The 270,847-nt window shown below is 34.8% G+C and overlaps 9 protein-coding genes and 1 long non-coding RNA gene across 25 annotated transcripts; 7 read left to right on the top strand and 3 right to left on the bottom strand.

The window, feature by feature from the left end:
- The first annotated feature begins 18,234 nt into the window (after nucleotides 1-18,234).
- Nucleotides 18,235-70,540, top strand: Snmp2 (sensory neuron membrane protein 2). Of its 5 annotated transcripts, XM_054228754.1 has the most exons (12): nucleotides 18,235-18,409; nucleotides 21,447-21,754; nucleotides 22,796-22,959; nucleotides 34,584-34,741; nucleotides 34,808-34,955; nucleotides 35,213-35,345; nucleotides 40,334-40,386; nucleotides 41,228-41,488; nucleotides 41,577-42,006; nucleotides 69,218-69,336; nucleotides 69,922-70,047; nucleotides 70,126-70,540. In XM_054228754.1, the coding sequence occupies exons 3-12, from the start codon at nucleotides 22,849-22,851 to the stop codon at nucleotides 70,306-70,308; spliced, it is 1,722 nt and encodes a 573-aa protein (XP_054084729.1). In that variant the 5' UTR covers nucleotides 18,235-18,409; nucleotides 21,447-21,754; nucleotides 22,796-22,848; the 3' UTR covers nucleotides 70,309-70,540. The 5 variants fall into 5 exon arrangements, with proteins under 5 accessions (XP_054084729.1, XP_028901956.1, XP_054084727.1 ...); XM_029046123.2 differs by lacking the exon at nucleotides 21,447-21,754; XM_054228752.1 differs by lacking the exon at nucleotides 21,447-21,754 and having other exon boundaries at nucleotides 22,611-22,959.
- Nucleotides 48,193-54,192, top strand: LOC105221012 (uncharacterized). Its single transcript, XM_054228756.1, has 2 exons — nucleotides 48,193-52,952; nucleotides 53,118-54,192. Exons 1-2 carry the CDS (start codon nucleotides 48,491-48,493, stop codon nucleotides 53,642-53,644), a joined length of 4,989 nt encoding a protein of 1,662 aa, XP_054084731.1. The 5' UTR covers nucleotides 48,193-48,490; the 3' UTR covers nucleotides 53,645-54,192.
- LOC128921363 (uncharacterized) lies at nucleotides 54,113-57,285 on the bottom strand. The gene is made up of 2 exons (XR_008470805.1): nucleotides 56,817-57,285; nucleotides 54,113-56,755 (listed from the first exon to the last, which is right to left on the bottom strand). It is a non-coding gene; the product is annotated as an uncharacterized LOC128921363 (long non-coding RNA).
- Nucleotides 70,541-73,018: 2,478 nt separating the features above from the next.
- On the top strand, nucleotides 73,019-82,690 carry LOC105221011 (transcription initiation factor TFIID subunit 4). 3 transcript variants are annotated; one of them, XM_029046231.2, is made up of 11 exons: nucleotides 73,019-73,489; nucleotides 73,780-74,534; nucleotides 75,579-75,743; nucleotides 75,880-76,230; nucleotides 77,646-78,230; nucleotides 78,300-78,410; nucleotides 78,476-78,733; nucleotides 78,797-79,753; nucleotides 79,824-79,997; nucleotides 81,274-81,399; nucleotides 81,482-82,690. In XM_029046231.2, exons 1-11 carry the CDS (start codon nucleotides 73,057-73,059, stop codon nucleotides 81,638-81,640), a joined length of 4,074 nt encoding a protein of 1,357 aa, XP_028902064.2. In that variant the 5' UTR covers nucleotides 73,019-73,056; the 3' UTR covers nucleotides 81,641-82,690. The 3 variants fall into 3 exon arrangements, with proteins under 3 accessions (XP_028902064.2, XP_011195939.2, XP_011195940.2); XM_011197637.3 differs by having other exon boundaries at nucleotides 73,022-73,489; nucleotides 75,880-76,059; XM_011197638.3 differs by having other exon boundaries at nucleotides 73,025-73,489; nucleotides 73,780-74,327; nucleotides 75,880-76,059.
- Nucleotides 82,691-90,915: 8,225 nt separating this feature from the next.
- Nucleotides 90,916-119,603, bottom strand: LOC105221015 (carbohydrate sulfotransferase 11). 7 transcript variants are annotated; one of them, XM_011197645.3, is made up of 9 exons: nucleotides 119,440-119,603; nucleotides 108,250-108,602; nucleotides 98,597-98,725; nucleotides 97,540-97,687; nucleotides 95,198-95,264; nucleotides 94,985-95,129; nucleotides 94,121-94,276; nucleotides 93,562-93,893; nucleotides 90,916-91,898 (listed from the first exon to the last, which is right to left on the bottom strand). In XM_011197645.3, the coding sequence occupies exons 2-9, from the start codon at nucleotides 108,379-108,381 to the stop codon at nucleotides 91,829-91,831; spliced, it is 1,179 nt and encodes a 392-aa protein (XP_011195947.1). In that variant the 5' UTR covers nucleotides 108,382-108,602; nucleotides 119,440-119,603; the 3' UTR covers nucleotides 90,916-91,828. The 7 variants fall into 7 exon arrangements, with proteins under 7 accessions (XP_011195947.1, XP_054085059.1, XP_054085058.1 ...); XM_054229084.1 differs by lacking the exon at nucleotides 119,440-119,603 and adding an exon at nucleotides 119,235-119,347; XM_054229083.1 differs by lacking the exon at nucleotides 119,440-119,603 and adding an exon at nucleotides 119,306-119,323.
- A 2,570-nt stretch (nucleotides 119,604-122,173) lies between these two features.
- Nucleotides 122,174-123,293, bottom strand: LOC105221016 (adenine phosphoribosyltransferase). Its single transcript, XM_011197650.3, has 3 exons — nucleotides 123,037-123,293; nucleotides 122,728-122,965; nucleotides 122,174-122,655 (listed from the first exon to the last, which is right to left on the bottom strand). The coding sequence occupies exons 1-3, from the start codon at nucleotides 123,117-123,119 to the stop codon at nucleotides 122,440-122,442; spliced, it is 537 nt and encodes a 178-aa protein (XP_011195952.1). The 5' UTR covers nucleotides 123,120-123,293; the 3' UTR covers nucleotides 122,174-122,439.
- A 293-nt stretch (nucleotides 123,294-123,586) lies between these two features.
- Nucleotides 123,587-124,268, top strand: LOC105221017 (thyroid transcription factor 1-associated protein 26). Its single transcript, XM_011197651.3, has 2 exons — nucleotides 123,587-123,840; nucleotides 123,909-124,268. Exons 1-2 carry the CDS (start codon nucleotides 123,682-123,684, stop codon nucleotides 124,143-124,145), a joined length of 396 nt encoding a protein of 131 aa, XP_011195953.2. The 5' UTR covers nucleotides 123,587-123,681; the 3' UTR covers nucleotides 124,146-124,268.
- Nucleotides 124,269-124,676: 408 nt separating this feature from the next.
- LOC105221018 (uncharacterized) lies at nucleotides 124,677-131,823 on the top strand. The gene is made up of 5 exons (XM_011197652.3): nucleotides 124,677-125,604; nucleotides 125,673-125,900; nucleotides 126,468-126,712; nucleotides 127,645-128,037; nucleotides 131,448-131,823. The coding sequence occupies exons 1-5, from the start codon at nucleotides 124,791-124,793 to the stop codon at nucleotides 131,703-131,705; spliced, it is 1,938 nt and encodes a 645-aa protein (XP_011195954.1). The 5' UTR covers nucleotides 124,677-124,790; the 3' UTR covers nucleotides 131,706-131,823.
- An 11,110-nt stretch (nucleotides 131,824-142,933) lies between these two features.
- LOC105221019 (probable serine/threonine-protein kinase tsuA) lies at nucleotides 142,934-203,262 on the top strand. Of its 2 annotated transcripts, none has more exons than XM_011197653.3 (5): nucleotides 142,934-143,418; nucleotides 166,292-166,822; nucleotides 188,725-188,825; nucleotides 200,135-200,243; nucleotides 201,563-203,262. In XM_011197653.3, exons 1-5 carry the CDS (start codon nucleotides 143,100-143,102, stop codon nucleotides 201,814-201,816), a joined length of 1,314 nt encoding a protein of 437 aa, XP_011195955.2. In that variant the 5' UTR covers nucleotides 142,934-143,099; the 3' UTR covers nucleotides 201,817-203,262. The 2 variants fall into 2 exon arrangements, with proteins under 2 accessions (XP_011195955.2, XP_011195956.2); XM_011197654.3 differs by having other exon boundaries at nucleotides 142,939-143,418; nucleotides 201,566-203,262.
- Nucleotides 203,263-208,067: 4,805 nt separating this feature from the next.
- Nucleotides 208,068-270,344, top strand: LOC105221021 (uncharacterized). 3 transcript variants are annotated; one of them, XM_011197655.3, is made up of 10 exons: nucleotides 208,068-208,409; nucleotides 231,185-232,205; nucleotides 237,178-237,554; nucleotides 255,913-256,159; nucleotides 263,353-263,382; nucleotides 263,907-264,231; nucleotides 264,300-267,790; nucleotides 267,866-268,077; nucleotides 268,162-268,402; nucleotides 268,470-270,344. In XM_011197655.3, the coding sequence occupies exons 2-10, from the start codon at nucleotides 232,129-232,131 to the stop codon at nucleotides 268,660-268,662; spliced, it is 5,193 nt and encodes a 1,730-aa protein (XP_011195957.2). In that variant the 5' UTR covers nucleotides 208,068-208,409; nucleotides 231,185-232,128; the 3' UTR covers nucleotides 268,663-270,344. The 3 variants fall into 3 exon arrangements, with proteins under 3 accessions (XP_011195957.2, XP_011195958.2, XP_028901950.2); XM_029046117.2 differs by lacking the exon at nucleotides 208,068-208,409 and adding an exon at nucleotides 208,469-208,810; XM_011197656.3 differs by lacking the exon at nucleotides 263,353-263,382 and having other exon boundaries at nucleotides 208,073-208,409.
- Nucleotides 270,345-270,847: the final 503 nt, after the last annotated feature.

The following is a 270,847-nucleotide window of genomic DNA, read 5'->3' as shown; positions in this document are numbered from 1 at the left end:
TCGATGTGTATGAACACAAATATCCCGGAAGTTGACTTTAAGTCATATAGATTAAGTCATCGACATCGGTATTTTTGACAGTTAAAAATCTGGGTGCACTCAACCAATCGTAGTTACGATAAATTTGGCTAATGTTCGGATTGATATCAAACCATTAGAAGTATTAACCGGAATTTGCCCAGTTCTTTGCAGATCTTCTGCGGTGCTATCCTGTTGCAGGAACACACGCATATTCATGGTCAATCATATGGTTTTCGCGTGCCGCCACAAGTACGATGGCTTGAGACATGCGTTCAATTCCTTCGCCGCTGTTGATTTCGAAATAACAGAATGTGTTTGTCAATAACAGTATCATTACGCCACCAAAGCGATGATTATTATTCCACAGATCTTTCATTGTTCTGTCAAGTGCTTCTAGAAAATTGCGCTCATCTCATATATGTTTCATAGATTTGCATGTTTAACTGAAGCTACAGTGTCGTATGTACCATTCTTCCAACTTCAAGTAGCGTTGCTGCAATTCCAGTAGATGCGAGAGCCAACGTAATGCCATTTTGAGATCGAATTGTTGCCAAAATCCCGTTTTTTACACATTTACCACTGTTTCTTCGCTACTATTGGTCGTGATGCTATATAGCCTATAGCCTTCCTCGATAAATGGACTATCCAACACAAAAAAAAATTATTCAATTCGAAGCAGTAGTTTCGGAGATTAGCGCGTTCAAACAAACAAACAAACTCTTCAGCTTTATAATATTAGTATAGATTCTGTGTTACATGGGTAAAGTCAAACCCTTATATGTTAAGTTAGACCAAATAGCAACGGTAATAATATCGCCTGTGGCCTGACCGAGGTTCTCGAATAGACTTCAGATTCGAAGGTTTTGACAAAGCATGGATGTAGATTTTTGAAGTCGTGTCAATAGATGGCTGATCTAACCATTTTTTTTACAAATCCGATAGTCTCAGTTAATCCACAATTCGGATATATTGTTAGCTAGTCGAAGGAAGTTGAAGTCTTATATCCGAAGACTCCTGTGGATGTTTGATAGATGCTCAATATTATATATTGCTTGAGATAGTACAACAAAATCTGAGAGGATCTTAAACAAAACCATCAGATTTCCAGATCCCTCATAAGAAAAAAAAATTATAATAAATTCATATAGATAAATATAATTGAATAACAGCAAAGGTATACAAAATTAAAAGCCTGCGAACTGCAGAAGATGTAACAGCTGTGACAACGTGGGTATATCTTGCGATAGCATATTTAATTCAAGCTCTCTGACTCATCTCATATTCAATCGAAATCTCACTTTCTCGCGCTCAATTGCTCACATTTGCTAGTTTCGTTATCCTTACGCTCGCGTAACAATGTTTACGTACTCATTTCCAACGCCAAGCGCCCACTTGCAGCTACGTTTTGCTCACAATGAACACTTCGTTGCAAAAAGGAGCACGTGAGCGTATACGTTACTTTAAAAACGAATGACTTGCTCTCTCCGTCGCTCTCTCTTGCTCTCAAACTCGCTCACTTTCGCTAGTTTTTTTCATAATTTTCACTCTCTCGCGTGCTTACTGCCATCCATTAACTTCGCGTTGCCTGCGTTGAAAGCGTGTCGAGTGGCGAATGCGTTACAGCGCTGCACAGTGCAGACTCATTAATGGCAACACGAAATCACATTAGATTCGGCTGTGTGTGGAGACGAAGTATGCGGGGTTTAGCGGTGAATTGTTTTGGTTTTTGTTGCAGCTGCAACAAAGGCGCGGCACTTTGGCGGGAAGCGCGTTGTCGAAGGACGTTGGGAGAGGGTCAGCGATAGCCCTCGTGGCTTCTACACTCGCTTGCGACTGACGCTGAGGGAAAGCTGACTTTGGTTGTAATAAGGGCGCGTGCACCCAAACTTTTGCATAGTGAAAGGTGTGCGTGACTGCAGTGAAAGGATGCATCTATGTTGGTGTGTGTGTGTCCGTGTGTGTTTTTCCACGTATGACTGTGCGAAAAGGGAATACTCGTCCATACATATTTAGCTGATTCATGCACTTTTTATACAATATTTGCTTTTCTCACACAAATGTCCATAGAAAGAGAAGTGCAGTAAGGAAATGTATAAGCAACATTATGCAGTTGAATTCATATGATGTCGTGTTCCTTTTAGCTCTACACAAAATGTAAATAGTATGTAAAATAATATAAAATATCATTCAAAAATAAACAATGTACATATACACATAGTTATATGGGAATTTTTTCAACTTTCAGTGTATCAGAGGCGAATAGGATATATCTATGTCAAACTACCGATTACATATTCAACACAAACATATAATAAATTCTTTTACTCTACACTCAGCAAATGCAATCCTTTTATCCACTAAACTACACGCTACTTCCTTTTTTCAAACTCGTTCATCGCCGAATTTTTTTTTGGCAAATAAAATTATTTTTATAATGGTTGCATTGTGTCATAATGTTTCCCCAGTGGTATTACCCTTCATCAAAATTTATAATAGGAATTTCCAAATTTTTAGATGACTCATTAGGCCTTTTTATTTAGTCACGAAATTGTACTTTTATTTAATGAATTTTTATGAATTTATTTACCGAACCTTCACGTGGCAAAGTTTAATCATTGAAATAGTAGAGATTAAGTTAGCAACTTTATGAGATTTCTTCGAATGCCATTTTTAAGGCAAAAAAGCATGTTGATTCAGCTATCGAAATAAAAATGCTGTACAAAATTTTCACACCTTCGTATTTTGGCGCTTTGACGACACAATATGCGCTAATTACCGTGGGATAAGCCTCCTCAATATCCCATATAAGGTTCTATCGGGCGTATTGTGTGAAAGACTAAAACCCACCGACAACAAACTGATTGGACCTTATCAGTTGGGCTTTAGACCTGGATAATCTACAACTGACCAGATATTTACCATGCGCCAAATCTTGGAAAAGACCCGAGTGAGAAGAATCGACACTCACCACCTTTTTGTCGATTTTAAAGCTGCTTTCGACAGCACATGTCTAACTAATACGGCTAATCTGTAAACTGACGTTAAGCAACACCAAAACTTTCGTCAGGATCGGGACGGACCTCTCCTAGCCGTTCAATACCAAACGCGGTATCAGACAGGGTGACTCACAATCGTGTGACTCCTTTAACATGATGCTGGAGAAAATAATAAAAGCAGAACTAAATATAGTAGGTACAATCTTCTATAAGAGTGCACAGCTGCTGGCGTAGCCGATGATAGCGATAACATTGGAAACAATACCGGTGCCGTTGTTCCCCCCTTCCAGGCTGGATAAGGAAGCGAAGCATATGGGTCTGATGGTGAATGAGGACAAGATTAAATATCTCCTGTCATCAAACAAACAGTCAGCGCACTCGTGTCTTGGCTCCCACGTCACTGTTGACAGTCAAAACTTCGAAGTCGTAGATAATTTCGTATATCTTGGAACCATCACTAACACCAATAACAATGCCAGCCTAGAAATGCAACGCAGAATCACTCTTTGCAACAGGTGCTACTTTGGACTAAGTAGGTAATTAAAAAGTAAAGTGGTCTCTCAATGAACAAAAACTAAACTCTACAAGTCCATCATCATTTCCGTCCTGGTTTATGGTGCAGAGCGTGGCTGATGTCAACATCCGATGACACGGCACTAGGTGTTTTCGAGAGAAAGGTTTTGCGGAAGATTTATGGTCCTTTAAACATTGGTAACGGCGAATACCGCAGACGATGGAACGATGAGCAGTACGATTTATACGACGACATAGAAGTTCAGTTAAAAACATCAGCTACGTTGGCTGGCTAGCTCATGTTGTCCGAATGGACGAAAGCGCTTCAGCTTTGAATATGCTCCAGATGCAGTACCCGCTGGTGGAATCGAGGAGGACCTCCACTCCGTTGGAAAGTCCAGGTGTAGAAGAACCTGGCTCCCCTTGCTATTTCCAGTTGGCGCCAAACAACGAGAAGGAAGAACGAATGGCGCGCTGTTGTAAGCTCGGCTATAACCGTGTAAGCGGTGCCTACGCCAGTTACGAAGAAGAGATATCCGTGGAAAATAACTTGATACATTTTCCCACTTCATACATCGCAGACAACAATGAAGACATTTGTCGTTGAGGCCTCTTCGCATTTTTACAAGTATAGGGATTGCGCGAGTAAGTGCTAAAATTATTTCGGTCTCGTTGAACGCTTTATATGAAAGACTTTATACAACAGTTTTATTTCATGGGCCATCAGCGGCTTTTTGAAAAGCCATGACTATCTGGAACTCCCAGAAAATAAAAAATATCAAATTATTATAGTTAATGCGAAATAACGGAATTGTTCTACATAACTCTTAAAATATTCTCCACTGTTGCCTGCAGAATATACTACAATCATTAAAAGTAATGCTCCCTAAAATACTCCAAATGGAAAGTGTTTCCTTAATCCTTTATGTTCCTTTTACTACCCATTGTGATACAGCATCACACAGTAATGTATCTAAATGATGCTGCATTATTCAAAGTGATTTTTAAAATAAACATGCATTCGAGAAAATATAAGTACTTAAAAACAAAACCAACAATAGTGTAGTTACATAATGCAAATTCACCAGATAAATGCTTACACTTAGCATGGCATAGAACGAAAGGAAGCGCACAAATGTGTGCAGAAATGCAGCGAACGGAGTTAACAGAGCACAAATGCACCCAAAACTGTGCAGTGCATTTCCTTACCAAAAACATTAAAAACAACAACAACAAATCACATGAAATCGCTTAAGAACTGGTAGGAAACTCACAACTGGACGCCAAACTGTCTATCCAAATGAGCGCTACGAACAAAGAAAGTGCTGCGAAGCCTTTGGTTGAGCAAATTTACCTGTAAACGACAGTTATCTAATGCAGCGCTGCAAGCCCACATGCAGCTGGACTAACGGTGCATATGTCCGAATTGCCAAAGGCAAGCAAAAGGCTAAAGACATGCGAAGTGCAGGGAAATGACATAAATCTTTCAGAATTATGTGACACACTTTACGGTCATTGTGCCGAATGGCGATGGCAAAACACTCGACAAATACAAATACGTTCGCTCACACACCGAGACACACTCACTCACTCTAAAAGCACTGAAGTAAAGTACAGTTGCACTGAGTGCTGGCTGTCATTGTTGTTACTATTGTCAGTTTTGTTGTTGTTGGTAACAGTTAGTAAAGTGGCATTTGTTGCTGCATTGGTGCGTGTCACCGAGTTGATGTCCCTTTAAGGAGACTCAAATATATACTTTACATACATATACATATATATATATATGTATGTGTGTGCTTCTGGCTTCATAAATACTCGCTTGCCACTGTAATTGTGCCTTGCGGCCGAGCATTGTTTGAATGACTGATTGTCTGTCTATCTGTCTGTCTCGCTGTCTTATTGCTTGCCTGTCTGTCCAAGTGCCGATTCTGACTCTGATTGCAATGGCTTGGAAGAGAATGAATGCGTGTCGTGCTTGTGCGGCTGTGTGTTTGTGTGTGTAAAAGTGCACTTTGGGCCTTGCTTGCCCCCAATTCATTTGTGCATGCACTTATTTATACGCCCGAGAAGGCAGTTGAGCACATTGAACGCACTGCCCGGCTTTTGGTTGGCTTTGTCGTAGCGTATGAGTAATCAAAGTGGAAGAAGTAGAAGAAGCAATGAACAGCGACCAGCATAATTGGCACAATGAAATTGCATTTTGTGGTTGTTGCATTGGTTGAATGTGCAAATTAGGGGCGCATCAATGCAAATGTTGGCTGTTATTGTTGTTTTTGTTGCTTTTTATTCCATTTAAGCGCTTGTTGGGGTTTTGAGGTTATACTAGAAGTTCTTTGCTCAATGTATAGAAGTTGTTGGTGGAAGACGGTAAGCTGATCATTTATGTTTCTTGACAATTATAGAACTTTCAAAAATTTAATATTATATTTATCTTCACTCCTTCAGCACTTAATAATTTTTTCACCATATTCTTTTTTTCGTATTTTAGAAAAAAATTTCGCGATACAATTTTTGGAACATATCAAGGTGGGAGAATGATCTGGAATATCTTAACATTCTTCATGCAAAGGAAACAACGGATATCTGACCGTGGACACATTGTTGACAACGCAAGCACTCCTCACTCATTATGGCTTTCCCAAATCTAGCTAAAATGATAATATTCATTAAATACTATTTGTTGAAGCCATCAACCACTTATAATTTCTAAACAAAGTACATTTAAATAAAAATTTTCGACTTTAGAAATAAATTACGAAGTGATACCGTACCTCATTCGTACTTAGAGCATTTAATAAAAATTTCGCAAAGTTCTAATCCCTATTTATTTCTTAAAATATTTGCATGTGGAATTAGATAATAAAGTATACAGTATCATATTCGATGTAATTGAGAATTTCACTGTAGTTCTCTATAAAAAGCGGACATTATTCTTGTTCTTTATCTGATTAATGTTGTGATGATTTTCTTTCGTCTAAGCACTATTTTAAATATCAAATTATATAAGAACCAGGTTTCTCTGTAACAGTTCTCTTGAAATCTTCTCAGTGTTACTAGCGTCTTTTTTCAGACATATAATGGAATATTTTAAAGATAGCGAAGTTGAGACGAGATCTCTGAATGAGTGAAACAATGCTTTGAATTTAAAATTAGGTTGACAAATATCTCCCTTCCGTCTTTTTGTGTTTTGAATTTCGCGGCTATACATAGCGCTCGTATCTGGCAATACTATACATCTTTGAAAGGTCTTGACATAACCTACAAAACGACACGATGCATGATTAATTTGGATATTGCGTTCAACTGTTATAGACGTGTAAACATGGAGTTCACTAACGCCGAAATTCGCGCTAATTTAAAGTTTTCCATCGTTAAAGGCTAGAAAGTGCACTATCACTTCGAACGGCGGTAGGAATGGTTTCGACGATTCAGATTGGGTGAAAACGACACCATGGATAAGACGGCCTGCGGAATACCTGTGACGACGAATACCGATCAAATCATGGAAAATATCGAGTGAGACTGGCATGTGGCATCTCGTCACATCGCCCAGGAGATTAGTTTGAGTTAGTTTGGTTAGTCACCAAACCATTTTAAACCATCTGCAGAAAGTTGGATACACAAAAAAGCTTAACGTTTGGGTGCCGCATGAATTGACGGAAAAAATACCTTCTGGACCGAATAAACGCCTGCGATATGCTGCTGAAACGGAACGAACTCGACCCATTTTTGAAGCGGATGATGACTGGCGATGGAAAATGGATCACATACGACAATATCAAGCGAAAACGGTCGTAGTCGAAGGCCGGTGAATCGTCCCAAACAGTGGCCAAGCTGGGATTGATGGCCAGGAAAGTTCTGTGTGTTTGTTCGGTTTGGAAGGGAATCATCCACTATGAGCTGCTCCCATATGGCCAGACGCTTAATTCTACCATCTACTGCGAACAACTGGACCGCTTGAAGCAGGCGATCGACCAGAAGCTTCCAGAATTGGCCAACAGGATGGGTGTAGTGTTCCACCAGGACAACGTCAGACCACACACTTCGTTGATGACTCGTTAGAAGCTACGGGAGCTCGGATGGGAGGTCTGTCCGAAATAATCTTCGCAAATAAGGAGGGAGACTTCTACGAGGGGGGTATTATGAAGTTGCCGTCTAGATGGAAGCAGATTATCGCACGAAACGGTGCATGGTAAATCGATCTAAATCAGCTCTTTAACCGAATCGATATCTCTCGACGACTATTTTACACAAATTAATTGTACTCATTGCGTTAAGGTGTCCATTCATTGATTTGAGTAATTGAATGCCTAATTTAACATTCACATTTGAATTAATAACGTTAGATCGGACAACATAACAGGCATTCTAACATATAAATTGACACAAGAACAGACACATGAGAAAACATAACCTCCGACAGATGAACAAACCGGTCACCAATTAGACTAATAACCTCCCTCCCAGTTGGGACTGCATACATTTTTAACGCCGATTTAACGTTCCAACACACATAATGCAGCACTATTAAAACCATCAATGAGTGTTAGAACGAATTTTAACGCAAAAATACGGCAAGCAACTTAGAAGCAGAATAGAAGGAAGGAAATTTGAATGCGAAGAAATGGAAACTGAAAGGAAAGTGAAAACCGCCGCAAGAACCTTGAGCATTGCAAGTGAGGGTCAATAAACGAACGATATATATAACAACAACTACAACAAGTGTAAACCTCCAAATAAAAACAAACAAGTGGCAAGCAACCACCCACCGTGGCGTATACTTAACCGGCACTGTGGCGGAAGACGTGTTCGAGGAGGAACTCAAATAAAAATTCGCTGTAAAACAAAATTTTTCGAAATTTCAACAAACAATAGCTAGCTAAGCGAAACTAAATCAAGCGAATGCAACATCAACTGCGGGGATAAATGTATGTGTGTGATGTGTATGTGTGTATTACAGCTTTGAAGACATTGAAGTGTCAGCGTGGAAGCGCAAAGTACACGTTTATTTATGTTACATGTCCTACAAACAAGCACACATACACACATTGTAACTGTGAATGCCCTATAGGGATGTGTTCTGGTTTCCAACTGAAGGTACGAGAAGAAGTCACGAAGTTTTCAGAAGTGTCTATTCTCTTAGTAGGTATACCTTTTATATCATTTCGAACTAGTAAGAAAAAATAAAGTATTCAATAAAAGATGAACAAGAGCAAAAATAGAGCCGCACTGTCGTTTGAATGACTTGTTTAGTCCTATTATTATCACCTACTGGGTATCTTCATAGCTGCAAATCTATATGCAACTGCATAGCGCTACTAGACTTGACCTAAATCGCTAATATGGCTTTGAAAGACCGAAATGTTGCCGAGCGTAGAAAGTAACGTTTGTTCCTTAAACGCTAAGACGCTGTGGGAAATAATGAGTGTCTTTGTGCATTAAACGAAGGCTAACGGTTTAAACCGCGGAAAGCGCAAAAGTGTATAGAAAAATCAAGACTCTCAAAATCTAATTGCATTAAGAAAATAAATCGATTTTGGAATACAGTTTTTATAAAAAAAATGAGATTTGATATAATTTTGCGTTTGAAAAAAAGGGAGGACTTAGATCCTTAAGTTTTTTTAAAACATATATAGAGATTTTTTAAAAGACATTTATATAGTCGTGTTTTGAGAGTCTACTTAATTGAAGGGCATTTCGGAGAACAGTACAATTATGTATTTAAGAAAAGAAATTATTTTAAAGGCTTAACAAATTACTCCAGAAATCCTTTAATCTCGATATAACCAAAATAATTCTTCAAAATGAAAAGATTACTATATTATCATCTTTAATTTAATATTTATATTTTTTGACACTCTCGCAACAAAAGTTGCTAAGAGAGTATTTTAGTTTTGTTCACCTAACGGTTGTTTGTAAGTCATAAAACTAAACGAGTTAGATATAGGGTTATATATATCAAAATGATCAGGGTGACGGGACGAGTCAAAATCCGAATGTCTGTCTGTCCGTCCGTCTGTCCGTGCAACGGATAACTTGAGTAAAAATTGAGATATCTTAACGAAACTTGGAACACGTATTCCTTGGCACCCTGAGGAGGTTTCTTTCGAAAATAGGCAAAATCGGACCATTGCCACGCCCAGAAAATGGCGAAAACCCAAAACACATAAAGTGTCATAACTAAGCCATAAATAAAGTTATGAAAATAAAATGTGGAACATAGGATCGCATTAGGGAGGGGCACATTTGAATGTAATCTTTTCCCATATAACTCAATTTTGAATTCCATCTGATTCCTTCACTTTATAATGTATACATAAGGAACCAATGAAGATAGCGGAATAAAACTTTACACAAATAGTACATATCATCTCTGGCTTCACTTGTGAAAAAATTGTCGAAAACGGACTATAACTTTTCAAGGCCCCTGTTTTCGAACAAGTTGAACTCCGCGCCTAAGGGTAAATTTTAACCGAAAATATGAATAAATCTCTCTGATAATTTAATGTAATTCAGAGGAAATTATTTATTCTAATAGTGTGTCTCGGTTCCAAAAATTATTAAAATCGGATAATAACATCTCCAAGCTCCCATATACCTAATTATAGGTTGGGCTTTAATTTGCATATATGTATTGATTAATATGTGAGATATCTTAGCGAAATTAAGTGAGTGTATAGTCTTGGATATAGTGTACCTTGCTGGTGAAAATGAATGAAATCGGTTCAGGAATTTCCTCAGCCCTCATACACTATATAGGACGATTTTCGTTATTCTATTAAACTGTGCGCCGAATTTATAGGTAAATTTGGGTGTTATCTTAATAAAATTTCTTCAATAAATTGCGAGAGTATAAAATGTTCGGTTGCACCCGAACTTAGCCTTTCCTTACTTGTTATTATTTGTTCTTCTTTTGTTTTGTTTCCACATTTTTTCGATAACATTTTTGTGTTTAAATTTCAGTTTCATTACTATGAAATTGAAATGAAACTGAGTTGAAAAAGCAGCACCTTATAAAACATTGCATTGATCCCTAGGTTAGGTTAGGTTTGGTCCGCAACTGCAGAGAGTCTCGATTAGACAGCTTCGACTGTACTTTGAGGTGTCCAAATAATCCCACTGTTCTCCAAGGCCCTTATAATCCAAGCGCTTGGACTCTATTACAAAGCCCTTAAGTCGGCTAATATCTATTCTTTAATTCTATAACCTTAGTCTGGCGAATGTTGGCCTTTGGTGATCCCTAAGCTCACATGCACCTATTGGACTATGACTAGTAAGCACGCCAATCATTGCAGCGAGATGAGCCTTCCTTTAAAGACAGCTCAGCGGGAAGGACCGTTTTCGGTCCACCGCGGGCCAGAAAAACCTCACAACTGCACAGGTGCTGATTGTTGTCCAGCGATTGGCGAGCTCACTCGAAGTCAGTATGTCCAGCGCTCTAGAGCAACTAGACCACAGATTACCCACCCACTCCCACTCCGACGTCAATGTTGCTAGGATACCCTCTCTTGCAAGCTGATCTGCTCTGCATTTTCCAGCGATTCCGAGGTGATGGGGTGCCCACAGAAGTCGGATTGCAAATATACTGCTCCATAACTTTCTTAGAGCGTACTGTCATCGAATCCCAGGCCAGTATTGCCGCTCTGCTGTCGAATCCATTAGGCCTAGATAATCTAAAAGTAGCCGATGTGTTCAGCCTATCATATTAAAAGGGTATTTGGAGAAAAAATTGCTGAAAAATACGAATATTCTTGTTCTTTCTCATTAAAGCTCTCATTGATTTAGTTAAGACTACAATTTTTATTCAGATATCATAATTGTAAACTGATTAAATGCTGGAAAACAGATCGACTGAAGAGGCTGTTCTGTGAGCAATCACTTAACCTCAGTCAGAATGCATTGTTAGAAGAACTCCTTCAAAATAATCTCTTTTACCAAAAAACGGTTTTCTAACTATTTGGGGAGACATTTTTTAGAAAGTGGAACTTGAAAGGACATATTTCGAAGATATATTTTCTTATAACCACCGTCTTTCAAAGGGTTTTTCTATTTATACATATATGTAGTTTAAATGATCGCTATTTCAGAAGTGAACAGCTCTAGCTTAATGAATAGAAAAAATTAAATTGAGAAGAGAATGTCTATTACACCAATTTTGCCATTTTTGATCAATATGATTGATATGGTTAATCTATTCTTTGGTAAAAAGTTAAAAATCACAGAATTATGATTAAAGAACGTGATAATGCTTAAGTACAAATATATAAATAATTAAGATTTTTTTGTATCAGAATTTCTGTTCGTTTAGAATCTATGTCGAACAAAACACTGCTAAACTGACATTTGTCAAGACCTCAATGCATGCAAACCGGCCGGCTACAAACTCCATAGAAAAAGCAAAATAAAAAGTGAATTCGTGTAAACATTTTGCAAACAAAAACATTTTATTGCACACATACAAGCATACATATTTAGATGTCATACACCCTCACAGCGTTGTCCTTGTGCCACATTTGCGCGCACCCACACACACACACACATGCGCACTTGCTGTCTGTTTGTGGTGGCACAAATCTATGGCATTAGGCCTTTGTGAGCGTGTCTTGCTCATCGTCGGCATTTTATCGAATTAAATTTATTGTCTGTCGGCGCACGCCAACAACATGCCAAGTAGGCGCGAAACCACCACCGAAGCGCACTCAACAATCGCAAGCGCCCGCAGACCCATACGAGTAGCTGTTCTAACTGCACTTAATGCCAATGCACACATACAAACAAACGTCATGTCAGAGTGAATCCATTGTATTAAGTCACTAAGTGCAGCAGCTTTAAGGTTCAAGTCAGTTCATTTGCAGTTAGCCAACAATTCTATAGCACCCCTCAGCTACACCGCTCGCCAGGAAACTGTTTGCTTTTGTATGCAAATCATTCATGTTGACCGTCAACTATAATTTCTTCTATTTCAGCACATTTATTTTATTCACACTTGAGTGTGTGTGTGCGTGGGTGTGTAAGCCATTTATTTTATTTTACTGCCAAGCTTTTGCATTCGCAGTCTCGATTTCGGTGTCGCTTCTAATTCTGGCTTTTATATTCACATTAAAATGGCAATAAAGTAAATGGTGCTTCGCTTGTGTGTTCTATGCACCTGTAGCCAATGTCCTGCCACCACCCCACTCTCTCATATGTTCACCGGTGCATACGGCTTGGCTATATTGGCTATATAGGCTACCGGCTAACTGCTGGCAGGCAAGCGATTGCAATCAATTTGTTCGCATTTGCATGCCAACTTTTAATGCAACAAAATGCCAGAGCATTAAATTGAATTCGTATTTATTTAGCTTCCATTTCACTTTTATTTATTTCGTTTTTTTTTTTTTGCTATTTGTTTGTGTTTTTTGTTTTTTCGGTGTTTATTCGCTTTTTGGGGTCATGTCGTTTAAATTTGTGGGTGAATGGCATTTTAGAATAACAAATGTCTAGAATTTTTTTGTTGTCAATCAACACAGTGACACGCATTGCACGAATGGTGAACTAATAAAATTGTTGTTGAGTCTGTCTCCCTTTAATAAAATATTTATATACGGGGGCTGCTATATATATTTCTGGATATTTCTAAATAGGAATATTTATCAACGAAAATGGTTTTATTGTTTTTCAAAATATTCTCCATCAAGATTTATACACTTTTGCATGCGCTCAAACCAATTTTCGAAGCACTTTTTTTGAGCGATTGTCAAATTGTACGGGATCCAACGAGAACAAACCTTTTTTACGGCCAGGTGTTCATGCAATATCGAATGTGTGCTGGTGGGAGAAATGCATGAAGGTATGTTACATGACGGTCTTGCATTATCAGTTCACGTATGGCATCGAAATTTTCTGGCACAACGGCTGTTTTTGGACGACCTTCACGGAATTCGTCTTTGAGCGAGCGTCGGTCACGATTGAATTCGTTGTACCAGTTTTTCTCAGAGCTATAGGATGGTGCTTCATAGCCATACAAAGATTTTAGTTCATCGATGCACTCTTGTCGCGATAATCCACGTCGAAAGTTGTGAAAAATGATCGCACGAAAATGTTCACGAGTTAATTCCAGTTTTTGGTCGAGATGCATTTTTTAATTCCCTGTAAATAAAACAATTCACGATTAAGTGACAAAACGTTTTGAGTGATGTTATGCCAATAAAGGTCAAACTTTCCAATGGAAATGTCAGATTGCACCTGGCAACACTTAGTGTTGCGTAGGCCAGAAATATATATAGCAGCCCTCGTATAAATTTCATGAGCCTTGGTTATACCAGATTCAGCCTTCACACCTTTTTATATTCTCGCAACATGTTGCACAGAGTATAATAGTTTTGTTCACATAACGGTTGTTTGCGTCACCCAGTAATAAAAGAGTTAGATATGAATGTAAGTTTTTGGTGAAATGGGGGGGGGCCCCGCCCCAATATAGATAGGTTTTTTGTATATCTCGCAAACTACTAAAGCTATATCAACCAAACTCTCTACAGTCGTATTTTTTAGCCACTTCCTTATATATTTCAGAAATGGAGGTTTTTTGTATATATCTCGCAAACTACTAAAGCTATATCAACCAAACTCTCTACAGTCGTATTTTTTTAGCCACTTTCTTATATATTTCAGAAATGGAAGAAATTGGATTATAGCCACGCCCACCTCCCATACAAAGGTTATGTTTAAAACTACTAAAAATGCTTTAATTAACTAAAGAAATGCACTAGAATTTTCTGGTTAAGATAGTACAGAAGAGCTGCACTCAAATTGGTATACAAAATTTGAAATGGGCGTGGCCCCACCCACTTTTGGCTCAAAACCATACCTCAGAAACTACTCGACCAATATTAATGCAAACATTATCCTGGCATCCCAATGATATGTTATAAAAATAGTCCAAATCGGTTCACAATCACGCCTACTTCCTATTTACCAGAACTTTGAAGTCGATCTGAATATTTTACTTTACGATATATAAAGTAAGCACTTGTGAAGATATCGGAACAGAACTTTGCTGAAATACTACATTTATAGTGTGGCATCGGACTTCTAAAAATCGCCGAAATCGGACAATAAGTTTTCAAAGCCCCACATATAACAAATATGAGGACCTCAATGCTTCGAAGAAATTTTTTACCGAAAATATAGGTAAGTCTCTCAGATATTTTGAAAATATTCAGAGGGAATATTTATTTTTTCTAATAATTATACTCCGTGCCAAAAATGAGTGAAATCGGGTCATAACGTTCCCTAGCTCCCATATACATACATAATATTAGGGTTTTTATATTTTCAATGGACTTATTAACATATATATGCCGAATATGTGAGTCAAATTGTATGCTATATTAATAAAATTAAATAACTAAATTGCGAGAGTATAAAATGTTCGATTACACTCGAACTTAGCCCTTCCTTACTTGTTTTTAAACAATTTTTCAATTTTTTATCAGCTATAGAATCATTCTAAATTGACATGCATGTTACTCATACGCCATGCCATCACAACTCCGCGAAGTAGGCAACCAAATACAGACAACATTAATTAATGCATTAAAACTGGTATTTTCTTACACTTTTTTATTTTGCTCTCGTCTTTCAGCATTTAACTGGCATTTCACAACATTTTCCGGCGAATCATTTCAGCTTTGACCGGTGTTTGCATTGAAAGTGGCTCAGCATCGCCGGCGCCAAGCACCCACAACAGCTGTCAAGCGCTACACTTTGTGCTCTTTCTCGTCTGTCTAAACTAAACCTGTTTATGCTGAAGAATTGCAAATGTAAGTTTATATGTGTGTACGAGTTAAATGAGCGTACATCAGCTGGCGGCAGATGGATTCAGGTCAACAGTGTTTTTTTTTAATATTTCATGGGCACTTCGCATAGAAAATAAAACAAAATAAAGCATGAAATGAATGATGTGTACTTGCTGAAGTGAGGATATGCATACAATTATTTTATACTACTTTCTAGAAGAAAATAGATATTTGTTATAGAAAATTGTTTTGAAAAGTTACGCTCCGGTTTATTGGTCTGAAGTTGAAAAGAAACTGGAGTCCATCTAATTCATTGGAATAGGAATTAATACTCTATAAAAACAAGTTTATTATTTTGATATATTTTTTACAAAACTGGTAACGATATTTTTTTCATTTAATATCGATATCTGATATCACATATTTTAATCAACATATCGATAACAGATTTTTTCTTTAATTTTGAGTTTATTTTACTGTGTGTAAAACATGTCCTAATAAAAAATAAAACTAAGACAGCTGCCAAATATGCATAATTATTCCATCTAAACACATTTAGTGTATACATGTTTTAAGCAAACCTTGGTAAAATTGACGAAATATCGATTTTAAAAATATCGATAAAAATATATTTTATAGATCTTCCATTAACCCATCTCTGTTTCACATATCTTTCTCTCAATTAGTTGTCACTTTGCATTTCTTTTTAATTGTCAATTTAAATTCAATGCACATACATATATATATTTACATTGTTCATATATGTAAGTACAACTACAACTACAAACATTTCTATGAAATATACATGTATTAGCTTCTCGCTTTGATAGACAGGGAATGCTGATCTTCTGATCTCTTCGTAATTGCACATTTCACTTTTGTTTTCTACAAGCATTCTCAATTGACATTCACTTTCGATGCTGAGAACTGTTCAAGGTGTCTATTAAAATACGTGTATACCAAATAGAATTAGATGGCGGTGAGTTAGACATTTCAAAATTCTTCTACAACACAAAATATAATTTTTTGGTTATTTTTAATTTCGAAATTATTATTTAAATGAGATCATATACTCATTTAAGAAATTTCAAATTCCGGGAGTGAAATCTTCCACTTTTCTCAGGACTGAGAAATCATTTTGTTCTGAAAATAGAGTGAAGGACAGATAGCTTCGTTATAAAGTAAAATATTGAAACAAAATAGTAGAAATTAAAATTTCAAAAACAAATAGTATCTACTGAAAATATCTGGCAATAGCCGTGAGTATCTAAATTGTTAGACTGTTATGAAAGAGATCTAATATTTTGTTGGAAAATATTATATTTCTTGAAAAATATCAGCTATCTTTTAATATATTGAAAAATCTAATAAAAGTTTAGGAATTTGGTTATTCGCACCAAAAATAATAGATACAATTCCATTAATATGAAAAAGGCTGCTTTGGCAAATACATCACATATATCGCATACAAGTGGAATAGTTATCAAAAACCAGACTTTTGATCACCGTTTCCAAGTTCAAAGTGAATCGAAGCAAGACAAAACAGATAATAGAAAAAAATCAGTCTGAAGATTTTTGGAAGATTTATTAACTGATAATTAAGTATAAAAGTTCTTATTTGATTTTGATTTGGTTCTATAATGGCGAGAGTCTATACCTAACCTACAAAAGTACATATATCTGAAATGAAAAAGCTTCTGGTAAAATCCTTCAACCATCTAGATTTCGATTAGTATAAAGATGAACATGACAAAAGAGAAAAAAAGATCTACCAAATATATATGTACATGCATACATACATTAGGTGTATATACATATATATGCCCTTAACTCCACTAAATTAATAACAAATCTTCTGATACCTCAAAGTTAAGGTCTTTGGCAGTCATTAACCCCCATTAGATCAAGAAGCTGCCACACTTGTTTTTAGTGGATTTGGGCATTCATATTCAAGTTAACAGTTTAACTGAACCATTTTCATATACATATATATATATATATACTCATACTTATGTACTCATCTCAATCAGCTGCTCATTACGACCACCGACGCCGCCGTCATCAGCTCACATCGCAGCGCGCCTACTACAGGTTCGCCGCTGAAGGTCTCTAGCCAAAAAGCCATTCTAATATTCACTTTGACTCTGCTCACACGCTGAAAAGACCAAAAGTAGTCAACAACAACAACAACAGCAGCAGCGTTGTAAAATTAAATGAAGCAAAAAGAAGACATTAAGTGATCAAGCAGTACAACAACAACAACGACGAAAGCAATGGTAAACTATGGTATGCAAAAGACTGCAAGAAACTGATCAAAAATGGCAAAAGCGAAAATTCGAGAGCGGCAAAAGAGAAGAGAGTGAGTGTGAGCAGAGAAGTGCAAAGACAAAGCTGGCAAGCACCGGCAAACAAGTGCGATGACGTCTGTCATTGCATTTGAATTGCTTGAGTGCCTGCGTGTGTATGTGTGCGTGTGCAACTGTGGTTGTGACAACCTTTAGGACGCCAAAAAGAGTTGAAATGCGCACAACAAAAACTGAAAAAATAGAGGAGCCCCCCGCCGCATGAATACAAGTGGTGCTACCAAATAAACTTGTATGTGTGTAGAGATCTAGGCGATTGCAGCTACTTGATACGTGTATGTGTGTGCGTTGTGATTTGATTATTTGCATTATTGTTGTTGCTGTAGGCACTTACAACAATTACGAAGGTACGTATGTTTGTATGTATGTGTTTCAGCTATATTTATTTATTGTGCGCTATTTTTCTCTTACTTTTCGATATTATTACTACCTCATGCACATACATACATACATACATACTTACATTTGACATTGCCTTAATGCAGCCGCAGCGCTGTCGACGCAACTAACGTCAACTGCGTCGCTCAAATCAGTTCAGCTTGGCTTGGATATTTTTTAGTTTGGCAGTTTTAGTTTTAATTGAAGCTCAACTCTAGTCGCACACACAAATGAGATGTTAATAAAGTGTTGAATGTGGAAGAAGACGTGGAAATTTAGTCTCAAAGTGACGAAGTGGCACACATACACACACGATTACATTTACGCGTAAAACAAAAAACCCAAAAAAAAACGCAAAACGGTATGCAATGCTAAAGTGGTGTGGTTGTGTATACGCACATACATACATACATATATATGTTGCTTAAAAGAAATACATAAAATCACAAAAGAAGGTTAATTAGTGTAACAAGAAAAAAAAACAAAAATAACAAAAAAGAAACAAAAAACGAGAAAATAATACAAAAAGTTGCTAAAGTTATTCCCAAAGTGGTCATTTTAAGGCACTTATAAGTGGTGTGGCAAAAAAAAATATGCATGCAAAGCAACCTTTTTCAACAACCGACAACAAAGCATCTCTTTTATTGCATTTGGTGTAAAGTGACAAGTGTACTAATTTATTTGTTTTCATATCGATTCTGACGTTGGCTTTCGGAAACTTTTGTGACTGATATTTGGTGTTTGAAGTTTCGAGATCACCATTAGGCAACGGTATAAACCTTCTTCACGCTAAGTTTTATATTTTGGTTGCGAAAATCTATTTTTCTGAGAGTTATTCGTAGCGTCTACATAGGTATACATATGTATATGGTAGAGTCGATGACTAGAGTGTATATTTAGGCCGAAAAAGGACTTTTCAGGCATTTACTATGTAAGTGTATATTACAAGCGTTATATGGCACCTTATTATCTAAAAACCTCATCCTGTTTCTTCCAAATATAACAAAACATGTACCAACAACCAAAATCTCTTATTGCCTCCAAGAGACACCCTGTATATTGAAAGTTCATCACAAACGGAAATAAGAGCTACTGATACTCTTATTTCTTACAAAATCCCCACTTGGGCTTTACGGATATATGACGAGTTAACCCAGGACCGCCTATTACTTATAAACGGCACCCTGTGTATTTCAAAGATGTCCTCAAATATTATAACGGCTTTTATTGTTATAAAATTCTTCCTTGGTATCCTCAGAAATATGACAAAGTGTATACGAAGCACTTCTTCGTTGCAAACGGCACCCTGTATATTACAAATATATGAATAATATATAAAGGAACTACTAGCAGTTCACCGTGATTACATAATGATCTCTTGATTCCTCGCTATACATCACAAACTAAACCAAAACCTTTTATCTATAAACACACCCTGTATATTCTAAATACCTGATAAAATGTTCCAACAACCCTTATTATTTACAAAATTCTTTCTTGGTCACCACTTATATATCAAAAGCTATACCATAACCCCTTATTGTTTCTACTTGACACCCTGTTTCTTCCACGAAGTACTTGTTTGAAGAACCATTATTTCTTATAGCAAAATTTCTTTGGTCTTCCTAGATATATAATATAACAAACTGTAATGGAAACCCTAACTGCTTACAAACGACACCCTGTATATTTCAAATAAGTCACAAACTGTACCAGCAGCACTGCCTACTACAAAAACACTACCCTACATAGGTACAAATACAAAAATGCATTACTTTATGTACATCACGTTCGCACTTTCCATTTACGTTGCTGTTGTTGTTGTTGTCATATGCGCCCTACACAAATTTCATGCAATTAATCACCAATAACTCCAATACAATGTCAGTCGCCGTTGTAACAATCAAATAAGTTACTACAAAAACAAAACAAAAATCAAATTAAAACGGCACGAAAGTATGTAATGATGATCTGCGATTTTATCAAAGCGTAATTGTTGCATACCACATGCCAGTGTTAGAGCAAATAATTTTGTTGGCGGCAATCATCTATCCGCGAACACAATCAGATTCAAATCTATTGATGTACGAGCGCATATGTAGGAAAATTACCGTTGGTCCCGCAAATGTGTGCTGTGGTCAAACCGAGCAGGCTTTGATAACTATCTTATATAACGGTATAATGATATGTGGGCATTGTGACCACGAATGCGCTGCGCAAGTTCACTTTCAATTCCAAAGGCTTTCAGTTTCATTTGAAGCATGCAACAAGCTGGCCATAACGGTGCGCAAACAAAACGCTTTGCAATGCGTCAACAGCAACAACAACAACAGCAATCGCCACCGCCGCAATTACGCCGGATATTTGTACAGCGTTTGGATGTTGCAACCGTTGCACCTTTCAATACCAGCGCCAACAAGCGTAAGCAAAGTACAAAGTGTCGAACGAAATACTTAGGTTTAAGTGATGCTCACGCGTGTAAACACGCAGCTCAAATAAATTGCCATTCACTGCAGTAGTGCTGTTAGTAAACAGTTGGTTGAAATATTGTGCTAACTGTGAAAAAACTAAATAAAATATAATCGAAATGAAGTCATCACTTAAGTGACCCCTAAAAAATTAAAGCGGTGCAAACAGATCTTCATTAAGATGTGCAAAACAATTTTTTGTGAATTTCAAAAATGGTATTTTCGGTCATGGTGAAGCTTGAGACGATTTGACGATCACGTGATTTATTTCATTGTTAACCAATTTTGTAACCAAGTCGACGCCTAAGGCATATGTTTTTACTGTAATAAAGTTAAGGAACTGGCATAGTTCAAAGATCAATTTCTAGCTCGGACACCAACTGTGATCGTTTAAGAAACCGACTAAACTCTCCTAGAGGTGTTTCTAAGCTTATCAAACTTTGTTGGGAGTGTTTCAATGTTATCCAGAGGAGAGTCTACAACCGCGTAGAATTATTAAAATCCGATTAATAGCCACTTACTCAAACCACTCAATCATAACGACCTCTATATAAAAACCTAAATACCTCGACATCCCAATCAGAGAATAATATCACCAGGTAGATAGATATCAGGTTTTCCTTCCTCCGCTAGTATTTAATTAAATTCTTTCCAAGTTCACCTTTTTTAAAGTGGTTTTGGTAAATCCGGTCAATCAAAGCTGAACAATTGTGATACTATTAATAAATACTAGAGAGGTTCAAGAGTTCTCAAAAGTTCCTCACTATAACCAGTAGACCAAGTGATCGACAATATAATCAATATAATCCTTTTCCAATTTTAACCTAAATTTTAACCGCATCGCATTTTGCTTTGCCTTAAATATCGGAACCTCAAACCAAATCTAACCCCGAATCAAAAAGCTAACTTAAATTAAATGAATTTTATTAGCTCTAAACTTAAACAAAATAAATTATGAAATTAAGTGGATTTGATGGACATAGAATTATGAAAAGTAGGAGCTCCAGTATCTTCCAAGAATCGCCAAAAAGTGTAAAGAGTAATGTTCAAAGGTCAAAATTCTTGATATCTTTGACTCTAAAAGGAGACGTTTTTCAAAAAGTTAAAGTCAGTCTTTGAAGAAAGTAGTTAATAAATTCACTAAATTGAATTACTGAATTATTCCCTCAAACTCATACAGTTATTGTCACTGATTTTAATTGTCTTCCGTTTATCCAACTTCGTCAGATTTTAACCTCGTAAGTATAATGAGATATCAAAACCTTCCACTTCCCGTGTTTCTTTCATTTAATTAGACATTAATACTATTAACTCCGATCTAAAGCCACCCTTCATTCCGGTAAAGTTTAAAACAGCTTAGACATACAATAATTTCTTCCGAAGCTCTACATTTCTTTTCAATTCAATGTTTTGACTATAGAAAAGTTTTTAAAATCTTCGGATCTCATAAACACTTATATAGGTATATTCGTCGTACACTCCATGGATGTAATTTCTGTCTGCCTCGAGCGAACTTTTTCTCCCTTCACAGAAACCAGTTTTCATTAGTAACTCATTTATATCTTTATGTCTTCTATCTTTTCTATTATCTTTTCCATTATGTTTTATGTTGTTAGCAATTTTCTTTTATTTATTTTGGTTTTCTCAGTTTTATTATCCACACTTTTGTTGTTTGCCACCTCTTTGTCATCTGCAAGAAGCACATCTGTTTAATTCAGTCATTTATTTACCTTTTCGCTAAGTCTTATTGTCGCTTCCATTTTACACCTTTTTCTTTTTAAGCACACACACTCTCTCACGTCTCCCTCGACAATGTGTTCACACATAGTTATAAAAGCCAGCAAAAACCAAGAAAATTGTTTGTGTATTCGCAACCGTGAAATAAGTACGAAATGCCGCAATTACAAGTGGTTTAACGGTATTTGAATGACCACAAACAAAGTGTTTTCCCAATTTAACAAATCGGTCAAAATATATAGAAAAAGTGAATATTTAATTGGAGAATTCTACACATTCGGAACCTTCATTCTTTACTACTTCTTCATCATTTTTTTACCGGCATTATCTTTAAACTTCTTCTTCATTTCATCTTAGTGTCTGTGTCTACTTGTCTACATACAAACATACATATATATACTTGAAATACTCGTAGTGCATTCGTAGTTCATTCTTCGCATTTGTGTTTATCTGTGTTTAAATTATTTGGTGACACTGTAAGTCAGCCAATTTTAGTAACTTTTCGTCATTCTGTTATCTCTGCTGCTTCATCATGACAACAGCAAAAATCGCCAAGACTCTCTTCCCCGGCCCGATACCTTGGTATTCAACGAAGATGCTGCATTGGTCATTGATTGTCAGTTTCTTGGGATTGTTGACAGCGGCGCTGGGCGCCTACTGCGGCTGGTTCCTGTTCCCCACAATGGTCGATAAGAAGGTTGAAGAGGTGAGTATGAATTGTGTGGATTTTATATATGTATATCATATTATATAAGTTAGCAGCGGAGAATGTTCCGCTATTTCAGAGACAGGTTTTTGTCCGTAAAAATTTCTGTCTATCACTTTAGATATCAAAATATCAACCCGGCAATATTGAACTAATAAGGTATCGATTGGAGTAAAGATTGGTAAAAACCAATGTGGTAGGGATAGAGAACCGCAAATTAGAGAGTTATTCTCAGTACTGTGAGGAACATCGCTATTTTGGGGTTAACTTACGAGTATCGCCAACGGGTGAACGGGTGGTAAAAATCGCAAAAATAGTTCTCAAAAGTCTGTTTTGATTAATCGAATAGTGTTCTTCCATTCCATCAAACGAATTTCTATGAGATAGAATAATATTCTGTTTCGATCTGATAAGTGCTAAAGTTAGCATCGCCAAAAAAGTGGCCTGTGATAACTGTCTCCTTAGGACTTACTAAAATGTTATTCAGTCCAAATAATTTTTTCGTTTATCGAAATCATTGGATCCCACAAGAAATTAAAAACTTCATCAATCCTAGTGCTATACCAAGACTATATCAGTTCCATTTGAGTTACATATGAAAGTAATACGAGTTGCTTGAATGTCATAGTTTTAATGAACAAAAAGTTTCACCAAATCAGTTGTAAGGACTGCGGCTGAGGGGCAGACCGCCCTGACCATATTATGGCCATATCCCGGTTCGTTACAGTTTTTCAGATTAGACTATTGTATAAAACGGTTTCGAGATCATCAATGATCTCTAAGTCAGCCATGTCCTTACCCAGTAATTACTACATCTTACGCGATGTTGGATCTATAAAAAATGCTGATGGCTTGAATTAAAACTGGACTTTCTATAAGCAAACTATTAGACTTTTCAGTTAAAGTACGGGTCATCTGAGTAGGGGGCGTCTGAGTAGGGATGCAAACATCGTAAAATGAAACATCGATGGTTCGATGTATCGATGTTTCTTCAAAACCCATCGAAATCAAAAACATCGGCCATTAAAATATCGATGTATTTTTGAACTTTTTAAACTTATTTTAAATTTAGTGTGAAAAGCTAAGGGATACAGAAGCAGAAGCATAAATAAATGAAATGTAGTAGCCTTAAGTTGATACATTTTATTTCACTTAGCATTATATGTCTGTTAAAGAATTTTCTCAATAAATAACAGAATTTCAAAACAACGATATGGAAAATGTTTTCACTGTCATTTCTTTTCGATTTTACTTCTGCGTGATAGTTGCCCTGGGTTTAGAAAACAGTCGTTTACTCGGCACTGAAGAGGTTACAATGTGTAAATATTAATCAGCCTATTTATACAACTCCGGAAACACAGTATTCATGTCAACCCAAACTCTATTGGCTTCTGATTGGTAGGGGTAACAGCCAACACTTTCTCTTCAACCATCCGTCCCTGTAATTGTAGCTAAATTTGACAGCTTACATTTCACCTTTTGGTGGACCAAATGTTTATTCTGGTCCAAACATCAAACGAGTATTCTGTTTCACACTCATCCGAAGATTCCGTTGTATCAGCGCGATTAATTTTTTATGAAACAAAAAAATGTATTTCCTTTAGCCCTAGCATCTTTAAAATGAAGTAATTTGAATCTCTGATCAAACGCAGTAGCCTATGCCAGAATTATGTAATTTGTATAAATAAATCTTAAAAGTAACCGCAGGTCCAAGCGCACATTCCCTTAACGAATTCTCCGTCTTTTACGAAAATCTAATTCCAATGTAATAAAGCGTATCCAAATAGAGGGTCTCGGGTTAATACCCGAATCGATGCTTTTTGACGAAAACATCGATGTTTCTAAAACATCGATACATCGTTTGCATCCCTACGTCTGAGAGATTGATTCAAGGCTGGTAATAGCGGTAAACATTATATACATTATAATAACATCGATAGGCCAGTCTTCTTGCTGGAAAGATAGATTCCATTTTTTAGCAAATCTTCCGCAGAGTTATTCTAGAATTTTGGTTGCTGGTTTCCAGAAAACTGTGGTAAATCCAAGAGACATTTACTTACTTAGCAAGCTCTAGCAATTAACTGCGTTTTTTTTTTAAATACTTAGTAGTACTTATGGAGAAATGGATTCTCCTACCTTCAATGCTATCTCATTCTCATTAACCGGCACAAAATTGTTAAATTTAGATGACGGCTTCGAAGAGTGACTAATCGTTGACCTTGGACTGTCGTACGTATTTGATGTACATCCATCTCAAATTCATTTTCACTAGACAAGACTTGTACGATCATTGTTTAATGTATCATTATAATTTATTCAAGAATTTATAAGTACAAACTCCAAAACGTGTCAACACAAAATTTACAACCACATCTCAAAGTTCACTGGCTTCGCAGCTTAATTAGTTCAGAACTATGAAGTCTGGAAAGTAAACATATTTATCTATTTAAAAACACATTTATTTACTAGACAACAAAAAGCAATTAGCAAGCAAATATAAAAAACTTGGGACATTTTTACTACACAAACAAAAACAAATTTTACCGCGAAATCATTTAATCGGAGAAAAATTACTTTTAAATTGAAACTTCTTTCCAATGAAGTAAAAAAATATGCTTTGAGTCTCAACATGACGCTATTACGGTTTTTTTGCGGCACGAAGAATACCACAAAAATACCCAGCGGCAGCAATTAAGTTACACTTGTCGTCCAAAAATCATTAAAACTTCTCAAAATCGCAAGTCAATGAAAAAATTTCAATTAAAGCGACAATAAAGAGGCAGGCAAATCTGTAAAGAAAATACATAAATAAAATAGCGGATGGGTTGTAGGGAATTGCGGCGTTAATTTTCGGCTGTGACTGTGGCGAACAATCGCCTACAATAACAACAATGAATGCCGCAAATCTAATTGCAGACAATTCAAGGGCAACAACGTAGTGTCGCGCATTAAGAGACAATAAAAACAATGGAAATGGCAAAATAAATGATTAGCAAAATTTAATCAAAACAAAATATGCGAAAAACTGCAAATCAAATCTGAAATACAACAAAAATAAACGCATTGACAATGGCCCCAAAAAATTCATGCGAACCAAAAGCGACGCAGGTGTAGGTGTGTGTGTAAGAAACGTCACTGCGCTATTTTTATTATCATTTACCTTTGCCACCAGAAGAAAAGCCAACTTCAAGCGCGTTAACAAACGAAAATAAGACAAAACGCAGCACGCCGAAATCAAAGCGGCCAAAAAAATTGTAAATCCCAACCGCAAAGCATAAAAGCGCGTAGATGTTGCGCAACATTTGTTTCCAGCAACGTGTTGCTGACGTTACCATGACGCCGCCTTTGCGGCTGCGCTACTGTTTGTTGTTGGCTTATTTGCCTTATGTGTGTTATGTGTGTTAATGTATGCTTTTCGACGCTACCAAAACGTGCTAAAATTTTTGAATTGGAAAATAGCTACAACAACAACAAGAATGACAACTTGTTATTATTATTATGAATAATCAACAACACTAACCTACAACAATATTTGTATTGTAATTAATTCTGCTGGGCTCTAACGCCAAGTGTGAAGAAAAGCCATTGAAAGAGACGCACGCGACACGCATGCGCACCTTGGCGAATTGTGAATTTTGATTAGTTGGCTTTTGTAGGGCTTTATACCAAATAATAAATATAATAATAATATTCAGCAATAATTTTTGCTTCTAGAAAATGTACAAATATTAGTTTACACAGTATATAATATATTTTTACAATGAGTATCCCTTAAAGGGTAGTCTGCAACTATCACGGAGAAATTATTATTTCCGTTGAAAACATCGTATTACGAGACTATTATATTCTCTTATATATAGGTAATAATGAATGTACCGTCCTTTTTTATATATATTTACACTACTTTCAAAATATTTAAAAATAAATCTCAAAAGAGCCGGAATATGAAAGCTCAATCCATAGAGAACAATAGTCAAATGGAATTACATTTCGAAGATACATTTGAAAATGAGTTCCAATAGCCAATAAGTGGCTATTTAGGCGCTTATACTTGGTTTATTCCAAGAATAATCTATAGTTTTGGGGAATAGGGAAAGTCCTTTATTCGATTAATGTTTCTCATTAAAAACAAAGAGAGTTTTGTTGTTTTGGACGATGAAGTAGACGCGGTTTTTCTAACTAATGGAGAAATGTATTATTCTTGTATTTTAGTAGGCAAAATTTTAAAGCACCAAGAAAAGAGAAACCTGAAAATATGTAGGTAGGTAAAGTGGTTGTCAGATGACGCACCTAGGCCTTTAGGAGGCTCATTGTGAATCCACCGTGACTGGAAGCCAATTACACTACAATGTCCTCTTTGAGCCACTCTGTAGCTTTTATAAAGTTGAGCAGCTCAACAAGTTTAAAGTGGGCAACTTCCGAGATGTCGTCTAGAAAACCGTGACCGATTATTGTGAATCTTTTCCTATACAATGCTTTGCATTCACATAGAAGATGTTCAACAGTCTCTTCTTCTTCTATTTCTTGGCATCTTTTCTTAACGGACAATGACCAGTTAGCACTCCTACTAGAGTTCTTATGTTCTTCCTTTTAAATTTCAGTAGCCGGCACGTACGGCCTTTATTCCAATTAGTCCATGTCCTGCCACCTGGATTCTGCCCAATCTATGTCTGTAAAAATATATATATTTCTCGTTGTAAGCACACGCTTTGCCAGCACGCTTTCTTTTATTACAGTAATCTCTGCTTGAAAGACGCTGCAATGTTCTGGTAGTCAGAAGGCGATTCTGGTATCTAATCTTTCCGAAAAGACGCCACCTCCGACTCGTTTATCTAATTTAGATCCGTCCTTATGCTTTGTTTTTCTTGTCTACCTCGCCTTTGTCCCACATCTGCCTAGTGGGGAAGGCAATATTGAGGGACGTATTTAGATTTTATTCTAGTGGATTTCGGAAATCCGTGGTAATCAGTGGAAACGGGCATTTACTAAGGAATTTAGAATGTAGTGACTAGTAGGGAAGATTCCCTCAGTCTAATTTCAGACTTAACTGCATACTTAACTTATCTGCTTACAAAACAAGTCTATAGGCAGCAAGTAAAGAATAACATCTAGTACCTTACTTGGCGTTGTTCTAAGAGCTCAGCTGATACATATACTTGCCACTCTTTGTAAACTTTCCATACGCTTTATTGCGTATTTCTTTTCCACTATTGGCCAGCAGACCAGTAGCCACACTTATTGATCGACCTTACCACTGCTGTGTAGGCCAATGAGTTATTCGATGCATTAGTCCCCATTTACAGATGTAAAGTGCTATAGCAACTTTCTTTACACTAACGTCAATGTTTTGTTTCCATGAGAGCTTTCTGTCTAAAATTAGTCCCAGGTAGCTAGCTTTCTCTTCCACCGATACTCTGATGCCATTTATCGCTCTATATATATGTATATAAATATAAAAATACGTGATGAAATACATAATACTTTAAAAAATTGTAAAAAGTAACCTCACGTCATCAACCTTTTAACTTTTTTATTAAGAAAGTAACACCTTTTTTTTAGAAATGCGACACCTTTGACATCCTCAGCTGTCAATTTGAATTGCGTGAGATTCATCTGTTTGTCTATTGAGTCATTTGCTTTCCTACTGAATACGAGATGTTTGTAATAAACAAATAAGCATTGCAATACAGTTTGTTTAATAAAAAAATAAGTAATTGCTTAATTTACACAGCGAAGTGACTTCAATTGCACTACAAAGCTGCACTATGAACTTATGCGCACGAACTCAACTCTCTACGAGTAGGCTGTCATCTCAGGTAGTGACTGTTTATTGTGTACAAATTTCACTCATTTCTCTAACAACTATTACCCCTCTTAACAGTCATATATTCAAAAATTAATATTTGTTTAATATTTCTACAAAGTTTATTTTAATGAATGTATGGTACGAAAATATTCGCCGAACCCCGAAGACGATGAATTTTACTTTGTTTGTTATTGGTATACTTACGAGCATAGCGGTACCTGTTTTGTATGCAGTTTTTGTTGAAATTGCGCCACACATCGATTGTTTATCATAAGTGAGCCGGTGGGTACCATTTGGCCAAAACCTGAGTAAAATACATAATTCCCAATTGAACTTGGACTTGAAAAGAAGTGCATGACATAAATGTAAAAAAAGGCATTTGGCTTCTTTTATATACATATATTTTTATTGTTACTTTGATATTGATATTGAAAATTGGTAATGGTATAAATATCACGTGAAAGTTAAGTAGCCACGAATGATTTAGTTCATAGTAAACACAATTACCAGTCATACACCCTATAGGCTATTAAAGGGCTATACCAGTGTAATCTTTGAAAAATTAGGTGATTTTCGTGATTTTTTTTAAAGAAAGTACTCGATCGATTGTTTCGACATAATAAGGTATATTTTCAGCTACATTTCAAATTTTTTTTACAAAAATATTGAAAAATAACGAAGTTATCTTCGGAGTTCCCCAACTGCTAACATGATTCCGGCCGAATAAGTTACTGAAATAAAAAAATTCAAAAATGTTATTAAAATTAAATATATTTCCTATACAATGATTTATGATTTTTGAAAAATATCAAAAATTAACAAAATGGCGTAGTTCTGAAAAAAAGAAATCGTTTTTTCAACCAATCAAAAAGATCGTATTTCATTATATAGTAAACATAGTTAAGAATGCTCAGTTTAAATTTGAAGTGGATCGGTCAATGTATCGTTGAGTTATGATGTCAGCATTTTTGAGAAATGTCGTTTCGAGAAAAACGCGTTTAAAGTTTCGAATATAGCTGCTTATACCTGCGGGCGGTCGCTCTTTAGAACGCTACCATTCAAAAACTATTCAAGATACGATCTCAACTCTTTCACAAGATATTTTTGAAAGTATAAGCTATCGAATAAACAAAAAATAAAAAAAAAATGATTTTTTGAAAATGTCACACTGGTATAGCCTCTTAACAAACATATGCAATAATCAAATTGTTTGAAGCTGTTAGAGATAAAAAAGCGAAAGTGTTGCTCAAAATCCAGAAGCGCTGTTTGACATAACTCAAACTAGTTGGATTACACACCCTGGTGATTGACTTCGATTAGAACATATGTATAGGAAAATATATTACCTTTTAAATGGAAAGCCATTTCATGAAATATTGAGATATATGTTTTGGATTCAATACAAATCTAACATACGATTTCTTACTTAAACTCAAAGAGTAAATGAGTTAATCACTTTGATGAACAAAATTAAGCTGTAGTGAAAAATGTAAAAGGTAGTAAGCTGACGGAAAGAATGACTTCTGCAAATAATAGGTTCAGTTATTGCACAACGTTGTAAAAAGTATTTTATATGGGAGAACATTTCAAGTATTAATGAAACTCCATTTTTTATGAAAAATGCTACTGATACCAAAAACTGGCTTGATGTGTATTTTATGGACTCCGCGCTAGGCAAAGTAACATTTTCTAAGAGATTTGCTTTCGTACCGATCAAATGAGCAGCGAAGTCAATTGGCGGTCAAGAGGGGTGTATGCGAAAACTCTAAAGAAAGCACCAGTCCTCATTGGCCAAAGACCACATTCGATCAAGAGAACAAAAAATTCTGAGAAATGTTCAAATCTTCTTGGATCCACTTGTGACAATGAATGAAAAATGTCTCTTTTATTTCACACCGGAGACAATTTATTAAAGATATGTAACTGCAATAAAAAGCTAATCACCGAGTCTAAGGTCTATTTTGAAGCAAAAATCAAGATTTTCATAAAGATTATCACTGAAATATATACATATAGCCCTCGATAAGAACTAATTTAATTTAAGCAATTCTATAATTTAAAACTTTACAAATACTCACCGTCCTGCCTTAATCTAAAGCATATAACATACAATTAGAGCTGTCATAGCTTGTTCTTTTACGAATTTAGAGTGTTCGATAAAAATCCATGAAAATACTTGTACCGATACAAGGCATTGCCAAACACACGAACCGCATAAATATTTCATTCAAAAATTAAAAAAATTGTAAAATTTAATTGCCTTTATTTCAGTCATTAAATGATTAATATTTATATATGTTTTGCATGCGAACGGCTAAAATAGCTTAACATTAAATAACATTTGTGTCATTCAACAGAACGAAGAAGAAGAAGAAGAAGAAGAACGCAAAACAACAAGCACCGATCGCTAAAATATGACAACAGAACAAAATGTAGGCTCTTCCAACTAAATGTAAATTAGCCAAGTTGTCATTATAATGGGCATATTTTTGTTGCTTTGTTGTTGCTTCTTCTACATGCTTCTCCTTCGAATCGGCTGCCGTGGCCCCAATTTGTATCGCCCAACGCAAACAGAATTTTAATTATGAGCATTGAGAATGCATTTTTGTTGCTACTTTTGGTGTACAAAAACAAAATACTTGAACAATTTCGTGCTTTTGACTGTCAATGCATTCTTTGTGTCCTAGAAGAACTGATTTGAAGTCGAGGCGACTATTTTCGGTGTTGGCCACTGAGTGGCTTTTTTATTTTTTTGGAATTTTATTTTTTATTCATACTTGTATGGATCGCGAGGACAATAATGTGTCATTTGGTATTTTCCATGCACGGCGTGTTCGAATTGCCACATTAAGTTGCGCGCATAAATTAAAGCGCATTCTTGAGTAAGGCCATTTAGAAGGTAAAATGCATAATTCATTCGAAGAACAACGGCGTCATTCACAAATTTTCGATGTGTCTATTTCTGATTGTAATTTAGTATGGTTTCTACCACTGTAAGTGTTTAAGTTCTTTTGGATTAATTTACAAAAAATTGTGTTTAATAGTAGAACCATGCTTTTTACGAGGTCTCATGCTACTTATGATCAATCGAAAATTCCAAAACTTATATTCAGCTTCTTACTCATTGTATCTACTAAGTTTGAGAATAGAACTCTTGAGAATACGTTTCTTCTCCGCGAAACTATTCTAAATTTATTACTAAAAAAATTAAGACAACAAATCGATTCGTCTCAATAATTCCAGATCTTTCGGTTGATCAGTCCTCCATCTTGGGTCTTCATCTTGAGTAATGCATTTGTTGTACCGGACATGCAACAATCTAGTCAAATCTGGTATGGTGGATGGTGGATTAGTTAATAGCATAATCCCTTTAATTTATCAATCGTATCACTAGCTGAATGAGCCTGAACGTTGCTTTGATGAAAGAACATAATTTTTATCTTCACAAAATGAGGGTACTTTATTTAAATTTCGACGTCCAATTGATCCAATAACTAGATATGGGGTAGCCGATGAAAATAATTTCTTATGAATCCACATGAATCCCAAAAAATATTTCCTACAACCTTGTTGTTTTTTGTATTATCGGGTAGCTTAGACGACTTTCTCCGTGCAAGATCTATTCAGAAGACCGATTACATATTTCATCTATGGCCATAAATATGGCTAGGACCTCGTTGTTATTCTTTTGATCCGAATATCACTTTCTTCTTCTATTATGGAATCTTAGAATATTAAAGCGAATGCTTTTACTTTTGTTTGGAATATTTCTCTAGAATGCCCGAAACAGTGAATCACGTACTGGTCTCATTACCGATATATCTTCATTTTTCATGAAGAGTATTTAATTATAGTCCAAAATGGTGTCTTAAAGAATATTCTTCTCTGGCAATACTGCCATTGTTATATAAAAACAGATATTTTCCGATTGTGAAGTCGGATAGAAAAATAAAGAGAGCATTGATCTATTTTAAATTAACAAGTCTTATTCCCACAAGGTCACAGTTCTCGATTATCATATTTACACATCACTTAAATGTATCATCCACTTAACGGCGGCGGTGTGGATCTTGTCTGCAACTGAGTAGGTTCTACAAACTTCTCAAAGCCAGAAAAATATTTGTGACAAAAGTAATCAAGAAATGTCTCCATTACATAAAACACCCAGTGACATTCCTCTCGGTTTGATACAAATTTGTACTCCTGCCTTCTAGAAAACATAATCTGAATGACAGTAAAGTGCTTTCAATTAAGATATTTAAACAACACGCTTTCAAAACATTTGCATAATACGCTGAACTTAAAATTGAAGCGCCGGGGTTAAAGTCTTCGAAATAATTTCAATTAACATATTTGAAAAATATTTGTGTCTCTTCTCGAATAAACAGGCTAAATGAACGTTGACAGTACAAAGTTGACAATTTGCGCGAAAATACTGAAATATAATACTTTTAATTAATCTTTAGGTCACTTGACCCATTTTTTAATATTTCAACTAAATAATTAGAGTATAAAGAATGCAAATTGCACTCATAACAATAAACTCACAATACCTGACGACATCATATTTTTTATTAGAAACGCGCCAAAATTGCAATCAAATTACATTATTTATTGCTTACGTGAGGACATAAAGAATGCTAATACTTTCACGTCAAATGTCGATATGAACAGTAGTATACGAGTATATTAAGGATGTTCTTAAGTTATTTGAGTAAGTTATAATGACTTCAGCGTAGTGATTTGAGTTATTCTAGAGCAAGATTGAATAATATTTTGGAAGAGAAGGATTCTGAGAATAATCTCTAACGGTCACAACGCTATAATGAGTTTCTAAATTTTAAAACGAACGAGGAGAAGAAGAAGTATCCAAAAATCTCTTTAGTCTTGTGAAACACCTTTCAATATCTCTTAAATGGGGAGAACTCTTGAGAAGGATTAAGAAGTATCCAATGATCTCTTTAGTCTTGTGAAACACCTTTCAATATCTCTTAAAATGGGAGAACTCTTGAGAAGGATTAGAAATTTTAATAATTTTGTGTCTCTGTTCCGATTACGATATCAACTGGAAATAATGTCAATAGTCTAATTTTGTTTCTGGAATTTCGGTGTGGTTGGAAATTAAATAATTTGAATTCTACTGATGTAGACTACCTTGGAAATATTCTTGTATTGGGACATTGTTTCCTCATCCTCAGAGCAAGCAGATCCAAGCTTACCTTTTAGAAAGTGGGACCCCGGGAGAAAGTATCAGTTCTTTATTGGTTTGGATTTTGCAGGATGTGTTCGACCTGTAGTGTATAGAGTTCCAAGACTAGTTGTCTTCCACTAACATCCATTATCATAAAAAAAATGGTTACTGAAGTAAAAGTTCTTTATGGAAACCTGGATCGTCTTAAATCGAAATTAAATTAAAGTTGTATCGATGAAAATACCATTTTACTATTTTAAATTTGATAAACAACCAAAGCAGTTTTTGGAGAGACTCGGGAAAAACAGTAACTCCCCTAAGCAACACTTCGAATTCATCTCGTACCAATCTTCTCTTATAAAATCCGACCCACACTAATGTTCATCAGCTCAAACTTGCTCACTTTCATACGTACTTTATTGTCACTGCTATGCCGTGACCATATATCACAGGATAATTAAACTGAACGCAGCGCTCGTTTAGCTTATCACACAAATCTCTTGAACTTATTTTATTAATTGCATTGAAGGCATAATTATTTATAGCCACTCAAATTGCACAAAACAAAATCAATAACGTACAATTAAACGACTTCTCACCACACACTCTTGCATTTCTCTTCCACAGAGCGTAATTATTGCTGATGGCTCCGAACAGTACAAGCGATTCGTTCAACTCCCACAGCCGTTGACCTTCAAAGTGTATATTTTCAATGTGACCAATGCGCACAAGATACAACATGGCGCCTTACCAATTGTAGAGGAGATCGGACCCTATGTATACAGGTAAGTAGTGTATATGTATTTCTCTGAAACTATTATTAATTGGAAATATTTCTCTTTCCTCTGCAGACAATATCGTCGTAAGAAGGTGAAGCACTTCTCACGTGATGGCTCGAAGATAAGCTATGTGCAGGATCAGCACTTCGAATTCGATGAAGAAGCATCAGCGCCTTACACACAATCCGATCATATTGTCGTGCTCAATATGCATATGAACGTAAGCTAAAAACAAGCAAAGATTGCTTTGATAAGACGAAAATGCGGTCTAAAGTTAATATATGCATTGAATTTATGAAAGAAATATTTATTGGTTATTTGTTGCATACTTACAGGCGAAGTGTGAAATTCGAGCTCATTGCTTGCTCGAATCTGTTAACAATAAATATTTCTTTCAAATTCACAACATTTAGTAGCACTATATTGTGTCCACTTCGCACATTTCTTGTATTAATCGTATATATATATTATTTACAGGCGTTTTTGCAAGTGTTCGAAAGAGAAATAACTGATATATTTCAGGGTTTTGCGAATAGATTAAACCATAGACTGAATCGTACGCCAGGCGTTCGTGTATTGAAACGTCTGATGGAGCGCATACGTGGGAAACGTAAAGTAAATTTTTTACATATCAAAACGAAAAGCTAAAATTTATCAAATTTGAATTGCCTATTATCTATTGCTACAATTAATCGGTGTTTAATTGGTGTTTAATTTAATGGGTCATATACTAATTCTTACTTTCAATCTGAAATATATTTTAATGTACCCATTTTTCTATCTATACTATGATCTATATCGCTTAACTTATTAACAAAAACTATTTGTACATAGAAAGGAGCAGCGGAAGGGGTCACTAGTTAAATTATCATGATCACCCTTTTAACATTAAATGTTAGCGTGACTCAAAGTGCATAATATCATATTTATTTAAGAGAGCAACTCATTCACAATGAGTCCTCCATTTATAAGTTTTCAATAACCCAAAGAACTCAGTGACTCAAAAATATGTATATAACTATTCCAAATATTAGGTTGACAAATATCTTCCATCCGCTTTTTGGCCCTTTATTCAATGCTTTATAAATCAGTGATCGGATAAAACCTCCCATATGAGCTCCCGTAGCTTCTGACGAGTCATCAACGAAATGTGTGGTCTGACGTTGTCCTGGTGGAACACTTCACCCTTCCTGTTGACCAATTCTAGACACTTCTGGTCGATCGCCTGCTTCAAGAGGTCCAGTTGTTCGCAGTAGATGGTAGAATTAGGCGCCTGGTTATATCGGAGCAGCTCATAGTGGATGATTCCCTTTCAATCCCATCAAACACATAGCAAAACCTTACTGGCCGTCAATCCCGGCTTGACCACTATTTGGGACGATTCATTGACCTTCGACCAGGACCATTTTCGCTTGATATTGTCGTATGTGATCCTTTTTTCGTCGCCAGTCACCGCTTCAAAAATGGGTCTAGTTCGTTCCGTTTCAGCAGCATATCGCAGGCGTTGATTCGGTCCAGAAGGTTTTTTTGCGTCAAATCATGCGGCGCCCAAACATCAAACTTTTTTGGGTATCCAGCAGATGGTGTAAAATGGTTTGGTGACTTACTCCCATCTCCTGGGCGTTGTCACGTATATGCCAATGCCGGTCTAACTAGATGTTTTCCATAAACTGATCGGTATTCCTAGTAACAGGTCTTCCGCCGGCTGGCTTATCCATGTTGTCGTTTTCACCCGCTCTGAATCGTCGAAACCATGCCTCCGCAGTTCGAAGTGATAGAACTTTTCTCTAGCGGAATGGACATATTTGCCAACCTAATATTTTTATTCTAATTCAGAAAATATGTAATAATGGTAGTTAGGGTTGATTAATGACACATTTACATCTGATGAAATAGTAATTGATGTGGGACCAACCTGTATGAAATAAAATAATTAAAATCGGACAAAATAATGTTATAAAAAGGTTAAGTATTTAGTCATTTCATGGATACTTGGTTAATAACTGGTTCAAATCAGTAGAATTCCCGGCAGATTTTACCCAAATCCACACGGTTAACCCCAAACAAGACCGATTCTGATGATACAGTCGACGCAAATGTGCTACAAGCCTTATTATTGCGATAGTGGCACCATCAGTATATATCAGTATCAGTATCAGTGTATATCAATATGTTTGCCACGCAGAAGGAACAAAATTAAACCTTTTAAATTGCTTTTAGTTGTTCTATAAATACGAAAATTATTTGGATATGCCATTATTTAAACTCTTTCTAATCAATTTCACTAATTATTTAATAGTCGATGAAAATATACACATTGCTACACACATAACTATAAAAAATATCATTTTAAAAAGCCATGCTTTTACTTATCTACTTTGGTCCATCTTTTATGCTAATTTATATTCCTGTTCGGGACAAATTACCTCTAATTTATACATAAAAATTATCATTAAAATGCTTGAATGCAAATTTTTTTAGAATTGAAAAAGAACCTGATCTACACAATGAAAGCATGAATTTGCGTAACTATCGTGTCTGGTTTCTCAGTCTTATCCCAACAGGTGCCAACAGGTAGAAGATTTTTTATTAAATTTTGTAGTGAAAGCTTTCTATATGTGCTTGATATTAGCGAAGTATAAATCATTTTAGCGAAATATAAATTATATACGTACATACATATATTATTATTAACTCTTCACAGATAAAACAATATTTCTCGACGTAGACCTGTTGTAATTACAACAAAAAGAGTTTGTATGCGAGTAAATAATAATGAAAAACCATCTAATAAGGAACAAGTAAGGAAAGGCTAAGTTCGGGTGTAACCGAACATTTTATACTCTCGCAATTTATTGAAAAAATTTTATTAAGATAACGCACAAATTTACCCATAAATTCGGCATAAAGTTGAATAGAATAACCAAAATCGTCATATATAGATATAAGGGCTGAGGTAATTCCTGAACCGATTTCATTCAATTTCACCAGCAAGGTACGCTATATCCAATACTATACGCTCACTTTATTTTGCTAAGATATAACACATATTAACCAATACATATATGCGTAACAAAGCCCAACGAATTTTTGAAAAACCTATAATTAGGTATATGGGAGCTAGGAGATGTTGTGACCCGATTTTAATAATTTTTGGAACAGAGACACACTATTAGAAGAAAACAATTTCCTCTGAATTAAATTGAGATATCTGAGAGATTTACCCATATTTTCGGTTAAAATTTAACCTTAAGCGCTGAATTCAACATGTTCGATATCTGGGGCCTTGAAAAGTTATAGGCCGATTTCAACAATTTGTTCACAAGTGATGCCACAGATCATATACAGTATTTGTGTAAAGCTTTATTTCGCTATCTTCATTGGTTCCTTATGTATATATTATAAAGTGAAGGAATAAGATGGAATTCAAAATTGAGTTATAAAGAAAGTAGTCGTGGTTGTGAATCGATTTCATCCATTTTCGGTGTCAATAAAATATTATATACCGAATTTCATTGAAATCTGTCGAGTAGTTCCTGAGATATGGTTTTTGACCCATAAGTGGGCGATGCCACGCCCATTTTCCATTTTGTAAAAAGATCTGAGTGCAGCTTCCTTCTGCTATCATTTCTGTGAAATTTTGTGTTTCTGACGTTTCTCGTTAGTGAGTTAACGCACTTTTAGTCATTTTCAACCTAACCTTTGTATGGGAGGTGGACGTGGTTATTATCCGATTTCTTTCATTTTTGGACTGTATAAGGAAACGGCTAAAACGGCGGTTTATATAGCTTTATTGGTTTGCAAGATATATTCAAAAAACATATTTGGGGGCGGGGTCACGCCCACTTTTCCAAAACAATTACATTCAAATGTGCCCCTTCCTAATGCGATCCTATGTTCCAAATTTTATTTTCATAACTTTATTTATGGCTTAGTTATAACTCTTTATGTGTTTTTGGTTATCGCCAGTTTGTGGGCGTGGCAGTGGTCCGATACCGCCCATCTTCGAACTTAACCTTCTTATGGTGCCAAGGAACACGTGTTCCAAGTTTCATTAAGATATCTCAATTTTTACTCAAGTTACAGCTTGCACGGACGGACAGACGGACGGACAGACAGACATCCGGATTTGAACTTTACTCGTCACCCTGATCACTTTGGTATATATAACCCTATATCTAACTCGTTTAGTTTTAGGACTTACAAACAACCGTTATGTGGACAAAACTATAATACTCTCTTTAGCAACTTTTGTTGCGAGAGTATAAAAATATATAACAGAGAAATGCTTAGTCATGTCATAAGTTCTGTTACAAGTTCAGGCCATTATGAAACTGAAACTGTAATACATCTTAAATAAAGCTAAGTTAAATAATATATGTACGTGTATATAGTAATTTAGCGATGGATATAGTTTTTTTCGGAAAGGTCATATTTTGCTTTCAACAAGCCTTCAAACGATAGATCAGCACAGTTTCTATTGGTATTGACAACGCTGTCCGATTTTTAAAGACACTCCAAATTGCAGTGAGGTATTCGTCAGGCCATGTTCCCAACTTTGTAGTGTTATCTAATGAATTAAAATCTGAACTTCCAGGCGGTCTATCCTCTGTGAAGCCAGGAATATTGCTTTTAAGCCATTGCTGGGAGGTGTGCTGGAGCAGAATATTCTTAGAAGATGATCAATGCTCTCCATCGAAGAGAGTATGGCTTAACTGCTTTACCACACCTTCTAAAACAGCTTGCTGGTACACTGTTTTTTGTTTAGGGAAGATGTGTAACGCCTTTACAGGATCAAAACCATTGCAGCAGGTGGATGGTGACCATGTTACGCGCTTGGAATATCATTTTTGAGTACATTTTGAGTAATTATTATAACTAAACCTTTTCCTGTGAATTTATCATCGTTATATACATTATAAACTTTATATCAGAATTTATGGAAAGACTAAGTATATTATAGTACCATAGGAAGAAGCACAATACGAATTAACAAAGTAACAATAACAATAATTTAATCTTAGTCTTACAAAAACGAAATAATATTTCTAACACAATGCGATGGATGCCAACCAGACAAGTCCACGATGGGTCAAAATCCATGAAACTAGAGAGAGACCTACCTTTCTGGGCGCAAGAAGCTCATTAGAACTCCTTTAATTCCCCCAAATACAGAACGAACTTGCAACTCACTAATCTCAGGAGAAACTCAGTTGGACAATAATAAACCACACAGAGCGAGGGATCTTCCAACTACACCTAACTCATTACGAATAGGACGAACGTCTGTCTGTATTTCAAGCTCATGAAGATCATGAGCTCTGAAAGCTCTTTAGCATTATCGCGAAATAGCTTGACATTGAACAACGCGAACGGCGGGGAATCGTTAAGCAGTTTGAACGGACAGACAGTAAACTCAGAAAAAATTATGGGAATACTTACAGAATCATTTTGAATTTGACTTTCGATGTTAGTTATAGAACTTGCTAAAAAGTTAGCATAGATCTTAAAATTACAAAAAAATTAAAGTATAAATTCTTTTATATATCTTTTTTACTCTTGATACCAACATTTGTTTTGCATATCTACAACCTGTAGCACCCTATAAATGGATGTACAATATTTTCAACGAAATATTCAAGCAAGTAAAAGTAAGTGCTTGATGGTCATTTGAGTTTATAAATATTATATTTAATAATCGTCAAGTTCAGCTGTCGCCTGAGAACCTAGTAACCTGCTTTAGAGCCTGTGCAACATTTTATATTTTATTTAATAATTGTTCACAACATAAAAGCGACTTGTTTTCTTTAGTAAATGTCATTCGATGGCATTGACTTCAATTTATTTAATTTTTTTATATTTATTTATTTTCATTTTTAAATATTTTTAAATGCCTTTGGCGGCGTTTGATTAGTTGATTCATTTACATATTTTGCACAAATCATATTTTTATATTAATTTTTTAAATACATATTCATGTATACACAAAAATATATATATTCATCAACATTAATTAATTTATATAAATAATATACATAGGCATACTCATATGTCAAAGTTCTCATTTAACATATTGGTGTATGTATGGAAGCTTGACTACTTACATTAACTTTACTTACAAAATTTCAATCAATACATAAAAATTATGAATTTATGCTCATTTTACTGCATTGAAATTGCAATTAACACGCATGCGCGCCCCTTACCGCCCCAGCTACCGCTAACCCTCTGCTAAACTGCTATTTACACGCTCGCTCATTGCTTCGGTTTCGGTGCTAAGTTAATTGAATGCTCGGAAATTAAGCGCTTTGATCGGAAATAAAACTGTAAATAAGCATGAAAGCGCTGTTTAAGCATGGCGTTGGTGCTTTATGCTCAATTAAAAAATCAATGGAATAAGCATTAAAAACGCAATAAATTTTATATAAGTGTAGTAATCATGCGTACATACATACAAACACACACTATGTATGTAATTCATATTCATTGCAGTCGGTGCTGACGATCGCCGAAAACGATCCGGGCTTATCGCTGTTGCTGGTACACTTGAACGCCAATCTGAAGGCCGTCTTCAACGATCCCAAATCGATGTTTCTCGACACCACCGTGCGTGAGTTTCTCTTCGACGGCGTACGCTTCTGTATAAATACGAACGGTATTGCCAAGGCGATTTGTAATCAAATCAAGGAGGGCGGCTCCAAGACGATACGTGAACTGAGTGACGGCAGTTTGGCATTCTCGTTCTTCAATCACGTAAGTATTTAACTCGAGAATTAAGTGAGAAGTACAAATCATTTTCACACGCATCACTGACTTGCACTAATTACTGTTATTGTTGTAGAAAAACGGCACTGGCAATGAGGTGTACGAAGTGCATACGGGCAAAGGCGACGCACAGCGTGTGCTCGAAATACAGAAACTCGACGACTCACACAATCTCCAGGTGTGGCTGAATGGCGCCGAGGGCGAAACTTCTATGTGCAATCAAATCAATGGCACCGATGCTTCATCATATCCACCCTTCCGGAAACGTGGTGACTCCATGTACATTTTCAGCGCGGATATTTGTCGTTCGGTGGAGTTATTCTATCAGAGTGATATACAGTATCAAGGCATACCCGGTTTTCGTTATTCAATTGGAGAGAATTTCATCAACGACATTGGTCCCGAGCACGACAACGAATGCTTCTGCGTCGATAAGCTAGCGAATGTGATAAAACGGAAGAATGGTTGTCTGTATGCGGGCGCTTTGGATCTGACAACCTGTCTGGGTGAGTGAAATATTCCTTTTTTCTTTAGAAAAATATTTAAAATAAGGATTTATTGGTGAATGTTCGAAATTGTTTAATGTTACATTAAAAGAGGAACTTAAAAAACCTTTATCTTGAAGAATCCTGGAGTCATTAGACGCCCTTCAATTTCAATTTAGACATAAGAAAGGCCTCAAAAAATACATATAAAAACGGTTTCGCTTTGAAGCCACTCCCAATTGTCTTAAAACAATCAATAAATTATTGTGTTTTCATACCGAATAAACACATTATCATCGAGTGTATTCCTCTTCAACGATCTACTATAAGATCCGGATAGCATTCTCAGAGTCGTCCTTAGATAATATAATTTATTTGGTGAACAATCTTTAAAGAGTTTACCTGGGTTTCGTCCGAGAAATCTTCTATATTTTGTAAGAATAAAAAATAATTCTGTGGTTCAACTTTATCACTGAAATTTTTGAAGAACAATATTATAAACTTTACCATTCTCACGTCATTCTCGGCGGAACCCTCCAAAACTGGCTGAAATTTCATGAAGATCTAGAGGAATCGAGAAATCTTGAGAACCAACTCTAACCAGGTTTAGAGCTTTATACGAAGGGTTTGATTTTCCACTGCTCATAACAGAGCGGTCTACATAGCCAGAATAGATCCATCAAAACACTGTCAAATCGGCAGCAGTCCCCTAAGATTATTAGGTTTTGTTTCAAAACTATAAATTCTGCTATTTCCGCTCTTTAGCTTTCAAATTACAAGATTCTAAGAAAGCCAACTTTCTAGGAACATCTAATAAGCCACGCGCAAGTTAAGAAAACAATCAATCCATTACAGTATTCAAATTAAATAGTCAAATTTTGCGGTTAACCACAGCACATGTGTCTTCCATTAGCCACACTTTTAGTGTCCCTACTAAGCAAAAAATAATTCAAATTTATTGCCACAAAATCATAAAGCAACTGACCTTAACCCATTACCAATGCTAATGAAATCAGCAGAACGTTTTGAATGAATTGAATTAATTAGTTTCTAAGATATGGGATATAAAATAATGATGCTGAACCAAAAACGAGAAGTCAAAAAACTTAACGCGATCATAAAATTCTAACGCGTTTACGCTTCCACGGTTTCATACAAATAGAGAAATTTGCAAGTTTTAATTATTCATGAGAAGTCAATAATTTCTGAAGAAAATGCATAAAAAAATGCAAAAGAACATATGTTTATTATACAATACGAAATGGTTCGCTGTCTAAATGAACATATACTTGTTAGCAAGTTAGTATAATTAGCATAAACTTTGTAGACGACATAAAAGCTCAGCAGAACGTGTGGAGTAGAACTAATTACACTACACGCCAAAATCGACTCGTTTCAGGGTATTCGACCGAACCAATTTTTTAGGAATTGGATGTTGAGATGAAGTAAAATTATAAAATCGTTCATTATCTTTCACCAATCATTCAGCTTACCTAGCTAAAATATTTTATTGAATCTTTCTCTCTAACATCGCAAGTCTAAGTCTAATTGATCAATTAACCGGCCTCTGCTTGATTAAAACGCTGATTATAAAAACCTAAATTAATTTTTGCATTCGGTAGATGTCGCTGATAAAAATAGCAATCAGCTGATGAAACTTGCCAACTTCTTATGAAAAGCAAAAACAAAAATGTATAACAGCTGGTAGGTTATCGAGTAGCCGGCAGTATGAAGAGCAAAAAATGGGTTCTCAATCAAAATTTTAATTGATCAATTATTTTGGCTGTGTGAAAAGGCTATAAGAATGCTATTTTACATTAAATCGTAATCGAATACAAATGTATAACAGCTGATCCTTAATCGAGTAGTTGGCTGTTCGAAAGCCAAGACCGGTTTCTAAATTATAATCTTAACGTGGATGGCTTTCACAAGACTTTATGGAACTAAGCCCCCCACTTCTCCAGGGAAATTTAAAATTTTATAATATTTATGAGAATCGAGAATTCGGCTCAAAGATTGACATTTTCAGTTGAGAATAAGTTTGGGATGCAAACAGATCTCTATAAATATTTTGTTGGGTTAATGTTGACACATATGTATGTCCAAGATCGATATAAAAAAAACGATTTAATCGACCAATGTTTGGCCCTAGAGACATTTATTGGAAAACGGCGGAAGCAAAGTTGTAGACCTAATATATACATACATAAAATTCACCGCCAAAAAGATCATTGAAGTACTCTTAAGGACTTCGCTAGACTTAAGTGTTATTTACAATATACCACTTAATTGAATCGATCATCTAGTGAGTTCCAAAGAAAAAAGTATTAAAAAAGGTCAACTTACGAAACGTAAATCAACTTTTTCAATACGAAATTCCATAATCAAAATGTATTTCTTTTTAAATCACCATATTTCAATCGCAAAAAAGTCTCTTCGCTTCATAAACCACAAATTTGTTTTCATACTTTTCGAACAGCATGTAAATCTATAGCATTTCTTTTTTATTGATTTATATTCAAACCGTCGCGTGCACATAATCCCACAGGAAAGACTCTAACACATTTGGTGAACCCGTCTGGAGCCAAATTATCATTAATTTGAATTTCAAACGATTTTTTCCGATTTCATCTTTCCAACTTTTACTAGCAAACTTACAAAGCCGCACGAATCGCGAGACTACACACGTCAAACGCTTCAAAATATCCGAAAAAAAGAGTTTCAATTGTTTGTTTTTATTATATTTCTGCTTATTTATCGAGACAGTTGACCTACCCTGCGTTGGCATTGAACTATTCATGGCTAACCAGTGCAAATTATTGACTTGGCATAGAAATTTTAATAAGTCAACACACTCCTTTTTCGGTGCGCTCCGCACTCACAATACGCAGAGATGGACAGCAATAAAATTTGCAAGTCAAATTTTGCAGACATATATGCCATATGTACCATATATTATATATGTACATGTGTAAGACCCGTTCCGAAACCAACTGTTCGGTGAAGACGACCACAGCGCTACAAAGGGCGCATAATTTAAGCAATCTGTAATTAACGCCCAGTTAGCGCAAGCGCCACGACTGCTGGAGGCGTTATCAGCAATTATATAGACACAACGATCAATTTGCAATCGATTTGCAGTTATCGAACGCCCCTTAGTCTACAGAAAAACAAATTATACACATTTGTTTACAGACGCCAAGTAATGAGACGCATTTTCGCTGCAACAACACCAACTAATCGCTTTTGCGGCTATAAGATATATGACTTAATGCCTTAGTGCGAAAATCAACTAATAGACTTGTATTAATCATTAATTCACATCATTTGTGCGGAAATAAAATTAAATTTTTGTTACACAAACAACTAAGCATGACAACATGACAACTGACGGAAGAGGGGACTACAACCAGTGACAATAAGCGCCGTTACTTATGCTGTGTGCTAGAAGAAATTCATATCAACTTAAATAAGTGCTTACGAAGATACTCGCAATTCGATTGTTGGTACCGTTAGTGTAGAGCAGCGTAATAAGAGTGTAATTGTTTGAGCTGTTCAGAGGCTATAAGTGCCTACATTGAAGCCGCACTGATACACAGAATCATACACATATTCATAAGTGAGCTTGTGCGATAGCAATAATGACGTCGTCAACACTCATGCTGCTCTTCAGAGACTGATTGGCATCGTCGGCCACCCAGCGATTGGCTAATCCTCACTACTCATGGGTTAAACACACAAATGCACACCCAATGTATATACATACATATACATATACACCTCAATTATAACTGTTAGTTTCTGAAGACAGCAAAACAAATTAACGGCTAACAACTAGTAATTCTTCTTAGCGAGCCAGCAGCTTACTGCTGTGAGCTGTCATAAGTTATGAATCAATTTATTTGCATACGCGCACATACATATATATGTACATATGTAGTCAAACAAATAGGCACGGTCATTCGAAATATTTGCAGCCGTAGCGCTGAGCATCGATTTTTCGCTTTCGATTCACCATGCCTCGATTGAAAGGCGTTAATAGCCGCGACAGTTGTGCAAACTGGTTATTTTGCTGCGTCTACGATTTAAGACATTAGCTATTGGCGGTTATTAGTATTAATAAGATTCTTAAAATAAATATGAAAGAAAGGCTTACGGGACCACATGAAAGTAGAAAGAATATGACATGAGATTGTATGCCGAATTTCTAAATATTATTCGATGGCAGTTTGTCTTGTATTCGCAAATTGAATTGCAATGAACTTGAATATTTATATTCTTTAGTAGCCTTTCTCCATTCTAAGCTTCAGTGTCTTTCCCCGATTCTAAAATGTACAGGTTTTATTATTTTAGCTTTAGAAAATGGGGGCTTCTCATCAGCTGCTCTGAGAACACCGGAGAGTTTTTCTCTTGAATACATTAAGAGTTACTTGTTAAAAAAGATTTTATTAAAACATTTATTTTTCCTTGGTCACTTATTAACTTTTTCTATTTTCAAAACCCTTTTCCTTTCATACCAATAATTCATACGAAAAAGTCTATAATATACTTACTATCTTACATGCCTTAGCATTTATACCATTCTCTGAGTTGAGTGAGAACAATAAATGATTCCTGTTTCTATAGATCTAACATCAAATTTAATGTCTTGTTGTATTGACCACTGTCACAATTCATCTCTATATATAAAGTTTAGCATTGAGTCTATCCACCTAGATACTAGTCTAATTTTATTACTTTCATTGTAATTTAATTCCCTAAGCTGAATAAAGTTTCCTTTCTACTTCCAATAGTTAATCCTCAAGTGATTCGAGGAAGTATGTCTACTTTAAGACCCACTTCTTCATTGATAAAATCTCGAAGATGATGTTTCGCAAGTCGTAATATACCGGCTCCTTTATTGATCCAATGAAATGTATAATATTAATCGCTTTGCTCATTTAGTCTATCCTTTAGTGAGAATTAGTCATAGTCCTTAGTTTTTCGCAGTAACACTATATTCATTGTTAATTGGCAAATTCGGTGCGAGATTTTGATAGCTTAGTTCCGCTATTTTTTCTTGAGAGCTGTTGTCAGAAAAATATATGACGTCTTGAAAGAAAGAATGAGGAAGCTTTGTTTACAATTACTATGCGAATTTGACAGTTCGTTTCGTTTATGACTTATCGGTTAGAGGCTATATTTTGTCGTTCAAAAGTAGTAGCTCTATAAGCGGTCTGAGTCACTGGAACAATTCTTCGAAGGATTAGGCTGAAAATGACAAAACTGGGAATGCAGTTGTGATAAAAAAGATTGAAAAGAAGCTGTCTTTAATATTCTCAAGTTTTATGTTATTTTTGCTAAAAAGGCTCCAGCATATATCTCGAGTCTCTTATCCACCTCAAGGTGTTTATTGTTTTCATCCAAATATAGAGTTTATTCTACACTTCACAACCGGTTCAAGCATAAATTGAATTTTTATATGAAATTAATTGTGATTGTGATGATATTTACTTTATGACTACTCTGTCGTTTGGTGAACATATTCGGGTAACACTGTACAAGTGTCAATGATCGTTTAGTCAACTTATACGCCGTAAATGTTTGTGCAATAAATATGCGTAAATATGTAGATCTACCAAATGCGAGCATTTACGAAGCTAATGGAGTCTTAATACCAGTTTTAGAGAATAATTAATGGTATCATTGACATACTTAGATAAATAGAAATAAACATAACTGTATCTATAGAAAATTTACATTAGAAAAGATTAATTTATGTAGTGAATCGGCTAATTGAGCAACTTCCCTATGGCGCTTATCAAAGTGTTAAAGAAAAGTGAATAAAACAGAATAAACAAATATTATGCACGACGAATAAATCAATGACCACACCAACACAACACACGACAATCCCGCAAGATATCAAACTGATAAAGCAAGTCCGACGCTGAGGCTGAGAGTGTTGTACGATTGGCCGTTTAACCAGTTTTTTTTTTTACGAAGCAAACGCTTGTGTTCATATGCGCATTGGTGCGCATCTCCAACAACGTTGTCCCACTGATTGACTGACTGCCTAATTGACCGCCGCCCGCCCGACTGGCTAACTGAGTAACTGGTGGACGTACTCTGAGCGCGACGTCGGCGGCTGAATTGTAGGTAATCTGAGTGTGCATGAATGTGGCGGGATGCGCAATCCGAGCTGGACATATATAAGCGAAGCATCGCTGAAATCAGTCTTCAACGGCACGCGAACGTGAGAACAAGCAAAGTCGAAGAAAAAGCTGTGCGCGCTAATAGAATTTAAACAGCTCGGAAGCGAATTTGAAATCAGCTAATAAACAATTGAAAATTATTGTGAATTAATTCAATTCTAACCTTCGCACTATTCCGCACTTTGCCAGCCGTTAATAAATCAGTAAAATCTGTGCGCGCCCGCAAGGGATTTATTACGCGTACGCACGCTTGTACGTGCCGCGTTACGTGAGCACTTAAAACTGTTATAAACGCTCAAGACATTTCGAAAATGTCAACGCGACGATTGAACGCTGTGCGTACACGCAATGACGCGCCGTGCCTTTTCACGCTTGTCGGGCGCGTTTTCTGCATACTGCTCGCTTTCAGCGACTACGTCGGCGCGAAGGTATTCGATCGTTGCGAATTAGCGCAGGTGTTGCACAATCGGCATCATCTCGATTTGCACGAAGTCGCGACGTGGACTTGCATCGCGCAGCATTCGAGCGGTTTCAATACGGAGGCGTACGGTGGTGGACTGGCTGGTGGCTCGCACGGGCTCTTCCAGATAAGTGATGTGTATTGGTGTTCGCCACCGGGCAAAGGATTCGCCTGCAATCTACCGTGTGAACGTTTACGTGACGCGGATTTGACGGATGACTTGCGTTGCTTGCGTATCATTTACGATGAGCATCAACGGCTCTCCGGTGATGGTTATAATGCATGGAATGCTTATCAGCAGTTTTGTCGTCATGGCGTGGAGAGTTATGTGTCCGACTGTTTTCCAAATCAACGCATTGCCCCAGTGGCTCAGCAGTCATTCACACACAACACTTTTGCTAGCGCGCCAAACACATATTATACGTCCAACGACTTGGCGGTACACACGAACTCAATAAGTAACAGTTATTCAACGCATAAACGCGGCAAGATCTACGATCGCTGTGAGCTGGCACAGGAGCTGTACTACAAGCACAAAATGCCGATGGAGCAGATACCCACCTGGGTTTGTATCGCACAACATGAATCCAACTTCGATACCTCCGCCGTGGGACGTCTGAATGCCGATGGCAGCGCCGATCATGGACTCTTCCAAATCAGCGATCTCTACTGGTGTTCGCATGATCGTTATAGTGGCGGCAAGGCTTGCGGACTACAGTGCACGAAGCTACTGGACAGCGATATCAGCGACGATGTGCGCTGCATCAAACGCATCCACGGTGAACACACACGCATTTCAGGCGATGGTTTTACCGCTTGGACGGTCTACAATCGCAATTGTCGCAATCAGCAGTACTCATTTATATCCGCGTGCTTCCAAGAACCACCGTCACAACAGACAGCTAAAACACACGTTCAAACTTCACCCAGCCACACATTCCCCTCTTTCCAAGCACCACAGGCGCCCGCACAACCACACTTCCAGGCGTCACAAGCGCCCGTGCATCCGCAATACCAAGCAAATCCCTTCCTTAAACACATTGGCGTTCCACAGAAATCCACACAAACACTACAAAAACACCAACAACACAAACACACATCCCCAAAAATTGTAACACAGACACACAATACACAAACACACAAGGGTAAAGTTTATAAACGTTGTGAATTAGCTCAAGAATTGTATTTTAAACACAAATTTCCAATGCAGGATATAGCTACGTGGGTGTGTATCGCCCAACATGAGTCCAACTACGATACAGCAGCAGTTGGACGTCTCAACAGTGATGGCAGCGCGGATCACGGCCTCTTTCAGATTAGCGATCTATACTGGTGTACACACGAGAGTTTTGGCGGCAAGGCGTGCAACATACCGTGCGCGAAGTTACTCGATTCCGATATTAGTGACGACGTGCGTTGCATACGTACCATACACGAGGAGCATACACGTATTTCGGGCGACGGTTTTACGGCGTGGACGGTTTATAATCGCAATTGTCGCAATCAGCAGATCGAACAGGTATCGGCGTGTTTCGATAGCAACGAGATCAGCAAGACACAGGTAATTGGCGGCAGCAGCAACCACAATTACAACAACATAATACCAACCACAACAACGGAAGTGGCTTCGCCTGCACCGAAGGGTAAGATCTACCAGGAATGCGAGTTGGCGCAGGAGCTCTACTACAAGCATCGCTTGCCGATGCAGGATATACCAACTTGGGTTTGTATTGCTAAGCATGAGTCGCGCTTTAATACCGCCGCTGTGGGACGTCTAAACACCGATGGCAGCGCCGATCATGGACTCTTTCAGATCAGCGATCTCTATTGGTGCGCGCATGAGGAATATGGCGGTAAGGCGTGCAACATACCTTGCAACAAATTGCTCGACTCGGATATCAGCGATGATGTGCAGTGTATTAAAACGATACATGCCGAGCACACACGTATTTCCGGTGATGGCTTCACAGCGTGGGTGGTCTACAACCAACACTGTCGCAATCAACAATTGGCACGCGTGGCAAGCTGCTTTCCACAGGAGGAACTGCACAAACCACACGTCTTACAGCCTGCAGTGGAGACCAATAAAGTCGCGCATGTGGAAACGGCTGTCGCCGTTGGTAAGGGTAAAATCTATAAAAAATGTGAGCTGGCGCAGGAGTTGTACTTCAAGCACAAGATGCCGATGAAGGATGTGCCGACGTGGGTTTGTATCGCGCAACATGAGTCCAGTTACAACACTGCCGCTGTGGGGCGGCTGAATGCCGATGGCAGCGCCGATCATGGACTCTTTCAAATCAGCGACCTCTACTGGTGTTCGCACGAAGGCGATGGAGGTAAAGCTTGCCACATTTCATGCAACAAACTGCTGGATAATGATATCACAGATGATGTGCGTTGCGTGAAGACGATTTATGAGGAGCATACGCGTCTCAGCGGTGATGGTTTTACAGCGTGGACGGTTTACAATCGCCACTGCCGCAATCAGCAATTGGAGCGGATAAGCGCGTGTTTCGACAGCAAACTGTTGCAGCAGGCACAACAGACCAACGAAAACGCACAACGTGAGCCAACCACTTATCTTACACAATCCAGTAATATTAACAAAATAACCACTTTGCCGAAGAAAGTCAAACATAAAGATGAATTAAATCATCCATTTGTAAATAATCCATTCTTAAATCAATTTAGTGCCGTGCATTCTGTGCCTACAACTGTGAAACCTGAAACAATCGCGAAACCCATTATACATTACGACGTTACTAATAAAATGGTTTCTTCAAAAACTGACTTTGTAAATAATCCATTTTTGAATCAATTCATACAAACACAACAAAAACCACACAGTGTCGCCAAAAGCCCGCAAACAGTAACAAATACTAATTTAAACTCCGCTGTGTCAAATAGTGCTCCTTATGCTGCCAATCCTTTCCTTAGTAAATATCAACCATCTGAAACTAAACAACAAACATTAACCTCCATAATAATACAACAACCACAAAAACAAAGTTACCACTCCAACCCTTTCCTCGCCCAATATACCGGCCAGTCCGCAAGTCACACACTAACTGCAACAACAAACAAACAAACATACAATGCTGCCACACAACGTGTTCAATTCCAAAAACCACAAACCCTGCAAACACAAAATTTCTACTCCAACCCATTTTTATCACAATACATCGATCAGACCTCAAGCTTAACTCCCCACAAGCAAGCATCCACAGCTAACCCAACGAGGAGCCAACCAGTCGTACAATATCAGAATAATCCTTTTCTTCAACAAATTTCAGCAGCCTCTCTTAGCACCACTGTCAAAACAAGCTCACAAACCCAACAACAACATATACGCCCAACACCGAGCAGCACTGAAAAGACCAAGTTACACGTCTACCCCACCAAACCCTATGTGAATAGTGAGGTGTTTCGTACAACACCAGTCAAAACACCTGGTTCACTTGCAGAGTTTAAACCAGGTGTTGAAACTAAGGTCTCCACTGCAGTGGCTGCCGGCAGACCGCACACCGCAATTACACAAAAACCCCAAACACAAACTACGAAACAATATTATACGACTTTGCTTACAACCACCACTACAAGGAAACCCACAACAACGACAACCGTTATAAGAAAACCCACCACAAGTAATGCTGAAACCACGACTAAGCGGCCGAGCACAACATGGCACTGGCAACAGCCACAACAAGTGCAGCCCGCAAAAACAGCTGCCACACAAAAGCCAACCACTCGACTACCGGCAACGAAGTCGAAACCGAACGTAAGCACAACACGAGCGCCACAAACTACGCCAAGAACCACAAAACCATCAAACAGCCAGAAGACAGCAATGACTAAGGGAACTACTACAACGCGAAAGCCGCAAACAACGAAGAATCCCGGATTGTATCAAGAAAAGAAGACTACTAGGAGTACCATCGCGACGGCTACAACAAAAAGACCGACAGCAACCACACAACAAAAGCCGAAAACGACACAAAATGTTGGAAACCGGAAACCTGTAACGACAACAACAACCAGGAAGCCAGCGACCACACAGAACGCAGGACTCAGAAAGCCCACAACTGCCGCAACGACAAGAAGACCAACAACTAAACAAACTGCCACTATACCTACCTCAAGGAGTACCAATGACAAAACTGCCAATCTCAGAGCCACTACAACCACGACACGCAGACCCGTAACTACCGTAAGAACGCCGATAACACGAAAGACTACCGCTGCTGTAATAACGACTACCAAGCGCCCAATTACAACAACAACGCAAAAAACAACAAAGCGCACAACAACTACTAGTAAAATTAATTCTAATTATAGTACAACAAAAGTGCAACAACAACATTATGTCACTACCACAACGAAAAAACCGCCGACAACTGCCAGAACGCCGTTAACACAATACAGTTTCGCTGCCACGAAACCACCAGCTAACGCTAATCCGACCAGACGTTCGGCGACAGCAAGTCTCAATAACTTTAGTACCACAAAAGTGCCATATACGAATAAGAAAATTACAACAACCACACCGTTTACACACTACACCAGACCGAGCACGCAGAAACCGAAAATCACAACAACAAAACCTACAGCATTAACAAGAACTACTAGCACCACCACACGTGGTACCACACGAAAGCCCGCCCAATATATAGCGCTTACCACGAGTAAGAAACCGTATACCGCAGGAAATCAAGTCCACGTAACACCTACGAAAGCGCCAACAACAATAGTAACAACAGCAAAATATCGTGAGGATCCTTTCAGCCACCCGTTCTTCGACAAATACAAGGAGCAATTCAAAGTATTCGCCACGACCACAACACGAAAGCCCTCGGCTGCCGTCACGCAGAATCCGGTGCAAGCGCATTTCGGCGAGGAGAGCGAATACTATAAGCAATTCCGCAATCATGCATCCGGCAGCGCGAAGACCGTTTACGCCTATGCATTTGGACAGAATGGCACACTGACAGGACATTACGGTAGATAGATTGAGGAGCTTTCGAAACAAGACAAAGTGAGGTGACGTTCGCCGCGGGGATAATACTCAAGACTCTTAATGAAATCGAAATAATACTCAACTTTGGAGCTGCCTACATAAGAAGTGGAATTTCAAAGTAGTGCTAAACGCTTAGATATATGTATATGCTCGATAACTGCTTGTTAATTTTGTGATGCTGTCAAAATGTGATTTTTTTTATAATAACTGCACTTGCGAAGTGGAGATGTATACATAGTAAATGGTTACATACCTTACCGTTACACCAATTGCAGAATCGAACAAATTACATGCTTAGCTAGTTTTTTTAATATATTTTTTTAACTGTTATGTTTTATATATGTAAATATACATACATATTTCTAATTAACTATATATATTTATATACTTTTCACATTGTGTACACGAAAAGTATATTAAATAATTAATTTAAGTGATTCGCGTCGTTATATTTGCACACACACACATATATATATATACGTACCTAGTTAATACTATTATATAACAATAATAAAGAAATAATTAATGCAAATCAAAAATGTGTGTCCCTAATTTTGAGCGTGGTTAGGTGTGGTTTACACTGCGTCAAATTCAATGGCATGGTAGTCAAAATAATGAAAATGGTTGACATTTTACTTTCATAGAAAGGTGTGACAAATTATGGAAATTTATTAGAACACCTTTTGACCCAAATTGAGAAACGTTTTGAAAGAAGGAAGAAATTTTCAATTTGGGCTTGTCAATCAAATTGGTATTAACAGTTTGCTGTCATTTGAATAATAATTCTCTCTCTCTGTACAATTTGTCTACAATTTGTCTTTATATAGTAAAAACACTTTCAAATCGAAATTTTACTGTTTGCAATTTACATAATATTTTTGGTCACTAAATTTGACAAAATGAATCTCCAGCATTAAAATTCACAGTAAACAATTTATCCTCATTATAAAGAAACTACTTCTGTTTATCCATCGAAATATTCTAATTAATTTTCTCGAAGACGTAAAATATTATCACTTGATGGACTTAAGGTTAATGCTGGTATAATTGCTCTCCAATCAAGCGGGTAAATGATTTATGAATACTGCATCTGTAAATCAAATCTACTGGAAAGTTAGTATTAAGTAGTATGTCGATATTTCTATTTTTAAGTATTTAAGAAAACACATAAAATTTTGGGAGCACACCTGGGCGGCCATTTAAATGAAGTCTGGAAGTTTTTTCCCTGAAATTCTTTACCTCCCAAACTGATAAAGGTACCTAAGCAAATATTTCGACTAAATTTGACCATTAATTATAACCTAGCGTAATATTTTTAAGCGGAATCGGAAAATATGAGATGTGTTCAAAAAATAAAGGGAATTTTCGTTTTTTGATTAAAATATTTATTCATTCGTCCAAATTAAAAGAGTCCCCATTCGATATTATCCACTTATGTCAGCGCTTCTTCCAATCGTCGAAGAACTCGATAGCCTATGGCTTTTTGTATATCTGTAAAACGACGGCATTTTAAGGTTCTCTTTATTTTTAAAAAGAGGAAAAAGTCACACGGAATCATGTCTGGTGAATATACCTCAGGAAAGTTGATATTTGTGTACTGTTATTTCTCTAAATTTTTATTCAACCTTTGCATATTTTATTCATGTTTTTTTTTTGTTAGATGTTAGTCAGTAGTATTTAAAGAAACAAAAACATATACCATGCTAAAAGAAAAAGTAACCAAATTAATTAAACTTAATTTTATACCATAGAAAATAGCTATTTGTTCAAAATTAAAATTTTTAGTTAAATATTAACTTTTAAATAGTTAACAATTTGAATGAAATATTTTCGATTTAGTAATATGAAATTGGGCCCCCTTGTTATTCAAAAGTATTAGCGAATTTGTCATAAAAGTGGCCAACTTTTACAGTACTGAAACGTTTATCTTCGCCCGTTCCTCCTCAATGGCTTGTTTTAGCTGTCATACCGCTTTGTTCAGCTAAAAAATATTGCGGAAAGTATGTCCCATAAATCCTCTATTAAATTCAGTTCTAGACTGAATTACGGACACCGAAGTTAGGGAATATTACGCGGCTCAAAAAAGGCTTTATTATACCCTGCGACTTGGATAAGCGCGTTATCCTGCTGCAACACCAAGTTATTGCCATGATTTGTCTCAGCATACGTGATAAATTCACTGTCCAGCAATTCCATATATATTTTGCTTTCATACGACTCGGGACAAGGCAAATGGGAGACTTCTCTTTGGCGCTAAGAGCAGCCCACATCATTAGAGATCCACCGCCATGTTTGCGCTTATAGTAAGTATGCCGAGGGTGCCGTAGATCCCTCCAATACTTATTATCCATATAAATTTAATGTTTTATCATCACAAAATATTAATTTTTGAAACTCTACTTCTTAGAATTTGTATTTTTCGAAAAAGGATGCATGTTCCTCAGTCGAAATTCTATTTCATTCCAATCTATTCCAAGTCACATTTTTAACTAAAATGAAAGTTAGTTGTTGTTTTTATATACATGAAATTATTTTTCAATTATTGCTTACATCATTAGTTGTTTTTTATAATTCAAATAGTCGAGATCATTTTGCACATATACCTATTTCCTATGAATCGACCCGATCTGCATAGTGGACTAATACTAACTGTACTATGAGCAAATAAAGCATTAATAAACATAATTGCATACTCAGAATTAAGCTATTGTTTTTTTTTTTTTCTTTTAAGAAGTATAAAAAAAAATTTGCTGGGGCACAGTTTCGTATGATTTCTGGCAAATAATTCACAAACAATCAACTCCTAAATAATACTTTTACTTCAACACCGTAATTCTCTACAGATCTTAATTCTATTTATATATCTATATATATATATATATATTATACGTATTTTTTGGAGGCATACAATTCTATATACTTTAGCAAATTGTCTTGTAAAAATGTTTAACAATCTTGAAAAGAATCTTTTGGAAATAAATATCTAAAATCAAGTTAAGATTTGTTAATGTTATCAGCCAGTACACAAGATAAAAGTCCGAGATTAGATTAAATTCTCTGAAAAAATGTTTATAATAACACTTTCCTGAATTTTCTGGAGTGCTGTGAAATTTAAAAATATGTGAATATTAAAAAACAAATTCAAATATAAATATTTGTTTACCTCGCTAACACTCGCTGCAATTTCTCACAAGGCACCTAGTGATGCCCTTACGAATTTACCAACACTCATACCACATACCCACACATATTTGTTAGTGTTTATCAACAAACCGGTCAACAAGATGTATAGCCATTGATTAATGTCACCGACGTTTTGTCATCTAACATTTAGCCTTGTCAGCGCGATATAAATGGTTGTATGCACATAAAGCCAAAATATGAATACCAAATAATAAAAACAGATGCATATAAAGGCGCGAATTAGTTAAAAGAAGACACTTTAATTTTCAGTGTTTCACTCGGCCACTTTATCTAATCACTTATTAAGATTGGCAGCGAAATCACAGAGCCCAGCACTTAGATAAGAATCAACGAAGCGAAGTGCGCTCAACAGGCGCGTGTTGATAATCTGAGCACTCTACATGTCAAGTTTACATTACTAATAGCCGACAAGCAAAGCAATGCTTAATTATCGGTTTGGGCGTATAATTTGATTGATCGATCGATCGATGGATTGAGTGAGCGAGCTGACAAGCGGTGAACTGATGCACACCTGCCACACAGTGTTCTAGCAAATCTATGATAATTTTGCACTTCTTTTTATTGCCTGATCCACCGCATAAGTTAGTTGACCGCGAGTACCAGCGCGCTTGCCATTTGCGCATATCGCTGTAATTAAAATCTTCACTCAAGGTCATCTGCGCATGCCGCCGCCAAACGTTGGCTGTCAAAAGCCAAAACTCCAAACGAACGTGTCTGAAATTTCACTTTCAAAGTGACTTCTTTGGCAAGAGTGCTTCTTTGGCACTCCAAGCAATACAAATAAATAGCCAAATTTGTAGTGGGGACTTAAGCATATATGGGAGGAAAAAAATAAAAAAAATCCATAAAAAATTAAAATGAAATAAAAACAGTAATAAATACGTAAGAGGAAACGAATCTATTCAACTGGAGCACTTACGCTGAAACACTTAACATTTTCAAGCCATAAAGCACCGCGCTCTCGCGAAATAAACGCTTTGGGATGTGCTTAAAGCCAGTCACTTTTAAGCGCAAACAACTCACACTTGAGGAAAAAAATTGTAGATAAATATGTATTAAATTCGAAATTTCAAGTAAAATTTATATGCCGTGAATATTTACTATTCTTCAGCCGTTCAGCTGGTATTAATACACACACACTCACTCAAGTGTAAGCTCAGCTGCTGCTTCACTCTGTGTCTGTGTGTTTGTGTGAAACAAAGCGTGCTAAGCACTCTCAAACAATAGCTACAATATTATGCAAATTTATTTGTTGGAATTTTTTTTTACTTTTATTCATTTCATATTTTATAAAATTTATATGTTTTCATTCTGCATTCAACGCTGAAAACCGGAAAGAAGCTATTAAGTCGACTTTATACAAAGTTAAATTGATTATTTCCAGTATTTAACGTAAAGATTTCAGTTTCATAAAATATTTATTATAATTCTTTGGCATTTATATTCATAAATTCTTGTAGTTTAACGATTTTACGCATGTTCCCATTTACATATTTAATTTCCATAATTTTATAGTTTCGATTTTGAATTTTGCCATAAAAAATGTGTCAACTCATTTGTAGCCAATGAAACGCTTGTTGTTGTTGTTGTCTAATTAGTGTAAATTGCGAAAAGCAGACAATATTGACGCTCATTAATTATATAAAAATCATTTTGTAAAATGCAAAACAGGTCAATGGCTTCATTTGAGTAATATTATTCTTAACGAAAAAATACCATCAAATCGTAGTTCTGTATTATGTTATCCTGTGGAACTAACTTGTATACAGTTGCGTGAAAAAAATATATATATTGAACACAAATATAGACTAATAAACCGGTAAACCCTAATATAATAAATATATTGCTGAAATGGAGTATAACTGTGTTATAACCCGGGTAGTATTCTTGTGAAATTTTGATACTGATTTCAAAGATTAATCTAAAAATTAATTAAAAGGATTCATTTAAAAACAAAGATTATTTAAAATGGAAATTTATTCGTATATCAAACATTTTTAAATTTGTTAAGCTTAAAAATGTTTCAACTTTAAACCCACAATATAATATTTTACTGTTCCCAATACAATCTCAATACTTAATCTGCACCCTCAAATCAAAAATAGATATTTCCAGCAAATTAAACGCGATGTTTTACGAGAAATCTATTCATATATTTTTCTATTCTACAAAGTTATAATTTTAAAAGCTTGAAAGCTATTACTTTACCTCATATAAAATGGAATTAATTCCTAAATACCTGAGCAGAGAATCTGACTTAGACCGATTCGCCTGTCCATTGTGACACCAGGATACTCCTGACGGATCTCTAAGACCCTTACGATAGACAAATCGGTTGAACTCTATTATAAAGATCTTAAGTCGGATAATGTCGATTCCAGTCACTTCACTGGGTTCGCCGAAGTTGCGCCTACCGAGATGCTTTAATCTTAGTCTGGCGAATGCTTGACATTGAAGGAGGAAGTGCTTGGATGATTCCTCTTCGCCTTTCTCCAAATTGCTTTGGTAACTAGCGTCTAACTTGATCCCTAGCCTTACCGCGTATGTGCCTATTGGCAAATGACAACTAAGCACACCAATGAATGTAGAGAGATAAGAGACATAAATGCTGAAAAAATAGAAATGATACAATGATTTCCTATAATCTATAGGATAAAATGTATGAAGTTCTTACACGAACTTTAATAACCACCAAAAATTGAGACTACGTCAGTTGCAGACGATTGATCTTTATCAATGGACCAGGGAGCGGTCAAATTCTACAACTTATCTGTTCACATGTTAATCCAACATTCGAAGGCTTGTTCGACGCGCTTTGCCAAACACATATTTTCGTCGAAAAGATTATCAATATAATTATAATTGTGACAATATAAATTTGTACGATTCTGTCTCCAACATGACTCAATAGAGCACCCCTTAAGTAATATCCTTTATAATAAAGAGGAGCCGAAATAAATCTCAGAACTAGTTGACTGTTTCGACAATTTGAAGAAGGGCATATCGTTACTTTAACAATGTTCCAGCCTCCATATTCGCCAGACATGACATGACTTTTTCCTATTTCCTAAAATAAAGAGAATCTTACAGGAGAGAATCGTCGTCTTCCAAGTATACGAGAAATCGCTGAAACAGCCAAAGGCTAAACCAAACATCGAGTTTGAGAAGTGTTTCGTCCCTTGAAAGAAGCGCGCCTATTTTATAGGCGACAACGGTTATGTAGACGAATGAGTAATTAATTTTTTCGAAAAACTAAAATTACCGTTATTTTTTGAACATGCCTCATACATATTTTGGCTATGAAGAACCAGCTGTTGTATTATAATGACAGAAGGCACACACTTCGAAGTCTTCGAGGGCTCCAATATTTTATTAAAACAAAATCTTTTAATTTTTATTATTTACATCTCGATCTTGCTGACCCGTATTGCTAGTTTTTCAATATTGGGAGATCCGGTTCGTTGGATATCAATTATACTTCAGTACATGGTTTCAATGCAATCTTATATCTGTCTTATAAAAATTAATCCATATATTTGAGAAGAACTAGGAACTTAACAAATTTTACGATACCTTTTTTTAACTACTGTATAACTAATCGGGAACTGAGGCATTCATTGATACTTTATTTTTAATTCACAAAAAGTTTGAGGAAATAGAAAATTCTTGGAACTAGTACTAATCAGCTTAGCATAAATTAGCTTGCCTCTTGCTATAAGATACAGCTTTAATATTATTTTTCTACGCTTCAGTGTTGCCACTAAATTTCATTTAAAAATTATTACTTACTTAATTTACATTTATAATAAAATTTCATTTGTTTGCGTCACAAAAAAAAATACGATAAGCATTTCTCTGCAAGATTATTGACATTTCGTAGCTATACTTATGTTGCTATGTTCTAACAAGTTTTTCTACTTAAAATTATTGGCACAAACTTTAGTTTAAATTGGAAAAAATAAATGCTTATATTATATGTAGAAGCTCTGAAAAATGTGGTTGGCTTGTTAGCGCTTGTTTTATGCAGCGTTTGACACGCGTTTAAATTAATTTCACAATTTATGAATATTTATGAACTGTTATACAACACTGTTGTCTGATATGTGCCGGGAAGATTGCAGGGATAGAATTGTGAAATACATAAAATTGGCAAAAACTATTTTTTATTTTTTATTGCAAAAAAAAATATATAAAATTAGTGCGAAATTAAAAAAAAAATAAAAAAATGAGAGCAACAACATTTGTAATATTATTGAACTTAGTTGCGTGTTAAATATTAGATACAATATTAAATTATCTCTATATATACATTTATATTATTATTTAAAAAAAAATTATTATTATTAAAAAAAAAAAAAATTTATAATTTATTTTGAGGAATGCAAATCTTCGCTAACAAAAAACGGAATGTCAACAAACAATAATCCGCAATTATAATTTGGTCATTATCACTAGCATGATAATAGCTATAATTATCTGCAAAAATGTGAACTCGCACCCATACATACATACCTAACTATTTTGATAAATGAGTATAAAAAATGTGTTTGCATGCAGTGTTTAGCAAGCATAATAACGGGTATATTAATCAATCCATCAATCACTGATTCAACGCCGGCGACCAGAAGAGCGCGAAGTTCCTCACTATCACATAATAAATTACTTCATAGGTGAACACAGCCAAACTTATTTTTCAAACTGCGCTCAAGCTAAATGTTTGTTTTCATTTGATTTCAGTTGATTCACATACTATTCTTTTTTTTATAAACAAAGAAACACACATTTATGTATACAATATCAAATTTAAGCATCAAGAAATTCTACAAATTAAAATTAGTTATCTCACGTTTCATGATTGAAGGGTCGAACATTACGGATTTTATTGTTATTGTGTTAATTATTTACAGCTTTGTTGTTATTGTGTTAATTATTCAGAATTTTATGGTTATTTTGTTAATTAGCTTATTCTTGATATAATCTTCAAGATCTTGCAAAGAACATCAAAAATGCAAATCAGTTAGAAAAGGAAAGTATTTTTGGTGTTTATAATCGAAAACATTGTAATATAAGTTGGTTGAGATAGGTTAGGCTAAGTTAGGCGACGGTAATACGAGGTGTGTTCAAAAAATAAAGGAAATTTTAACAATCCAAATTTTTTAAAATCCCAATAGTCAACGATTCCCCTAGCCTTGATATTCGCCAGACATGACTCTGTGTGACCTTTTCATATTTCCAAAAATAAATAGAACCTTAAAGGGCCGTCATTTTATCAACATACAGGAAATCGCTGAAAGAGCCAAAGGCTATCCCAAAACTCTAGTTTAAGAAGTGTTTCTACGATTTGAAGAAATGCTGACATAAGTGCATTGTAGCGAATGGGGACTATTTTGAAGGCAGATTCAATAAATATTTTCACCAAAAACATGAAAATTACCGTTATTTTTCGAACACACCTCGTAAACTCTGCAGATCCACATCACTGTATTGGAAAAACCCCTCGTATGGCATGATATTTGATGATCTTTGACAAACTTCATGGAACGTACGGAGTTCATACAATAAATATTGAAAAGGTTCAAGAAATATTTACAAACATTTTATATTACTAATATTTATACCCTGAACAGGGTATATTAAGTTTGTCACGAAGTTTGTAACACCCAGAAGGAAGCGTCGGAGGCCCTATAAAGTATATATATAAATGATCAGTATGTTGAACTCAGTCGATTTAGCCATGTCCGTCTGTCTGTCTGTCTGTATATATACGAACTAGTCCTTCAGTCTTTAAGATATCGTTTTGAAATTTTGCAGATGTTATTTCGGAGATGTTAAATCGGAACTGCCGATATCGGACCACTATATCATATAGCTGCCATACAAACTGAACGATCGGAATCAAGGGCTTGTATGGAAAACTTCCGCATTTTACTACATATCTTCACGAAAGTTGGTGTGAGTTATTGTTCATAGAAATAATTTAATCTCCGAAAAAATTGTTCAGATCGGTTCACTATAGCATATAGCTGTCATACAAACTGAACGATCGGAATCAAGGGGTTGTGTGGAAAATTTTCGCATTTGATGTGGTATCTTCACGAAATCTGACATGGATTACTGCTTAATATAATCTCTGAAGAAATTGTTCAGATCGGTTAACTATATAACCTTAATGTTTCTAGCAAAGAATCCGGCTAAAAAGAATTAGTAAAATGGTTTCTTTTTTTTACTTACTTTTTCTTACGTCTTTAGATTTGCTTAAACACATAGTTACTAAAAGAAATGCACCTGTGAAGGGTATATTAGCTTCGGTACAGCTGAAGTTAACGTTTTTTCTTGTTTATATTGATGATGATATCAGTTGCGCTGACTTGTTTGGTTTCTATACTCCTCAGTGACATTAGCTGTCTTCGATTAGTCATTTCTCTACTCGCTATATTTAAGTAACAAGTAAAGGCAAGAACAAAGTTAGCGATATAACAGCTTACTTTAATGCTACCAAGTTTTATTTAACACATTTCGGACCAGTTAGACCAAGTGTCAAAAATTCTATTAATAATATATATTTTTTTTTAACCTAAGGCTTGGACGCTTATCAAAATAAAATGTTATTTTACGTAAAAAGAAAAATTTCTCCAGCAAACAAATTAGCTCAACACACTCTGTTTGAACAATTGGTACAGTTTGTTCGATTCGCTACTATCTACGTGAATTTAAGGCAGCTTTTGTAAAATTCGTTTGTCAATCCAAACATAAAACTATTTAGAATGAACGAATCAGCAGTAAGATAAGTATTTGCCATAACTTTAAAAAATCCTTGACATTAATTGAATTTGCATAAAGACAACCAAATAAATAAATAAACCGTACCAACTTCGGCCGCGCTACTGTGTGACTACTTAGTAACCACATACAAAATATCATATTTTTTTGTATTGACACATATAAAAACAGATTATACGAACTGTGCTTCCGAGTAAACAAACTGTTAGAAACTAGCTTTATCGAGTGTTTAACCAACAACTTCAACACTTTTGTTTAATGATTTCAAATGATAAGTAAATTCAAGCACAAGAAACAAGAATTCGCCCACATTTTTGTTTACCTAACTACAGAAGTAAATAGTTACAAATTATTTACCATACATAAGTGCATACCCTTGAGCCTCATTTAACACACAATTAAGCTTTGTGGAAATAAAATATCTTTATATCGCGGCGAGCATCAGATCGAAATGAATTTGGTATTAAGAATTTGGAGGAGAATTGGAAAAAAGTACTAAGAAATATATATACATACATATATGCGGATGTGTTGTAAGCCACGCCTTTGGTATATTACACCCTTAGTGAAGGAGTTTTTACATACATACATATATGTATATATAGTATATTATTAAAAAGAAGTACCATAAAGAACTCTAGATGATCCTTAATCAAATTCAATTATGATATTAATGCATGTTTAAAAAACTAGGCAATAGATTCAAGAATTGAGAAAAGGCGATTCCGATAATACCATATTACAACCCAATTGTATGTATGTAACTGGCGTAGAAACCGTGATTCGATTATAGCCGAATCGATAATAGCGCGCCATTCTTCTCTTTTCCTCTCCGGATCCGGATCCGTTTCGATACTAAGATTATACTGCCTTTGGAACGGCGATTCATATGTAATCTTTGACTTTTTTTGGCATCGTGTGAGATAAAGTTCCATAATCCGTTCCATTAATCGTCCAACGGACATTGGGTTGATGGTGAAAACTTATATCTTCTAATTCCATCATGTTTTATGATACCTTTTACAATAAATTTTTTCTCCAAAACTTTCACTAACTGGACTCAAATATTGAAACCTGCAGCTCGAGAACGTTGCAGCAACAAAGATTTGGGGTTACCCTTTTCAATATAAACTAACTTAAGGTTCGCCCTGTATTTTAAAGAACTAGCGGTCACTGCCTGGCTTCAAGTTAATTACTGAAACGTGAGATAAAAATAGCTGTTCGTAGAGAAATATAATACACATTTATATACATACATATGTACATATATAGATCTGTATTTGAATATTGTTTATACTTACTTAGAGATTTATTTACTCTTCCAAACAGCTTGTTGTATATATAGTTGCATATCGTAGTCAAGAGTATTTTGAAAGCACTATAAAATACAGGAAGTAATTGCAAATGTATTCAATACAATAGTATTAAGTATTATTTTATTACTCGTATAAACAATACTTAGAGGTTCTTAAACCCGATCAATGCAGTTAAATCTTCAATTTGTAAGTGAACTGTAAATCAGCAAAGATAACAGTTTTTCTATAAAACTAAGCTAGAGAAGTTAGCTAACCCGGAAGTTTGACTGTGGAGTGTGATTATATCATATAAAGTTAGAGCTGACAATAGATTATAAGAATTATTTATTATAAGAACCCCCAGGATTAGAATTTCAAGTCAATTTTTTATATATGGGTTAGGTTAGGTTAGGGGTATATGGATACCAATTATAAAAAAATCTTGTTTTTGAAGAAAAAGGGAACCAAAAACGATTGTTCAAAGTATTCAATTGGTTGCTGTTTTTGGTATATATTATACTATATAATGGTTTCAACCGATTAAAAATTTTCAAAAAATCATTTTTTTCTTTTTTGCATTTTCGTTAAGTGTAATATCATAAAAGTATTCTGTGAAAATTTGAAAATTTAACAAAGAGCGCTCGGGCACTCTAAAAACACTAGTGTGAAGATTTAAATGCGTTTTTCTCAAAACTATGTTTTTTGAACTGGTGACAACTGTAACTCGAAAACCGCTCAATAGATGTTAATGAAATTTGCACAGCTTTTAGAATACATAATAATCCTGGGCCTTGAGCTTTTTTGATTTTTCAAAAATATCGATTTATTAAGACCGATTTTCAACTGTTGATTTTTTCCCGAAAACCTAGAGCTGCGGTTAGGCCCTGGATTATAAAACTAATTTTTCTTATTCGATTGATTTCAGATGATTATCCAAGGATGATGATGATTGTCACAGCAAAGATCTTTTTTTAAATGGGTCAACATGAACAGTAGTTTGGAAATTATAATTTTGTTTTTCAAATTTTCGTGAATTCAAGTCAAAACGTTTTTTAAAATAACATAATTTAATAGCAAAAAAAGTACTGAAAATTCCAATTTTTTCGTGTCTCTGACTACCCCTAACCCCTTAAAGTTAAACAGTCATCTCTAAATTTATGGGGCAATACCAGTGTAACCTATGAAAAATTAGGCGATTTTCGTGAATTGAAAGTACTTGATCTATTATTTCGAAGTTTTTTGCTAATAATAAGGTATATTTTCAGCTACATTTTAAATTTTGTTATGATGTCAGAAATGTCGTTTCGATAAAAACGCGTTTAAAGTTACGACTTTAGCTGCTTATACCTGCGGGCGGTCGCTCTTTGAAACGCTACCGTTCAAACCCTGTTCAAGATACGATCTTACCGCTTTTACAGGATATTTTTGAAAGTATAAACTAAACAGTATTCCTTTAAATTCTATAAATTTTTACTAACTCCGAAGCCGAAACACCAGTCTTAAACTTAGTAACAGTCTCCGTTATAATCCATAATTCCTTTGTTTTCTGCATTTTATTAATCATTTTTTTATATTCTAAGGCTGTGTTAGTTTGTTATGCATGCAATAGAATCCAATTACTACTATTGCTCAAACCAAATCCAAGGATAAAGGCTAAATTGCCGTGTGTAAATACTTTTGACTACTGCGAGTCTTCAGTTCATTTACGTATTTCTCCGCCATAGTTCTAGCAATTCTAGCCAAACTGAATTCATTCGCTCAGGAATAGATCAAGGTTGTCAACAACATATCATTTTGTTACCCGGCGACAACAACAAGCGAAAGCTTTTTCTGTGAAACTTGTATAAAAACGTCCGATGTGTTAATAATTTTGACTACCTCTGTATACACTTCACTAAGTGGCAAAAATTTTATTGAAGGACCATCTGCTGTAAAAGCATGAATTTATATTTAATAAATTCTTCTCTTCGTGGAAAATCAAAAAAATAATTTTGCAATGGTTTTTGACCCCAGAAGAAATGGTTGACGGATTTAAAAACAATATTTTGCATCGGACTGAAATATTAAGTTTTTAAACCAAAGAATAATAAATGGAGTAGAATTACTATAAAAAAGAAACCTAACATAGTCAATGTGACTATTAACAATCGTCAGACTAATTTTTTTTAGTTTTGAAAAGGGTGTGGACCAATAATACTTTTGGTTTTGGTAAACATACAAACTTAAACCTCTTCTGGTTGAGAAGAGTCTTCGTGAGTCTCTTTATGATCTCGAATATCCAAATAAAGGACCTGTACCTGATATAATAAATTTGTTTAGTTGGACAGCCAGAACCATCCCTCTAGGAAATTCGATAACTCTAAACAAACACCGAAGAGTTCACTGATTAAAATTAAGTAGTTGAAATTAAAGAAGCTTATGCACACGATCATTTATCGTGCGTGCCGTTATCTACATGAACGAAGTCTGCATTACAAGTTTACATGGCCAGCGAACACAAATTTCGACAAATATTTCTTGTTTATTTAGCTACTTTTATGGTGGCTACCCTTGACTACTGTTCTTCTAAATTTATGTATATGATGTACATATGTATGTACATATATGTATATACATAACAATAAGTATATTTATTGTTGTTGATAAATTACTTTTGTTTAGCATTTAGGTCTATAAGTATATATTTTATTGGACAAAAGACCTTTTTATGGGTAATTATCTGAACATATTTTATTTTTATACTCTCGCAACAAATGTTGCTAAAGAGAGTATTATAGTTTTGTTCACATAACGGTTGTTTGTAACACCCAAAACTAAAGGAGTTAGATATAGGGTTATATATACCAAAGTGATCAGGGTGAAGAGTGGAGTTCAAATCCGAATGTCTGTCTGTCCGTCCGTCCGTCCGTCTGTCCGTCTGTGCAAGCTGTAACTTGAGTAAAAATTTCGAAAATGAGTAAAATCGGACCACTGCCACGCCCACAAAATGGCGAAAACCGAAAACACATAAAGTGCCATAACTAAGCCATAAATAAAGCTATGGAAATAAAATTTGGTATGAAGGATCGTACTATGAAGGGGCATATTTGATTTTTTTGGGAAAGAGGGCGTGGTCCCGCCCCCTACTAAGATTTTGTATATATCTCGCAAACCAATAGAGCTATATAAACCAAACTTTCTGCAGTCGTTGTTTTTAGCCACTTCCTAATACAGTCCAAAAATGAAAGAAATCGGATCATAACCACGCCCACCTCCCACACAAAAGTTAGTTTGAAAATTACTAAAAGTGGGTTAACTCATTAACGAAAAACGTCAGAAACACTAAATTTCACATAAGGAATGGCAGATGAAGGCTGCACTCAGATTTTTTTACAAAATGGAAAATGGGCGTGGTGTCGCCCACTTATGGGTCAAAAACCATATCTCAGGAACTACTCGACCGATTTAAATGAAACTTGGTTTGTAATAGTTTCCTTACATCCCAATTAAATGTTGTGAAAATAGGCTAAATCGCTTCACAACCACGCCTACTTCCTATATACCAGAACTTTGAAGACAATCTGAATCGTTTACTTCACAATATATAAAGTAAGTACTAGTGAAGATATCGGCGCAGAACTTTGCACAAATGCTATGTTAATAGTGTGGCAGCCCCATTCTAAAAATCGCCGAAATCGGACCATAGGTTTTTAACGCCCCTTATATCGAACACGAGGACCTCGGTGCTTCTAACCTAATATTATGGTTTCCAACTTTCAATGGACTTTATACAATATATATGACGAATATGTGGGTCAAATTGTGTATTATATAATATAAATAAAGTTAAATAAATAAATTGCGAGAGTATAAAATGTTCGGTCACACTTAGCCCTTCCTTACTTGTTTTTATATTTTTTTGGTCTTTATTTCCGTTGTTTTTAATTTATTCGACCATTTTCGACAAGTCGATATTACAATCGAAATTAAGAGGTGTGTAATGATATTTAAGTATGCATAGTTAAAAATGAAAATATTTCAATCTATATACTATCTATATACATACATAAGTACATATATATGTATGCACTTATATATATTTACATATATAGTCGTAAAGATTGCAGCTTTGTCGCCCATAAAAACTTATTAAATGTAGTCCTGCCAGGTCGTTGTCACCTTTTAGACTTTTTTAGCACCCATTTATAATTTCATAATTAAAATTGCCATAAATATACAAATAAGCACATAAAATGGTTGAAATATGGAACTTTAATATTTTTTTGTATTTTTTGAATATTGACAGATGCACCGGTTATATTAACATTGCCGCATATGTTGGGCGCCTCCAATGAATATACGAAAATGATACGAGGACTACGGCCGGACGCGAAGAAACATCAGACATTCGTGGATGTACAGCATGTAAGTAACGGGAACTGAAGAGAGATATTAAAAAATAGTATTAAAAAAATAATTAAGGGAAAGAAAAAAATAATTAAATTAAATAAAATTAAATTAAATTAATTTAAATTAAACTAAATTAAATTAAATTAAATTAAATTACATTACATAAAGTTAAATTAAATTAAATTAAAATCAATTAAATTACATTAAATTAAGTTAAATTAAATTAAATTACAATCAATTAAATTAAATTAAGTTAAATTAAATTAAATTAAAATCAATTAAATTAAATTAATTTAAATTAAATTAAATTAAATTAAGTTAAATTAAATTAAATTAAGTTAAATTAAAATAAATTAAATTAAAATAAATTAAATTAAATTCAATTCAATTCAATTAAAATCAATTAAATTAAATTAAATAAATTAAATTAAATTAAATTAAGTTAAATTAAATTAAATTAAATTACACTAAATTAAGTTAAATTAAATTAAATTAAATTAAGTTAAATTAAAATAAATTATATTTAAAAAGTATTACAAAATTAAATTAAGTTCGAAAAAAATAAACCGAAATAATTTTTACTATATTTCTCACCTGTAGCTCACTGGTACCCCGTTACAGGGCGGCAAGCGCGTTCAGTTCAACATGTTCTTGAAGAGCATAAATCGCATTTCAATAACGGAAAATTTAACAACTGTACTAATGCCCGCCATTTGGGTTGAGGAGGTAAGTCACGCAGCTATCATTTTCTACTTTAACACCAGTTTTCACTTTTCTCTCTCTTCCTCACTCTCTCTCTTCAAGGGTATTCAACTCAACAGCGAAATGGTTGCGTTTTTCAAAAAGAAACTTATCAACTCACTCAAAACACTCAATATCATACATTGGGCGTCAATTTGCGGTGGTGTAGGCGTGGCCGCTATATGTCTCATATATTATGTAATACAACGTCGAAAGCCGGAAGCGGAAGTGGCACCGCTAAAATAAGTATTTCTAGCGAACTGTTGCAGTGTATTAAACGATACGATATTTTTACTAACAAAATTATGTTTGTTGTTGTACACTTACATACACACATATAATATTTAATTTAATTTTATATAACTTTTAAATTATAATTCTATTTGTATGCGTTTATATGTATGTTATTTGTTATCTTCGTTAAGTACATACATATGTACATATTGTATTTTATGTATTTGTATATTTTTGTAAATATTTCAAGCATTATTATAAATGTGATTGTAACATATTGTGATCTAGTATGTTATAAATTAAATAAATAATTGTAAAATCGACGATATGAAGTTTGATTTATTATACAGTTTTTATATAGTAATTGATGACAAAATTATTAGATTGTGCAATGATAATCTAATTGGTAGGATTAGTCGTTAGACGTCGATTTAATTAACAGATAATGATGGATTAATAGACTAATTCCTGCCAAAGAGAACCCAACGGCTCATAGAGAAATTTTAGTGGAATAAACATTTTTTCCCCAATTTACACCGCCTTTGAACCTTTTAAATACAGTTGAACTTCCATATAACTCGAACTTCTATAACTCAAAATTCTCCATAACTCACACTCTTGGATTGGCAATAGAAGTCAAATGAGCCAATACAAATTCTAGAAATTTTGTATGATTTTGACCTTTATTCGCCAAAAAAATTGACTGAACGAGGGAAATTATTTTTTAATTATCTGAGAAGTATTGCTTTCATATATTTAGCAGAATATCATATATAATGGGTTTTTATATGAATAATTAAAAATTAAAAATGAATGATTAAAAATTTGAAATAAAAAAAGTACATATCAATATTGATGAAAATGTTAGTTTCCCAATGTTTTAGGCATAACTGTACACGTGAGTATGCCTCATACAACAAAATAAACTATCGATTAAATATCGATATATTTGGAGATTATTGTAGAAAAGCTGTCAATGTAGTTATTGTAGAAAATCCTACAGCTCTGGTCAACATGTTGGTTGAAATAGATTAAACAGCTGCATTCTCACGTGTAGCGCACACGCATACGTATGAACTGTAGTAGTATTTATGTACATATATTAATTTTTTTTTTTTTTTTTTTAATAACTAAGTAAAAAAATAGATATGAACGAATACTATAGGTTATAAATATTAAATGACAAAACATTATTACATTAATATGGACTCTAAAGATTTTTATAACAAATAAAATAGAAAATGTTGCTTTATTTAAAGTCGTTATTATAATTTAAAAAAATGTAATTAACTATAATTAATAAATATAATTATGTTTGAAAAACGTTGGCAAATAAACATCAATGAAATGCACACGACATCACAACACCGTTTTGAGGTTATTTATTTGGAGGAATTATGTAGGCAATCACGATAGAAAAACAACAAGAGTGTGGCAACACAATTTTGACATTTTGCCTCCAATACTTCGCTCATTGAATCTATTACAAAATAAAATTTCGCCGTTTGCAAAGTGAGTGCGGGCTGCGACGGAGTCGAGCGTAAACAAATTTTATCGAAATTCTCGCGGAAATCTCGATCAAATTTTAACAAAATTACGCGAAACGTGTTAAATAGTGTTTAAATATTAATTAAAAAGTCAATGCAATTGTTTGCTGACCATTGGTAAGCTGAAATTTCCATTTGAAATCTATGCTGTCCCACACGGTGTGTTTTTTGATGAAATACGAGAAAAGAAGTGTCACAGAGTGAAATTTCCCCCCCTTTGCCCGTCTTCGTTTCACCTAGTCGTGCCGTCGTCGCGTTGTAACGAAAAAGAGTTTTCTACATCGATTCCATTGAAATAATAAAAGTGCGAACATAAATTAGTGCAATTCATTATTTAACAAAATATACATATATTCATATAAATTGTAAAAATAAATTTAGTATATATTTGTTGGAACGCGACTACATAAATGCCGACGGTTTCGGCGATCATAATTCTCAGCCGTACTCAATCCGCAAAATCAATTGTGTGGCGCTCCGTCTGTTTCACGAGCGAATGTATGTAACGCATTAAGGAAAACGAAAACTCCAACTACGTTCAGCAAAAGTCAGCCAGCCAGTAGCTATTATCGCTTCCCATTCTATGATTCTTTCTTTATTGGCATGTATGCCTTAAGTGGTTATTCGTTTGTTATTAGTGACAGTTTATAAGCGCTGCCAGTGGAAAGTATTTCAAGTACCATCAGCATTTATGCAACAGCAAGCAAATTGTGAATTGCTAAGGGTAAGAATTCAAAACAATGATGCTCATTATGTTATGAGTTTAATGGTTTACAGACAATATCGTGTTATATGTTAATAATTGCACATAAAAGCCTTCAATTTGTATAATAAAAGAGGCTGTTGATTGGATTGCTGTTACACGCTTCTGTTGTGTATTCCTCACTATTGTTGTTCCATTGTTTCAAAGTGGCAGCACTAAATGGTATGATGCCGCAAATTCCCTAACATAACAACTAATTTTAAAATTTAATAGTATCTGTAGGCTTGTTTTTAATATTTATAATGTTTGATTAAAATCACATTAAAGATTGCATTCAATAAATTATGAGTATTTTATTAGCAAATGTGATCCAATTTGGTCTTCAAAGCGAATTTAAGAGGTGGCAACATTTTTCTTCAGTTGACATTTTCCATGGCTTATCTCTTGTGTAGTAGAATCTATTACGATATGAAATTTCGCCGTTCTTCCTTTTAATCGTTTTTCGAGAAAATGGCGGCGTCTTCTGCCAAATTTTTTGTACACCAAAATCAAAATAAAGCAAATTCTTCTAGAATAGAATCTGTAATAACAGGGGATTATAAGAAAAATACCGAGTTTGGAGTTTTGCGATCTCCAGAAATCGGAAATGCAGATTACAAAAAAGACATTGCCTTAACAAATGACGAATATACAACAAAAGAGAACGAATATGGTGATAAAATTCATTATAAAAGCGGCTGTGGCAGAAGGTCAGCAACAACAGTGTCAGCCTTTGGCGGAGAAGGCAATGAAGCCTTTGTTGACATTGAGGAGGTGATTTCCACCAAAACAGTCATTGTTAACAGCAAAGCTGGCAGTAACAGCAAAGAAGAATTAAATCACAACAAACCTTATGATCGGCAAACGCAATTCGCAAGTGATAATGTCACGACTTTACCTGAAGGTAGCAATTGTATATAATAAGCATGGTCGTTGTAATGTTGCATTTTCAATTTCATCATGCACATAATAAGAAATTTTGGGCGGGCTTTAAAGGGAAGACCAAATCGTCTTAGATTTAGATAAATATGTGTTTAACTTTAGGAAAAGTTCTAAATATTACTGAAAGCCTCTGCATCAATATTTTCTTTTAATATTTTATTGAAACCAGCACTAAATAAGCCAAACTTTATCACAACTTAATTATGTATCATAAATATTGAATAGTAATTAATTGTTTTATTTCTCTTACAGAAATAAACAATAATTTGAGAGATACAAAGTGCGCACCTACCCACACTCTCTTAACTACACCAAAGACATTTGAAAATGATGACAAAGCGGCGATAAATGCTGGAATTGCATATCAATTACAAACACAAAATACACAACAGAGTACGCAGGCTCCACCAAGAGAAGTGTCCAATCTGCATTTGGTTGCAAAACCGCTTAATCAGCATAATCATCAGTGGACAGATAAGCCACCGAATAACGTATCAACAAAAATACTCAACATACGCGCACCGTCATCGTCATTGGCGTCAACGTCGTTGTCGTCAGCGACATCGTCGTTTACAAATTTCGCCATGAATTCCAGCCAATCAACACAAGCGCCGGGCAATCGTATAACATTTACAAGTCAAACGCTTCCTAACGGCACAATAAATATAGGAGGAGCGGGTCATCCGCCTGGTTCAACAATCATATCCACTTCCCAACTACCGAATACCACCACGATTAAGACAATAACGTCAAGTGGAGCAGGCGGACAACAACATCATACACTGCCGCAACAAGTACAGGTACAACATCATCAAGTACTACATAGTGGCGGGCAACCAGGGGTGGCGGGACAACCGTCACAGCAACACCACAATGCCGCCACGCAATCAGTAGGTGCCACACAGACGCAAACCTTAGTTATAAAATCAAACAATGCGGTATCATTGCCAGCGGGTCTGGTATCAAGTTCACCCGGAATAGTAACAATGACCAAAACAATTAATCAGGTACGGCGTCCCAGAAAAGGCGCCCAACCCGAGGCACAGATGCACTATATTTTCTTTGTAAATGATGCCTTTAGGGCAGTTAGTAGAAGTCAGTGCTCGAGCCTTTGAACTTATACTGCTGAGGAAACGTTGTATTGTAGAAATTTGTACTTACATATATAAGCTTATCACAAAATTAGTCGAAATTACGGGTGTTGCTTGAAAATATGTGTCGAAAAAGTATTCTAAAAAAAATGGTTTTTGGAAAACTATAACAATTCAAGAGCATGTTTATGTTTCAAACAAATATTTCAAATGTTTCCTAAACGGCAAATATTTTTATTACTCGTATTTAGTGATACTCAGTTGTGTACTGCTTTTATATACAGGGTGCAAATTTTACTTTCTTAAAAGTGCCAAAATTCTTTTCCATTCAAACGAAATTCGGACATATGCATACATGCAACACGCCAAAAAGAAAGTAAATTATTGTGCCTTTGTTCTTCTCATAACGCTTATTGACTAGTGCAAATCGGCTACTCTCAAAACTGTATTTAATATGGGGCAATAGTTAGCATGCTTTATTACACTTTTATATCATCTACACATACATGCATACATACTATATGAGCACTTAATGCTTTAGGTCTTGCTACTGCTTTATCTAAGTAAACTCTGTACCTCTGTACATGGCGTTAGACATTTTTTACGTTTTGGATGATTTTTAGCATCTTGCTTACTGTGCAACGGTTTAACTAAGTTGGACAAAATCTTTAAAATTCTATTTATTTACTTCAGCAGAAAATATTATAAATGCTTTATTTAGCGTAGAGTCGCAAAAAATGGTAAATATTTTTATTTTTAAATATAAATATGACTTTCGGTACACTTTTCACCCAAATCTGAAACTATTATGGCAAAATTCAAAATTCCAAAATTCAAACTGTATACTCAAATAACTGGTGAAACGCATAACTGTTGCATGCTGTAGTGGTTTCTTGCTTGAATATGTTAATCTTAAACTTACGATCATCTTATAATTGCGCTGCTTCCTTATTTATGCAGGGTAATCAGCAACCTTTGCTCAATTCCATGATACCGGCGAATGTAGTGGTGGGCATGCGTCCCCCAAATGCGCAGCAACAACAAAAGAATGTGCAAGGCAATGCACTAGGACGTGTAGTTATTGGCGGACAACATATGGTTAGCACCAGACCACAAAATCCGGCGGTGAGTTGTGAATTTATATAGTAAATTTATCATTTAACAAACTTTAAAACGTTTACATAAATGTATTGTAATACTAACTGCTATACTAATTGTATGGTACCTAATTTTAATATATACTATATTTACCCATTTGTAGATAACACTCAGCACCCTAGCACCTGGACAAACGCCTGCACTCATTTTGAAAACCGAAAATGGCTATCAATTATTGCGTGTTGGCACAGCCACCTCGGGTCCGGTGACACCAACGATTGGCGGCAGTGGCGGCACCAATTCCAATCCGGCACAAATACGTTTGCAAACTGTACCAGCTGCTGTAAGTAGATTTGCAGGGCCTCCCATAGCACTACGTAAAACGATTGTAAGATCATCCACCTCCACAACTACCACTACTACCACCCACCACCACCAACAACATCATCAACAACAGCAGCAAGCTAAACAGCACCAACAACAGGCAACAGCGACGAAACAGATCAAACAAAATGTAATTTACTACGTGCACATTGCATATACTATGCAACAACAAACGTATAGAACTCGTTTTCAGTTTTGAAATCTTTCCAAAAAACAAAACAAAAAAAATCAATTGATTTAAGTTTCGTGTTAACAGCTCTTCAGCTCATGGGCATACATTGCCTTTAACTGCTGTCAAGCATCATACGGCGAAGAGTTGTGCGCACTGCTTCTAAATTGTTTCTATTTTATATCAACTTTTTTGCGATTGAAAATCGTCTACTTAGATGTTTCTTTAATTTCCAAACAGTTTGGTTGGTTTTAAACTTCTATTTGATTACAAATGCATCAACATACATATAATCGTATGAACTGTTTAGTTTTTGACATTTTGTAATGTGAATGGTATACTTTAGTATAGCTTTTGAAAAAAAATATTGTTAAATTTTCTGACTTCTTGACATATTCAAAATTTTAGTAGCATTCTTTTTATCACAAGAGATTAATGATTAGCAAATATTCCAATAATTGCTGTCAGTATTTGGCATATAATTAGTGTATTTTTTTTTTTGTAATTTCATTAAATGTGAGAATCCTTTTAAATACCCTGCATGAAATAATTACCCGTTATTTATTTAGATTTTACAGTTTTAGTTTTTTTTTTAATGAGGGATAAGCGCATACTCTTTAGACATGCATACATTGTTCGGCTTTATATAAAGCTTAGAGTGGTTCAATTTACAGTTTGAAGTCACTCTAACAGCTTCATCAGCTATCCATTGTAGACTAGTAAATGTAAAAAATCATATTTTTTAGTGCGCTAAATGGAAAAAATCCAGCGTTTAAAGGCTCCAGCCGTCATATATAGCTCAATCTTTATTTTAGTATTAAACTCCTATATTTTTTTAGTTACATTTTGTTGATTTACTGTTTCTTCCTGCCATTGCCTTGGAGTATGTCTACGGCACTGTAACTTTGACTAAAGTATTTGTAATGAGTTGTACGATTTGCTTTAATTAATTAGTAATTTGCGGAAATTTGATTTCTATTATCTGCCTTATATACGCATATTTACATATTTACGTTTAATATTGCTATTGTTACAAGAAAAAATTGATGTATTTTTATTTGCTGCCTGCTCTGTAAATATCATTTTGACATACATAGTTAGAAATTAAAACCTAACGGGCTTTGAAATATAAGTTAAATGCTATAATTTATTGAGTTATTGAAAAAAAAACTATTTACGTAAACGTAAACTTGATTGTTGATTTTGCAATAATTTCCTGCTAATTTCATTCATTTTAAATTGTTTTTTACATATACTCATTTTTAAAATTTGCGTTCTGTTTACTTACAATTAACCCTTGTCTTGTGACAAGTCCTTGAATTAGTTGAGTGCAAAGTAAGTAATTAAAATTCTTTCATTTGTTGCACCTCCTGCAGTCCATGGCAGTGTCCTCGTCTACGTCTAATAATATTGTTGTGAACTCAGTTGCTTCGAGTAGTGCGGGCCCGCATCACACGTACACGTCGCAGGCGAATATCACGTTGCAACAGCCACACCATCAGTCTGCACTGCAACATCAACAACAACAGCAAACACATCTACAGTCGCAACATCCACAATTACATCAGCAACAGACGCAACATCTACTATCACAACCGCAGATAACGCAAATTCAAACAATTCCAGCACAGCATTCGGCCGCCTCTACAGGCACCTCGAACACAACGACCATGAGTAATAACCATAATGCCGTGTCCACGGCCAGTGCCGGCACGGCGACGGGCACAGCGAATGCGACGACCACACAAAGCGCAGCGCAAGGCAATACCAAAGAGAAATGTCGCAAATTCCTAGCCAACCTGATCGACTTGGCGACGCGTGAGCCCAAACCGGTGGAGAAGAATGTGCGCAATCTCATACAGGAATTGGTGAATGCAAATGTGGAGCCGGAGGAATTCTGCGATCGACTGGAGCGGCTGTTGAATGCCAGTCCGCAACCGTGTCTAATTGGATTTTTGAAGGTTAGTTTGAATCATGGATGGATTTATTGTATACATACATATTTTTTATAAACAAATTTATTTTTACAGAAAAGCTTACCGCTGCTACGTCAAGCGCTGTTTACCCGTGAACTTGTTATTGAGGGCATTAAACCGCCGCCGCAACATGTTGCCGGTTTGACAACATTGCAACAGTTTCCAGTAAGTTTCGAACTTAGCTTTCATCCAGCTTTCCCGTTATTAACTCATGTTTTTAAAATTCACAGAAAATTCAAGCGCAAATACGTCCGATCAGTCAAAACCAAACCACGACTATTGGCCAAACGCAAGTCAGAATGATTTCACCTGCCGGCCCCGGTGGACCACGTCCCATTGGACATACTACGATCACCAAACAACAGGGCGGTATCCGTATACAGGGACCCACAAACGGACCACGCCTTGTTAACGCCCAAATACGCGGCCCCATTCCAGCATCCATACAGCATACGAACGCTCAACTGCCCACAGCGCCGACGCAAGCGGTAAGTCATACAAAAGCGCTTGAATAAAAGTCTCTTTTACGAACAATTTCCGCTTCACCACAGAGTATTGTCCATATACGCGCACCAACAGTAACGCAAATCAGCCGCCCGACAACGGTACAAATACGTACGGCCAAGGGCAAGAATGCACCATCGGGTATAACACATGTCAAAGTTGGACAAACACAAATAAAGGCGATATCCTCGCCGGTGCCGTCACTCGTCGCAACGAATCAACCGCCCTCCCTAACCGCTATATCCAATAGTTTACCACCCTCATCGACCCCGTCACTATCCGCTGTCTCTACAATACTGTCTACCATCAATTCCGTGGCGACCTATTCGAATGCCAGCAGTGGGACATCGTTGCCAACGCCATCATTGCCCACCGTACAACTGCCGCCCAGTTTAATGCACCACAGCAGTCAACTGACCAGCAGTCATGCCGCCCTGGCGGGCATTGGAGAGAGCATAAGAATTGTGGACCACAAATTGGAGCAGGCTATAAAGCAAGAGAAGATCATACCTATCACACCGCCGCCAGCGAATAGGGCGACAGCTAAATCGGGTGCTACGTCCGCTAGTAAAGCGTCGAGCAAAAAGAAGAAAGAACAGCTGGATAAGGAGAAAGAGGAGAAAGCAAATGCCTCCGGCGCAGCCGCAACCGCAGCAATGTCTTCATTCTACCAACAACCCTCTATATCGATGTCAACTTCGGTGTATGGTGATGATGACATAAACGATGTAGCAGCCATGGGTGGTGTCAATTTGGCCGAGGAGTCGCAACGCATACTCGGCTGCACTGAAAACATCGGCACACAGATACGCTCGTGCAAGGACGAAGTATTTCTGCATTTGCCAGCGCTGCAAGCGCGCATACGTGCGATGGTTATGGATCGAGGGCTGGAGGAGCCATCGCAAGATGTGGCGGTATTGATATCGCATGCGTGTCAAGAGCGCCTGAAAAATATCGTCGAGAAATTGGCTGTGATAGCAGAGCATCGCATCGATGTTATTAAGGTACCTAACATCTGAGTCCTCTCTATTAGAGTCTATTCTTAATTGTATGTAATTTGCACTGCTCCCTTAGGTGGACCCACGTTACGAAGTCACAAAAGATGTGCGCGGTCAAATCAAATTCCTCGAGGAGTTGGATAAAGCGGAACAAAAGCGACATGAGGAGTTGGAGCGCGAAATGTTGCTGCGTGCGGCCAAGTCACGTTCGAAAATTGAGGATCCCGAACAGGCGAAAATGAAAGCGAGGGTAATTTAGCAGCCTCCATTTTTATACTCTCGCAACATGTTGCATAGAGCATAACAGTTTTGTTCACATAACGGTTGTATGTAACACCCAAACCTAAAGGAGCTAGATATAGGGTTATAAATACCAAAGTGATCAGTCTGAAGACTGGAGTTCAAATCCGGATAACTGTCTATCCATCCGTCTGTCCGTCCGTGCAAGCTGTAACTTGACTAAAAATTTAAATATCTTGATGAAACTTGGTTCACGTGTTTCTTAGGTCCTGCACCGCCCACAAAATGGCGAAAACCGAAAACATATAAAGTGCCATAACCAAATGATCGCATTAGAGGCATATTTGGATGTAATTTTTTTCTGGAAAGAGTTTTTTTTTACTACGTTTTCTTGTACATATCTTGTAAACTACTAAAGCTATATCAACGAAACCTTCTAGAGTGGTTTCCTTGAAGCACTTCTTGTACAGTTTAAAAATGGAAGAAATCGGATTATAACTACGCCCACCTCCCACACAAAGGTTATGTTGAAGACTACTAAAAATGCTTTAATTCGGTAAGGAAAAACACCAGAAACCTCAAATTTCATTAAAGATGGTACAGCAGGGCTGCACTCACATTGGTATACAAAATTTGAAAAGGGCATAGCTCCGCCCACTCATACCATATCTCAGAAACTAATTTACCGATTTCTCTTTTAAATATCAAAATTAAGTGAAGATATCGGAACAAAACTTTGCACAAATACTTTATTTCTAGTGCGACATAGCTCGTATAAAAATCACAGAAATCGGACTATAACTTTTCAAGGCCCCCAATATAGAAAATAAGGGTCTCGAAGTTTGCGGATAATTTTTTTTATTGAAAATATCGGTAAATCTCTCAGATATCCTAAAGAAATTCGAAGGGGACGTGTTCCTTCTAACAGTGTGCATCTGTGCCAAAAATGGGCAATATTTCCTCTAGCCCCATATACCTCATATTCCGATTCGAGGTATCGGTTAGTTTGTGAGATATCTTAGCAAAATTAAGTAAACGTAAAATCTTGGATATAATGTAGGTGGTGGCTTGGTGGTGAAATCGGTCCAGGATTCGGTCCCAGTCCCCATATACTATATATACTGATTTTTGTTTTCTAGTGGACTTTAATCCGAATATGTGGGTCAAATTGTGTGTTCTCTTCATAAAATTAAGTAATCAAGATGCGAAAGTATAAAATGTTCGGTTACACCCGATCTTAATCCTTCCTTACATGTTAAACTTACATTAAAAATAATTTTTTGCAGGCGAAAGAAATGCAGCGCGCTGAAATGGAGGAACTGCGGCAGCGAGACGCCAACATGACGGCGTTGCAGGCCATTGGACCACGGAAAAAAATCAAACTGGATGGTGATGCCACGGGCGGCGGTGCGGTAAGTAGCAAAAATATTAATTTTTAAATTTATATATTGAAAAATAACGGTAATTAATTAATTTTAATATAAACTATTGCAGAATTCGAACAGCAGCGGTGCTTTAGGCGGTGCCAGCGTGCCGGCAGTGCCGCTACGGCCACGCATCAAACGTGTCAATCTACGCGATATGCTCTTCTTTATGGAACAGGAGCGCGAAACCAGCCGCAGCCAAATGCTATATAAAGCATATCTTAAGTGATCGACTTTGTGCAACGGCTAAGTGGGGGACAAACGACATACTACTACACACACACATTATAGTGAATATGAACTTTCTGAATCGTGGTGAAATGCAACATTACATCAACTACAGTCATATTTCATACTTTTATTTTATAACTTTCTATGTACATTTATTGTTACGCTGTAGCGCGCTGATTTCAACATTTACATATGAAACCAACACGTTTCGATTGCGATGAGTAAACACTGTATGCAACTGCAAATTCAAAAAATTCATTGCTACTTGTACTACTTGTGCTACTTGTATGTATACATATAATATATATTTATATTTTTTAAAAATTCGCAGCAACTCGTCGAGTGCTGCATTCGTTGCGTTATATACATACATAAAGTTTACGAAAAGAAAAGAAAAACAGAAAAACAAATTTGCAATTTGGCGGGTAATGTTGACGAGGGCTGATGTGTAGTTAGTTGGGTTGGATTATTGCAATATTTTGTAAGCGCAAACAACACTAATTTGTTATATAAATGAAAATATTTTTTGAAAATTTATTTTTTTAACAACACTATTTTTTTTTTTTACCAACATCTAACGAACCACATAACTTACTATTTTTTATCATTGATTTATTTAATAAAACAAAACAAACAACAACAACAAAAAATAAATATTGCAACTCGTTATGAAGTGGGAAATTGCAAAAAACGTGTTCACTGCGCTAGAGTGAATTGTAAAAAATAGAGTTAACGGTTGATGATGAAGGCAATTTTTTATAATTATCACTATTATTATTATTATTATATTATTTTTAATATTTTCTAAGCAATTTGTGCTCTTAAACTTAACGTTCTATATTGCTTCAAATCATCTATTTGTAAATCACTAATTTGTCTTTAAGTATATAATTCGTATTAAAGTGAGGAGCGTAAGTAGCAGTAGCTTAGGCAGAAGACGTACGTTACATTAATTAATTAAAGAGAGTAGAAAAAAAACAAAAAGAAAAAGAAAAAAATACATATATAAAAAATATGGCCTTATAAATTTAGGTTAATAACACGCAAATTTTGTACATTTTCTTTATGCTGATTAGTAGTCGTTTTCACTATTATTTTCACTACAAACACGTTGTTAATTACAGCAAAAAAAAAACAGCAAAATACCTTAAAATAATGAACCTTATTTTTAGTGTAAAAATTTTCATATAGAAATGGTGTATTGTAGCGGAGCGGAACAAAGAAGTCGGAAGGTATTGTGGCATTCAACAATTTTTTTTTTGTTTTTTTTTGTACACAACAACAACAGTGAATGACATAATGCAATGGGTTTGCGCAGCAAAGCGGCATGAATGGCATTATATTGTATAAATGATAGCAAAAAAAAAGGAAAACAAAACAACAACAAATTGGGCTGTAACAAAAAGCAGAACGCAAATGCATTTTCCATTTCCTTACAACCTAAAAACTAAGTTATGAATTTATAAATTTCTCAAACTCCACTCGATTTTCTTTATTTTTCGTTCAATTAATATAAATAGTTATAAAAATTTAAGTTGTAGTTGTAGCGGAAAACAACAACAACAGCAAAAGCGGTCAATATTCATGTAGCTTTGCTGGCAAACAAGTGGGCGTTGTAGTAGGTACATACATAGATACGCGTGGTTCAAGTTAGAACGGTTCAAAACCAACCTTAAGATTTAAGTGCGGACATCTAGCGTTAAGTAGACTATTCATAGAAATTTGTATATTTGTAAGACTTTGTGGCCACGGCGTGTCATGGGAACGCCTACAAAAAGTGTAAGAAAGAGTAAAGCGGAAAAGCAAAAACAAAAAATACGAAGAGTAAAAATTAAGTATTAAGGTTTAACAATTAGCAGGCAGTTTAACAATTTTTTTTAGCATAAGCGAAAAACACTAACCGTTACAACTATTGACGGCGCGAACACACCTAAACAAAGATGAAAGAAATAAAAATAAAAACAAAAAATAAAAAACAAAAACAATAGTAAATTTTGCATAGTAACAAACAGCTTATTGTAGTCTTATTTGCGCAGGCATTATTATTACAATTATTATTACTATTCTATTAAATTTTAATATGAACCACAACCGAGCATCCAAAAATAGCAAATATATAAGATAAAAACGAAACGACTAACAAACCAACAAACAAGCAATCAAACAAACAAACAAACAACAATGCATACATACAAATAAATAATTAAAGAACAAAAATAAATAAATAATTAATTAATAAAAAAAATATTGTGCATACAAAACGAAAATAATAATGCTGGCGACTACCGTTAGAGAATCCAACTAAAATAGTAGTTTATTATAAATACAAAAAGAAAAAATTTAAAATAAAATAAAAATCAACATGTAAATGTACGTAATGTAAATTAAGTTAATTTCTATGATTTTTGTAATACCACAAACAAATACTTGCAGTTAAAAGTTATCAAGTTCTTTTGTAATAATGTATAGAAACCAAGAAACAAAGAAAACAAAAAACACACAAAAGTTGAATATACAAAATGGCAATTAACGTGAAAACAAAAGTGAAAAGTGAAAATACAAGTTTAACATTAAACAAAATTTTAATGCTGGCTAAAACTTAGTTTTAACTATTGTATATTACAATGAAATTGTGTAGTTATAAATGAATAAATTAAAGTAATTTATATAACAAAAAAACAAACAAAACGGCAGTATGAAAGCAAATGAAATGAAATAGAATTGAATATATGAAATAGTGTTGCAAGCATGAAGTGTAAGGCGGGTTTAAGTAAGTGCAGACATTGACCACAGCTTGACCGATTAGCAATATTTTCAATAGATATGCAGTTAACATGCAACGCAATAGGTTCTTTACAACAAACCAAGGAAAATCGCATTTTCAAACGAAATTCTAAATAAACCGAACGAAATAGTTATGATGTAAATGTTATATTCTAACAAAGAACTAAATCCCGCGCCCTTAATTTAGTCAGGCAGCAAGTGTTTAATGTTGCTAATTGACTCAATTAAGGACGTTGATACTTATTTTTCATTTTTATTTACTATTTCGTCTTTTCTTTTATTTTTTTATACGATTCCTATTTTTTCGATTTATAAACATTACAAAAGATTAAAAGCCTGTTAAGCAAAATGAAGGACCCCCACGCTGTTGATACACCCCAGTTTTTGTCTCTCATTTACATACTTTTCGCAGTGTGTTGAGGTTTGGCTAATTTCATTATAAGTTGTTCTATTACACTTTACAACTCAAATACACTTCAGTTGAAAGGGTTCAATTTGGTATTATCGATAACAACTCAACTGGTCCAAAATTGAGGTTGTCTTTGTTTTACAACCTTTTCGAAATCGAAATCTCAGAAAAATCTCTAGTTATTTAAAGTTGAGTTAATTAAACAACTGAGTCGAGTTATAGATGTACGAGGAGTGTTCAAAAAATTACCGTAATTTTCGTTTTTTGAAAAATATATTTATTAATTTGTCTGCATTAATGTTGTCAATTTTAAAACAGTTCCCCTCGATATTATGCACCAGTGCCAACACTTCTTCCAATCGTCGAAACACTTCTCAAACTCGATATTTGGAATAGTCTTTGGCTCTTTCAGCAATTTTTGTTTGCTTGAAATAGACGGCTCTCTACGGTTCTCTTTATTTTTAGAAATAGGAAAATTCACACGGGGTCATGTCTGACGAATATGGAGGCTGGAGTAGTTTGAAGCTTAGAACAAATAAAATAAATAAATTTGACAATTGAACGCTGTAAACCTCTGAAATTTTAAAATTTTCAATTCTCGTTATTTTTTGAACGCACTACATTGATAACACTCAGTCTGACAAATATTTAGCGGTTTTTGTTTTATAACTTTTTGTAGTTGTAACGTTTACAACTCTACATTTATGTGATAGATCACTACATCAAAATTTGGCAAAAGCAACAGTAATAAATTGTCAGTAATGGAAGTTCATATGAAATAAGTTGTACTTCGCAAAGTCAAAAAAGAGTTTAGTTGTTGGAGTTGTAAACCGTTATAGGGGTTTAGTTGTAATTTATAATATCCTAAAAAGTATAGTTGTTTTAAAGTAATAAAACTGAATCGAGTTGTAAGATGTAATAGATGAGTTTCTCATTATCGTTGTTGTATATCTACTATCATTTTCTTATATCTTCTTAAGATTGATATTTTTATTAGCATATGTGAATGCATGCTCTCATCCTCTACTTCTTTTTAATTATATATTCAGGTTTATATTCCACATAGTTTATTTCGTATTTGCATTGTCAACATATTTTACAGAGAATTAAATTTAAAGCGATCTGAAATTGAAATAGTATAATCCGAAAACTATTCCCAAGCAAATTGATATACAAACGTATTCATACCAACATTGGAACGTACAACCACATATGAAATAGTTTAAAGTTCAATAGCAAAAAGGAAAAAAAAATACAATGAAATGAAGAATATGTGACTAATAGAACATACAAACAAACAGACAAGAGTTTCAAGCAAAATTATGAAAATAAAATAAAATGATTTAAAATAATGAGAAAATTATTTGAAAAAAAAAAATAATTGGTTGAAATAAAAATATACAAAAAATAATAAAAAATTTTTGATTGACATTATTTAATTAATTACTAGGTCCATACATTTAAGGTATAGAAAACCGCTGAATGAAATTCATATACTCTTAGGTATGTAAATATTCATGTTCTACTTTTACAGTAAGTATAAATCTCTGGAATTTCAAACTCGTCTTTTGCTCGGTTGCTGCATTGCGAAGTTATGGAAGATATGTATAGGTATGTAGACGAATCGGATAAGAATAATCTAGTAAGTACGTGCCTGTAGCCAATATAAACGCTCTCATAAATAAATTTATCAGGAATTTAATTGGTCATTTCTATTTCTTAAGTAAGTCATTGTGCATCATCAGACGTGTCTTCGTTTCGCAAATTAGGCGCAAGAAGTAAAGAAAAAATTGTAAAAATACCCTTGTTTTTAGCCTCTGAAAACCACCTAACCCCTCAATCAATCAACGCAGAATCGGATATCGGATATAGTCATGTAATTAACGTATGTAACATATCTCAAACCGCTCAAAGCGTTAATTTTATGCGATCATAGAAGGTTTAAACATGGATTGCATATTCTTTTTTTGTCACAATTTTGAATGTACTAGGGCCACTAAACAATAAAAGAATTAAAAATTAAAAAATTTCACGTTTTCTTTTGACATCTAAACATATATTTTCATAGAAAAAATATTTATGATTTTCGTGAATATATGTCTTCTGGAAGCTCGTTCTTAAGTATCCAACAATAACATGAGCTCCATTTCCCTTGATAGCGCTTTTTCAATAAAGTAATGTCCTGAATACAGCTTGTGCAGGAACTGAAGTCGCTTGACTTCTCCAAGCGACATCGCTTCGCTTCTTCACGTTTCACATTTCACGTTTTGGATCGGTCGATTGGCTACAAAGATCGTGTGATATCACACCGTTAGACTTTTTCCTGTGGGGATATGTAAAATCTAAAGTCTATGCGGACAACACCCCTTCGATTCAGGCTTTGGAGCAAAACATTACGCGTGTCATTCGCCAGTTACCAAATATTGCTGTAGAGGTGCTCTCTTTGCTCCTTAATGCGATTTTTAGCTTTGGATACTATCCGATTTCATGGAAAAAGTCGCAGATTATCCTGATAGATAAACCTGGGAAAGACCTGACACAGCCGTCTTCATACAGACCAATCAGTCTTCTACCCTGTATTTCTAAAATATTTGAAAAGGTGTTACAATCAAAGATGTCTCCTTTCCTCCACGAAAATAATGTAATAACAGCGCATCAATTCGGGTTTCGTGCAAAACGTAGCTCGATAGAGCAAGTAAATAGTTAGAATAACTAACGAAATAAGAAAAGCAATCGAGCAAAGAGAGTATTGTTCAGCTATATTTCTAGATGTTACTCAGGCATTTGATAAGGTGTGGCATGAAGGGCTTTTATATAAGATTAAAAACAGCCGTAACAAATCCCACATTATAGCATCAAGAATATTAGCGGAGCACTTAAGATCTGTCGAAGAATGGCTAGCCAACTGGCGTATAAATGTGAATGAACAAAAGTGTAAGCACGTTACTTTTTCTCTAAGACCAAAAATGTGTCCGGCAGTAAAAATAACTAGCATGAAGATAAGAGCTGCACATTTAAATTGGCTTTTAAATAAAAACTCTAAACATAGCTTAGACAACAAAGTGCTTTTATACAATGCGGTCATCAAGCCGATTTGGATGTATGGCATTCAACTGTGGGGTACGACCTGTGCAACCAACATTGATATAATTCAGAGATTCCAATCGAAAATGCTTAGAACAATCACGTGCTCACCATGGTACATGTGCAATGATAATATCCATAAAGATCTTGGTATCCCTATGGTAAAAAAAGAAGTAGAGGACAGCAGATTGAAATATATATCTAAGCTCCGTGATCACCCAAACCCATTGGCTAATGCTTTAGTACAATCCTGTTATCAATCACGTCTAAAAAGAAGAGATATGCCTGCATACTAAAGAGCAACGTTTCACCAAAACAACTCAATCATCTGGTTGAGCTTGTCTAGTTTTAATTAGTTTTAAGATTATAACTTATTGTTAGGCTTTAAAGAGCAGATTCAGTAAATAAAAGTATATTGCAAAAAAAAAAAAAAAAATTCGCCAGTTAGCAGTCGAAATGCTCAAAAGATGGATCATATGAGACATTGCCGCGGCCAACATTTGCAAGAGATAATCTTTAAACAAGTAAGGAAGGGCTAAGTTCGGGTGTAACCGAACATTTTATACTCTCGTAATTTATTTATTTAACTTAATTAATATTATATAATACACAATTTGACCTACATATTCGTCATATATATTGTATAAAGTCCATTGAAAGTTGGAAACCATAATATTAGGTTAGAAGCACCGAGGTCCTCATGTTCGATATATGGGGCCTTGAAAACCTATGGTCCGATTTCGGCGATTTTTAGAAATGGGCTGCCACACTATAAATACAGTATTTTTGCAAAGTTTTGCACCGATATCTTCACTAGTGCTTACTTTATATATTGTAAAGTAAACGACTCAGATCATCTTCTAAGTTCTGGTATATAGGAGGTAGGCGTGGTTGTAAAGCAATTTGGCCAATTTTCACAACATATTATTGGGAGGTAAGGAAACTATTACAAACCAAGTTTCCTTGAAATCGGTCGAGTAGTTCCTGAGATATGGTTTTTGACCCATAAGTGGGCGACGCCACGCCCATTTTCCATTTTGTAAAAAAATCTGAGTGCAGCTTCCATCTGCTATTTCTTATGTGAAATTTAGTGTTTCTGACGTTTTTCGTTAGTGAGTTAACCCACTTTTAGTAATTTTCAACCTAACCTTTGTATGGGAGGTGGGCGTGGTTATTATCCGAAGAAGTGGCTAAAAAAAACGACTGCAAAAAGTTTGGTTTATATAGCTTCATTGGTTTGCGATATATATATAAATGACCAATTTGGGGGCGGGACCACGCCCACTTCCCCAAAAAAATTACATCCAAATATGCCCCTTCCTGGTGCGATCCTTTATTCCAAATTTTATTATTATAACGTTATTTATGGCTTAGTTATTATTTTATGGCTTAGTTATGACACTTTATGTGTTTTTGGTTTTCGCCATTTTGTGGGTGTTGCAGTGGACCGATTTTGCCCATTTTCGAAAGCAACCCTCTCACGGTCCCAAGGAACATGTGTTCCAAGTTTCATTAAGATATCTCAATTTTTACTCAAGTTAAAGCTTGCACGGACGGTCGGACGGACAGACATCCGGATTTCAACTCCACTCGTCATCCTGATTATTTATATATATATAACCCCATATCTAACTCTTTTATTTCTTGGTGACACAAACAACCGTTATGTGAACAAAACTATGATACTCTGTGCAACAGGTTGCGAGAGTATAAAAATAAATGTCAAATATTGTTGTTCTCTATTTGAATTTTCTGTGTTTTTTATTGAAAAAAGTGGGGAACCTCGAAATGGATCTCCCTTTATAACATTATAACATTAATTTTCCGATTTATGGTTTCCGAGAAAATTTCGGACATCGTCCACAAAGCATTTCCAGGCGAGTTTTTTTTAATAAGTTAGATTTTTTCACAACTCTTATCCTTTATCAGTTGCCGTAATTGTAGACCTACAAATATTCCCTCGCAATCACTTACATGCTCCTTCGGCGTAAACGGCCGCTAAAATAAAAATATGTCAAATTTACGTAGAGGTAGCCGCAAACGGTAATACAAGGGGTGGCAAGTATTTTTTCTATTTTCATTAACACAACATCCCCCAAAGAAATCAATAACACATTTGCTTCGTTCTCAATTTATTTTTTATTTTAATTTAATTTATTTTATTATCAACTTCTCTTTAAATTGTAATAACAAAATTGACCAATTTAGCTCAACAATTTACATTGGATACGTTGCTTTTGTTTTTGTTTATTTTACTATTTTAAATTTATTTATTTTTGTCTCTCCTACAGCATTTGTCTTTTGGATGATAATTTGCGTAGTATTCAATTATTTTCAGCTATTATTAACATTTCACTTTTGGTTTCTTTAATAATCAATTTAATTATGTTCCTATGTACTTTGGGATCACTAAAAAAATATATTATTCCTAGTAATGTAGCCTAAAGTGATTTGATTTCAAAGAAATTATTAAAATGCAGTGAAACCTACAAACTTATTCTGCCAATATTGTTGTTGTTAACGTTGTTTTGGTTTTTTATATGTATACGCTGTGGCGCCTAAGTGTATGCAATGTTTTTGAACTTATCTTTTATTGGATTCTCGGTTGGAAATCGGTTATTTCAGTTTGTAATAAAAACATGTAGAGTTCGAAGTTGGAATTATGTTGAGAAGTTGTAATGTGATGATAGAATTACGCAATTATTTCAAAATATATTCACTGGATATGCTACTTTCCTACATTAAAAGCACGAAAGAAGAAAGCACGAGATCGAATAATCTTCAATTAACAATATACAACATTTTATCTTAATAGTGTAGCAAAAAAATTTATGTCATCATTTAATTAACTTAAAAGGTTTCAACATTTTTTGAAATTTTCAAAAAAAATTCGAATTTTTCAAATTTCTAAAATTTTTGAAATTTTCGAATTTTTCAAAATTTCTAAATTCAAATGTAACATGATTTGACTATTATATGAAATCCAAATTTTCAAAAATAATAATAATATCATTTCAACATTGCACTTATTTATAGCATACCTTAAGGCGCCTCAGCATTAATTTTAAATGGCTAAAACATCATTATCGTGTTCGTTAAATCGAACAAGTGCTCAATAATTGCATATTTTACTATTTTATAATTTATTCTGACTTGAATATTTAGCAAACATTTTAAGCTTAGCACTACTACCAATATCTGTATGTATTTATGTAGGCATATATGCAACTACGCGTATGGCGTTTGTAATTATCAGTTATATACTACGTTGCTAAATTATTGTACAGTGTCTTTTTAAAAATGCTCCAACATCCAATGATATCCACTTTTTTCACACGCTATCTGGCAACTATGGTAACTAGCTTAAGGATAAAAGCTTAAAGCATTCCTGAAAGTTCGAAAATAACGCGATAAATGAGCAACCAATTAAGTAGCTGGAATTGCGAAAAAAAATTTGGCTATGTAGAATTAAATTGATTAAACTTAATTTATTTTTTTTATCTAGAAGGAGCTCATTTAATTTAAGTATTAATATTAAAAAGGGAATATCTAAAAAACTACTAGATTGTTTCACTTTCAGTCCACGCGTTGCCAGCAAATAACGTGCAGTTATCTTCCTTCTCTAATCCTTAATTCCTACGTGCATTTCATTTGTCCTACTTAGAGCGTTTTTTGGTTTTTGCATTTCTTTTTGTTTTTGGTTGGTTTTTGCATTAACTTAACATATATGTATGTACGCGTACGTATGTTAGTTCATATGTATGATTTGTCGGTGTATATGTTGATTTGTGTGCATATATGTGTGTGCTTCGTTGTTGCTGTGGTGAGTGCGGCTACGTTGTGAAGCGCCTAAATTGCTGCTACTGCGTTGTTGCTGCTGCCCTTACTGCTGCTGCCGCTCGTTTATTTTCAGGTGCCATTTTCTTGCACCAGGTTGAAATACGATGACGCGCTGTAGTTGAATAGTTCGAAATCATATCTGAAATTAAAAATGTTAAATGTTATTGATTAGTATGGGTGATTGATTGATTAATTGTATACGTAATTGCAGGTTTCGTAAATTGTATTGCATTGTTCGGCAATAAAAATTGCTGAAATTAGTATTTTGCTGCCGTACACAATTCAGACCTCAATTCAAATCAGGCATATAGTATGTTCTGAAATTGTCTCTGTCATACGTCAACAACCAAAAATGAGCTCCGAGAGGTATTTATTAAAATCAAATTTGTGCCGTTTTAAGGAAGGTTAGGTTAGGTTCAAAGGCTGACCCTCTCGACAAGTATCGCGATGGATCCCATTTGTACAGCTGAACGTGCCGTTCCATTGTGATGCCATAAGACTCCTAAATTTGGATCGTAAAGAAGAGTCTTAAGGATAGCCGAAGCGCTTTGAACCTATCATTAATTGTATGAGCTGGCTAATGTCTATTCCGGCAAATTCGCAAAAAGTATAACTACCGAGGGTACCTAGCCTAATCGGATGTATGCCCATTCCGCAGTGTCCAGTGGGTACTCCCACTATTGCGGCAACGTGAACCATTTTAAGTCATGGAAGTTCTGTCAACTTCTTGCGTTCTGCTTTGTGCCAAAAGGATCTCGCAAACAAGCTGATTTTAGTTGCAAACCTGCGTTTACCAAGTTCGCAAAAGGTCCGTTGATCGAATGCGAGAGCACAAGAGAACAGCGGAGCCCCAACTCATTCCCAATTGAAATAGGACGGCGGGTGCCCTCTCTTTGCGATCTCATCCGCCCTGCAGTTGCCAGCGATTGCGCTGTAACCCAGCATCCAGACGAGTCTGATAGAGAAAAAGTTCACGAGATCGATAATGACCTAAGACATTCCTTAACTAGCTTTGAGCACATTTTCAGCGAGCTCAGGCCCATAATTGCCGCTTTGCTATAGGAGTGGATACTCACCTCTCTGAAAGGGGGCTACACTTCGGAGCAGTTCATTTACCGCTATCTTAATTACAGACACCTTTTGAAAGACAATACAGTGGTCTGGTAACCTGAAGATGAATTTTACGAAACTTACAAATTATAGAAAACGCCCACTCCAAACTTACTCCCCATAACACAGTATTGGCTTAACTACGGTTTCGTAGACACAGACCACCACCATTGGTGAGGGATCCCACCTCTTTCCAAAGGCTCACAACGACAAAATTTTTTTGATCGACACAATAGTCGTCATTTCTCTGCTCTTGAGCTTGAAAGTAACACCAAAGTTAAAGAGTTTGATTCGATAAAAGATAATAGGAGAATATATAATTAATGTGGTCGAGTTTTCTGCAAAGCTGCCAGTTTTGTTTTTGAGATTTTATACCAGTTCAGTATTGTAAATGTTCAAACACTGTTCAAACAGCTGGAACAGCTGTGTGATTCGTTACTCTGCAGTTCTTGGCGAATCGATGGCGATCTGAATAAGAAAGCTGTAATACTGGCCCATTTGTTTGGCTTTTTCGAAGTAACGAAATACATACAGACAGAGATATGAAACCAATATCTATAAATTCCATATGAAACAGCTTCACCTACATATATTCGATTTTATTGGAAGTAGAGCTGTCTTAAAACTTATCTTAGCATATCTATACAAAGTCTTTAATAAAATATTAAATAATCTCTAAACCAAATACTCACTTATAATATTGATACAGTCCATGCATTTCTTTAGGCGATAATTTCGAGTAGAACGATTTCAGCAACTCCTGCGTGTTCTTGCCCTTGCCCGCATTGCGCCACTCCGGCGCTATGACACGCGTCAGGCCAGTCTTGTTAATGAGATATAATTGATCTTCGTCCAGTGTGTCGAACTTCATGATCACATCGAAATTGATGACACACGGCGTGCAGAACATCGTCGACGAGACGAAATGCATATCCATTTGCATGTTGCCATGCTTAATTTGGTCCAAAAGCCAACGTACAAATTCCGGGAATGTTGGATACTTCGGAGAGTTCATATCCGAACCCTGTGAAGTGAATGAAAAAAGGATTGAATAAAATAAAAAGTAATTGAATAGAAGGGTTAAGGAAAGCGAACAATTAAATACCGAGGGTTAAATATATATGTATGAATTTGCATGTAAAAAAAAAATTTTCTAGCATATATAGAAATTTTGCACATTTGCATACAAATAGTTACATACATACTTATATAATGTTTTTGTTTTTTATTGTCGAACGCGTGCCTACTCACTTTGCTGCGATATTTGCGTACAATACGCCGCCCCAGCTTGTCGTGATAGGAATGCGGTATGGCAAATACCAGCTTATCACGATATGCACTCAATAGCCTCTCGAATGGATGGCGTGCTATCATGAATGTAATCGAATCATTTTGTGCTTCTCGCAGCTGCAAAACAACAAAAACAACCATATATACATATTATTGATGTAAAAATAGTTGTAAGTATGTGTGTGTGTAAATATATGTATGTAAGTGTATAGGTGAAGTGTTGTCATAAGTAATTTATTATAAAGTATCGTCGTTTAACTGATGGACTGTCGTTTACCGTTACACAAGGATACGTGCATAACAAATTAGTAAATAGCATGTTGTATGTAATTCAAAGTGACGAAAAGGGGACAAAAATGTTAAAGAAATTGTTTGGTCAAATTAATGGTCGTGAGGAAGTAAATTGTGCGCAATTTAATATTGAATAACGGTGGATAGTAATTATACAATTAGTCGAGCGAATAACATAAAAATAAAGTTGTATATTTAGTTTTATGACCTATTTTCTTTAGTTTCTCATACCAATTTTGTACGGGGTGATCAATAATATTTTTTTTAAATAATTTATTTATATTTTATTCGTCATTTCTGTCAATGGAAAATGGCTTAGAGATGTTTATATCTATTAAATATTTTTAGTAATTAGAAATTTAAAAAAAAAAATAACTGAAAGGCCACTCAAGGCTAATATCTAAAAATATCTTTCCCGAGGTAAATAGATCCTGAAGCTTCAATCATGAATTTAATTTTTTTCACTTAAATAAAAAACCAGTACTATTTGGCACACCCTGTAATATTATCGAAATTATGAAATCAATCGCATACCTTATCAATAGTAACACGTGGATAACGTTCCCTTGCCAAATTCAGGAACACTTCTTTGGTTCGTTGTAGGAATTCCGGCGAATAACCGGCTAATACATTAAAATTGAACATCCATGATGAGGAGGCGGCTTTGAACACATTGCACCTGCAAATATTTAGAATATGTAGGTATGAAAATAATTAGTAAATATACTAGATTTAAATTGCACTAACCATATGATGTGATATTTTTTATTGACTAAGAACTCCCAAGCGTTGGGCTTGTGCCATGTGTCGTTACCTAGGATGGAAAAAAATATTGGAATAAATTAAATATTATGAGTTGGTGGATTACTATAGATAATTAGCTTATTATAGACTGCATGAATAATATAATATTCGTATAACTATAAAAAATACTATAATCATTTGGCCTAATTGGTATAAAAACTAATTTCTATCTTACTGTTTTGAAAAGTGCCCAACAAAAAAATTACAACAACGGCATTTACAATACTATTTTTTATCTAAAAATGTATTGCTGTTGAACACTTTATACTTTCTAGGATAATTTTGAATATTGCTCTTTTAAATGTTTAATGTTTTTGGTAACGGAGCTCACGTATACTCTATTGACCTTGCTATAAGCAAAATCTGATTACATCCGATCTCGATAATGCAAAGAATATAATAAAATTCATACAATATTTTACAGTCGTATCAGTTAATAATGGATATGATAAAGTTCCTCTTGCATTGATTCTAATTTTTCAACTGGTGTGTGGGATAAATATAAGATATCTCCATATAATCATATCTTCTTCCTATAACTTAAAATACGATACGTTTTCGATCACAATGTGTAACTTTGGCTTTTTAAGCTGCTAGATTTGTTCTAAAGATTGATCGAATCCAGATCATGCATAGCGACAGCGGGACCAGGCACTTCAAACCACTACATTACGGTGGCCAATTGTATTAGCTCATTAAGTTAAATACTTGTTATATATTACATAGGTTAGGTTAGGTTATGTCAAAGGGCGGATCAAGTGACGGCAAATCGCTTTGAGCCTTTAACGATTGAGGCAACAAATTTGTATTCGGGACAGTTCAACAGGGTTTTCGAAGTTCATCTTGCCAAGATATTTCAGCAGTAGTCTTACGAAAGCAGAACAATGCAGAAGAAAGTATCTCGATGTCTCAATCCTACTTCCATGCAGCTTTGTCAATTTGCATGATACAGAATTCGAAGAACAAATAGCTAAGCAGATCTCCTGAGATCCTCATTAGGCCATAATGATTTCGCAGTCACTCAAGTACTGGTCGTTGTCCAACGCCTATAGGCACGATTATGCCATCTAATTTAAAATTTTATCAAGAAGAATTGATTGTAGAATATCTTCAAGCTAAGAGCCACATGGCACACCGAAAGATCGGATCGACTCGACTTCAAGAACGTGTGTTGTGTTTAAAACATCCAAATATAAAACGTTAGAGTATAGTGCATACGAAGAACTCGTTAAAACTAGTTGTAATAATAGCATTTTAAGTTATTTTTCAGGCTTGACAACTATGGATATATGCTTGAATTGAAAAAGAGACAACTGCACTAAGGAATTCATGGTGTATTCGGAATGATTATCGGCAACACTGGAAGAAGACAATTAGATGGATATTTTTTAAAACTCGAATAACAGTGAAGGTCGTACTTGCAGTCAAATAGGAAGATGAGCTAGCTAAGCATTTCATTATATAAGAAATACTTTAAACTTTAATAACCTTTTGATATTTTTTTTTTGTTTCAGCTACTCATTCGGCCGGAATCATGCCAGCAGTTGAGAAACTTTTATTTTTGGCGCCTCCGAAGACAATACATAACTCCTGTATTTTCCAGTAATTTTGTAAAAAAATCTTAAAATATAGCAGAAAATATGCTTTACTATGTCCAAAAAACGTCGAAACATTCATTAAAAAATTCACAAAAAACCTTAAAAGATGTCCGTGGGCCGAAACCCGACACGGTGGGACGGATTTAAGACTTTGGTCACCATGTTTGCTTTTGATTTTATTTCCCAAACAAATTGTCCGCTTTTGCTTTATAGTTTTCCAATTCTTAAATGATTCTTAAATGAAAAAAATTCCCATTCGTCCCATACGACAATGACAAAACTACTCGGCACAACCGTTACTATTCTTACGTTGCCACGACTGATGAATCTACCTGGAATGGTATTATTATTCGGCAAGTTGTTTGCCTGCCGGTATACAAAACTAACAACTACAATGACATATTTTCACAATTCTATATTTTCAAAAAGTTATTTATTGAGCTCATTAGCTGCATTAATATATAAACTCATTAGCATCTGTGATAATAAATCATCATTATTTATTGTTTTTTTATGGATGGTAATCATGCCACTAACTATTAGTTTTGTATATATTCCTTGCATATATTTCCTAAGTTTCTCGCAAACAATATTGACTCACACCAAGTTACTATTTACAAACAAAAATAAGCAGGTACTTAATAGTATAAAAAAAAACAAATATATATATAAGTATGCTATATTTACCCACAACATCTAGTCCGAATTCGGTGCACTTCTCTTGCAGCAGCTTCCGTCGCCGCTCCATGCGCTTCTCGATGCGCTCCACATCGTTCGGTGCGAGCGTGTGCACGGACTCTTCGGGCAACACCGGCACGTGTGACTCATTAACATACTAAATGCGCGCAGAGAAAAAGAGCAATAAATAGAATACGAAAAAGAAAACTTTAAAATTGTTTGCAAACAAATGGCATGCATGGTACTGGTATTGTATATACCTAATGCGACTTGTATGTGTTTATAATTAGAGAATACAATAATACTTAACCGCTAACCATTCAGTATGCGAGTACACTGCGATACACTAAAAGGAAATGCATTAAATGTCCGATTTATGGGAAACTCATTAAGCGTACGAAATGCAATTGGGGGGCGTGGTGGGTTGATAGCAATGGTGGTGGTGGGTGGTTGTTTGTATATGGTTATAGAAATGTGCTTGGCGGGGCGTATGAGTAATAAACACGTAGTAAATGTGTTGGGCGCTTGCTCAGGTACGATTATATGAGCGCTAATGCTAAGAGTGCTAGAGTGGGGGGTTTTTGCGGTGTTTCTGACAGGTGGCGGCTTCATGTATTGATTTTCAATGTATGCAGGTGTATGCGATGGGTTTAATGGGGCATTTTTTTCAACGGCGCAGAGCAACAGAAATGTATATAATTTCTTTCACACTAATTCTTTATTGAGAAAATAAATATTTATGGGAAATCAAAACAAATACACTGTTGGTTTGAATTTTCAAAATTTTGCAAATATTTTTGTTTGATTTTTGTGGTTAATATTTACAATGACTACTGATTAGTTGCGCGTGTGTGCGTTAATTGCCAGTTATGTATGTGTTTGAGTTGCACCAATACTAATGCAAGTATATGTGTGTGTGTGTGTGCATGTGGAAAACGAATGTTTTAAAATTTTACTTGAATTTTATACATACAAACGGGCTTTTTTGTGTTTGTATGTGCGTGCGTGCGTATGTATGTATGTATGTATGTTCAATGTACATTTTGCAAACCAGTTATATATTTACTTTAGCATATTTGTAAAATCTTTTGCGCGAACTTCCTGTTGCCGCTACAGTTAGATCCTTATTTTTGCCCAGCAACATTACCGGATAACGAAAACTTTGATCACCGAAATGATCGTTGAACTTTGTCGCCTAAAAAATTGTACGATAATATTTTAATTATTATTGTTTGTTGTTGTCATATTATTGTTGTTGCAAAATTTTGCTAAAGTGTAAACATTTTCATTGTATTGTACGGAATTATTTTTCTTTTTACACAAAATTCGAATGTTGTCTACAAAATTTTGAGAAATTTTAGCGTTTTGCAAAATAGCTGGTGCGAATACAGGGTGCGAATTTGTAGTGAAAAAAATTTTGCTGAAATAAATTTTTTGGATTGCTATAAATTTTTTTGGTCTTCTCATAAATTACTATACAATACAATTACAATAAAAAAAATGTGTTTGTCTATTTGCACAAAAGCCTGTACGTTGAAAAGAAGCAACATTACGAGCAACAATAATAACAATGTACAACAAAATGTGTTTGCGCGCGCTTTGAAAATGTCCGGATGAGTGTGTCAATGCGCGCGAAAATGAACTATTTAGAGCTATTTGTGGGAAAAATGACAAAAGAGTTGCTTTGGCGGGTGGTACGGGGCGTATGCGTGATTGTGCGGTGTACTGCGGTACGGGGCGTATGAGTGATACTAGCTGCAGACTATTAAAAATATTTACAATTCCGCTCATAAATACAATATATACACATATGTGGCATTTTTATAGTGAGCTGTGGCAGTAACGGCGCAGTTAACTACCGCAAACTTATAATTAACATGAATGAACTGTATGTCGTGGGCGAAAATCCAACGAAACGTCTTGTATGAGTACTCAAATTAGCAGTTTACTAACAAAGCGTCTAAAAAAATATTATTGTGTATATTATGGGCAATTAAGTGTCTGTAGTAGCTCATCGTGGGTGCAAAATGCTTATTTTGTGATATATATATTATATACATGTGTTTGTGCTTGTGTATTTGTGAAATCAATTGTTTATAATATACGAAATTTTACAATAAAATATTAGTTACTTTACAGCTTAAGTTTATTGTATAATAAAACAATATTCTGCATGTTTTCATAAATTTAATTACTATGTGCGGCCTTTATGAAAAAATATTATGAAAAAAAAAATATTTGTTTATTATAAATAGATATGAAAAGTTAATGACTTTTGAGTGGATGGGCATTTACTATGTACTTTGTGTCAACAAAGTTTCTTTAGTGAAATTTCGCTTGTTTTTTGTTACTGTGCATCGGTTTGCGGGTTATGGTCTTTATAAGAAATGATTCGAATTTAGTGTTTGAATAACTTTACTCTAAGCAGAAAGAGATTCGATGTTTTTTATTGAAAAAAATGTCCATAAATGTTTTCGGGATTGCTATAATTCTAATAGTCGGTCTAAGTCTGCTGCTAAGTCTTGAGAATATGGTAGATGGTAGCACATCACATTGAAGCTGCAAAATCTATTTTCATTAAACTTGTATGAGGTTTCGCACACCTTTTATATTGATCAATGCTGTGTTCTCCTGTTTGAGTGCATCACTCAATTTATTCAGCCTACCATAATCGCACTTCGGAATTAGTCGTCGTATTGTCAGGCAAAAGCTCAAAATAAACGATCTCTTTAAAATCCCATCAAACAGACAACAAAACCTTTTTTTTTGGGACTATCGGCCTTCGAAGCAGTTTGAGTTGATTCCTCCCCTTTAGACCATGATCTATTGCGCTTTATAATTTTATAAATAATCTACTGTTCGTACCTAGTAACAAGGCACTTCAAAAATGGATCACTTCTTTGACGATTGATAAGAAAACTAAAGTCGTTAAATTTCTTTCAGTAAGAACATGAGGAACGCATATTTTTATATCCAAAACGAATCGGTCAAACCATATCGGTCTCAAGAATCCTTCCAGGATGCGACCGCGAGTGGCTCGAATAAACTCCAGCCGAGAAGCCCAATTTTCAACAACTTTTTACAGCAATTGGAGCCGTACGTTAGCAATAAACGTTGTTCTGGAGTAAGTCGGTTCACTATGAAATCGCAAACCAAACTCTAAAAAAATATTACCTCATTGACAAACAAGCTTCTAAACTAAACACCCGGCTATCGTAGACCTAGTAGTTATAACCACCAACTAGGGATTAATTAGGTAAATGATAAATATATTCCTTTCTGACAAGCATAACTAACACTTTATAAGCTTCTTATCGCGCCCATTTTAACTAATGCGCAGCTACACAGTATGTTATATAAGTTAGAATCGAATATCAACAACCGACTAACTATAGAAGTAAAGAATTACTAACAAGTAAGGAATGGTTAAGTTCAGTTGTGCCCCATTTTTGGCACGGGGACATATTATTAGAAGAAACATATTCTCTCTGACTTAGATTAGAAGCACTTAGGCCCTATGTTTGATATAGGAGTCCGATTTCGGCGATTTTTAGAAAGGGAGTGCCACATTATAAATGCAGTATTTTTTCAAAGTTCTGTTCCGATATCTTTAGTAGTGCTTACTTTATATATTCTAAAGTAAAATATCAGATTGACTTCAAAGTTCTGGTATATAGGAAGTAGGCGTGGTTGTGGCCTATTTTCACAACATATCATTGGAATGCAAGGAAACTATTACAAACCGAATTTCTCTGAAATTTGTCTCTGAAGTTTCGGAGAAATGGTTTTTGACCCATACATGGGCGGAACCACGCCCATTGACCATTTTGTATACCAATTGGAATGCAGCTCTTCTGTATCTTCTTTATGAAGAAATTTAAGGTTTCTGGAGCTTTTCTTTGCTGAATTAAAGCATTTTTAGTGGTTTTCAACATAACTTTTGTATGGGAGGTGGCGTGGTTATAATCCGATTTCCTCCATTTTTGGACTGTATAAGGTAGTACCTAAAAGAAACGACTGGAATTTGGTTGATATAGCTTTAGTACTTTACGAGATATGTACAAAAAACTTGGTAGGGGCGGGGCCACGCCTACTTATTCAAAAAAATTACGTCCGGATATGCCCCTTCCTAGTGCGATCCTTTATACGAAATTTTACTTTCATAACTTTATTTGTGACTTCGTTATGGCACTATATATGTTTTCGGTTTTCGTTATTTTGTGGGCGTGGCAATGGTCCGATTTCGCCCATTTTCAATACCAACCTTCCTAAGAGTGCCAAGGAATGTGTGTTCCAAGTCATTAAGATGTCTTAATTTTTACTCAAGTTATCGCTTGCACGGACAGACGGACGGACAGACATCCGGATTTCAAATCCATTCGTCATGCTGATCATTTATATATACATATATAACTGCATATCTCACTCTTTTATTTCTGTGTGACACAAACAACCGTTGTGTGAACAAAACTATAATACTCTGTTTAACATGTTGCGAGAGTATAAAAATACTCTACCCGAATATACTTATTACTTCCTTCCCAACTATTGTGATGTTCGTTTCACACATAATCACTTACTTATACATACAAAGTGTTAATAAACAAAGTGAAAATCGGCATTAAAACCTCACGTACAATGTATTTTATCATCTCGAACAGCCAATTAAAGTCAATATTTATTAGATCGAATTCATACTACACACACAAATGCATGTGTATATACAACAACAATGCACACAAAAATTACTTTGTAAAGAAATTTGTTTATTTACAACACTTTAAGGAGAGCCAATATGTGTTCACATGTGTACATATGTCAACATTCAAGTCACGATGATTTGTATTCGCATTCGCTTTTCGATTTCCTACACACTTATCCGCTGGCACCAACAATGTCCATCAAAGTGCGCCGACAATACAAATGCAAATTCAAATTCAAATACAAATGCACTCGGCGAAGCATGGCCGGAATGCAACAATAACAACAATGCCATACAAAATGTGGTAAACAAATTTCCAAAGTGGCGTATAAAGCAAAGAAAAGCATTTAAAGCTGCTTATTTGCTCACATGCGTAACTGTTTATGTGTGTGTGTGTGTGTGTGTGTGTAGACAAATGCAATGCACAAGTTTATGGCTTTGCCCCTCAAATCGCAGCTACTCGCCCAATGTGAGTGTGTTGTAATCGCTGTCGTGGTCACTAGTGCCAGGGTCAAGTGCAAGCAAAGTGACAATAACTCGTTCATATATGTCTTCCTCGAATGTGTTTGCACACATATGGATGCATGCGCTCAGTTAGCGGTCCCGGAAGACGGACAGTAAAAAGATATAGAAGCTTATTTGCATGGACGGATTAGTACAGCTACAGTTATGTGTGTGTGTGTGAGTATACAAGTTTACTCTAATTAAAAGCGATAAACTCTTAGCTTGCTTTATTGAACGGAATTTGCAAGTGATTTGTATACTTATACTGATTCAACTATTAATAAGGAGCTCAGTGTGTTTACAATTAGATCATGATGAGGTCATTTATTAGATTTAATTCTTAAAAGAGAGTGACTTAAAATGTAGTAGGGCAACCAAATAGTAAGAAATGACTTAGTTATTACATAATATTTTTTGGTGTAATCGTGTAATTGATGTCAAAATCGTGTTTGGCGATTTTAATGATAGGGTGGGTAAAGAGGTGTCTTTGGCACAACAGTCGGGAAATTTAGCCTCCATGCCGAAACATCGCCAAACGGCCTGGGGCTGATCGACTTCTCTAGGGCCCGAAATATGGTCGCCTGTAGTACCAGATTTCGACACAAGAAAATGCATCAAGAAACATGAATGCATCGACATTGAAAAGATGCAATCGCAACAGACAGCCAAGAAATTTTATATTATATTTGCTCTCCTGCTCTCTGAGAGCACCTATCAGCATATCGATATAAGGGAACTAGAACGGTATCTCAAACTCACTGTGTACCACTGCAGCCGAAACAATTGGACTGAATTGAAACAGACTCCCTCCCTCTCAACGTGGTAAACGATCACAACACGTGCGGGATGGGATAGAACCGAGAAATGAAGAAGAAAGCGGGACGCATTTGCAGACAAAAATAGAAAGTGGCCGAAATGCGTGAGTATGAAGAGCTGAGAAGCTGGCCGACAGGGGTAATGATCGAAAATTTTATGAATAAATGAAGCGACTTAACGAAGGTTTCAAGACTGGAGCATCCTCGTATAGAGACGAAGGTGGTAATCTGGTCACTGATGTTCAGGTCATACTGGGATTGTGGAGTGAACACTTCTCCGACCTACTGAATGGCAGTGAAAGTACAAAACCAGGTGATGGCGAACCCGACGATTGAACAGATGTTCCATTACCCGACGATGAAGAAATTCGAATAGCAATTACCCGATTGAAGAACAACGAATCGAAAGGGTCTGGAGGTGAATGAGGACAAGACGAAATATCTCCTGTCATCAAACAATCACTGAGAGCGATCGACTCTTGGCTCCCAAGTCGCTGTTGACAGTAATCAATTTGAAGTCGTAGATAATTTCATGTACTTAGGAACCAGTATCAACAACACCAACAATGTTAGCCTCGAAATGCAGCGCAGGATTACTCTTGCCAACAGGTGCTACTTTGGACTGAATAGGCAATTGAAAAGTAAAATCCTCTCTCGACGAACCAAAATCAAACTCTACAAGTTGCTTGTCAATTCTATCCTACTTTATGGTGGACAAGCGTGGATGATGTCAACATCCGATGAGTCCACACTAGGAGTTTTCGAGAGAAAAATTTTGCGCAAGATTTATGGTTCTCAGAACATACCGCAGACGATGGAACGATGAGCTAGCTGTACGATTTATACGACGACATTGACATAGTTCAGCGAATAAAAAGACAGTGACTACGCTGGCTCCAGCTTTGAGAGTGTTCAATGCAGTAACCACCGGTGGTAGCACAGGAAGAGGAAGGCCTCCGCTCCGTTGGAAAGACCAGGTGGAGAGCGACCTTGTTACACTTGGGATTTCCTAATCTATTATGTAAGGCTACTAGTGTATAGTTGTACAAACTGATCTCTGATTTAATATTTATATAACATTTTTGAGAAGAAATAATGGAAATTTATAATTTTATTTTATGAGAGTACTCGAAGGACGGTCTGAACTGATTTAATTCACATTTAGTAAATATTTACTTTATATAAAAAACGCCCAACGTAACTTTGGAGCACACTTAGATTTAGATGATTTCATTTTATGTCATTCTTTTGAAAATTTAAGAATGAAGTAACGGCCGTGACTTGATATCACTCTCTCGTTGCGTTTGTATTACTAATTTATGCATATGCTAGAAAATAGAATTGACGTAGTATTCTTATTTTTGTCTACACAAAGTAATTAATTAATTTGTCTACACAACAAATGGAAGACTTTCTCAATAAGGTCACGCGTGACCACATGTTTATGTCGGTAGCTTGACTAAAATTATTAGTTTTAGAAATGCTTAAAAATTAATTATAAAAATTAAAGGAATTTTTTAAAATAAGTGTATATGTATGCCTTCATTAGCTTGAAGAACAAATGCATATATTTATACAATTTTCCTGCGAGTACATTAAGAGGAAAAAATCTTTCACTCGCGTATATATATGTAAGTAGTACAATATCTATATGGTGCATATCATTTCAGAGGTAGGTATATAAACATATACATATTTATTTATGTACACTCTTGCGGTAAACAATTTCATTAATTACTTTGGTTATTAACATTTCCTTGGTAATTCAAAAAAAAAAGCAATCGTTAAGATCTCATTAGCTTTATCCCCGAAATGTTTATTTTATACAATATTTATTAAATAAACCTATTTATATGTGCATGAGCACGCCCCAACTGCTTAAGTAAATTTCTATGCGCATAAATTTACAAAAGTGGGAAAATTATTTGATTTTTTGTTTGTTCTTGAATTTACACAAATTGCTGTTTATGCATAAAGTGTAAATATTTATGAAGGAAAATTACAATTTTTTTTGCTCTCTTAATGCCAGTGCACTGCAGCTTCGAATAGTGGCTGTGGTTCAGACTGTAGTTTTTTTTCTAATTATTAATAAGAAATTATATTCTTTATTATTTTATTGTAAAAGATATATCTTAGTTATTTAACATGATAAAAAACATTAATAATTAATGTCATCATAATATAAATATATGTGAAATATCTTGAAAATACTAATCAGGTGTCCTTATATCTGACGTGCATTTTTGGTACACCTTGTCGAGAAACTATCACTTCATACGAACTTTTGATGGCCGAATTTTATCAAGAATAAACCTGCTTTAGTTGGCTAACATACAGTTGGCTAACGATATTTTTGCTTAGATAAGATCGCTTCAAAATGGATTATAAAATTGGACAAAAATATACTAAATATAAAATATATAAATATATATAACATATGACTGTTAAGACATTAAATATTAAGCGTGTAAATAATGCTCAATTGCTAATTAAATTGATTTTCTGAACACAATTTCAATATGTACATCTAGAAAACCCCTTTTAAGACTGCTTTATAACTACTGTTCAATTTATAACCACATCTACCTCCATGTAACGATAGAAACTTACACTGTCTTAATAATTAGTAGCACTAATACAATCTATATAATTCAATCACTTATTATTCATAGAAATAATAGTACCACTTTGCTCATTAAATTTAGAGAGTGAGAGTAGTATACAAAGCTTCCTATCATTGAAATGGATCGTCGGGAAAATGTTATTTAACTTGTTTATGTATATTTTATTTCCAAGTACACATAATTTGCATAAGTTCCAAGGGACGTTAAAATTGTTAATCGTAATGTGAAATAGTTATGGGTTCCATTATAAAAAAACTAAAAACCTTCGTAGGCGTTATAAAGTAGTTAAGTAATACTCAGGCTTTAACCGGTTGTATGTATGTGATTGGCGTTGAACCGTTTAGCCGGTTATAGCCGAATCGATGATAGCGCGCCACTTTCATCTTTTCGCAGTTCGGCGCCAGTTGGAGATCCCAGGTGTAACCAGGTCGCTCTTTACCTGGTCCTTCCAACGGAGTGGAGGCCTTCCCCTTCCTTGGCTTCCTCCGGCGGGTACAGCATCGAACACTTTCATAGCCGGAGTATTTTCGTCCATTCGCACAACATGACCTAGCCAGCGTAGCCGCTGTCTTTTCATTCGCTTAAGTATGTCAATGTCGTCGTATAACTTGTACAACTCGTCGTTCCATCGTCGGTATTCGCCGTTACCAATATTCTGAGGACCACAAATCTTGCGCAAAATTTTCCTCTCGAAAACTCCTAGTTTGGTCTCATCTGATGTTGGCATCGTCCAAGCTTCTGCACCATAAAGCAGGACGGGAATGATAAGCGCCTTATAGATTTTGATTTTGGTTCGTCGAGAGAGGACTTTACTTTTCAATTGCCTACTCAGTCCATAGTAGCACCTGTTGGCAAGAGTAATTCTGCGCTGGATTTTGAGGCTGACATTGTTGGTGTCGTTGATGCTGGTTCCCAGGTATACGAAATTATTTACGACTTCGAAGTTATGACTGTCAACAGTGACGTGGGGGCCAAGACGCGAATGCGCTGACTATTTGCTTGATGACAGGAGATATTTCAATTTGTCTTCATTCACCTCCAGACCCATTCTCTTCGCTTCCTTATACAGGCGGGAAAAAGCAGATCAAACGGCGTGGTTGTTGCTTCCGATGATATCAATATCATCGGGGTACGCCAGCAGCAGTACTCTTTTATAGAAGATTGTACCTTCTCTATTTAGCTCTGCAGCTCATATTATTTTCTCCAGCATCAGGTTAAAGAAGTCACACGATAGTAACCGGTTACTAACCTAATAATTATCCCATTTAAATTCAGAGTAATAGAACCATAGAAGATAGAAAGAACCATAGACTCAAATTTGTAATTTAATTGTTTTATAGCAATCTCTGTATTTCTGTCTGGAACTAAGGAACCCTCAGAATGTATGAAGCTTCATTCAGAACTCTTTCAGATATGTTTGATATACATAATCCATATCGATAATTTCAAGGTATTACAAAGAAACCTATCCTAAACAAAACTTATACTTTTACAATTATATAAAAATAATAAAAAAATATTAAAATTTTTCAATTTAGAGTTTTTACTGTATGTTTTGAGTTAATATGAATTAGTTTTACTTAATTTCATATTTGACGGGCTCGCATACATCAATTTACACCTCATTAAAGGGCATTTAACCGATAAAGTATTTATGTATACATTAATAGTGTATAGCGGTAACTTGGCAACGACGTGTGGCGAAGCTAATGTAAAAGCTCTCGAATTTTCCGAAGCACAGAGAAGTGTTAAAAATATTTACAAATTTTTTTTATTTTGCTAAATTAACGCTTTTAATGTGATACAAAAGAGCAAATTAATATAACAACAAATAAATAAACACATACGCAAACACAAACAACAACAACAACTAAAAAATTGCAAATACAACTACAGCGATAAACTATCAAGTTGACTTGAAACCTTAGCTTGAGTATTTACGCTTTGATTATCAGCGCGAGCGATTAGAAATGTGCTTAGCGCGAAGCAAACAAGAAATTAAGAACGTCGAAATCTTTCGAAAATTCAAAAATTCCAAAAATCTTAAGCAAATATATTACCAAATTGCACTCACCTCATATCCTTTGATGCGATAGAGCTGGTCGAGGCGCACCACATAGACGAGCGCGATGGGCAGCAGCGCTATAGCGATGAAAATAAATAAATATCGCCGTAGGGCGCGGCAATATGGGTGGCTAAATCTCATTTACTTAACCGGCGCTTGCCGCGGTGACACTACAACGCCAGTTGTTGTTTGCTTTTGTTGCTATTATTGCCGCTGATTTGATATGAATTGCACAACATGCGGTATGATTTCCTTTTAACACCGTTATTGCTTACGATTTTTTGTGTGTTTTATTTTTGCACCTATTTCTTTGCGCGCTTTTTCTTATTTCCTAGTTGTTGCGATCACGCTACGTACAATAGCTGCAAAACAAGATAATCACAATTAAATTCATAAATTACGGCAAAATGCAATCGGCAGCCTACTTTGGCATGAGCACCCATTGAACCCTGAGCGCATAGACATGTGCCGGGTATATGGCAGAGAAATCACAAAAATGTGCGAAGTTGTGAATTATAAAACATGAATAATGTTGTATGTAATGGATTTAATAAGCGTACAATTTCCCACATGGTTTTTTTCTATTGAGGAATAAATTTTTATATTTTCCGGATTTATATTTCCTTATTTCCAAACTCAAAGGCCCGTTGTTACTCTTAAGTAAAAAGTCTCGAACTATACCCACATTTATACATACATATGTATGTACAAAATGTAAGCCGCCATCGATTCGCAAAGCGTTAGTGAATCGCCATGGAACCTTGCGCTATCATTTGGTTGGAGAAATGATTCATCAGTATCAATTATTTACCTTTTCTATAAACAATTATATTTTACTTGAAGCCTCAAACCTCTAAAATCAATGTAAAATGATTGAATTTTAATTTTTGGCAATAATTGTCATTTAGCCGGTAAAATTGATCTAAAATGTGTAAAAATAAAGTGGCTGTACCACATTAATATAGGACTGATGAGCTTGCAAGGTTAGAAATAGATAGGCCTCGATGAGCTGAGCAAACGCTGGTATGTCACTAGCACTTGCGCAGTCACCACATCCTTATGACCTAAGGTGCATCAAGGAGGTCTACCGAGCTCTTCACCCTCGGTAGAGGCTACCTCTCCTTAGTCGTAGGGGTTCTTACTGGACATTTTTCCTTCGGAATTCACGCTGTAAGGTTAAAAAACTTGCCGGATGCTAGCTGTAGAAGCTGTGTGGAGGACAGCTCATTACTCTCTTATAGAATGCCGCGCCTTTGTGAGACCAAAAAAAAATATTTCTCGTATTTCTCTTTTTTTAAGCTAAGATAAAAAAATGTTCACTGTTGATTTGATTATAGCTGAACGATTTTGAAATAATATTGACAAATAATTTCATTGACAAGAGGCCTGTATTGAATAAACTTTATTTTTCATTACTAATGGGCTCCTTTATAAATTTAAAACTATTATTATAAACTCTATCAATAGAAAAGAATTTCCCGACAATATTTTGTTTATTCAAAAATCGTTCTAAGTAGAGATCAAATTCACTTGCTTGAGCTTATCTAGTTTTAAATGGATTTATTTTATAATATATTGTCAGGCTTTAAAGAGCAGATTCTATAAATAAAGAAATATAAAAGTAGCGATGTCCTGGTGCAGACTTTGAATACAAAATTGTATGCAATTCTATAGATATCCCCAAATCTTAGTGTGAAAAAAATTCCCAAATCATAAAGCGCATTATTTTGAAAGTCAAAATATGCGTATGTTATATTATGTCAAATTCAATGACGCCTGACTGACAATTATACAATTTCTATGACACGCGCTCCCACTGCATCAAGAAAGGTTATTCAATCAAATTGTCACATTTAATTGTGTAAAACTTCACCACAACTTGATTGATAAATACAAATTGGAAAATGTCCATTAGGTTACCGCTTTGACTCAAAACGTGTTGTCATAAGTTCCATTAAATTTGACATACTGAAATCATTAAATAACTGACAGAAGTGTTTAACTCGCCTGCAATTATTTATAGTGATTTCTTTGAAAATCTGATAATTGGAGTATACACTCAGTCCTTTTTTTACGCGATCTCTTTTTACGCTATTTCACTTTAACGCGGTTATTTTTTCAGCGCAAATTCCTTTTTTTAGGCGAATTTCTCACTTTAACGCGATTGCTTTTTTTTTAATGTTTTGCTTGTTTACATATTTTTACGCGTAATAATTTTTGAATATAATACGGGGAAGTCCCAACAAAAAAAATTTACTCTATGTGTATTAATTATTGCAAATCTAGTTGTAATGTATTTAGTTAGCGGCCGGTGCAGTTGTTTGGGTAATGTTTGTAATAAAAATAATAAAAAAATTTCATAAGGAATTTCAATTTTTGCTAGCTTTACAATGGAAGCTAATTCCGGAAAAAATAAAGAACGCAAAGGCATTTCTTTAGAAACAAAAATATAAGTTTTGGACTATCTAGAGCAGTGAGCTGGCCCAACAAATGTGGGGAAGAGGCTTGGACTCAGTGAATCTACAGTGCGGACAATAAAAAAAATGAAAATGCAATTAGAAAATCTGTAGTTTCCGGCAAAAATGTAAATGCGAAGAAAACTTCATTCTCAAGAAATTTTTTTATTGAAGAAATGGAAACCCTATTAACAATTTGAATTGAGGATTTCAACCAGAAACGAATCCCAGTTGATACTACAAGAATAAAACAAAAAGCTCTATGTATTTTTAATCGATTAACATCGAACCAAGAAAACAAAAATGAATTTTCAGATAGTGGTGGATGGTTTTCGAAGTTTATTGAAAGACATAATTTTCATAATTTAAAAACTAACGGTGAAATTGCTTCAGTTGATAGTAAAGCTGCGCAGGACTATCCACCAAAGTTATTAAAAATTTTTCAAGAAGGTGGTTACACGCCAGACCAATTTTTTTGCGGATGAAACCGGCCTATTTTGGAACAGGTTACCAAAACGAACCCAAAATCCTTTGGTGGCTACAAAGCTGCAAAAGACCGTGTAACGTTTTTATTATGTAGCAATGCTTCTGGTGGCCGCATGATTAAACCGCTGTTAGTAAACAAAAGTCTCAGGCCGCGAGCACTAAAGGGCTCGGATTTAAAACATTAACGTGTTCACTGGATGGCCAAATAAAAAAAGTCTGGGTAACTGGAAATATATTCCAAGAATGGTTTCCTAAATGCGGTTTTTTCAATAGATCTACCTATTTTCTATTTTCGTCTCTTTTAGTTTTTGTTTTTTTATTATTTATTTTGTTATGAATGAATAAATCATAAGTCTGAAATTTGAAACTTATTGTATTGTTTTTGAATATTTTTTTTGCGCGTATATTTTGTTATACGCGATATTTTTTATATTAGGAACCAATTCGTCAGTTAATATTGGAAAACTAACCATTTTTACGCGATTTTTTTTTACGCGATTAGTAGCAGAACCAATACTTGTAACCTGTACTTGAAATTCGAAAGAATGTTATTTATACACAAGTTGCTACGAGAGTATTATAGTTTCGTTCTCATAACGGTTGGTTGTAAGTCCTAAAACTAAACGAGTTAGATATAGGGTTATATATATCAAAATGAGGGTGACGAGAAAAGTTCAAATCCGGAAGACGTATTTCTTGGCACCATAAGAAGGTTAAGTTCGAAAATGGGCGTAATCGGACCACTAAACCGAAAACACATAAAGTGTCATAACTAAGCCATAAATAAAGCTATGGAAATAAAATTTGGAACATAGGATCGCATTAGAGAGGGGCACATTTGAATGTAATTTTTTTGGAAAAGTGGGTGTGACCTCGCCCCCAAATAGGTTTTTTGTATATATCTTGCAAACCAATTAAGCTATATAAACCAAACTCTCTGAAGTCGGTTCTCTTACGTATCCCACCATACACCATGAAAATAGTTGAAATTGACGTGAAATTGAAAGGTTAGGTTAACCAAGTAAGGAAAGGCTATGTTCGGGTGCAACCGAACATTTTATACTCTCGCAATTTATTTAGAGACTTACCTATATTTTCGGTGAAAAATTACCCTTAGGCACTAAGTTCTTCATGTTTGATATCAGGTGCCTTGAAAAGTCATGGTCCGATTTTGACAATTTTTCCCCAAGTGATGTCACAGCTCAAATACAGTATTTGTGTAAAGTTTTATTTCGCTATCTTTATTTTGGTACCTTATGTATACATTATAAAGTGAACGAATCAGAAAGATTCAAAATTGAGTTATATGGGAAATAGGCGTAGTTGTGAACCGATTTCATCCATTTTCTACACGTGTCGTCAGGGTGCCAAGAAAATATTATCTACCGAATTTCATTCGAATCTGTCGAGTAGTTCCTGAGATATGGTTTTTGAAAACCAAGTTTCATTGAAATCGGTCGAGTAGTTCCTGGGATATAGTTTTTGACTCATAAGTGGGCGACGCCACGTCCATTTTCCATTTTGTAAAAAAATCTCAGTTCAGCTTCCTTATGCCATTTCTTATGTAAAATTTGGTGTTTCTGACGTTTCTCGTTAGTGAGTTAACGCACTTTTAGTCATTTTCAACCTAACCTTTGTATGGGAGGTGGGCGTGGTTATTATCCGATTTCTTTCATTTTTGGACTGTATAAGTAAACGGCTAAAAGAAACGACTGCAGAAAGTTTGGTTTATATAGCTTTATTGGTTTGCAAGATATATACAAAAAACCTATTTGGGGGCGGGGTCACACCCACTTTTCCAAAAAAATTACATGCAAATGTGCTCCTCCCTAATGCGATCCTATGTTCCAAATTTTATTTTCATAACTTTATTTATAGCTTAGTTACAGCTCTTTATGTGTTTTCGGTTATCGCCATTTTGTGGGCGTGGCAGTGGTCCGATTCCGCCCATTCGAGCTTAACCTTCTCATGGTGCCAAGGAATACGTGTTCCAAGTTTCATTAAGATATCTCAATTTTTACTCAAGTTACAGCTTGCACGGACGGACAGACAGACATCCGGATTTGAACTTTACTCGTCACCCTGATCACTTTGGTATATATAACCCTATATCTAACTCGTTTAGTTTTAGGACTTACAAACAACCGTTATGTGGACAAAACTATAATACTCTCGTAGCAACTTTTGTTGCGAGAGTATAAAAATTACTAAAAGTGCTAAGTACTATCTCACTAATGAAAAACGTCAGAAGCAATAAATTTCACATAAGAAATGACAGATGGAAGCTGCACTCAGATTTTTTTACAAAATGAAAAATGGGCGTGGCGTCGCCCACTTATGAGTCAAAAACCATATCTCAGGAACTACTCGACCGATTTCAATGAAACTTGGTTTGTAATAGTTTTCTTACATCCCAATGATATCGAGCCTTTACCGCCATTTTAGCGTAAGCGACAAAAACCAAACTTTACAGGAGAAGGTTTGTTTTAAATACTTTTGATCATTAATGTGGTAGTAATTTAAAGTTTCTCATACACTAATGCTTTTCAGACATTTACATATATAATTGAAAAAAAAAAAAATATAAATTACTACCACATTAATGGTTAAAAGTATTTAAAAAAAACCTTCTCCTGTAAAGTTTGGTTTTCGTCGCTTACGCTAAAATGGCGGTAAAGGCTCGATATGATGTGAAAATAGGCCAGAACGGTTCACACCACGCCTACATCCTACATACCAGAACTTTGAAGACGATCTGAATCGTTTACTTTACAATATATAAAGTAAGCACTAGTGAAGATATAGGAACAGAACTTTGCATAAATACTACGTTTATAGTGTGGCAGCCCCTTTCTAAAAATCGGAGAAATCGGACCATAGGTTTTCAAGACCCTATATATAGAACATGAGGACCTCGGTGCTTCTAACCTAATATTAGGGTTTCCAACTTTCAATGGATTTTATACAATATATATGACGAATATGTGGGTCAAATTGTGTGTTATATTAATAATGTTAAATAAATAAATTGCGAGAGTATAAAATGTTCGGTTACACCCTAACTTAGCCCTTCCTTACTTGTTTAGCATAACATCACTCAGAACGTTTTGTCATTTAATCGTGAATTGTTTTATTTACAGGGAAGTAAAAAATTCATCTCGGCCAAAAAATTGAATTAACTTGTTCTCGTTGGATCCCGCACAATTTGACAATCTCTCAAAAAAAGTGCTTCGAAAATTGGTTTGAGCGCATGCAAAAGTGTATAAATCTTGATGGAGAATATTTTGAAAAACAATGAAACCATTTTCGTTGATAAATATTCCTATTTTCATTATTAGGCCAGAAATGTATATAGCAGCCCTCGTATGTACTACCAATTACTTCTCAAATTTAAATCGTCCACTAGCTTCGTTCATTGAATGTTTTCATGATGTTATATGACAAAAATTTTATAATTTTTAAAATGTTTTATTTTTAGAAAAAAAAATTATAGAAATTAATGTTACAGTTGTTAGGATTGTTCCAATTGTCATAACAACATCATATTTTTTGAACAACCCTTATATGCTTTAGCGCAATATGTTGCTTAATACATATAATACAAGAAAAAATATTCCACTTCAAACAGTTTTAAATTATTTTTGTCATTCTTAAATTTATTGTAGATTTGAACATTAACTTTTGCACTTTATTTTAAACTTTGTTCACAATTGCTAACAAAAGTTTGGCTTCTGTTCTACTTTTAATGACTGTTTTTCTGTTATATTATTTATACATATATAATTTTTACTTCGCTTTTAATTTGGCTGCTATTTTAGGCTTCTTATTTTCAGTTTTTGTTATTGTTGTTTTAGTTTTACTTGCACTTAAACTTTTGCTTTGACATTTTGGGTTGAAAATTGTGTCACCGATTTGATTCACGTGCAAGCTTTTTTAAACACATACTCACGAATATATTTACATATGTATATAGTTGTACGTATGTATATATGTATGTAAATACTGCTATACATATGTATGTATATATGTATACCATATATTTAGTTTTTCACTGTAAATTTTCACTGAGTTTGGTAACAGCGGTCACACTTTGGTATAGCTAACTGCTTATGCAGCAAATGGTATATTATTGATTTATGAATGGTATATATAAAATTAATTGTGGCAAATAAAAAGAAAAAGAGCACACCTGGCGAAGAAGCAGCTGTGCTACAAGACACTAATAACTAGTTCAATGCAAGTACAAACATATACATATATGTGCTGAAATACATAAGCGCATCAGCTAAGCTTGGCAATTTTCATATCATAAACTTTTGTATGGAAAGTTTTTTTTTATTTTTTTTTTTCCATATACATTTCTTTCAATTTGTTTAACTACAAACACTTTTCTGTTGCAAATTTTTTTATCTTTTTTTTCACACCCATATTTACATACCTTTACATACCAATATGTAAATACATATGTATATATAACTGTATGCTTCTATTTACAATTATTTTTTAATTTCCTCAGCTTAAAATAAATGTTTCTTAAGTCGCACTACTTGTGCTCACCACCGCCTTTGCTGACTGATTATCCTTCGCCTAAGCAATAGCCAACGGAAGCGGAAGACTATTATGTAAAAGCTAGCGTAAAGGTAAGAAACGTTAACCAAACAACCATCAAAATTATGAAAACATACATTTTATTGATTTTTTACGAAGCTTGCCAACGTTGACTGTCAAACGCCAAGCTAGATGCGGCGCGCTACACAAGCACACCAACACACAAACACATATAAGTATATAAGTAACTGTTCTTTGCTTGCACAACCTTTACCGTTAGCAGCCGAAATCATTTCACATGGTTACGAGCGAGCCAGTCTGGCAGCAGCTGAGCGCACAGCAGTTTCATTCATTAAGAAAGCGGCGACTGCGAGCACTCGCTGTGGTCGATATTCGGCGATTTATTTTCACAGTAAACACACTTAAGAAATGAAATGAAAATAAATACATATGTTTTATTGCAGAACATTTCTTTTTTTTTTTTTTGTACTTTGTACGCATTTTCAGTTTCAGCTTCTTCGGCGCTGGGTCGACAGCGTGTGGGTGGGTTCACTTGCGTAGAAGGTTATTATGTAGACATTTTCATTCACGTGTTGTTGTTGTTATTGTGTGTGTGTGTGTGTGCTTTGCGTAAAAATAAATCTCTTCTATCGAATTCTATTTGACATTATTTATTATCCGCTACTACAGGCATTATTGTCGTCATTGCGCTCGAACCAGAACTTACTTATAATTAGTGCACACTTGTGAGGGAGCTTATATTGACTTAGTTGTCGCAGCTCCTTGCCTTTACATACTTATTTACATATGTATGTACATATATATATAAAGCATCGAAAATAGCCATCGGCCAACAGCCGCCGCCACCACTTGGCTGTCGAATAAATACAGCCTGTGCAGATTCTGTCTGTCTGTCACTGTCGTTGCGTTGTCGCATGAGCTATTTTCGCAATGGGAGCGCACTAAATACACTTCGCAATGTAAATATATAAGCATACATACATATATGTAGATACAAATGCCATCTGCATGTGATTTAGTTTACTTGTCGATCTATTGCTTCAATTATTTATCATTAAAAATTCAAAATAATTAAAATGATCGCTCAAATCTCCATACAAAGCCGGTAGTAACACACAGTTATACATATGGATATATGTATATGTGTGTATGTGCATATTGATGTGTGCAAATTTGTAAGCACAAAGCATTGAATTGATTTGTAGAAATATACAGTGGTGTACATTGAAATGGAGACAATGCAAATAATTAGAGCCTGAATAATAATTGTGGCAATTTGAATTGGTTGCAGTTCTTAGATACGATTTTCCGTTATACAAATATATACTACTAAATTAAATTTATTCCAATTTTTGAACCTAAAGTTGAAACTTTACAGATGCTTTAAAAAAAATGTTAACCAATTAGTCACTAAAATTGATGCTGTTTAATTTCAATTTCGACTTCTTTTCATTCAATTCAAATTTGAAAATATCAGTAATCAATTCTTGTTTTATATATTGTACATATGTATGTATGTATATACATATATTTTTATCAGTAAATTCACGTCGTTTTTCTCTTACTTCGACAAATATAATTTCATTGCGACGCAGTGTGATGATATAAGTAATTATTTGGATTTTTTATTTCAGATTAATGATTTTTTTTAATAATATTGCAGATTATTTTTTTATTTTTGTAATTTAAATCACAACTTGGCACATGGCATAAACTTTAGAATTTTTTTTTGTTCTGCAGATTTAACTTATCAGAATGAAGAAAAAAAAACATTTTTATACACTTTACTCAACCTTCATGGACCTTGAAATGTAGTTTTTAAATTTTTCTTACAAAATTTTTTTTTTTTATAAATCTATATTTTTTGTTCCTCTTCCCTTGATGGGGGAATGAAAGAATCTGTAAATGCACAACAACAACAAGCTCAAAATATAATTATAATATAAATGGAATGTTTAATAAATTAAAAAAAGATTTTAAATGAAAAAAAATACATAAAAATATAAAAATACAAATGAAATAGTTGAATTTCCTTCTGTAATATTTTATAATTATTACAAATTGTACAATATTAATTTTGAATTATTAAAAAATATAGAACCTGATACGATTTTTCGATAAATTGTTATTCTTAATTTTTTTTTTAATAATTAGAGAAATAAAACTTTTTAATTAAAAATCAACCAATACTACAAATATTAAAAAACCTTTGTTCTATCAATATTCTAAAATAAAATAAAAATATTCATGAAATCACCAAAGATCATAATAAGTTATAATTTGTGCCAGAGAAATACAAAAACTTTTGATCAGATTTTAGCTTATAAGTATCGAAAGTTGCTATTAAAAGTAGAAAAAAGTAAAAATAACTGTTTCATTTTCATCAAAAATATTTTAATATTTATAAAGTAAAACAGTTAATGTTTTGATATTTATTTATTTTATTATTTATTCTCTAAATCAAATCACCATAATCCACAAAAAACCAAGTTAGAGAGACTTCGAGTTATAGAATTTTCATTAAAACATGAAATTCTTCAAAAAGCTGTTAAATATAGATTCTAATTCATTTTCTTCTTACATAATTTATGCAATCCATAAGTGTAATATCATATCTTTTGTTCGTCACTTGTATTATGCCCTGGTCAAAAAGTTCGATTTTTGGAAGAAAATTTATATGAAACTTGACTTCGAGTTACGGAGAACTTGGAATCAGGGAAGTTTGAGTTATGGAAAGAAAAGAAATTTGTATGAAATTTGATTTCAAAACGCTATTGTCAATGCAAAAGTTTGAGTTATGGAGATCTTCGAGTTATGGAAGTTCCACTGTAGTTGGAAAAAAATTAAGTTTGCTTGATTTTTTCAGATTTTCGTGTATACAAGGCACTATTAAAATAAAACAACGTTAAAAATGTAATTTTAAATTATTTTTGAAATTTCTTTATAAGCTAAAAAAATTAAGTTACACAAATTTGTCATGTATATATTTTATGTTATTAATTATATTATTACGTAATAACTTAACCAAATTTTTTGGTTAAGAATTGTACTAAAATTATAATAAATTAATATTCGTAAAAAAAAACTTAAAAAGAAAAAAAGAATAATAATAAATGAAAACATAAATAATATATTTGTAAACCAAATAATTTAATGCTCAAATCTTTTCCCTAAATTAACACCTAAGGCTGTTATGTACAGCTAAATTTTTTTATTCAATTGTTCTCGGAATTAAAAAGCTTCACATATTTGGAAATTCTAATTATTCAAAGTGTTATTTTTTAAATTAATTTCGTACATCGATTCCATCAATACATACAAAACTATATAGATATGTGTTTATATAGTACATGTTTTTTCTGTTCAAAATTTATTTTGTGCAAATTTGTTGTATGCAAATAGCGCTACGTCTTATTTGGCCAAAACCCCCAAAAATACGAGGAAAAAACAATAGAAAAAGAAAAAACAATGGAATGCACATACACAGCAGTCATGAAAACACAATCAATAAAATATTCGCATATTCTTTTTTTCCACACTGCTGCTACAACAACCTGCAGTGAATCATTTCGCACATAACTTTTTTTTAAATAATTTTTCTATTTTCTGAATTATTAATTTTGTTCACACACATAACACACTTTGATTTTTAATTTCTTGTTGATTTTCAATAATTGAAAGCGCTTACTTTTAGGCTTTTATTGTGCTGTATTAAACACTTATGTTGTTGTTGTTATGTTATATTTGCTTGTTTGTGTTTTTTTTCACATTAATGAATAAATTAATTTGCAACTTTTGCTATGCGCGCTCTGCAAAACGCTCGCACTCGTGTGAAAGTGTACTGAATCGAAATTAGTGCGAGTACTTTTGGCAAAGCCAGCGAATGCCAAACGGCCACTGCGCCGGAGTGTGTGGCGTACAAACAAACAAATATATGCGCTCTTACATTGTTAATATGTACGTGTGTGTGTGTGTGTTTGTATGTAGCGTCGTCAGTGCCAACTAACAAATGCCGCTTGTACATATGTACATATGCGCAGCAACAACAATAACAACTAACAAACGGACATGCCAGCTTTGGCTACAGTAGCAAAAGCGCGCAAATCTCACAAAAACAGCAACGACAAGCCCACTACCGCTCTGGCGCCACTCGCCCACCTCATCCACACGCCACTAGCGTACATCCCCAGCGGCAAGGTGTCGTTGTTTGCCAACTGCTCCACAAAGCTTCAGCTGCAATGCGCTCAGCGCTTGCTTTCATGTAACCCACAACAGTAGCTTCCACACCGCAGCACGCCCTTCCCGCCCTAATTGCCGCTCATTGTCTTCATTGATTGACAGTTGGCGATAATTAAATTCTAGTTAAGCTAATAATTTGTAATTGTTCGCCACTTCACTTCACTTCGCACACTAATACTATATACTAAATGCAAAAACAAAAAAAAAATAATTTAAACTGTAATTTTAAAATGATTGGCAACAACTCTCGACCCACTCAATTTATAAACAACTTTGCAAGAAAGCTTTGCTTCAACCCCTAAAATAGTGGAACGTATCTCTGGTGCCTCCAATATGTAGTTGTTGCCCTTTTTGTTGTTTGATAAAGGAGCAGTAGCGCCTCTGCGCACGTCGTGTCTTATCAGTAATCAGCGTCCACTCTCCATCGTTTTGCTCTTGTGAAGCCACTTCATTTCTTTCTCGACGTCTCTATGCCTCTTTCGTGTGCTTGGTAGAGCGCATTTTGTCCATAATGCTCTCAACTCCACCTCTTGACATACACATGCGTGGTTTGTTTCTATGGTTCAGCTGATTTTTCCATAAACATATATGTATCTATGTATTAGTGATTGTTTACAACTAACACAGCTTCGGCTTTATTTGTAAACAAACGGGTCTCAAGTCGCAGATATCAAAAAATTTGGAATGTAAAGCAGCGCTGGAAGGTAAATGCACATTCTGAATTTATGTAATATGTTCATTTAATTTATTAAACAATGCCTTTTCAATTAAAAATATTTGGTGCTATCTTAATAATGTGGATCCAAATATTTTGTTGTTGTTGTAGCGATTATCCAGCCCTGCTGGAGAAAGCACAAGTCTAGTTGTCTAAAAAAACAATTTACCTTACAACAGCCCTTGGTCGAATCCGAAAATCCGAGTCAATCCCGATATCTCAGAACCGGCTTTTATGAAGATTGACAAGTCTAGTTGTGGTGGAGGTCATCTAACCGGAGACCAAAATTCCCAATGCAGCCGGTTCTACATTATCGGAATTGACCCGGATTTTATCCAACCAAGAGCTGCCCTTCGACGATCTAACTCTATTTGGATCGGTAAGTACTAAGTACTAAATATTTTTTGTCGCAAGAACTAGATTTAAGTCCTCAAAACTCCTCATTGATTAAATAACCTTTTACATCATCTGAACTACCGTTAGGTATGGCTTCACATTCCGGAATATTGTGCAATAATATTTTTTTTAGAAAAACTTAGAATTATTGAGATACAAATTAATCCTTTCAAGTACGTTATAAAGCCCAGAAGCCATCCATATGAACAAGAAACCAGCCGAGGTAACAAAATCTTGATAAAATCCGGATTTGTTCAGAGATCCTAATACCATTTCCTGGTCGAGTTCCGCAACTCTATATAGTTTATCCGTCTAAGCTCAAGGTAAGAGGCATTGTATTTGACGAGTTGCAGTTCCGTTCCCACGACAGTCGGTTCTGCGTAACCGGAACGGACCCGGATTTTTATCCGGCCAAGGACTGTCAAATCGGCAGCATTCCTCAGAATTATTTGGGGAATGTTTTAAGCCGTTACAACAACAACAACAACGCCGTTTTTATAAAGCGGCATTTGTTTCAAACTGGTTTAGGAGGAGTTAAGATGAAGTCTCTAATGGTACATACAGCGGAAAGAGTCGATATTTTCACTATAAACGCTACTATATTGCGCAAACCCTACAAAAAATATGGGTCCTACATTTTCTCAAAACACCGAAATCATTTTAAATTCGAATTATATATGTGCAATATGTATGTATTAATCGCTGTTTACATGTATACATTCGAATCAGTGCCAAATCATTGCATACATTTAGGATCAATCAATCAATTTAACACAGCTTCATAAATCTATTTGCTCATATGGATTTTAATACTATTACATATATGTGTGTGTGTGTATAAACACCACTAAAAGTAAAATTTTGAATGCCTAGTTCTCAATTACACTTAATGAGCCGTTTGGCAATAGAAGCATACATACACCTACATGTGTATATAGTATATAGAAGGATTGATAGAGACATATGTCATTGTTTCAATCACGTTTACAATATAAAGCGTTTCTTTATCAGTCATTATAGTAATACAATCTATAAGATTCGAGTATCTCAACAAAAAAAAATACATAATCTTAATTACATTTGATTTGCTTTATAAAAATAGAGTAATGTGTTTATTGCTTCCTGTTTCACGTTAAATTTATAATAATATCTTTTCATATATATTTACGCACATATTTACAATTATTTTAAATGTATAAAATCTTATTTTAACAAAGCCCTGAATATTATTATTGGTAAATTTGTAATCTACAAAGTAGCAAAGTAGTGAGTTCCTCTGGGTAGTGTGTTGCGTTTTGTTATCTAAGTCCACATAGTGGATAGTAGCAATTCTCGACTTCAATATTTAATTAGAGAATGTACATCACAGTCGATTTTGTCACGACCGTGTAAATCTTCCAATTCTAAAATCACAAAACTTCCAATAACATTGCCGCCAGCTTTACGCACCAGCTCAATTGCAGCTTTGAGCGAACCGCCGGTGGCAAGTAGGTCATCAACGATTATAACCTTTTGACCCGATTTAATCGCGTTGGCTTGCATTTCGAAAATGTCCTATTTAAACAATAAAATTTAAATTAATTTAACCACATAAAATTATTACAAATAAGTATATGTACGACTTACTTTGCCATATTCTAATACATATTCCACAGATATTAGATCACCGGGCAATTTGCCCTTCTTACGCACTGGTGCACAACCAATACCCAGTTCGGTTGCTACCAGCAAATTGAATAGAAAACCACGTGATTCTAATCCAACTATGATTTCAGCATTTGGACATTTTTCTCTAATTTGTTGTACAAGCAGTTCTTTCAAATGCTTGCAGGCAGTAGGATCCCTGAGCGCAGTAAATATATCACTAAAAGGAATATTATAATTTAGTCAGTTAATTTAATTTACAAATATTTTTTATCTTGACAATGAAATTACCGGAAGACAATGCCTTTCTTTGGAAAATCAGGAAAAGTTCCAATTTTACTTTTAATATACTCCAGCTTCTCATCGTTACCCATGTTTGCTAAACTGCTAAGTTAAATAATGGAAATAAAAGCACTGATAAAGCGTTACTGTCTTTATATTGGAATGAACTGATTAAAACAAAATAGTTTATAAATGCGAAGGGGTAATTAAAGTTTATGGAGTGAAAAGTTAAAAATAATTTAGCGCAATTATTAAAATTTGACATTTTTAAACAGCTGATTCTTATCAATATCGTAAAAAAATCTTGCCGTATGGCTATAGTAACAATAAGTATAGTGGAATATACGAATTTACGATATAGATCAATATAAATTTAAAAAGCATGTTTCGGTTGAGTTTTGAGATATTTAGACATTGAAATGTAAGAATTTATGAAAAAAATATATTACAAAGTCAAATTCTTGGCAAATAAGTCCAGTTTCGTTAAACGTTGGTTGGTTAATAATTCAAAATCAACCCTGTTTCTGCAATGACTGCAACACTGGGCACGTAAACAGCTGATTTAAACTAAACAAAACATTCAACAAACTATACATGTGCCGGTTCTAAAATTGAGTTATTTCTTTTGTAAATAAACAAATAAATTGTTTAAATATGGGAAATTCCAAGCCGAAAGTGAAAAGCAATAACGCTGTTAAGGGTAATCAACAAAATAAGCGGAAACTTAATAATAATGGAAAACAGCAATATAAGTCCAATAAACCTAATTTCCCAAACACAAACCAATGGCGTCGGAAAAAGCCACAGGATGAGGTAAATATTTAAACAATTTTTAAAACAAGTTCAATATTAAAATACATATCACAATTTATTTATTATAGGCCAGAAAGCAAAAGATAAAGGAGCGAGAAGAATTAAGAACGCAAAAAATTGCTGAAGCCAAAGCTGAAAAAGAACGTGTGCAACGTGAAAAGGAGGAACGTGTGCGTAATTACAAGAAGAAACGTTTGGAGAAAACTAAAGTGATCAGCAAGAAAACCAAACGCGGTCAGCCACTAATGAAGGATCGCATGGAATTTTTGCTAAAACAGATACAAGAAATGAAGCGTGGATCGTAGTAAAGCAGTATAGGCGAAAAATAAATAGTTTATAGGATTAAAGAGGAACTTGTAATGCATATAAAATAAGAAATAGAGAAATTTTCAAGATGAAAGGCACAATGTTATAGTTCCCGTTAAAAAGAAAATATACATAAATAATAATTAATAGCAAATAAAATAAAATGAACTTGATATTATCATAATATAATATAAAAAAATGATTTTATAGAAATAAAAACAACAGTGAATTGCAAGTGAAACTTACTTCATCTTCTAAATAAATTTATGTTTTATGTTAAATAATTTGGCTGATTTTATATATTTAAAAATATGTTTGCAACTAATGTATGTTAGAAGTTTGACTAACACATCTCGAAGTCTCGTTTCATTTTATGTAAAATATATTTTATCTCTTCATTTCAGAAATTATTTAGTTTATAAACACATTTATCATAAATCTAAACATAAATTATAGTTTTATGCTTCAATTAAATTAACTACAAACTACTTGTTGGGAAAAATGCAAATATTCCTCGATTTTCTACTCCAAAAGTTTTTGGCATGAAACAATTTTATTTTTCAATCCAAACAGAAAAATTTTACATTTTACCAATAAAAATTAAATCTATTTTAATAAAATTGCTTTATAACTAAATTCTTAAAATGGCGCAAAATTTTCTGTACATGTTCGAATTTGTGGTCGATGATCTGTTGATAACACGGCCAAATCATTGCGCCCCAGAGGAGTACCCTACGTGCTGTGAAATCTCTTTTCGTTCCAGCGTTTTCGTCTCCATATGTGATCGCGAGTTCGGTCAATGCGTAGACATGTGCGCACCTAAATGTGGCAAATGCTGTCTTTTCTCGCTGGAGTCGCCAGTAACGGAAAAAGATCGTCTGCTCATACACATTTACAAGAAAAAAACCGATAAATGCAAATTCCTCGTCGGTGCCACAGACATACCAATCAAGCCACTTTTCGATAAGGTAACAGAAAGCTTCAATATTGAAAATCCAAATTGGTTGGAGCAATTGGTCAAACATACAGCGCGTATGCCTGATCCGAAAACACCATCTAAGACTACAGTCGTCGATAATGATTGTGATGACGAAACTTTTGGACGACGCGAACAAATGTGTCCCACATCGGAGCTGACCAAGCGTCTGTTGCCGCTATTCAATATGAAACATATGCAAACCGGCAATTTGGTGCTGATAATGCGACTCGTTTGCAATGGGCCGACAATTGTGTCCAGTTTTCCATTCTCACGCATTTGTTCAACAGCTTGTGGTAAAAAGGTGACCCCATGCCCATCTACTTGTCCGGCCATAACATCAAAGCCACAAGGTCCATGCCAGATGCCAGATCCATGTGCACCGGATCCGGAAAAGCAAAAACCCATATGTCGTCGGTACTTTGCTTGCAATGCCGACAAGGGTTGTCCTTGCGAAGAGTGTGAAGACTATTGCGACAGGGGTAAGCATCTGAATTGTATTACGTTTAAGTAGAAAAATGCATTTATGTTTAATTATTTTTATGTCCAGAATGTCCCGCTGGTTGCAAGAAAAAGAAAAAGCGGCCAACGCAAAATACTTGTTGTCCACCACCGCCGCCTTGCTGCCCTCCGCCCTGTTGCCCTCCGCCGCCTCCATGCTGCCCGCAACCGGACCCTTGTCAAAAGAAGGAACCGCGCACAGATATGTGTCAACGTTACTTTTCCAACGAGAATAAGGGCTGCACCTGTGAAGAATGCATGGACGAATGCGAGGCGGGTAAGTTAACTCGAAAGCTTAAAAGCAGGAGCGGATCGTACCCTTTTTGTTCTAACTTTTTTTTTTGAAATACTTGTTTTTTCCGAAACTACTACTTGCTTTGGTTCCGTTTTATAAAATATGTGACGTTTGATACTTCTTAAGTGTGACTTGGGAGTAATTCAACTCAACCTTAAAATCGCTCGAAAATTACAAATTACTTAGCGCTTTAACGGTACCTTCTTTTACCGCACCCCCGAATGCTATTTTCAATCTAATGTATTAACAAAACGGGTGCGATTCCTTAATATGTTTTGGTTGTTTCCACAACTTTCTCCTAATTCTCTATCATTTACATAGCCAAAGCTAGAGCATTACGGAAACTGCGCTATTTAATGCAAAAATATGCTTGAACAAATTAAAAACAAAAATTGATTGAATCTAGAACCTTCAAAATTAAACGTAACCTAACAAATTTAAATTCGATTTCTTTCCATAAGAACTTTGAAAAGGGTATGTTCCAAGACTTCAACTTATCATAAGCGATTATATTTAATTTATCTACAATGTTATATTTTTATATACCAGGAAGCAGCGAGGAAGAATCGGATCCCTGTCAACAATGTGTCCCGCCACAAATTATGCCGCCATGCTTTGTCGTTCCTACTAAACCTGAACCGGGCCCTGAAGCCTACGAAGAGTTCGAGGCTTGCCTAAATGGTAGTGGCCTCGTAATACGTGTCCTTAAGAACACCCATCAAGTGGAGAGCATTGATGACGGTGCTCAGGATAATATTGAAAGTGGGAGTGATTGCGATGGCAAGAATAATGCGGTATGTAGAAAATATTTCTTTAGAATTACGGCTTTATGAAAACTTTGAAATTATTAAATACATATACTTTTTTTCGGAAGTATAATCTTACAGAAGCAGAATTTTAGTACTCCCTGTATGGGGGTTGAGATATGGATATACAATTATATTTCTTTTCATTCCATTATATTATATGTCAACCATACAGATCGCCTGTAATAAAGCTCGACGATGTGCCTGTGTTATTATAGCGGAACAAAACATCCACGAAATCTTGAGGAATTTTTCCTTTTGCCTGTTTGGTGGCAATTGGTGATACTAAGGCTGACAGGTCCTTCTCCAACTGGTCTTTCCAACGTAGTGGATATCTTCCTCTTCCTCGGTTTCCACCGGCATTTTCAAAGGTGGAGTGTTTTCGCCCATTCGGACAACTTGACCTAGCTAGCGTAGCCGCTGTCTTTTTATTCGCTGAACTGTGTCAATGTCGTTGTATAACTCATACAGCTCATCGTTCCATCGGTATTCGCCGTTGTAAATGTTCAAAGAACCATAAATCTTCCGCAAAACCTTTCGAAAACTCCCAGTGCCTTCTCATCGGATGCTGCCATCGTCTATGCTTCTGCACGATAGAGCAGGACGGGGATGATAATGGTTATCTTGACTATGATCAAGAAATTAGCGATCTCGATGTACCCTTCTCGGTGAAATTTCATATCTCAGCTATAAATTAAAACTACAAATAATGTCTCTTGGGCATAACAACTCTCATTTAAAAATCGATCGGATTAGAACTTTTGAAATCCCTATGTACGCAACTCCGAAACTATGACCCTCCTTATACCGAAAATACTTTTACTGATAATATTGTAGACTGGTGATCTTCGTTATTTCTTGACTTTTGCTTATAAAACTAATTATTATCTTCGTTATTCTCCACTTTCTTATATTCGCAGGACAACCTTAACAACAATCGTTGTGAAACCATAAATGAAATACTACAACGCAGCAATTTCGCGAAAAATCACGTAAAACGACGCACGAACGGTCACATTATCAACGGACCGAAATTACCAAAAATACGTGCCAATATCAAATACGCCGGCAACGACTCATGTGAACCTGATAATTACTGTGTGCCCTTCAATAAAGTCAAGTCCATCTGCAATGCGGAACAAAAACTTGAACTGTATCGTCGAAAGGGAGCCTGTTGCACAGACGATTGTGGACCGATAGCGCCGCCGTTGCATCCACAAGATGTACGCAACTGTTGTCTACAAGTTGATCCGCAAGAGATCAAGGACACTTTGAAGGGCATAAATGCCGATACCAGAAAGAAGGGCATTGAGGTAAGTTGTGTAGGAGACAGAGTTGGAATGTTAAGTTAGAAGTAAAAATTGTCGGAAGTTCTGCAAAAATTTAAAGTGAGTGAATGTTAAAGCATGTCAACATTCTCCCAACATTCCCAGTAATTCATTTTGTAGCACGTTTTACATTCACTTTGATTGAATATTTGCACAAGTCGATTTTGTGCACCTCATTTTCCGCCACTGATTTATAGACCGCAGCTGAATATAACCCACGTAGTGATCGACTGACTGATAAGCTAACTGCGTCCACGAGTTCGTACACTTCTCCAAACACACACTCACACACGCGTTGCTGGATTGCAGCGACTAGTAATGATTGTTCGTGTTGTTGCCTTTGCATTGTGCCCACAGAAAATTGGGAGAAAATGAAAACCGCAGTGAATAAATTGTGCCTTTTGTGTTGTTGTTTTATCAACTTGCCGCCGCTTACGGATGTTGCTACTGCTTTTGTCTTATATAAGTAGCTACTCGGTGGTGCACTATATTTGTATGTATAGCACAGATAATAATGACGACTGCACGCGCATTCCCATGATATATATACGATGTTTGAACTCGAAGTGCACTTGTTGCTGGCCCATGTCCCATGCTGATTGCTCTGCTGGAAAATTTAAATTGCGATTTGCAATCAGATTCCGAGAGTAAGGGCCTCGATTGTAATGACGGAGTAATCCATATACTCACCGACGAATCTGAGTGTAAGCACGTTCTGAAGTAGGGTTCTTCAGTGTTGATCTTTATATAGAAGGAGGATTTCGCCACAAAAATTGCTTTAGTGTTCTTTCCGAGACCGCGGATATTAAACAAATTGCATGAAGATCTTCGCTTACATCACATAATTCGGTTTTTCGATATGAAAGGCCAAGCAAAGAGGCAATCAATAGAATCATCATATATTAGAAGTCATTTACCCCTAAAATCAGAACTTCCGATTCAAGTTAAACTAATGTGCAGGGAAGTCATCCCCTTATATACCTCTGTCAGATCTCTCTCTCTCCTTAAAGAAACTCAAATTTTGTTAAGTCCATCGACTTGTTGAACGAACCGACTCCCCTGTCAACACAATTCGGCTATTGAAAAAGTCCGTACTCTTAAATCAAGACCGAATCAACCAATCAAAGGAACTTCTCTTGACAATTATATGTAGTGATTATCCTCTAATCCTCTCCTTTAACCAACTTGGTCATCCGCAAGTTATTCCTACACGGTATTCATTAGTCGTACCATATATGCACCGAAATAAGCTACCACTTCTCATTTCATGCATTTGAGTTTAATGCAGTTCCATTCGATTGCTTTCGTTCGCATGACATCGCCAGCAAATTCCATGGCATAGCAATTGTAGCAGCAAGTCAGCCAAATCAAAGCTGGGCCAATGCAATGCCATAAAAACCACCACCACCAATCCGATGCAATTGAATCTTATTGTATGGTATCTAACTGATCGGAGTACCTATTTGTCCTAGTTTGCGTGTACTTTTTCACTTATTCAATTCAGTTCGCTTTTATCGTTCGCCACAAACATTTTTATCACAATTCCAAACATACTGTACATATGTACATATGTACGAGTCCGTTTATGCACCATACATTGTGTCTTTATGCCACATCGGTTGCATAAGTGCTCCATTTATCGGAGGTTACAATTAGCGCACAGGTAGCTCTTTTTACTTAAGCGTTTGAAAATTACATAAGCTTCAAATACCGTTAAATTGTATTGCATAGCTGCATGGGTATTAGTCAAATGTCAAAGGTTATTATAGTAAAATGTTTAAGTTCATAAATTCAACGCAAAGATTTTTAATCATTGTGAAAATGGTTCTCATAAACTTGTGTCTAGTTCAGGTTGACTGACGATGGTAGACTACGCAATTGTTTTTAGGTTTAGAAGATATGTTTAGGATAGATTTAACAAGAAATCATCCTTACATATATTCTTTTGATCGGTGGTTGATATTTCAGGATATATTAAATCTCCTAGGATCAGGGTTTAATAGCTCTGATGGATCTACAGAATTATCTGTATAGATTACATGAATCCCCTCGGTCCTATTAATAATAAACCGGTAATAGATGATTGTTCGAGTTTGCACTATATCAAGAGAATAATCGTTAGCATTACAATAATATTCGCTTTAGGGCCATTTGAACGTACCATAACTAATTATCATAGGCACCGCTTACGGCATTATAGCCGAATTAATAACAGCGCGACATTCATCAATTCAAAACACCAGCGAAACCAGGTCACTCTCATCCTGATTTTTCTAACGATTAGATATTCCTCTACTTCCACCAGCAGATGAGAGCCAAGACGAGAATGTCTGTCTGTTTTTTGATAACAGGAGATATTTCGCTTCGCTTTTTTGTCAAGCCTAGAGGAAGCAGAACTAATCTCTTCGAGCCGTTCGGCGACTGTAAAGGCTATTGCTGTCGACATCATCCGCAAACGTCTGTAATTGTATATCCTTTTAAAATATTGTACCCTGTATATTTAGCTCTGCAGATATTATTATTCTCTCCATTACCCAACGTCTACTTAAATAGATAAAAAAGATAAAAAAGTGTTGTGTATCGATTCGTTTTCTCGGGCCTTTTCCAAGATTGGGGCATGGTCCAATCTGTTCGTTGATGGTGGGCTTTAGTCTTTCTCACAGTACGCTTGATATGAACTTATCTTGTGGAGGATTGTCGGTATTTGGCGCATAATGTGGGATCTCCCTTTTTGTGGATTGGGCAGAGTATACTTAGGTTCTAATCGTCGGACATACTTTCGTCTGATCATATTCTGCAAAGAAACTTGTCAGTACATCGCCGCCGTATTTGAATAGCACGGCTGGCAATCAATCAGCGCCGGCGCTTTATTGTTCTTCAAGCGTGTAATTGCTATTCGAATTTCTTCATAGTCGGGTGCGTATCTTCGCTACTACCCGATAGTGATTCGAGTCTCAGAACGCATGCAAGTCAAGAAGATTGGGGACATGTCTTCCGTCTATCAAACATGATTCATTTGGTTGCTCGATTTCGCCGTTTGGAGATGTTTCGTCATAGAGACTGAATTTCCCGACTGTTGTGTCGTTTCAACGCTAAGATGTGTAAAGAGGCCAAGCACGATTCTGATACCGTGGCGGGGGCAGCGATCATAGTTGCGTTCTATGCACTCATAAAATTCATCTTTGCTTACACTGCCCTTATCTTCTGTGGTAGATTTCACAAGGACTCAAGATGTTATTTGATGATATCTTAGAATATAAAGAGCTCTACGAAACCCAAATCACCTATTCCGGGGCTTTAGTCCATAGCACCAATACCAATATCCAATTAATGCAATCCGCTTCGTATAAAAATCATAAGAGCAAATTTTAACGAAAATGCTTTCCATTTTCCAGGTTTGTTACAAAACTTGCGAGGACACTGACAGCGACGTCTTCTTAGTGAAATTAGGCAATAAACAACAACATCGCCGCAAGCGCAATACAATCGAAATCGAATTGAAGACGCCGAAGCAACCGATTGTGTTACCCAAACAGAAAATGACCACTGAAACACAGATCACCGACAAGGAGCTGGATGAAGCGCTTGCTGCACTTTGCGGTGGTAAGAAGAAGGGAAAGAAAGGGAAAAAGGGAAAGAAGAAGAAGAAGTAAACTTAAAAATTAACTGATATTTCGCGCTAAAATCAAAATGTATTTAAATTGAATTTTTTATATTCTGTTTAAATCGACAATTATCATATTTACAATTAAAACAAAAAATCAAAAAAAATATATATATATAAACTCTTTCACAATTCGTAGCTATAACACATTAAAAAATTAACACAGAAAATATTGTTTTTTTTTAATATAATTATTGGTTTTTTGTTTTGTAAATTTTTGTTAATTATTAGATTTTTTGTATTTTGTGGTTTAAGCCTTTTGATTTTTATACTCTCGCAACAAAAGTTGCTAAGAGAGTATTATAGTTTTGTGCACATAACGGTTGCTTGTAAGTCCTAAAACTAAACGAGTTAGATATAGGGTTATATATACCAAAGTGATCAGGGTGACGAGTAAAGTTCAAATCCGGATGTCTGTCTGTCCGCCCGTGCAAGCTGTAACTTGAGTAAAATATCTTAATGAAACTTGAAACACGTGTTCCTTGACACCATAAGAAGGTTAAGTTCGAAGATGGGTGGAATCGGACCACTGCCACGCCCACAAAATGGCGATAACCGGAAACACTACACTTATAACTAAGCCATAAATTAAGCTATGAAAGTGAAATTTGGTACAAAGGAAGGGACATATTTGGATGCATTTTTTTGGGCAAGTGGGCGTGGCCCCGCCCCTGCTAAGTTTTTTGTATATATCTCGTAAACTACTAAAGCTATATCAACGAAACTCTCATGAGTCGTTTTTTCAGGCAAATCCTTATATAGTTCAAAAATGGAGGATATCGGATTATAACCACGCCCATCTCCCATACAAAGGTTATGTTGAAAACTATTACAAATTCTTTAATTCATTAAGGAAAACGGACACAAGCCTTAAATTTCATTATAAAGAAGGCACAGAAGAGCTGCATTCGAAATTGTACACAACATTTTAAATGGGCGGGGCTCCGCCCACTAATGGGTCAAAAACCATATCTCCGAAACTACTCGACCAATTTCAATGAAATTCGGTTTGTAATATTTCCCTTGCATCCCAATTATGTTGTGAAAATAGACCAAATCGGTTCACAACCACGCTTACTTCCCATATACCAGAACTTTGAAAATCGAAATCGGACCACAAATTTTCAAGGCCCCGTGTATAGAGCATGAGGACCTCAGGGCTTCTAACGGGTGATTTTTTTGAGGTTAGGATTTTCATGCATTAGTATTTGACAGATCACGTGGGATTTCAGACATGGTGTCAAAGAGAAAGATGCTCAGTATGCTTTGACATTTCATCATGAACAGACTTACTAACGAGCAACGCTTGCAAATCATTGAATTTTATTACCAAAATCAGTGTTCGGTTCGAAATGTGTTTATCGACAAATTTTGTTCAGCGATGAGGCTCATTTCTGGTTGAATGGCTACGTAAATAAGCAAAATTGCCGCATTTGGGGTGAAGAGCAACCAGAAGCCGTTCAAGAACTGCCCATGCATCCCGAAAAATGCACTGTTTGGTGTGGTTTGTACGCTGGTGGAATCATTGGACCGTATTTTTTCAAAGATGCTGTTGGACGCAACGTTACGGTGAATGGCGATCGCTATCGTTCGATGCTAACAAACTTTTTGTTGCCAAAAATGGAAGAACTGAACTTGGTTGACATGTGGTTTCAACAAGATGGCGCTACATGCCACACAGCTCGCGATTCTATGGCCATTTTGAGGGAAAACTTCGGAGAACAATTCATCTCAAGAAATGGACCCGTAAGTTGGCCACCAAGATCATGCGATTTAACGCCTTTAGACTATTTTTTGTGGGGCTACGTCAAGACTAAAGTCTACAGAAATAAGCCAGCAACTATTCCAGCTTTGGAAGACAACATTTCCGAAGAAATTCGGGCTATTCCGGCCGAAATGCTCGAAAAAGTTGCCCAAAATTGGACTTTCCGAATGGACCACCTAAGACGCAGCCGCGGTCAACATTTAAATGAAATTATCTTCAAAAAGTAAATGTCATGAACCAATCTAACGTTTCAAATAAAGAACCGAATTTTATGCGTTTTTTTTTTTAAAAAAGTTATCAAGCTCTTAAAAAATCACCCTTTAATTCTTTTTTTTTTACCGAAAATATAGGTAAGTCTCTCAGATATTTTGAAGAAATTCGGAGGGAATATCTTTCTTTTAATAATATGTCTCCGTGAAGTCGGGTCATAACTTCACCTAACCCACCTCCCATATACCTAATATTATGGTTTCCAACATTCAAAGGAGTTTATACCATATATATGCCGAATATGTGGGTCAAATTATTTGTTATATTAATAAAATTAAATAAATAAATTGCGAGAGTATAAAATGTTCGGTTACAGCCGAACTTAGCTCTTCCTTACTTGCTGCTTTGAATTACTTTTTTTTAATAATTTTGATTTCTTTTAAACCTTTTTTTGGTTTTACTTTTTATTTTTTTGTTTTGCAATTTTTTCAATTTTATTTTTAAGTTTTTATTTTATTTTGATTCTATATACATATTTTGTTGTTTTTATATATTTTTTGATATTTTTTGATATTTTTTAAATTTTGTTTGTTTCATTTTTTTAATTTTTTTTTTGTTTTTATTTTGATTTTAAATATTTTGTTTCTTTTTTGTTTGTTTTATAAATTTTTGTATTTGTTTTTTTTTTTACTTGTGTAAATGCCTTTAAACAGCAGTTGGAGTTTTAAGGAATTCGGAATTTGTGTAGGGTATCCATGAAAGTACTCCAACAAGCTGCAATTCCGTATGTGGCATGAGGAAGTCATGTTCACATGCAAGTACATACATATGGGTGTATGTGTGCATTCATTGCTTATCTTGCAATCGCTCGCACAATTGAAATTCGCTCACTTTTATTGCCGTGCTGCCATTAACTATGGTTATGCCGGTAATTTTAGCAAATTCCAAGAACAACAAAAGTTGTTACCACATATAATAGCAAACAGTCGACAACTGCGTGATATGTAAACGCCATCAAAAGCGTTATGCCATTAAGATACGACTAGCGAAAAGCACTCGTACAATTAACCCATTCAACGCGAAGTGGCAACTCAACCGGCTGTGTTGTTATTGGCTACCGCTACTGCATTGCTACGTACAGAGTGCACTGGTTGCAGTTGCTGTTATTGCAGCTGTTGCATTTGCTGTTGCTGTTGTTGTTGTAGTGCGTGCATGCAATAGCTCTGCCAGATGATGGCATTGCGACACTTCTGTTTGCCCACCATGCCAGCAGCACCGGCATGTAATCATCATGTACATCTGGTTGTCTTACAAATAGTTAGTTGGCTATCCACACAGCGTGTCTTAAGCAAATCTACCAAGATTTTGCAATATGCATTCGTGCTAGTGGAATTGAATTTTTTTCATTTTTAGCTAGCAAAAAATGCGAAAAATACCGGATCGTTTGTGGTGTGAATTACGATCGACCACTCTGCGCTCTTCTGCTCGAGGCGCAGAGCTGCTCTTCTCCAGCTACGCTGCTACTGTGGCGGATGCTGTTTGTTTTGGCCGTTGTCGTTGATGTTCGTTGCTAATACTTCGCTAATATTTGCCATTTAAGTCCGTTCCTCAAGTACAAAACCAACATTTGCTTACATCGCAGTTGTTGGCTCGGCGTGTTTTGCAAACGCTTCACACTCGGCTGGTCTAATTTATTATGCGCAAAGATGTTCGCCGGACGCACAAGTCCACCTTCAGGTACATAAGTGCACACCTACAGAATGTGGTTGTAAACACACAGAAATGCAAATATACCTAATACAGTATTTATATTTATTAGGGTGTGTGTTGATTATCAGTTTGAATTTTTCTTGTAAGATAAGAATTCAATTTAAAAGAATGTTCAATTACTGGTAGAACATGGATGTTGTAAGCATTCTCTTGAAGTTGAGGAATAGAAAAAGTCCTAGTTCACAATGACTGGAGTGGATTCAGAAGCATTAATTTTGTCATTATTTTCATTGTTTTTAACACGACATTTTTATTCATTTCGTGCATGAGTTTGTTTGATTTAAATAAAGCTTCATCGCAGACGCTGACGAGTTCCCCTCTTTAATGATAGTATTATTGCGTCTTTTGGCAAAAAGATTCAATTCACTCGCATCACTCCGTAGTGAAATTGTCACAGATTGACACGAAAATCAACCGAAATTCTATTGTGGATTTTTTGATTACTTCGTCCGTAACTGAGTTTATGTTTAGATTACGCTCTATATCAGCACATCTACAATACCAAAGCGCTTTGACAATCAGCCTTAGGATTTTGTTTTGGAATTGTTGGATGACTTTCTTATTATTTGCGTTAGTACATCCCCAGAGTTGTGCACCATAGCTTCATATCGGTCTGAGTACTTGTTTATTGATATGTAACTCATTTTTGATGGATAACACTGATTTGTTACCAATTAGCCAATTAATATTCTTGAGTCGCATGTCTAGTTCTTTCCGTTTGTGTTTTACATGAATTTTCCACCGTAGCTTAGAGACAAGTGTAATTCCTAAGTATTTGGCGGAGTTGAAGTATGATATTCGTACACCGTCTATGAAAACTGGTACTGTATCTTGTTGTACATGAAAACAATGTGTACAGAATTAGCTTCATTGAGTTTTATCTGCAATTTTTCTCCCCAATGTAGAACTTTATTTACAGCTTCTTGGAGATAAATAGTTGACTCGTGTTCACTGCCACCAACAGCAAGCAAGGCGGTATCTTCCGTATATGTGGCTGTTGTGGAATTGCAGTCTCCTGTCAGGTTATGCGTGAATAAAATATAAAGAAGAGAGCCCAACACACGACATTGTTAAACTCCTGCTTTTATTTCCTTAAGACTAGAATACTCGTCTCCTTGTTTAACACGGAAGTAGCGATCTGATAAATATGATTTTATAATTTCATAATGCTGTTTCGTTAAAATCAGTTTCAATTTCGAAAGCAGTCCTTTGTGGTAAACTTTATCGAACGCTTTTGTAACATCCAAAAACACGGTTGAACAGAATTTCTTTTCCTCAAATGCTTCTTCTTTAATATTTGTAATTCTAGGATATGATCAATCGTAGAATGGTTAACTCGAAACCCAAACTGATGTACTGGAATTATGGTTTTTAGTTCTACGATTTTATTGAGACGTCTTATGAGAATTTTCTCAAAATGTTTCGATATTGTCGGTAGAAGTGATATGCGCCTGTAAGAAGATAGATCATATCCTGATTTTCCTGGCTTCTGAGTCATGACAACTTCAGCAATTTTCCTATATGCTGGCACATATTTAAGGAAGGAAGCTGTTTTAGAACCTCGGCAGTAATCAGATCGAACCGGGTGATTTTTTTGTTTTTCAGATTTTTGATTTCCTGCTTGTCCAGTCTGCAAAATCGCCAAAAAAGAGGTATAAAGAAGATTTTCCAGGTATTCAAGTCGCTGGACAACGAAAATATTTTAAAGATTCTGTTGGCAGGTGATATTCGCCAGACTATTCCTGGATCAACTGTTGCTGACGAACTAATCACATTCCTAAAATCATCTAATTTGACACATACGACACATAAAGAATCGCCAATTAACAAATAACATACTGTTTTTCCCACAATATCATACTGCGATTGTAGATATAGTTGAAAATGGTAGCGACGCAGTTGACACCTCGATGGATTAATAGCATTTTTAACGGGTTTCTGTCACTTCATGGCCTCGAAAGAGGAGCTTATTCATCGTGTTTTTCCTGACATGAAACCATAATATAATAAACATAAATGGCTGATTGAATGACCTATATTGGTGGTAAAAAAACAAGGATCTCTTTGATCTTAATGCGACAATTTAGAATTTTTTCTCAGCATTGAAAGATTAACTAATTTAATGTATACCTTAGCCACAAAAACGTGTAGCCGGGTCTGCTAGTTATCCAATAATATTGATTTCAATTCAATAGGTGTATAAAACAGAAAACTTTAAATCTGAATTTTAACTAAATCTCGAATATGATTTATTTAAAAACTAAAACCCAGTTAATAACGCACACCCTAGTACATATAGACGTATTCATATATGTAGAAGTAGTTCGCTTAAGCATTGGTGGATTCTTCCGAAGAATATCGCAATTATGAAAATTATGGTATTAGAGTATCGCGATTGACCATTCATTGAAGAATTCTATATAATATTTTAATTATTTTATTTGCGTTTAATTGAAATTTTTAATTGCTTTGCAATTAGTTGCTTTACCTTTAGTAAAACAGGTACATATGTATTTATGTATAGGTCCGTGCATATTTAGATGTCAAAAAAGATTGATGCGCTTAGCTACCTTGACATCACTAAATGTTGGGCGTTTGGAATTTCAATTACATAATTTACAAATAAAGCATCAAAACAGATTGTGTATACATTTTTTGATTCTTCAAGAAAAAAAAAAATATATTAGATATACTTACACGGAGGGAGGAGGAAGGTAGAATAATGATATTTATACATACACACACACTTAATTTTTGCAGATATTCAAGAAGGGTTTTATTCGTAATTTCAGCAAACCGAATAATTTCGAATCATTAAATAAGCAGCTATAAGATCATTTCTCACATTTTCATTTTCAGGTAGCATTCATTTGAAGCCTAACTGCTACTGCTTAATTTCATACATTTTATTTTTTTAAATGGGGACAACTTTTTTCATCTCATTTCGGTATTTTTTAAATCATTATCCACAATCCTTCATTTTTATTTCAACATTTCATCTAGTCTTGTTCGTTTAAACTGCTAAAAAATACAAACAAGTAGCAATCATACCTAATAATATTGGTTGGCAAATATCTCTCTTCCGCTTTTTTGCTCTTTATTCAATGCTTTCTAAAAAGTTTTACAGTGATCGGATTTAGTTGCGCCGTTTCGTTCGATAATTTGTTTCCATCTAGACGGCAACTTCATAATACCACCCTCGTAGAAGCACCCCTCCTTATTTGCGAAGAACACGGACATCCACTTTTCACAAACCTCTTTTGAGTTCAACTTTATCACCACCAAGGGCGTTCGCCATGGACAGGAATAGGTGGTAAGCACTTGCCGCTCTGTTCGGGCTATATGGTGGATGGGATAAAACCTCCCATCCGAACTCCCGTAGCTTCTGAGGAGTCATCAACGATGTGTGTAGTCTGGCGTTGTCATGGTGGAACACTACACCCTTCCTGTTGGCCAATTCTGGACGCTTCTAGTCGATCGGCTGCTTCAAGGTCAAAGTCCAGTTGTACGCAGTAGATGGTAGAATTAAGCGTCTGACCATATGGGAGCATTGATTCCTTTCCAACCCCACCAAACACACAGCAAAACCTTCCTGGCCGTCAATCCCGGCTTGGCCACTGTTTGGGACGATTCAGCGACCTTCGACAACGACCGTTTTCCCTTGATATTGTCTAGTTTTCGTCGCCAGTCACCATCCTCCTCCAAAAAGGGTTGAGTTCGTTCCGTTTCAGTAGCATATCGCAGGCATTGATTCGGTCAGAAGGCTTTTTGCGACAAATCATGCGGCACTTATTATCAAGCTTTTTTGTGTATCCAGCCTTCTGCAGATGGTTTAAAATGGTTTGGGGACTAACTCCCATCTCCTGGGCGATGTCATGAGATGCTACATGCCAGTCTCACTCGATGTTTTCCATGATTTGATCTGTATTCATCGTTTTCACCAGCTCTGAATCGTCGAAACCATTCCTCCGCAGTTCGAAGTGATAGAGTACCATCCCCCAAAACACCATTAATCTCACGGAACGTTTCTCTAGCGGATTTGCCTTTAACAAAGGAAAACTTTAAAATAGCGCGAATTTCGGCGTTAGTGAGCTCCATGTTTACACGTCTATAACAGTTGAACGCTATATCCAAACTAATCATGCATAGCGTCGTTTTATGGGTTATGTCAAGACCTTTCAAAGATGTATAGTATTGTCATATTCGAGCGCTTTGGCGCTAAACCTAATATTTGAAAATTTTTATAATAAATGGCAACTCTTTTTAAAAATATCTGTTTCTTCCTTCATCACAATATTTACAATGATAATATATATTTTCTTAAATTTGAGACCCAAATCGTGTCCTAATATAATTGAATTTTTTTTTTTAAATAGGTGACACCCCTTCAAAAACTTTTACCTTGTATCTGTTTTTTGCCAAAAAATTTTCAAATATTTAGTTATTTAAAAAGTCATCCCTAACATTGAAAACCGAAGAGTTGTGTATTTAACTCTTTTAAGATGGAATTTGTGGTACCTGTTCATTTGGAAAATCTGGTGGATGCTATGCATCAACACGTTTTCAGTATAAAGATTTTTTAAATAACTATAGTTGATTACCCATAATCAAATATTTGATTCGTAATAAGTACTTTTTTGATTAATTTTAATTTCTTTAAGTGGCAACTCTGGTTTAAATATTGTTTATGAAAATGTTATTAAATATATTTCTCCAATTCATCCATTATTTACAAAGATTTTTTTTAAATAGGTGGCAACCCTCAAAAATTTCAAACTATAAAATAACAATCTCATGATTTCGATAAAGTCATTCTGAATCTCCTAGCTAAAGAACCCAAGAAGTATTGCTTTTAATTTCCAATTTCTTAGAGTAAATTTTATTTTTCGAGTTTGTTGCTTGAGTCTTTTGTTTTTAATGGAAACATGGAATTATTAATGATTTGATTGAATTATTTATCTCTATCTATAATTTTTATTCAAAAGTTCAAATTAAATTTATGATAACAGTTATTAATCAGCTTGCACAGATTACACCAATCCAATGATGCTCTATAAGAAGATGTTAAAAATGCAACCTGTTTGAGAAGAAAAAATGCGTAAAAACCAGATAATGCTACGAAAATATTGTTAGAAATTGCAATCACATTTCAATGAGCTTTATTATGCACATCTACAATTTCTCACGAGGACCAGTGTGCGATATAAACGAACACTTTGCGGTTACTTGTAAGGTGAAAGGCTGAAAAGTGCTCCAAAATATCAACAATCAAAAAGAGTCAGCGAATTGGCACAACACAATAACTACTCAAGCGAACGCAAAGCTTGATGAAATAAGAGAAGAGGCTCAACGCCAAACAAGTCCATGCAACGAAAAGCCACAAATCGCAAAGCGCAGATCGGCTGAAGAGAGCGAGCAAACAATCAATGCAGAGAGCGACGAGCAGTTTATGATTTTTCGAATAGTGTCGCCAACATTTAGTACGTCCGAAGCCAAGCAAGCATGCAGAGAGATCGCAGCTCGCTGGATAGTAGTGTAAAATATTTTAATTTTGCTTGCAAGCGACGAGCATTATTTAAGATGTTAACAGCGTGATCGCCAACGCGCGAATGCCAAAAGAACGCCACAGCATAAGTACGAAGAGGCAAAAGTGGCGCTGAGAAACGAGCTGAGAGCGGAGCAGCGCTGCAATAATAAACGAATACAGTGAGAGAGAGAGTGTGAGAGTGGGAGCGCGCTTATTGCAATTTTTAAGCAGCGAGAGATTTAGCTGTTTGGAGTTATCGCGCTGGAATTTCATGGCTAATAAATGTATGCAGACGCATTTGTTACAGCAGCAACTGCCAGCCGCTGGCCATCATTAATGCAACAGCAATAACAACAACAACAATAACATTATTGATAAACAATTTCACTATCTGCGGCATTTGCTGATTGCTGCAGTCGCTTGTATCGGACGCACTTTTTGTGGGGCGTACACACGCTGTGGCGCTCATCCGCAGCAACTAATGCAACACTAATGCTAACGCTTCTTCGCCTTAATCAAGTGTAACGAATGAACGAACCAAGTGTATCGCGCTACGAGCAACTTGTGTTGCCTTAAATAGCAACAACAACACGTCATATACGGTGAAGAAAGGCGCTTTGTTGTATTTTTGATTGGATTTTATCTTCGATTTCGGTTTTGTTTTGTTTTGTTGGATTTTTATTAGCTTGTGTTATTTAATAAACGAAAATTTGACGACGTTGAAATATGAATAAACGAATATGCTTTCTTCGGCGCGGCATTAATTAATCTGTTGGATAATAATGACACATACATATGTACATGCATATAAATGGGACAGGTGGAAATCGAAACGGCAACTGTAGGAGACTACTAGTGTGTGGTCAGTGTGTGCGACAGTTCAACAGCTAAGCGTCAGCGGCCTAATTAACGCCTTTTGTCGCAACTAATTGTTTTTGTTATTTTTGCTTTTGTAATTTGATTTTTGTATTTTGATGCTCATAATTTGTTGCATTTGAATATTGTCAACAGTGCGGCAGAATTTTTTAGAAAGCGTTTGATTTCATGGGTGATTTACATGCATAAAATATTCGGTTTATTTTATTTGCCGTCAAGCCGGTTGGACCAGCGCGTCACAGGCGAAAGTGCGAGTGTAGTGCAGTGCAGTGAAGCTGTGTGTTTAAAAAGTGGACTTGGTGAAATGTAACGCGCGTCTCAGCCAACTGAAACGGAACACTTACAAGTTAGACAATCGGGTTCGCCTGATAAACAAATCATTTTTAGTTAAAGGCTAGTAGGCGCGTAAACACCGGTGTTGTTGTAACGCCAAACTTGTTTGTGTATTTGTGACGTAACGCCTGTGTTGTGTCTTCCGTGCATTTGTTTATTATTGACTATACAATTTTGATATCGATTTGATAAACAGACGACGATAATCATATGCACACACTGTTATACAACAACAAACATTTTCAGTGGTGACCGCTGTGAATAAAATTTCTACTGCGCTAGTAGAGCAACGTACACTGTTATTAATTTGAATTTGAATTTCGTTCGTTGAGCGTGTTGAAGTGGTCAAGTGCGACGCATTACCGCATTGCTGTGTGCGCCGCTTTGAGACGCGCCGCGTATACTTTAAGCTAAGCGCTTTATTGCCTTGAGCAGCATTTTTGCTACGGTGAACGCAGCGAGTGAAGCGCATTCCGCGTATGCCGGTCTAACGGTCAGTCACACATCGTAACACTCAGCCATCGAAAAAGCGCCAGAAATCATACAAAAAAATAGATAATCATCGCATAAACATACAATAATTTCATATAATTAGTTGTAAATAATATTAATAATAAATAAAAAATAAATAAAAATAATTATAAAATTTAATATATAAAATAAAAATAAAATATAATAAAAATAATTATAAAATTTAACAAAATAAATTAAAATAAAAATAATAATAAAATTAATAAAAATAATTTTAAAATATAATAAATAAAAAAAAATAAAATATAATAAATAAAATAAAAAATAAATTATAAAAATAATTATAAGAAATTAAAAACAAAAAAATCAAAAATTAAACGTGAATTCTTCAGTGCAATATTTATGCGTTAAACAATATATAATCCGCCATAATGTCACGCGTATCAGTTTTACTCATACTCTTATCAATGGTCATTATCAACTCCGGCGACAGCAATCACAGTAATCACAACAACAACAACAACAACAAAAATTATAGTAGAATACATACATTTCATCAGCCATACAGCAGCATCAATAGCACGAAAATCGTCAATCATCCAGTATCTAGTTTAATAACTGCAGTCAACAATAGTGAAGAAACACGCGCAGAACAACAACAACAACTGCAAGAACAACAAAAGCAGTCAACTCCAAATCAACAGCAACAGCAAACAAAACAACAGCAGTCTGCGCAGCGCGACAAAAGAGGTGAGTTCATATCATTAATAATATTCTGAGTTTCATTCTCTAATTTTTTTATGCAAGCCAACTAACATATATACATATATTCACATAGATGTTATTAAATATACAATATGCTATATGTTCTCTCATCGAACACAAAACATTTAATTTCCATTTTATAACACCTAAGTCCGTTGCTATGTTTGGCACTGCAATAATTATGCATAGAATTGGTGTTTTAAAGTCAGTTTAAACTAAAGCGTGTCATAAATCAAAATGTCACGTCTTATGTTTGGCCGAATTTGAATTTGAATTTGTAGTTTCAATAGTTAATGCCTTTTAATATCGCTAGTTTCTATGTTTCTTGTTTTATGTCGGCGCATTGCATAACGTCACGTAATACAATTGGAATTCAAGCTTCTGGACCGTCTTAATTCCTTTTTATTGCAGTGCAGTCAAACAAGTCAACTTTTGGTTTCCGTATTTGCTGTGGATAAGTAACGGCGCGTGTTGGTTTTTCTAACACACAATTTTTTTTTTTGAATTACAATTAAATGATATTCAAACTGATCTCATATATGAGATCTTCTATATTCAAATCAAACTAACTGATTGAAATCACTCAATTTAACTTAAAAGCACAGTACATACAGGTATAAATAATTTCTAAGATTGTATGACATAATGCTAGTCTTATTATTCTCGTCTAATTTTATGTAGGATATCTTGAGCTTATCCTGTTGATATATGTTATAAACTTAACTAAAGGCAGGAAGTTCAATATAGTCGGTATATGGGTGTAAGTGAAAGAATCTACAGACACAGTAACCCATAACTACGATTTTCGATTAACTGATTCAATCAATTTTTGACCGGTTTATATCACTCATCCTCTATACTACCTATTAGAGACCGACCGATTAATCGGCCTTGGTATCGGCATCGGCCAGTATCGGTCACAAAATTAAGCATCGGCATCGGTATCGGCATCGGCCATATTTGGCCGATTCTTAGCCGATTATTTCTACCTCTTTCGGATTATACTAAAATAATTATTTTTTTTTCTTTTTTGATTTCTTTAGAGCATAAAATTTGAATTCTTCTGTTTACCATATATAACACAGTGATTCACATTTGACTAAGCTAACAATTCATTATGGTGATAATTTAAGTCTAGTATAAAGAAATTCAACAATTTTGCATTAATGAAAGGTTTTATTTAGCACTGCTAGAAACATTCGATTTATGTCAAATATGTACAGTTTTGTTTAAAGTTGTTGAGATTTTGAAGATAATGTCATAAAGTCACTATTATAGAAGCATTCAGACAGGGTCACGTAATAATCACTTGGTGCTGGCCTGGACTATAATAAGGTGCATAGGAAAGAACCTCCCAAACAAGCTTCCGAAGTTTCTATTGAGTCACTATCACTATTTGCCGCCTTTCACAATGTGAGATATAATTGACAAAAGTCATCTCTTTGAAAATAACGGATTGCGATTTTAGTGAATTTTTTTAAAGAAAGTATTCGGTCGAATGTTTCGAAGTTTTTTGGACATAATAAGGTGACTTTCAACTATATTTTAATAAAGGAGTTATGGGTTGTATTGGGAGGTGCCAAAAAAAAAATTTCCCAACTGCTGACATGATTCCGGCCGAATGAGAAACTGAAACACAAAAATTTAAAAAGGTTATTAAAGTTTAATATATTCCCTATACAATGACCTATGATTATTGAAAGATATCAAACATTAACAAAATGGCGTAGTTCTGAAAAAAAATTTCGATTTTTAGGTAAAAAATGGTCGTTTTTTAAATGCCAAGTTGACAATTTTCAACAAATCAAAAAGATCGTAGGTCATTGTATAGTAAATATATTCAAGAACATTCAGTTTAAATTTGAAGTTGATGGGTCAATATCTCGTTGAGTTATGATTTGAGTAATTTTGTGAAAGGTCGTTTCGAGAAAAACGCGTGTAAAGTTTTGACTATAGCGGCTAATACATGAGAGCGATTGCTCTTTAGAACGCTGCCATTCAAAAACTATTCTAGATACGACCTTACCTTTCACAGGATATTTTTGAAATTATAAACTTTCGAATAAGCAAAAAATAAAAAATCGATTTTTGGAAAATGTCACACCGGTATACCCCTTAAAGGAAAAAAGCTATATTGCTGATTGCAGATTCGCTTTGAGAAAACGCGAATAACTTATTTGTTCTATCAACATATATCTTATAATAATAATTTATTTAGCTTTGAATATTAATTAAATCACTAAATAATATTTATATATTAATTGAGTTGTTTACCTATTTTGTGATGTTATTTGTCTTTGTTTTTATTTTGTTATGAAAGAATCGGCATCGGCATCGGCATCGGCCGATTCTTTGCCAACTGGCCGATTAATCGGCATCGGCATCGGCATCGGCCAAACTTTTGGTATCGGTCGGACACTACTACAGATCTATAACGTCAGTAAATTAAGTAGATGAGGTATATATGAGGCCATGATCTAAATCGGTCTACTTTAATTTAGAAAATAAATCAAATTGTGGAAAAACATATCTGCTTAATTTCATTAATATATCTCAGAAATATACCTATATAATTTATAAAAGTATAAAATAAACTTGATGATAAAAAATCTGCATATAAATTCTATGGGGTGCGGTGAAGGATTGCACAGATTTTATACATTAGTGTCAAACTAAGTGTATTGTCATGAGAATGACCTGCTGACTTTTTTTTGCTATGATATATCATATACTCATATACTCGTCAAAATGTCAATATATAGAGTTGAGAAAATGAAGCTAATTCTATTCGGTATATGGGGGTTAAAAAAGTTATGGACCCATTTTGACCATAAACTAGAGTTACTTCATATCAGAGCAAAAATTTGTGTTGAGTTTTCTTCGGATTTATCTTTCCATATTCGACATTGTTAGTTGTTTTCTCTATTCTAATGAAAATAATCAGAATGAGTTCAAAACTGTCACATACGAGAAGTATGGGTGGTTATAAACCGATTACGAAAATATACAAAGGAATCTTTTACCATTAAATGTAGAAATTACAACAAGTTCAGCAATAGATTCTAGATAAGATGATCATTCGAAATATACAAGAAAATTGTTCAAACAATCAAGAGAGCATTCCGAATGATGTAATCTGAAACAAATCAATCCAAATATGAGACATTAAGCGAACTCTAAAAATATAACCATATACAAATATTTGAGTTGTCACACTTATCAGATATCTTTTTAGGAAATCATGAATACCTAACGCTCAAACATACCACCCTAATGGGTCAGTTTACAAACTGATATCTGAGTGCAAATACTTTTTCTGAATAAAAATTGTCTCTATTTGACGAAATTTTTAAATGTCGATGATGATCACTAGGGTGGGCAGAAAATATTGATCTTCTCAGTTATACTAAAATACAAAAATTTTAAAGCAACTAAAAATAACGAAATCACATCTTGGTTTTCATTCCACTTACAAGTAAGGTTAGATATTTGAAACACAAAATTGCCAAAACTAAAACAAATCTATTGTTAGGTATTATTATGCAAATCTGTTCACGGTTAAAACAAATATGGTCATATGAGGTATATTCGTATATATGAAAAAAAACGCGTTGTAAATCATTGCACTATTGAGGCTTATCGATATCTTAATATATGCAACTAAAAGTGGAGTATATGATTCTGCATGCTTGAAGACAAATGCAAATGTAACAAAACAACCAACGAAGTGATGTCTGCATGAACTGTCGTTAAAGAATTCTATCAATATTCGTGGAACCATGACTTATTAAGCGAACTGGTTTGAAATCGTGTCTTTCTTTATTTTTGGTGTTTCTGTGTTTCGGAAGCAGCAGCTTTAATATATTATTTCGTGTATATGTATATTAAATGATGAACAATAAAAACTAAAGCAAATTCAGAGACAGATACATATATGAGTATATACAAATAGTTTTAGTTTAAGTCGCTGAACGCGTTTGTGACAACTGTTATGATATCTATTTTGCATTTTTGTGCGACATACAGACATATGCGCATATGTTAACTGATAAATTTGATAAAAATTGAAGACACGAAATTTTTATTATATTTTTTTTGTATTATTTTTTTTATTTTTATTTTTCTTTTTGTTTTATTATTATTTTTTGAAATTTTTAAAATTTTTTAAATACTTTTTTTATATAATTATTTAATTTTTTTTTTTAATTTTTAATTATATTCATTTACGACTTAGATTAAATTTTTGTCAATATCAATATTTTGATACTAAATCGGCTATTGATATGTACACCGCATTTATTATTGTTATCTAAAGTGCGTACATTGAACCTTTCCAATAATTAATTGCTTCTGTCGAAAATATCTAAAATATGCAAATTGGCGCTGGCGAATTACAATGATTCTGGAGACACTTAAAAGCTTTGGAAATTCTTAGCAATATTTATAATCAAGCTATGCAAATGTCGCTGTTGTAACAATAGCAACTTTTTTGCGGCATGTGCGGATCGAGAAGAACAGTGGCTACATAAAGTCAACAGACAAATGACTAAAGGTCGTTCAACTCATTTGTTGTTGTATGGCAATCAACTTTAATATTACTAATAATAGTAATTATAATGGAATGAAGTAATAAGTAGAAAAAAATCATTAGCGTAAACCAGAAGTGCGTGCAGATTAAACAAATGGCCTTGAATGTGCTAACAAATTACCAATTATTGCGCAACTTTGGTGTTTTTTTTTCGTATAATTTATGAAGCCCAAGCAAACGCCTGAACACTTCGTCATTTCTAATTATGTTTGCCAATGATTCTTTACTTTTTTATTTTATGCGTGAAAACTAGAATCGTTTTATAACCTTCATTTTGTTATATTAACAGAAATAGTTGTAGCAAATGTTTCAAAAAAATATAATTTATTGTTTTCTTAAAAAATTGTAGTCTCCCATTTCGCCATATTCGGTATATAAAAGTTTTTGTATACCGAAAACTTAGTATACCGAAAACTACTTTCTGTATACAAAAACTTTTAATAAAGTTTCAATAAAGAAAGATCAAACATGCATGAATTTCTAATTCTTTTGTGAGAGTTGGCATGTTTGCATTTTTTTAATGAACAAAAAAAAATTAACTAAAACTGTGTTAAACTTGTTCAAACAGCGAACTTGTTGCTGTTCAAGCGGTTGTTATGTGTTTATTCGTTTATTTAGCGTTTATTATATCCATATTTAATTATAATAATCTTACTATTGGCAAGATAAACTGGCTAAGTAAGTTTTTAATTAATTGAAATATGAAAATTACAAAATTATTTTGGAAATAAAAAACAGACTACTCCAAAAATGTAGAAAGCTATATAGTCTATAAGATATATTTAAAAAAGTGGCAACTCTAAGAACAGACTTATATAATACCTTCATGTGAACTATTGTTTTGTAACTCTCGGCACGACTGCTCTATTATTTAATGTTGACTACCCCATAACAGAGGCTGGTTTTGATCACAGTTCCTGATTAATATCAAACACACAGAATTTAAGAGTCTTTATTAGGCATCTTGAAACATGTATGATCCTTGATCCCCCCTTATGAACGCAAATAATCAACTATCTTATTAATGGTCTTCTTCGTAATGGAGTTCTTCGTATAAGTTTTATGGTTAAACTATAATCAAGATCAAGCACTAGTTCACTTTTTTTTGAAGTTAAGTTCAGTGTTTCTTAGGATATAAAGACTTACGTATTCTTGTGAATTTATAATTTTTTTTTAATTGGGATCACATAAGGCATTGTTAAGTCGAAATTTTAACACTCACTCCAGAATATTTTATATACATACATATATGCTTTACTTTTCAGCCTTAAGTAAGGATTACCGAAGCATAGTATTCAAAGCAAAAGCAATATCTTTTGGGGTATCGCCATTTATAAAAGGCCTTTGAATTTATTTTTCTGCGGAAGACCACTTTTAATACTATGTTCGGACCGACATTGAAAACATGTTTTCATAGCAAAAATGGGGTTTCGTTCTAAAAATTGTGTTTTCATCCATGCAAAATCTGTCAAACGAAATCACAGTTTTCGCTGAAAACTACTTGAAATCTTACATTCCACTCATTATAATCGATGTCTGCTTTAGTCGATATAATTTGAAGACATATTTTGCCATCCCCAAATTGTCAGTTCATATTTGTTTACATTTTCAAAAGAATGGAGAAAAAACAAAAATACAAAAAAAGATATACGTGGGGTCAGAGGAAGGAAGCGCTCCTAATTGAATTGTGGGAAAATAAGGTGTGTGCTTTACGCGTGCTCAGTAAAAATAGCCACATTTTAGGCGTAATGGCAGTGGAGTTGCAGCAACAAGATGTGTAAATCACAACGGCCGAAATTAATTAATTTGTAGAGGCCGAAGGATGTCGCATAATTTATAAAATAAACGAAAGTTTTCTTTAAAAAACACAGATCCATTTCGTTGGCAACCATGTTCCCAAAAAATATTCTTACGTTGCTGGATAATATATACTATATTGCAAGATAATTATCTAGCTTTTCGAAGTCAATACCTTCATTATTAAAATTTGTTTGTCGTGATTCTAGAAAATATGTTATTTTAATAAAAGCAAACATTAAAGATTCTAAAACATAACATTCTCGTTGCTCAAAATTGAAAGAAACAAATAAATTTGTGAACTGTCAATAAATACTCATCGAAAACACATGACTGACGACTTTGGTTCCACAATCCACAAATTGTGTTTTTAAGATGTTTTCAATGTCGGTCCGAACGTAGTATATGTTTATATATATGTGTAGTAAAGCCTGATTCATATCAAAGTTGTGTAGCACCTATTCAAATCCGCTATTTCAATTCATTCTGAAGTCATCGAAAAGCTAACAAACTTGATACCAGCAGTACACAAATCTTAAAATACTAATACACATCCGTATTTATAAAAATAATCAAAAATATAATAATTGTTAATCAAATTATAAAATTTTATATTATCGAGTTGATCAGTGTGTTCTTATTTAATTATCTGCATGCAATGCATCATCATGCATGACCAAATGTTTCGTGATATTTCATTCTTTTGTTTAATTACGATGATTAGCAGTTTGTGGTTCTTCAGTTCCTTCCTAATTTGAATATTAGCACGCTTATCACGAACATAAATCAATTTGCCAAAAATCTTACTTCAACCAAACGAATTTGGCGAAACTGTGAAATGAAATTATATTTTGCTTGAGCAACGTCAAAAAGTGCAAATTTATTGAAGAACATGAAATATGAAACAATAAAATAAAAAATATTAAGTTACGAACATTAAAAACGTTAGACACAAGAAGAAGCAATTTCAATTATAATACCACAAGAAAAAAATAATAATAAGTGCATTAGGAAGCACTTTTGATACAAAATAGGTGGAATAATATTTTATTTAATTACTTTCTGGTAAAACCGCAATTTTTATTTTACGGTTGCGAGTTGATTCAATGTATAGCGAATCGTAGATGGCTATGGCGAATTACGTGGGATCCATCAAACGAATATCGCTTTCAACGAAATTTCAATTAGGTCCGGTTCATGTTGGTACGAATGTTATGTGTGACCAATGTGAAGTATTGAAACTGATTCATAAGAGTTGCTTAACATATTTTTGGAATTTGAATATTAGGATATTGTTCAGTATACATACAAATATCATATTTTACCAAGAAGAATTTAGTGTTTATGGAAAATAGCCCTAAAAACATAGTTTAAAAAAGTTTGTCATACTGAGACATCATTGGTCTGATTTCTCATAATTTTGACTGATAGATTTCTTAATTTCTTTCTACACTTATTTTAATATAAATATGACATTAATGTTTAAATCGACTGGATTGATATTTTTAATATATGGCATTATCCTAATCAAAATAGATCATTTCGTCTCTCAGGCTGTTCTTCGAAATCCTTTCAAATCATGACATCTTTACGAAGTATTATCGCTTCTTCTCTGAGCAAATACCATAAATGCCATCAACTTGGTATCCAGCAAGCCAGTATTTATCTATTAATAGTATTAGACATTAACAGAATCCATGTTAAAATGGTTAAAGTCACCATTTAGTTAGAGAGACGACCGGCCCTACGTCGGAGTCTACACTATGCATAAAATAAATTAACTAGGGGACTGAAGTTTCGCTTAAAATATATAGGGAATTTCGGGCATTTGAAAGTTTCAGAAATATATAATATCAAAGAGTGATTCCTTGATAATTCCCATATATAGATAGACATTATGGTATTAAGACTCGCAAACTGCCGTTTATGTATGTGATTCCAGAACTCACACAATTTTATTTTGCTTATTAAAATAACGATGTAAAAAACAATCGCTATGTGTCACGTCAGAAGATGGCACTTTTTCCTACGGACAGCACTATCAAGAGCGGTAGGAAATGTGCAAGCTGATTGCTATTGGAGCTCAAATAATTCTAAAAACGTTTTCTTGGCTCCTTTGCTTCATAAAAAAGTTACTTGGTTGTTCTACACGTCAATATTCATCTTCTAAGTGATAAGTGGTTTCAGCCAAAATAGGCAAAGAGCTGAAGAGTACGTAAAACCATCATATTATTATGGCAAACTTTTGGTGATCGAATATTATCAAGCAATGGGCCTGCCAATTGTCTAGCTTGCTTATGAGATGTGGCTATGTTAGACTACTTTTTTATAAGTCATTGTTCTATGCTGAGAAATTAGTTAGATCTAAAAAGAAGTAGAGCAATATTTAATGGCTTATTTGAAAGAGAAGTTGGGCTATGATGGAAATAGTTTAGTAAAGATTTTCATAAGATGAAGTCATCGTTGTCTTATAAAGAAAACGGAAACAAATTTCAATATCAAAAAATCCTATCAGGAAAGGTAATATGTGAAATAGAAGAACCTTGGTGGACAATTCGATTGAAATTACATATCAATTCCACTCTACTTACAACAATTTAACACTCTCTATAAAATAAATTCACTGAAAAAGAACCTCCACCACAGGTTCAAATCCTCATTACTGATTTCATTCTGTAACTAGTTTCAAATCAAAAACAAATAATAATAATAATCAGAACAAACGAAACATACCTACGCGGAAGCATTACGAAACCTTTAATGAATCGAACTTTATGACCGATTGATTTTGAATTATGTTAACCAAAATTTAATTGAAATTTTCAAAGTAATTGACACTAAAACCTTGAATTAACGTGAACCAGCTAAATATTATATCAAAACAGCAAATGAACTTTAAAGCCTTAATTAGATAGCAAATAGATTTATGAATATGCAAGTAATATAGGTACAAGTGCACTACCCCACTGTGACAAACAATGTACCAAAAAATATTTAATTGAAACACCAAGAAATAATAAACAAAGCTTTTTTGTTGCAATACTCGCAAAGGGTAAATAAATATGTACAGACAATGGCGCGTGAAACACCATACTATAGAAATAGATGCATAAGCCGAGCATAAATGGCGATACATATTCGTATGTATGTATATGCATGTGCATTGGTGCCAAGTCAAGTGTCTAACATTGAAATTTTGATTCAATGCTGGCAGGTGGTTTCACGTTCTCGCTGCTGTACACACGATTATACAATACAGACACATATTCATGTATGTATGTGTTGTTGTAGTCATATTAAACATGAATACATGAATTCCCAAACTGAATTTGAATTATGTTTTGGTATTTACACGCGGATACCGTACATACGGCAATGTGTGCGTTAAGTATGCTGAGGGTCGTTAAGGTCGCGTAACTTCGATAAATCTCTGACACAAGCAGCTACAATGGCTGGTGGCACAAGTTACAGATGCCATGTGCAGCGGCGAGACAAAACAACCAAAAATGATATCAAAAGCGACAAGAAAACAGCTAACTTCAGCAATAACAACAATAACAACAATGGCAAGTAAGGTGAGATAAGCGGAGACGAAACCGTATAGTGAGTAAATTGTGGCTTGTGGTGCTGTTGGCATTCGATTCGACTATTAAGAAGCTGTGTAGAGGTAGTTTAGATATATGAAAATATGACTTTTTGTGAAATAAAATCATTTCTAAGGCATTATAGAAGTAGTTCTATATTTAAGATATACTGAAACTTAGACAAGTAAGTACAGTTAGTTTAAAAAATCTATTATACCCTTCGTTAAATCACATAATTGGATATAAAATGTATTTGAAATACGCTTAGCTGAATTTTTTTTAGAAGTAAGACGGCATTATGACAATGAACAATGTATGTACATATGAATTTACGACTATAATTTGATGGATTGCAATGACCACTGGCTACAGATTCGCAATTTATTTTTTTAATGCAACACATTTTTCAAACATTCAGGGGTTAAAACAAAAACATTATTGCAATGGAATTTTTAGAATATATACTTACATACATATATACTTATGTATATAGACATATAGTATACAACTTCTCACATTTATGACAACCTATAAATTTAAACATATTTCCAAACTAAAAGATTAGTGAGAAGTTCTTTCATGACAAAAGTATTCCGAAGTATTTTTCATTGTCGAGGCGCATAAGGGTACCTGCAGAGTGGACGCTCAAAGCCGAGCCGAGCGCAACGCTGATTAATGCGAGAAAAAAGCTTCAAAGCGTTAGAAAAACAGCTTTAAAGTGTTTTTCGGCGCCGAAATACGCTGAAACGTATTTGTTCACTTGATTGAAGTGATTATATGTTATTTATATATTAATATCATTATATTTTTAATTTTAAGTAAAAATAAAAAATAATTAACTTAAAATATTAATTTTAATAATTTTAATTTAATTTGTAATTATATAGTAATATATTTTTAAAAATGCTCCAATTGTCTTTTAACTTTGTATTCAACCTGATTGACGCATATTCATTAATTTTTTTTTTACGATATTCGTATTATATCTGTAAATATTAAAGAACAAAAGTACGCATGTACTTCCATAATAACAAATTACTCGTTTGATTCCGCGCTAAACTCTCGCATCTACTCTGCGGTACCTAAAATTGATCAGCGCTGCTCGAAATCAGATTTACTACAGCTTTCGTAGTCAGCTGAGTATTTTTAGCTTTTCCTTCGATAAAGATGAGTATTTATCCGGGAAGAGAGACGACTCTTACTACAAAACTTGCAAACAAATTTAATTTAGTTCTGTATTAATCGAGATCGTCAATCGCTGGTCAACTACCAGCACTTGTGTAGTGGCGAGGTCCTTTGTCCCTCAGCGCGATCATTGGATATTGTCCAATGGGTACCCATGGATCGTGACAGATGCAAGTTGCCAAAGCTGTATGGAGGAAGGCGAGGTGGAATCATCTAAGCATTTCTTCTTTGTCCAGCTTTTGCCAGACTGAGGTTGAAACACCTCGGAAGGCTCTTTTTCGGCGATCCCAGCGAATTGGCTGGAATCGACATTAGCCGTCTTTAGAAATTTGTATCAGATTCCAAGCGTTTTGCTGAATTTTAAAGGTCTTTGATCCACAGGTAGTTTTATTAGTATCACAATGGACAGCGCCAGGCTGTCTAAGTGAGATGTTCTGTTTTTGTAGTGATCAGCCTACAAACCTAACCTAACCTAACCTAACCTATTATTCGAGAGAAATCTTAACGATCTCCATCAAAAGAAAGACTCTCTAAAAATAAAAATCCGTAGAAAATGAAATGCCGTATAATCTTAAACAAAGTGAAGCAGTCAACAGAATTCAGTAATGGTAACAAATTATTAAACATTTTCAACAGAAATTCCTTGGATTTCTGCAGATTTAAGACAACTAACAACTTTTACTGTGGTTATTTGAAAAGAGAGATATGTGTTAGTAATGTACAAACGAAGTATTGACGAATGCCCGAGGCAGTTTTGTGTCAAACTCTTCGATATGCCGGCCGAGATGGTCGAAAAAGTACCGAAAGACTTTTTTTCTGTGGTCACTAAAGGCGTACTCTTGATTGATGCTGTATTCGAAAAATACTCCCTATAAATACAAAAGAGCCAAATTAAATAAAAATAACTCAAATATAAATTGCGGTCGCTTCTTCTTTAATGTTAATGTAATTGTATAAACGCCCCATATTTGCGTCAACAAACAAAATATTGTAACAACTCATCACTAAAATGACTTGTGTGGATTATCATGAGTACGAGTACATTATTGGATAGTATAACAAACCGCAGATCACTCTAATTCAAATAAATTTTGATAGACAGAAATTTGTCGATACTCGCGCTGCCGATGAATTGCGAATGCGGGCGAAAGTGTACCAATGCAGCATTACTTTACCAATCACCACAATTTCGGTCAGTAATTGCACCTAAATGTGTTTTGAATGCTGGTCAATGTGGATGGTTACAACATCACGATTTCACTTATTGGCGCAGTTGTTATTGTAATGAAATGAGCTAGCTGATAATAGCTGGTAGCATTACTAGAACGTCAGTCAAATGGACAACAAACGAAACCGAAATGAGTAGTTGATTATTGAAAGTGTTGCTTGACAGACAGACTGACAGACAGTCCGACCACAATAAGCGTGCTGTTGCCGCAGCAGTGGCAGTAGCTGTAGCGGTGGCTGTGGCTGCATTTGAGCAGGTGGTTCTCCTCGTAATTAACCTCATTTCGCTCAAGCGTTGCCAGCCAGCCGCAACAACAGCAAAACAATGGAAAAGTACTGCACAAGTTTGATTCCTTGATGGCGCCGACTACGAGTGAGATCAGTTTTCACAAATCATTTTCTGCTTATTGTATTGTTCATATGCAATCGCAGTTTAATTATATAACAATTATTTTGTTGGAAAATTTGTAAAGTTATGAAATCTTCGTACACTGATTAATTGGCTGCTGCATTTGCACTTACAATTAGACCATTCTTCCTCCACTCAATTTGCTCACAGCCATTTGCTAGTGGAAGTATGCCTCATTTCAGTGATCGAAATTGCCAGTTACAATGCTGTTAGGCTTAGTATTGTCATATTGATTGCTGCCAATTCATCATCGCAACGATTTGTCGTTCTGCTTTCAATGCGTGCAACAGCGTGCAGCATGCCAAAATGTGGTTAGCTTTTTTGGCAATAAATCAAGTTGTGCGCAATCGTTTCTGTAGGTGAATTGTGACTGTTCTGTGTTCCACTTGCAGATTTTGCGGTATTGTTCTTACTAAACTCAGAAAGATGCTGAGAATATTCTAACAATCGTCTTTTGCGATCTTTGATTCAAACTAATACTTGCAGTCACTCTCCTAAGATTTTTTGGTTACTCGGTAATTAAGCCATAATTACTTTATTTCGCTCTTTAGTTGCAATGTTGCCAAGGAATTCCGATTCGAGTTTTCAGTCTAAAGATACTGAAAGGTGGAAATAATAGTATGTACAGTCGCCATATGAACTTTCTGTAAAGTATTTGTAGAACTTACTCGGTATTTGAATCCCTATTAAGATGTTAGAAAGCGCCTTATATAAATTTTAGGAAATCAGTTATGTTCAAGACTAAATTCTAACCTCACTTTCCATAACAAAATCAATACTCCATGATAGTTCCTGAAAGGTGGATCTAGATTTAGTAACCTCTAGTAGGTGCAAGTTTTTGATATTTACCGTTCGAAGAGGGTATAAGGCAAGTTTATTCCCCTATAAATAATCCAGCGGTAAATTATTGAATTTAATAAATGTTTGTCAAAGCCGTAACTATCCGTATTTATTACAACAGACTGTCTCGCAATCACGATAATGTTGGCTCAGTAGATTGAAGATACGTTCGCTGTATAAAGGGTGCTGAAAATTGTAAGCCATGGACGTAAAGATCAAGAACTCTTCTGTTGTTTATAGGTACATTATTTATTCGTTAAATGGGTTTGGACAATGTTAGCAAGTTGATGAAGCTTGATGGGATAGAACATCAGAATACTCAGCCAATTTTTCATTCGAAGATCTAAATGGCCGTTAATCAAGAGTGTGAATTACGAATTAGATAGTGAATAATGTAATTTAGGTATTATCAAAACATGTCAACAGTTTGGTGGCATGAAGACGGGTCTCCTCTATAGATAAACTGTGGATGAAACCTTATTCAATATTAAATATCTGTAATATTTCATTGGCTATTCGAACAGTTACCTCTATGTTAGGGTTAATCATTCAGATCATTACCTAACCGTTAAGCCATGCTTACTCAATGGGATGTGGTATGCGGCGCTTGCGGCACCCATTCATAAGTGACAGTATTGCCTCGAAGAGAAATCAACTTATACCACGGATATGTGATCGTAAATGCGCGCTATTTATCAATTACAGCTGCTGTGATCAGAGTGGAATGTTTCTGAATTATATCCAGTGTTTACATGCATTTGCAGTCAATATAATCGTGACTCTAACTCACGTGGCATACAATGCTTATTTCATGAAATCAGAAAAAATCTTTCGTAAGAGTTCATTCAAGTGGGAATGGCAATGACATTCATGCATATAAATATTGTATATGGAAATAGAATATATGCATTTCAATTAATTACAGAGCAACAAACAAAGAATTAAAATTGCAAAGATTAATGAAACTAGTTAGAAATGTTGGAATTTATGGAAGTAATTAGTTGTGAAGATGTCTAATGACAGCGAATGAAATCATCTTGCATAAAATACTGGAAAGTGAAGGCATATAATTTTAATGACAACTAAATGGAGGGCATAAATCACCGCTGCAACAACAGCGACCCACTGAAAACGAACTTGAACGCGATCTTGATTTCGCTGCCGCTAATGGATAGTAACTATTTGTCAGCTCATTCGGCTAGTATTATCGGCATGCGCTTGAAAATCGTTAGAACATCTGGAACTACCAACGAAATCGAGCGCGCACGAATATTTGCTGACATTGATGAAAAAAATTTGCATGCTCACTACAAATCACCAGGGAAAATCTAAAAATATTTTTACAGAAAAAAATAAAAAATTCAAATAGAACTGCAGTCAACAAATGATTTGTGGTTGGCACATTAAGCCGTGGTGTCCGCAGTGTCCGTGACGAATGTTGCACAACTAACACTAAGTGAACAGCAATAATAATAATAACAACAACAAAATCACCATTAACTGCAGCCAATTATCAACTCTTTCTGCATTGCTCCCACACCGTACCGCAAGCGCGGAAGGCTGAAAGCGAAAAGCGTCAGTAGTCATTGTTTTAGTGGCGCTGAAATTTCCAGCTCGAACAATGGACACTAAATCGTCGCAAATTTGTGGCATGGAAACTTTTTCAGAACCATAAATCGTGTGGTTGCAAAAATCCGTGATACTCAACAACAACAAGAACAGTAAATTTCTGCAACAAAAAAACGAAAAAAAAAGAATCTGAAAGCTGTTGCTTATATTGTTGGAAGGTTCTTTTTGTCACTAACTAAGCTGCAGTTAGCTAGGGGAAGGCAGGGAACGGAAAGCCAAATTTGCACGCTGGCCTCCAGCTACCGTTACCAACGAAAAAACACTCTTCAAATTAATTAATTGTGTTATATTTTAGATGAAAAAATGCAAAATAATATTGCATGCTAAACACGTACGTACCGATTTCGTACAGACTCGTGCAAGGTAGTGCATTCTCGTAAATTATTACCTTCATAATTACGAAAACAGCTGTCTGATCTGTACATTTATTTAAGAAAAATATCAATCAATCGTTTCTTATGTTTAAAAGGGAAAAACTACTCCGCGTTCAAAGAAAACGAAGTCTGCTCTATTGACCGGAAATATGTGAACGACCACATAGAAGAGGTTAAAGTGGGGATATAACTCTACTATGCCGACTTATAGGGCCGTATCGACGTTGCATTTAAAAAAAATCGGGCTCATTTGGCGAAGAAAAAAGTTGTAACCACCAGTTTGCTTGATTTAGGTAGGCTACGAACTGGCGACCAACTACCGTATTCTCCAGATAAAGTCCGGTGCAAACTTCAAAAAGTCACTCGCCAGGCATACATTGAAGCCAAAGAATGACGCTATTGTAGCCACGGGGTCCAGAAATAAATGTCCAGACGAGTTAAGGAAGTTAGAAGACGGGATGCACACAGTCTAACTAAAAATATTACCGAACGCTAGCTTCAGAAGCTGCTTGACGGAGGTCGAGGTGTAATTATTGCAACATTTCCTTTTGGAATGCCCCGCTTTTGCGAGATCTCGGCTAACATTTCTTGGATCTCACTTTTTACTGCACCCTCGCGAGTTAAATACAACGTAAACAACTTCTAGGCGATTTGTCGATTCTTGAATCCAAGAATGAGGAGATTTTTCTGTATCACAAAGGTAGGTAAAAGTTTAAATACGTTTCCTGTGGAGAGAATAACCATAAAACTTTACCTAAAGAAGTTGGAAGTATGGCTGTATCAATCGTACCGAGCTATAAGGGTTCCCAACTTTTACATATTTTTGTAAACTATGTATATATCGTACGTAAGTACATATGTATGCGCTTAGCATATTTTCGGTATGAATAAAAAACAACCAACGAGTGGCTAACTTTTAATTAACACTGCATTACTGCACTCGATTTCGCAATTTTCAATGATGTAGATTTTGTCGCTGCACTTCATTTCATGGCATCCATGATGTCACAGTAACACGAGTAAATATATACATGTACATAGGCACATACATATATCACGCGTCAACCTCAGTACATTTAACTGTCGATTTTTACTGTGCAATACCTTATTTATTGCAATCACTTGCTAAGGCATCATTTTTGAAGGACTACAACTGCCGTGCATAGCTGAGACTGGTAGGCCTGCAAGGAGACGCCAACTTACAAAAATCTCAATGAGGTCAATAATGCTATCGATAAGGTGCAATAAAACACAATATGTAAATTAAAATGAGACACTTGTAGTTTATTGCGCAATTTAATTGCCGAAAAAAGTGCAAAAATAGTTGGACTTTATTAGGTATCCTGCATGTTACCGGATTTGGTTGACGAAATCGAATTGAATTTAAACAGGTATACGATTATACTTACTTGCTTACATATACACATATCCAAATACTTGCAAATCCACCAAAAAATTCAAAAATATTACACATGACTTACGCAATTTTATGGTTTTTTCGGTGATTGCCTGCTGCTACTAGCTGAATCGTTTGGTTAACTTAATCGTAGCGTGAGTTTAATCACTTAATTACACTGGTAAGCTATGAAAGACCACTGCAACAGTTTATTACTTCAAACTTTTACGAAAAGATTTCAACAATTTTATTGATCGAGTATGCAATAAAGCGCTATTTGTGTCTCCGTTTTGCAATTTGTTGTATTTGACAGAAAGAGTTGGTGGCCGCCTCACCCTTGCTGTGAAACAATGAATCGGCTCTTCAATAGGCTACCTCAGGACTGTGGTAGTAGGTCTCTTTTGGACGTTATGTCTCTATTATCATTTCAACTCATTTTAATTTGCTATATAAATGAGTCTACAGGAAATTAAGATCCCAATGCTTTTTTCTCTCTTTATAATGACAATAAGCTATAGTAAGAAATCTAATTTTTCTTTCCTAATATAATACGCCAAATATATATATATATAATATAATAAAATGTAGAGTTGCCCAGTGTATCTGGAGAGGACTTGTTCTTTGTCCGTCAAATCAAACAAACAAGCATTGATTGGTATAATTAAATCAATAAAGGACTAGGAAAAGGTTTATCAAAGCTGACTACCCTCTAAAGGACTTGCAACTAAGGCTGTGTATACGCATATATGCGAATACATCTATTATGTCTCTCGACTTGAGTATAGTTGCCAATATACTATATCAGTACTTTGTACGTTGTAAAGCTACTGCTCTCAGTTTTCTTGAAAATGGTGACAACATACCTCATTTTACAAATATTTTATACAAAAAAATGCTTTTACCACAATTTAAACAAGCATTGAATTCAGAGTCCAATGGCACATATTTTGTTAAACATCACCGTCAAATGAGCGCTCTTCACTTTAATTCGCTTAAAATGGCATGAAATAAAAAGCAAAACTGTCATAATTCTCGCAAGCAAGCAGTTTACGACTGCAATGGCGAATTGCTTGCACCATAGCAACTTTATGAGCTTTATGTTTGCCATAAGTTTTAACTACCTTTTAATAGTTTTTACGTGAGCAACTAATTACGAGCGAAGAGATTGTACGACCCACCAGCGATGCAGGCATTTCGAAATAAATTAAAGGGCACTCAAAATAACGAAAGCAGAATGAGGGATAGCAAGCGTGTTTTTAGTCAATAAAAAAAAAATATTTATATTATAATTATATTGTTATTAACTGTAAAATTATAATAATACAAGCGTTAATGAGTAGCTGCCAAAAATACCACAGGCGAAATGATACGCATTCAGATAATATCTATAACAAGGGAATGGCAATGGCAACACTTTAGTCGCTGCAAAAAAAAAAAAACAAAAAAAACGAAAATTATGCAAAACAACATTTCGAATATCACTTATGTGCCTCATTACATATACATTTAAGTGCATATGAAAAAAATACAATAAATGGATATGAAGCTTGTTTGTAATTGTGGCACTTTTATACAATAAATCGTGCATTTATGCGTTCATGTATTTAATAATTAATATTTTGGCTAGGTACACTTATACATATGGTCTCTTGAGTATGCACTTTAATAAATTGACGGAAATATGTTAATTATTTAGTGTTTACACAAATTGCGCGTTAGTCAGCAAAATTATTAAATTTTTAAAGTGCATACATACATACTTATAAAAAAACATATGTACATATATATAAGTGCAATATGTAGTATGTATGTAGTAGAACATTCAAAGTCAGTGCGTGAGTACTTGACATCTATTATATGAAAAAATACACATATGTACATTACAATGTTTCAGTCGTGCCTACTCGAAGTGGTCACACTTGAATGAGTACAGCAAACACCGAAAGCTATGAATATGTACATATATTGTATTGAATACAGTTTTATAGAATTTAAGCAGTAAATCATAATTTAATTCAAGCCAATTGAATTGGAGTCCTTCAGTACATTTAAAATGTCTCAATTATTGGGACGATAAGAATAACGGACGAGCTTATCATTCAAATATCCTTATAAATGCTTAATAGGATTAAAGCCAGAGGTTTGGGCTGGCCAAAGTAGGAGCTGTATCGATTTTTGATCGAAACATTCTTTTTTAACCCGACTTGAATGTATGAGTTCATTGTACTGCTAGTATTTAAAGTATCTTCCAAGTAATTTTTTTGTGCTGAGGGCTAGAAATTTTTACTCAGCATCACTCCGTAGGACTCTAACGTCATTTGCCTTCGATCAATACCAGATTTGATAGACCACTATAGCTACAGCAACCACAAACTAAAACATTTCCAACTCTGAATTTAATGGTGCCTTGGATGTACTTACTTTGGAGCCTCGCATGACTCATTTGTCAATCTTTTTGACTGGTTTCACTCTTGGAAGAAATATTCAAATAATAGCAAAAAATGTGGTGTGGTATCAGAATTTTGTCGGATACTGTAATTGCAGTTGTGATGCACTTCGCGCTTTGCCGAAGAAGTGCCTCTTTCTATGCAAAATAACATTTTGTTGATTTGTTGGTTGAAAAAGGATCCAAGGATGATCCCCAGCATCCTAAAAAAACTCAGTCGATTTTACGAATTTTTTAAGTAACCCTTGAATTTTACATTTACAAAAAATATATATTTTATTGCCAATTTTGAGAGATTTCAATAATTTACAATAGCAAACTTTAAATAGGCATCCGTATACTCTCTTGTATCGAATTCAACTCGCTCAAACATAGCGAAAATAGACAAGATGAATCAAAGACGGCATTATAACGTTTAATTAGCTTGGAACCATAATTTCTCCTGGTTAGATGTCTATCTATATATCAATAAATTATATTAAAGTCATAAAAGATAAATTATGATTTCTTAATAAGTTCATAGGAAGACCAACCGCAATAAAATTATGCTTTTACTTCATAGACTCTCAAATAGTAACTAGAAACTCATTATTGAAATTGGGTATTAGTCCAAATATAACGTCTTTAGTCGACTAATCAGTTGTAAATCGTCATTGAAATTAATTTATTAAATTTTTGTTTCATTAGTTATCTCTGATTTTTGAACAATTTAAATCACTTAAAATTTTAAAATAATAGCAAAAACTAGTTTTCTGAAATAATTCCGCATTGAAAAAATAAATAAATCAACAATGTTTGCATACTTTTTCGCACATATTTCCAGAAAAAATTTGCTTTCCGCTTCAGCCGAACGACGAAATTGCCGATGCGTATCGTTTGGCAAGCAATCTTTGCACCTCATCAAACTACAGCTCAAATAAATCATTTAACGCTCTTCAATGTCGCTTCACTGATGTCATTTGCGCATGCGTGACGGCGTTTACTGACCAAATCTTCAGTTTTTTTTTTTCAATTAAATAACCAAAATCTCAACAGAGAGGCTTGGTTATTTGTTATTTACATTATTTGGGCTTCTTAGTGCTTGAAGAAATTTTGATTGTTTTTTAATTTGATGAAGCGCATACGCACCTACTTGAATTTACATACAATACATACATATATGGTGAAATATTTACTATTTATGCTTGATTTGAGTATTTGTTATATGATTGTTCATATATATAAAAAATATGCATGTATATACATATATACTCATATGTATGTTTATACTTGTATAAGATGGTATGCAAATATTTGTGTAGTTTTGGTATTTACCGTTGTTATTATTACTTTAGGCGCTATTGAAGATCTGCTTGTTAGCTGAGTGTGTGTTCAAAAGTATGTCAAGGATAGAAAGTCTACCACATACTTCTTTATATGAAATATGAGCAACAACAACGCACCTGCGCATCAGCCAGGACTGCCAAGTTGTTACTAAAGCAAAATGCGTTGATTTGCTCATTAAAATTAACACTTTAAAGTTGCAGTTGGTATTAAAATTAAGGATCAATTTATAACTGTTTCTTAATAAGATGAATGTTGTTGTAATTGATGATGTAATTATGTAAATCGAATGAATACTACACAGAAAATTCGAAACAGTAAATACAATTGTATTTCATTACATACAATTGTACATTACATACAAGTACATACATCTGCAATCTATGTAAATTTTTATATTCGCCCATGCACTGTTTGTTTTATCCATTTATTTTGTTATCAAATATCTAATTACAATTAATAACAACAATGTTATATACATATGCGTATCTATGTACCATCAATGTGCAGATGTACTGCTGTACAAGCTTACATATGTTAAAACGGTTTTGAAGTGCTTACCGCATGATTTATGATCGCTTGTCAGTGATGTTTTCTTTCACATCTCAGCTGTGCAAAATATTTTATTTATAAACTACACATATATTTAGATAAGTGTTGTGTTCATTATTATGTTGAAATTAAAATGTGGGCGATGAGCAAGCAAATGCTTTTTGCGGCATCAAAGAAATATGTCAGTAAAGTGGGTCGCTTGTATGGTCTTACAAATGTTTGCAGGTAATTAAAGCAAATTTCCTTCACCTCTTGACCTTGACATCTTTTTCGATGAGCTATGCAGAAATTGATTTTCAATAGTATTTAGCGATTTAAGTTCAGCCTTCGACAGCACGAAAAAGAGCTGCCTATGCCGCCATGTCTGAATTTGGTATCCCCTCAAAACTAATACGACTATGTAAACTGTCGTTGAGCAACACCAAAAGCGCCGTCAGGATCGGGAAGGACCTCTCCGAGCCGTTCGATACCAAATGGAGTTTTAGACAACGTGAGTCACTATCGTGCGGCTTCTTAAATCTATTACTGGAAAAAATAATACGAGCTGCAGAGCTAAATAGAGAAGGTATAATCTTCTATAAGAGTGTACAGCTGCTGACGTACGCCGATGATATTGATATTATCGGAAGCAACATCCGCGCTTTAAGTTCTGCTTTTTCCAGACTGGATAAGGAAGCGAAGCGTATGGGTCTGGTGGTCAATGAGGCGAAGACGAAATATCTCCTGTCAGCAAACAAACAGTCAGCGCACTCGCGTCTTGGCTCCCACGTCACTGTTGACAGTCATAACTTTGAAGTCGTAGATAGTTTCGTATACCTGGGAACCAACATCAACGACACCAACAATGTCAGCCTCGAAATCCAAGCAGAATCACTCTTGCCAACAAATGCTACTTTGGACTGAGTAGGCAATTGAAAAGTAAAGTCCTCTCTCGACAAACCAAAATCAAACTCTACAAGTCGCTCATTATTCCCGTCCTGATGCATTACATACATTCAATACTATTCTGAGTTTAAACCGTAGGTGTAAAGTATGCTAATTAAAGAATAATGTTTGAAAGATCTCTTGAAAAAATTCAATTGAAGGAATTTCCGAACTATGTTGAGAATTTACCAGTTCTATTAATCCATAATTTGACTTGAAGACGTCTGACTTTTTGTTCTCATGCTGAAACCACACTTACTGATTAATCCATTGAAATTTTCTAACCATAGAACTGCCCTAAATACCTACTTTCCATGTAAAACATGTCCTTTTTGACCTCCATAAAATTATAGACTAATAATTCTTCTCCTATGTAGTCGATGTCTATGTAGTAGTTAATAAATTTTTGACCCGTCTTCTGAAACTTTTACAACCATTTTCTAATTATACAATGCGATTAGCGTTGTCGTCGTATTGGGCAATATATAATATATTTAAAAAATATAGATCTTTAAAATTTGTTACTCTAAAGTATTTTCAATAATATTACCACAAAACTAACTAAAACTTTTTCTTCCTTCCAGCTTCTGGCGACTTCCAGTTGGACGAAGCGGAGATCGCGCGACAAAATCAGATAACACAACAAATATTTGCCAAATATTTGGAACGACGACTCTTCCCAAATCGCAGCACAAACGAACGCATACCCACCATCTCGGAAATCTTACCCAAACCATCATCCTCTACGACGGCACGTCCACGACCGCGTGGTTTCTCCTCCGCGGCAGATTTTCACAATTTCCGTCGTGGTGTTGATACACAAAAAACGAACGGTCGCAAACGATATGGCGGTGCTAATCAAAAACAACGACAACGGCCGAGGGGCGCCGGTGCACATCGTCAGCAATTAGTTGTTGAACCTGAAGAGGAGGAAGAACAAGATGCAGAACCGACGCTGCAAAAGAGTACAGAGTATTATACGGATATCAATGCCGATGCCGATGAAGTGGCCGATGATGGTCAAGAGTCACTACAAAGTGTCGAATCTGAGCAACACGATCACTACTACAGCGATGTGTTTAATCGTGATCCCAGCGAAAATGAAATTGACAGCGGTAAGTGAGGGTCGTTGGCGACTTAAAAACTTTTAAATCCAGACTTTTAAAGCTATATATGTACACTAACATTCATGTACCTGATGCTATTAAATTTTTGTTCACTGCACTCAGCGTGACATTGATTGAGTGGATCATGCTTTGCGTTGAAAAAATTGATGCCATGATAAGAAAGATCATTACGCGCTCGCGATCTCACGCTCAAGCGCTTAGCTGACTCTTATATCTTTAATTAAAAATGCCTATTTGGTTGGTTATTTATTTTATTGATTGGTTTTTGGCATGTCAGCTTAAGTTGGTATGTTATTGGAGACACAAATGCGATTTACAAATGCAGTCAATAGAATTTTATGGTATGAAAAGTTGTTTATAAATTTCGAGTTCTGCTATCACTTCCTAAAATGGATACAGTGTTTCAAGAAGAATCTAACATTGCCGATTTTTGTATAGGTCCTTTACTACATTTGTCTTTTATTGATACAGATGGCAAGTTGATTATTTCTAATTGGCCGCCTGATGAAAACCCTGACTACGAGCAAGACGGCTTAAGGCATCAATAGGCTTATAGCGCTCTACATTTCGTGATGAGATCTGAATAAATCTTGTTAAATTCTATGGCTCCCTTCGTCGGATTTCATCCACTTCCACTTTCCATATGGTTCTATAGCTTTATCCATTTCCTTTGGCTTAAAGAACTTAAGACTAAATTAAAAAATCGAATTTAATATAAATAGACGAAATAAATATTTCAGTATAAAGCAGGTAGCAAATATCTATTCTGTCCAAAATTAACCGTCCAAATTATTAAGGTATTAAAATATTTTTGTAAGACCCGAAAGTTCTAGAGTCTTTTCATTGCACTTTATTCTCTTCTGAATTAAAATTAACTTCTGAAAACGATGTAGTTATAACATATAGTTAAACTTTTTGTACTAGATTATACCAGTGTAAGTATTTTATACCTGTTTGTTCGATTCAGCACTTTCTAAAGTTTGTAGAATCAATACGTTGAACGTACTAGAAAATGGACTTTCCCGCAAAACTCGCCGTCTAAAATGCAGATATATGATCTGTAAGTTCGTAACCGTTTTCTCTGTATGCTATTACTTGTGGAAGACGAAAGGTAAGCAGATTTGTGTCCATCTTACCAAGAAGTTTGACACTTAAACAGAGCTGAGTCATGAGTTACGAAAATTAGTCGTAAAAAGCTTTTAATTGTCCGGCAATTAAAAATTCTTATTTGTATTTCTTGTGAATTCCCATTGGGTACTCGGCTGTGCATGTGATTTCATAATTTGCGGCTAATTACGAAAAATATCATTGAGTATTTCAGTTGAAAAGCTGCCATTATCCGATAAATAAGCACACTTTCCATAAATTCTTTGTTTCAACCGCAAACAATCAAGTGAAATAAAAATCCAAGGTTTAGTAGCTCTCGGGGCAGCGATAAAGGTGTTTATAAATATGTACGAGTACATAGCAACTTACCGTTGCTGTGTCTTTTATAGCATTCTTCTTACACGCGTTGTCATACAGTTTATTCTGCAATCACAAAAACAAAAACAAGAAAAGCAACAACTACACCATGACTGTATGCGTGAAAAAGCTCACATAGCTGTCAGCTGGTACACGCGTCGCCGTTTGGCCAATGGCCTCTGTGAACGGCATCGGTGCGCGCCCAGGCCTTTCTGGCAGATCGTAGCGCCTTCCGACGCATAATCGCTTACACGTAATTTATTATACATTAACTTAAAATCAGGTTTTTATTTTCTGTTTTTTTTTCTTTCGTCGCTCATTTTCCGCTACAATATTTAAATCTTGCAAGCGTGTTGTTTACTCCAATAAAGTGTAGGCTTTGTTCGTCTGCCTTCAAGCATGTATGTGTGTGTATTCAATTCGATTCACTTGGAATGTTGTGCTGTCGTTCAATATCCTCAAGGTCGACAAGGAATCGCACTTAACCGCTAACTGACGTGCAAGGATCTTCTGCGGTGCATTTCTCGGCTGCTTAATAGTCGCAGGTTATTGGCTTTGTTTAGCGATCCCCTACGGTCTGTCATTAAATTGCAACTGCTAAGTGATTTATTTGCGATTTCCGTCTTTTTCCACTGCGAAATTTTTGTATGTAACTGAAACCTGATCCTAAATTATGTACTATGTACACTGCGATAATTTCTGTAATTTGCAGAATTTTTATTATGCGAAAAACGGCAATAAACATTTTTTTTTAGTTTAAATTGCCTGCCTTGCTTAATCTTATTGTAGAGAAGTAATTTCTTTTTTTGCAAAATTAATCATTGCTAAACTAGTTTTAGAATACCTTCACGAGGTCACTTGAACTCTTGATACTTGACTCGTTATAAGTCTGAGAACATTCCAACTAAGTATATGAAAATATCAGAGCTCCTACCGAGTGTGGTTTCTGCAATACTGTTGACACTTTAAAGGAGGGATTTAAGATCGTATGTACTATATTTGAATTTATTTATGTCGAGTTCGTCTAATATGCACCAAATAATATTCATAAAAAGGTCTTTGAGGTCTATATACTATACTATTATAGTTGACAAACAATTAGATTCTTCATTTTTAATCTCGCTAGCAATAGTAGATGAGAATATGTTGCCAAAAACTATGGTATCTATCATTGCCTGCTCTAGGCTTTCTTGTTTGATGAAGCTGATATTTGAAAAAACTTATATTTGGAAAGTTTTATGGACAATTCAGCGGCAAACAAGAGTTTGAAAGTATGAATGGAGAATGTGGGAGCAGTCTAATAAAGCAAAAATTTGTTCGATGGATACTACTTTAAGAATAAAAGAATACTATTTTCTATTCCCGTTCTCAATTCGTTCTCTTTTCTACATTATCATCAAGACAGATCAAAATGATTGAAATACTTATATAGGAAATTAACTTTACATACTAAGTGAATGTCAAAAGAAATAAAGAGCCATTTTCGAAACGCCACCTATCTGATATCTACATATGAGCTCTTCTCTCTTATGATTAATATTTCTCAGTGACACAAACACAAAGCTATTAGAGTATCATATGAGTATGAGTATGAAGTGATAGCGTTGCGACTTGAACTAAGGTGATACAATTCATAAAAGATATTTTAGCATCTATAATACAGTATTGATCAAAATGGTATAACCTTATTATATAATCTTCTCCGTTTAATTATACCAGTTTATTTCATGTATACTAGTTGATTGTTCGATTCAGCAGTCTACATGTTTTGACGAATAGAATAGCAGAAGATAAATCACTTTTAATTTAATAAATTTAAATGAAAGAATTTTCGAGATTTATTAAATTTTTCTTTTCATTAGTGATCTCTGATTTTTGAACAATTCGAAAAAAGTTCACCTTTAAAATCGGATAAAATTACAATCAATTCGTTGAACATTTTTATTTTCATCAATTGAAAATTAGAATCAAATTGTGTTATTTAAAAGCTTAATTAGAAAATGTTATATTTACAACCTGTTGCAATAAATAAAAACCATTATGCAATTAAAAATTCCAAGCATTTTGCTTTCATTTTCAAATTTCCATAATTTTACCAAATTGCAATTAATATTGGCCATAAATTTAATTTCATTCTCATTTGCGAACAATTGGGTGCAGTTGGCGTTTTTTTGCTATAAAATCTATAAAAAAGTTATTCGCCTACGTTAGAAGAAATTATGTGTTCATTGCTTTCGCGCTTGTGATTTGTTTGATATTTGTTTAAAAAATATTTAAAGCACAAACCAGAATCGGCAATATTTAAAAATGCTTGCATTTACATATTTGAAATCTAAAATATGCGAAATTTTAATTAAAGTTAATAAAAATGTATAATGGTCGCGCGTGTATATTTCTATAAAAATATATTATAGAAAACAAGAATTATAACTTGCGCTGAAAGAAATTATAGATTTTTATATTTCACCGTTATATTAAAATTTTATAGCATTTCGTTTGTGACGCACACAATGCATAGTTGAATTATGAAACAAGTTATCCCGCTCTTATACCCATTCTCAAGGTGATTGCAGTGGCTTTTGGCAGTTTTTAAAAGATATTCAATGTTTTTTATGACACATAATGCTAGCTAAAATAGCAACTTAATGATCTAAGTAGCCGAATTTGAGTGTTACTACTAATTCTACGTTCTTCAATCTTGATATTTACCGTTTTTATATATAATTGGAATAATCAAACAGATTGATGCTCGACAACTAATGTGTGACCTTGTGACTCAGTTGCAATTTTTGTTGTACGAATTATGATATAATGACATAATAGCTCTTAATCACATCCGAGTTAATATAAATAATAAATATTAACACGAAATTAATGCAATTTTTCTGCAGTTTTACTGTTAGTGCAATATACCAACAACACCAGTAGATAATAAGCGATTTAACAAAAATACCCGCGATTCATATTTACTCACCAAAATCTTTGGAAATTTTTGCTGAAATATCAAATCATAAACATATTCAGTTTATTCAGTGTGCGAAAAAGAATAATGACCACGGCTCAAGCCAACAAAAAAAAAAATCACTGAAAATTAGCAAACAAAAAATTAATATTTTTCGCACTCTAAGTCAAACAATTAAGAGAATAAGCGAATAACGCTATACAGGCTTCGTATCTAGCTTAATAGCAGCAGCAATTAGCACGTCATTGCAACATGTACGAGTATATCGCATTTAAAGCAAGCGTTTAACAACAAAATTTGCAAATTAAGCATTTGACGTAAATCAAACAAAAAACGTATTCAAAAAATCTTAATTCAGAAACAAAAAATCACCAAAAAAGTTATTGAAAAAAGCACAAAACAAAATTCGCAATTCATGCGTTTATCGACTCGGCGCAGAAACTCGATTTGCGCCTCGCAAATATTGCATAATAAATTCATAAATATCTTGCCAAAAAAGTCTGTACTGATGGCCACTCTTCTCAGTAATATAATGTTGGACTTTTGCACATCTCAGTTACGTCAATAAATTGCGAAAAAAGTTGTCAGAAAGTCGATTTGAATTCTTAACACGAAACCTGTTGTACCAACAATTGTTTCGAAACCCACAACTAATTCACCTAACCTATAAGAAGATTTAGTGCTTTGAATATTTGTTGCCAAAAATAAATGGCAACAAAATTAAAATAATAGGAGCGCAAGAATATTCAAATTCAGCTCCGATTTTTTGGGGTACTGGATTTTATGAAAGTGAAATCATTGACGTAGGTATTCGATTATTGATATATTTACATATATGGCATGTTTACATATAACATATAAGTATGAGGATCAATATTTTCCTAAACTTGTTAAGAAATAAGTTAACAATTTGAATAATCGCAAATAAATATTATCATAACAGTAATTAAAATACGAATTTCAATCAAGATAGATATTTAGACCATGTTTGTTATAAGCGTCCGCTTCTCATATACAGTTTTGATAGATAGTTCTTTCTACTTCTGCTTTGATAAAATTATATAATTGTTGAAGAAAATCTCACTTAAATTTTTCTTCCTAATGTACCATAAAATTATAAAAACTATTTGACGAACATAGAGCGGAGCGAATCGGACAAACAACTGGTAACTGGTATAAGTCCCATAGCATATTCTCTCTTGTATTGCATTAAATTCGATAACTTATTGTCGCTTTGCTCTGTAATTTGTTTACATTCAACAGATTTGTGCAAGTGGCGAATCGAACAACGACTTGAGTAAAGTTGATTGAGTTAAATGTTAAATGGAAATGTAAATAAGAGTTTTTGAATGTGAAACATTTCCTTTTGTTTTTGTGTTATTTTAGATATCAGTAGTTGCCTACTTCGAAAGGTGCTTAAAAATTATATTTTGAATGAAACTGAGTCAGTTTTTATGAGGACTTTTGAATCTACTATTACATTACGGCTACTTTATTAACGCAAGGCGATTCCTCCAGGAACCAACCGCTATTTTTGTAAATCTTTCATGTATATCACATTACATGACCTTGTGCTTTGATATATCCGTTAACTTTTAGTTCAGTCACCACTTTTGTGTGAGCTTTATAGTCATTGATATTTTGACTTGACATCAAAAAAATTTCAAGGACAATTTTGTCCTTTCATGTGACTAACAATGATGACGAATGAAGTAGGTTTAGAAAATCCAGCACGATGGCCACATCTCAATAAAATTTGGGTTTTTGTAAAGATCAATATTGAAAATGTATTTCTCTAACGAGGTCCTCAAAGGACCTCCCAATAAAATATCCTGTAAAATCTAAAATAATAATTTTTTAGAAATATCGTAGAACAAATGTTGTTTGTAACCACAATTATATACGTATCAAAATTTTGAGTGAATCGGAGTTATCAGGCTTTTAAGGGTTAACGAAGTAAAAGTCTACACCTATTTTCTCTAGTGGCAAAAAATAAGCAGAAAGGCGACCATCAGATGATCTTTCTCTCACTCTCTTGTAAGACACTTTATCGAACAACACTTTTTCGAACTCTTCCCTCATTCTCACGAAACTTTATTAGATCTTTACTTCCACGAATAAGATTGTCCAAGTTTCCATAAAGTAATTTGAGAATTTTACGAGCTATTAAATATATACTACTACAACAATAATAATAAATAATTTACATAAATTCTTTCATAATTTTGAGTTAGTATTTTACTTTTTATTCATGAATTTCATTAATGATAAATAAATATTAATTTACACGAAAGAATCAAAACCAGGCTGGTGCTTTTACGAAATTTGGTATGTCATATAAGAATTAAGAATTTAAATGAATATAAACATACTACATATAAATATCTATGGTACGAATAAGAAATATTTATATTTATGTATGTATGCGTAGAAATATTTCTGGTTACGGTATTACGCTACATGTGTTATCGTCAGTCTTAAATAATTCAACTTCGACTTCGTCATTGACTTCCAACTTGAACTTAGAGCAGATCTAGTATATTTGTTGTTGTTGAATAGTAAATACGTCACACACGCTTTTGCATATATTTATACTCCAATAATCTGAGCGGCAAAATATTTTATTATACAAATCCAAACATTTATACATACGTACTTATATACTATATATGTGTTCTACGAGTCTGCGGCTTATTTTATTTATCAAGCGCTCTTTCTATATTGTAAACTCACCGGATAACTTTTAACGCGCACTAACATTAAACCTACCGTTTATAGTTCTGCAAATACATTTCGATTTATACACAAAGATATCACAACCTTGACAATGATATCAGTAACATATAAACTATTTAATAGTTCCACCACATTTATGGCTTTACTGTGTCTATTGCTAAACTAAGTGTTTTCAAATTGATTTTCAAAAGGATTAGGAAAAAAACAAAAAGAAAAGATGATTATTTCGGAACGTATTGCCTTTGTTGTGCACCATTTAACTTTTATTTTTGCGATTTCTAGCATTTTCTGCTTATGAGCTGTCTTTAATTAGCGAAACAGCTTACAATATGTGTAAAAAGTGTAAAAAAAAAAAATATATAAAAAAATTTTTGCAATGCATCAAAACCAATCACTTCTTTTGGTCACGTATCGTAACTGCTATGTCGTGGCACCAACAACGATTGACATTGATGCATTGGCTTCGAAAATTGCATTTGCTTTGACGCCTCAATTGCCAGAGGATTTTGATAACCAGTTTGGTTTAGAATGCAGTTTATCATAAATGGAATGTCAATTGGAGTCGAACTTTTGACAACTAAATATAGTTTTCACATTAATCTCAATGAAAAATGCGTACTTTTGTAAGTCTGAGTGGTTTACAAGGTTTAGCGCTTTTTTGCGCATTAAATATACTATGCTATTGGAATTAACTATTAACAAAACAAAAACTTAAACAAATTTAATGCCAAATGCAAAACATAGATGATAAATATGAAATATATCGGTCATTAAAGCCGATTATTGATATATGTTAACCCCAGCGCCACCTAACTAAAGCCACCTAAAACTTATCTAGCTATGAAGTAGGGGTTAAAGCTACAAAGCAAATGCGGTATAAGAACATATGATTCTACTTCTTTTACTGACAATTTTATAGGATTGTGATCCATATCATCTGACAATAATTTTATAAGATCCGTGAAATATTTCTTCTATGATAAATTCTAAAAATATTATATTTTAAGAAGTGTGAATATTTTTGTTAATCAGTTTTACTCATTTTCGAAAATTAACACATATGTTACCTAACAAAACTAGCAGGGACTATAATAAGATGGCCCACTTGACTAGTTGAATATGAATTTCGAATACTCAAAGGTCCTCCACAATAGTCGGTTCCAAAGTAGTCGGAAAAGAACGCGGATTTGTATCTGCCAAAGAATTTAATTTGCTAATACACCAAAACAACCATCTCTGGAATATATTAGACGTTGCAACAACATCCTAGTCTTAGTAGTATAGTCACTATGATTATACGGTTTTATTGAAGTTTAGGAGTTTATCAACAGATTAATATAAATTAATTATATGCAATTGGCGAATGATTAAAAAACCGTTATTTTGGCATAGAAAACAAAAGAGTAATAAAATGCTGGTGTATTTTAAGAACATTTACCGTAATATGAGAAAATAAAAATTAATTAAATTTGATTAGCGCAAGAATCTCGGCTATATAATTTGTTATATCATTGACGTCTGTCAACACTTTTACGACTTCTGATGAAATTCTGAAATTTAATTAACACTTTACGAGCCAATTTTGTGGTTAGTTTCGTTCTTTGGCCGACCACACAGCAAAGTCAACGGCTGTTACAGTTTAAATTATTCAGCTTTCTTCGCAATTTTCTAAAAAACACTCATTTGAATAAAGAAATTTGCAAACTTAATTGCCAAATCGGGATAAAATTGCAAATTTCGCTGCTATTTGCTAGTTGCGACAACATCTCTGCTAATTATATATGCTTCTTTCCATTCTACAAGAACACAAATTGGAAGACAATAAAATTTTAGTGCAAAATTTCACATAAATCTTTTCTAATTCAGTTTGAGAAAAAAAATCCCAAATCAAGTTCTGCTCAGGTGATTAACAAAGTGCAAACATGTTTCTGCTTAGTATGACTTCTACTATTTCTACTTTTCTGTTAGAGAAAGCTTAAGCATCCAATATTTTTTTCAACAAAAACTAACCTTGAATTCTGTATATGGCATTCACCTTCGCGACTCGTGCATAATTATGTCGGTTTGTGTGTCTGTATTTTGTAGTTTCCAATAGAAATTCTCATAATTTGGCTCATTTAAATAACTGAATTGTTAATAAGTGCTTCAACTCTTGCCGAACGAGTAAGAAAGGAGTCAATGCTAAAGAAATTGTCAATAAAACGGGATTAGTATAGAATGAAAAAAAAAACCGACCACACCAAAAGAACATTCTAATTGGCAGTGATGCTATAAAATCGTGATTATGAAATTCGAAATGTACCGTTATTATAATTAAAAAAGCTGTTATAGTATATTTGCATATTTAGACAATGTAAGATTTTAAAAAAATTTTAAGCACTATTGCCGACTTGAAAGCCAATTCATATTAACCGTCATATGCTGCTTGGAGCATATAATCGAGTGGTAAACACAATTTTTAATTACAGTTACTTTTTAGCTGTTAAATTTGACTTTATACGAAGATTTAATCGTTCATCGTAAATTATCATTTAATTGCAGCACTAAATTTAATTACCTCAAAGTATGGAGTAGTATATTTGTTCTTCAGCAATATCTAAGAAAATATTTCTGCACAAAGTAGAGAAAAAATTCCAACTCTCTATAGTACTAAAGTAAATTTAAAATTAGTTTGAATAAACTCATTAAAGTGACAGCGCATAAATAATACCAAAACAGTTGTGAACTAACTAACAATAACTTCAAATAAAGAATCGAAAAATATATATTTGAAAATTTTTTTAGATGAAAATATAGGCAAACAAAAAAAATAGCTCTGTTCCAACCATCTCCCGATTACACCAAACCGTCCTACTACAGCCAAGATAACTGGACATTTAAGATAAAATACGTTCCACTTTTGGATTGTAAAATTGTTTCTTATAGCCTATATTAAACGTCGAATTAACCTAATATTTGTACCTTAATGCTTACGTTTGAAGGAAAATATAAATTGCCTCTTAAAAGTCTCGGAATTATTATTATTTTATTTTATTTCAAAATAATTAAATTGGATTTTTCGAGAAAACTGTTCGTCGGTACATCTTTACAAAAATTTAAAAAAATAATAAATCTTTTCGACTATTTTGCCTTTAATATACACAGGGATTGAAAATCAGTAGGAATTTTAGGTTGGTCTGGACATTTCATTTTTTGTCGTTCTGAAATGGGATTTCCAAATTAAATGTTGTCTTTTGCAAATATAGACCAAAATAATAATGATTCTCCACAGAATGCTAAACTTTTCTAAAAATGTAAACGTATTATTATACTGAATCTGCCAGTATTTTTACTTTTTTTGAACAATCACCTGAATAATCTTTCTACATCTTATTCACAAAATTTTGTTAAACAAATACTTTTTTTAATAAAATAAAATAGATTAAAATAAAACAAAATAAAATTAAATTAAATTTTTCGCGGGAGAAGGGGTGGAAAATGCACCGCATCATCAAAGCTGTCGTCGCAGCAATGGACATACTTTCTGTAGTTCCCACATCTTTTTCCTTTCGGTGTTAGGAGATCAATTGGGGCATTTCCGCTTACAGCTAATACTGCTTCATATGACACTGTTCTGTAAGATTTGCGACCCTTAGAGCTGCAGTCCGGTGCACTCTGGCCTATGCTTTATGCCGACTCTCCCTTTTTTTATCTGCTCCATATAGTAAAACACTAATAGTGGTTGACATTATGAGCTTTCTCTTTACTTGGGTGGGCCCCCCAATGTTGGCCATCAGTCTGCTAAGTTGGGAAGCGATTTTCGCTACTTTTCCTCCGGCGTGCTGGATTTGTGCCCAGAAGGTTAATCTGGGGTCCAGTCTTACACCCAGGTAGTTCACTGTTTTTTGTGTCGTTAGGGTATCCGTAGGCATAGCCGATTCATCCGGCATATCGAGTTTGAGTAACCACCGGTTGTAAAACTATAATATTAGGTATAAGTTATGATCCGATGTCACGCATTTTTGGTACACAGACAGATTATTGAAAGAAAAAGAATCCATCTGAATAATATTAAATTATGTAAGAGATTTACCAATATTTTAGGAAAAAATCCTTAAGCGATAACTGGAGCCTTGAAAATTATTAGTTAATTATATGCAATAATTTATAATAACCATCTGGTAACTCCGTGCAAAATTTGTTGATATGAAAGTAAAAAACACTAAAACTGATTTTAGTGAATGAACATATATAAAAGTATCTTCCAACATTCAGTACAAAGAGAAGGCACAATGCCAAGTGACACAAAAAAATTCACGTTTATCAAATTTTTAATTAAAAGTTGCCTTTAGCTGCTCTTCACTGCGGGAAATTATTGCATAAGGCACCTCATAACCGTTCATTTTATATATTACAACTCCTTAGCACAGATTTTTTCAAAACATGCAGCAATAAACATAAATACATACATATATATATGATATCATCATGTTAAATATATATTATGGATTTTTTACATTCATGTAATTGTTAAACTAGTTTACTTAAACTAAAAACACTTGACATTCATTTTATGTGCATATATAATGTTTTTGCTGTTGTTGCTGCAATGACAATTCCGCACTAAGTTTGGATGTTGTTGAGTGTGGAATGTCGTTTGTGCACAAGTGCAACATAATCGGCTATTTTTGCAATCGCAAGTTGTCGCAGTGCACTTGCACCTAACAACAGAGGTGTCTTTGGCTTTTTGCGAAAACTTTGCAAATTTTTTTCTCCGATTTTTTGTTGCTGCTACTCTTTGCGCCACGCTTGGCTGGCACATTATACTACCTTGGACAGACGAAATCTTCACAACAAGAATAGTTAGCAAATAACGCACAACCACAACTGGTATTTGCGTGCCCCACCTTTGATGTCAGAGCTGATGCGCACACATATAGTATGTGTTAATATGTGCATATAGGTATATATGAAGCTCACAGAAACTAAACAATTAGTTTATTTGCAAATAAATTTGAATTATTTTTGTTGTTTTAAATACCTCAACAAACAAGTTGGCTCACGCGCAGCACCGCCACGCCCCTGGTCATCCTTTCAAGAATGAGAAAAAAATCTAAAAAAAAAACAAGAATTTTTATTGCTCGCAAAGCAGCTGAACGCTCGTGAGGATGCGTCTGCTACAGCGCTTCTTTTGCGCTCCACCAGCATGTATTTGTATATGTGGAGCCTTCTCCTTCACACGCAAACAACTTTTCACACAACACTCACAACGCAAAGCTTCAAAATCGCACACAAATTCTCAGCGCCTCTGCGCTCCTTGTGTGCGCTCACACTCATAAGCCGCTCTTTTGGACGCTCTTAAGCTCTTCGCTGCGTCCACTTGAGTCGCTTTGGCTCAGCAACCGCTTGAAGACTCGTTTGCTTTGCTTGGCTGGCTCCGTCCGGTCGGTTGGCTTTTGCTGCGCGCTGTGTGCGCTGGAACTCCTCCCGCTCGCTGCTGTATGCTGTGCGCCGTGCGGCGCTAGTTGTCTACTTGCTGCGAAATTAGTTCTTCATCAACGGTCAATTCAGGCGCACATGCGCACTTCACCAACATAACGGTCGAACGACTGACAATCGCAGCCGCCGATACGAGCCAGTAGCAAAACGAAAGACTTAAGTCACAAACTTTCGATTTCATTAACGAGTACACCGCCGCCGTCGCAACCGTTCGTACGTACGTTTTCACTTTCGTCTCACATTTCACGTCGTGTTCGAAGACGACGACGCGCGACGACAGTCCACAACATCTTTCTTCGAAATTTGAATTTAAATTTTTATATCGAGTCGAGCTGCTTCGAGCTGACAATTTTTAGTTTTCTTTTTTAATTTTTTTATTTAACTATTTGTGTGTGCGCTTGTCGTCGCTGTGTCGTTGCGCACGAATACATTGATGTGACAACATTTCGGGAATGCGTTTTACGTAGCTGAGTGACAGCAGCTTTAATCTGTGGCATCCACTGGGCCAGCGTCGAGCGCGTCATTGTAGTAGTCGGAACAGTTTTCTAAAGCATAACACAAAAATTTGAAAAATTTAAATATTTTCACAATTTAATTTTGTTTTTGTTATTTTGTTAATTTTGTTTTTCATTTAGTTATATTGTGCATAAATTAATTAAAAATACATTAAAAAACGCTGTCTACCCTTCGAAAAAATCGACAAAAAATCACAAAAGCAAATCCACTAACCAGTCCGCTAGTTTCCGATATTCCGGCTGCCTTTGAAATATTTGTGTGCGCGCGTTGAGAAGTGCGTAAAACCGTAACTGATTTCCGTGTTTGTTTGTATTTACGTTTGTTTTTTTGTTTTTGTTTTACTCTTTCAAAGCGTCTTCAGCTTAACGTTTGAACAGCATAAAAAAACTGAAAAAATCTTAATTTACATACGAAAAATATTTGTTTTGCATAAAAATACAGTTTTAAAGTCATTTTCAATAACATATTTAATCAAAAGCAACGACGCCTGCAACAACAACAACGACAATAACAATATAACAACGAAAATAAACGAGCATAAGCGAGCATCATGCAAAAGTATTTGTTTTTGTCTGTGATATTATATCTGCAAATAATCGGTGGGCATCCAGCGAATCCAGCGAAGCCGCCAACGGCAGGTATGTTACTCGTCTGCATAAATATGTATGCACGTGTATCGTTGCTGCTCCATTATTGCAGCAGTGTTTTTTTTCGTTTTTTTTTCGTATTTTAAGAGTTATATAGCCGATATATAACAATGTAAAATTTGCATTCCTAAACTCCTCTCATTCTCCGCTTGTTAACTGGTTATATTTATTTTATTGTATGGCATATTTTTTTACTTGATTACCGTTATGTAATATCGCCTCGTTTATTGTGCTTTGCGTGTTTGTTTTGCTTGTGTTTTACATGCGTTGGTCCTGCTCTCAAGTGACTTTTGATTGCTTTGGCGCGGACCTACTTTCACTGCAGAGTGGCTTCGACGATTTTAAGCCGCGAGCAATTTGCGCCGATTTTTTTCGTTTTAATATATATGTATATATATATACGGCTTCTTATTTATATATATATTTTGTTAGTTAGTGAATCCTATGAATTTGTTGGTGTGGAATGAATACATGAAAATGTTATATGTGCATACAAATACGTATGCAAACAATAAATATTTGTGTTCATATTCGTGTTTATTGTCTTACTCACTTAAGTTCTTTAATTTAATAACTTTTGATTTTTTTAAATATATCATTGAAGAAAGTAATAATTTTCCAAAGATACATTTTTTTATTCAAACATTTGTTTTTTTTTTTTATTTCGATAATTCGTTAATAATTTCAAATTTGTTTTAAATGATCCAAATGCATTTACAAGCCTCAAGTGATGCTGGACGTTTGCTAATTTCATATTATTTTTTTTTTTTTTTTTTTTATAAAAATATATGAAAAATTTTAATTTCTTTGTTTAATTTCTCATCTTTGAAATATTTAAACTCATATTACATATTTCTAATAAATCAAAAAAGAAATATTTTCTAACTATTATTATTTTTAAAATTTTTTGAATTCTCTTTACTCTCCTTTATTAGTATTTTATTTAAGTTTTTATAGTAAATAAAACCGAATTTTAAATTTTTATTTGTATTAGGATTATAAAGATTTTACAATTTTTAAAATGAATTTTTTCATAATTTTTTATATGGAATAAAAATATTTTTAATATTCAAAATAAAAGATTTCCTTATTCTTTTTTAATGATTTTATGGGTTTTAAATATTTCAAAATATAATTTTAAATAAATTTTATAATTGTATTTTTTCCAAATTCCAAACATAGATTTTATTGTATATTATTTTGGTTTCAATTTTAATAAAATTTATTTTTTTTTAATTAATGAGGTTCATTATTTTTTATCTTATTTTTTTATTTACCATATTTCTTATTTTATTTTATCTATTCTTTTTAAAAGATAGAAAATAACTATAAACATAAAGACACATATGAAATTGGTGATCTAAACTTACTTATGTGCGGTTCTCACTGTGACAAATTTAATGACAATCGTTATCAAACAAATTAAAATTGTTTCAATTGAAATTTAAAACATATATTTCCTCGGCGAACTGACACTTCTCTGAAATATACTTCAAAATAAGTTTAAATTTTTATAATGATAAAGTATTTATCAAAATTCTGCTATTGTCAATTTGACAGATTTTTTTTTTTTTGTCATTTAATTTGACATAATGAAGACTTAAGTATATAAAATAGTGGATATTGTATTTGTATTGCAAAATAGATTGTATGAGAGAATGAAATGAAAAAAAAAATATGTGGAAATCGTTTATCTTATTTAAAAAATATTTGATAATATGAAATATGAAGATATCGGAAATTTTGCTATAATATATGTATGTACATAAAAATTATATAAAAGAAAATAGTTATTACACTGATTCACAGCTTTTCCACAGATAAAAAAAAATTAATTGTGTTGAGTTATGTGAATCATTCAGTCATTAAAAATTGCAACTTTGGATTTGTAATGTCACTGGTATCGTATGGACTGAGTGTACTATAATTCGTACTTCTATAAGAAATGTATAGCCATACAAAAATGGGTATAGTATACCAATTGAAATTTTTTAAATATATTTCTGCTACTCTAAAATACTTACAAATCATTTTCCAACTCAAAATAAGCAAACAAATATTATTTTCAATTGAAAATTATTCTAAAAATGTAGCTTATCAGGTTTGCTATACTCAATAATAGTTATCAAATCAATACTAGATATACATAACATATATATAAATTTGAAGTATTAAAGTGGGTTAGCTGTATGCAATACAGCTGAAATTTTGAAATTCAATCAAAAATTCTATACAAAAAACTTGTTTATATAAGCTAAATATATTGATTTTTGACCAAATGATAGCGTCGCATAATGTCATTCACAATATTTTTAGAAGCATTCAAGCATAATATCGATAATAATTTGTCACATGCAAACACGTTTTTAACGCGCTAGAAAATTTGACTTTTAAGTGACTTTTATATACATACATACAGTTGTATAACGGAAACTGCATTTTTTTTGCTGGTTGCGATTGAAAAAAAAAAAAATTAAAGCGCTTAATGGAAAGGTGCTATTTAGTCGTTCTGATTAGGTGAATATTTATTATATAACTGAATGGTGTCATTTTTAAATATAACATATGGACTTGTTTAGCAGAAAATCATGCATTTTATTGGTATATATATGTGTATATTTTTGGGGGATCACAGAACAGGTTAAGAAGAAGTTTTTCTCAGAATTGTTAAATTATTTCAGAAATATTTTCATTACAAATTATCTATGATACAACTATTATAAGCTTTAGGAACAGGTGTGGTGAGTTTCTTAGTTCAACACTACATATTTAAATTACTGCAATAATCACTTTAATTATGTCAAATGAGTAAGTAATGCAGCTCTATAAAACATTTGATATTCTAATAAATTATTTAGTAGAAAAATGAATCAATTAACCGAAAGTAATACTAAAAAATTTCAAAAGATACTATCACAATTTCCAACATAAATAATTGTTCACTTTTGGTAATCCCAATAATTTTTTACTTCAAATTACAATGTCAATGAAAAGTCCACTTAACCTTGCGCACTCAAAAATAGCATTTGTTTATGGCTACGTATCATAAATTGCGCAATTAAACATTTTGACATTGAATTTATCTTAACGTAAGTGTAAACATTTCAACGGCAACCCACATCTAGGTGCAAATGGTAAAGCTATATGAATGCCAACAACAAATTTTATGTCGGATAATGTTTGTCATTAAATTGTGTTCTTGCATGGCCATTACGACTCTAAGGTGGCAGTCACGGTTAACAATGCGCACAGCTATACCTCATAGACACATAAATGTTGACATTATTCGGTAATATGAAATTAAAGATATTCGATATCAGGTTTCTGAGATGTGTGCTTAATTTAAAATTTTTAATGTGCTTTAAATTGTTTTGAGGATTTCTTATTTGTTGCTATTGAACATTGAACTTTTCAGCTTAAATTTATAATCCTAAATTGTTTATTATTGTTATGTATTACAAGATTAATTGCATTTTTTTTTTATAAATGATAGAAATTCCAACTTGATTACTTTGAGCAATTCTACATTTTTTCGTTTTAAATTCTACATTTTTATAAAAAAAATCTTTAAAATTTCTTTTTTTTTATTAAATTGTAGATACTGGGTGTTTCTCATTCTATTATACTAAACTCACAGCAAATTGCTTCATAACAGAAAATAGGCGAAGGAGTCCAAAAATTATGAACATGATGGCTCTCATCTTCATTGAGTCCTTCTTGCCGCTTTAATTCTCACTTTTTCATTAAAGTACACTCTTAAAACACTTTCCATATCTTAATTTTTATAATATTAATGTTTTTTGACGTTATTTTCATTGGAAACACAAAGTTTCAAGCAAATCAATTGTAATCAAAAACAAGTAAGGAAAGTCTATGTTCGGTTGCAACCGAATATTTTATACTCTCGCAATTTATTTATTTAATTTTGTTAATACGACACACAATTTTACCCACACATTCGGCATAAAGTCCATTAGAAAACAAACATCACTATATATAGTTTATGGAGGCTGGGTAATTCATGGATCGATTTCAACTATTTTTGCCACCTAGCTAAATTCTATCCAAGATTATATGCTCACTAAATTTTGCTGATATATCTCACATACTAACCGATATATATGGTACAAATTCCAATGAAAGTTTGAAACTCCAAATTTTAGGTATATAAGAAGGAGCTAGGGGAAATTTTGACCCGACTTCACTAATTTTTAGCACGGAGACATATTATTAGAAGAAAAATGTTCTCTCTCAATTTAGTAAAAAATATATTAGCAGCACTGAGGTCCTCATGCGTACCTCCTTAGGGTGTCAAGGAATAGGTTTCATTAAGATATTTGAATTTTTACTCAAATTATCGCTTGCACGGAAAGACGGAAAGACGGACATACAGACATCCGGATTTCAACTCCACTATCTAACTATTTTTTTTTTCTGGGTGACACAAACAACCGTTATATCAACTCTCTTCAGCAACTTTGTTGCGAGAGTATAAAAATAATTTAAACAAAATTTTTGCTACACGATTAAATATATTTGTATCTTCTACCAAGGCGTTTTATTATAGTCCAAAAATGGAAAACTGAAATATGAATTGAAACCAAAAAATAACGAAAAATTATTATCGACTTAAACGTTTTTAACTTTTTTCGCACATAAATTGCTACTAACTATTTCTGCTGTCTAATAAAAAACTCAAAGAAGCTCATTAATCAAAGACTTCCGTGAAGGCCCGCTTTCAAATTAACAACAAAATTGGATTTTTGGAAAATTTTGAACGCAAACAAAGAGGAATCCATCACCTTCAACGTCGGCAAGCGCAACTCCCACAATTTCAATGTACAGTGGCGTGAAACGTGTTTGGCGTTTTTGCAATACATAATCACACCACCTTGGGCCCTACAAGTTGCGTTGCATGCGCGGTAGCATCGAGTGGCAAATCTGCATTTGACGGGTACACGATAATAAATTGCCATAAAGTAGCTTAAGCTTACAATGGCAACGACCGTTGCAATTCATTTAAGACACGCTGTAAAGCAAGTTTCTAGTGTGTGTGTGTGTGTGTCAGTGCATTTATTGTTACCTTCCGTGAGGGCGTCGCCATTTGATATTTCTATGCATATTAGTTACCTTCTTCAGTGATTTTTACTCGCAACGTGTGTTTTGTTCGCATATTTTTTGCATTTTCCATATTTATCAACACTACAACAAAAACGACTACTCAACGCGGAGTGTTGCTAATGTATACAAGTATTCAAATATGTTGAGTTGTTACTTTAGTGTTGTTTGTGTTGTTTAGTTGCTTCTGTCCATTTAATGGCAGTGACGTTCGTTCAAACAATACCGTTCACAAGCGACCTTGCTATGTGGGCCGTCAAGTTTTGACTAATGACAACGCATATGGAACAGCACACGAAGTTCCCTCGTTACTTTGAAATTTTACAATGAATTCGTTAGTCATGTTTATAAAATGGTTCTCGCAAGTAAGTTGCAGATTTTGATTATATATACAATTATATCTAAGGTAAATATTTGAAATTCCTTTGTAATGTTGCTAATAAATATTATGTAAATATTTAAATAGAACGCTTGCGTCATACATGTTTATCTTGTGCGAATAACTGTTTTCCTTTCGCTGGTTATAAACTGTAAACACCTACCCGGTTTTGCTCTGAGTTGACTAAACCGCGCAGACATTTGTAATTAGCAGTTTTCTTCATCGTCCGAGTGTGTATTGAAGAAAACTCTTATTTATTTCATATTTCTAAGGCGTACCTTCTTTCTGTCTGTTTCATTTATTATACAAACATCATATTTGTTGTGAAAATATTTTTATTTTTTCAGATAATTGAAATAGTTTTTTACCTATCTCATTTCAAACCTTTTTTTTCCATAATTTTTATATTTTGATTATCAATAATCTGGTGCAGAAAGATAAACAACCATAGCACCACAAAACTTTATTATAGTCAATTGAGAACTTTATCTGTGTTTTTGAGGTTATATCGAATTTAGCATAATGGAACTTATTCCAGTACACAACATTTAAAGTATTGCCATATCGAAATAATACTAGTTTTCAACATATTTGTCTTTTCTGCATCATCCAATAGCGACGAAAAAGCGTACCTTACAAAGATTAGTATTAACACTTGGTTCCTCTGAAGACCCATATACCGCTAATAATAAAATAAATTTAAGTTTATACACTTGACTTTTAATTTGATTACCGTCCAGTGACGCTGCAGTCCCCAATTATTTTTTTTTATTTTGTCAACTTCAGGATTTTGCATAAATAAATTGAAATCAAATGTGTTTTAAGAGTTTACAAAAAACCAACAAATAACACAGTCACACGAAGGAAATGTAGCTCTTACTATGTGCACTATATGTTTTTAGGGTCGCTGAATCCGGTGTTGGTTATTCAAACATCCAAATGGCAGATGAAGTATGGGAAAGTTTTAAGATGTGTCCGCCATTTTGAATTTTCAAAAAGTAATGTCAAATTTGTAATCAAGCGTCCGCAATGTTGGATCCGTCATTTTGAATTTTGAAAAAAACCGACATCGTAATCAAAAACATCGTAATCGAAAACCCCCGAATAACGAGTTTCAAGCGAATCCGATGAGCTTTAAAAATCGCTGTCCGACATATTGGTTTTCTGGGGTTATCTCAAAACCCTGATCTGATTAAATTGACCTCGGATTCGGTGCACATAGTTAGAGCCCCAGGTCATGACAAATTTTGTTTTGTGTGGCTGTGTAATCAAAGGTCCTATAGAGGCCTTTACCTCAAAACTATTTTTTTCGACTGATTCTAAACATAACATGTTTTGTTATGTATACGCAGATATTGGTTTAGATCGTTATTTGTATTTTCTCATTTCGCCATCTATCAAAAATATATTCAAAGAGATAATATTTTAGTGCAATCTCATTAATTTTGTTACCGTTTTTTAAGTTTCCAAAACAACCAATTTTCAATGGCCTATCATACTCAGGTAGTTTTCATGTTCTCGGTTTCTCGGGTTCTCTTAAGGATTTTTTCAATACTGTTAACCTAACACCCGATCAGTCCGTACCTTGCAGTATTGATGAGGAGGAGGAATAGAATTACATTTTTGAAGCCGAAGTTTGAAGCACCTAGGTCTCACTTCAGCCATACAGGGTCTGGTATTAAATTTAGCTACATTAGTGATGTGATTGATTTAAATTTAATTTAAATTTTAATAATTCATCGTATTTTTAACTTAAAACTAAAAAACATTCATATATATCAGCATTCATAATGTTAAGGGTCTAAATCTAGAATACGAGTAGAATTTAAAAATATGTATCATCAACAGTATTTAGAATATTTTGTACAAATATTTATTATTTTTAAAGCAAACAATCGCTTATATCTTTTTAATTTACTGCTCTTTATGCAAATTTCTCTATAATACACATATGCAAAATATTCTGCGCTTATAATAAAAATCGGGTTTCCCCCGCACCAATCCCTACCTTCAATTTTTAATTAAAAAATTATTGACATAAAAGTTATCTGATCATTTTTGGAATCTTTATACACTCAAATCAAACATATTTTTACAACCAACCAATGAATTTCAATTTGCGCTTGATCTCTTTGGCTGACCTTTATTGCGATCTCGTAATGCCTAAAAATACGGCCTTTAAAACTAAATGCATATGTATAAAGTGCGGCGTCATAAAATCAATTAAATTAATTTGTATGTATGAATGTAAGATCGTTAAACCGCCATTGCAATTAAATTTAACACCCTTTTGGTAAGTTTCTGCTTTGTCTGCATCGTCTACTTCTTCTTCTGCTTCTGCTTCTTCTTATTTATCAACGACTATGGAATTGTATTTTATTGTATAACCAGCTGTCCAGTTCTGCTTTAAAAACCATTGTAATTAATTAATCTTCTTTTCTCTCTTCTTTATATTTACATTGCTTTTGTGGTTTGCCCACTTGTGCGCCGATTCACACATCACTTGCTTTGCTCGTGTCTTGGTGTGACTTAATTTGGTGGATCACTACTGGTGCTTATGTTGCTGTTGTTGCTGCTGCTGCCGTCACAGATTGTCCGAACTGTGTGGACGAGTCTCAATACACGAACAAATGGACAATGCCGCTGCTCAAACTGGGCGAGAAGCGTTACTACCTCGGCATCTTCTTCAAGGTAAGCCAGTTTCCGGTTCTGTTTAATTTTTCTTGTTTTTGTTTTTGTATCAATATAATAAATATATGTATAATGCATATGTAAGTGTTCTGCCATTTAACTGCTTCTATATGCTCGTATCAACTTGTTTATATGTAAACAAGTGCAAGCGTTGCTTGAGTTTAAGCTTGTGTGTCTTCTCTACATGGCTACCGTGCCCAAGCATGTAACTTTGCACGTGCGCTTAAATCTGTCAACGGCATTTTTGCGTTTCGCTTGTGCATTCTTCTGTCGGTTTTTGCATTTTACAGCTGCCAAGCAGCCAAGTATTGCACACTGAAATAATAATAAAGCCATGGGAATCTTTTTTGCCATAAAATTTTGTAGTCTAACATTTAAACTATATTTTTCATGAGACGCTCAGACAGACTAACGGTTATTGCCGTACATATGCTATATGCTATATGCTCTATGTTTGCTCGTGGCTAATACGAATAGTAGATAAATTTTAGAATAGCACACATTTGTTGCTCCGCTTGCGGTGATCTCTGCAGTTTTGTGCAAAATTATAGACGCTACGGGCCCTGCATCTCGTTGGCTTTTTATGAGCCATCAAACAAAAATGTAGGCGGCATAAATATGTAAAGTGACTTTAAGTGTACCTCAAATAAATAGCGCTTACTTTAGTGCTTAGGTGCTCGTGATTTAATAGCAATAAAATTATGACGCGACTCAATTTAAGGCCACAATTTAATGGAGCGCTCCGAACATATTTTATTAGTGATTCATATTTTGACCACAGGTTAGTCATTGACACCGAAAACCCAGTGACACACAGTAATGACTGAGCATTTATTATCGATATTTATTGAACAACATTTTTTGTCTCGACTTTGGCTTCGACTTCAATTTTGTTAACGATTTCAAGCTCTACTTCAGAAGCATGAAGGATATATTTACTCCGTATTAATCATTAACATTTTGTTGCCATATTATTTCTCCTTCAGAATAAAACAGATTAAGAGCATGAAGTCACACATTCAGTATGAACAGTCTACTTCAAATGCAGGCAATTCTGTCAGCTTGCCGCAGGTTTCGCACGATTTCGCTTAAACTAAGCATGGAATTAATTAAAGCTTCCAATAGTTAGTTTTATGAGCTCAACCTTATAAAAACAATAAGAGATCAAAATTGATAAAACAGATAAAATGCAAGCGTGCCTCGTCTGCATTCTATTTTTTATGACTACTATTTGCCGTCCAAAAATCATGAAAATCGTGTTATATTTTAATATGATGAAAAATCACTTAACTTGAGTAATCAATGCGCAATGAGCTTAAAGACAGCTTTATTATACTCGTATGCACCATTAAAATGTATGCCATTAAAACACAATTAAATGCAAATTTAAATGAAAATATTGCATAGAAGTTTGGAAACTCACCGTATGGAAAGCAACTAACTTTTTATTAAACCAGATTTGGTTTATGTATGGAAAATTCTATCAGGAGTAGAGATCTGCATATTTTAATTGCATAAAATTATATTTCTTCCTTATGGTTTATTTATTGTATAAGTCGAATACTTAAATTTTGATCAATTCCGATTCAAATCGGGTTGCTTTTATTAGACGTGATTCTTAGATGACTTGCTTTAGTTATGTAACAACGACATTTGTGGATGACACAGCCCTGTCAGCAGCAGGAGAGTCAACCTCAATATCTACCCTTCGAGTGCAAACAGCAGTCAATGCAATTACTAAATGGGCTTCCTAGTGGCGCATTAAATTAAACGATTCCAAATCAATGCAAGTAGACTTTACTTAAAAAAAACCATCATACCATCCCATTTTTATAAATGGTACTCCTATACCACATCACAATAATGCTAAGTACCTAGGAATCACCCTAGATGCTAAGCTTCGCTGGAAAGAGCATGTCAAGAAAAAAAGATGCGAGCTTAATTTAAAATTTGCTAAGTTTTACCATCTGGTCGGTAGGAGATCCACGCTTTCAATCGCAAACAAGCTGTTTATATAGAATCAAGTACTAAAGCCAATTTGGGCCTATGGAGCTCAACTATGGGGTTGCTCAAGTCAAAACTGTATTGCCTGCATTCAGCGCTTCCAAAATAAGGTACTAAGAAGTATAGTTAATGCTCCTTGGTATGTTAGATCTGCTGACCTTCACCGTGATCTTGGTGTGGATTCGGTAGTAAATGAGATGACCAAACTTTCAAAGTCTCACGAAATGAGGCTTATACAGCATGTAAATGAAGAGCATCGAGACTCATCGGTACTGCTGAACGAGAAAACCGACTGAAACGTAAGAGGCCTTCAGACATAGCAAGGCAACTGTAGCAGCAAATGAATTTCTCTAACATTTAGCTTTTAATTATTTTTTTAACTTATTAGAATTGTTATTAGTATGTAATCATTGTATACTAGGTACAATTGTAAAAAAAAACTTAGATGACCTGATGGACTTATGAGTTTACTTAAGTTGTATGATCTTGGTCCCAATGTCTCTATTCCCGCTTTCACTTGACTTTAACGTTAATTATAAGTGAGCAATAAATAGCAATTATGGAAGATACTGAAACAATTATTTATCTTTATAAATAATATATTTTAGAGGCTGATATTTAAAGCAATAATTGCCAATAAACTCTTAATATGTTGCAAAAAGTCGTATCACACTTTAAAAATCAACTGAATAAATTGTAAAGATTTTAATATTTATAATGTTGATTTGATTACCATATCTTTTTTTATTCGAGATTTTAGCGCCAGCGTTTACACAATACACCAAAAGCAAAGCTAAGCAATTCTAATGATTTTATTATCTAAAATATGCATGAGTATTAAAAACGAATTAATAGAAAAAACATTCATTTCAGCATTCCTTACAAACTCGTTTTTATGTCAAGTCATCGGATCAGTGTCGAAGGTTACAAATACCGATGTTTCTTTTCAGTTTTGAAATCACATAGTAACAAAAATTAATTATTGAGACTTTACAAATATTTGACTTAGCAGCGTCTATAATTTATTAAAATGAGATTAATAAAATGATTGGAGAGTATTATGAAGAAGTATTTTCTGAAAAGTAATTGTGGATGATTTAAGGATAGTAGTTAAAGATTGTAGGTTGTTATATTTTAATTTTTTCCTCAGAAGGGTTTCTGAAAGTAATCACATCCACTTGCAATTTGAGTAGTTCCCTAAAAAATAGATGGTTCTTAACATCTTTTTCTCAGATGACAAACCAAACTTGGCACAAAGAAGGTAGAAGGCAAGATAATGAGAAATCATCAATTAAAGAAGTCTACATACAGTCTAACAGTCTTGAATTGTAATAAGATTTCTGGAACAACAAAAGTAGGGTTATCCAATAACAGTTCTAAAGATAAAATAAGATAATAAATAAGAAGTTATCCATTTACTAGTGCACTCTTTCACATATTATATAAAAATAAACAATTTCTATACCAAGAGGATTTTAAACTATTCGAAAATCGAAATATCAGATCTAAGACCAAATGGTTTCAGAACAGTGTTAAATTTGACAGCAAAAGTAGTCACACGACGATGGGTCAAAATGGCGCCGCCGAAACTATTTCGGTGCGAGAGCGTAAACTTTGAAGAGCACGCTTATCCAAACTAACTAGTTTCAATATATTTCGCTACTTTTCGCATAATTGTATGTTACTCGCCTAAATGCGTATCTGAGTAGCCGCTTACGCTCATGTGTCTATGCTTAAGACGCCTTTAATGTTGATTAATTGCTTTGAAAAGCGCACACATTAATTTTGTCACACACTGTCAGAGTTCACCCAATTCCAGCATAATTATATACAAAAAGAGAATCGCTTGCGACCAGTTTATAATCTATATATTCATTAATTTAGTGTTTAGTTTTATGCGTCTGAACTTGAATTCGCATTAAAATGTGTCCAATGCATCTTTTGTACACTGACAAATTGCAACTTAGCCGCTATTTAGAGTTTGCTTAAATAAGTAATTAGTCAGCTGAATGACTGATATTAAGAGGCGCGTGTTACTCAAGTGTATATTAAATTAAGGCGATACAAATTGAATTGTAGATTTTATTTTCCAACTATTTTGCATGAAAAATGCATAGATCTTTTTGTAGAAACAACAAAGTGTTTACGCTTTAAGCAAACAACATTTAATATTGTGACAGTTAAGTCACCGCCAACTGACACTGCAGGTTGCCATAAGTGATCGTAAAATGAGTAGATAATAAGCAGTTGCGACTGTTGAAATCAATTAGATACTAAATCATGCATATTTATATTTATAGCACTTAAGTGCTGGAAGTTCAAGTTGTTTTACTTAGGTATTTCTTCTCCACAAAAAAAAATACGATCATGTGTCAATGATACTACAAATAAATAAATATCTTTTTACTGCAAAAATGTTTAAGTTTGATTGATTACATTGAAAAAAACTCTAAGCTCTTTCAAATTTTTTAAATATTTTTTTTTTTATTTTTTTTTTATGTAAATGATAGCAACTCTATGGAATTATTAAAATAAATACTAATTTTAAAGCCATATCAAATGTTTATATACTTGTCGCATTTTGTTTCTATGATATCTGTTCTAACAATATTACTGTCAGAACAACATGCAATAAAGTTTCTTTATTGCCAAATAGAACCGTGGAATTCAAGATAAAGTTTTTAATTACATAACTAGTTGAATTGCTAAACTCGGCACACATATTCATAATCGACTCCCTTCTTTTCCTAGCCCCCAAAACCCGATAAGTTTTTATACTCTCGCAACAAAGTTGCTAAATATCAATGAAATTTGGTTTGTAATATTTTCCTTGCAATGATATGTTGTGAAAATAGGCCAAATCGGTTCACAACCACGCCTCTTCCTATATACCAGAACTTTGAAGTCGATCGGAATAGTTTACTTTACAATATGTAAAATAAGCACTAGTGAAGATATAGTAACAGAACTTTGCATAAATACTATGTTTATAGTGTGGCAGCCCCATACTAAAAATCGCCGAATTCGGACCATAGGTTTTTAAGGACCCATATATCAAACACATGGACCTCGGTGCTTCTAACCTAATATTATGGTTTCCAACTTTCAATGGACTTTAACAATATATATGACGAATATGTGGGTCAAATTGTGTATTATAAAATATTATTAAAATTAAATAAATAAATTGCGACAGTATAAAATGTTCGGTCACAACCAAACTTAGCCCTTCCTTACTTGTTAATATTTAGATTAGATTTCTTGTTACTTCATACGATTTAAATATAGTAAAAATTTTGAGAGTATACTCAATTTAATATCTAACAAAAGCATGTCAACCCTAATATGACTTAAATTTCACTCAAATCTTAGAAAACATTGAGATATGTGTACACTCATTCCATTCCGAATTTTTAACGGAACAAATATTTTCTAATAATTTTTATTTAAAATCAAGGGACAACTCTATTTATATGATTTTTATTTTTTATTTTTGAATTTCAACCTTTTTTCCTTTAATTAACGTAGCATAAAATTTTCAAATAATTTTTATTTATTTATATTTATAGTCAGGTGGCAACCCTATATAGTTCACATATTATATTTTAATGAGATTGAATTTTTTTACATATAATCAGATATATTTTTTACTTCTGCACGCTAACTTAAATGCCATGAGATCCAGGCGTTGGGCGTTAGAAAAGAAAACTTGCACAGCCTCCACAAATAGGTGGAGAAACTTTATAAATCTTTTTGACAAAGATATAGGCGCCGTTTATATATATACTATATATATGTCTGTATGTATATTTATGCAACTTTTCCCTCTTTTAAGTTTAAATGTGTGTCTGTAAGGAAACATGTCCCCCTTACAACATAGTAATAACAATAAAAAATTTTCATCTAATTAGTAGACGACCCATTTGCAACACTTTCACTAGTTAATAAAGAAAAACCCGTAAACAAAGGAGTCTGAGTGTGTCCCCGTTATACACTTGTCTGCTGGCAAGGCATGAAGTATGAAAATGTTACAAATAACAACAAAAAAGTTGTAAAACATCAAAGCTGCTAGCTGTGGCATGCCAGGAACGAAACGGTGCGAAAAGAAACGGAAAGTACAAAATTAATTGAAGCTCTTCATTGAAGCAAGCATATTAACACTACGGGTTCACCTGTGTTAATATATTATGCGTCACTCACACATACATACATACATACACATTTACATACATACATACCCATTAATGTACATATGCACGCTTATAATGCATTATAAACGCATACATATGTATGTACTCGTATACGCATTCCATCAACATTAAGTTGGTGCTAATTAGATTGTGCAACAAGTTATATTTACTTGCCGTTAAACACCTTCTCACACATATTAATATACATATGTATGTGTAAGTGTACATATCTGTGACGGTGGATACGTAGGTCTCGCTCAAGTGGTAAATGGCTTCAAGCAGATGCTGGAAATACGGTGTAATTAATTAGTTTAAGGCTATTAACTTTCGCTTTAGTTGATATGGAAAAAGGCAGGAAACTCAGGCAGACATATTTTCTATGTGTAAGTGTGTGGATATACATATGCAACATAAATAACTATCCACAAAGTTAAATTCAAGACGGTTGCATAGAACTCTGCTGTGATTTCTGCTTTAATTTTAAATGCATAAATGTGAAATTACTTAATTATTATTAAATTTAGCTACTGAAAGGAAATTAAATTACTAATGATTAAAGAGGTTTGGAAGTATTTTACGAAGATGCTTGCACTCAGAGAAATTTGAATAACAGTTCGTTTTCGTGAAGAGCATTTTAGTTGGAGTTGAACTTAGAAAATTTATTGCCGATTTTAATTATCTGATTAAGCACTTAATTGAAAAACAAAAGTAAAGATATCGATTATGAAGTTCATACATAATGAACGCTTAGTTCAACTTTATCAATGAAAATACCGTTACGATCTTATTTGACGTGACTGGAATACACTGTGAGCTTAGTTACTATCGTTAAAAGTATTACTGTTATATACAAAATAATAAAAAAAAAACAAGTAAGGAAAGACTAAGTTCGGGTGCAACCGAACATTTTATACTCTCGAAATTTATTGATATATTTTTATTAAGATAACACACAATTTGCCCCAATTTGAAAATCCTATAATGAGGTATATGAGAGCTAGGGGAAGTTATGACCCGATTTTAACCATCTCTGGTACAGAGACACACTATTAGAAGAAAAAGATTTCCTCTAAATTAAATTAAATTTTCGGTGAAAAATTACCATGGGGCACTGAATACTTAATATTCGATTTTCGGGGCTTTGAAAAGTTATAGTCCGATTGCGACAATTTTTTCACAAGAGATGCCACAGATTAATATTTGTGTAAAGATTTATTCCGCTGTCTTATTGGTTCCTTATCTATGTATATATTATAAAGTAAAGTTTCCACACGTGTCATCAGGGTGTAAAGAAAATATTATATACCGAATTTCATTGAAATCGGTCTAGTAGTTCCTGAGATATGGTTTTTGACCCATAAGTGGGCGATGCTGCCGAGTGCAGCTCCCTTCTGCAAATTTTTCTGTAAATGGGAGGTGGGCGTGGTTATTATCTGATTTCAACTATTTCCATGGTGTGTGGTGGGGTACGTAAGAGAACCGATTGCAGAAAGTTTGGTTTATATAACTTCATTGGTTTGCGAGATATTTACAAATAACCGATTAGGGGGCAGGGCCACGCCCACTTCCCAAAAAAAATTACATCCAAATATACGCACCAGGAAGGCGATCCTTTGTTCCAAATTTTCGAAAGCAACCCTCTCACGGTCCCAAGGAACATGTGTTCCAAGTTTCATTAAGATATCTCAATTTTTACTCAAATTACAGCTTGCACGGACGGACGGACAGACATCCGGATTTCAACTCCACTCGTCATCCTGATCATTTATGTATATATAACTTCATATCTAACTCTTTTATTTCTTGGTGACACAAACAACCGTTATGTGAACAAAACTATAATACTCTCTTTAGCAACTTTGTTGCGAGAGTATAATGATGAAAATAAAATTTAAGAGAGTTTGGTAGTTGCATACCTGAGTGTTGACAGTAATAAAAATTAAAAGTTATCCCTTAAACAATTTCACATTAACATTTTTCCCTAACTAATTCACTATAGAATACTACCGCTAAAATAAGCTGTTGCTTAAGCATACAGCCAAGCATTAAAGAGTAGCAAATCAAGGAAATTATACCATTTCTTCAAACTGATTGGCAGCACTCGCGGTGCAACCTTAGAAAACTGGTAAAAAAACAAAACTTGGTAGCATTGAAGAAAGCAGTTATACCAACTCAATAGAATATTTGCATAAGCTGTTATGTCGAATTCAGCTCGCTAAGTTAGTATTTGCTTTCTGTTGTGGCTTGCAAGTAGCATAATTTGTTTACTTATCTACTGTTCTTTTGTGAGTCGGTTACAAAAGTAAATATGTATAAATCATATAGTTAAGTAATAATGCCCAGCATATTCTTCTTATATTAATAAAGAACATTTGCAATTCAGCAGCAACATAGGCCATTTCTCTGTAATGGAAATGAATATCCAGCTCAGTTATTACTTAATTATATTTGTGCAGGGATGAAGCTTCATTCACAAATATTGTGCAAATGTGCTGCATAAATGGCAGGCCGACGCATGAAACCAAATTATATTAAGTTTATGTGTGGCAAAGGCAATTGACAGCAACAGTTGCTGTCAAAGATGCTTAATAGTATTCATGCAATTGTGGTTAAATGCCAACTGAATTGAATGAAATCATTTACACACGCGCTTGCCAGCATACATATTTATATTATATATATGTTGATCTGTAGCTAGTTGAATATACCCAACAGCTAGCTCATGTATTCAAAATATTTGTTTTGTGTATGTATGAGTATGCGCTCGTTTATATGCTCGATTGGTTTTAATTAGCGAAAATGAATTTGGAGTGAATTAATTTCACTAAATCAGTGTTCGGTGATTCATTAATGCATTGGCCTAAATAAATAGTACCTGATAGTAGCTGTATGACACACGTATACCGCATCCTAACTAATTAAAAATTCAAACTTTTGCATTAGAAGTCAAATAAATGTGAAATTAAATTGGATAATTATAAATAAACAATGGTAAAAGTCATTAATTTTCTACTATTTAGGTCGAATTGTGAAAATATTTTGAAATTTCGTTACAAATTTCTGCTTTAAAGTTTCACAAAGTTGAAAATAGAGTTAATAAAGCCAAAAATTGTCGAGGGGCGGTGAATAGAACAGACAATTGGTATAAATAGTATAAACTCGCATAAGAAGATTTAAGTCGAGCAAGAGATTATACCACTTTAATGAGGTATTTTCGAAGTCTTTTCTATCTAATATCTTAATACTGGTTGTACTCCGAACTCAGCCCACTTATTGGCATAAATATAGTATAAAAGTTTATGTTTGGTAAAAGTATCTGTTCATCCACAAACAAAAATAATTTTATTTATAAATAATTATAATCACTCTAAACTGTTTGAAGAACACTGCTATTCTTGCCTTAATTTTAATACTGAAACTCTGTATAATATTCCCTTCTCAAAATTTATTTTCTTAAAATCAACGAGCTGGCAAATGCTACTCTTAAATATTTATATTAAAACCAGAAATTAAAAAAACAACAACAAAAAATAATAAAATCAATTTTGTTATTTAGCGCCGCTCCATTTTATTGACACCATCACGAAGTCTCTGTCTCTGTTAAATACTTAATTTGTTTCTTATGAATATTTAAGATGCTTTCGAAAGAGTCTGTCTGACATCCATCACAGTATATTCGACACACAGACGGACAATATTTTCTGCGACTAACGTACTGCCGGAACCGTTGCTTTTCGTCAATGTTGTTGCCAATAAGACCATAACAACAACTTGTTCGCTCTGATTTGTCCATCAGATAGACATCTGCAGAGAAAATAAAAAAGTTAGCATGTCGGTTGCTGATGCACTTCACGCGAAGGTGATTTAAATCCAGACAAAATTAAAATTTATAATTCAATATAACACGCATGCTTGTAAGTCAGTAAACCGAGCGAATTCAGTGACAAGCACATATAACTACTAGTATTTATATTACATATACTCTTATATGAATTGGTGCATAAGAATGCACACCAACCGAGTACCATATTCCGGTAGAACATATTTTAAATTACACATAAAATGAAATGGAACGACAACAAACCTATTGAGGAAACAAACACCCGAAATCCATTACTCTCGTCGTCCTGCAATCATCATCTATCACGATTCGTATTCGATATCCATTCTATGATTTTTTCCTTGTTCATGTAAGTTGTGGTGGACTTTTAAATAGATTAGACTTTGAGGATCGCACTGCGGTCTATTGTGCCCTCTCCTATTATCACAATATACCGTCTAACCCCGTTGCGTTAAGAAACCTTACTAGTTTTCCAGGCTTGATGGATGCGATACTATCTCTTTGAGTATACAGATTACCCCATTACCTTACTTATTTTCCACGTTATCGCAGTCAAGGAGTAAATGCTCAAGTGTCTCCGCTACTAGATCACAGAATCGGCATCTAGATGCCTAGTTTGTGCAAATGACACCTTAGTCTACACTAAGTTGACTCAGTTTGTTTCTAGGGAGCACTATTAATTGTTTCAATATTATCTGGTTATATCCCCCGAGAAACAGTTTGGTGTAGCGAAGTCCCTGTAAATGTAGCTAGAAGCGGTTCTCACTTGGCTATTCCTCTACTTGTAGACGGCTTCTAAAAATATGTCGACCAACTGCGATTGAGTAACTGGAATAGGTTGTAGCTCAGAATTTAAACACTAATCTAAAGAATTCAATTCTCAGATAAGACATTTTAGAATGTATATATCTTTTAGAATGTATATATATATATATATATGTAGATGATGCTTACACTTTGGTACAAGTCAGATTTCCATAATCAATATTATGCCTTGAAAAACATTTTTCTCAATTCCATAATTGATCTCGAATGTATATTTTCTTCCAATATTCTATTATAATCAGCTCACATTGAGAAATATTTAAATTCGAAGAAGTATTTTTAGAAAAGCAATTACTTTTTTTAATATTTTTGAATAATCGTTTATTCAATTAATAAATTATTTTATTATTTTCACTTTTATCAAATGTTAATGCTGTTTTATTGCTAATGCTTTTGTAATTTTTTGATAATTTTATATATTAATTATAAATTTTTATAATTTTTTGCAGGCGAATTGGTTCAAAGCATCACAATATTGCCGCTATCATGGCATGCACTTAGCAAGTATTGCATCACAAGAAGAGAATGACAGACTGGAAAAACACATACGCGATTTTGGTGAGTATTTCTCAATATAAAATGGTCGGTAATTGTGGTAAAGCGGTAAAAAGTGTAACAAGCAGCTGGCTAATGTGAATTAATTCAAATGCAAGATTAGCAAAGCGGCTTAGTAATTACGCTTGATTACTTATTCAATTGCATATTTAATTACTTAAGTTGCACTGTAAGAGACACATTAAGTATTTGGCGCACATAATTGTACATAAATACTTATTAATGTGCGGAATTCGTCGTTAGTTGCGCCAAATGTTGCAAAATCGTTCTTCAATTAAATATGTCTGGAATGCGCAAGAAATACAGTTTAACAAATTAATGAACATGGTTAATAAATTGTTTTAGGTTTAAAGCGCTTACCTGCGCTGTGCTAATTTGCACAGCTTTTTGCGCTGCCAAGCGCATGAGATTACTCATTCAGACTTTCATGTTGCCAAGCGAATTTTACGAATTTAGCGGATTTTTCTGATAATTTTTTTTCCAGCTTTTTTGCTGCCTGCGGCTATGTCGTGCGATGGCCGCATTGTGTTACATAACATAATTTAAAATGCGAGAAAGGTACGAAGTGAATGGCACTCTATGCCATGCCATGCTCTGCTTTGCTTTATTGTGCCGACTATTGTGGCGCGCTCCGGTTGATGGCAATGGTCAATGCACCTCTTTAGCCTCACATAATACCCGGAAAACTGTAAACTAATATATTGTATTTTAATATTTATTTCAATTTTTTTGCAAGATTATTTTTTGCGCGCTCTTTTCGCTTTTGCTGCTTGCAACGTGCCACAGTTTACATGAGGCATGTGCGGGCAAGTCAACGAGCGCAGCACAATGCTTGTTGCCCTGGTGTTTTATGGATTTGCGAGTATTTGCATGACTTATGTGTGCACAAACAAACAAACATATTCAAATTCAGAGTGAAAGCAACTACTTACTGCTCACCCATTGTGTGTCACGCTCACCGCTGACGTCAGCTGTGCTAGCGCACACGTTAAGCACATAAACGCTCGTGCTAACCTAACTCATGCGGCACGTAGGTTGACCACAGCTGTCCATTGGCGCTGCCGCGGGCGACTGTGGTCACACAAACATTTCGTCTGTACGTCTCGTGTGTCTGATTTGTAGCATTTGACTCGCAGCGCTGTGCCTTTAGATCCACTAGAGGTTGGACTCTTGCATGATTTACCACTTCGCACACAATATACCCACCTTATTTATATACCGTATATACATTTACATAAATACAATATTAATGCACTCTCTTTTTGCCTTCCATATGCCAACACACAACACCTTTGCAACGCATTCTTATTGCCGCGTCTCAGCAGGTTTGGGTCACGAACACTTCTGGACATCTGGCACTGACTTGGCCGATGAGGGCAACTACTTTTGGATGGCCAATGGCCGACCCATTACATTTACGAATTGGAATGCTGGCGAACCGAATAATTTCCGTTATGAGAATGGCGAGGAGGAGAATTGCATGGAGTTGTGGAATCGCGATGGCAAGGGATTGAAATGGAATGATTCGCCGTGTAGTTTTGAAACGTATTTCGTGTGCGAAGTGCAGGCAATTTAATTAACACGAGCGGGCGTTGATTGACTGAAGCACAAACAAATAATGTAATAAACGAATAACAACAACAAAAACAAACGACAGAAGACAAATGCAAAGTTGTCAAATGTTGCTGCTGGGGAGCTAAGCATAATAACATAAGGAAATAGCGTACTTTTTATTGTATTTTGTGTGTGTGTGTGTGTGCGGCAACGCTAATGCGCACGCGTAATCATTGTATTGCGAAATTTGCATAATTTCATAAGCGACGGTACTTGCTGATTGAGGTGATTAGACGCACTTGTGTCACGCACTAGCGGCTAAAATGTGTACGCACGGCATTACAAAACACAAAGAGGGGCGATGTTTTTTTTAATATTTGCAAAAATATTTTTTTTTTTATTTTTTAATATTACTTATTTATTTTTAATATTATTTTTAATTTGTTCAGATATCTCATTTAAATTTTGTTTTTGAATATTTTTTATATTAAACATTTTTTTGAAAAATTTTCAAATTTTTTTTTTTAGCTTAGTTTGTCGCAATTTTTTAGACATCTTATTTAAATTTTGTTTTTAAATATTTTTTATATTAAAATTTTTTTTTTAGATTTTTTGAAAATTTTTCAAATATTTTTTTTTCAATTTAATTATGATATCTCCTTTAAATTTTGTTTTTGAATATTTTTTATGTTAAAATTTTTTTTTTTGAAAATTATCCAATTTTTTTTTCAATATATTTATTTTGTTTGCGCTTAATTTGTCGCAATTGCATTCGCGCGTAATTTTTGCAGAAACACCTCGTCGCCCAATCAGCTGCATGCCACTTGAATACGCAAATTAAATTTCAAATCACATATTACGTATACGCAGCGGTGGCCCGCGATTTTTGTATACACTTCGCTCATTGCCTTCAGTGTATTTGTAATGTCGCAGACGCACAACGAAGTTAAGAATTTATGCATTTATGTAAGTGATAAGTACATCGCTATCATTTTCATGTTCGATAAATGCGTGGGGACAGCAAAATCCAGTTGTTACTCATACGCCGTGTACACCCCACTCGCTAAATTCACTACGATTTGTACGAAATAAAATGTTAATGTACTAAATAAAAATGAGAAATAACTTAAATATGCATAAATCTACTTAGAAGCACTTAATTAAACTACATTTACTGCCTTAGCATTATGTACATACATACACTATTGTATAAGTAATGTATAAATTATTATTGTTTAGTTAGTGTCATTTTAAATTATATTGTAATTAAATGTATTGTATACCATAATGTATCAAATTCTGTATGCTTAAAGACTTAAGTGCGAATGATACAATATTAAGTTAAGTATCTATAGCAAAACAAAAAAAGACAAAAACAAAAATAAAAACAACAAAATAAATCACAACACAATGAAGATAGTATATATGTATCTATATGTATATGTAAATGCGTTAATGTAAGTCAAAAGAGAATGAATAAACGAAAAAAATAAATAAATTTCAAATGAAACCGAAGCGTTGAATTCTTATGCATTGCCACACATTTCCACATTTCCACATTTCACTTTCAACTTTTCACTTTCATTCGCTCCGAATTTCGATTTCAATACAATTTAAGGAAATTAAACTTAATTTGCATAAGCCGCAACGAAATTTCAATTAGAAAAGTTGTCGGCAAACGGTAGACATGGCAAAAATATATGAGCGTACAACAACAACAACAAATACAATTACAACAAAAATAACAACAACAACATTAAAATAAGAGCAACAACAAACAAATACAATAGCAACAACAGTAGCAAAATAACAACAACAACAAAGATCTTACTCTTGCCACAACGCTGACAGCAAGTGCAACTGGCATTCTTATTCAGAAAAGGCAACAGGAACACAGCGTTGTTGTTGTTGTAGCAAGAGAAATGTATGGATTTCAAGCATTTGCAACCGCAAGTGGCGAGGCAAACGTAGTTGACAACAAGTGAGGAGCAGATTTAACCGCAAAAAGTTACAGTTTTGTAAAGAGAGTACAAAAATTACAATAACAACAACAACAAAATTACAAAATATTTGCATACCAACCATATTAAATACAACCACGTTTACACTTTCACCGCCAGCTACCATACTAGCGCACAACTATTTGAGAACGCACTACATACATATACATAAATACAGTTAGATCTGTATGTATGTAAATGATAACAATGTGAACTGCTGCCACAAACGCATGGCATGCCACATAGCATTTGCCAGCGATTTTATTTCGCATATTTACCCGTCTTACTTTGCCATTGTTACCTGTTCGTTCTGCACCTTCACTTTCATTTCGCAAGCATACAATTATGCGACCACCTCCCTTCCTCCCTGCACATTGGCATGCACTCGAAACTGGCCACACAATCCAAAAAATAACGGCATGTTGCTTGCGTTCGCATACAAAGGTCGTTAGGGATTGAGCGGTAAAAGATGAGGATAAACACTTTTTTAATCTCCCTAACAACGTGCCACACACATACAACAACAGATAATAAAAAGAAAACCTCAGAACAGCAACCTGACCCATGACAACAACATCCATAACCATAACAACTAAACAAGCATTGTAACAACAATAAAATTTGCCACAATGACCATTTACCTCCCGAGGGTCAGGCAAGCACACCACACTCTTACTCTCTCTCTCTATCTCTCTAACACTCATCCAAGCGTCCTTTATTAAATATCCTGCTCATCTCTGCATATACGTATGTTTGTGTGTGTGTGCAGTTGTATGTGGAGGTCCCTTCAGTTGTGTTGCACATCCGGCATCTCTCAAAAATGTGTCGAACGACAGTTGACGTCTGGAAAATGTTAATCTTCTGTAATGAATGCCATGCACATTTTGGCAAAGGATCAGCCCAAAAATACACTAACTCATAACGGCTACAATTGTGACATGCGCCAAATAAGGGTCCACACATAAAATATCCAACAACTCATACCATCATACATATATAGCCACTAAGTATTTAGTGGGAATCCAAAGTGGAGCATTAAAAGTGCTGTCACCACTGCCCGAAACGCCGACGCCGCTGACAACGCAAAGCATGTGTTCGCACACATAAACTTGTCGACTTTTTCGGGTAAGAGATTTTTAAAGCATTTCTTTTTTGTTTTTGTTGTGATTTTCTCTTTTATTTATCTTTCTTTATATTCACCTTGTTGTTTGTTTTTGTTATTGCAGGCGAAAGATGCACTGAAAGGATCTGACAGCGCAGCGTCAACTTGTATATACTAACATACATACATACATATGTGTATGTACTACCGTAAGCTTGAAAACATTGCATCAAATTAGTGAGCAACATTTAAATTGTAGAGTTCCTATGCACTAACATACGCATGTACTAGGTTTGCAGTTGTTGTTGTTATTAGAAATTTGTTTCATGTGCACTCTCAATTTGAAACATTTTGTTGTAATACTTACTGCGCATGTCCTAATTTACAACAAAGCAAAGAAGAGATCTAACTGGATACGCTCTTTATTTGAAACACAGTGGATCGATGTAAAATATCACAGATGAAAAATATTTTAGAAAATATTAGAGAAACTTTCAAAAATTCGATTTTTGATTATAATGACTGAACGTAATACTTTATTCAATAAATAAAATAAATTATTTTTCTAATATGTGACATTAATAATTTGAATCTCGCGTTGTATAAGTATCAAGTTATGCTATATGGAGTTGGAAAGCTACGATTTCTTGTGACACTCGCGAAATTTTATATGGACATAATACAAAATCGATAAGTTTCTGTACCGAGTGGGTACTGGTAATGAAAAGTGATTCACTAACAAGAATGTCAACCAGAAATGATCGTGGTCGAATAACAGTGAGATGGCACAAACGGTGTTCAAGTCAGTATGGGCGGTCAGGATGTGCTTTGTGGGTTTCTCACGGTATCATTTACTCCAAAATATTAACCTATAGCCAAACTATTATTTCGGACCTGTATTGTGAACAATTTTACCTTCTAAAGGCTGTTCGCAATAGCAGAGGACTTGTATACCAACAGGGCAACACCAGGCCACACATATCTAAAGTGACTCGGTAGAAGCTCTGGGACCTTGTTTAGGAGGTTCTTATGCATCCACCTTAACCAATTCCCTCTTATTTTACTGGCTTGGGTACAGAAGAATATCATGTTTTTTGTATTAACCAAGTGAGTACAATTGGATCGAATGAGATTTCTGTACCATTTTTTTCAAGCGTGTACAATGGGAGGGAATGGGTTATAGTCCGAATTTGGCAACAATTAATTACTACCTGTCCTTTCTATGGCGAATTATTTTGCTAGTGAAAAATTCATTTCATAAAAAGCTTGTAAAAAGCGTCTTTCCCAATAGGAACAATTATGAATCTTCAAAATGTCTACGAGTTATCAAACAAATCAGAAATCGGATCATTCTATCATAAATTAGTATAAAAAGTTAGATATGTCCGCATTTTTTAAATAACTATGCGAAATATATATTAGCCCCAATTTGTCAGTGAAATTGGCAAATGTGTGAACCAATACATAGCAATGGTGGAACAGCCTTACTTTCTTCGGCTAATTAGACCGTTTTTCTTAAATTCGGCGTCAAATGGCCCAATTCGGTAAACTATTGCAGAACCCTGTTTCTTTATCCAGGTTGTCAATGTAAATTACACTTTGTGAATCTAAGAAACAATGACCATTATCTTTACATAGAGCAGTCTTCGACTTCTTCAGAGCATATTCAATCTTCTTTCGTCTTTGAAATGTCCGCCATCTTTTGAGATGCCCATTATCTCAGCTATCTCACGCTCCTTCAATCATCATCACATATCATACGAGATCGCATACTTTTGCAATATTATCCTCCATAGTAGTCGTTTTTGAAATGCCTCATGAAAAACCGACACATGAAAAATATTCGAAGCATCGATTTGGCAAAATAGCCAAATCAATATAGAACTGGATCAAAAAGAAATGAGCAAGATAATTTCTGTCTAACAAACTTTCTAAGCCAAATAATTTCACCAGCTCAACTTGGAACGGAGTTGACCGGCTTGTGGAAAAACCAGTCCCTTGAAGTCCTCAAAAGTTAGATGATAAACGTAATCTTCAAGTTTCAAAGTTCAACTTAAGAACACATTGTAAGCACTGTAAAGTCAATAAATCCCTAATATTTAATATCATAAGAAGCCTTCGTTGGGTAGGTTCGACAAATAAGCAGTTAAGTATCTAATTGATATCAACTTCTGAGGCAAAATATACATTTAAACTCATTGAGTGAGTGACTATAGTGACAACAATGGAAAAATATTAAAAAAAATCAATCAAGTTAATATTATATAATCGTATAGGTCGCTCAAGGTTTACTGTGGTTCTCGTATAAAAAATTATGCTAATTATTTCAGCCTGTTTGGGAAATATTATTAATTTTAGCATGCTCTGTTTATCTTGAATAATTTTATTTTCACATCTAAACAAAAGTTGGTAAAAAATCGTTAAGAATACAGATATACATGTAGTTAGAGTTTCGAACCAAATTTTAACTTTAATTAGAAAAGCTATCACATCCCGCCATATAATGGCGAAACATCGCTTATTTGAGTTATGAAACTTCTCAAGGAATCCGAAAACCTTTCTGAAAATATTGTGAACTATTTATATTGTTCCATGTTTGAGATAACATCAGAGCGCACAACGCCAAAGGAAGAAGACCTCAGTAGTATAGATATTGTAGTAGATTTTAAAGCGTTTAGATATTAAAAACAATCGAATAATTCAATTGGAACTGCTTGTGAACAAAAAATTTATTATAATTCCAATATTTAAAACCACAACTGTACACACTTGGTTTTTTTTTTAGATATTTGCATCCCTTAAACAAAACAGCTCTCTTAGCCAAGAGAGTATTCTTAAAGCACATGGCACAGTAGACACACTCGTGTGGTGCGTCAGCTGCTCGTTGTGCTATATTGGCGAGCGCGAAAACTCTCTGTGTACAACCGCAGCACGCATATTTCATATCAAACTGTGTACCGCTTCACCCGCACAGCGAAAGTCGGAAGCACTCGTATTGTCAACAGCAACCCCAGCAATGGAAAAGCAATGGTTTCGTCTACCCAAACAGAAATGCTGACAGGCTGGGTGGCACGCTGCCTGATTCACTCCTACGTGCGAATGGCAAAGAACAATATGCATATATATACATACATATGTATGTATAAATATGTGTTCTTTTCGCGTAGTATATATTTGTATGTGACTTTTCGGTCAGAGAATGGTTAGAACCGAATTCTGTGTCGCTCATCGTTTCAGTTTTTTGTAGACATTTTTACTTTACGGACGTGTTGGCGGATGCAGGCAAATGCAGAACGGCACTAGCGGAACACGACCAAACCTTTTCCGTTTACCTAATTTCTACAAGCAATAGAAAACTGATTTTCGCTTGCTTTAATTTTTCGCAGTCGACGCAACGAAAGTAGTGCAAAAAATCATAATTTTTATCTTCATTTTGATAGAAATTAATTTTGAAATTATATAAAAGCCAGTGAATTGTGGAAAAATGGTGAAAAAGTGAACGCTCGAGAGAAGGTAAATCAGCGAATGTGTAGATACGCGTGCGTGTGTGTGTGTGTATGTACGGGTGTGAGTGCGCAAAAAGTGAGTGTCGCAATGAAAGCAAGCAAAGCAAAGCAGAGCTTGGTTGAAGAGCAGTAAAATCGAAAGCGATAGTCCGTTGTGGAAATTGGGACGACGAGGACAGTAACGGAAGGAAATTCGTGCTCTGTGTGTGTGTACAAAAACAAAAAAACAACAACAACAGTGAGTGTGTGTGTGAATGAAAAGCTACCTACGCACTGTGACTGCTGCCATAGCCTAATTAGTTTGTGCATTGGGCGGATACTTGGTGCAGGCAAAAGTCGTTGCCAACACCAACAACAACAATCGGCACAACAACAATTCAGCAAGTGCGTGCGCGTGTGTGCGCCCATGTAAGTGCCAAATAACAAATGCGTTTCCAAGTGGGCGCAAAGTGCGTGTTGCAAGTGCGGCCAATAAAAATTTTGAAATCGATTTACTTCAATGCGGTGATAAATTTGTAAATATGCAAGCAGGAAATTCGAAGTGTTTGTGTATTTATTACACGCATTAGCGTACAAATTGTGTCAATTAGTGATTTTGTCGAAGTTGTCGAAAGCTCATATAATATGAAGTGTATTAAATTTTTATTGCGTGTTAATAAAATATATTGAAATGTGTTTGTGAAGCGTTGTTAAAAGGAAAAATTTCAAAGTAAAATCAAAAAATTAAAAGCAATAAATGCATAGAGTTAAAAAAATTCATAAAATTTTGAAATGAAAGTTATATTCTCTGGTGTATTAAAAATTTGGAGATAAATAATACAATCAAAAATTCAATACAGCTAGAAAAGTATTCTACTATGAGTATTGTAAAAAGACATACATATGTACTTTGTTCAAAATGTTGAATGTTTTAAAATTTCATATTTCATTTTTGTTAATGACATAACAGAACTTAAAATCTATATTGAATCTTGAATTCTATTAAGTATCACTTAAGGGGTTACATGGGTTTCATGGGTTCTAAATTTTTTTTTTTTAATTCGATCCGAATAATAGTTTCGCAGATACAGTCAGAAGATGTGTGCTCCAAGTCAGGTATTATTGTTACTCAAAACTTTAAATGCGTTTTTCTCGGAACCGTGTTTTCAAATTCGGTTGTCAAATGTTCTCGGAAACTTACTTTTTCATTTTGTATGATCCTGTCAGGAGCTATGCTGACAACACGGACGCACCTTTTTTCCAATGGCTCACCGGAAATGACATCACAATGGAGGAGTTTTAATTTTTTTTGAAAATTTCAGAAATTATTCTTTAAATATGTATCTATAAGACAGAAAGAAATTTGAATTAAATAAATAATATTTACATAGAAAAAAATATTGAAAATAGGTCTTCTTTTACCCGACCGACCAAGCCCATGTAACTCCTTAATATACCTGTGTATACATTTTACTCAAGTACCCGAAATATGTATGGCGGCATTAATTTAAAGGTGCGATGCCGGTCTATTCACTACACAGTATCTGTTCAACCCAAGTATGTGCCAACTAACTGTGTTTCTATCTCTATTTGCTGATCGGTTATTATTAGAGATTAAATCAAGACGGTAGAACCTGGAAACAAATCTAAAATGTGTTTATTATTTTTCAAAACCCCAATCGACTCATAAATTATTTTTATAAATTTGATGAGGCCTATATTGGCGTATGGCCCCGTTGTATGGAATCCTAATTTCCAAGTCGGATAAGTTTGAGTCCGTTCAGAAACAATTTTTGTTTTTTGGCTTAGGGCATTTCATTTCGATTCTAGGTTAAATCTTCATATACTAATCGTTTAAAATTCATTAAGCTGAAACCCTTCATAGAATAACAATACCTTTTTCGTATATCTATATTTGCTACCTATAACAGTTTCCATAACTTCACCGATTAGGTTGGTAATGACAAATCATGGATTTATAAAACAGTTGACAAATAAAAACAATGTCACTATTAGCTTTGTTCAAAACCCTACATTCATAGGAACACCAATTTATTAACATAAAACAATATTTATATACAGTGGAACTTCCATAACTCAAACTTATATAACTCGAAGTTCTCCATAACTCGAACTCTTGAATGGGCAATTGAAGTCAAATTTGATAAAAATTTCCTTCCATAAATCGAACTTTTCGACCAGGTATAAAACAAAATTTAAAATTGTACTTTCAAGGAACAATTTATAGAAGTCCCTGTATTCGTATGGAGGCTAAAAAAATGTGATATTACACTTATAGATTTCATAAATCGTGTAACAAAGGCATGAGATTCAGACGTCGAGAGCCACACAGTAGCTATGTACAAGAAACAAAATTAGAGAATACATGTTTTAACGTATTTAAGGGGTTATATACAGTTAGAATTTTCAAAAAATCGATTTTTTTTTATTTCATTTTCTTAATGTACATATATTTAAGAATACACACAGAAAATTTCATATCGTTCCGGTGAATATTTTCGAAGTTACAAGCAAATGAAAAAATTTGAAAAGGCGTTTCAGAGTGCTTGGAAGTACAAGGTCCAAACTTTAAACGCGTTTTTCTCAAAATGGTGTTTTCAAAGTCTGTGACCAACATTACTCGAAAACGGCTAGACCGATTAGTCTCAAATTTTAACACGACCTTCTTAAATATATTTTTTAGTAATTAATCGAAGATTTTTTCTCTCCGAAAAATATTTTTTTTTTTATAAACAATTTAAGGCCGAAATTTCGGTGAAAAATCGATTTTTTTTTTTGAGAAACCGCCATTTTGTCAAAATATTTTATTTTGCTTATTCCTTCGATTAATTACTAGATTTAATATTATTTTAACGAAATCTGTTTGGTTTTTTAATTTCGGATGATCCAGTTCCGAGATATAGTGGTCACCGCAAAACATCTTTTTTGAGAGGAGCTCCTGGAGATCAGCTGTAGCTCTTTTTCAAATAAATATTTTTACTAGTACTAAGTCTTAAAATACAGTTTAAAGATACCGTAATATGTGTATAAATTTTTGGATCAATAAATTAAAAAGTTCTCTCAGAAAAAAATTCTGGAAAATTCACTTTTTTTCGGCCGTCTAACTGTATATAACCCCTTAAAGAAAAAGTTATACGAAGTAAATAATCTGTGAGTAAATCTATATTTTACAGCGTTTTGAAAAATTTATGTTTTAATGAAAATTTCTATAACTCGAAGTCTCTCTAAATAGAAGTTTTTGTTTTGGATTATGGTAATTCAAGTTAGAGAAGTTCCACTGTAGTTAAGAGTATTTTACCGTATTTTAGCTGAAAGAAAAAGATACCGAAAATTCCAATAAATAATCTCATTGTCGAAGTGACACTGTTGAATAATGTTAAAAAATGCGTAGTCTCTCTCACGAAACTAGTCGATTTAGATAATTTCGCCTTTTTTATATTTTTAACGGAAGTCTCAGAATGTTTGGAATTATGTCGGCTTTCTTTATGTCTCCTTCATATGTCAGAATTGTATAAGTTTATAATGACCACATAGCTATGGCGGTGAAATAATTCAAAATACTACAACTTTTCAGTAAAAAAGTTTTTTTTTTTGTTTTCCACTTTCACTAAGCTAAAATAACAAGAAAATACAAATGTTAGCAAAGAATTTAATCTGTTTTAAGAACTTATTTTTAACTTTTAGCGGTAAAAGATCAATATATTGATGGCGAATACTTCAAAATGTTTATAGGCGACATTTATGCCATACTATACATAATACATATATACAGATATTTTATATTTAAAGGTCTAAGATTTCACTCTTCTTTTGTTTTCTCTGTAGAAAGTAAACGCATTTGCGTACTTTATGCCAGCCATTCACAGCATGATAGTCACGTAGCAATTCCCTGGGCTGCGTTTGCCAGCCAATAAAATAATTTAATAACAATTGTCACCTTGAAATTTCACAATGGCTTCATTAGCGAGCGAATTTATGTAAAATTTAATATGCAACGGAATTTCTTCTTTAATTAAGGTACACTTGGTAAGTGTTTGGGGAAAATGTACAAAAACAACTCCAACACAAAATACACATATACATACGTATATATATATTTCTCAGCCTGCCGCTGACAGCTCTGAACGAATTAAATGTTTTGGCAATGACCAGCACAATGTACGTTGGCCATCGCCCTACGCAAAAATGAAAACAAAACACATACATAATGTATATATGTATTTGTGTGTTTGCCGCTAGAGCCACCAGAATTTTGTATATAAATAATTTTGAGAACAGCGAACAAAAAGTTTTCTATAAATATGTATTTATGTGTGAAAATTATAAGCACAGAGATATATGCGCATAGCTTGAATACTCTCTGGGCCGAAATGCGTGTCAGGGTTCTCGTTGGCCCTAAGTATGTGAAAATAAATCAAATAATTTTGAAGTGCAAAATAAAATTAAAGAGCATACAATTTTAATTATGAAGCACATAAAACACAGCAAAAAACCCTGCATACATACAAACATACGTATGTATTTGCAAATGAAATTTGTGCAAAAAAGTTTGTGAAAGTGCTTTTAAAACACAACATGTCTGCTGCCCTTAGAGAGCGCGTAAAAGCATTTCTTCTGCGCTATCCACATCAAGTACGCACACATACATACATACATCTGTATTATATATATTTTTAGTGGCTTTAAAATGCTCGCCTTTATGCTAATATTTTTTATTGCACAGCGCCGACAGACAGACGCGAATAGCTTGTATGGTGATAATAACATTGCCGGGGGCGTATGCGACAAGTGAGAGCATCGAGCTTGAGTGTTTGCGTGTTGGTCGGTTGGCAAGTACTAGACCGGGGCAGTACATTAAATGCTTTATAAAGTATTTCCTTCTGTGATTGCTACCCTGTAGGAAATTTGCTATGTTTCAGAATTGGTTAGTACCCTTAGCAACTAACTACAGGCTATACCAACTGCCATCAATCAAATTTTTGGTTCTAAAACCGTATCGCAGGAACTACTCGACCAATTTTGATGAAATTTGGCACATCATTTTTCTTGACACAAATGGAAAATTGGCGAAATCCCTTAACAAACAGGCCTACTTCACATACAGTCGAACGGATTATACATTTTCAAAGCCAAGATATCAGACATGAAGACCTAAGTGCCAAAAGATACTTTTTTTGACCAAAAATACCGATTGATCGAGATATTTTCAAATATTTCTGGGGGCATTTTTTATTTTATTAGTGTGTCTCTGTGCCAAAAAAGTGTTAAGTCTGGTCACAACTTGCCCTAGCTCCCTTATACCTCATATATGTATTTTAAACTTTCCGGTGGAATTTATACCTTATTAAATTAAGTGAATGTATAGTCCTGGATATAATGTAGTTTAGTGATGGAAATAAGTGAAGCCGGTTCAGGCCCTCACCCCTCATATATATGTATACAATTATTGTGTGTTCTCATAATAAAATTACATAAATACATTGCGAGAACTTACACCCGAACTTAGCCCTTCCTTACTTGTTTTGAAACTCAGTTCGTTTTTAAAAGCTGATATAAATATAATATATCTCAAGTAATCTCGTTCCTATAGGGTCTTTACTACTTCCTTCCCATACACACATTTATGCCCAGTATTTGCTTGTTTAAGGGTTACGTTGGCGACTCTCATGCGACATTTGCTATCGCCATCCGCGCACGAGTGTGCCCCTGCCACAACATTACCACAAATACTTGCAGTCGTTACACTGAAAACCTTAAGTTTGTATGTCTAGTATAATGGTATATAAACCACCTTTGGCCATCACAAACAATTCTGAGTTGCCCCTGCCGCAGCATAAAAATACGACTGCTGCTCCTTGCATGTGATATTTAACGTATATTTTTATATGTTAGGCCACCACTCCAACGGTGTCTGGGTAGCATAACCTCCATCTTGGTCTCTCATAGCTGCAATCAAACGACATTATTTAAGGGTGTACAGCATATTCATACACATTCTTCATTTCGTCCACCTTCTACGGCATGTATTGTAGGCAGGTGGTACCTTGATGCTCGAACGTTAAAAGTGCCAAGTCGACCGTCACGAGTTCGTCAATGTAAATTGAAAATGACTTTCGGAAAACTTACAGTAAAATGTTGTATGGACACGAACACAGTAGTAATAGGTTTGTAAATATGTGTTTTTATAAAGGCGCTTTCATATTCATTTCAATATTTGCTATTATTTTGCATGCTTCCGTTGCCTGTTTGTTGGCCTTTATGGCATGCCATTTCGCGCCAATATTTATAGTCTCCCACTAAACATTGCACTTGGTAATAAATGTGAATATCATCGCTGGGTAAAACTATTTGAGAATGTGACAACTAAAAATATTTTATTTTTTTGGCAAATAATTTGGCTTTCTTTCTACTTTCTAGTATTAAATTTCAATTGGGAGATGTTTCGTTTGTATGGGTTTCTTAGGCAACAAAGAAAATATCTTTATATTAAACAAAGCCCTCTACTATTATATATTCCTCAGTACTCAATACCAACACTATTATTATATTTTAACACTGCTAATGCCTTAAAATTCATTAAAAATATTAAGTCCGAGTGTAACCGAACATTGTATACTGTCGTGATTTGAAAGACTTAAATTCGTATATGGGTCCATAGCGTTTAAGAAAATATAAAAAATCGTATACAATTTTCAACAAATATTTTTTTGTTGAGTAGAGACAATAATACTATCTAAAACCATCACCCTCTACAAATATTTGTCTGTGTCTCCCAGGGGACTTACATTCAAGAATATTTAAGACTAAATTGAACATGATACATTTTCTCCTCTCGTCTTAAAAAAATCAAATTCAGCAATAATAACTAACTGCCAGCGGGCGAAGCTCCTCCATGCGCCAAATAGTTCATTATTTTGTCTGTGTTTTCCTGCTCCCGCTCTGCTGTGAAATGCACCTCTGTGTTTCGTTTGTTCGACCGTCTGACTGCCATCGAATATGTATATTTCCAATAGTTGGGTAAGAGCAAAAATTGAAAGCTTCGGCTTTTGAGTTTGCACCTGTATTTGTTGGTGATATTGATATTGAAATTATGGTGCAAGTTTGCATGTTGCAAGGACGAAAAAAATTGTTCTCCTTACATATTTATTAAGTTTTCATAACATGAAGTAGCCGAAGCCTGTAATTAACTTTCACTCTACCCCTCTGATAGTTGAAATTATTTTAGGTCTGCTTTAGGAAATTGAACATGTAGTCGTTTTGGAGCCAGTGAAGGATATGTTGGAGCAATAATTGGTTTTCCTAAATATGTAAACAGAGATATACAGATATATATACATTTTTTGGAAAATTCTACGTATATTACAAACATATATATATGTATATACGGTGGCGAGCAATAATGGATGAATGTTTGTCACTTGTACACTTAACTGTTCATAAAATCCGTTCAAATGAAGCAATTTGAACCAAACATTTTTTAGTTAATGCATTATTTATTCTACTAATCTAAAACCAAAACGATAGTAATAAAAAAAATAAGTGGAACAATTCTATTGGTATAATATTGTACATAACTACATTCATCCAATTTTGCACGTGTGAAAAATTTATATTTATTAAGCAAAATTAATATTTTTTCACAGCCGTCAGTCTGAACTCTAAGCCAAAGTTTTTCCACATTTTTATGGGCTCTTTCACAAGCAAACAACATTTTTTTAAAAAGAGCCTACAAATTTTCAATGGAATGCAGATCCGGGCTTTGTGCAGGCCAGTTTGGAACTTTAAAATGTTTATCGGCTAACAATCTGAAACGCTTTTGGCTATTTGTTGGCTTAATATAGAAAAGGCGTATCTACATTTTTTTCGAAATTGCGTTTTTAATGTATTCTGGTAGACCACTGTCAAATACTCCTCCCCTTGAAAAATTAGTGGGCTATGATCGTAAATAACGGATTTATAGTCATATAAAAAAAAGCCCTAACTCATTCGAAGTTACAATAATAACATAAAGCCCTATCTCAAATAACTTCAAAGAAATTAAAAATAATAACAAAATTATACCACAATTGAATTTGTTACCTGTTTTGAATAAAAATTGCAATAGAAATGTTTTTTGCATCTTAAGTTTTTAAGGTTTTATTCAGTTTTTTCCTTCTCCTGAAAAGTAACGAAAAGTGTAGATACGCCTTTTTTATATTAAGATCGATATATTCTTCCTTTCAAGATGCCACTAGATGAAACAACCTCAAACCACTGAACTAGCTCCATCATGCTCCAGGGTTTGCTGTGGTAAACCCATTGACCCAGTGACCTATTTATAATTTTTTGGCAATTTTTCGGAATAATTGCTTATCTTTTGGCAACCTACAAATATTAAATACAAACTGCTTTTTCAAACTAAAATCCAATTTTAATTCTAGAAAGAAGAAAATGAATTGCTAAAAATAGATAAGTAATCGTAAATGAGTAAGTTTATGAGTTCTCCTGGTCTTCTAAAAATAAGTTTTTAAAGTGGGAAACTATAAGCAGCTTCTGAGTGTTCTTTCGGAGGGAGAAAAGCGTATTCATTAGGTTTGACAAGTATTTATGAGCTCGGCGACTTTCGTTTGTTAAAAAGTCATACTTTGTTTCTTGTTCGTGAATCCCAGTCTCTAAATTCACGAGACATGGTTCGAATGATCTTTTCCTATTTCTGGAAATAAAGAGAACCATCGTCTTATTTTTAGCGAATATTTTCCGAACTACTCTTATCCGTCTAACAAAAGCTATTTTACTTATATTAGGCGTCAGTCGTGTGGACCAAGAGTCATGAAATATTTCAGCTCCAAACTAAGTGATATATTTAAAGCTAATAGCTTATCGAATCGCCTTTTATCATTTTATCATATGCTTTCTGATTTGGTATATTATGGTACTTTAGAGCTCAGTCTTTTTACACCCGTTATCCGTTTTGACATAATATATGTAAACTATTTTGAGTCATTACACTAAACTTGAAACATTAAATATATATTATAGATATTTAAATCCCGCACATTTTCGTCTACTTAACGCAAGGATAATCTTTTAAGCATTTTAGCAGCGATTTGTGATTTGAATCATCCCATCACGCCGTCACTTAGTCCACAACAAAACCGCAAAACGCCACCAAAATGTCACGACATACACGGCAACCGTTTTCGATTTAGCCCTCGTCGTCATCGTTGACACCACTAACTTTTCATTTCATTTGACATAAAAATTATGGATCTTATCGTGACACACAAATACATGCGAAATGCAGTGTAGGATATATATTGTTGTAGTTAATGCTATTGTTGTGAGGTTGGGCTTTTATTTTTTTGTTTTTGTTTACTTTGGTCTTATTGTTCGTTTTGTTGGTTGTTAACTGGTTGTGTATCAACTATTCTATGTACTTAAACAAATATATAAATTAGTATATTTGAAGTCGTTGCTTTTGTTGCTGTTTTGACATATTCATTTGATGACGTTTTAGGTTATTTATGCAAATTAAATGCCTTAAAATATATTCTTCCTGCCTAAATGTTCCTTTTCCTTCTCTGAGTCCTCCACATCACGTTCGTTTCGTTGAGACTCTAAGTGACATAGGACTTTACCACTTGATATTTCTAACACAGAAATTTATTTCCTCCACCACAGCTATCATCATCATCTAGTAATTCTTTCAGAGAGAAATATTCCCAAATGAAAAAGGGCATTTTGAATTTTGAATTAACAAGGAACCACTTGTTGGAAAGACTGGTTCTACGTTAAATAATAATAGTGCAATTGTTTACGATAGTAACGATCTCATAATTGATCTGAAATCATGTTAAATAACAAAAAACTACATTTAGAGTGCTATATTTCAGACAGAAAGTTATTGGAAAGAATTTCATCTAGTACTCAAGAGCTGTTTACAAGAAGAGGAATTGACAAGTAGGAATCGCTGCTGACTGGATATGCAGGAGCTTCGCCACTCCAAACTGTTTTTCGGAGAATACAATATGAAAAGATTCAAACAATTAATTGCGCTCCCCAGGAACAAGCTGAGACAACTAGTGGCACTCTATAATGTCCACTGCAGACAAAGGTGTCCTCTGCACAAACTGGAAATCTACTCGTCGGATCTTTACCGATTCTGCGATTTGGTAGCGGAGACATTTGACAACTTACTCCTTGACTGCCAGGCGATCATGAAGAAAAGGGGTCAGACAATTAGGGCTTTGTATCCCCAAAGAGGTAGTATGGCATCCATCAGCCCTGGTACACTGTTAAGGTTTCTTAACGTGACGGGGTTAGATGGTTTACTGTGATAACTGGAGAGCGCACAATAGACCTTAGATCGCTGTGCAATCCTCAATATGTAATCTAATCTAGTACTCAATATCAAAGTATTAAAAAGTATTAATGGCTTCCAAACCAAGACCAATATGTAAGAATAGTTCACCTATAGACAAATAATTTCAGAAAACTCTTCAACTATTTATCAAGGGATACCATTTAATAATAACCAATTCTACTTCATAATGGTGTATATGTTCCGTCATCCACAAAAGGCTAAAATCTAAACAAAATCAATTAATTTCTGATTATATAAAGACAAAAAAATTCAGTACAATCAAGAGTCCAAGACTGTACTCAAAATTGGTTTCGATTTTTTTTTAATTTTGCTATTCTACTTTCTCTCCAGCTCATGCTGGTCCATTTGAATAAAGTCTATTTTGATTTCTTACTTCGCAGTCGCACTCTGCCTTCTGCACACTCCTGATTAGATTTCTTTTTTTACACATTCAATTTGATATTCATATGCCATATGTTGATAGTCCTATTTATCAAAAGGAAAGCAAAATTGAGAGAAAAAAAGCACTTTGAATAGGAAAGTGAAAATGGCCACCATGGGCAACAAACCATGACAAGGACACTCAAGCACTGCTGCGAGCACCGACCCGCCCCGTGAACACCCACACTTTTGAGTGACGGCACGTGTTGATGTGGGTGCGTCTACAGTAAAGATATATCATATATATGTACACTCACACATTTGTACTTGCGTGCTACGTGCCGTATTTCAACTGACTGTTTGTATTGCCGTAGTGGGCGCACACGCCTTTTGCCCTTAAATTGTTGTTTTTGTTGTTGTCGGCAACTAACGGGTGATTTTTTTGAGGTTAGGATTTTCATGCATTAGTATTTGACAGATCACGTGGGATTTCAGACATGGTGTCAAAGAGAAAGATGCTCAGTATGCTTTGACATTTCATCATGAATAGACTTACTAACGAGCAACGCTTGCAAATCATTGAATTTTATTACCAAAATCAGTGTTCGGTTCGAAATGTGTTTATCGACAAATTTTGTTCAGCGATGAGGCTCATTTCTGGTTGAATGGCTACGTAAATAAGCAAAATTGCCGCATTTGGGGTGAAGAGCAACCAGAAGCCGTTCAAGAACTGCCCATGCATCCCGAAAAATGCACTGTTTGGTGTGGTTTGTACGCTGGTGGAATCATTGGACCGTATTTTTTCAAAGATGCTGTTGGACGCAACGTTACGGTGAATGGCGATCGCTATCGTTCGATGCTAACAAACTTTTTGTTGCCAAAAATGGAAGAACTGAACTTGGTTGACATGTGGTTTCAACAAGATGGCGCTACATGCCACACAGCTCGCGATTCTATGGCCATTTTGAGGGAAAACTTCGGAGAACAATTCATCTCAAGAAATGGACCCGTAAGTTGGCCACCAAGATCATGCGATTTAACGCCTTTAGACTATTTTTTGTGGGGCTACGTCAAGTCTAAAGTCTACAGAAATAAGCCAGCAACTATTCCAGCTTTGGAAGACAACATTTCCGAAGAAATTCGGGCTATTCCGGCCGAAATGCTCGAAAAAGTTGCCCAAAATTGGACTTTCCGAATGGACCACCTAAGACGCAGCCGCGGTCAACATTTAAATGAAATTATCTTCAAAAAGTAAATGTCATGAACCAATCTAACGTTTCAAATAAAGAACCGATGAGATTTTGCAAATTTTATGCGTTTTTTTTTTTTAAAAAGTTATCAAGCTCTTAAAAAATCACCCTTTACAATTGTGCGAATATTTGAATGTAGGTGTTTATTGGAGCGAATGTTTGCATATCCTGCTTGTATTTCTACAAAATTATACAAAGGAAATATACTCGCTGTAATTGTATTGTAGTTGCTAATATTTCCGCTTACATATTTACGTGAATCGCCTTGTGCATTCAATAGTAGTACTTGCGTGAATAAAGCATTAAGTTTGAATTGTTTGTTTAACTAATAAAGGCGAAACTTCTTGGGCTACGTATTCTAATTTGTAGTTGTATCTTTTATGAATAACGTCTGACAGCACCCAAAAGTTGGAAAATAATTACTAACAAAAGCCAAGCATTTGTTGGTTGTACTAATTAGGCTCGAGTTTTGGCTTATTACTAAATCCAGTTTTCGTATATCTCAACTATTAATGTAACTACAAATATTCTAATTAACTTTTCCTAGAAGGAGCTATTTCAACTCACATTTTAATAGTTACCTACACGGTAATCAATGTGAATGACCCAAAAGTTTCTTAAATATAAAAAATTATTCAATTCAAAAATAAAGTTGATTACCACTGAGAATGTTATATGTACACAAGCTCTTTCCTTAAAGCGTTCACCAATTTGTAAATATTGTAAAGCTTCTGTATATATTTCTGGTATGGAAAGGTCTCTGTATGAGTCTTCAACTGATTTAATATTATAAAGAAACAATCTTACAAAATAGAAATATTATTCAACCCTTTTTCAAAGAAAACAAGAATTATCGTCAAAATACGGTGGTGTTCAACATAGTTGTTCTCGAGGACGTTATACTGATAAAGTGATCTTCCAGATTTGTATAAAAAATGTAAAATGGGTATGGGCATGGAGTCGACCACTTTTGGATCAAAAACCATAACTCAAGAACTACTCGACCGATTTCAATCAAATTTGGTACATGATATTTTCTTGACACCTTAATGTTATCGATAGAAAATGGGTGAAATCGGTTAACAACCACGCTTACTTTTCATATAACTCGGTATTGAATTCAATCTAATTCGTTCAATTTTCAATATATGTATACATCAAGAACCAATGAAGATAGCGATACAAAGCCTTTAAGGTGAGTGAGTGATGCACTTAAATTTTGTCGAAATCGGCCTATAAATGTTCAAGGCTCTTAGATACCAAACATCAAGACCTCAGTGCCAATGAATAATTTCTTACCGAAAATATTGGCAAAACTCTCAGATTTTTTAAAGAAATTCAGAGGAAATATGTTTCATCTAATTATGTGTATCTGCGCCAAAAAATCTTAAATCGGGTCATAACTTCTTTTAGCTTCCATATACCTAATATATGGGCTTTGAAACAACAATTTTCGATATAATGAAGCGATCCATGAATTACGCCATCCACCATATACATTTTTGTTATTCTTGTGGACTTTATACCGAATATGAATCTTAATAACAATAAATAAGTAAATTGCGAGGGTATAAAATATTCGGTTACACCCGAACTTAACTCTTCCTTATTTGTTTTAAGTAGTTACATGGGTTTGGTGGTTTCAAAAATTCGATTTATTGTTTTTTGGCTTATTAAATCTACAACATCTCAAGAATATTATCCTTCATTTTCAAATCGATCTAAATAATAGTTTCGGAGATACAGCCTTTAGAAGGCCAAAATTCCAATTTTTACTTTTTTTATCTTTCCTTCGTTCAATCAGGAGTTTATGGTCTAACCTAAAACACTTATTTTTGTTTTTTTTTTTTCATTTTTGATGACCCTTTCAGGAGTTATGCTGACAACGCGGATGCACCTTTTCCCGAGGGGTCACCGGAAATGACGTCACAATGGAGGAGTTTTAATTTTTTTTTTTGAAAATTTCTGAAATTATTCTTTAAATATGTATCTATAAGACAGAAAAAATTTTGAATTAAATAAATATTTTTTTACATAGAAAAAAAATATTGAAAATAGGCCATTTTGTACGCGGAAAAACCCATGTGAATTGAATAATTGTTGCTCATACGCCATGTCACCCAAATAACATTTTTAAGATTTTGTACCACAACTGCATTATTTAAAAAGATCTTTTTAATAAAATTATCTCTCAAAGAGTTTACCATGCAGTTTTCTACTTATTCCTTGTTTTCATTCAATATTATACTTGTAACACTCATCGGGCCACTACTGTACATACATCCTTTTACGCACGTGTATCGTGTATTCACAACTCTTGTGCGAATATCTCAACTCTGTGTCGTAAATAGTTTGTGAACGTATGCATTTTAATAGACAATTTATTACAAAAACCCCTGCGTCATTTATATTCTCTCAGCACCAATTTAATTCCACACGCTTGGCTACATTTCAATGTTGCCCGACTGCTTTGCAGCATTTCCGGTGCTGTTGCCTCCCACTACACAACTACACACCTACATATGTTTGCATTCTCAACGCTCCACAACCGGAAAAGTTTAGTTGCCATTAAGAGGGTATAACCGATAATCATTTGAAATGCGTAAGGAATGGCATATGAAGTATGGGAAATAAGGCATATCCAGCAGCAGCGTAAGGAAATGATGAAAGTGAAAATATCGCAATAGTAATGACGTAGAAAACTAAGGAAATGACATAGAAGCAAACCCAACTAACAAACTGCGTCAATGCTGTGAGAATGAAGACATCATTGTATACACATGTGTATATAGTGCAAATGTATGTATTAACTATTAAACGGTCGTCTAATATAGGGGAGGATTACGCTCTAGCTAATTTTCTATATTTTATATACTCGCCTATACAAAGATAAGTTTATTGGGAAAAAATATTGAGTAATAAAATAAAACAAACTTTGTGATAACCATTTATGCAAGCGTGTTTGCTTAGATTAGTTAACAGTTATGCTAAATCCTCTAAGGGTTGATTGATCCACTTCTTAATTGGTGGGGATGCAAACTTTTTCTCTTTTTACTCTGACGTAGAAAGGCATGGGGAACCAAATAAGCAGTTTAGCAAACTATAAATATGGATATAGATATGTATACATGTATATAATTGAAATATAAGTATTATACATATACATATGTATATTTTGTTAATATTTTTGAAATATCATCTACAGCTAGTAAAATAAGAAATATTTTTTTTTTTTGGAAATGAGAATAGTAAAGTTAGACGATCTACCCAGAGAATTGTGACATAAGTATGATGAGGGAGTATATATTAGGTTTAAGCTGATCTCCGATTTCACTCGGACAGACAAAATCTCTTGAGATATCTAAACATTTGACGATGACTTCTAATCTTTACTTAACAACATTATAAATCTTATTTAAAAATTCGCTTCGATCACAACTCTTTTGAATGGCTAAAAATATTAGATTCTAGGTGTTTCAACCTAGGTCTTGCAGCCAGCGAGACTAGAAGGAAGTGCTGGGCAGTTTATACTTTGTTTTATTTCAATAACTTCAACAAATGTATGAAGTAAAACATTAATCCTCCCCGTATACACCCATTGAACAATAACTGGTTAAAATCTATATAACGCGGAAAAGATGACCTTTACTGAGGACAAGGTTCTCGTCTTCGTACTGTTTGCCAAGCCAAAAGAACCGTGCGACCGTACAAATATTTACGGGAGACCCAACAGACCAGTAGTAAACCGCAAAAAGATAGCGGAATTACGAAGAAGGTAGACTGCAGGAAATGTCAAGAGCAAGGTGCAATAGAAACAATGAAGCATCTCCTGTGCACCTGCCCTGCATTGTCAAGGCAGCGACTTCGCTACTTGGGGGCCTCACAATATGAGAATCTGGAAGAGGTATCGAAAGTGAAGCCACAAAAACTTTTAAATTTCGCGTCAAGCGCAGGCATCCTAAAGGATGACTACTTCTCGTGGACAAGGTGACGGCCCTCCATCTGGTACCGCAAAGGACCTAAATGGTCTATGTGGGGCGTATTGGCCTACCAGTATAACCTAACCTAACCTACGAAGAAGGTAAACTCTGAAAGCTCTTCGTTTTCGCAATGCTCGCATTTGAATCATCGGTACAAAGAAAGTAGTCTTCTCTATTTTCTTCTGCTGATTTTATAAAGCATGATATTTCAAAGTCTAACAGAGCATACATATGTAATGCTCAGAAAAGAAGACTGAGTTGCAAGGTCCAATACCTTCGGAACTTCGGATCTACTCCAAATTCGTATATCAAGTAAACCAGTTGGAGGTTAATCGGATGTAATATTAAGAAAGCTAAGAACACCAGCAGAACATGCATCCCTATTCTCGAGATTCAATATAAAGCTATAGTCAACATTAACAGATAATTCTAATTGATAAACATTTTTCTATTTATGGTGTATGATCTTGGGGGAGTATTAAGTTGTTTTAAGACGCCGTCGAACTGACAAACAATTTTATCAGAAGCGCTCGATTTTCAACTACCTCCCTAGATTATATGCCTATTTAACACAATTTTACTACTATTTTACTATTTATGACATACAATCCATCATCCATTTCGATTACTTCCTTGCTTGCTTTCTAACTGAGTAGCGCAGAACTTAGCGGAATCACAGTCGATTCAACCGATTATTGTTTACAAACCAACCAAGGCTATACATTGCTCTGAGTATAATAGCGTGCAAAGCATGCACTAAAGCGATGATGAACTGCTTTTAGTATTTATTATATATGATGTCGGTGTGTTTGTGCACCCATACCAAATGAGGAAGCGCTGTACATACATAGGCCCTGAAACAATGTGATATCCGTGCATAGTACAAAACCAATAAAACACGCGATTATCCCTTCGTGTGTTGACCTAACCTAAATTTTGCCTGTGTGCGACGCAACGACGCATGCACTTTGATGTCGTACATAAATTATAACGCATTATCCCATTGCCTGTCAGTTTTGTTGTGTTGTTGTCATTTATCCGAAAACAATATAGAACATAAACGAAGACACGATAGGCCTAAGTGATTGCACAAAGCGGAAGTGAAACCAGTGTTGCCACAATGGAAGACTTTGAAGACAAGTCCAGTGTTTTAAATGCGTGTAGACCATTCCTAAATAGGTTGATGAGTAGTTGTATGCATGACGTTCGGTGACTTAGCAACAACAACGACTAAGTGGAACGTTCCACTTAATCTGCACGCCCACATAGTAATTTCGTGTGCATGACACTTAAAAATCACCGTTATGTACAGGAGTACATGCATACACTTTCAGTTAAGCTGTTGTGAATTAGAGTAGTTTTCAAAGCGCTTAAGCGCATGCTACTATGTTTGTCTGTATGTGGTGTATGTGTGTTGAACTGGCAGCGTCATCACTTTCACTTGACTGTCAGTGGCACGAATTGTTTTCTAGCACATATCCACCTGCTGAGGTGTTGCTTACACACACACTTACCCACTGAAATATGGGTGACCTACCACCACAGCTGTCATTTCACTGGCGTTCACCTTGTTTTTTCGGTTTTTGTATGTTCCTTTTTGTGAAATGTGGCCTCTTGTCTGTTCATTATTGCTGCTTTAATGGCACGAATAGTGAAAAAGTAAGGTAAAAATGAAGAGCAACTGAAGCAGTTTTTACTCAACTATCTATAACAATACGAGGGTTGTTTGATAAGTCCATGATTAAAATTTTATTTTTTAGCAAACAAAATATTATTATCTGAATACTTTTTCTCTACTTATTAGACCATTTGCATAATAATCGATTAACATGAACCTTGGAGCCTTTTCGCACAGCCAAATAAATTTAGTACATTATGATTATAATTGAGAAACCAGTTTTTCTCTTTCGCACTACCGGCAACGCAATTAATGATTACCATTTTTTTACTGTTCATAAGAAGTTGGTTTCATCAGCTGATTATTATTTTATCAATAAACACACAACAACCTACAGAGTTGCATTCCACTTTCAACTCGATTACTATTCGATTAAAAATAAATATAGTTAAATAATAATTCTCTTTTGCATGGTAAAAAGATCTAAATCAGAATTAGATGAAATCGAATAAAAATGTATCAAGTGATGGAGATTGAATTTCATATTAATTTTACCGAACAATAAAATTTTAGGTTTTATTCTACCTAGTGTTCCGAAAAAAGAGGACTAACGATACCCATAGAATTGATCGAAGAATCATAGGGACATCACAGAAAACATGATTTTTAAAATGGGATCCAATCATCGAGGCCTATTTTAACTAACTATTACTAAAATATAATGGCTTGAGTTAAATTTTAATATTTTTATTGCCCTTATCTAACTTTAATTTATATAAATTTCTTCACAAGATATCCGAATATTCGATATATGTGTGGGACCTTGAATACTTATAAAACCGATTTGGACTATTTTGATAACATATCATTGGCAAGCCAAGAAGATATTATAAACCAAATTTCATTGAAATTGGTCGAATAGTTTCGGAGATATGGTTTTTTACCCATAAGTGGGCATAACTACACCCTTTTAAAATGAAATTTAAGATTTCTAGTGTTTTTCCTTAATGAATTAAATGAATTAAAACATTTTTAGTAATTTTCAACATAACCTTTATATGGGAGGTGAGCTTGGACTATGCCCACTTCCCCCAATAAATAATATCCACATATGCCAGTTCATAGTGCGACCCTTTAGACCAAATTTTACTTCCATAGCTTTATTTATGGCTTAGTTATATCTCTTTATATGTTTTCGGTTATCGCCATTTTGTGGGCGTGGCAGTGGTCCGATTTCGCCCATTTTCGAACTAAACCTTCTTATGGGGCCACGAATTACGTGTAAAAGTTTCTCAATTTTTGCTCAAGTTACAGTTTGCACGGACGGACAGACAGACATCCGGATTTGAACTTTACTCGTCACCCTGATTATTTTGATATATATAATCCCATATCTAACTCGTTTAGTTTTAGGACTTACAACCAACCGTTATGGAAACAAAACTATAACATTCTTTTTTATCAACTTTGTTGCGAGAGTATAAAAATATTCTTTCATCCAGAAAACGATTCGACTCATTAAGCTTGTGATATAAATGGTAGATTGAAAGAATTGCCGTCATCATATCTGCCAAATTAGACCCCAGCAACAATTTCCCCGAATCAAAAATGTCTCTTTCAAATTGAAAAGAAACGACTATTTTTGAAAGATTGGAAGCGCTGTTTCGGAATGTCGTATAACCGTTATAGAATAGAAAGTTATCCAGTCCCAAATGGATCATTTGTTGATCGTTTCCAATTCATTGTTATAATGCTTAACAACTTCTCATAGACAAGGTCTTTCATGGCTTTTCTGCTGTTTTCTTACTTCAACATTATTCCTCCTTTAAAAAGTTTTTCTAGTTTTTTTTTTAATAATTAATAAATATAATCGACTTATCAAACTGACCGCATAGTATAGCACTTAGTATGTGTATACTATACTAAAGTACCTTCCCGTACATCGCCCTTCCTACACACACGCTCCTTTCTATTCCACTTCCTTCCAACTCCTATTTCCTACTCAACATTTCAATCATTTTATTGTGTCAACAAGCTGTGCTCACTAAGCCATCATCAACACCAGCCAACAACAAAAACAAAAAACGCGCGTCCAAGCTAGCTGCATTAACTATCTGCGCTCCGCCACTTGTGCTCCATTCCAACACATACACGCTCGTATATAAATTTATGCTTTTCCACATTATCAACATAATTTCAGCGCTCATTTATTTAGCCTATGCGAACAAACAGCCGCGTTGAGCTGGTATTAATCATTGTTGCTATTTTTTTTTGCATACTTAGTGAAGGCATGGTGGGTGCTTGAATATGTTTATTTCTTTATGCCCTAGTAGGTGCCGTAAATACATATTTACATACCAACATATACATACAGATATATACATACATGTATATAAATGTGAATATGTATATTAGAGCATATATTTGTTTGGCGATTAAAAGTTTTATCCACTGAAGCCACTTGGCCTCATTCCGGTTGCGCTTGACGCTCTGTCAGAACAAATGCTTTTTATTTACACATTGCCTGCATGCACTCTTGAATATAAGTATATACACCTGCGTACTTATGTATATCTAAGTAAGGTAGAAAATCATATACCTTAGACACACAATGAAATCTTAGCTTAGGCTTTTGTTATTGCCTAGGCTATAATGTAGTAATAATGCAACGTAATTGCGTCAGGATGAATAATAATCTGAGATTTTCCTCCAATTTTCAGCGGGAAAATAAACTTTTTGTTTTATGTATTTGAGGAAGAAATTTATGTATGTTCTACGTCTATATTTTATTTTTAACAGCTGAGTTTAGAAGGTGCTGAAATTAATGGTAATAATTATATTAATGGTTGGCGGTTGATGAACTTTTGCTTAAGCTAGTACATGTCGCAAGCAACACCCGCTGGCTTAATCTAGAATTTATGGTTCGTAATTATCTCGATATTGCGCTAAATGAATTGCTGACCTATAGGTATTTAATTCTAACGCTATTATAAAATCTGAAATTCGTTCCTACTAATGATCTTCCAAATATCTGCTTGCGTTTTCTTCGTTTAGTTTAGTTTAGGGCAAACCGCTGTCCGATCCAGGTAATCGTCCATCAACATTTATTTAAATATAATCTGTAGAAGGAAAACTTGATTGCTAATAAGAAATCGAAAAACCTTAAAGTGTTGATAGTATACTTTATTTTAGTATAACATTTTTTTCTCCAAACAACCTAAGGACAACTCATCAACTAAAAACAATAATTAAGTCGTCTAGCACTTTTTTCTAATGAGAACGGAAAGTTTTTTGGAAGGGTTCCAATGTGATATAGTATTAGGTTAGGTTAAGTTAGTAGGCAGATCACTGCCTAAGTAGAAAGATCGCACTTGAATAGTTTTAAGCACTGTCCTTTGTGATACCAAAAACTTCTAATGTATCCGAAAGACTTATGATTCCTCAAACCGCTTAGAATCTGTTACAAAATTCTTGAGTCGGCTAATGTCAATTCAAGCCAATTCGCTATGTTTGCCGAAGCTGAGCCTACCAAGATAAGCCCACCAGAGTGTTTCAACCATAGTTTGTCAAAAGCTGGACATTGAATGCGGAAATGATTAGACGATTACACTTCTCCTTCGTCCAAATAGCTTTGGCAACTTGCATCTGTCAGGATCCGTAGAGTTAACGTATGTGTACATATCGGACAATATCCAGAAAGAACAGCGATAATCGCGCCGAGATAAACTTTACTCAGAAAAAGCAGTTCGAAGGACGTAATATTAAGCAGATTATATCAAAAACAGTCCTAAGAACTCCTCAAACAACCTTCAGATTCAAACCTATATATCGATTGGTCGCAAAAAAAAAATATACAAAGCATTCAAAAATCAAGGGTGCATCCCCCTTCGATGTTTTCATTGATTCACTGTTTCTGCTCGACTGACCCGTTGAAAATAAAACGAACTTCAAGGGAATGAGAGAACGTCCTCTATTTTAGATATTCCTTTGAATATGGGAGTGTGGACAAACCTAGATAATCTTATATATAGAGAAACATCTCTTTAAAATCTTTCCAGACATATAACGGACTTTGATCTCAATAAAAAAAAAGTTAATCAAAATTCCAAAAACGAGAAGAAGGTGGCTTAAATACCGCGGAACTGTTTTAAACCTTTAAGTTTCGTCAATTTGCTTAATGCAAACATAATTTATATAATAAAAACTAAAAAAATCGGTCAAATATCCAGTAAATGTTTGAGCAGCGTGACATTTACATAGGCTATAGTGAACCTGCTTGTTTTATCAGTAAATCTGAAAAAATATAAAGTATAAAATATGTCGTCTCTTTAATCCCAACAACTTTATTAAGAAGCATGTAATTAGTCTATTATTTACACGCGCTAGGTGTTAACGGTATACACCATTTGACCTAATCAATGGATATTATTTTTATTGCATTCACATTTATCCACATTGTTATTGCACTTTTACCGAGTTTGCATTCTAGTACGTGACACTTCTATATTCCCACTCCATACCCACAAACAGCGTTCGTATTGACCCCATAACCTCGGCCCAGTGGGCAGAAACCCATAAAGCGTACCGAACAGTGCCAAACCGTCGACCATTTACACTGCTAAAGCACCACACACTTCAGTCGGACGCAGCCGCTTGGACGCCCATCGATCGTTATTTACCCAATTTATTGGTTTCTCCATTTGTTGTTGTTTACTTTTCGCTATAATAAGTGTGTGTGTGTGTGCCGGCACATGCTTGTAGTTTGCCAGATCCTACTCAGTGCGCGGTCTATTTGCTTAGTTGGGCATTGCGGGGCGGTCATCGTTGGGCGGTCATTCGCCTCGTATATTATGACGCATTGATCCAATTATTTGCAAAAATTTGTAGAAAATTTTATGGACTCACGCGCGCATAAAACGACGTAACTAATTTCGTGTGTTTAGTTCGGTTGAAGTTCGCAGTTCGCGAGCACCATGCGACGACGTAATGCCGTTAGTGGGAAGAAGGGAGGATAGATGATGTAGTGCGGCGTGTGGGGTCGCTCGTAAATTGTGTTTCTAAAGTTAGCGCGTGCTGATATTAGCCAATCGCGTTGTACTTATCAATAAATAATAAGCTTTTTAGCGAATGTCTTTGTTAAAGTTTTAATATAATGAACTGTGTAGGAATTGAACTGAATTTCAAATCTTTTTTGCAATTTCTTTTCGCTAGCAATGCACTTCAGATCGTTCTCCAATCAAAGCATGAACTCAAATTTGACGCTAAGTCAGCGAGAAAGTCAAAGCCAGAGTAGGCGTATACTAATCAAAAGGAATTGAAAGCGCATACCGTTATATGTGCATTACATGAGAAAGGGAGAATGTCAAGTAGTAGAAAGCTTGTGAAAAGTACATCTTGCATTATTAAAATTCCTTTCGTGCGCAGCCAAGAGGAAAACATGACACAAATTGCAAAACTCAAACCCCACAATACGAAGCGCAACCGAAATCGGCAGCAGCAACAATAACGGTAACGGCAACGGCAACTTTTAAATACAGCTACCTAGAAAAAAAACAATAAAAGCAAAAAAGGCAAACTGAACTGCGCTCTAGCACGCCAACTTGGAAACTTAAACGAAATTCACACACACACACCCTTACGTAAAAACGTAACTACGTAATCATAGAGGAAAGCTCGCGCCGCACTTTAAAATCGCCTTCAATGCACAACACTCGCTAATAGTGACTGCCAAGCTGAAGTGGGACCTTTGCAGTCGTTCTTTGCGATTTATGTTAAGGACAAGTGGCGCCATTTGTTCAGTGCCTCCAACGTCGTCGGACGAGTCGTCGCAACCGGCACAACAGTAGACAGTGAGTGAGCGTGTGGCAGCCACAAATGCGGTAAGGCGGCAACGGCAAGCGGTTTGTAAACAAACGCAGCCGCAACGATTAACAAGGATTCTTAGCTGCATTGCCAGCGCCCTCTTGAGCTTGGCTCTGGCAACCCATACTCGCTACGTCATCGCAACGTTTACTACGTCAGCAGGAGAAAATAGTGCCGTAGGTGTTTAACACAATAGCAGAAGAGGACGACAACAACAACAACGAGGACAACGACGAGGAGGTGGAAGGCGACCCAGTACTTGAGAGCAGTGACGCTGTGGCATTCAGCTCGGTATGGGTGACCTGCAAGCAACAATTGAATTTTCCGTTGAGCTCTATAAATTCTTCAATGTTGACTTATTTCAAAGAGGGTAAGTTCAAGATGTGTTCTCATTTTCATTCACATTCACATTCCCATTACCATTCTTATTCCCATTAGCATTACTTACTGTTGAAAATAAGTGTGTTTGTACATATGTATGAGTGTCTATAAAATGACAATGTGTGTGGAGCAAGCAGTTGACAATAAAGTGGCGCTGTCACATTAATTCAGAATTTGCATTGTCACAGTCGTCATGACATTAACATTTGCCCATATTAATTATATTGTGGGTGTTTGTTTACATACATACATACATATAAGCAAAAATATATACATAAATATGTATTATTTGCTTTCAAGTGAAAAATGCAAAAGGCCAAAGCTCTTTGAAACACTCGAGTATACGTTTTTAATTGCACTCGTCATTATTTTCTAAGAAATTTTGTGTTTTTGGAAGAGTGATTTAGCGCTGAATTTCCTTTGTGTTTCGTGCAATAAAATTGCAATAATTGGAAAAAAACATATTTTACTGGGAAGGGTTCTTACTTCTTATGAATAACTAATAAAGACAGGGGATACCAACTTATGCGGCAATATGAAAAAAGATCGCGAAAAGAGAGTTCACGCCACCTTGCAGTTAAAATATAACCTCAATTCAAATCACTAAAAGCGCCAGAGTCTCTCTAACGATTTCGCCAAAAGCGTCAATTGATTAGATGACAATGATGTTATCGTACTCGTATTACAAATGACATTTTTCGGAGTCGCTATCATTCACTTACTCTATTCTTTTGACGCATTCTCGTCAATGTTTGAAAATGGCATAAATCGAACTCAATCAACTACGCCCCTTTTACATATAATATAGGACTCAATGCTACAGTATAGTCTTTTCACACACGAGCTAATTGATCAATTACATGAATGTTAAATTGAATTTTAATCGACTTGAAAATGAAATGCAACTCTTCGACAAAGACAGTATTTGTAAATATGTATATATACGTTCATTGTCTGCGAGTTGTTGTTCACGCTACACAACGGTAGAACGGTGTCGCTGCTAAAAAATAGCAATCAGCTGATTAAACTTACCAAATTCTTATGAAAAGTAAAAACAAAACTGTATAGCAGCTGATTGGTTATCGAATAGCCGGCAGTGTGGAGTGCAAAAACAGGGTTCTCAATCAAAATTTTAATTCATCTATTAATTTGTCTGTGTGAAAAGGCTATTCCTTTCTACTTAAGTTTAAGTCAGTGGTCGGCACTGCTTGGTACAATTGTGCAGACTTCACCTCACACGTACGCTTACGCTCTATCATTCAGTCGTTGTCGAACCAGCAACGAATGAATATCGCGCTTGGCTGTGGCACTTTGTGTAAGTGCCCTGTGCGAAGTGCCTTACTGTTTTGATGTTATGTATTATATTTAAGGTTTTAAGCTGTTTAAAGACAGTAGAGTTAAGGCTTTTATGACGTAATATATTTGTTTTAATAATAAAATAATTAAAATGAATAAATGAGCCCAAAAATTGATGTTTCATGAAAAAATTAAAAACATTCTTAATATGTTAGACTACAGAGTTCTCACTGGGTATTCATTATTACGTGCTCACTTACACAATCACAATTCCTCTCGTGCCGACCACTGGTTTAAGTTAAGTTAAAGGACTAGTATCGGTTTCTTTTCGCCGAATGGCTTTCAAAGAGGCAATATTTTTTTCGTCGTCAATAATCAAATTTGTCGCATTCGGAGTGATGATAATCATAAGCTTTTTTTTTTTTTGAGACGCCGATACATCCTCAAAAAGTCATTGTTTGATAAGTCATAAAGAGTATCACTACAAAACCATGATAAATTATTTTTTCGTGCCTGAATTGGAGAATGTTTATGTAGACGACCGATCCAACAATACGGGGTGCTACATACTATAAAGCCAACGAAACAATAAATTTATTGGTGAGTGTATTATCGCGTGCCTTGGGCCTGCAACGTGGTCTCCAAGATCGTGCGATTTAACACCACTGGGCTTATTTTGTTCGATCCAGAAGTGATCGGAAATTGGGTCTCTTGATTGGAATTTATTCGACCCAACCGTGGCGATCAATTGTCCGAAATCACTTTTAAAACATAATGACAAACCGTTATCTTTATAATAAAGCTAAATTCTTGTACATAAGAAGATTTAATTTAGAATCCCTTTGGAAACGCAGTAAGGCAAAAATTAAAATAAAATATTCATTAGAAATATGATCTGTTTTCTCTTTTTCTAGAATCTGAAAAAAAACCTTTGACTAAATATATTCCAAGATTCGGTACTACCAGAACTTAGTTTACTCTTGCTTACATTTGAGTAATAGTTGCTTAATTTACTGTTGATCGACAATTAAAAAAAATTTCGAAGAATTTTGTTGCCAAAATCATCACATAAAATAACACAAAAATTTACAAACATTTTTAAGTTTTAACCACTAACTCCCTAAGGTGTAAGTCCAACTAATTCTTGATGGACTTATGTCTATATGTAGGGTCCTATTTTCAGAAAACCTTTATCGATTATTCTACTCGGGTAAACAAGAAAATATGTACTTGAATATTAAAACTAATTTAATACTATACTTTATAAATAACTACAACTCATGTCGCTTGCTAAAAACAATTTTATTGACATGACATGTGACTCACTTTTTTTAAATAAAGATAATTTACAAAAATATGTTTACAAATTTAAGCGTGTTCCAAAGCAATCCAAACCAATTTAATTGATGTATTTAACTAAGCATTCAAATCAAAAATATATTTTACTTGTTTCTCATATGGTATTTCACACGTTTTTCCATGTTTATGAATGTATGTAAATAATAAAAATAGCTTTTCAAACAAAACAAAAGCTTTTAATCTACCTTCAATCGCAAATGAACTCCAATAGTAGTAATAACTGGTATTTATTAATAATACTTTTTCATATGTTCGATTATATCTGTTTTATCTATTTTTATTGAAGTTTCTGTTATTGGAGTTTTCTGTTGATTACCACTAAAAGCTAAATTTAGAAATGTTTCTAACACATCCACATTCCTACAGATAAATAAATAAATAAACAAGTGCATATACTATTCATATTAAAGAATGGTGATTACACGCATATGCCTTTCACACAATACTCGCATGAAATACCTACGCAGACACATTTTTATACAAATTAATTATTTACTGAACTATGCCGTGTGCTAAGAATAAACTATTACAAAAGGCGGAAAACATTAAAGCGTCCCTTAGCACAGCGATTTAGTTCTTCACTTTTATTTGGAAAATATAGAATAGAAGGTGGTGTTAATTTCTGTCTCTTTAATTAAGACATATTTCAGTACAGAGTTGCCACCAATTATAAAACTTAAAACGAATAAAATTATTGCAAAAATTTCTCGAAATAAAAGGAAGAAATTTCAAATTTTCATATGTTTTGTGATAGAGTAGCCAAAAAAAAAAATCGGAAAATAAATGTTGCCATTATTAGAAATCTCTCAACATCTTTCAATGCGAAATTTTTGAAATAATTTCAACAAACGTAATAATTTTTTTCTATTTTTTCGAAATAAACTAATTTTTTCTAATTCAAATAATATTTTTATAATGTAGAGATATTTAAATAAAAATATTTAATAATTTAAAATAACTGATTTTACCGTCAATATGACACTATGCGCCCAAGAAGCCTGATTCCTTTAATGACAAAGTGAACTCTGTTAATTTTCTCAATCCTTTTCTATTTAAAGAAACTTCTATTAATATTTAAGAAAACTTCGTGCAACACTAACGACTGCGCCAGCTGCAGCCAATGTCATTCAAAATACTAACAGCAATTCAGAGCATTCCAGTGACAAACGCATACACTGACTTATAAAATTAAAAATTAATTAAAACCAACAAGGAAATTCTTGTGCCTCTTCACACTCTCCTCTTCACTCATTTGCCGCCGTTTCCCGCGATAGAATTTTCCCACGATGCCGAAACGTTTAATTTCAGCTCATTTCATTTGACATTAACGTTCACGAATGCTATTTAAAAACATAAAAACAACTACTACAACAACGGTAAATGAAATGACAGCCAACGCAAATATAGCGGCTGAGCATTGAACACCTAGTGGAGGCAGGCGGCAGCCATCAAGTGGGCGTATGTATATAGCTGTGTGCACGCAGTCAGCTGTGCGCTTCACACGTTCGCCACACACTAGCTGCACACCACCAGCGAGACGGCAAAGCACTCAGCAAATCTCTTGCTTGTTTATGAAATAAACACATGTCAGCAACAGCAACCATAACAAATAATTTGACATTTGCAGTTCGCGCATATTGTTATTGTTGTTGTTGTTTTGAATTTTTTGTGTGTTTATAAAAAAGTACATACAGGCGAGTGTAGTGCTAAACATGTTTTTCCGCGTAACAGTTAATGATTTGCACATACACACACACAACCACACATGCATAGTATGAATTGAAATGTTACTCATACGCCATGTACGACCGTCCAACTGTCTACTTGTCAACTGCGCTGTCGTTTTGTCTGACTTTTCGCCGACTGTGCTGTGCTGCCAGACAGTCTATTTGTCGGGATCAACGGCGAGTGCTTATGTGGGATTTGCACATCTGACGCGTAGCGCAGAGACAGCATTGCGTTGATGAGATTAAAAATAAGCGCATGTTTTCCCGCCGTTAAAAGGCCAAAAATAATCGTATATTATGCGTGGAGAGAGCGTTGAACAGCCAATTGACAAATGCGCTGCAATTTCGGCGCGCTGTTGATGGAGGATAGAATGGAGCAGAAATTAATGTGCTCAGAGATAAGAATGAATGCCACTGGTAGTTGATTGCCACACGTGACACACACATATGTACATAGATATATATGACAAAGAAATAATTTATTTTAATACTTTTTCAAACAAATATATATTTTACACACAAATTCCAGTATATATTTATATATATGTATGTAAGTATTAATTTACAACTCTTCCACAGCCTCTATCAGGTGCGTTGCGGTCTACGTGTCTCACCACGTCTCCCCGTCCAGGTGGAGACCAGCATAGCAGACACACCGCAAAACAACGCACACACATCGGAAATCCACACACAGGCGCCGCCAACCACAAATGGTTGCAACGGTGGTGGCGATTGCAGTGGCGGTGATGGCGGCGGCAGCGATGGCGATGTGTTGCAGGAGCCGCGCGAACAGCAACAGGATGCATTGCCAACCATGTTGCAGAACGGCGGCAGCCTATTGTCGGGATCTGCATGCATAATTAACGGTTGTGGTGCATCGCGCGTCTTTCAGATACTCTACCGGAATGAGGAAGTGACGCTGCGCGATGTTATACATTTTCGCACACACTTGTTGGGTGAGTGATATAATTTAAGATTTATTAGCGTATGGTGTGCGGCATGCAGACTCGAAGAGTTTTATGGTGAATTTTTGTATAAGTTACGGTTTGTTGCTTGAAGGAGGAAATAATTAGATGCTTAAAACATTTATGCTATGCTTGCTATGCAGTTGTGGAATCAGTGCAGCTTTTCAAGAGACTTTAAATTGAAATTGAAATAATTCAAAAATGTATGAATATACATTATGTAGCAAAATAAAAATAAAAATCAAGCCAAACAACTAAGAAAATACAGTTTCAAACACTCTTGTAACTGTAACAATATGAGGGATGTGCAATTTATCGAAATATTTTAAATTTTGGATAACAAATTACCTCTTAAACTCAGGGTAATTCTCTAATTAGGGTATCACACTTATTATTGAAACAAACCGAACATATGAAAATCTGAATACGAGCTAAAGAAAGTAATCGTACATGGACTAAAGGAAGATAAAGACAAATTCCATATATTTTTAAAACAGAGTTGCCATACGTTTTTTCGAAATCTTCATCGTGGATTTAATAAACTCACAAAGGCTAAAATAAATAACAAAAAATTTAACATTTAATGAATTAAACATTGGCACTGCTTTTGTCTCTAACCATCCATATAGGGTAAGAGGTATCAAATAATAAAAAAAATAACGGGAATTTTTTAATTTAATTTAATTTAAAGAGTTTGGAGAGTCCAATTGTCAACATTTTTATACTCTCGCAACAAAAGTTGCTACGAGAGTATTATACTTATATTCACATAACGGTTGTTTGTAAGTCCAAAACTAAACGAGTTAGATATAAGGTTATATATACCAAAGTGATCAGGGTGACGAGTAAAGTTCAAATCTGGATGTCCGTCGTCCGTGCAAGCTGTAACTTGAGTAAAAATTGAGATATCTTAATGAAACTTGGAACACATGTTCCTTGGCACCATAAGAAGACATGTTCCTTGGCACCAGCTAAGTTCGAAAATGGGCGGCATCGGACCACTGCCACGCCCACAAAATGGCGATAACCGAAAACACATAAAGATCTTTAACTAAGCCATAAATTAAGCTATGAATATAAAATTTGTACATATCTCGTAAACTACTAAAGCTATGTCAACGAAACTCTCAGGAGTCGTTTTTTAGGCATTTCCTTATATGGTCCAAAAATTAGGATGTTATAAAAAATTTTAAATGATCGTGGTTCCGCCCACTTATGGGTCAAAAACCATATCTCCGAAACTATTCGACCAATTTCAATGAAATTCGGTTGATAACATTTTTCTTGCATTCCAATGATGAAATTTCAATGCTGTGAAAATAGGCCAAATCGGTTCACAACCACGCCTACTTTCTATACTTAAAACTTTGAAGACGATCTGAATCGTAATATACATACAATACATAAAGTAAGCACCAATGAAGATATCGGAACAGAACTTTGCACAAATACTACATTTATAGTGTGGCATCACTCTTCTAAAAATCGTCGAAATCAGACCATACATTTTCGAGACCCCATATATCGAATATAAGGACCTCAGCGCTTCTAATTTTTTTTTCCGAAAATATAGGTAAGTCTCCCAGATATTTTGAAGAAATTCAGAGGGAATATGTTTCTTCTAATAATATGTCTCCGTGCCAAAAATGGGTGAAATCGGGGCATAAATTCACCTAGCTCGCAAATACCTAATATTAGGGTTTCCAACCTTTCAATAGACTTTATACCATATATATGACGAATATGTGGGTCAAATTGTGTGTTTATTAATAAAATTAAAGAAATAAATTGCGAGAGTATAAAATGTTTTATTTTTTAGCTATGCATGCCACTCAGCGGAATTCATTGATTACTTTGTGTTTAGTTAGCGGGTGCTACGTGTTTTATGGAGCTTGGGAATTTTCGTTAGTTAAAAGATCACACTTCATTATTTGCTCGTTCTTAACCAAAAACAATACTAAAACATAGTATTCAGACATGGCTCCATTGGACTTTTTCCTATTTCCAAAAATGAAGACAACCATAAAGGACAGGCGTTTTACAAGCTAACGAGAAATGGCTGTAAGAGCCAATGGCTATCTCAAAAATTTACGTAAAATTAGGCAGCTTCACAATTTCAATTTTTATCAATTTTGATGGTGATCCTTATATTTAAAGGATTAAATTGCTTTCGCAATTTCTAAATTTACCGTTATTTCGCAAATGTCAACTTTGTAACATCCTGGTAGGAAAGATTGGTGAGGTAGTTTTTGAGGTGGGCTTATTGAACATCCAAAATGGTGCGAGAGATCAGATTTTCAGAAAATCCCTATTTTCCAAATACAAGTTGCTTGATATTTTCGAAAATTTCTCAGCCGTTGACTGCTATAGCATATACTCCTTCATCTATTCTATTTATGGTCTTGTGAAGGCCTGAGAAGTCGCTTAGTAATGTTGATTCTGAGTAAGACGAGTAAAGTTTCATAGCAACAGGTTCGGCGGCAATAGCACTTAATCTGAATGGTTTCTGGTTGTGGCTGCGGAACCACTCGAAGTTCGGGTTGATAGGAAAGAAGACTTCCGAAGTAACGAAGAATTCTCCAAGCATTCGAAGAATTTTTTCAGATAAATATTCCGCTGGTGAAGCCTTTATATCTTCTTTTTAGCAGGTTCGTAGTATTAGTTAAATGTAAATACTTCTATCATTCAGCGATCTCATGACACATGATCACTGCTTTTAAGGAGTGGAGGCAACTCTCTAACACGGCATTTGATATAATGTGGTTAGCTGTAATACGTATTCACTTCCCACCAACTAAACACGCGCGTTTGTCAACCAGTATCCAACTAAAACAAAGAGTGAAAACAATGTTATACTTCCATCACCTTAGGTGCATATATAGACGCTTTGATAGGCTTTTGTAGCATTCTAAAATAAACAACTAAACTAAATTTAATTTAGACAAAAGCAAACAATTCACACACTTAAAGGTGCACTTTAGCATTTAATAGCATTAAATCTGTGCCAGCAGCGCCCCCCCCCGCCAATTTCCCCGCCTTTCCGCCGAGGTATGCAGGCATGAGGCAGCGACTTGCAGTGCGTGCCAACTGCCGCATTATTGAAATTACTGCGTCTGACATTCGACTGTCAAAGCACTGCAGGCTGCCGAGTGACGCAGTGAGGCATACTCGCGTGTGTGCGCGACTTTTGCACCGACTTCGAGGTGCAGTGATATAAGGTAGGCAACGAGAGCGAACAAGCATATGTGAATTTAATGAATTAAATGGTTTGTTTTATATGTACCAGCAGCTAACTTTAATCTTATTTTAAGATCAGAGAAAGCGAGATTTATTTTTAAATATTCAGATTCAAATTTAATTACCTTTTACTTGATTCTTGAATAAATGCAGAATTCAATAAAAATACTTATAGCAATATTGTAATCCAAAATAACGTAACATAATCTAACAAGTAAGGAAGGGCTAAGCTCGGGTGTCACTGAACATTTTATACTCTCGCAATTTATTTATTTAATTTTATTAATACAACAAACAATTTGACTCACAAAATCGACGTATATATGGTATAAAGGCCATTGAAAGTTTGAAAACCTAATATTAGGTATATGGGAGCTAGGGGAAGTTATGACCCGATTTCACTAATTTTTGGCACGAATACATATTATTAGAAGAAACATATTCCCTCTGAATTTCTTCAAAATATCTGAGAGACTTAACTATATTTTCGGTAAACAAATTGTTAGAAGCACTGAGGTCCTCATATTCGATATATAGGGTTTTGAGAACTTATGGACCGATTTCGGCGATAGAAAGGCGATGCCACTCTTTAAATGCAGTATTTTTGCAAAGTTCTGTTTCGATATCTTCACTAGCGCTTACTTTGTATATTGTAAAGTAAACGATTCAGATCGACTTTAAAGTTTTGGTATATGCGAAGTAGGCGTGGTTGTGAACCGATTTGAACTATTTTCACAGCATATCATTGGGAAGCCAAACAGATATTATGAACCGAATTTCATTGAAATTGGTCGAGTAATTTCGGAGATATGGTTTTTGACCCATAAGTGGGCGGAACCACGTCTATTTAAAATTTGTTATACCATTTTGAGTGCAATTCCTCTGTAGCATCTTAATAATGAAATTTAACGTTTCTGGTGGTTTAACTTACTGAAGTTAAGCATTTTTAGAAGTTGTCAATATAACATTTGTATGGGAGGTGGGCGTGGTAATAATCCGCTTTCCTTCATTTTTGGACTGTTAAGGTAGTACCTAAAAGAAACGACTCCAGAAAGTTTCCTTGGTATAGCTTTGATAGTTTACGAGATATGCACAAAAAACTTAGAAGGGGCGGGGCCACGCCCACTCCAAATAAATTACATCTCTATATGCCCCTTCATAGTGCGATCCTTCATAACAAATTTTACTTCAATAGCTTAATTTATGGCTTAGTTATGGAACTTTATGTGTTTTCTGTTTTCGCCTTTTTGTGGGCGTGGCAGTGATCCGATTTTGCTCATCTTCAACCTTCCTACGGTGTCTAAACTATGGTGCCAAGAAATACGTGTGCCAAGTTTCATCAAGATATCTTAATTTTTACTCAAGTTACAGCTTTCATGGACGGACGGACAGATATACATCCGGATTTGAATTCCACTCTTCACCCTGATCACATTGGTATATAAAACCCTATATCTAATTCGTTTAGTTTTGGGTGTTACAAACAACCGTTATGTGAACAAAACTATTATACTCTCTTAGCAACTTTGTTGCGAGAGTATACAAATTTTATATTAGTCTCCAGAAAAATTTTAAAGGAATCACAATACTCTCTCACTTTTTCTTTTACAATACTCAAATAACTGAACAATCAAAAAACTATCCAAAACGAAAAAGGCTTTTTAATAGTGGCACTCTGTAGACTGTAAACATGGCCTAATTTTGTTGCGTTGCATAATTCCAATGCAGTGGAAAAAATTTTACTACTAAAATTTCGCTTCAGAAAGTCTTGTTTCGATCAACAGCTCATAAGAATACTTTAATGCAGCTAGTGACTAATCACATCACATTTACAAGGCAAAGAAAATCTGTACTAAAAAAATGTGTAAAAAAAAAGTCACTAAAAAATGCAACAGCATATAATAGATACTCGCAACGATAACAGTATATTTTACATCCACTCACGCTTACAGTTAACAACTCGCCCGTAAGTATCAAAAGATACTCGGTCTAACATTTTTATGTGCTCATAAAATATTAATGGTCACTTCCCTCGTTTTATTTTTTATGCGCTTATAAGTAAGTGAAGGCTTGATGTGAGTGGGACTTGTGTGTGTGTGTGTGTGTGAAAGCGAAAAATACGCAAAATTCAAAGTGGTTCAAGCCTTGATTTCATTTGAGGGTACTTGTGTTTGAAAACCTTTGGTGTGGAGGACCTTAGCTGAAGTTTTGCCAACATAAAGCGCTTGTATGTAAAATGGCGTCGAAATAAAATACTTTTTAATGTGCCACATTTTTAACCATTTGCTCAACCGTAACGGAAAATTAATACTACACGTGTACTTATAATATTTGTATATAAGTCTGTACATTTAGTAGAGTGGGCAATTTTATTTCGTATCCATTCAACAAGTGCCAGCAATTTTTATGACCTTTATTACCTTTGCTTTGTAACATAAACAATCATGTTGTGAGTTTGATTTTTTATTGAAATATATGTACATTCGTATATACGTAGTACAACGAATGGGCATATTAGAAATTTTACGGGATGAAGACATACATATATAGGTATCCATTAAATATATCTGTGACTCAAAGTTTACAGTATTAAGTATATCAATATTTTGCTCCATGATTCATCTCTTTGAAAGTAATGACAACAGTGAAGCAACAGAGTCAACTTGATAACAAGGATGAAGAAGAGAAAAAGTCCAATGAAGATGGTCAGTAAGCTTTGTTCAGATTATGGAACAACTACTCTACACCGCGCGTCATCAGCATATCGCCCCCCAAGCATGCTTGGTTGATACCAAATATTTTCCATAGTTTTTGGGTTAGAGCTATAACATTTTTTCTAACATACTTGAAAAAATTTGCCTCAAAATAAGCTAAAAAAGGACAGAATACGTTTCATTATAAAATTTTAACGAATTAAAAACCAAAACAGTACAAAAATGTGCAAACGAAAATTGCGTCATCAGGATAGCGACCCCAAAACCCTTCCTTTTTGTCTTTTGAATTTCGCGGTTATGTATAAAGCGCTACAGGGCTCGTATCTGGCAATACTATACATCTTTGAAAGGTCTTGACATAACCTACAAAACGACGCTATTAATCATGCATGTTTGGATATTGCGTTCAACAGTTATAGACGTGTAAACATGGAGTTCACTAACGCCGAAATTCGTGCTATTTTAAAGATTTGACGCAAAAAAAACCTTCTGACCGAATCAACGCCTGCGATATGCTGCTGAAACGGAACGAACTCGACCCATTTTCGAAGCGAATGGTGACTGGCTACGAAAAATGGATCACATACGACAATATCAAGCGAAAACGGTCGTGGTCGAAGGCCGGTGAATCGTCCCAAACAGTGGCCAAGCCGGGATTGGCGGCCAGGAAGGTTTTGCAGTGTGTTTGGTGAGATTAAAAGGGAACCATCCACTATTAGTTGCTCCCACATGGCCAGACGCTTAATTCTACCATCTACTGCGAAAAACTGGACCGATTTTAAGTTGATCAGAAAGCTCTGTTACTTCGGATTATGACACGGCCCTCTATAACAATTCAAATGTTGATGAACAGTGTTGGTAATGTTGACGAGCCAGACGATATTTGTTGAATTCACAATGCTAAAATAATTTTGCTCCATCATGAAATCGAGAATCTATAGCTTTGAGTATGGTTTAATTCTCCCAATTTTTAAAAATCCAAAGCATCCTGATGAGCTTACTGTCAGGTATTTTTGTGCTGCCAAAACTTTCATTAGGGCTCTATTGTAAAAAATTTCTTAACAAAAGCAATAAACATTTCATTATATTTTTGTCAAAATATTCATCATTCCAAAACTGAATATCACTACATCTCATACAAATGGTGAAGACTAAATATCTTTCATGTCTTCTCTGCAATCTTCACCTTGTATAAAGGTCAATATTCTACCCGATAAACTACTCCACCGTCTTATTAATACTTTTATTTCTCTTTGTCGACCTATGTATACAAACCTTCGTATTAGTTGTGGATTATAGAAAATGTACACAAAGAGGGACAGTTGAACAACGTTTGTAGTTACCGATGGGAAAAAATTCTCTTAGTACCGAAATTAATGTACAGGGTGTGTCATATTTTATGCTTATTTGGAAACTTTTATTAAGTGACTAAATTGATTGAAAATATCCTAACTTTAGGTTCTAATCCTAAATTGCTTCAAAACACACCTAAATAATAACGGGTTACTTTGAACATAGCCGTTGAAATAGAAAGCAATTATTGCACGGTCTGTCATGGCCATATTTGGGTAACAGAAACCCCATTAAAGACCTTTGAAACGTTATTGGATTGCTCCAAAGTGATTGGATCGGCTTTTGTGGCAGAAATTAATGAAAGAGAATGAAAATAGATATCGATGGAAATCCACTCTGCCCGACTGGTATCAACAAGATCTCATACTGCGAATGAAACTATTTAAGTTCTGCAACAACAATTTTCTAACTCGTCTGATGTCAAAAAGAGGTGACATTGGCTGGGCAACCAGGTCTACAATATTGATCCCCACTGCTTTCTTTTCATGGAGTTATTTGAAAAGCAAATTGTACGCCAACAGTCTTTGGACATTTAAGGACAGCTTAGTAAATATTACTGTCAAAATCACCTCCAAACACCTGAGATATTCGAAAAAGTAGTGGAAAACGCAGCAGAAAGATATAACTTGTTCAGAGGCTACAAAAGGTGATAATTTGTTTGATGCTGTAGTTCTTCAAACACAGTTATAAAAGATCACAAAAATATATCAAGCATAAATGACGGTTGTTATGTTTTCTTTGAAGATTTTCAATGTTAAGAAATATTGACGCACTTTGTATATCCAAACAGAAGCAAGTAAAGTAAAGTAAAGTGGAAAATTGCAAAATAGTCGAAAAAAAGAAATATTCACATAGAATCATTTATAAAACATGTTACAACTCCTTCCGAGAAGTGGTTAATTTGTCATAAACGCTTCAATGTTGGAGTAAAATGAAAGTTCTACTTAAATTATATGCGCTTTGTCGGGGAAACATTAAATGAATTTCGCATACATATTGAAATACTCATGTGGTACTCCGGGCAACACAAGTGCCAACAACTGACTTAAGTGTTGTTACTATTGTTGTTGTTGCACTTGTTACTCCTATTGTGCGAATACAATAGTTGCATGGAATTGTTGTTGGTGACTGACTGCGGTTGATGGAAACGTCCGCGCGCAGTCACATGGTTGTTATGATATATAATATATTTATGTGTAGGTGGGTATGTGTTAACTTTTATTATTTGAAGTATAAAATACTCCATTCTGAGACGGGCAGACCGTTTGACAGACAGACACTATGCATGCAACTGGCATTTTTCGCTTTTTATACGCCATGCTATCTTGGAGATTTATTTTCTATAGAAATATTTTTAAAGGAACACACTCCCACTTGTATGTGTGTATTGTATGTGTGTATATATATGTATTTATAATGCAAAAATGAATTTGTTTGAGTACACTAATGCACATATGAGTGCAGAAATTTGATGCCAGTGCGTCGCATTCTGCTTTAGAACATATCGTATATATACATAGAAATATTCATATATTCAAATACATGTATATACTTACATATAGGTAAGTTAAGTAAGTAGATCTACATATGTCAATATGTAAATATGTCAACATGTATGCATGCGTATACCCCTTATAGAGCCTTTATTTAGCTCACCATGAATGCGCAGTTAAGTGGACTCACATCGTGGTGTGTTGACGTTGCCAAGACAAATCTGAGAAAACCAAATAGTACATTACCCTGAATTGAATGAAATAAAGAAAAACAAAAAAACAAAAACAACTGGAGAATGACAACTTAAGTCGTCTGCAATGCTTCATGCCTCAGTTTTACGAGCAGCAATGGGAACGCAGTTATAAATATCGAAATGTACATTTAAAGTATTTGAGTATTTGCTGAAATCACTGCGACAATCTTGTGAGGATTTTGAGATTATTTGTGTTAGCAAAAGCTTTTCAATATGTTTGAAGAACTTGAATTTTACTTGGCAAGTACTTGAAAATAAAACGTTACTCATATGAAAAAAAATAGAATGAATTTCATTAGCTACTAATTCGGAAGTATCTGTCAATATAAGTAGAGCAATGTTATGTCTTCACTAATGGTATCGTTTGAAAACCAGCAGCACTTTGTATAAAGCTTGTACAAACCTTGACGAGTGGTGAATCGAACAAGCACATAATATAGAAACGCATCATTAACCGCATAAAGATAAGCAAGAGTTATATCACTTTAATGTAATGCCTATGTTATTACTTTCACTTGTAAAGAACCCCCAAAAAAATCAGGAATTACTAGTGAGAAACTTCATTGCACCGTTTCATTATTTTCAGACGAAAAACAATTCAGTTGGAAAAAGCTTCGAGAAAATATATCTAAAGCAAGTAAAAGTAATCAAGTATCAAACCAACATGTTCGAGACGGAATCGTAAATTATTCAACGATTTATTCTTAAACAATAGCGAAAACGCTGGCCGACAGAGGTAATTCTCGAAAATTTTATGAATAAATGACTTAACAAAGGTTTCACGACCGGAGCATCCTTATGTAGAGACTAAGGTGGTAATCTGGTAACCGATGTCCAGGGCATACTGGGATTATGGAGGGAACACTTCTCCGACCTGCTGAATGTCAGTGAAGGTACAACACCAGGAAATGGCGTACCCGTGGCGTATTCCCCAATCGATGACAATGGAACAGATGTTCCAGTGTACCCGACCATGAAGAAATTCGAATAGCAATTACGCACCTGGATGAAGTACAACAAAGCGGCGGGGGTTGATAGATTGCCGGCGGAGCTATTCAAATACGGCGGCGAAGAACAGATAAGGTGCATGCATCAGTTTCTTTGCAGAATATTGTCGGAAGAAAGCATGCCTGACGATTGGAATCTCAGTGTGTTCTGCCCAATCCACAAAAAGGGAGACCGCACACAATCTGTGCCAATTACCTTGGGATAAGTCTCCTAAATATCGCATATAAGGTCTGTCGAGTGCGTTGTGTGAAAGACTAAAGCCCACCGTCAACAAACTGATTGGACCTTATCAGTGTGGCTTTAGACCATGCGCCAAATCTTGGAGAAGACCCGTGAAAAGAGGATCGACACACACCACCTTTTTGATATCATCGGAAGCAACAACCGCGCCGTTAGTTCTGCTTTTTCCCGCCTGGATAAGGAAACGAAGCGAATGGGTGAATGAGGACGAGACGATGAGGATAGATGAAATATCTCCTGTCATCAAACAGTCAGCGCATTCGCGGCTTGGCTCCCCCGTTTATGTTGACAGTCGAAGGAACCAGTATCAACAACACCAAAAATGTCAGCATCGAAATTATGCACAGAATCACTCTTGCCAACAGGTGCTACTTTGGACTGAGTAGGCAATTGAAAAGTAAAGTCCTCTTTTGACGAACTAAAATCTAAATCTACAAGTCGCTTATCATTCCCGTCCTGCTTTATGATGCAGAAGCTTGGTCGGCGGAAATTAACTGGGGTATCAAAATTTAATGTTAAAGAGGAAGCTTTTTTCGGACACCAAAGTTGGACCTAAACAAACTGTTTCTCTCTATTTTGATCATTTTGATATTGCCCAAAAATTAAGGGTTTTATAACTTATGGATTACATTAAAAACCTGTTTTGGTAAAAAATATTCTCGAGAGTTTGATTAAACCCCTCTATCCAAGGCCACTTTCGGCAACAGCAGATTGAATTTAGACCAAATTTTTAGTCTATTCAGGGTTAACATTTTCCTCTAAAACACATCAAATAAAAGCATCAATGAAATGATTGAAGTACAATTTCATCTAAACTTTCGATTGAATTGACGGCTTTCATGAAAATTAGATTGACAAGTTTCGGATCTTTGCTTTTGAAATATCCAGATGAATACACCCCCGTCTTTTATCTCTTATATGAATATATTTTTTAAAGATGTATCACAATAGATAATGATTAAGGTATTGAATCATGTTCTCTAACCAATAATTGTGCTTGTTTTAAATTTGACGGAAATTTGTGCAATTATTGATTCATCTGAGTTTTGATGGCAAATATGCCGACAAGACTGACTTCCGAACTATTTGGACCCGTTCTCTAATTCTATGAATTCTAAACTAATTTATTGTTCTCATCCTAATATATTTATGTAGTCTTCTTACTGCTGCGGGTCCTTTATTCCTGGAAATTAGACTGCATTCTCTTCTTGGTTGCGTTTTTAATAAAAACGCAATACTTTTAAACTCAATTAATAATTAAACTTTATTTAACAAATGATGAAAGATGAAAAATTGGAAAATATATTACAAAGCAACTTATTTAAAAATGAAGTTATCCACGCGCACGAAGTGATAGGTATCACGTCACCGTCCAGAATGATTCGTAGAACATACTCGAACGCAAGCGCAGCGTTCTGACGCTTCGTTCAGTTTCGTCTTTTTTTCGTTCGGTCAGTGTTGTAGGTCGCATTTTCGTTAAAGTATCTGTTCTCATATTTCTATATTTCGTTCGGCTTAGTGTTGTAGGTCGTATTTTCGTTAAAGTAAAGTTATTAGTTATTATTAATGTATCTGTTCTCAAAGTCTTATTTCTACAATCGGCCGTCCTGTTTTCATTCGTCCTCGAATGATTTTGTCCATGTCTTCATGTATTCTGAGACAGTCGAGGTCTTTCCCGGCCCTTCGGTTTCACCCACCTTTTCTACTTCATATCTGCCATGGTTAAGCTTCTTCACTACCCTATACGGTCCTAAAAACTTTCCTTTCAGTTTCAACCCGCTACCAAATTGTGTTCTCTTTATTGCTACCAAATCGTTTATTTTGTAGTTTTTCTCGCTCTGACGACGTAAGTTATATGACTTCCGGTTTTCTTCCTGTATTTTTAAAATGTTTTCTTTTGCTACTTTTCTTTCTGTTTCGCGATTTTCATTTAAGTCATTAATAACTGTATCTTCTAATATGTCCTTTAGGTCTGGCATGTTGGCCATTCGCATGTCAAGTCCTGTTAATAACCTGAACGGAGACTGTTTCGTACTGCGAGGGGGTGTATTGTTTATAAACTGTTGCACCTTATCTATATGTTTATACCAATTAGTTGGGGTTTCCGTACACAACTTCGACAACATAGGTATAATAATTTTATGAATTCTCTCCACTTGTCCGTTTCCTCTTGGAACCCCTGTTGTTATTAGTAAATTTTGTATATTCTCCTTTTGACAATATTCTCTAAACAAATTTGATGTAAAAGCTGCCCCCCTATCCGAAATAATACGTCTTGGGTTACCGAATACAGCTGCCTGCTTTGTGAGTCTATCTACCACTGCCTCTACTCCTGTGTTTTTAGTAGGGTACAACCACACAAATTTACTGAACGCATCTACCACCACCAATATATAATTGTACAACTTACTGGTCGCTTCTAATGGCCCTACGTGATCAATGTGATATGTTCCTAATGGCATATCTTCTTTATCTATGCTATTCAAGAATCCCTCTTTCTTTCCTGTCTTGGCTTCATTAATAATGCACTCAATACAGCTTCGGACTGTCTGACAAACTTTACCCTTAACTTGGGGAATGTAATACGACTTTTCTAACAGATCCTGAGTTTTCTTTATAGAGAAATGACCCTGTCTGTGTGCCAACTTAATGATTTCGTCTTCCATTAGCTTCGGTACGACAATCAATTCCTTTGCAGGATTTTTAAAAAGAATGTCAAATTTTATATAAAAATCTTCATATTCGTCCTTTTCTAGAACCTTGCGTACTGCCTTTGTCCATTCGTCATTCATTTGAGCTTGCTTTAGCCGAAACTTTAAGGAGTCTTCTAGCATTAAGCAGTACACCCTACTTAAAGCGTCAACGTGGACCATTCTAGATCCTGCCCTATGCTCGATTTCGTAGTTGAAGTCCTGAAGAAACAATGCCCATCTCGCTATTTTTGGCGGTACGTCTTTTTTCTTAAGAGTCATTGTAAATGCATTACAATCTGTCACAATTTTGAAGTGTATACCTAATAGGTAAATTCTCCATTTTTTAAAGGCCTCTATGATTGCCAGTACCTCTAACTCATACGCCGGATAATTCTCTTCCACCGGCTTTGTTTTCCGGCTCATATATTGTACCGGATGTAAAAGCTGATCGTCCGAATTTTTTTGTAACAAAATTGCCCCATACCCCCATTTACTGGCATCTGTATGCACCTCAGTAGCTGCTTTTTGTGAAAATAACTGTAATATAGGTGCTTTTTGTAAATTAGCCTTTAGTTGTTGAAAAGCTGCGATTTGCTCTTCGCCTAACTTGAAAACCGAATCTTTTCTTAGAAGGTCCGACAAAGGTCTAGCTATCGTTGCATAGTCTAATACAAATCGTCGGAAATATGACGTCAACCCCAAAAACCTTTGTAACATTTTCCTGTCGGACGGAAGCGGAAACTTTTGTACAGCAGTCGTCTTTTCTTCCGATATTTTTATGGTACCATTTCCCACTATGTACCCAAGAAATTCAACACTTCGTTGAAGAAATTGACATTTTTTCCATTTAATCTTTAACCCGTACGACTCACTAACTTCTAAAACTTCTCTTAGTTTTTCAATACCCTCAACCTCGTCTATTGCGGGGATAATCAAGTCGTCCATATATGTGATAACGGTTCCTTTCTGGATTAGCTTTCGAAAAACAGCATTAACATAACGACAAAAAACAGCAGGTGAGTTTGAAATACCGAATGGAACAACACAAAACTCGTATTGACCATTGTGCGTAACGAAAGCAGTAAACTTCCTAGATTGTGAATCAACTGGCACATGGAAAAATCCGTTCGATAAATCTAACGTTGTAAAAACTCGCCCCTCTTGTAGACTATCTAAGACATCGTCCATTACAACCATTGGAAAATTGTCCCTTACGATTTTTTTATTTAATTGTCTATAGTCACAACATAAGCGTCTGTCTCCATCTTTTTTAGGAACTACCACTACCGGAGAAGCATAATTGGAAGAGCTTGATTGTATTATTCCCTCTTTCAACCAATCTTCTATTTGTTTATCGACAAAACTACGGTCATCGATTGGTAAACGTCTTGGTCGCTGATATACAGGGATTTCATCTGTCAAAACAATTTCCATCTTAACGGGTGATATACTTTTGCCTGATGATTTGTATTTATCAACTAAATTTTTAACTTCTCCTGCTAGTTCCACATTCAAATGTCCTAAATTCAATGTAGTCTCATCTTTTCTTTCATTTAAACTCATTGCATCAAATTCCTTAATCCACTTATTTCCTGCTTCCATAGGTGCCTTTCGTTCTTGCTTCATAACATGTTTAAAATCCTGCCTCAATTCTGATCTATCTGATTTATAATCTCTCGAGTTATCTTTTTTCTTAAATATTACTTTATCTTCTGTTAAAACAATATCTACGTCTTTTAAGATAGCCTTTCCTATCATACTTGCAAATTGAATATCTTGTTCTCTGACTACATGAAATCTGACTTTTAACAATAACTCATCTATATGCGTAAATGCATCAAAACTTCCAATTGTCTCAATCGCATTTGAGCAAGCGCTATACAATTTTCTTTTCTCATTACTTAATATGGGTTTAAGCCCACTTAGTATCAACGTATCGTAACGTATTAGATTTAGTGAACACCCTGAATCAATTAGAGCTTCGAACCTAAACCCGTTTAAAGTAACTGTTTTGAAATGTAATTCTTCATTAACGACTGGCTGGAAACTTGTATTCCCTAAAGTGTTTATGCTTGATTCGATTTTAACTTCTCTAGATACTTTGCCTTTATTAATTTTGCACTCAAACGAACGATGCCCCATCTCATTGCATTTAAAACATTTATATTGTTTTTGTGGGCATTGAGCTGCTACATGTGATTTGTCTCCGCATTTGAAACATCTTTTAACTAACTCTTCTTTTGGCTTATTAGAAGATGTCTCATTTACAATCTTTCCTATCCCTGAGTTATATTTCCTTATCTTTTCATAAATTTTGATTTGTTCTTTTAGTTCCTCTATATTCTTAGCTTGATACAAAATTGCCTTATTGAACTTTGAATCTGGAACCCCTTCTATAAAATAATCTATAATGCTTGCTTCGTCTAGACTAATCTGTTTGCCTACCTCCATGAGATGATACAAGTATTCCCGAAAAGTTTCATTTGCTTGTTTGCGGCGATTTTTCAATAACTTATGTACATCTGCCGAAGATAGTTTACAACCAAACTCATTAATTAATGATAACTTCAAAGCTTCCCAACCGTTAATATTATTCTGACTCCTAATAAAAAGCTTAGCGGCGCCACGAAGAAGCTGTTTGCCATAAACAAATCTTTGTAGGTTATTCCATTTAACGATTTCAGCGTTATTTTCAAATTCTCTTACCCACCCTCGTATATCTACGGACCCTTCTCCTGAAAAAGTGTTGACACAATCTCCTATATCTTTTAAAGTAAACTGTTGTTGCTGTACGATATACTGTGATGACCGTAAGTTGGTGGTTCCACTTACGTCTTCGTAAATTGAGTGATTGAACTCTTCGTCACTAGCCCTATTTCCCGATAAGTCATAGTGTTGAAGAAGTCTCTCCTGAAGGTCACGTTTTTGACCTGTAGTCGAAATACCCAATTCCCTCAACTTCTCTTTCAGTCCAGTAACTGTTAAAGTCATTATTTCGTTTAGGTCCATTTTGTTTATAACAATATGTAATAATATATAATGTTAACAATATAAAATTCACTTATTAATAGTGTGTAGTATTTAGATTCATTCAAATGTTAGTTTCGATTCAAATTATTTTGATATAATTTTAACTTTAATTACATACAGCTTATTTCATTTGTACTCGTTTTTAATTTTAACATATTTATAACATTCATCATATTTAATTGTTTAATTAATCTTTCATATGTATTCTTTCTTATTTCTTTTTGTTTGCAATTTCTTTTTCTCTTTTACAATGCTGTACTTCTTCTTATAATTTTTACTTCTTATCTTTTACAAATACTACTACTTCTATTTCTTTTCTTAACAAACTTCTTTTCTTGACAAATTTCTTCTCTTCTTTGTAAATTCTTTACACTTTTACAATGCTTAACTTCCTCTTTTGTTCTATTCCGTAACTTTTTGTTTTCTTTTATTTCTTTTTATAATATCCACTTTTTATTTGTCTTTTACAAATACTACTATTTCTTTGCTTTACAAATTCATTTTGTTTCTTCGTCTTAATTTGAAAGTGTTTCTTATTTCTTATTTCTTCTTTCCTTCTTTAAGTATATTTCTCTTCTTTTTGTTTCTTCCTCTTAATTTGAAAATGTTTCTTGTTTCTTATTGCTTCTTTTCTTCTTTAAGTATATTTTCTCTTCTTCTTAATTTGAAAATGTTTCTTCTTTCGATCTTTAACTATATTTTCACTTCGTTTTGTTTCTTCTTCTTAATTTGAAAATGTTTCTTCTTTCGATCTTTAACTATAATTTCACTTCGTTTTGTTTCTTCTTCTTAATTTGAAAATGATTCTTGTTTCTTATTACTTCTTTCCTTCTTTAATTATATTTTCTCTTCGTTTTGTTTCTTCTTTTTAATTTGAAAATGTTTCTTCTTTCGATTTTTAATTTTTACTCTTCGTTTTGTTTCTTCTTCTTAATTAGAAAATTTTTTCTGATTTCTTCTTTAATTATACATATTTTCACTTCTTTAGGTTGCTTTTATAAAACATTTCTTTCTTCTTATTTATTTTAAAATTTTTCATATTTCTTCTTTAATTGAACATATTTTCACTTTTTTAGGTTGCTTTTATAAAATGTTTTCTTTCTTCTTATTAATTTTAAAATTTTTCTTATTTCTTCTTTTATTGTACATATTTTCACTTATTTAGGTTACTTTTTTAAAATACATATTTTACATTATATTATACAAACGTTTTCCTTTTCTTCTTCCTGGATCCTGGCTGAGCCCCCAATTTGTAGTCTTCTTACTGCTGCGGGTCCTTTATTCCTGGAAATTAGACTGCATTCTCTTCTTGGTTGCGTTTTTAATAAAAACGCAATACTTTTAAACTCAATTAATAATTAAACTTTATTTAACAAATGATGAAAGATGAAAAATTGGAAAATATATTACAAAGCAACTTATTTAAAAATGAAGTTATCCACGCGCACGAAGTGATAGGTATCACGTCACCGTCCAGAATGATTCGTAGAACATACTCGAACGCAAGCGCAGCGTTCTGACGCTTCGTTCAGTTTCGTCTTTTTTTCGTTCGGTCAGTGTTGTAGGTCGCATTTTCGTTAAAGTATCTGTTCTCATATTTCTATATTTCGTTCGGCTTAGTGTTGTAGGTCGTATTTTCGTTAAAGTAAAGTTATTAGTTATTATTAATGTATCTGTTCTCAAAGTCTTATTTCTACATTTATACATAAGCTTTAACTAAGAAAGAAGGGTTAGCTGATGCGTTATATATCATTATTTCAATAACTCTTTTGAAAACCAAGTACCTATCAGTAGATTCCCTATTCAACAAAATTCCAACCAACAACTAAACAGTTCTAAGTCTAGGCTTTTAGATGGAAAATACCGGAAGCTAAAAGGCTCGATAAAGATGTCACTGAAGAAAGCTCTTTAAGGGTAACTTATCCCTGTATACTAGTTAGTGCCGCTAGTTAATAAGTAAATCAATTACGACAAATATTTTGAATGATTCCCGTCCTTTGAACATGATATATTCAATACAATAATTTTCTTCTCCTCTCTCTCTTTCTCTCTCTCTTTCAACACAAAAAGGAAGCATTATTTCATAATACCAATATATTATTAAGCATACGGCTTTAAAGTTTTTGATTTCATTTCACTACAGTGCTCAATGCTAATAAGCTTGTAATTCTAATTTCCCAATTAATGTTAATTACCTCAAAGCAATAGCATTATTAAATTAGCTATAAGCAGCATTACCATTTCGTATTCAAATCCGCTTTTCTCTTTAGTAAGCATTTAATTTTCGATTTTCTCATTTCTCTTCTCCTCACTTCACTTTTTTCCAGTTGACAGCCGTCACTTGAAGGAATCCATTGAACGTGCGGAATTCTCATTGCAATTGGAGTTGTGGTTTGGTGAACAAAACGGCACCAGCGCATTATCATTGGCCTCCACACGCACCTTACAGCTGAATTTCCATCCAGGTCGAGGGCTGCACTACCATCTGCCGGTGCTGTTCGATTACTTCCACTTGGCCGCCATTAGCGTTGGCATCCACGCCAGTTTAGTGGCTTTGCATCAGCCCTACATCAAGTGAGTATTCTATGGAGTGTATATGTGAATGTGTTGAATGTGAAACTGGGCAGACTCCTGACCCGGCGTGCAGTTGCGTGGCATATTGAAGAGTCGAGTCATGAAAAAAAAAGAGGTTAAAGAGCAAAACCACGCACATTCCGGTTGAGGTAGTACTCACATGCTGATGCTGTGTTTATTTGTACACGTGGTGGCTTTTGGCCACATACAAGATCATTATGCTCTCTAAACGACCGCGTTTGTCCTAGCCACAGGACGGGCACCGAACGAAATGTTTTTGGCTGCGAACGCGGTATTTGTGGCTGCATTGCTGCTGGCATATGCATATTTGCTCAGATACATAACTGTGTATCATGCAACATCACATTTACGGATAAATTATGTAAATTGTAATAGTTTGAAAATGCGGATTTAGAAATAATTTGATGAGAATAGAAAGGAATCGGAGTACTTCTTTTTTAAACGAAACTAAACAAATTTATTAAATATAACTTGTTTCGTACTCCCATGGTAGTTCTGCCTAATGGAAGTGACGAAGATCTCAAAAAATACTAAGGTCCGCTGTCCTTGCAACTTTTCTTCATAAATGAGTAGTAATTAACATTTTAAGTACAATGTCAGACAATTAGTAGAAGTTGCTCAAGTTTAGTCCAATGCCGAAATGTTATTAAGACAGAATTGTCCCACTATTACTATAACTATTTATCAGTTTTACATTGAAATCTCAACGATTTTAAAGTCCTATATTTTGTTACCTCCAAAAATGTGCCTTATAGAAAGAGTTTTTGGCCTCATCGTCCTTTAGGTCTGTAGGAGCAAAACAGTATAATTTTTATGCGTATAAAAAAACGTCATTAAGATTGTACTGATATGGTTTGAAGCTATATCTAACCATGAATTGTACAAATCTCTACAAAATGATTTCCTAAGATTGAAAATTTGGGATGATGAATATATTAGGTTTTCCGTTTTTTTTCACTTAATTCAATGCTTTATAAAAAGTGTTACAGGGATTGGATTTAGTTCACATATGCACCGTTTCCTTCGATAATCTGCTTCCATCTAGACGGCAACTTCATAATACCCCCCTCGTAGAAGCCACCCTCCTTATTTGCCATTTTTCACAAGCCTCTTTTGAGTTCAACTTTACATCACCAAGGGCTGGAACGGATGGTAATAACTTGTCGCTATGTCCGGAAGATCCGAGCTCCCGTAGCTTCTGGCGAGTCATCAACGAAGTGTGGCGTCTGGCGTTGTCCTGGTGAAATTCTACACCCTTACTGTTGACCAATTCTGAACGCTTCTGGTCGATCGCCTGCTTCAAGCGGTCCAGTAGTTCGTAGTAGATGATAGAATTAAGCGTCTGGCCATATGGGAGCAGCTCATAGTGGATGATTTCCCTCCAATCAAACCAAACACACAGCAAAACCTTCCTGGTCAATCCCGGCTTGGCCACTGTTTGGGACGATTTACCGGCCTTTGACCACGACCGTTTTCGCTTGATATTGTCGTATGTGATCTACTTTTCGTCGCCAGTCACCATCCGCTTCAAAAATGGGTCGAGTTCGCTCCGTTTCAGCAGGATATCGCAGGCGTTGTTTCGGTCCCGAAGGTTTTTTCCGTCAAATCATGCGGCACACAAACATCAAGCTTTTTTGTGTATCCAGCCTTCTTCAGATGGTTTGAAATGGTTTGATGACTAACCCCCATCTCCTGGGCGATGTCACGAAATGCCACATGTCGGTCTAACTCGATGTTTTCCATGATTTGATCGGTATTCGTCGTCACAAGTCTTCCGCCAGACACAAAAGTGACCGTATCTCTTACAAAATGTGTTCACGTTAAACAAATTCGAATCTTTATATGATATTTCTTCTTAAGTTTATTAACTGAGTCTCATTGAACCATGTTTAGATCACATTTCTTTTTAGGGTTAAGTAAAAATTCAATATTAAAAAAATCAAAGAATTATTTTTAGTACACATTATTTAACTAAGTCACATTATATATAAATCAGTAATCGTCAATTATGCGAGTATACTTGGTGTGTTTAAAAAATAACGGGAATTCTAATTTAAAATTTCACGGATTTGGAGGGTCAAATTGTTGCTGGCATAAATATCTAATATTGAAAGAGAACTATTTTAAAGACGACACCATTAATGTGGACGAATGATTTTTTTATTTTTAATTACGAAAAAAAATTTTGAACACATCATGAACACAAATATGTATCCTCCATATACAACTCAACATGAAAATAATTCTCAAATCGAATGTGCATTGTCCACGAAATTAAAAAGTCACCTCCAATTGTAAAAGCTTCTTATAACTAAGCTCATATAAAATCATAGGCAACTTAAAATATATAAATGTATGTGTATGTGCAATCCTTCACATACATATATACATATGTCTACGCGTGCACGTGGCACTTATAAAAAATTACCATTCAAGTCATGAATAAATTCAAGTGCCGGCAGTTGTGTCTCATCTTATCAACATATACTTATGGTCATGAAAACCGGTGAGAGCTAGTGCACGAAGGACTGAATGAAAGCGAAAAAGTGAGAAAAAACAGTAAAGTAAACAGAAAGAAGGCATTTGCAACTCATTAAAACGCTTACACACACGTTTGGTCCCGGCCATGTGCCACGCATTGACGTTCATTAGCAACGCATGGCCACAGCCCACAACCCCACCTAGTTAATGTGCAGCACTCACAGCCGCAGACTCACTTGTAATTTGCAACATGTGTCTACAAGTTTCTATACAAGTATCAAAAACAATCTGCATCCTTGGCAACGCTCTTGTCTCCTAGCCACCTAGCCACCTACCCTGCCTGTGTAGTCTCATGTCTGTCTCCTCTCACTTCGACCAACTATTGCCGCTGTCTAATCCTATTTGGTATTTCCTTTCCGACCGACATAACGACTCACTGACTTCCTTACTTGTTTTGCAATTAATTTTAATGACTTAAATCAATTGTTGCCGCTGCGCTGCGTTTCATGCTCTAACCGCCACGCGCACACACACACGAACGCATACAACCACTATATTGGATCATATTCACGTGCCTCTACAAGTGTAAGCAGACGACCGACGAGAGCCTTGCCACAGGTTATTCCTTTCAACTTTCCTTGGCGCATACAAATTTTCCGACGTTTGATGCTGAAAAAGTTTGTATTGCAAACACACACACACGCACACACCCGCACAGCTGAATAATTAAAATCCCTTGCTAGTATGTGTCCATGTAGTTTGTGTTGTTGTGCTGTCTGGTCGCCATTTACTGCTCGCTTGCTGAAATGGCTCGCAGTGGAAAAATTAGAAAGTTCATGCTTACAAATAAATACGATTTGTTGTAAAACCACAAGTGTCTATTTAATCTCTTAAAGTCCACTGAATACTTTTGATCCCGCATTGAAAATTGCTTAAGTATATTAAACTGATACTGATACTTTTGGTAATTTTCGAGATATTCTCACACTGAATGATTTTGAAAGAGTTTTTGTTAAATTTAGTGAGGATTCATTTACAGTGGAACTTCTCTAACTCGAAACACCATAATCCCCAAAAAAAACTTCGAGTTAGAGAGTCTCCATTAAAACAATTAAATTTTCAAAAAGCTGTAAAATATAGATTTATACAATGTTCTATTTATTAACTTCGCATAAGGTATTATGTGAATACGTTAAAACATGTGTTCAGTAATTTTGTTTGTTGCAGTTTGCTATTATTGGCTCTTGACGTCTATGTCCCATGCTTTTGTTAGATGATTTATGCAATCCATAAGTGTAATATTATATTTTTTGTTTGCCTCCATACAATATAGAGGGACTCTTTTAAAATTCTGCCTCGATAGTAAAATTTAAAATTTTGTATTATGTCCTGACCAAAAAGTTCGATTTATGGAAGGAAATTTGTATGAAAGTTGCACTCTATTGGCTCTTCAAGAATTCGAGTTATGGAGAATTTCGAGTTAGGGAAGGAAATGTGTATGAAATTTGGCTTCTAAACGCCATTGCCAATTCAAGTGTTCGAGTTATGAACATCTTCGAGTTATAGAAGTTCGTGTTATGGAAGTTCCACTGTAATACAATTGGTTTCTTAAGACTTACTTTCACTTCATATTCAATAAATTGCAAACTAATATTGTCGATTAGAGAGAAGCTCTTGAGCAGCCTTACAATTTACTCCGAATGCACAATGAAATTTAAAATGTAAGGAAATTACTTTAAAATACGCTTAAACGCTTATCCACTTAACTTCCGTGATTGTCCAACATATTGATCAACATATATGGTATGAAGATAACCGGAATTCCGAAATCATAATCTTAGCCAATAGTAGTCAGAAAAATATGCTACTCAAATTCCTTAAGATTTCTCTTAAATAGATCGATATATTCGATATAAAATCAGCCATTAGCCTGTTCTCCTCTTTTTGAAACCTTTTTATGCTCTCGCAACATATTGTATATGTATACCAAAGTGATCAGGATGACGAGTAGATTTGAAATCGGGATGTCTGTCTGTCCGTCCGTGCAAGCTGTAACTTAAAAAATTGAGATATCTTAATGCAACTTGGTACACGTAATTCTTAGTACCATAAGAAGGTTGGTATTGTAAATGGTCGAAATCGGATCACTTCCACACCCTACCGAAAACTTTCTGGACTGAATTCCTTTAGGCACTTAATTATTTAGTAGAAAAATAGAAAAAATCGGAAAATCGGATTATAACCACGGAGGTAGGCATGGTTATGTTCAAAACTTTTAAAAATGCTTTAATTCAGTAAGGAAACACACCAGAAACCTTTAATTTTATTACAAAGATGAGACAGAAAAGCTGCACTCAAATTAGTATAGAAAATTTTAATTGGGAAAATCAGAAACTACTCGACCAATTTCAACGAAATTCGCTTCATAATACGAAATCACTAGGATCCTAAAAGAGCTAAATCCGAAAAAGTATTCATGACACGATAATATTAATCCAAAAATGTTAATTGAGTTGCCTAATATTCGTATAGCTCTCGTATTAGTGCTCTCTTTGCTCTTTAATGCAATTCATGGTTTCTGGTACTATCCAAAAGTCGCAGATCATCATGATAGATAAACCTGGAAAAGACTTAATACGACAGACCAATAAAGTCTCTTACCCTGTCTTTCCAAAATATTCGAAAAAGTTTTACTATCAAAAATGTCTCCTTTCCTCCACGAAAATAATATAATACCAACCCACCAATTCGGATTTCGTGCTAAACATGGCACTGTAGAGCAAGTGAATAGAATTACTAATGAAATCAGGAAGACATGAAGTTCTTTTATGGAAAATCAAAAACGTTTTACCTTACGAATTGCATAAAACATTGGAGTCATATTTAAGAAATAGGAAATTTACAGTTAAAGTAGCAGATTTCATATCAGAAGAACAAGCCATAAGTTATGCTCTAGTAAGCCGTAACAAATGCCCCTTTAGAACATCATGAGTATTAGAGGAGCACTTAACTTTTGTCGAAGAATTGTTAGCCAACTGGCGTATAAATATCAATGAGCAAAAATGCAAGCATGTTACATTCTCTCTAAGACCAGAAACATATTACCTTCCTACTAAAGAGCAACGTTCTGCCAAAACAGCTCAATTCTTGAGCTTACTTAGTTGTAAATAGATTTTAGATTTTAATACTTTAAACAAAGCAGATTCAATAAATAAAGAAACAAATATTGGGTTTCTAGTGTCACATCACCCATTTTAAAATCACCGAAATCGGGCAGTAACATTTCAAGGGCACAGATGCCGAACATGAGGACCTCTGTGCTTGTAATCTATTTTTCACAGAAAATGTACTTAAATCTCTCAGATCTTGTAAAGAAATTCAAAGAAACACTGTTTTTTTCTAATAGTGTGCATCTGGGCCCAAATTGAACAAAATCGGGTCAATACTTCCTTTAGCCCCCATATACCTAAAATACCGGTTTTACAACTTACGGCAGACTTTATACCATATACATATATCGGTTAATATGTGAGATATCTTTGCTAAATTAAGTGAACATATAATCTTGGATATGATGTAGTTGGGTGGTGAAAACGAGTAAAAACGGTCTAGGAAAAATCCCAGTCCTCATATATTATACTATATATAGTGTGATTCTCGTTATTCTGGTGGACTTTAATACTTGGACTTGCCGAATATATGGGTCGAATTGTGTTTAATTATATAACAATAAATAGAAAACTTTCGAGAGTATAAAATGTTCGGCCCTTCCTTACTTGTTTTTTTTTTTTGATATTTCGCCTTCTTTGTAATATTATTGCAATTAAAGGAATATCAATGGAAATCAAAGTTTTTTACCAAGTTCGCAAATTTTATTTAATATTTTTTTATTTAAGATAATATATGTATAAAAACAAATAATGATCGTCTGAATATATCTAAATTAAAATAAAGTTTTTTTTCTGTATATAAATAGAATCGGTAATAAGATCTTATTACTTTACATATCGTGATCTCGAATATCGATCTTTTTTTAAATTTGGCCCGATATCGATTTGGATTTTAACGATTAATCGTCTAAGCGGTTCCTACGTCAAATACATATATATGTTTTAATGAAAAATAATATTTCATAATCTGTAAATATTAGAAAATTGTAAGGTTCCAAAGTTAGTCTATAAATTTTGTTTAAAAGTTCTTAATAATTTTAAAATGAATATTATCTAATTTCTGTAGATCCACTCTAATCGGTTTGCATTATTTTTTAGCTTCCCGTTAAAAGTTGAGTTTCAAGTCGTTCCGCCCTTTTATTAACTGTTTCTACACTCGCTGTGTACTGAATAGAGTTTAAATATATTTGATTCATATGTAGGTTTACATCCCACTCCGCAGCTCACTTGCAGTTATTATGACCCAATAATTATCGTCTCATACATGTCATATTACTTGTATATACCACAGTAACGTTACAATTCATTTTACTAATTTAAGTTTTACTTCCCAACTTCTTTATCCCATACAAAAATCAAAATCAAAATTAAAAAAAAAATAACCCATCCGGCTCAAAACTTCAACATTTCACATAATCGTAATCGCCTATTTTTTGCTGTAACAATTTTACGACAAACATTGTTTTTGTTTTTATTTGGACCTCCTACTCATGAATGCTTACCATCGATAAATCAAAAAAGGAAAACACTTTTCCGTTACATGAAACTCTGGTAAGACTCTCTCCACGTTTAGTATCACAATATTAGTTACATTCTTTTCGATTTCATTAGTATTTCTTCTTTTCCTTTTTAATTTCCTGTTTTGATTCATTCCATCTTCTGTTTTTAGTTTCGGTTGTTTGGTTTGAATGCAGTTTTAGTATAACTTTGCCTAGTCAAAAATCAAATAGTGAAAGTAAAATTGAAGTAGTAAAACTAAAAGTTTTTAACAATTTCGTATATTTATTATTGTTGTTGTTTACTTGTTTTTTTGTTCTTTTAACTTGTAGCGCAAACTTCTCGACCAGTTTACTATTTATTTGTTTTTTTTTTTCTGTAATATTACTTAAACTCTGTAGTCGGCATTGATGTTGTTCTTAGAGAACAACAATTAGCGATAATTTTGTGTAAGTGTGTGTGTCCCAGTCTAAACTTCAGTAAAAGCTGAGCTCAAAGCTTCACTTAGTGTACAAAAAAGTATTAAACATTCTCTAACAAAGCGCAAATCTCTAATAACTCAATTATCTTCAATGCAGCGCACCCAAAAGCTCGAAAGCTTGGAGTGGCAAGCTGAATTGTCGTGGCAGTATGTCGCCCGGTCCATTGGAGGCTGTCTTTTTCGGTCCACAAATCGTGGGCACCACCAAGTGTAGCGGTGGTCCCGCTGGGCGTCTACTACAATCGCGTCAAATACATCACGAAGTGTGTAGTCTACTGTTGGGCGCAATCGAGAATCTTAAGGTTACGCTCAACGAGTTCAGCGCAGTACTCACGAAGAGCATAAATAATCAAATCGGCTCACCGCCATTACGTGAGAACGATACTACAGAACGCTTGCAGCACTTAACCGAAGAGGCGAAGGTAGGTTGTCAGAGCGCTTTAATGAAACTCGGTGAAATTTTAAATGATTTTAATTATCTTTCATACAGCTTCACGACACCGAGGAAGATTTCGCGATTCGTGCCAATTCCGACATCGCACAGCTTTGCGCCGAGTGCATAATGTACTGGAGACGTGTATTGCTGGCTTCCTCACAAACGGCCGTACATACACTGCTCGCCAAAAAGCATCATATACTGCGTGTGCAGCGCTTTGCTGAAGGTTTCTTTGTCAACGAAAATCCGCGACATTCGGCGGCCGGTTGTTATGACAGCAACTATCAGAACTATGTGGCCATTGCCGAAATGGCACGTCGCAGTCGTTATCTACAGTCATTACCACCGTTACCGGTACACTGTACGCCGATCGATGGTGATGCGAGCTCTTTGCCACTGATATTTGAAGATCGCTATGTCGAGCCGCCGAACTATACGCGTCGACGCACCGGCAGTGATCCGCATTTAAACAGTCATGAGAGTTTGGTAAGCTCTTGTGGTAGCAGTACCACGCCCAAACTACCACCACCGCCGTCAACTAGCATACTCGATAAGACACACTCAGTCAACAGCCTCAGCGGGCGCAGTACCAATTCCAAAGAATGCTCGTGTACCATAAATTATGATTATCAGAATAGTCCAGGCTGTGTAGCTGGCGTGCTGACACCACGTTTCGCTTTGGGTGGTGAAGTCTTGCAGGCGAGTCTGACTATTGCAACCACAGCAGCGGCGAAAGCACCAAGCACTAGCGCGCTGAATCAACGGCAGATGTCGCGCCACTCTGTTACCGGGCTACTTGAGGCTGACGATGATACGTTGGCTGCAAAGGACTGCAGTTATAATACTAACAGCACGCTACCAGCGCGTCACAGTAAGTCATTGGACCAACTGGATGGTACAGTACACAGCACGCCATCTCTACGCACTCACAGCCATACACAACAGCTCAACACGCATGGTTCCTTACAAACGCAATCCGATTCAAATTATAAACACTTTAGCGATGGTGCCAGTGTAACCAGCTTGGCTAACAAGGTGGAACAGTCGGCGACGCGCAAGCATAAAACACAAGCTGAAGATCTCATGCGCAATATCTCTGAGTTCCGTCAGAAGTACAAGAACTGTGAGGACGGTACACGCTGTGAGCCCAAATTGCATTTAAATGGACATGGCAGCGCCACAAATAATTTGGGCGTAAATAGTTGCAACCGCACCGACGCCAGCACGCTCAACCGACAATTAAGCACGGGCAAGTTCGATTACCTGCACGAGATACGCATGCTGAACTCACCGAAGCAGCTAACGTTATGTTCGCATTACAACTCGCTGCCGAAGTACAATGGGAATGGCTTAATACCACCACGAAACTCATATCCACCCATTAAGTCGAGAAAAACAAATGGCTGTTTAGAGATCGAAACTAAAACCGCAAAGCATGCAGTGACGCCCATACAGCAGCACACAATACCGAGAAGCAGCTCTTCGCAGGCTTTACGGCAGCAGTCACAAGGTGATGTAAACTGTCAAGCGGAATATGCTTCGACAATACCACGCTCGGTTGAAATCGCAAGGGTACGTGTCTCCGATCTCAAAGAAATGTTGAAGAATGGTACACTCAAGAAAGAGTCGAGTAGTTCTGAAAGTGATATACCTTCGAAAGTGCAGTCATCGAAAAGCAGTGACAATAAAATGCTCTCTTCTCTTAGTGTACCATTTAAATTAGAGTCCCTGAACACAACTAGCAGCGAACAGAATACTAGCGGTTTTAGCGAATCATTACCAAATCTGGCGCCACCACCACAATTCGATGCCATCACGGGACAAAAACGAAAACTTGTCCTAAGCAATTCCACTTCATCATTAAGTGAGGAGAGCGGTTGGGTGTCGAGCCGACGCAGTTCATTCGGCCCTTCTAGTCCGGAAACCATTACAAATAACGAAAAAAACGAAAAGAATGAACAAGCACATATCAATGGTATGGAGACTCGCCTAAACGGTGAGCAACTACGTCTCAAATTACAACAACTATTGGATCAGCAAACTCAAAAGAGCACTAAAAAGCACAATACCGCAAAGCAGACGAGTCAAATTCACAAAATCAATGCCGTCAACAATGAAATATCGATACAACGTAAGGTATCATCCGTAACCTTGAAGATGAAACCCGACTTTAACCGAACCGAATTGCATTTACGACGTCGTCTACAGCATTTAACGAATGGCGAGTCCACGGAAACGGATGATTTGGAAATTCCTTCACGGCGCGAACGTATAAAACATGGCAAACACGAGAAATCGAAATCGGAATTCGATCTAGCTAGTTTAAAAGAAAACACACCACTAGAGCATGTGCGTGTACCGCCGCCACAGCAGTTCCAAGATGATTTACTTCCACCCGATGAATTTCGTGATCCGCCATTACCCGATACACGCGAAAAATTCACCACAGCAACAACGAAGTCCACAATTAAAACCACCATAACTACAACAAAACATAGCAACAATAAGAAATCTACAGCTTTGCAGTCCATAACCTCGAAAACTCAACCAAGCAACGAAATTAAGTTTATGTCAACACAAATACCTGAAACCAAAATGAAGCATCATCAAAGCTTCAACATCAGTCCAAAGGAGAATCAGAGTCGTCCGCCACATACAACGACAGTGCAGTCACAAAATCTATACGCATTGCAGAAATCTTCACCCACGACGACACTACTTGCGAAACCGTCCCAAATCACAGAAATTGCTGCACCGGACCAAAGTCTTTTAAAACTCATGGAGCCCTCGCACGCCATCGATAACCCAGTCTACCACATATACGAATCACTGAAACCCATCGCGACACCTGCAATATTCTCAAACAAACCGTTATTGAAGTCACACAGCATCTTGGAACTCAAGCATAGTCATCAGGCGTCTAGCGAACTCTACAACAGCCATTGTAGAACAACACCATATCATCACGTGACCAACATGAACAACCCCATTACGACTGTGGCCCACAACGGACACGGTCATAGCCATAACCACAGCCATGAGCATGCTAACGATCACTCCCAACATACGCATGCGGTTGAACTCACCGAGGATGAGGATAAGGAGAATACCAGTAACACACAAAATAAAGCCGAAGTGACGCGTACCGATAGTCAAAAGTCGAACAATTCCAAACTGCTGGTTAAGCGCACCAAAGCTGGTGCTGTGGCCAGTAGCGGTCAGGAATCCAATGTTTCACTCATGGAATTTGAAAAATATCGCGAAGAATTTCGCAAACAGATCAAATATACCGGTAGCATTTATTCGGACTTTGCAAAGCTGGCTTCCGAACTGCCATACTTTAGCATTTGCGATGAGTATCGCGCCTTTTCACCCAACGGTATGCATTTAATTATCTGTGTTCACGGGTTGGATGGAAACGCCGCCGATTTGCGACTCGTGCGCACTTATCTTGAGCTGGGTTTGCCCGGCGCAAATTTGGAGTTTCTAATGTCGGAGCGCAATCAAGGCGATACATTCTCCGATTTCGAAACAATGACCGATCGGTAATATAGAACACTATAACTGAGCAATAAAATTATTAATAAATAATATACATATATCTCTTTCTATTCTTTTAGGCTTGTAGCAGAGATACTCTATCATATAGAAACATGTGGTCTGAATCCTACGCGCATTTCATTTGTCGCTCACTCTTTAGGCACGATCATAGTACGTAGCGCTTTGGCGCGCTCTCAAATGCGTCCATTACTACCGCGTCTACACACATTCCTATCGCTGTCTGGACCACATTTGGGTACGCTATATAACACTAGCGGACTTGTCAATATGGGTAAGTTATCGACGATGACTAAATTAGATTTCAACCTTAAATTACCGGAAACCTCTTTTGTAAAACATCTTAATCCAATTTCAGGCATGTGGTTCATGCAGAAATGGAAGAAATCCGGTTCACTTCTACAGCTTTGTATGCGCGATACATCGGACCTACGCAACACATTTTTATATCGTCTTAGTCAACGCAGCACCCTACATCACTTCAAGAATATACTGCTCTGTGGTTCAAGTCAAGATCGTTATGTGCCAGCGCATTCAGCACGTCTGGAGCTCTGCAAAGCCGCCATACGTGATAACTCCAATCTGGGCACAGTTTACAGGCAAGTGAAATCAATTCAGAGTTCAAATTATTGAATTATAAAACGAAATATCTTCTGCATTTTACAGGGAAATGATACACAATATAATCGCACCGATATTAGCACGACCCGAATTACAATTGGCGCGTTACGACGTCCATCATGCACTTCCGCATACAGCAAATACGCTCATCGGTAGAGCAGCGCATATTGCTGTACTCGACTCGGAATTATTCATAGAGAAATTTTTACTGATTGCCGGCTTAAAATATTTTAGTTAACCAAGAAATAAGTAGAAATTTACTAACTACATATAGCGCAGTTCAAAGTCATGGATTTGCCTAAAAAATACAAATAGCACGAGCACATGGTCCCTCGTTGGACCACGTACAGTTAAATGCTAGTTTCTAGTCGTAGTTGTTGATACACGCTTTAGAGATAGAGATAGTTAGGTACTTACATAGCTGATAACCGAGGTGTAGGATTTCATAAGAAGAAAAACTATAAGGAAGGATTTGCGGAATTGTGTGGTGTACAAATTTTATTTGAGAAAATTATAAAAACATTTGAATTTTTTGGAAGGCTCTCGTTTCGTTTAGTTATGGACTCCGAAATTTATTTTTTTAATCGCAAAGTTACTCCAATAGCACAATCTTTCGGAGGGTGACCAGAAAAATCTATGTTCCAAACCAATACCGAATACTGAAGATAATTTCGTGAAGTATTATCTACTTTTTCACAGAGAAAAGTTCTCTACAGTCCGAGTTCTCTTTGGATATTTGATGATATCTAGTATTGATCCACAGCTAATTGTAATTTCAAGACGAACCCTAACATGTTGATAAAAATACGGTTGAAATATTTGGAGATATTTGTTTTAGAAATAGGTGTTTCTACTGCAATTTGCAAGATCAGATAATGAGAAGTTAGCAAACAACAGAAATGCATCGTGATTGAAACGAAGTTATTGTTATTTTTGAGTACAGGCATAGTAAAGGAGTCGGCAAAAATCAACGAGGTCGGACTTTAAGATGGAATGATCGTTGAGTTAGAAGAAGTGAACTCGTTTAGAGAAAGAGCTTTCGGACACCTTTTACACCTTGCCATCAGAGTGAAGTTTGGATAGTTAGAAATTTAATGTATTACAATATTCATAACTCATTCTTGCAAAAATCACTCTGGTGTCTTAAGAAAATTCTATCGTTACGACAGTCGAAATTTACCCAAGTATGATCTTATATTAGTGGGGTTTGTAGAATTTTATAAAGCCTCTTACTGATATGGTGAATAACCTTATGTAACCAAGATAGGAAATTCAGAGAAATGTCTCTGAGTAGATTTCGTGACCTATCAGCACTGGCAACTGTTTTCGAAGGTCCTCTGGAAGATTTAGATCTTGATCTTGATCTTGAGATTAACGGATCTTGACAAAGGCGAAGACCAAAAAAAAAAATATATATATATTATAAAATCCATAAGATCAATCGCCTCGGCACACTTTCGTATTTGGTGCAAACATTTTTCAAACAGAGCAACTAAAAAGCTAAAAAGTGGAGTTAATATTAGCCTTTTTCATGGAGCAGAGACTTATTTTATATTTGGAAAACGTCACCGACAATTACTCGCACACATACAAGCAAATCTATGGAACTTTGAAAAACAAAGAGAGAAAATAAAAACAAAAACCAAATTTACTTAAAGAAACAAGGAATTTTTCAATAAGATTTGAACTTTTTTATATTAAAATCTATATATTTAATAATTAATATTAAGGAACAAGCAACACAAAAATACATTAAACTATTTAGAATGAGAGTAGTAGTATTAGAGAATCAGTGTTACAAAATCAAAACCAAAGAAACTCTACGCATAGAGAAATGTTACATTTTTAAACAGAAAGATCAATTTAATGCAGAAAAAAGATTTAGTAATTAAATCATGCATACACACACACACACTCATATAGATATATAGAAATGTTGCGCTATGTTTGTGTGCTAGCAAGCTAGTCAGTAAAAGAGCTAAGAGAACAGTAGTTGCAAAAGAGGCAGATATTTGCGGTTTGTTTACTCTTTAACTAGTTAAAACCAAAAGTCAAGCAAAGTCAAAATCCATTTTTTGTAAGAGTTACGCAACTATTGCAGTAGTTAAATAGAGAATTGAATACCGTTAAAATATGAATCAAAATTTTTCCAAATATCATACTTGTAGTTATAAAAATTATATACTTGAAACGTTCGAAATGCACCGAAAAATTAAAAAAAAAAAGAAATTATTATATTTTTCATTGATGAAACATATATGTATATTCTTCTTTCAGTGGTAAGGGTCAATTAGGTCATTCAAAACAAAAAACTTTGATTTATCTTTCAATTAGTATGTATAAGGTATTAATAATGAACCATTGTTAGAAATGCAGGGAACATCATTTATAGAATGTAGGAATTGTCTGAGCGAATTTTCCAA

Source organism: Zeugodacus cucurbitae, chromosome 4 (genome assembly GCF_028554725.1).
Source record: "Zeugodacus cucurbitae isolate PBARC_wt_2022May chromosome 4, idZeuCucr1.2, whole genome shotgun sequence".
Taxonomy (NCBI): Eukaryota; Metazoa; Arthropoda; class Insecta; order Diptera; family Tephritidae; genus Zeugodacus; species Zeugodacus cucurbitae.
This window is presented reverse-complemented; position numbering and strand designations above follow the sequence as displayed.

Excerpts from the sequence above, each read along its gene's own strand:
- Snmp2 (XM_054228752.1), top strand. The coding sequence starts at position 22,786 with ATGACAACAGCAAAAATCGCCAAGACTCTCTTCCCCGGCCCGATACCT. Across the intron at positions 34,742-34,807 it reads ATCGGACCCTATGTATACAG|ACAATATCGTCGTAAGAAGG; the intron begins GTAAGTAGTGTA and ends TTTCCTCTGCAG. Across the intron at positions 40,387-41,227 it reads AAATATTCAAGCAAGTAAAA|TCGGTGCTGACGATCGCCGA; the intron begins GTAAGTGCTTGA and ends TATTCATTGCAG.
- LOC105221012 (XM_054228756.1), top strand. The coding sequence starts at position 48,491 with ATGTCAACGCGACGATTGAACGCTGTGCGTACACGCAATGACGCGCCG. Across the intron at positions 52,953-53,117 it reads AAAGCGCACAACAACTACTA|CAAGTCTCAATAACTTTAGT; the intron begins GTAAAATTAATT and ends GTTCGGCGACAG.
- LOC105221011 (XM_029046231.2), top strand. The coding sequence starts at position 73,057 with ATGGCGGCGTCTTCTGCCAAATTTTTTGTACACCAAAATCAAAATAAA. Across the intron at positions 75,744-75,879 it reads CCAGACCACAAAATCCGGCG|ATAACACTCAGCACCCTAGC; the intron begins GTGAGTTGTGAA and ends ACCCATTTGTAG. Across the intron at positions 78,231-78,299 it reads GTCTAATTGGATTTTTGAAG|AAAAGCTTACCGCTGCTACG; the intron begins GTTAGTTTGAAT and ends TTATTTTTACAG.
- LOC105221015 (XM_011197645.3), bottom strand. The coding sequence starts at position 108,381 with ATGAGATTTAGCCACCCATATTGCCGCGCCCTACGGCGATATTTATTT. Across the intron at positions 95,130-95,197 it reads AAAAAATATCACATCATATG|GTGCAATGTGTTCAAAGCCG; the intron begins GTTAGTGCAATT and ends AAATATTTGCAG. Across the intron at positions 94,277-94,984 it reads CACGTGTTACTATTGATAAG|CTGCGAGAAGCACAAAATGA; the intron begins GTATGCGATTGA and ends GTTGTTTTGCAG.
- LOC105221016 (XM_011197650.3), bottom strand. The coding sequence starts at position 123,119 with ATGGGTAACGATGAGAAGCTGGAGTATATTAAAAGTAAAATTGGAACT. Across the intron at positions 122,966-123,036 it reads AAGAAAGGCATTGTCTTCCG|TGATATATTTACTGCGCTCA; the intron begins GTAATTTCATTG and ends TATTCCTTTTAG. Across the intron at positions 122,656-122,727 it reads ATGTATTAGAATATGGCAAA|GACATTTTCGAAATGCAAGC; the intron begins GTAAGTCGTACA and ends TTGTTTAAATAG.
- LOC105221017 (XM_011197651.3), top strand. The coding sequence starts at position 123,682 with ATGGGAAATTCCAAGCCGAAAGTGAAAAGCAATAACGCTGTTAAGGGT. Across the intron at positions 123,841-123,908 it reads GGAAAAAGCCACAGGATGAG|GCCAGAAAGCAAAAGATAAA; the intron begins GTAAATATTTAA and ends TATTTATTATAG.
- LOC105221018 (XM_011197652.3), top strand. The coding sequence starts at position 124,791 with ATGGCGCAAAATTTTCTGTACATGTTCGAATTTGTGGTCGATGATCTG. Across the intron at positions 125,901-126,467 it reads CATGGACGAATGCGAGGCGG|GAAGCAGCGAGGAAGAATCG; the intron begins GTAAGTTAACTC and ends TTTATATACCAG. Across the intron at positions 126,713-127,644 it reads GCGATGGCAAGAATAATGCG|GACAACCTTAACAACAATCG; the intron begins GTATGTAGAAAA and ends TTATATTCGCAG.
- LOC105221019 (XM_011197653.3), top strand. The coding sequence starts at position 143,100 with ATGTCACGCGTATCAGTTTTACTCATACTCTTATCAATGGTCATTATC. Across the intron at positions 188,826-200,134 it reads ACCTCGGCATCTTCTTCAAG|GCGAATTGGTTCAAAGCATC; the intron begins GTAAGCCAGTTT and ends AATTTTTTGCAG. Across the intron at positions 200,244-201,562 it reads AAAACACATACGCGATTTTG|CAGGTTTGGGTCACGAACAC; the intron begins GTGAGTATTTCT and ends GCCGCGTCTCAG.
- LOC105221021 (XM_011197655.3), top strand. The coding sequence starts at position 232,129 with ATGGGTGACCTGCAAGCAACAATTGAATTTTCCGTTGAGCTCTATAAA. Across the intron at positions 237,555-255,912 it reads TTTTCGCACACACTTGTTGG|TTGACAGCCGTCACTTGAAG; the intron begins GTGAGTGATATA and ends ACTTTTTTCCAG. Across the intron at positions 268,078-268,161 it reads TAGCGGACTTGTCAATATGG|GCATGTGGTTCATGCAGAAA; the intron begins GTAAGTTATCGA and ends ATCCAATTTCAG.